Raw genomic sequence first — 288,358 nt, 5'->3', positions numbered from 1 at the left:
TGCTAAAGATTTTTCAAGACTGGAATGTTCCTGGAAAAATACTAAGTTTCTACAAACTGACATTTTCCAAGAATAAGTACTTTGTTGAAGTGTTCTTGACTAGCTTGACAAAGAGTCTCAGCTGCTATACCAGTAAATCCTTCTTATTTCCATTACAATTGAGGCTAGACCTGGACTCTTCATCCACAGAAGAGCAGTTGGAAGAAAATATGATGAGGTGTATAAAACCATGGATTTTTTTAATGATACATATTCATAATACATTGAATAATTATACCTTAGAATAAAAGAACTAGAAAGCAGCCACTGGCAAAACAAATTTTGCAGGAAGAGACACTGTCTCTTTAATTAGAGCAACTGGCATAGTTGGAAAATTGTCACATTTGTACCTGTGGACCATGGTGTTATAAATGATCAAATCTGTAGCCAAATTTATAAAAATTTAACAGAGATTTATTAGATCGTAAAAAAAAAAAAAAATAAATAGAGAATTTTGAAATCCCACCACAGCCAAGACAGCGTCAGCCCCGGGTGTAGGCGCTGGGTGACCTTGGGTTCCTGCTGACAGAGTGACAGCATTCCCCCCTGAGGTTCACCCCAGTGCTCTTCACAGCCAGCTTATGTACAGTTTATTCTGCCTGAGGCAGAGATGACCACATATTTATTTGTGTCTCCTTGCATGTAAAGTTGAATCCATACATGTGCAGAAACAGACAAAGACAGTGTCCAAGACCCAGACAAGTGTCTGAGTACCCAGGCAGAAGATGTATTCACATGGAGTAGGTGATGCCAGCTCCTTGAGTACCACAGATTTAATCAGTCCAGGAGCATGGAGCTCCTCTTGTGAGCTTCTCGAGACATTCCATTAATCATCTCCAGGGAGGTCCAGATGATATCTTCCAAATGCTGGTGCCAGAGGAAACCCCCTCGGACAGCTCCAGTCTGTCCTATTCCGATCTGGCATTGTCTCCGTTGTCCGGGAATCAGTTACAATGTGCATAACTCTGTTCCCGGTCAGAGCGACTGCAAATGTAGCTCATGGCCCAGGGCTTCCCCACTCATACGGTAACAGGTTTGATATTATCTTAACGGGTAACAGGTTTGATATTATCTTAACGCCGTCCGGGAATTGGTTATAATGTGAATAGAATGCTGTGTCCCGGCCAGAGTGATTACAAACATAGGTTTGATTTTCTCCTCATATTTTATACATACATATATCTATTTCTACAGCATGAATTATCTTTATCATATATAACAATGGTAAGACAAAGAACAATGAGGGAAAACAGTGAAATTGTCTGTCAGCAGATTAAAAACAAGCCAGTGAACAAAAAGCTGAAAATAAAAACTATTACTTTGCATTACAACAGAAAGAAGTTGTGTGTTTCATTCAGTGAAAGTCAGTACATCTAGATTATCAGAAACTAGAGGGGCATAGCAGGGCAGGGATCCCTCTACACGTGACTTCCTTTTATTCTTTCCTGAGCATCCATGGCTCCTCACTGTAAGTCAAGTTACTAAACTGGATGAACCTTTGATCTGAGTCAACATAAGGAGGGTCAAAGTCATGTAGATAGACTTCCCCTGAGAGGAAAGGTGTTGGTTTCCTATAGGACAATAAGGGAGAGGGTGGAGGTGTGGTTTTCAATATAGTTCTGATAGCAAAGGCACTAATTTTAGCATATCTATATGACTTTGCAGCTTAATACTGGAAATCATAGCAGTGGATTGAGTCCCTCGTGCCCTCCTGCACTAGAGTAACACTCTCAGTGCTCAAGTCAGGGTGTGGCAGCTTCTGTCCTTGCTGCTATTCCTGCCTCTTTGGGGTAATACCCTCCCTCCAGAGGTGACTGGGTCACACACAGAGAATAATGGCCCTGTTGAAGCCTTGATTTCCATAGGAGAATTATTTCAATGAGGCTATAAAATCTACCTTAAGAGGGAAATCACCTGAGTTATACCAGTAAAATGGGGTCAAATACCTTTAAAGATATCTTTGCATCTTGATTTATGGTCATGTCAATGCTATCTCTAAGGTGATTTGCCCTCTGTGAAAAAAGTTTTAGCTTGTGCTCCCCATTTATGCAGAAATCATCCCACCATTTTACATTTACTATCAGCCCTTTGGGTTAAGTACTTACTGTATTCAACCATGAAGAGCTGCCATTCACTCTGGATGTGTCAGAAACTGTTTCTGTCTGGAAAACTTTTAATGATGCATTTTTGTTCCCACAGCAGAATGAAATAATTTAAGTGCATTGGTGATGGGGTGATATTTATTCCTCTTCACCTAGTTGTGAAATTTGAAAAAGTGAAATGTTCTGGCTTCTTGTTAAGGGTGGAAGGTTTCATATGCCTCCAGGGGATGACAGGGCATGTGAGCAGCTGCATTCTAGGACCTGCAGCTCTCAGGTGTCCTGCTTCCCTTTCCTCAAAGGTTATGCTCATCAGCACATTTGCCAGGGGCTGCTGTTTTGCTTTTCCAGAGGTATTCTGGGTAATCTGTAAACAGCATTCAAATACATGGATTATGTGACAAATACCTCTGTCTGGTACATAAGGTCCAAACCCAAGAAAGATCAGACAATACAGCATGAGGATGCATAAGCCTTTTTCATTAAACACAGAAAACAACATCTGTTTTTCCTTATTTCAGGTTTACTTTACCAGATATTGATCGGTTAATGATTGTATAGCAATTTCCTATTATTATGCAGGTGAGCCGCTACAGCACAAAAAGGCATTCTTCAGAGGCAGTGGAAAATGACACTGCACCCCAAAAAGCACAGCACACACATTGCTCAGGAGCTGTGGGAGCTGTGGAGCAAATGGCTCCAGAGGAAATGCCTCTACAATAAATGCCTCTGAAATTCATGCCTCTAAAATAAACTCCAAAAGAACTTCACAGAAAATTATGCTGAGGTTCATTTTAGCACTCAGAGCAGCACGCAAAGCTACAGAAAAAGTCCCAGAGTTTGAGCTAACACTTCAGAAAACAAACAAATGAAGTATGTTGTGTTTGTGGACAGATATGTTTCACTGTGCTTGAGACAGAAAGGCCACAGGACAGCAAACTGAATTTTTGATCATATTTTAGATTTCATTCACATCTTGATATTGGAAGTAGGCTTCAGAAATGCACTTTTTATTCAGCAACCATTCTTGTTAGAAATAAAATTAAGCTTCCCAGCAAGCAAAGAAGGGATCTCTGTATTTGTTTGTGTTTTACAGTTCTGAATGATCATGTTAAATTATTGATGGGACTATCCTTTATATCAAAGAGTACACTTAACATGAGTGCTACAAGAAGTAGACTTTTCCAACTGTTACTTCTAAAATGAACGTGCTGGTTACAACTCTATTGTGAGAAATTGGAGAATGGAATCACCTTATGAAATTAGCTGTCTTCTGCCTAGGTATAGGTAGTCCAGGCTGCCTATAAGCCCCAGTTTTAAAACCCTTATGTTTCCTCTGCTACTGCATTGGCTGGACTTCAGTGAAATAAAGTGTTAATAGAAGGAGCAAGGACAATTAATTCTGTGTGAGAAGGCAAAGGTCAGAGAAGAACTTCACTCCAGGTTTCTCTAGGGTAGTGCATACTCTCATTTCCTAAATGTTAGTACCTGGGAAGGTCACAGTTTGGACTTCTGTCCCAAATTCCCTTCAGTCTCTGTGCATACAAGCCCTTGCTGTCATGCATTGCTTAACTAATCAGTATGTATATGGCTATGGTTAATTTCTTCTGGGATTCCATTCATTTAAGAGGTCTCAAAAAAAAAAAAATAAAAAGAGGACAAAGTCAAAGAGGAGAGCTATTGAGAAGAAAAAAAGAAAATCTTTGCCTGGTAAAAAAAAATCAACATATTATCTTATTAAAATTGGAAAGTTCCTCAGTCTAGATTTTATTATTTCCACTATATTGGTTTTCTGTAAATACGTTAGCCTTGTTACATACTTCAGCTATTGACATTGATAGGATCTTACAAGTTAGAGATGGAGGAGGACTATTAGATAATGTAGCCATTTCCCTGCTGATACAGGACCAGTCATTGAATTACTTATGCTCATTGAAGAAGAGACACATAAAGGATCGAACCTGCCCTTTCAAAGGTAATTGACGTCAAATAAAATCAGCCACTGTTACTGTGCTGTTTTTAAGCCTTAAGATCAGTGTGGGGTCTCAGCACATTGTTCCCGATGTCCAGAGATGCCAGGAGAACCCTTGGGGGTCTCGAAAATCCTGGAATGTTGCCAGAAGTGTTTGGTGGCTTGATTTTGATCCATCCACAGAAATAACAAGAGTTTGAGGACAAGAGAATCACTTTAGAGTGAAGGGTGTAAAAGGGACACATTTATAGGGTGAAATATAAACTTTAAGGTTTTTGGTACAGGGGGGTTATGGAGACAAGCTGGAGGGATCAGGGCGTGTCTCGTCTTTCTTCTTTCTTCTTCTTGTCCTCCATCTCCTGTGGTGATGTTGGCACTTGGGGATTGGTTTATGGTGAAGGTGCACTTGCTAACATGGGTGAAAAGCATTGGGAAATAAAGGTAAATATTATGTACGTAGATATTAGTATAAAAAGACACGACCGCCCCGTGGGTGGTGAGAGAGTGCCTGTGACTGCTTGCAGATCAGACCTCTGTTGGGCAGACAGAAAATTTTGTAGATAAGAAATAATAAACAATCTGAAGATCGAAAAGCTGAAGAGTCCAGACTCGTCCTTTGAAACGCGTGCCACCCAAGAACCACCCTACCTGTGTCGGGCCAGAGACAGACAGCCGGACCCGACAGATCAGTGGTGGTTTTTTCAAGAAAATTGGTGGAAAACAAAATAAATAATACAGCTCAGTATTGCTTCTGCAGGAACAAATAGTATACAGGAGGTGGGGTTCTTTAGAGCTGTGAGTATATTTCTTAGCAGCACTAAATAATACTAACCAAAGTCAAGTAATATTAGGTTTCTGAAAGGTGTACTGCAGGCTACATAATTGTTATATAATTCTTTTTACAATAAGTGGTTTAAAACTTTAACTCTCGGGCCCTTATTTCTAGTCTTTGTCTAATGTGTAATATACAGTTATTTTCTACAGATTCTCTGCACTCATCCATCAGATCAAAGTGAATGGGCAAGTGTAGCTCTTGTCTGCTGGAGGCTATGGTGGCTGATGAAAGCAAGCAGTGTCTGCAGCACAGCACACTTCTGGGAACTGCAGTGTCCAGGTCAAGGCTGAGCACTGGTGCTCAGATTATGCACTGGGTTTCTTCTGTCTGTTCCTGCAGGTTTCTTACATGGAAACCCTAGAATTAGACATGGGGAGAGAAGTGTATCCTCCACCAGCATGATTTCTTTATTCAGTATCAGTATACAGCTGGGAGATACTCTGCCCGAGAACTTAAAAACTTCACAGCTTTGGCAGCTGCAGTAACTATTTTTCTTGAATTAATAGTCTAAAACTGGAAGCAAAACAGCAAGAGGAAAATAATTTTAGAACAGCAAGCCCCCTCCATGCCCTCCTTACCAAAATCTCCATCATCTCAAACTGTGGATTGCACAGGTCTGTTTTGCACACATGCCACAGAAAGGGACCGTGTAGAAACACCTCCCTTCTGGAGAGACTATTTCTATTTGGCCACTAATCCTTGATGGCCCCTTATTCCCAAGCTAGTGAAAAACAATGTTAATTGCTTTGGAGCCAGGACTTTGCATCCTCACAAGATATAGGCTGCTTATTGTCCCTTCACAGTATATTGGCATTTACTACAGAATCCATATCTTATCTCACACTATTCTTCCTGCTTCTCTTGTAGCTCAAGTCAGGGTAAGCTGGCATATTCGCATTATATTTATTAAATAGGCAGGCTACATGAAATATTAATAAATCATTGCAAAACAGCTCCATCAACCATCACACTGATGCTAAAAAAAAATAAAGTATCCTGAAAAATAATTACCAATTTTTATGCTGCTATCTCCCAACATAGGCATATTTCCTTCTTTCCTTGCTCTACTCTATTTGCTTCCCATTTAACAAGTTTTGTAAAAAAGTTTCAGCAATTCATCTGATGGCTGAGTTGCAGTTATTTATAATTATGGAATATTCTTGGGTGTTTGTTTAAAGTGTGCTGGAGAGCTGCTGGTTTTGTTTTTTTCTGGTAGGCGGCTCATTACTTCATAAATCTGTGACTGAATGGGAATTGTGGCTGGGGAGCAACTGTGCTGTTCATGCATCATGACCAAGTGTGTGTGGGAGTCAGGAACAGCACCTCTCTGGACCAGCTGCTCCATCCATCTGCAGCTGGGTCTAGGTACAGTGATCTACGGTCAAGATCTGCACTGGGAGTATTTTTATAGCTGCTTTATAGCAGCTGGTGTGAATGGCAGCAGAAAAATGAACAATCAACTTCCTAACCATCAGGAACAAACTAAGTAAGAAAAATAAGCATAAAAATTAGCACATTTTTGTTAGTATTATAAAGTTACTATTTGAAGTTCAGTTTCTCAGAAGAACTACTCTAAGCCTACATATTTATTGGTTTGTCACTCAGCTGAAAATTTTCTTTCTACCAAAACTTGGCACAAAGCTGTATTTGAGTGGCGAATGATGTTCCTAATTTCAGATGCTTCTATTTTCCCTTAAAAATGAAAAACAACTATTTAAAAGGGAAATGTTTTTTGAAGCTAATCTGTTTTTGCCAGTTTTATAGAGAAAATAAGGGTATATGAAAAAAATGAATTAATTTAAAAATTGAGGTAGAGTGGGACAGCTAAAACTGTGGAGTGAAGGATTTTTCTTTATTATCCTAGTTTCAGCAAAATATGATGAGAAATATTTCTGCTCTGACTTTTAATTTTGGATTTAAATAAATCATGAGAGATCTCAGCACATTTTAGGTCATATCTGCATCTTTCATGGTGGAGGCTCTGTATGATGTGGCTCTGCAGCTCCTGCCAGATGAAGTACTGCCATCACAAAAAAGTCCCCTTTGCAATACATCCACAATGGCTTAAGGAAAAATGGCAGAGAGGGTGGAGTTGGTAGCTTTTTGTCAGAGTACTGTTTAAAATTAACTCAGTGATTATTTAGACTTTCATTGCAGAAAACAAAGAAAGTGGACAAAATGAAAAGTTCTATGATCTGTGTCTGGAAAGAGAATTCTTGACATCTCCTAGGTAGAGTTCTCTTCCATGGATAGAGGAGAGGAGCCTTATTATATCTTCCAGAGCCTACCTTCTCCTTAGAATTGTTCATAAAAATTTCTCAGAAAAGTACATATCTTGAATACAGCAACTTGCACCCAGTTCAGGATCTAGCTCAAATTATGGAATATCCTTTCAAAAATATTGACAACATGTTACTTTTTCTGAACCTGTAGAAATGCTTATTCCCCTGCTCATTCCTCTGGTTTAGGGAAACAAAGGCAGGCTGGTCAAGCACCAAAGATACCATTCTGTTCACATAAAAAATAACTTCAAAACACCTGTTTACTTCTCAGGCAGATTTTTTTCCTGAATGTGACAGCACAAAAATAATCATAGAATCATAGAATGGCTTGGGTTGGAAGGGAAACATGGAGATACCTAGTTCCAATTCCCTTGCCATGGTCTGGGACACCTTCCACTAGACCAGGTTGCTCAGAGCCCCATCTAACATGGCCTTGAACTCCTCGAGGGATGGGGCATCCCTGGGAAACCTGTTCCAGTGTCTCACATCCTCACAGTAAAGAATTTTTTTCCTAGTATCTCATCTAAACCTATTCTCTTTCAGTTTGAAGCCATCCCCCCCTTGTCTTGTCACTAGATGCCCTTGTAAATAGTCTTGCCCCATCTTTTCTGTAAGTTCCCTTCAGGTACAGGCATTTTTGATATAATGGACCCAATTTGATCAGAATAAGGAATAAGGTGAAGAGACCAAAGTAGGAGATATCTCCAAGAAGTCTCAGGCTCTTTCAGAATCTGAGTTACCTGAGCATTTTTCAAGGATCTGATTTGTGTCTGTTTTTCAGCTTCTAAATTTAGTTGAGACTTTGATGCCTTTTAAGTGGATATATATTACATTAAGATTTATACTGCATGTGTCTGCCCTATTTCTTCAGAAAAAATTTAACCAAAGTGTAACTTAGTTTTTCTCTTCAGGGGAAAAAAATTTCAAATTGCAGTTATATTATTTAGAAATAAATGATTACATTTTATACTGAGTATTTTGCATCAGTCTAATGAAACATTGCTATAAACAATGCATAAAGTATTCAAAAAAGCTCATTAAAGGCTCAGTGTGTTAATACTGACAATAAGTAACCATCATAGTATGTAGTACCTGGAAAAGATAATTATTCCCTGAATGTTCATAGGCCAGCTTTGAGAATTCAGGCAGATCGTGAACTGCTCTGTGCAGATCTGAATTCTTTTGCACCACCTGAGTTTTTAGCCCTTTCTGTTCAGAGTGTTTTAATCCTTGAATGGGGAAGAGCAGGGTGTAGTCACCACACCTCTCTTAGGCACTTGATAAAAAGATGTAGAATCAAATCATAGCCTCTCTCAGACACTTGTTAAAAAGATGTAGAATCGCATTTTTATCTTAAATTTCAGGACAATCATTTCAACATAAAATGAAGAGAAGAGCATCCAAGAGATGTGAAAGAGTCTAATCTAACAAAAAAAAAAAACAAAAAACCCTCAGCTGCTCTTTCATGGCCATGCACAGCTTAGAGCTAAAGAATTAGAAAATGCTACTGTATATTCAATGGGAAAACAGGTCTCTTTAGTGTTTTCCAGTCAGCAGTGACAGTCTGTCTTCCCTGAGCTTGGTGCAGAGGGTCAATTTGAATCCTCTGAAGTGCCAAGAGCTCCATCTGCTCTTCCATCTGAAATGGGAATATTTTTGCTCTTTTTTTTTTAATCTTGATTTGGTCTTTCGGTGTTTGTGTTAGAACACACAGCCCAGATGCCAATAATGAGGAAAATATATTAAGTGATAAGGGAGAAAACAGAGAAATTAAAATGAACGAGGAAGGAAAATTGTAAGTGGAAAATAGGAGCTGATTGCAATATCCAGCCCAGGTGTGGCTGTGAATTAAAGTGCTTTCCTGAGAGATTCCAGAAGATATATCCCATAATCCTACACATCTGGGAAAGTGTTGGTCAAGACAGTCCTGGAAGTTGTGCCAAAAACACCTTAAAGATATTCCACACAAAGATCCAGCTTGCTATATACTCCAGCTGCTGTTTATTAGAGATGCTCATATTTTATGTATGCTAGCACACAGGAATTCTGTTACAGAGAAAACTGTATATATGGATTTAAATCCATTGATTGTATATTCCACTTAGACTTTATTGAAGCTTTTCTCTATATTCAATTGCAGAACTACATTTCTTCAGTTGAAACAGAAACATATGTATATACAACATACACAGGCATGTAAAGGAATGCTTTAATTTCCCATAATTTTTTTTTTAAAGTCAGTGTTTCTCCTCAGGAGAAAAAAAATGTATACAGGAATATTTCACTTCTCTGTTTGATTTATTGTCACAGACACCTCGGGCTTTTCTAAATCCAGTGAATTTGAGAAGTTGCTATTGTGAGGTTGAAAAATTAACCCTGGCAACTGTGCTAATGTCTGAATCAGTCTTCAGTGTAGTAGAGTTATTTGACAATATTTTTTGATATTAGACCATGACCAAGGGACACCAGAGTTAAACCAAATTCTTTTTATCATTTGTTGGGGAGAAATCTTATCCATGCAGCAACTGATAAGTATCTTTTAATACTTGTGAAAATGTTATCTTTCCTTCCTTCCTTCCTTCCTTCCTTCCTTCCTTCCTTCCTTCCTTCCTTCCTTCCTTCCTTCCTTCCTTCCTTCCTTCCTTCCTTCCTTCCTTCCTTCCTTCCTTCCTTCCTTCCTTCCTTCCTTCCTTCCTTCTCCCTTGATTTTCTTCTCCTACCCCTTCTCTCTTTCCTTCTCTTTCAAGTTAGAAGGTGCTGAAAAGTCAGAGACATTGGTGGGTTTAAGACAATACTTGCTATGAAATGGATTCTCCTATACCTTTGAGCTATTAACAACTTTGCTTTCAACACCAGGTGTCACTGCAGTGATAGAAAAACCTCAAAATATTTCCCAAAACTGGTTAACAAAGCAGGATTTGCCATTAAATATAAGACAATAATTCTAGATATAGGGTAGCAATGGAAAAAATGAAGTAGCTGGCATAACTTTGAAAGCAAAGTTATAGATAATAAAACTTTCACTGTAATATACCATTGATAGGATACTCCAAAAGTAAATTAACCCATTTCTATGGAGAGTTGTCCATAGTGTTAAAAAGCTCCTTTTAAATATCATCAATTATCAAGTGATGCAAGCTCACATAGGTAAGTTCATCAAACTAAAAAATATATCTATTATTTACTGAAACTGAAATTGCTGTGGAATAAGAACAATCCTGCTGAACTTAGCAATGTTTTGGGGATACAAATTAAATTCTGCAGTAGATATCAAATGCATTCAGAATAGCTTTGGAAGCAGTACTTCACAGCGGTGTTTCACAGAGATTACTTCTGCATGTCAGAGAGGTTTCACTGAATTTTAACAGCACTAATCTGTTACATTTTGCATTGAATTTATTTGCTATTTTTATCACTTCTATGGTGTTTTGGAGAAGGGTTTGAATCTTTAAAAAGCAGAATACTGTTCAGAAATATTTTTCACTTAAAATTATTTCTATTTTTAGAGCAGCTCTAGAAATAACATCAGAAAGTTCCTCAGAACAAACACTTTTCTCTTTTCTCTGTTATAGTATTTTTGATGCCTGAGGGAAAATAAGAATGGTAGAAAATAATTTTGTCTAAAACAATTGCTGAAGTAAGGTTGCACTGCCGTCTATTTAAAAATATAATAACTGTAGGGTAAGAAGCAAGAAGAAAAATATGTCATTTAAAAATAAAGCAGAAGGAAAAGATAAAAAATAGAAAAAAATAAAGGGAATTAAAATACTAGTGAAGTAGAGATGAACCTAGAAAAGGGGGGAGGAAAGGCGGTTTTCTAAATTTTGAGGGTTTTGTTATTTACTACCCGATTCACCTGTAGTTAGCAATAAATAAAATAAATTTATCATAGAAGACTTTGTTTTGTCCACCAAAATAATGGGTAAGGGGTGTCCCTGACTATCTCAAACCATAAGCTTTTTCATCCTTTTTTTGTTCCTGTTCTGCTAAGGAAGGGGAGTGAGGGGGAGGCTGGATGGGTGTTTGGCCCTTAGCCAAGGATAATCCACAGCATATCCAAAGGCACACTAATGTCAGCGGTCTTGCTTTGGCAAAAGTGCTACAGAACTTTGTTCCTTCTTCCCTCAATGCGCATTTTTTACTGTAACTATAAACAGAAAGCTACCTTCCATAAAAAGATCTTCCATCATCCAAATGCCTTGACATAACATGGTCATGGTACTGAAAGTGGCAGCAGGCCAACATAATTTGATTATCTGTTCTTTAGTTTTTTTCATGAGAGAAAAACTCTAGGGTGTTTACATCACAATAAATTCAATATATTAAAATGTTAACATCAGTTGAATGGCATATCCACTAAAGCAATCTGAAAACTTTTGAAATCACTTTGCTAATCGTCCTGAAGGTCATCCAATGAAACATAGTTCAGGAAATAGAACGTGACAGTTTGTAACGTGGTCTTGAATCTGTTCTCCTCAATCACCATTTTCACTATTTCATTTTCATGAAAGGACTGGGAAGTTATATTCACAAGGAATGCTTGATTCTCTGAGTGTGAAACCCCATGATTTTTGATATTACACAAAAGAGGGACACTTAATGCTGCTATATGGCAACATCTGTAAATTAAATTGATGCAAATGGAAATACCTTTTTGTGTACTTTAACACTATAAGAGACCAAAAATGTGAATAAGTACCTAAAGAGACAAATTCATTCTGATAATGGTCAGGAAATAATATGTCTGAAACAGAAAATCTGACTTGAGAATTTTATATGCTGAATATTATGTCAATGCTTATAAATAATTCAGCCCGTGCCCTGGTGTCTTATCCTTTCTAGATGTTCATGAAAAACAGCTTCTGAAGGGAACAGAATTGCCTTAGCTGGACTTTGGCTTTTTCTTTGTATTCTCGTGTCTAACTCTTAAACCACAGTAAACACAAGTGTCCTACCCACCAGTCTACAGAATGCCAGGTGGAAATTTTGTGAATGCAGAAACCAATATAACAGAAATAAAGCATGAGCCCATGAGCAAATTCAGTGTCTTACTAAGTAATGTTGATTAGCTCAGTCACCCTAAATCTTACTGCATATGCTTTTTAGTTGAGTAGGAGTATGGCCAGTTTGTACAGCTTAAACCAAGAATAAGCAAGCATATTTTGCCCCATAAAAGGGTCAGGGTGAGAACACTCACTGCAGCAATGCCATGGCTCAGGGATGGGCCATAACTACTGCAGCTGGCTGGGGCTGAGCAGCAATGACTGGTACCTGCACTGCAGCAGGCAAGGTATTCATTGCTTAGTGGTGGGGTGTTTCTCTATCAAGACCTAATCTGTTCAGTGTTTTCAGATTAAAACAGCAATAAAACAGGACTCAGAAAAGTACTTAAGTGGTTAACTGCATCTATAATGTCTCAGTTGCACTACCTTTTGCATGGCAGGAGCATAGTGATGCTGCTTCCTGTGTAACCACCTAAAGCCACATAAAGCCCAGGACCTGGTCTGGATTTCAGACACTCTGGTGTTTGGCAGAGGCAAGACCAAGCCTTGATTTACTATTTCTCTTCTCTTATTTTAGGGTGCAAGCACATTCTTTTTTAATGTGCTGTGCTTTTCAAATATCTGTTTTCCTGATTTTGATATGTCTTACTGATAAATTATAGAAACTTTTCTAACTCTTCTAGGTGTACTTTCTTCTGTTAATATTTAGTCAGGCTGTAGTCAGAAAGTAATGGAGTTCAGATTTTCCCTGGGATGGTAGCTAAATGAAGGTAACATTGTGTTCTTTGAATCTTTATCCAAGTTTGGAACAGATTTTTCTTTTCTACATTGTTTATAATAAGTAAAACATTATACATCATCTTGACATGTTAGATTCCTGAACCCACTGTCCTTCTCTTGTCTTAAAATGGCTGGAAATTTGGAAGCCTCTGAGTTGAAAAATACTTGTTAAAAAGTGTATTTTCCCATAGAACTTGAACAAAAAAAAAAAAAAAGAGTGTTTCTATTTCCAAAAAAAGCTCTGTGAGCTTAAGGTACCTGAAAAACTCCTTTTTTTCAATAAACATATATACAACACTCCTGTCAAGAAGGAGAATACTCTAATCCACATTTCACAGATAATATATGAAGTAGAAGGAGGTGGAAAGTCAAATTTCAAACAAATGTTGATCTAATGAATTTTCCTGACTTTGGAGAAATGACACAAACCAAATCTTTGAGACATATTCATTTTCTAATAAAAATGTTTACAAATGAAGTAAAGGTCTGCTTTTGGAAAGCTTCCTACCATCCCACCTGATATATATCCTCAGAAAGTATGTGAAGCCATATATTTTAGGCTGGCAAAACTATGATTTTGCTGGCTGAGTTTGTCCCCTCTTTTCTAAATTAAAGACACTGTTTAGGCACATGAAAAGCTTTGCTAGAAAATCATGTCTATGCTAGCAGTTTGTACTGCCATAATTCTGACAGTCACACTTCGTTACAACACCTACCTAACTACGGTAAGCCAGAATTTATTCTGCAGACCTGGCCTCTGTGTCAATGTCTAGACCTGATATACCACAGGATGGCCAGGGAAATGTCTGACTGAATTCCTGATCCACAGTAATTTCTGAAGTGGCCTAAGAGCACATCAAACTGTGAGCACTGCTGTGTAGCCCTGTTGGAATATTGGCCTTGCGGATGTATTATTTAACCACATGTAGGATCCATTAAGCTGTGTTCCAAGCAATGGTTGTTGGGTTTTGGTGTCGTTTTGGTTTCTTTGGGGTTTTTTTTGTTTGGATTATTTTGTCTTGTTTTGTTTTGGTTTTTCTGCAGTGTGGTTTTAATTTTTTTTTATTTGTTTTGGTTTTTTGTTGCTGTTTTTTTGTCAGGGGTTTTTTTGTTGTTGTTGGTTGGTTTTGGTTGGGTTTTTTGCTGGGGTGGGGGGGCGGCGGTGTTTGTTTTTATGTGTTTGTTTTTTGGTTTTGTGTGTGATTTTGTTTCTCCATTCTGGGCAAAGATGTTGACAATTCTTTGAAAGACCAAGGGCTACCCAGGCTTTCAGCATGGCTCAACAAATGTTCAATTCTCCACCATTCCCCTATGCCCAGAGAAGACAAGCTCTTCCCTATGGGAACTGAGAATAGTTTTAATAAAGGATATATAGTTTCATGATCTAGGTATCCTCCATAAAGGCAGAAGTCTCATTTAAAGCTCTTTAGGGTTTTCTTTTACACCTGGCATGGCTGTCTAGAAGATGAACTTGCAGGATACTTCTGGTCAAAGGAGAGATATTTGTGAATGTTGAACAAAAATGCTGGATAAGGATGAAATGTCATTTTGAAATAATCTGAAGGTCTTCTCTCATTTCAATGACCAGAACTTTTGCATGGCGCTATCTCATCACTGAAGGAAAAACATCAGCAACAAAGCAAACCTAGAAAAATGTGGTAAAATTCTTAGAAAATCTGGTTAGGCATTATCAGAATCAGCTGGCCTGAAACCATGTCAGACTTAACAAGAGACACTGGGATAATTTGTAGCAATAGTCTTTACTTTTATAAGGTTTTATTGCTTCAAGCTTTCTGAACAAATTACTTCTGGAGAGACACTGAATTATGCCGTATTTTTGAAGTATGCTATCTGTAATATATTTTTTTGTATATCCACTGCAAAACCCTTTTATTCTGCTAGAATGTTCTCAATGTGCATAGAACAGTGACACCAGCTACATACACGTGTATGTGCAAGAAAACTTATCAATAAAATATGCATATCGTTTTTTGAAATATTTATCTCAAATATTTGCTTTTTGATGATTGCCATGCAAAGGTGCAAAAACAACCAGAACAGACTGCTTTGTCTTTAGAAATTCAAATTCTGCCATCATGTTTCTCCAGATAACTTTTATCATGAAAGAAAGAGTTTTGGCATTGGCCACCCAGATAAATTACTTGAATTAATCTCCAAAATGGTTGTTTACACAGATTCTGCCTATAGAGCTAAAAAAATAGAGTCAGGAATGGACTCCTAGTACTGGAATCATTTATTTTACAGGATCTTGTAAAGAATAATTTGGTTTAGAAAATAAAAAGGTTGTTACAATCTGTGCCATCATTCCTTCTCTCTGCTGAAGTCTCACCAGCTTAAAAAGCTAAAATGACAAGAATTCTCTCTGGAAATCACAGTGCATGGCACAAAGAACATGCAGCACTTTTCTGGGTATGTTCACTGCAATGTAACTCTAGTCCTATCTCTACTGAGAAAATAACCACAGCTATTTTAAATATTAGTGCTTGTGCTTGCTGTCATCTGGCAAGTTTTATTTGCCATTATTCATTTAAATATTGCTGGGTTTTTTTCATGTCTTTGCTAACTTTAGGCATAGGGAAATAACGTAGGACAACAAACTGCAAAAGACTGGGGTCCTGCTGATTGTTTTTCTTGGGAAAGCCAGGATAGCAACACCTCCAGCAGCTGCCCACTTCACACAGTAACCTCTGCCAACCAACCCAGGAATCTCAGAATGCATTTTCCTTCCCAATTGTTTCATACATTTCATCTTTCCTATAACAGAATGTGGAATTGCTACAGTCCTTCTCACCCTTCAGGTAGTAAATTTCATTTTGAGTACTTTTCTAACCTTCTAACCTAACTCTAAACATAAATGGCATTTATTAGATCTCAGTTCAAATTCAGATAACTGATTTTACAAAGCAATAATCTTAGTTTCCTTATCTATTTTGTTTTCCTTTGATTTTTTTCCTGAGGATTGCTATAAAAGCACATGGATAAATCGGTAAAAAAAAAATAAATTCTCCTGTAATGCCTAGGAATACTGAGACCAATCACTCCAGAGACAAATCTGTCTGGAGCTATGGAACAAAGAGATTTGGGGCCAGCAGTATGTCATGCTCTTCGCTCATCTAAACTGCCCAGAAAATTATAGGAGCAGTAAAACAAATGGAATAGTGAAAGAGAAGGCAAATTGTATGGTTAATGTATATTGTTTAGTCTTTTGTAAATGTTGTAAATATCAAGAGATATTGCATCATCCATAAAAGAATACCATTTGAAATATTATTTTACTATACAATAGTGCTTGATTCTAATGCAATCAGAATATAGGCTGTAGATTATTACTATGTTTTCATATTTTTGAAATTTCTATCATGTTAGGAAGAATTTTTCATGTAAGGTTTAGGTACAGACCATATTTTCCCCATGATTTATACTACAAACTCAGTCCTCATACTGATAAAATAGTGATTAAAGGTGCATATAACCGGGGATAGTGCATTGTCTACAACTTCTTTCTTCTTATCATTCTACTGCTAGTTGTTTTCAGTCATAACACGATTGTAGCTATTGAGGACATGCAGCTATTGTAGTCCATTTTATGAATGTGAAGTATATTACGAATGAGAAGTGTGTAAAACTGCTTCTGGAGTAGCTCATCAGGCAGAAGAGCTTTCAAAGTCCCTAGGAGCACAGCACCTGGAGAGTGGCTGAGGAGTTATTATCTTGCCTATAATTCTTCTGATCTATCATCCCCATTCCATTTGCTATGCACGTTTTTCATCATCTCATTTCAGAATCACAGAATAACAGAATGGGTCAGGTAGGAAGGGACCGCTGGAGGCAATCCAGTCCAACCTCCCTGCTCCAACAGTAGCACCTAGTGCATGTTACTCAGGATTGTCTCCAGATGTGTTTTTAATATCTCCAGGGAAACAGACTCTTCCACCTCTCTGGGCAGCCAGTTTCAGTCAACCTCACAGTAAAGAAGTTATAACTCATGTTCAGGTCCATCACTTCCATCGAATCATAGAGACCTAGATCATTAGGGTTAGAAAAGGCCTCCACGATCATCAAGTTGAATTTTTGATTGAATACCACCACAGCAACTAAACCATAGCATTAAGTGCCACATCCAGTCATGTGTTGAACACTTCCAGGGATGGTGACTCCACCACCTCCCTGGATATCCCATTCCAGGGCCTAACCACCTTTTCAGTGAAAAAAATCTTCCTGTTGTGAAACCTGAACCTCCCCTGGAACAGCTTGAGGCCATTTCCTCATCCTGTTTCGGGTTGCCTGTTTCTGCCCCTTGTCTCTTGTTCTATTGCTTGGCACCAACATTTGTCTCCATTCTCTTGGCACCCTGCTTTCAGATACTTTTGTACACTGATAAGGTCCCCTCTCAGCTGTTTCTTCTCAAGGCTAAACAGAGCCCACACCCTAAACCTTTCTGCATAAGAGATGCTACAGTTCCTTAATCATCTTTGTCACCATCCATTGGACTCTCTCCAGGTGCTCCACGTCTCTCTTGTCCTGAGGAGTCCAGAACTGGACACAGCACTCCAGATGTGCCTCACCAGGGCTGAGTAGAGGATCAGGATCATCTCCCCCAGCATGGTGGAAATGCTCCTTTCTAGTGCACCCCAGGACACCACTGGCCTTCTTGGCCACCAGGGCACTGCTGCTCACAGACAGTTTGCTGTCCACCAGCCCCCCCAGGTCCTTCTCTGCAGAGATGAATCCCAGCAGGCCAGTCCCAGCCTGTGCTGGTGCCTGGGTTATTCCTCCCCAGGTCCAGGGCCCTGCATTTGCCTTTGTTAAAGTTCAAGCTGTTCCTCTCTGCCCCTCTCTCCAACCTTTTGAGGTCCTTCTGAATGGCAGCACAGTCCTCTATGGTATCACCTACATAGGTGGATTCCTTTGAAATGGAGGCTTCCTTGGTTCCAAATGCAGCTGCCGGCCACCAGGACAAGAGAACATCATTTTGCAAAATCTGAGGAAGCAACAGCCCACTGAGTCTGAACATTAATTGTTTCTGGAGACTGTAACAGCACATACAATGATCATTAAACAAATACAGATACCAAATGGATGCTTATATTGTTACAGTAGATTCTTCATAGGAGTTAACACTTCAGTATCTCGGATGGCAATATATAGCATTCCCTAAGGACCAGATTTTTTAATAGATAGAATTGGTCAGAAATTTCCTGCTGAAACAAAGTTTGCTAAAAAATTCCAGTTGGTTGAGTGTAAAATATTTCACTCTAAACAGCTTGGGTTTGATAAAATTTTGCCAAATCCAAGGCAAGATTCCAACAGAAACTGTGATTCTGGCAAGCCTACCCAAGTCCTGGGAACTCTGTAAGCTACAGAATGGCCAGCCTGAAGGCAGGAGTCCCAAGTGGGTCTGCATCATGGCTAGGGATGCTGGAAAACTTCAAGGCCCCCCAGTAGAAGTGAGCCTGGATATGCTCCAGACAGAGATGAGCCTGGATTTGTCCCAGCTGGGGAACTCCCTAAAGCTACTAGAATTAGTTACAGAATGTGGAGAGTCTGTAAGTCTGAAACTTAGAAAATTTCCACTATGGATTATAACAAAAATAGTGGTGAGAATCCTCCTTTCCAAACACTCCTAATGATAGGTGAATTATAAAAAACTAGGAGCACAGAGTCTTACCTTACTAGCCAAATCTTCATTCGTCCTTACTGAGGAGAGAACTAGGCTCTAAACCCTGTAAAACTAAATCGGCACAGTTCAAAATATGGCCCATGGGTCACATCTGGCAGAAAAATTTCTTCCATCTGATCCAATCCCTAGTCCCAGGGTGGAGGAGGAATGGGTGTTCAGACAGCTGATACAGATATTTCAGCCAAACAGCTTCTGACCCTGCACATAGCCCTGTGCAGCTGTGGAACCTCTGGGTTCTCTGGAGGTGTGGGAGTGAGGCTGGAGGCAGTGGGATCCCTGAGGCACAGTGTGATGTGATCTCCATGGTCATTCTTGGACCATTCTGCTCTCAGCCTTGGTATACTTTTCATGCGTGCTTTCAGCTGAGAATGATGTGCTGTTGTTCACCTTTCTACCTGTTGATTTTCCTGTCCAGGAGCTAAAAGAAAGCTTCTCCAGAAAACAGTAGGGTTTGCCATATTTTGAACTACAATTTTGAGTGGTGGATTTTTTCCATGAGACATTGCAGGTTACTGAACTAACATATGAATGATCCCAGTGTTGCTTTAAAATGTTCAAATCTCTTTCCAACTAGATGACTTAAAAGTTTCTAACTAAAACTTTAGCTGAACAAGTTTCATATGTCTTTTCAAACACAAGTACTATTATTGTTAGTGTTAGTCTCAGTTATAACAATTGCTTTAAAAATACCATGAATAACACATTGGTTGGATACTTTGTTGATATTATTGACAGTTATTTCCCTACCTTGCAGTCACAATTCCTTACTTCATCCCTGTCTTGTCGCTGTGGAGCATGGAACAGGCTGGTTTGTAATTATGATTTAAAGGATTCAACATTGTTTAGAGCAGCATAGTGAGGCTGGTGGGGATGGAGGCAGTAAATAGGGATAGTTCCTTGTGTGTTCTTCTGTCTACTTTGGGTTTCCAGGTGGTGGGCTAAGAAGCTGCTCTGTGGAACTTCAGCTCTTTATCCTGGATGGGGAGCAGGAATAGGTCTGAAGAAATTAGGCCACCCCTAGGCTTGAAGCAGCTCTTAATTATTTTATTTCCTAGATAAGCAGTTGGAGATGGTCCCAGAATTCACTGAAGTCTTGTGATAGGGCAGGAGGTAACAGATGATCTCAGCAGAAATTAATCCAATGGTACTTTGGAGATGAACCAGGCTCAAAGAGAAAAGCTGAAAAAGGGAGGGTTGAGTTCATTCTGGAACTGAGGCAAATGGAGAGGAGAGATGGGACAATGCATAGAGCTTGAGGAAGGGAATATTGAGGGAATATTGCTTGGGCAATATTGCTTGGGCAAGAAAGTAGAAGAGCAGAAGAAATCTTTATGGAGCTGATCAGATTCCTGATTATGGAGTACAACAAAGAACACTATTCCTAAAATGAGATCTAGCAATAGCCAGCAGGATCCTGCTAACACTTTTTTCTTCCATTGATCATAATGGTAAAAAGAGTGGAAACTTCCATTGAGTATTAACTGAGCTGCAGTAAGAGCATGTTTCTCTTTTCTCTTTACAGGAACACAAAACCATAAATATTACCCTTTTAGTCCCACCACTTGGTAGAAGCTAGGTCAGAGAAGCTAAGCCTCAACAGACCTCAGAAAGTTTGTTTATATCTTAGGTTTGCAGAATAGGAAATGTCAGCCTTTTTCTTGTTGGCATATCCCCACTTGCTTGTCCACCCACACAGGCACTGTGCATATTCTGGCTCCCACATATTCATTTTTACTTCCATTATTCCTTAATGTCTTTTTCTTTCTGGGTTTTGTTCTGCAACTCATTTTTATTTTGCTTGTTTTTTTGGTTTTTTTTTTGTTTTGTTTGGGTTTTTTGCTTGCTTGTTTTTTGTTTGTTTGTTTGTTTTTCCAGAACTGGTCTATGCCAAGACTAATGTTTCTTAGAAGGGTTCCTTTGGTGAGATGTATCTCAAAGTAGCTATCATCAATTCTTCATGATTCCTTCAGGAGAAATGTCCCATGGTTACTAACTGCCTCCCAGAAATGAGTTCTCTATTTTATTTTTCCTCCACTACTCAGAAATTGCAAAGTAAAATTTCCAAGACACTGAGAAAATGGTTTCTTTTTTGTAACAGAACAGCTCATACAATGAAATAGAAAGAATTTGGAAGTCAACACTAAGAATTATTTCATTATCTAAATAGCTAATATTTATTAATTTTTTATTGTGTTACTGGATTAGATATTGACAACCTATTAGACTGTTTAAATTGGGAATATTTTAGGTAAAATAAGTGCCCAATTCTAGCAAGGAATTTTTTCTGGCAGATTGTGATCTCATGGCCTTAAACTACTGGCCTGAGACAATAGTAATAGAGGAGTGGAAGCACTGGAATGTATTCAGCCCAGATCATAGGTTAATTCAGCCTGAAAGGAGACTCAGTATGTTTGTAAGAAGATGGTTGCTTTCTCTCAAATGCATCACAGAATCTGATTATTTGATCCTTCAAGTACCTGAGCTGCTTTGTCTTTGTATGAGGTGTCAAGTGCAGCTGAGGGCTGAGAATCAGCAGGCACAACCTTCAGTACAAGCTGTGAAGATTTTTAACTCTGAAGGTGAACAAATACTGGAACAGGAACTTAGAGAAGCTGAAGAATCTTTGTCCTTGGAGATAACCAAAACCTGACTGGGGAAGGCCCAGAGTTATTAGACCTGCTTTGAGCATGTGGTTAAACTAGAAACCCCTGGAAGTTCCTTCCCTCCTGGTTAGTTCTGCAATTCTGAGACTTCTTAAAGAAATTTCCTCCTCTCCATCAGACTATGTATTTAACCTGCAATTAGTTAAAAGATGTTAAAAGATGTTAGCACAATGTGAAGAACAATGTTGCCAAATTGTAACATGCCAGTGAGCAACACTTCATCAGGAGTATAAAATATGACTAAAAAATGCTTACACTAAGTGATGAGAAAAATAAAAGTAGTCACAATCTTTGGACTTTCACACACTGTCATTCAAGAAGGTGACTGATCATCCCTGTTAGCACCTGTTTATTTGAGGAAGTGTGTGTTCTTCAGTATAGTGAGGAAAATATTTCCCTTGCAATTAAGAAAACAAAACCATGAAGGAGAAAAAAGTAACTTTTTCTTAAATCAGTAGAACCACTAAATCACTCTGAACATAAAACAAGATATAAGGTCAGAGTACAGCAGTTAAACTATTTTGTTTTATCATACACCACAAAGGGTGATGGTGAAATATTTACCATAGGGATAATTCATGATGACAAAAGTGGATTCTTCAGAAAACAAGGTATCAAAGACAAAAGTTAGAACAAATTGATGGTTTAAATATCAGTAGGTCTTTAAGAGTTCTTCACATACTTAAGAGCTCTACATGAGATGTTATGCTGGAGCATTTCAGTCCTATACTAGGAATTAGAAGGCACTTTACTTCTGCTACAAGAGGTGTTATTAAAGTGCAGACTTTTTCAGGGTTTTTTAATTTTTTTTTTCTTTTTCTATTTGTTTTCTTTTTTCCCATGGTCAATAAAATGATCCAGAAAAAAAAGAAAAGTAGCTCAATATCAGAGCCTGAGATGTCTGTGATGTGTCCAGGTTTTAGTCAGTATTTTTCTGAACAATTCTGAAAAATTGAAAAACGTGAAGTTTCCAATGAAAATTCTATTAAGAGAGCTTACAGTACATTATTATATCATGGATATTTTTATGGTAGAAAAATGTTAAAGATCTACATCAAAAATTATCAAATTGAAACTTTAATATTTGGATTTTTTTTCTGAAAAGATTAGTGTTAAAAATCCACAGAAGCTAAATATTTCAGTTTTAACAGAAAAGTTGCCCTTTGAATAAGGAAGGATATTTACTACTTCATGGATAAAACTTACGTTATATTAAACACAAATCTAGCACACCAAACAAGTTCCAATTTCTTCGACTGTTTGCTCATAGGATTTCCTTAAGTGAAACCCAAAGGGACCAGAGGACTGCCCTTTAATTGCCAGTAGATTTCATATATTTAGTGCATTTATGCAAAGAACAATGTGATGGAGAGAAGAGGGAGAATCCGTAACGCACAAATCTTAGATGAAGCAGCACTCTCGAAGGCAGTGTCTCTGCACTTAGAAGAGCTCAGTCCCAGACCCTACTGCAAGGAGCTGCCTGCAGGGTGAGCACTGCTGTGACCGAGCTGGGAATGTTATGGAGCAGCACAGCCACCCAGCACTGCAGGACAGGCTAAAAGCCCCCCCCTGGGAATTCACTGTTAACTTCTGGAGTCTGTAGTGCTGAGGAAGTGACGTAAAGTGAGTCGGAAGGAGCTGAGGAGGCATGAGACTTAGAACTCTGTTTATGATGGGAAATTGAGGGGATCAGTCTACTGAGTCTGCTCAAGAGAAGCTTCAGAAATTACTTGATTTCAATGTTTAAGTGTCCCGCATGCAGAAAATGGTATCAGATGCCTCTTTACTGCTAACAGAAAGATGCAACAATGTACTGTGTGTCATCTGAAATCCAAATTTAAGTTTTATGTTTTGAAATCCATGTTACCTATTGGAACTACTTGTTTCAAATAAGTTATTTTCCCACTATTATAAAGTTTTAAATCAAAATTTGTTACTTCTCTAATATATATAGTATGGATCAAGAAGAAGATATTGGGCCAGAAGAGAAATGATTTCATTAAATTTGGTAAATTTCTCTTCCTGGCCAATGCAGTTTACTCTCCCAGTTCTGCCATACCAATTTGTCAGACCTGCCTCCATGCAGCCTTAACCTTTTCACCCTCTTGCAGATTGCAGTCAGTAGTCTCCTAAAACCCTTGGCTGGTCAGTTCACAGCTTCCATTCTATGTTTCAGTCTAGCCAGCTTTCATGGTTAACATTTTTCTCCCACAAAATTCCCTCTAGTCCTCTGTATTCAGATTAACAAGAATAACTGCCCAGGACTAGCACAGAAGACTGCTGAAACCATAGTCTTCCTATTTTTTTAATGGTTTGCATGCTCACTTGCCTAAGTTTCACTCACGCTAAGTAATATTTTGTCAGAGAACCACCAGAAATGGTTTAGGGCATAACTAGTTCCAAGGATGAAAGACACAGGCAAGGCCACTGTTTTCAGGGGAAAGAAATCACATGGATGCAAACTGCATAAAGCCATTTATTCTCAGAAAAGGGAATATCTGGATTATTTTATGATCATGGAAGAGAGGAAACTCCCTGCTCCATATTTACTTCTACATTTGGTGGCAGTCCAGAAATGCATCCCTGGGGAAAACCTGGGATGGTGCCTGCTCTCTGCTGGAAGATGCTTGATCAAAATTCTCTGCAGAGAACAAGTGAACTGCAGCTTTGCAAAGGTGGTTCCAGGATGCATCCCAATAAAATGTGTTCTGATGTGTCATGAAAGTTGAGCCTGCCCAAACACTGCTGCCTACAAGAAGAGTATTTTCTGAGGTAATGCATTTTAGAAAAGTTCGCCAAGACTCAACTAGTTTTTCTTAAATTCCCTCCAAAATTCTTTCCAAAAGAGAACAGAAGACACCCAGTTTAGACATCTGCTTTTCCAAAGGTTAAAAACTTGGTGTGCAAAAGGTTAAAAAGGGTTGGTAAAAGGCAGTGCTATCAACCAAGCAAATAATAAAACAGTTCAATAGGCAAGCTAAAGAAGATGAGGTTATAGGTCCTCTGCAATTCCATTTTTTTTAATATGAACTAGATGACACATAGTGATTTAATTTTAAATTTTTGGATTTGAAGTAGTTTACTAAGGTAATTTAAAATTGGCTTCAAAGTGAGGCACAGTTATTGCAGACATGATTAGGTTGAGTAGCAGGTATTCCCAAAGCCCAGGGTAGGTGGGCTAGGCCCTCTCACTTCTCCTTGGAAAAAGAGAAGCTTTTCCCTTTCGAAGGCAATTCCAGGTTTCTATCTGCAAACTAACATTAGGTGCTCTGTATTACCCCAAGAGGAGCACACCACTCTAGCATCTAAAGACTCCCCTGATTAGATTTAGGCAGACCTTTATGAATATCCTGTCCCCAAATCCCTGTTCCACATTCCTGTCCATCAGTTTTCCATTTCTATACCTTCCCCAACTCATGTATTGCCTTGTACTCCATAACAGGGCACATGAAGGACACAGCCTTCGAGCTTTTAATTTGAGTGGTCTTTTGCAGATTTCAGCACAGTCTTTTCAAATTATCTGTTTGGTTTTTATTAATGGCATGGTTTGCTTTTCTTTTTTTTCTTTTAATTAGGGGTATTTTTCTGAAGCTGATGGTGTGTGAAATGACATGCCATCCTGCACCATCAGCCCATAAATAATTCACATCTACCCTGTCTTTACCACAGTAAGTGTACTTACAAGAATCAGGGCTTTCAAAATATTCTTGACCTCTGTTTTCCCTTTTTTTTTACCCACTAGATGAAGTTATATTTCCTTTTATTTATAGGGGATATAAGCCACTCAGATTTTACTCTAATGGCTTAGGCATCAACATAAGATAGAGGACTAATTAAGGAGTATTAATGATACTCTACAGCATTTCAGAGGTGATGTGAGTTTCATTTCATTACGTTTCTTCTTAAGTACTCTGAGTTCCTGTCATGTCCTATGTCCCATGATAAGTGCCAGTGAGATAAATATCACCCCTTACAGTCTCACAAAGGCTGATGTCTCTTTGCAACTGAACCACGAGCTCTAAAATGCACCCTCAACAGTTTTTAAAAGCCCCCATTTTAGAAAATCCCATTCACTTCCATTGAGAAAATTTATTTTGTAGGTCAGACAACAAGGCAAGAAAATTAAAATTATTTCCCTCACCTGCCCTTATGATTACTTCTTTTATACCTGAAATCCTTAAGCTAGTCTTGCATGTTCTGTGACAGACTCTGAGAGTCTATAGCAAACACATTCAAGTAGCATCTAGGAACTATTTTATTACTTATTATATTATATATATATATATATATATATATATGCATATATATACTTATATAATTCTTTATATTATAAATATTGCTTTAATTACTGCATCTAGACATAAAAACCCTGAACAATTATTTTGCTGTACCACAACTCTGAAGTTAATAGAAGTTCCACTGTAGAATTACATAGTGATCTTATTCCTTCAAGTTTTTGGTGGTTTTTTAAGTACATTAGGACCTCAGAAAGTCAGTAAAAACAAATCATTAGTCAGCTGGCCCATTATATTAATCTTTAGAGAGTCAAATTTGATCCCTTGTGAGCTTGGAAAAGAAGGAAGGTATCTGAGCTGCTGGTTATTAGGGGAGTTAGCTAGTCTAGGTTATTAGGGAGTTAGTTAGTCTCTACTGCAGCTTTGCATCCTCTTTTGCTCTTTACAAATACCTCAAGGTATTGACACTTCAGCTCTTTTTCTTTTTTTCTTTCTAAACACTGCACTCAGTTTTGTCCAGTATCTTCGTTTATTATTCATGGCTAATGAAGTGTTTGCTCAAGCTGTGTCCTAGTCATCCTCCAATCTCAGCACATATCCTCACTGTGGGGCTTGAGCTTATCTCTATGTGCACTGAGCCCTCTCACAGACAGCTTTGTCACAGGATGATTTCTGTCACTGCTTACCAAACCACTTTTACATCTCTTGTCCATTTTGTTAAATAGAGGATGACTTACACAAAAGATAGTAAGTACACAGTTTCAAATATAGGCAGAGTAACAGATTAATGTGATAATTTATCTCAGTAAGAGCCAGATGGATGCACTTTTAATCATGACTATTTGCCAGTGATGGCAAAGATTGCATTAGGGAAAATGAAATCTTGATAATTTGGCAGGCATGGAACTGAAATCTGACCATGGACCTGACCATGCCTGAGAAATATAATGTCTGTAGGAGTGTGCTTTTTGTTGATGGAGTGACAAAACTATTTTTTGTCTCTTTAAAAGGAAAGAAGTTTAGAAGTTGTTTTTTTTTTTTTTTTGATTAAGTGAAAAGGCACTTCATAGGACTTAGGGGACTTTACTTCAAACTTAAGGATAGCTAATTAGATAGAAGCTAAAAAGTTTTGTTTAAGCAATTAATTAGAAAAAGGAGTGAACAAAGAATCTAATCACTTTCATAAAGGTGTTTTACTAGGAGTAAGAACATCTAGCATTTAACTTAGTTTTTTTTGTTTGTTATTTAGCTTTCTATTAAACTTTTTAGTTTCTAACACTGCAACAAAAGCTATTTTGCCGATTTTTATGCTTCTAAGAGTAGCTGAGCTATTTTAGGTGTGTCATAGTCTTCTTAGAGCATATTAGATCTAGCTTAAAGAGCTTACTATAACATAAGTCCTTGGCCTCTGTGGGACTCAGGCCCATGCAATAGCTGATTGATTGCAGTAACCTCTCTTTAAATGGCAGCTATACTGACATTGTTTTGCAGACTTGAAAGCATAACCAGCTTTTGCTTCAGTTCAGGGTTAGTCAGATGTAAATTTTATTAAATTATTTTTCTTGACACAAGGAAAAGCTAAATTCTGGTGGGAAAATAGCAGCATGATGCATTCAAAGGCCAACTTTGCTATGACTTAAGACTATATGTACCTCGAGAAGTAGATAAGTGATATTTACTGCAAGGCTGAAATTGAGATGTCAGAGGGCTCATAAAAAGGAGACAGTTCAGAAGATATCCTCCTCTTCTGCAGTGCTCATAAATTAAAGAGGCTGCATGATGTACAAGTCAGGGTGAGAATCAGTCTGTGATTTCCAGTGACTCATAGATGTTTGATAATGAGTAAGATTTACCTGTAGAGTACATCTGGACAAACTAAAGGCAAATAACAGGAACAAACACAATCTTTTCTGACTTCTTACCAAGGATGATGTGTGAAATGCTGCTTTGAATATATTTGAGCTATTTCTAGTTACTCTGAAACTGTTTCTATGTGACCTGTGAACAACATATACCAAAAAAATAGCATAAATCTAGTTTGTCTTAAAGTTTAATTGCACTACCCTTACTAAACCTTCACTACTCCATCTTTTTGGCTGGACATCCTTACACTGTAATTTCATTAAAGGGTCTATGCTGCAACATGCTGAAAATCTCCAGAAAATTCTTTGCTTCCTGCAGCTATATTTATTTCAAATGAAAACATGAGTGTTCAGCACCAATCTGATCCCTTTCTTATGAACTGAACTCTGCTCAGATTTGCCAGGTAGCAAATATAGGCAGCAGTTCCCATTGCTCATGCATTTATAGAAGCAGTGAAAATTTTCTGGCAACTCTAGATCTTCTCAAGTGGTAAAACACACAAACCTATTGAGATTCCAAAAGAAAACAGTACATAGAATTGCGTGAGAAAGTCTAATACTAAATTGGCTGATGTTTGTGAAATATAACACACAATTAGCTGGTGTCACTGTGGTGTTGATGCTACTTCTGAACTTGAACAATTAATTTTACATTTAATTTCTTGAGCTAAAGAAATAGTTTTACAAATGAACTGTTTGCATTACATCTGAAGATGCATTATTGCACCCTGTTCCTGCATTTTGTCGTGCAATTTTAAGTACTTATACATAAAGTGGTTCCCTGAGTAAATTAATCTACTGCTTGTGAAAATTTAGTCCAACGCTGAGTGTAATTACATTTTTTCAGCTGTTTTTAAAGAATATGTACTGCTCTGTGGAAAATACTTTCCCCTTTCTAAATTTTTCATAAATAGGAATTGTTGTGCCCAGGAGAGATTCTATTGGTAGGAAAAAAATTACAGAAGCAGTCAGGACTCCAGCACACTCCAAGGAGCAGCCAGGCTTTGTAACCTGACCATGGAGCTCTGGCTCTTCAGCAGGGACATCAGTCCGGGAAAAAATTGTCATTGTGCCCTGGAAATGGTCATCTCAGACTGCTACAAGTAACTGCTCCCCACATCTCTCCTGAAATGCCACCTTTACTGCCCCTTTAACTCCCAATGCAGTTACAACTCCCATGACACAAGTGGACCCAAAGATAGAAGGAGCCAAGAGCAGTGGCAAACGGAGTGCCAGCTTTTTGTTCAGGTAAAAACCACAGCCCTTCACCCCTGCCTCCTAGTTCAGGAGCTCAGGGCCAGCCTTCCTCTGTCAAGGGTCCACTGTGTTTCAACCCTGTCATTCAGGTGATCCTTATCTACATTTGAAAAAGTCAGCAAAATTCTTTCCACCTGTTTTATATCCATTGAGAAACCCCTCCAAAAGTGCACTATGTGCATGCTGTTGTACATTTCTCGAGGAACAAAGTCAATGTCATTCCAGCAGGCAAAACCAAATATCAGTAAACAGAGCTGGGACCAAAGCAAAAAGTAAAGGATAGGAAAAGAAAAGAGAAATAATGAAATACCTCAGACTAGTATGTTGTTATAAATATATATATAATATATGAGCAATTAAAATACATATACAGCAGTGAAAATTCAGTCATGAACAACTTGTTAATTAGAAATCCATGTTCAATCTGAAGTGAATGATAATTCATTGTTCTCTACCTCAGACCAAAACTAAGCTCAATGCCATGTCCAGTCTCTATTAATAGTTTTCCAGTCCAGAGAGGAACCATTGTCATCCCTGCCATGGGAATTAATGTCTAGTTAAAACACACAGCATAAGTCACCAGCCTCTCACTGAGAGTCCTGTTCCTACCACACCAAAGCAGAGCAAATATACCCTTTCAGGATGAATATTCAGTTCCACCAAGCTATCTGCCAGAGAATGGAAATTTCACTTGAGCCTATTAACTATAGAGGCAGTAACACAGATGTTTGCACATTGAGTAGGCTATTACTTGAGGGAGCGAGGGTGCTGGCACTCCAGTCTTTGAATTCTCCACGTAGAAGGAAACGCCACCTGGAGCAGGAAATGATCCAGGGACAAGCAACCAGAGAGAAAAGGGTGGGTGGAAAGAAAGCAGAAGGAAATCTATTGAAGGAAGAATTCAGTCATGTTCTTGCCAGCTGCTTTTTCTTTTTGTTGAAATGCAGGTTTGTCTCTGTACATGCTCATGCTTGGGGGGTGAGTCTGTGAGGGAGTAGGATCTTCAATCTGCTGTGTTTGCCCCACAGAAGGTGGGAGTCAGCCCATGAAGCTCAGCAGTTCCCAAAACCATATGGGAGACTCAGGAGAAGACGTGAGAAAAGTATGTGGGGGCTCAACCTGAACAGGAGGTTGAGCAGTGGTATATCTATTGTAGCACAGCAGCATGCATATCACGAGTCTTTATCCAATGTGCCAGAAGGCTTTTTCAGTCAGGATTACACCATCAAAGCATCTCAGTATCACTCAGTAGTGTTGATTTTGAAAAAAAATTGTGAAAATAGAACATCTGCCAGAGCAGCACATATATTATTACAAAAAGAAGGAGAAAAACAACAACAACTTGCATTGCATGAAAATCTGGCCATGAAGTCAAAGTCTAATCCAAATCACTCAGGAGACCATCTTTGGAATAAGGCCATCTCAGAGTTCCCAGACAAAATGGATGTTGTTAATTTCTGCTATAGCAATAATAAAGTTTGTAGCTGCAACATCCATGTCGCCTTTCAGGACCTTTTCCCTCACCAAAAGCTTTATTTAATTATAAAGCCTAAAAATCCATTGTGCCTCATGACCAGAAGCATTCCATTGTTTGCTGCCTCTTATGCATCTTACAGAGAATTTCTGTGGTGGATAAAGCCATATGCCTAAAGTTTATATGGCAGTAAAAGACTCTGATCTTCATCACAATACCAAATGTAAATGAAGGCTGTGAAGGAATGCCCCAAGGCTGGAGAAATAGCCTCAAGTCCAGGTCACTCTGTTCCCCATTACAGGAGGATAAACCTCCCAGCCTGCAGAGAAACTCCTGCCAGCTGTGAGGAGCCCTTGCAAGGGGCTGCAAGACAGAGCCATGCACTGAAGTGGGGCTGGTCTGAGAGCACAACCCAACCCACAGCTCCAACAAAAGAACAAAAAACTGTACATTTCCCACGCTGCTTTTGCATAGCTTGAGTGGTGTGTAATGAGCACAATGACTTGGTGTAGTGCTAGCCCTGGATTTACCACATGTACTAAGAGCAGAGTGCATTGGAAAAGACAAATATAAGATGTAGACCACTCAGAAGATGAATAATGATCATTCTAGACACATTTTTAATTGATACTGCTGTACACATTCTGGTATTTTAACCTTACTCAATTATTTTCTCCCCGTCTCTCTCTCATACCTCTAACATACCTTTTTTCTGTCCCAGCCATTTAATTCTCAGATGTGAATCCATGTAGTGTCTACTCCACTTCTGAAACTTGCTTTCTTACCAGGGAGTTGGAAAACCAACTGAGATAAGTTGAATGATTTCTCAGGATTAACCAATTAAGAAGGCTCTTGAAAAGACACAATATATAAAGTAACTATGAATGTTATTCCTACTGTCCTGAGCCTGGTCTTGGTCACCATGTGCCCATGTTATCCAGATATAACTTCTTTTTCTAAAAGCTCTGTCCAGATGTTCTTAGATATTGAATGTCTAGAATTTCATGAAGCTAGCAGCCCAAGGAAGCAACAGCTGTAACAACACATCTGCATTTCTCCCCTCCTGTACCTAGGCAGAGCCACTCTACAGGATATGAGGAGCTGGCCAGACATATCTGCAGAGAATTGGTAGTACCCAACTTTCTTTTCAAAAGTTAATGCAACCTGATTTGAAATTTGCTGGAGTTCTGCACACATGAACATGATCTAAAGCTCACCAAACTAGCTCTACATTCCCTGGTAGAGTCCATTTCAGACCAAGCTGACAAACACACATGGACATATTGAAAGGTAGAACTTTGCCTACGTGCACACTTGAAGGAGTGTCACCAAAAGGAATTTGCTCTTAGTCATGAGACATGCAGTTGACTTACAGTAGGAATCTGGGGACTTGTTTTGTGCAATGAGCAAACAAACACCAGGTATGTAGTCAGATTTTTCTGAAACTGTGCTGCCTTTGGCACCAGGACAGCCTGAGTGCCCCCATTCCGAGGCACTGCCTAAGCCATCACTGGTGTGGTCTGCTGATAGCCTGTGCTAGGAAATAAAATATGCAGGAATACTGTCTGCTTCAAGACCTGCCAGAAGTTTGTTGCTATACCATCTGGGCTGTTTTTATTTATCCAGCTGTGATTTCTTTGGGTTTTGCATTTTTAATTAACACAGTTTTGAAAAAGGGGCAACTTTTATTTAACCTCTTCAGCACTGTCTCATGTAGGTGAGGCAAAATACAATTCAGTACAAAGGCTTAAAACATCAAGAAACCATCATTTGAGCTGGTTTTACTTTCAAAAAGTTACCATTGGTTGTTATCCCACATGTCACAAATTCTGAAACCAGGTAATGACTTTTTCCAATTGGAAAAAGACATATACACATGGTGAATGGAAGACTGTAGAGATCAAGACTCATTTATTCTATTATTAAGTTACTAGTCCCAGTTTTCCCTGTCTATACCTCTCCTTTTTTCCTCCCCTCTCTTCTCAGCTCTAGGAACACACTATAAAGAGTTTGAGCTCACCTGTAAGCACACAATTGTTCATGTGCCTGCCTAAATGTTCACTGCTGCTTTAAAACACCGTGAACAGAGATTTGACAATCGCATCTATTTAGACAGGCAGCAGTGGGCTAGTACACGCAGATGGAACCCTGCTGTCATCAGTTACAGCAGGAAAAGACAGTGATCTTGGCAATCCCTGCACATGGGCTTAACTTGATGAGAAGATGACTTCAAATGGGCTTAAAATTTAAACATGAGAGTGCCTGTATGAATAAAACCTTTGATCATTTGCATTGCTGGATTTTAAAAAGACTCTGGCTGAATTTTTCCTTTCCATAACTTAAAGGGAGAAAATACAACTTTCAGTTACTATTTTTCATGTTTTTCTGCAGCGCAGTTTTTGTGCTTGTCTCAATCTTTTCTTTCAACAGACCAAAATTATCAGTGTGATTCTGTTTCCTTTTGCACCTCACACAATCCTGCCCAGACTTCAATTGCTTCTCCAGAAGTCTTCTATACATCTTTTGTGGGATCTGTTTGTCCCACATGGATGTCTCAGGCATTCTGGGCATATCAAATGGGACTGCATAGGTACATTTGGAAACAAAATTTTTCCTACACAAGCGAAACACATAGCTTTGCTTCCCTTTTTAAAGACAGATCACCCTCAGACAAGTGGTGCATGGCAGGAACTAAAATGGCAGTCCATTACTCTAATTTCCTCACATGTTTATTAAAATATAAAAATTAAAACAGAAAAAGATCAAACCCTTACTGACACAAACAGTAATATTCAACGGGAATGTCATGCTCCATTATCATATTTCTCAATGTAGAAGCTATCCCAAATCACATAGAAAGTAATACTAATGTCTGTGCTGTGATGGGCTGACCCTGACTGGATGCCAGGTGTCCTCTAAAGCCACTCTGTCACTGTCCGACTCAGCTGGGCAGGGGAGAGTAAGTATAATGCATGGCTTCTGAGTCAAGATAAGGGCAGGGAGAGATCAGTCACCAGTAACTGTCATGGGGAATTTAATTTAATTTATTACCAATAAAATCAGATAAAATATGATAATGATAAAACCAAAATCCTAAAAACACCTTTCTTCCCCCTCCTCCCTTCTTCCTGAGCTCAACTTCACTCCTAATTTTCTGTACTTCCCTGCCAGTGGTGCAGAGATTTGGGAAATGGAGCCTGTGGTCATTTCATCACACATTTTCTCTGTCACTGATTCCTCCTCAGGGGCAGGACTCCTCACTGCCCCATTGTGGGGTCCCTCCCACAGAAAACAGTTTTCCACAAACTTCTCCAACGTGACTCCTTCACAAAGGCTGCAGTTCCTCAGCTGCTCCAGTGTGGGTTGTGTTAACTGTCTACAAACTCCATCAGCTTCCAGAATCCAAACTGGGCAGAAACTTCTTGTAGCAGAAACTTCTTGTGGCAGAAACTTCTGCCCCTGGCTGAGTATATGATATAGGGAATTGCAGATCACAGTAATACACATGACATTTGAAGCATTGGCATCTAAATGATGCTCAGAGTTGTGTGATTTGGCCACTCCACCATTCTGCAACTGCTGAAAGCACGACTGGATGTTCTTTTCATAGTCCCATACTTTGTGCTGTAAGTCATGCCAGGAGAAAAGTAGATGCTCCCACTGATGATCATTTCATTGCCATCCTGCCCAGCAGTGCTCTTCACAGCACCCTGCTGTCATCAGAAATAATGTTCATGAGCCAACCCAAGGGAAAACTTTAGCCAAACAGAAGAAACTCATATCCATTGCAGTTAACACATCTGCAAACACATGCTTGGAGAAAGGCCTGGAGAATATGAATGCAATCTGCTCATTTTAGGTACCTAAATTTTAAGGTTAAATTTCAGACACTGTCTGTAACAGCTCTAAAGTAAAAGTTTCAGTTCCCTATGCAGAGGCATAAGGGCTTTTCAAGGTTTCCAAAAAGAAGACTTACCAGAATAATTTTCAGATGGGATCTTGCTCCAGTCTTCCTTCAAACCTCAGATAAACACTAATGCTGAAAATTCTCATGGCTACGGTATAAGGAGCCAAAACCAGAGTATTAGTAAGGTAGAGACCCTAAGAACATCAAAATTTCCAGGTGACTGCTAGCTCTACCTAAAATAATATTAAAAATTAACCATAAGTTGTAGAGAAGTGTGTCCTCAGACATTCATCCCAGCTGATCAGAACATGTCAGCAGAACACATCGCTGCCCTGCAGCAGCATGACTTTAATCTGCCCCTTGCACCTCCTTGCTAGGCACGGAGTTAAGTGTATGGATTGTCAAGGAAGGAAAACTCATAGAAATCTTACAAAGATTTTTTCACTCTCTCTTTTGGGAGTGATGATCTGAGTTAGCAGGAGCTATTTTTTAATTTGTCGGAGGTTTTATAGCCTTGAAAATGCAGAGTAGACACCAGTAGACAGGAGAGAATTTAGTTACCAGTACTTTCTTTTTGTTCATCTTAACATTCTCTTAAATGTAGGCTTAAATAGTTTCACTGCTAACTGTGAATAACACTGCTAGTCTGAGAAGCCACAACAAGTTTATATGGATGCATAACTGTATAATCCAAATTTCAGGAATTAATTTTCTCAGTGTCTCAAATTTTGCAAAATGTTTTGCAGCAAATTTATCCTACTACATCTAATAAGGCTTTTTTCTCTGCACTATCATTACATTTCTTTAAAGCATTTCCAATAAGAACACTCCAAATTATGTCCCCTCAGCTAGTTCATCTGTTCAGTCAATAAGCAACATTTTATTGCTTTTATGAATTAAGCCCACTTTACATCCAATCATTTTGCAAACATCTGTAGCCGATTCAGTCTAGGGAGCTTTTGAAAAATCAATCAGCAGGGAACAGCTTTCACTTCTTCTTTTTCTTTTTTTTTTTAATTTTAATAAAGTGTTTACACATGTTTGCTCCATATGAAATAGGAAAAGCACTAAGCTTGGTTGTCATATCTGAACATTACAGTGAAGCTCACCTTACATATACAGGTTTTTTATCTAAAAAGGAGACATGATGGCAGCATTAAAATGATAAAGTATTACTAATTTCTGTCCTAGCAATGAGCAGCTAAACCAGAGGTATTACAGCAGCTCAAGAGTAAGAGTAACAAAACACAATGAAATTTCTAAGTTGTATAGCAAAGCTGCAGTATTTCAAATTTCTTTCTTCTACTGTGTTGTGTTTGTGAGGAAACCACAGAGAAAGAGAGAAAAAAAGTTTTGAAAGAACCTAAAGTATTGATATTAGAGAATATTGAGACTTCATTATTTTTCTTTTGAAAATTGCTAATTCATTAATTTCAAGCTTCTGCAAATAATGTGCTAAGTAGTATTGATGAAAATAAAATTGTTGCTTAAAATTACAAATAATTCTACCCCAGATTAACCCAAAAAATAGAATATTCACCTCAAATTATGAAAAAAACTCCAAAATTTATTTTCATTTAACCTAAGGACCTGAACCCATTTCTTACTTGCACCTAAAATTCTGGAATACTCCCAGGTTAAATGGAGGTTTTTTAACTTTGAAAGGACTTATTTTCATCAGATTATGCAATTGTCTAGATTTTGGATACTTTTTTGATATGGGAAAATACTTTTTTTCCCCAGCTATCCTTGGAATCGAGACTTAGTTGTAACTTCTTGCTTGATGATTCCTAAGCGAAGTTGATTTTAATGTGTCATTCTGTAAAACAGATATCATTCCCCTCATTCTACACTTTTGTATTTTCTGTGAGCTGGAAATAGTTTAGGCTTGTTTGCTATATTTTTTACAATGCAGTACAAATTAATAACAGTAAGTTGCGCCCATCTGGTGTTTCCTCTGGTTGATGTGGGAGTGAAGAGGGACATATTTCTGTCTGAATAACCTTGGAAGAAAAGCATATCAATTATGAAGCACCAGAGCAAACTGTGAAAAACTGAAGCAAAGCGCTGGAGTGGTGACTTTTAAAAGTTTACCAGTTTTAGCAAAGTTAATTATGTTCACTTGAGGTAATTATCTCAATGGCCAGAATGCTTCCTGATATCAGCTATTGCTCAGTTAGTGAATCCAATAAGGAGAATTGTTGTGAGGTTGACGGTATTGGGAACCAGGTTCTTAGTTTTCTAAAACATCTTTCAAATTCTTGCTTTAATATCCATATACATATTCCTTGAAAATGTCATCTAACTGGTTTATAAATTGAGTAAATTGGCACATAAAATTATTTTACATTTTGGAGCTTAGGAAAGGGCAGGTCTGATATTTCATCTTGTTATGAATGTTACTTTTGATATCATGTTAGGTGAATTCACTTGGAAAGTTATATCCCTTTCACACCTTGTAGAAATTTTTACACACGGGTGGAATAAACCAGTGTTACTCCTTCTGCTGGATATTTTTGGGTGCTTTTGCTCAGGAGGTGAGAAAGCTGACAGTGCAAGAAAGTGGCGGGGGGGGGGGCGGGGGGAGATTTCTGCTGCCCAGCAGCAGAACTGTTTGATGCAGAACTGCTCTGGCTCAGTCCTTGAAACTGCTTGCAGTTCCTTTGCTCTCCCTTTCCCTTGCTTTCCCTTTCCCTTGCTTTCCCTTTCCCTTGCTTTCCTTTGGGGAAAAGGGCTTGTGGAAGCAACAAAGATCCTCTCCTGAAAGTGAAGCCCTGCTTGGCATGAGTCAGCCTGTGCAGGAATGGTCTGATCGTACTGTCTTGGAGAAACTACCAGGAGTTTTGCCCTGGAGCCACCAGGAGGGAGTGACCGTGCAGGTGGGGAAACGCCCAGTTCTGGAGGACAGCACGTGCAGCACCACTTCTCATCTCCCATCACCTCCCATCTCCCTCACTTCCCATCTCTCCTCACCACCTCAGGACACTTGGGACCTGCAGGGCTTGGCCAGAGCTCCTTTTCTCCTGCCCTTCCTATGCACTGACTCCTTGGTTTCACACTGCAGGAAGGGCTGGTAAAACCAAACATCTTGACTCCCCTTAGTCTTCTTTATTTTTTGTAGGTGTCTTCCTTACTGTGCTTGGTTGTTCTTGATAGGTGGTTTTGCTTTTGTTCTCTTAATTTTTTCTTTTGCCCTGTGATCCATGGGAATAACCTTGCCGTACAATTAGTGTGGGTGACCAATCCACTTGAAAATACTTGGCATACTAACTATTTTTTAAAAGACTCTTACAGGTTTTTAATATATATTGTTGGCATTTTATTTGGGAAGGTCATTTGAATATTTTCTCAGAACTGCTGAATTGTTTATTGATGTAATAATTAATTTTGTTACTTTTGATGTTTGCTTTCTTGGGAACCATTTCATGAAATTAAAAAAACCCCAAACAACCACAAAAAAAGCAAAAACAAACAAAAACCCCACAAAATTAAAATACAATTAAATAAAGTACTTGATTTGTTTCATGTTTGCTTTTTTCCCTTAGATTTTAATTTTAGCAATTCTTAAAAAAAAAAGGTAGGAAATTGAATAAAGAGAGTAACTAACGTATTTTTCTCTCAAATGTAAGTTTTAGATTATTGTTTGGTGTTTATCTAGAGCTGGAGATTACATGTTTGCATTAAACAGTTTCATTAAACTTCCTCTGGGAGCTCCAGGACAAAGAATGTGATGTTTTAAAACAAAATACTTAGGACAAATTCAGTAAACCTGCTTTATTTACATGCTGAGGGCACTATGAGCTTCAGTGCCCACATTGGGGGAGCTCAGAGCATTTATCTGAGAAAGTACACACAGTGTCTCACAGACAGAGCCAGTACCAGTGATGATTGATTTTGGGAGAATGGTTACAAAAATTATAGTATTTCTGCCAGTCACTTGGAAAGTCTCTTTCCCTAAAGAGGGTAAACAGAAACAGTTGATTTAGCAATCACCGCAACAGAAGATATAGAAAACCTCAGTGAGGAGGCTGTAGGCAGTAAAGAAAGAAAACTCCTGAAGCAGATCAGCTGTTGATATAATGGAAGTACTTTATGTTGGCAGGTGATCTGTCTAGGAGGCTCCTGTTCAGATTTCTCCCATCCTTTCCTTGAATTCTCATCCCACTTCCTTCTCTTCCTTTTTCCTTTTCCAGCTGTTTCCCACCAAACCCCCAGCAGCGCTGAGTCATGTGGAGGTTGGTGTTCTCACAGAAGCTACAGCAGAGGCAAAGTGAAACACTCCAAGTCAAAAAGACCCTCGCACGTCCCTTTGGATCTATTCTGCAGTGTGAGGCTCCTAAAGGGCCAATGTCTTTGTACCAGAAGTTTTGTCATGTTACTTTTGGCTTTTGTCCAGCCACTGTGTAACCCTAGTGCAAAGTGCATTTTCTTCCCTGGGAGCTGAAGTCTATGCTGGGAAATATGTGTGAAAATCAACATCATGAGCACTTAAAAGTGGTGACTCCTGATACATGATAGTTCTTCTTTTAAGGCTGTCCCATAAACTAAAAGGCAACATAGACACCCTAAGCTGAGGACACCTGAGTATCCATGTACACCAGATTGGTGTCACCAGGCACTACCTTTCAGGGGAGCTCTCTGACAGAGGTGGCATTTACACCTTTGCCACAAGGACTCTGCTGTGTCCTTACATCTGATCTCTGTGTCTATTTAAAGTGAACTGAACTTTCTGGGGTGATTGCTGCACTTAGTTCAGTGACAAAAGTTGGGACACGGCAACCATAACATGATAGCTGCTAGATTGGGCAGTTTAAAGGGACAGCCACACCCAGGACTGAGCCACTGCAACCTTCTAAATTGGGGGGGGGGCTTTGTTGTTTTGCAGATCAGACTACAAAAGTGCAGACAGGCTCATGCCTATAGCTTCCCTGATGAACAGCTTTTTCTTGGCAGGTTTCAGTCTTCACTGATCCAGGTTTAGGCACTACCTAAGGAGCAAAGTTCAGCCTTTTTCTCAGCTGCATCCTCTGCTCTCAGACTGATTTGTTTTGCCCTCCCAGTTGTGTTTTAATAGCCTCTAAAACTTATACTTCTAGCATAGTCAGCAAAAACAGCACTGGGATTCAGAATCTCACAGACAAACTGTCAAAAATGAAACCAACTGTTCATTAACATTTTTAACTGCAAAGAAAAGGTCTGGGGATCTATATAGTTAGTTTTCCCATTAAACTGATAGCATAAGAAGCATAACTATCATCTACACATTTCTACCTTTAACTTAGGCTAGTAATGTGAGAAAATGCATTTTTATATATAACTAACAATCATTATGAGGTGCTAATTGCCAGATTTGAAAACACTTCCAGCCTACATAATTTCATTGTTTACAATATTAGCTGCAAAGGCGAAAAGAATTGTTTGTGACACGCCTTGGACAAAGACCAGAATGTAGATTTGCATTAATGCTCCAGTAAACAAATGATCATCAAGGAAAGATTAAAACACTGAGGTGGTTTCCATTCTTCCTCTCTATTCCCCCCTACTTTCAGCTCTGTTTCTCCTGTCATTACAAGTATCTCAGCTGCATTTTCAAATGTTTGATTATCATGTAAGCATACTCTATAAAATGGTACATAATAGCATCATAACCCATATGTTGCCTACCATGACAGAACAAAAACGTTTCTTGTGTTTCGTTGTAGGAACTAAATAGGAACTGTTCATTCAAATTTCCAACTTCCCCAAAATGAAACACAGAAAGTAGGTGTGAGCTACAATGTTCTATGCAATCCAATGCAAATGTATGCAAATTTCTTCATATTAGAATCATTGTCTAGTTGTCATCCTCACATGGGGCACATCAAAGCCATATGACCTGATTTTGCACCTGCTGTTTAATTAAATTTACAAGGCAGACACTCTCTCTACTCCCGGTGATATACAAATCCATTTTTACTACCGCAGCTTCTAATTTACAAGGTAGGCGACTGCTGTGTTTCACTGTCAATAGCTGCCCAACTGCTCTTTGTTAAAGTGAAGATTAAAAACTGAAAACTGGCCACCATTTGAGTGTATGAATTAAAAGAAATATTAAATGTGATTTCCCTCTTCACCTTTTTAAAAAATCAGGCAAAAGGAAAACTGCAGTAGGAACCCTTGATACTGATTATAACAGTCTTGATTTCTTCATTCCCCCTGCTGTGAAGAGGCCGAGACACAACACTTTTGTCAAGTTATCAATAGTTTTTTTCTGTTTTGCTGAAGCCATATGTTGAAATGTAGCAATGTACTTGTGCTAGTAGCAATGATATTAACAAAGCTGTCTCTTTTCCTGGATGATCATGCAAAGTTTCCAGTATTTATGCTATTGAATTCACGTCTTGCTTGGAAATGATTTTGCTGATCTTAATTTGGTTTTTTCCCCCAAAAAACAAAACCTGTTATTTTTACTGCTTCCAGTGTGGAGCCAATAAGGCTGCAATAAGTCAGTAAGTCAGAATGCTCAGTACTATGAAATTTTTGTCCCTCTTTTAGACCAACTCATCAGCTGGTGCTCTGCTATAGCTAACTTAATTAATGCCAAAGTATTATTTAGGTGTGTGGAGAGAGCAGAAATTTTAAGTTACCAAAATGTACTAATTAACCTTTATTTCACATAAAAATCATAGAAGCATAGTGTGGTTTGGGTTGGAAGGGATCTTTGAAGATCATCTAGTTCCAACCTCCCTGCCATGGCAGAGATGTCTTCCACTACACCAGGTTTCTCAAAGCCCCACCCAACCTGGACTGGAACACTTCCACAGATGGAGCAGCCACAGCTTCTCTGGGCAACCTGTTCAAGTCCCTCAACACCCTCCTATTAAAAGTGTTCTTTATACCCATTCTAAATCTACCTTCTTTTATTTTAAAACTCTTGCCTTTTGTCCTGTTGCTACAAGTCTTATAAGCCCCCTCCTTAAGTATTGAAAGACTGTAGTCTCCCCAGAGCCTTCACTTCCTATTGCTAAGCCAGCATACCTGAGTTTAAATAATAAAAATTATTAACATTATAATTAACTGAAAACTATTGCTAGCAACACACCAGATAATGGGGGCAGGGGAGGGTAATCACCCTTTGCTCACTTCCTTTTATAGATAAAGAAAAGCAGCAGTAATTGTAATACCATATTCACAAGTGGTGAGACGTTTTCTGCGAGCCACCTTTAACTGCTGAGATTAGCTCGTTCTCACCTTGTTTATACTTAATTTAATGACACATTCTCTAGGTAGCTCTGAGGATAGATGGGAGAGGACGGGGGACCATGCTTCTGTGAGTCAAGCCGCGCTGTTTGTTAGAACTGCAGGGGCAGGGAGACATTTATGGGGCTGCCTTTGGGTGGCAGCACACGTTCACACTATGACAACTATATTTGCTAGAGAAGTTAGAACTAGTCCTTACAAATAAATTAAAGATGTCTCCCCCCTACACACCCCGTTTGTTTTTGTTTTTTTTTTTTTCATTAACTACGTGGTGCAAATAACTGAGATTAGCAGTGTTTCCTCATCTGCAAAAACCAAGCTTTGCCATGCTAAGAGGAAAAAAACCTAACAATGAAAAACATTTCTTAAGACCCTGTCTATCTCAAACCCTCCTGTCAGAGTTATAATGTGGAGCAAATTAGCCCAAATTCCTGAACTGCTCCCTGCAGACTAACTTGCTGTAGCTGCTGTGCCCCTCTGTGAGTGCCAGCAGCCAGTCCCAGAGCTGCCAGCAGCAGCCCAGGTGACCCAGGGTGGTGACAGAGCTGGTGCTGTGCAGCAGCCCAGGTGACCCAGGGTGGTGACAGAGCTGGTGCTGTGCAGCAGCCCAGGTGACCCAGGGTGGTGACTGACAGAGCTGGTGCTGTGCAGCAGCCCAGGTGACCCAGGGTGGTGACAGAGCTGGTGCTGTGCAGCAGCCCAGGTGACCCAGGGTGGTGGCAGAGCTCGTGCTGTGCCACACTCACCAGTGTGGAGCCACGAGGAAATTCAGCTTGGTGCTACAGGCAGGATGTGGCTGTGGTGCTTCTGGGAGCTCCTTGAGAAGAACTTACTCTCAAGGAACAACTGTCACAACCTTCAATCTTGTATTTATTAGGAATGTCTCATGCTTTTACATCAGCCCTGGTTCCTGTAAAATTTTCTTCCCAGAAAATGGCATATATATAATTTCTGAAGTTACTTGACACAGTTTTTCTTAGTTTCCTTAGGTTCTACATCAATTGTAGAACCCTACTTCCTTGAGTCCCTTTAGAAAAGTTAATTCAGATCAAATGTCTCCAATATTTCCAGGACAATGGGTGTGTATTTCCAGCACAGCTTTTCACTCCTTAACTTCTCTTTTGCCCCAGAGGGTATCTCTGTGAGTGTGGAAGCTGTTCTTTGTAGTAAGGAAGTCACTTGAGATGTGACTCCCACTTCAGGGGGAGCTGCCACAAATTCAAAGCCTCAGCATGTCAAACTATTCAAATAACCCCAAAAGTGCAAGAAAAAACAAACAACACCAAACCAGAAATTAAAGGACCACAATTGGCTCATATTTGGGCAAGTTTGGATGCAACTAAAAGACCCAGTGGGGGCTGACAGCATAATTTTGCCTAGTGTTTTCTCACCATGTAAATGGTTATAGGCAATGATCCTTTGTCTACCTTGGACATTTTATAATGTAAATTTTAGACCAGAAACAATAATTAGGACTTACCTCTTAAATAAAATACAACCTAGTTTCCACACAGTCCACTTTAGGCTGCAGTAATACCTTAATTTTCCTGTTGATTCATATTTTAATGAGGAAACTATTATTGCAGTATCTTCATTGTTTAATTAAAATTATAATTAGATATTAAAATGCTAAAGCACAAAAGTAAGTTCTTGCTGAAAGGTATCCTCAGGAAAACAAAGACTTATAGGGGTTTTTATGGCTTTGAGAAATTAGATGTGGTCACCAAATTGCATTTGATTTTTTTTTCAATAATAATTACTTCACTAAGAACATACTGGGCTGCATAAAGAATTACTGGATTATATTTAGTAGCCTGTATAATGAAAAAGGTCATTCTTGATAATCAGTGTCGAACTTTAGGCCCTAAACTCTATAAATCAAGCAAATCAAAGGTAAAAAAGCAATTACACTTAACATTTGCATAGTGTTAAAAAAACACAGACCATCGAACTAATAAACCTTCAGGGTCCCAATCTAATTCATTTCCTGTCCACTACAGCACTAACAGCATTCCATATTTCATCATTATATACTGTCTAATATTTAGAGGAAAATAAAGAATAAGGTATGAAGATATAACTGCCTCTTCCAGTAAGAATATACAATAAATAAGAAACTATAGATCCAAAAACATATAATAAATAATAATATTGTAGTAATATTGATACAGATGTTAAGTAAATAATTGATGCATATGATAAAAAGTTCCCAGTTACATTTCAGAATCAAAAAGCAGGATAATAAAATCAATTTAGGGATAATCTGGTCCAGATTGGAATATCTGTGGGGTTAGGGGATCTAGAGCCTTTCTGGAGACCTGTTTTCTTCTGGTGCAGCAGATAGAGGATGGGCAGGATACCCCAGCATGCCTTGAGATGCCAGCTTCTCTGAACCCAGACAGATTCCTGAGAGATGCCAGCTTCTATGAACCCAGACAGATTCCTGAACATCCATAGATGATAATGGGAGATATTGATATGTAGATATTACATTTGGGTATTTTAGTCTTGAACTTAATTTCAGGGTAAGAACCTACTGAAATGGATGGGCTCCACTTGCCTAAAGATAGAGATATAGTGTAATCTGAGATGCCTCAGCATGCCTCACCCTCAAGCTGCTCCAGAGGACAAGGATGTCCTTCTGCTGCAGTGCCATGCTGCCAGGTCTTGGGGCATGGGAACGGCATTTTACTTTTCTGCCCCTGTAGCTCAGTTTCACACAAATATGTACATATGTTTTCAAGCAACCCAAGAAACATATTGGGAAGAAATTAGGCTTCTGGAACATGGTGCAATATCAGACATAGCATGGACACAGAAACAGTAGTTGTGACTGAAGGCCTGCTACTACATGGTCCTGTTCAGAAAGCACAAAACCCAAAGCTAATGATCCCTGCAAATGAAGAGGGTTGGATTCAATCACCCACAAATAATCCTTCTGCCTCATGGTACTAGAATAGGAAATAGGGACCAATTTGTTTGGTTACTATCAAAGAAAAGAAAGACTTGAAATTTTCTGTCATGTGAGATTCTGGTAAGGGAAGTCACAGCCTCTTTGCTGCACTTGCACCAGGGAGGAAACATGGCTTTAGAGCTCAGATTCCTTGCCCATGTTCAAGTCACTGGCAAGGAATCTGAACTCTAAAGTCATGTTAGAGTTCAGATTGTATTGTTGCGTTTCATGACAAGCCTTGGCAAGCTTGGCCATTATTAATGGAAGTGATTTTAGGAATTTGCATTTTAACAAGTTTGAAATTTTATTCCAGGTAATTTCTGACTATCATAATTGGTCATCTTCTAAGAATGAGTATGATAGGTATTATTCTAGGCAAAGACCAAAAAATTGTAAATAAAGAAATCTTAGAAGGAGAAACAGTATATGGACCTTTTGGCATTTTTTTCTTTTGTGCATGACGTGATAATATATAAATGAGTCAGAAAGGCAGAATTTTTTAATACTCTTCCCAAGAGCTGATTTCATTTGGGCTCTTGTACATTATCAATAGACTGCTAATGTCTGTGTTCATTGTGTAATTAAAGGTTTTATCCACACATCTCCATGATGTAAATGTCCAGTAAATTGAGTCCAGTATTTTTCTAGCTTTGCATCAGTATGGGGGACATTGCACATATTAGAATTTAAACTGGGTGACAGGACCACAGATAAGATTTATTATGCAGGAAACATCAGTAACAGGATTGACAAAAAAGACAAATTTTAATTGCAAAAATATGGCAACAATGTCTTGTAAAGACAGCACTACAGTTCATTTCTGGGCTGTACTGAATGGTGAATGTGTGTTGAATTTGTCACATTATTTTGGGGAAAAACAAACAAAAAATTGAAAAGGTTAGAACTTTTGTCCTCATGCTTTTAAAACAATTGGCTGATTTTTCATATGTACTTACATGGAATTTTAAAAAACAGTGGCTGTTCCTCAAAAATGCTTCCTTTTGTCTCTCTGAAATAAACACTTCATTTCAGATAGAACAAGATGTTTCATTTGAAGGAAGCGAACATTGGAAGGAAGAGGCTTGTATTAGCAGGGAGAACAAATATTGATGTTATAACCTGGACACACGCATTTGCATTGTGTTTTAGTTTGATTACCCACATTGTCTTCTCATTAACACCAGCAGCGTCTGAATAGTTGGGCTGCAATCTCCTCATCTATCGGTCATGGAAATCACCGTGACCGGGGTGAGCCGCAATCAGCGGCCGTGGTGGGATGGGGCAAGGGCAGAAAGGGATATCCACACTGCTTCCTCACAGGGCTTTGGGTTAAACTGCTTCCTCCAAGGGCTTTGGGCTAACAGCCTGCAGCTGGACAACTGAGGCCACTGCTGACTGAGACTTTGTCCTGACCACTGCCCATGGGGCCAAGTTCACCCTTGCAGTAGTGATTACCCCTATCTCAAGTAAGGCTTGCAGTGTGAGGCTTCCCGCTGAGGAGGTAAAACAGAGACATCCAGGAGAGAGAGTTAAATAAGAGTAGGGAGCAGAGTCGGAGCTGAACCACAGCCAGTTTTGTCCAAAGTGACTGAAGGGAGCTGCTGGAGTAAGTGCCTGAGAGGGCTCTGCAAGGCACAGAACTCTTTATAGGTTCCATTCTAACTCATGTGAAGTATTTTTAAAAACAATCTCATATTTTTTCTAATAATAGCTTTGTTTTTGAAAACTAACAGACTTTTGTGTACTTTGGTGGGTCTGATCAGCTTTGTGGTGCCTCACTAGTGTCAGGGGGATCCTTATTTTTTGCTGAGTTTTTGCAAGGGAAAGTACTGGTCAGGGTAGGATGTATGCATATAGGCTGGAACCCAAATTTTTATAAGTCATATGTTATTCAGACTGAGGGTGCAAATTACAAGCATGCAACTGTTTCAATAATTTTTAGTCTTCTTTCCATTTAAAAACAGCACGTTATAGTAGAGTTGTTCACCCCTACTGTAAATTCTCCTCATTTATTCAGTGCTGAAAAATGGTGGAGCCACATTTGTAAGGCAATGGTAATTGAGGTTTCTTGAGGCAAAAATCAACAGCTGAAAAAAGAGTGCCCTCTGACATGCACTCATGGGAGCTGAAATGAAAAACTCATGAGATATCAGTCAAGACTGAAGGTTCAAGGTAGCAATAAGAGGAACAGCAAAAGCTCATCTTTAGTTAACTTAGTAGTAAGAGGAAGGCTGCTTTTCTGAAAACATCAGTATATGTGGTCTTCCAGCCCCCACCCCAAATCCTCTAGAAAGGAAAATTAATTAATTGAGGATGACATTTTTGCCTAACCAGTTATTTCCAGCATCACACATGCATGCTACTTTATGAAAAAGGTAACAAAGCTTGGAAAAAGCCTGTGACATCAGGTCTCCCCGCTCTTACTTACACACACGAATTACCTAATAAATATAGTTTATTTGCTCTTAAAGTTTAATGGAGTTTGAGTTTCACACTGCCATGTTTTTGGCTTTTATTAATGAAATAAAAACAACTTGTGCTTTATCTTCTAGTAAAAGAACTTCTAAACTCAGTGGCAGTAAATGTCCAAAAGTTCCTTTCATCTGTCAAAGCCCCTGAATACATTCAAAACTGTGGTGGAAAATGGAGATTTTATGCAGTGTACAAGGTGTTGTAACTCAAATTAAGTTAGCAATTTGAAACATGTCTGCATCAGTCTGGCTGGAAAAATATCTATGAAAAGAACAAGACAAAGTTATTTTATTATTATATTAAAATCTATCTCACACTGAGAGTTTTCACAGTGGTTTATAAGCTGCCTACCCCAGATGTAAAACAAAGTTTTCAGTCTTCCTCAGTTCAATCTCTTAAATTTTCTCACAGTTGAATACATATGGTTTTTTATGCAAATAGATATGTACCTTGACCATTTTTTACATTTGCTCTTGCAAATGGGCATATTTGAGTTTAAATATGATAATTTCTTTATAATGAAACTATGGTATATACAGATAATGAAACTAAATAATGTGTCTGTTCTAATTCTAACTACTAGGATTCCATATAAGTACAAATTAGAGACCACTTGAGGAGAAACATTTGCAATATTTTAATTAATTTTATAGGTTAAAACACAAGAATCGTGGGCCATGTCTAGAAAAGTTAAATGCTTTCTCCAGCACTGCAAGCTTCTAACAGTTTATTATCCCCACTGGTCCCAAAAATAAATACATAATAATAATAATTCATACAGTTTCTTGGGCTTAATATGTACTTGATATCATAAGTGGATGTAAACAAAGACAGTCTCTGGTACACAGAATAATTATCCACCATTAGGTTTGCTGGATCCAGTCTTGTGCTGTGCTTGCCTGAAGGAGCTAAGAATCCTTTTGATATTGCCACCAGTTTCATTCTTTCCCCCACTTTCCTATGTTTGTCTGGTCTTTTTTAGTGTTAAGACTTGCTCTGGTGAACCTGTAAGCTGCTTTTACCACAACTGCATCAGTGTTTTCTCTGTACCAGTCTCTATATAAGAGTTGTCATTGTAGAGCTGGTTGGCAAAGCTAATGACCTCTCTCTAATAAGTTAAATTATGAACTTCTGGGGGATAGTCTGCAACTTGTCTGAGCCTCTACTAAACAGAAGAGTTGATAAATAAAATAAATGTTATTATGTAATTAAAATAAAACAAATTTGATTTTGGTATCATAAAAGTAAAGGTAGTCCTCCTGGAGGAATACATGGTTTGTGGAGTCACTGTTGAAGCCAAAGATTTGTATGATGTGAAACACAAATGGCACAGAAATGAGATGTGAGTGATTAGTGGAATTTGTTTCAAACACTGTTACATGTTCTAGCAAAGGACATTGAACAAAATATGTACAGTGGAGTTCTCTTCCTTGAGCCAGGAAGGGATAAAAGGCTCAAACCCTCCACATACACCGCAGGCAAGATGAAAGGGATAAACTAATGTCTTTTGCCAGACTATTCCATCTGAAATCTGGTTTTAAACTGTTCTGAAGTAACAAAAATGAAAGAAGTATTTTTCTATACAAATTCCCAGAATATATTTAATCTAAATGCTCATGTGTAATTGTCATTTTCTGTTTTCACAGTCCTGCAGTTGCTCCTTGTGAATTCACTGCACAAACCCATGGTTGATTCACTCATTCAGCTGCATTCAAGTAGTACACCATGATATTGTGCAGTCTCTCTTCTAAAAGGAAAAGTCTCAGCAAGGAAAGGAAACCTAGTAAGATTTTCTACAAAGACATGCAGTTTCTTAACTTCCAAGCATGTCATAGTCTCCTAGGACCCTGACAGCCTAGGGCAGCCCTTCTGCCCTGACAGCCTCTTCTGCCCTTCACCAGGCAGATGCAGTTCTATACAAATTCAATAGATTTCTGTAAACTTAAAAACAAGCAAAATAAAAGTACAACTTCAATTAACAAATTTGAAATTAAATTATAAGTAACTGAAATGAACTTCAAGGGGTTAAGGGATTTCAAGATCAAATGTTATTTTATTGCTGATCAGACGCACTGTTTTTAGTTTCACCTAAATATGAAGTAAAGCTCTATAGTAATATATAGTAATTAATTATAGTAATTCCATATGGTAAAATCAATGACCATGATTATTAGGTGGTTCTAGGACTAAAATCTTCCTCATTTCAGGCTGCTGCAGGAAAGTTATTTCTCTTTCTAGCATGTCAGCTAGTGGGAAAGGAAGGTGGATAAGTACATGTGTACATGAGTTACACTCTGTAAGTCCATAAACAATACACACACATAAAATTCTGTGTGAAATAAGAAGGTTTATGTTCATATTCACAAAAATAAGATATCTAAATTCAAGTTCCCTGGATAATGTGATTTACATGTCTTACTGAATCATTATTGTAATCTTCAGTTACAAACTGATTGTTTAACTTGGTGAAACCTACAAGTTTCCTTTTCTTCCAAGCAGATATTCATTCCACACCACTTCATTACAGCAGTGAAGACTGAAACTTGAAAAGAGAAAAATTCACCTACAGGCTATAAGAAATGTGAAAAAAATGGGGTTTTTTTTCCTGATAATAGAAGTAGATAAATTCAATTTCTTTGTGGGTGCCTCCCAGGTAAACCTATGTCTGCACACTTTGCTTTTCACCATGGCTGCCTCTAGTTTCTTTTGTTTCATCCAGAGATTAATAGCTGCTTTTGCAGCAGAACAGAACTAGGAATAATCTAACCATCACCTTATGTTTTGCTGTGAGTACATCAGTTTTAGCAAGTGTTGTGGTTTAACTCCAGCTCAGTTCCACGTAGCTGCTTGCTCACCTCCCCCTTGCTGGGATGGGGGAGAGAATCAGCATAGCAGAAGTGAGAAAACTCACGGGCTAAAGTAAAAACAATTTGACAGGTAAAGCAAAAGGCATGCACACAAGTAAAGCAAAAGAAGGAGTTCATTTACTGTGTTCCATAGGTAGGCAGGTGTTGACAGAACAAAAGCACATAGCCTCATGCTGCACCAGGCAAGGTTCAGGTTGGACATTAGCAGGAATTTCTTCATGGAAAGGGTTGTTAGGCATTGGAATGGACTATCCAGGCAGGGGGAGTCATCACTGTTCTTGGAATTGTTCAGGAAACAACTGGATGTGGCACTTTGCTGCTGCAGTCCAGTTGACAAGGTGGTGTTTGGTCAAAGGTTGGACTCGTTGATCTTTTCCAACGTAAATGATTCTGTGATTCTGTGTTCAGCCATCCCCAGGAAAGCAGGGCTGCGTTAGAAATAATGGTGACTTGGGAAGATGAATGCCATCGTTCCAAACATGTTCCCTTCATCCTTCTCCACCTAGCTTTACATGCTGAGAATGCAATATGCTACAGGTGGGTCAGGCAGGGTCAGATGTCCCAGCTGTGTCCCCTCCCAGCTCCTTATGCATCCCCACTCCACTCACTGGAGGGGTGGAGTGAGGAGAAGAAAAGGCTTTGACTCTGTGAGTCCTGTTCAGCAGTAATGAAATAATCTCTGAATTATCAAAACTGTTCAGCACAAATCCCAACCATAGACCCATATCTGATACTGTGAAGAAAATTAGCGCTCTCTCAACCAAAACCAGCACACTGAGCAAGATAGGAAGAACAACAAAATTTTCTTATGGAAGGAGTGTCTTTTTAGGTATCCAAGTCTTTTCAGGGAAGTTTTACTTTGTATCCTTTTTTGGTTTTTCTGAGGAATCTTTACTCAACATTCTTAAGATATGTAACAACCCACAGGGGAATGGAATTAAATATAATACTGTATTCATAAACCACAAAAAGTACTGATTAGCAAGAGAAAAAAAATGTTTGATCAGATTGAAAAATGTACTATGAAACTGCAGAGATCTGAATTTTTAAAGGCTTATTACCATATTGCTGTGCTCAGGAAAATGACTACACATCAGTATACATTTTAATTAAAGCATAAAGTTTTAAGGCTAGATTCTATTGAGTTCTTAGTCAGCATACCCAGAGGGCTCCCCTCCCTCTTTGATAAAACACATGATTTTAGTGACCTGGAAACTTATACTTTTCTAACAATTGCAAACAGCTTTCAAAAAAAGAGACCTAAAATATGAATTACCTGTTTAGATTTACACATTTTTAATAAGCTTTTTTCTACATTTAGAGTCCCTATAAGGATACTTGATTATTGATAGGCATATTTAAAATTCAGCTATGAAATTATGAGCCTGCTATGTAAAAAATAAAGAAGTAGTGATCAAAATGCTCAAACAGATGATATTATTAATATTTTTTGTAGTTATTGCAAACACATGTTCATCTGAGATCCTGAATACGTACACAAAAAGTATATTTTTCTCCTGTTTTAATACACATATTAAATACATGTATATATATACATATATGTATATATATATAAACGAGATTGGAAGTACACTTTTAGAACTTTTATGAAGGAGAATATGATAAGGTGTGTGCTCATCTTAGCTTTAAGTGTCTATTTAATGTGTTGGGCTGGGAGATTGTTCTCTGTAGTCTCCCTTTACAGTCAGCAGAGAAAATTTTTTCCCAAGAGAAATCCATAGTACTCTTTTCAACAGGTTTCTCTGTATTAGCTCCCACATGGAACCTATTTTTCTCTTTTTGGCTAGGTAGGAGATAAGCCTCCTAACTTTGGTAATCCTCTGTAAGCATCTAAACAAGGTCGTAGTGTCAATTCCTGGTAATCAACAATTAAGAGCAGTAGCTTTCTAGTTGAAATGTCAGTAATTCATTCTGGTATCAAGAAGATGCTTTATGCAGTATTTTGTTTAATACAAATAATAAACCAAGAGTAGGGAGAGACACATTTGGTCATCCATCAATGTCTCATTGTCTGCCATGTTCCCATACACCTTGCTTCACACAGTATACAAATTGTTTTAGACAAACTTTCTTTTGAAGTGAAGAAAAAGGACAAATATTATCCTTATGAATTGTTTGCCATGACCATTTTACATGAAATTCAGTTTGACAAGATCTGTAGGAATCTTGTTCTGTGTCCTTTGATTTTTTTGAGATTTTCTTTTTCTTCTTTCACAATAAAAAAAAAAAAGGAAAATAGAAGAGGAAAAAATATTTGGAATCTGGGATCACTGGGAACCACCCAATGCTGTCTCAGCTGAAGTGGGGTAGGTAAAGATGCTTCAATTCCCTTAACCAGTTCAGAGCTCCATGCCTCAGGCAGGCAGCACTGTCCTCTGAAGGCTTTCCCCAAGTGAGTTTGTGATTGGGTCAAGTGGGACTGGACTTAGTGCTTTCACAACCAAAGTTTTTAAAGCTTATTTCTCCATGATTTGTTTCAGTCTTGGCAAGGGTTAAGGGAAGAAATATCTAAATTTTTGTTGCAGTTTGTCAAAATATAAGTACATCATGTTAAAAAACCTCTGAAGTTTGAAGACTATGTTTTTTTAAAAAAAGCTTAAAGATTATTATTTTTATGTGGTTTTCTTGCAAACACTGCTCTCAGATGTTCCCCTTGGTGTCTGAGGCATGTTTGTACTGCCTCCTTCCTTTTTCACGTCCAAGATCATGACTTGGCCCTGACCCAAGATATGAATGAGGTGTTCACTCTTTTCTTCATTCCCCAGTAGTGAATTTTGCATGGAAAAAAAGGACCATGGGAGCTGGTGAGAAACACTGCTGTGATCCTACAGCTCCTTAGTCCAAATAGCGAAGGCACCAGGACTACAAGGCACCATCTGTATTGCTTCTCTCTGGCTCACATAGCAAAGCAACCCAGCTTACCTTATCCTGCTACCCCTTCCTTTATGTGCTTGAGTCAATTTAACACTGCCATACTGCTCTATAATACTCCCTAATGTTCCTAGATGTCTCTGCTTTTTTTTTTTTGTTTTTTTCATTTGAGTGCCTTGACCATTAGACTATAATTTTGCACATTCACACTCTCTCCTCTTCAGTAATTCTTGAATCCTTTGGTGCTACTACACCTAAGACCAGCACTTCAGCTGCAAATACATGGCTTTAGGAAGCAGGAGGTTGGCATCTGACCCTTGGTGTCTTTCTCCAGTGGTTCACCTGGGCTATTCTGGCAGTAGCTTCATTTCAATGGCATGATTGCTGAATTCCCTGGAGAAGGCAGCTAAATGAACAGTAAAAGCTGATAGTCATGAGTAACCTGGACACTGAAGTGTTTCTGTAACTTTTAAGTTGGATAGTTTTAGAGAATGAATAGATCACTTTCCTGCTGCACTGGTCCCAAGAATGGGGGAAATAAGGTCTGCAGATTGAATTGTTTAGAGTGAGCAGTTTCCTCAACCAGGCCCAATTATGTCTGGCAGCATTTTGGAGAAACTTATTCTCTGTTCTTTCCTTAACTGAACTTAACTCTTCATTTTCCAGTCTATCCTATACTAAAAGGAGAAAGAAAGGAGAGTGTGATAACATGCTTCTCAAAAATGTTTTTGAAATCAGGATATGGAACAAAAATCTTGAAAATATACATGTTTTTTACTCCAGATCATTGAAATTGCTCATCTCAAAGTAAAGAAAATGTCCCAAAATAAGTAGAGATAGTGCACCTTTCCTCTAACACTTCAGAAAGGACTGTGTGAACATATATGTGCCTCAGTTATCAATTTTAAGTTTCTTTTATTGAGAATTTTGCAATGGTGTTGGCAGGCATTCTGGTGCACGTTTGGCAGGGAACACAGAGGGCACTCTGGCATCCTTGTGAGTGGGGTGAGGACAAGGTACAATTTAAGGAAGAAAAACCAAATTTGTCAGCTGCTTTCTGTACTGCAAGTTGTACATGCTTCTTTACAACTTGCAGTACAGACGTATGTACTGTGTGTACATGTCTTCTCTTCTTCAGAATTTGGAGTGCTTATTCTACCCTCTGCACAGTTTTCTGCATTTCTGCTTCCACAAGGAGATTTTTCCCATACATTAGGCCTTCTGTAAAAAAAAAAAAAATAGGGACCAAAAGAGAGATAAAGTTATTTCTTTTAATACTCAATACCTGCAGCAGGAATACAGGAGAAACCTATACCAGACACTCTTATTCACACTCAGATGGTCAATTGATGGATTCTGACCTAATTATACTGAAATCAACCACATGCCCAATGCATGGACTTACATCCACACACCCAGTAACTGACTCCTGAAGCCTGGAAATAGCTGATCTGCAACTGAGCTAGAGGTTGCCAAAAATGAAATTATTTATTCAATATTTGTTGCTTAAATAATGAATTTGCTTAAATAATAGCATAGCATTTCCACAGCACCATACATATTCAAAGCAGTGTCCAAACAGGAACTCTTTAATTAATTTTTACAGTACCCCCTATGAAGCAGTTAAGTAAGTTAATGGGAGTTCACAGGCTCTCAGGATTGATTAGAGCAGGCAAGCAAGGAAGTGTTTTGCTCTGGCTGATGATGTGAAAGGATAGATGAATGAAGTGGGAGGGAAAGATTCGGCTCTCAGAGCTCTCAAATTTACAAGACAGTCTTTCAGGACCTGAAATGACTATCATCAATATTAAATTAAAACTGTCCTTTAAGAGTCACATTATATTCGGATTTTTTACTTTATTCCTGGTGAAAGTGTAATATTTATTTTTTCATCAGAGTTAGTGCTATTACATATTAATGATTATTTAGCCTTATTCCCCTAAAGGAATATTTTGTTTATCACATGGGCAGCAGGCTGTGAGTGGTGCTGATACCTATTCTTTCTCTCTGGTTGCTTTTAGACAAAATGGTAGCAAAGACACTACCACTCAGCAGTGGTGATGGGAATTCAACATTTTAATTGGTGTCCATCAAATGCAATAAAAAGGAAAATTAAAAATAGAAAAATAGAAAACTTGAAATGAATTAAATATAAAAAATGATTCAAAGTAAAAGAATAATTTCCCTTCTTACCCTAGATTTTCTTCATTTACAGCCTATGAGCTTAGTTTAAGAGCCCGAGAGGGTATAAAGGTTCTATATGAAAAATACAAATGATGGGGCTCCTGAAATGATCAGAATATTGATAAAAGTAAAGTAATATAAATCAAAATTTTACCTATTCTTGGCTGCAGTCACCTCCCACTCAGCAGCCAAGAGCTGTGTGACCTGTGTCTGCTCTCCAGCTGGACTGACTGTCACAGTCAGAGCTGTGAGAGCTATTATCCATGGACAGAGGGGAAAAAATTGTGTGGGTAAGATGCTTTTAAAAGGATACCTGCTGGGAACCGTGGCATTAGACTTTCTTAGAGAGCTCTTCAGCATCTGAAACCTGTGATGGAAGAAAAGACAGAGGGTAATCTGCAAAAACAGGCTATTTAAAGAATGATCTTTTCTGCTTTCAAACCTGACATCATAGATTAGTGATCTGTTTCAGAAGCTGCAAGACATAGCTCCTGCTTTCCTCCCTAGTTTCCTTTTCAAGGAGAAATGTTTCAGTGTAGAGGTTACTTAGTAACTCAAAGAACCTCCACAAATAAAAATGATGGAAGGTTGTTTTTTTGTGTTTGAAGAAATTGCCTGAAGCAAAGCGTTTTTTTGTCGTGTTTGGAACTCATATGCACATTAAATTGCTGACACTCCATTCCATTTCTTTTATTTCAATCCCTGCTATTTTCTATTTCTGTTACTTTTATTATTTTTTTTACCTGAATCACACCATTTACAAAAGTCCATTAGCAGACATCTTTTGATAGTCTTTATTTTCTGCTACCTTAGCAAAAATAACTCTCAAGTTATTTCCACCTCCTGCAGCTTAAAACTGGTGATTAACATTTTCTGGAGATCTACAGAAAAAAAAAAGCCCCTCAAAAGGAGGATATGTTGATGCATTATGCAAATATTTAAATAGGATTTTTGTTGATGTGTACCTAAGTTTTGTGGGGTGAGAGCTCAAGTGTAACAGTTGGATTCTCTACGGTGTTGGTTATTGTCATGTCATGAGGCAAAACACTTTGATATAAAGGTATAAAAGATAAAAGATATATTAGAGGGTAACAAGTGAGACTTTTTTGCATCCATGAAAACCTCTACAAAAGGTAAATTTTATTTTCCATCCCTGAGACCTATGGGAGATTGGGTCATGGTCTCCACCTTCCCTCCCAAAAGGACATGATGACATTTTTTAATTATTAGAAATGTTTTCACCTAGAGGAAAGAGGAGTGAAATAGTGTTCTGCACCCCATTCCAACAGTGTCATCGGACAGGAAATGGGTACATTGTGGACAAAACTCCTGTCCTGTACATATTCTGCTCTGAGATTTGTTGCACAAAATGTTCTCTAATTGCACTTTTGAATGAGAAAAAGCTATAGAAAAGTTATCAATGCCTTGATCTGATCTAGAGACTTGAGGTAAATAATTATTTTCACAGCATTTGGTAGAGAGGGGGTGATGGTTGGCATTTAAAGAGGCAGCAGAAGCAATCATTGCCTGGGTTAGGACTATAAAGTCATTTATACATCAAAGGTTATTATCATGCCAGTTCCTTTACTGAATGAAAACCATTGCTATATTTAATACATGGGAAAGAAATTAATACCAAATGTTATGTATAGTTATTTTTTAGCTATCAATTGTCTTCAGAAAACAACAACAACCAAACCAAAAACATTGATCAAAACCAGAAAAAATGAGTTTGCTAAGCTCACTTCCAGTAAGATGTGGGGCTTTTTCCCTGACCAGAAATAGTGTCCATTAACCCAAAGGCATAAAAGTGTGCTTTAACTACAGACTTGTAGCCAAAACATGTCATCATTCCTGTAGCAGACTGGCCTCTTCTTAAAAAGGGATTTTAAAGTATTATTATTTCTAAGATCATAAAAACTTAAATGAGACAAAGTTTACATACCACACTTTGTGACTTTATATGTTCTGTACAATTCTTTAATTCTGCCACATGTAACAGTGTTTAGCAAGAAAGACATTAGCAGAAAATTATGTCTGAATAATGACAGATAAATAATGGGTCAAATATAGAATCACTGTTTTGATGACTAAAAAAATCAAAGGAGGGATGTTTTGCAGTTTTGTTCATCAGATACTCATCTGCTCTTTACTAATCAAATGTGAACCTTTATAATCTGGATTTATTAAACTAAGCTTTACCTTTAGGTGTCTTAAGAGAAGAGAACACATGATTGGAATTGGTTTAAGGGATGGGAGCAAGAGTCAGACTGGATCTGACTTTTGTTTGGAGGGCTGCAAAGGAAACACCTCACAGTCTGCAGAAGCAGAACAAGAAGGCTTGATCCTTCTCCCAGGTTACTTTCAGACTCCATGTATTTCCTGAACCAAGGAGGATTTCTATAATTTTTAACTTTGGTGGATTTTCTTCTATCTCTTCTACTGACTGCTTGCCCCATTTTACCTTGATTTCAGGTAAAACTTTAGCATTCCTAAGGTCTTTTGTCATCCATTTCCCAAGGTCTACTCTGCATGGCATGAGGGAAAATCAACATCGATAGGTGACCAACATCCATACATTAAGGATGTCTAACTGTTTAAGGGCACTTGATCTTTCCTGCAAAATAAAGATATACAAAGGATATATTGCTTCCTGAGGTAGATTTGTCACAAAAGGAACTATGGCACTTAATGGCTTCTTGTGCAATTGTCACAGGTCAAAGTAGTATTTACTTCCTAGCAGTCTCATATTTGAATAGCTGGCAAATTCTCTTTTAATCCCATTAGAGGTTATGTATGTGCATCCATGTACATGTGTATATGAATATGTGTACCCCATATATAGAGATATATCCCCATTAACACTAAAAGCAGTTGTCAGAGCCAGCAGTTCCAGTATATGTATTTCGTACAAAGTGTTCTTCCACTACAGCCATCATTGAAACATCATAATCTGCATTTTACTGTATCAGTAAAAATATGTGTAATTCAAAAGTGCTTGTTATTGTCCCCCATTATTAAAAACCTTGACATGCCATTTGAAAAGAAATGTGCATAGCAATTTATACCTTATTTTACTCTGTGTTTCTCCTGCTCAAACTGAGAAAAGCTAAAATGACATGCAGGAAGTAGCCCAGATACATTGAAGTGCTCCTGCTGTTTTTGTTTACTGCACTTTAAAAAAAAATCTATTTCACTTTTTAAAATGGAGGTTTTTTCACCCATTTTTGCCCCTGGTTACCTAGTGTCCACCCAAAGTAATTCAGTGAATTCCAGTGGATTAGTATAGATGGTTGCCTGTATTAGTGACAGCTGTATCTGTTCCCTGGCTTCTTTAACCTCAGGAATCATGGGGTTTTATCCATGCTGTTATGTTATAACTGATGTGCATTTGTGCCAATTGCTAGTCACAGATGAAGAACTGTTTATCACTTTGTCAGTGGTCACATTATTTTTTCCTACCTGTTCCTTTTCCAGCTTCATTTTGCCTGCTGAGGTTATGTGGGTTTTTTGTATCTTGAGATGAACAACTCTTTTCCTCCCTCATGCAAACTTTGAAATCAGAGTAGGGTTGAAAGCAGGTATTTTGTACATCTTTATCACTGATGTGAAATTCTTTAATTCTGTGTGTAGTACTGGGGTCAAGACACAAGAATTTTCATGCTTTCTGTATGCAACCCTCTCATTGACTTTTGCATATAATTCTGGCAAGCCTTGTACTTGACTTAAGATACCAAAAAAGTTTTGTGGTTTTTTTTTGGTTTGTTTGTTTGAGGTTTTTAAATTTTTTTAATTTTATTTTTTGGGTTTTTGTTTTGTTTTTCTTGAGTATGATCAGTGAATGCCATAAAACCAGAAGAAGCAAATTCTATATCAATATTTAAAGCTTTAATGCCATTTTCATTTGTGTCCAGAGTGCAATGTCCTGAAATTGATCTTGCACATGCAGTTTATGAGGCAATTTTTGCAAGACTTGTTTTTTTTCAGTGGTGAAATCAGTCCAGGATACTATTTGGGGATTTTCATAACTGCATTAGAGAGTGGAATAAATATTCAGAGATGACTGGTATTTATGTAGCCTATTTTGTAAACAGACGAAAAGAGTTGAGGAACCATTTCTTGCAGTTCTGGATTTCCCTGAAGCCAGTATGATGTTCCAGTCTGGAGAAATAGAGTCAATGTTTAAACTGAAAAAAATCCCCAGAAGGTCTCTATTACAAGTCTATAAAAAAAAAAAACAACCAACAAAAACCAAAAACCCTTCATTTCTCAGCTTTGTTTCAAATCCAAAACTGAGACACGTTATTTTCAAGACTCATAAGTGTGGATAAACATGGAAATAATTCAAAGGGCCGTAACTTGATCAAAACTAGTTTTGTTTGGGGTAAACTGTGCAAAACCACATTCCTTTAATTTGCTAAAGAGCAAAAGATTTGGCATAAAACATTATTCAGTATGAATCTAACAACTATTTGAGAGTAGGGTTAGCCATTTGCTCTCTCTGAATTTTTGTATTTAAGGTAAATTCTTTTATTTCCCACTATACAATCCAAAGTCCACTGAAGCTAATTGAATTTGCATCAGATCCTAATTTAAAAAAAGGAAAAATGTTTTGCATACCAAAATATCATTCTTAACTAACAAAACACAACATGACTTGTTCAGTCTTGTTTTTTTCCCCCTTCCAGTTTCTCCATCCTGCTCCATAAGCAGATGTGCAATTGTCTCTTGGGTACCTACAATTATTTGTTTCATGGTATCTGTCATGCTCAGACATGCAGGTTTTCAGGTTGCAATTTGGACACACAGACTTTGACTCAGCAAGGTCTTAAAGCCATTATGCTTATTAGCTTGAATTTAGACACTAAACACTGTACTAATTTGGGACATCCTTTTGCCATATCTGCACTGTTGATATATATTTAAATAGCTGTAGGACAAGCACAATGTGAGATAAGTGTTGGGCTGATATAGGGCAGGTCAGTTTACATTCACCAGCCCTTTTGTAGAGTTTAAATGTTTTGTTGCAGCCGTAGCAATATTTAGTGGTCACATTGGGTGAGTAAGAAAGTCTAAATGCTGCCACTGGTGAGCAGTGTCATCAAGAAGGGTCCATTGGAAGCAGGCCTGCTAAAGTCACACACAGATGAGTATCTTCCTCTGCTAGAATGAGCAGTAATAAACCTCAAGTAGGGAAAAAAAAAGGAAATTTAATTATTACAAGTTATCAAGTAATAAAATAAATATATCCCATTGTGCTTACCATCTCTTTTGGAGGGAGTAGAGGTCATAATCTTAGAAGACAAAAGTGTGAACTAGTAATATAGACTTGATTTTCCAAAACAAGTAGTAGTCAAGGGACACTGAATTTGCTAAAACTACTTATTGTCCATAATATGCCTGAAAGGAAAGTCTGTAAATAATTATTTCCAGGATATAAATAAGATACTTCAATCAATCAGCAAGGGGAGATTTAAGCAATTAAATTTTTCAAATAATTAAAAAAGGTAAGCACATTACCCCTATAACTGACCTTTTAAAAGAGATAATGAATGACTACCTAGGCAAACACCAGGATATGAAACAAGTGATAATTATGTCTGCATGTTTTGAAACACAGATGTCTCTGCTTAAATTTTTTTCTCAGAGTAGAACACAATAAAGACAATTACAAAGCTCAAAATTAAGGAGAAAAACAAAGTACAAATGTACTTTCTCAAAATTTATATTAAAGGACTTCCACATAAATATACACTCCTTTACATTATGTGAATCTACATTCTGTAGTCTGTAAAGCTTCAAATACAATCTAATCATTCTTTTCAAAAACAAATTTGTGAAGTCCCTGAGGCCACAGTAAATCTCTGGATGCCTTCTGCACAACAGAAGTTCAGAATTTCACTCATACAAGTTTTTTTTCAACAGCTGCTCAAAGATCCTCTCTCATTTCAAATTATTCTTTTGTAGTCACTCAGTTGTTCTACCTTTTATTTTTTAAAAATATGATACCACAGGTAATATACCTATATTTTTATCAACTGATATATTAGTTCTTTGTAGTATTTACAGACCAATATTTTGAGCTTAAGGCAAGCAAAAGACAAGTACAAGTTTAGGATTTTATGGTTTTTCTTTAAAAAGGTAGATCAGTAACCAAGATACAGGCAATCTTCTGTAGAAAGTCCTGAAATGACAGCCTATACTTAACAATCAGTCTGGTCAAGATCCTAAAGCAATGTTTTCTTTCATCACTCTGAATAGAAAACATGAAATTAGGAGCAAATTTCATGATCTAGCTTTTACATAATGAGTTGTGAAATTCCTTGTGATTTGAAAAAAGGACCTCCTGAATTTATCAACTACTGATCAGTAATGCAGACCCACTATCAGCTTCTTAGAATGCAGATGAAAGGTCAAATTCCATATCATCTCTTTCTTGGTAGAAGTCTTCCATTTCTGTCGGAGGAGAATTGAATTAGAAATTCATTTCTGCTTAGAAATGAATCTGACATTTATAATACTGCACATTTCTAATTCAATGCTTATTCCAGATTTATATCAACATAAATAAAAACAATTCACAGCCTATTGACTACATCCTTTCAAATATTACAAATGTAGCAAATATTACAAATGTAGATCTATATTCTAACATGTGAACATCATTATTTCTTTATATCTTATACCAGATGCCCAGCTGAATTGATTGATAGAACTCAACTGAAATCACAGGGGCTTGGGCAGTTACCATAAATAAGCATCTGGTTCCTGGTCTCCAGCTTGTGAAAATTTTTTGCTTTTTTTCCCCCTTTCTGTTAATGAGCTGACATTAATTTTCTGTGTCTTGACAGGTCACAAGCTCTCATGCAAATGCCTTGTGTGTAAACACACCTGACTGTGTATCAGTGCAGAACACTGGAGGCCAATTGCAAAAGAGAGTCAGGAAGGGGAGGGAAATGCTAAAATGCTGGCTGGTCTTATTTGGTGATTGATAGCTCTGCTTTTATCAGTAGAGTGGGAGCTGTCAGAGTGGCCTGAGCAGAACGCAGCTGCTGGCACTGCACTCCTTGAGCAGCCTCGCCTGCTGCCCTTCAGGCGAGCCAGGTGGCTCTGGATCTTTGCTGGGATCTTTGCTGGAATTCACTGACTCCAGCTTCAGGTGTGGGCCACTCTTGCAAACCTTCTCAAGGGGCATATATGATTAGCTCCAAGAAACTCTTCAAAACAACATCTGAAAAATTATGCCTGCCATAAGTGTTTGGTGATTAAAAAGAGAAAGGTGGGGAAAAAAACAGTACAAAAACAACAGTAAACCCAAACCAAAACAAGCTGTTAGGGAAAAAGTGTTTAGGAAAGCTTGGCTGTAATTGTGCAGGTGCAGAGGTTGGGAAGATGCCAGGTCATGCTGATGCCATAGGGTTTGCATTAACATTTGTCAGGACTGAGAAGTTTCTGAGGTTTAGAAAAAAAAAAAAGAAATTATTTCAGCATCAGTCAGCTGGCAATGACTTTCAAAGTTGAGAATAAAATTCTCTGTGCAGAGCACTGTCACTGAAGCCCCAGCCCAGCCCAAAGGACACTTGCAGGAACCATTCCTTGTTCATGAGTGTGCTGGCAGACACAGTAGCAGTACGACTTCTCAACAGAGGAAAGCAAATATTATATTCTGCCAATACCAAAAGAGGATTTTCAAAACACTTTAAAGAAATAAGAGTCATAAACCAACCTCCCATGAAGACAAGATGAAAGCCCTTCTAACTTTGCTGGAGAAGACTTGAGGCCCTGAGAAATTAGGACTAAAAATTAAATCCCCATCACATGAACATCTGTGTCTTCATCCCTATTCATTATCAAGTAGACATGCAGAATCTTGCATTTTGTTCATTTGGTGCAGCCAAGCGGAAGTATAGTTTGGGCCCTCAGAAAAAAAACCCTATCTGTAGTAAAAAAAGACAGCTGGAAAGGATTGCACCAACATGTTGGTTAAAACACATTTATCTGAAAAAGGGCACAAAGAGGGACAGCCATATTATCACAAACATGGGTAACTGATTTGAAGAATTATTGTGAATCTTGAAATGGAAGAGACTTCAGAGAAATTCATAGAAGCTTTTTTTAAGACAGAACATATGCAGAATGAGTAGTATTTTTGCAGATATTTATGCAACTTGATTTTAAGCTTGTTTTCCTCCCTAGTTGGACAGACTAAAGCTTTGAAAATGCATAGAAGTCAAAGCCACTTTGATGAAAAATGGGCATTTTTCTCTTGTTCAGAGCAAGTAATCTCTATTTTATTACTTACTAACAGAAAATTATTTTATTTGTTTGGGATTGTTACTAGCTGTTTTCATAATTAGCTGTTTAAAATAAAACCATAGTTCAGAAAGTAGGGCATCTGTAGCATCCTAATTTAAGATATAGCATCACAAGTTACATGTGATGCTGAAACATGCCAGACTCCCTGCTGTTCCTGCTTTCATTTACTGCAGCTGCAAATCAAGGTGCCTATAATTGAAGAAAAAGATTTTTGCAGGTCTCACCAACTAGAGCAAGTAGCTGATTCATCAAAAATGGCTTCCAGGATGGTGAGAAAAATTTAGTTGTGAGAAAGCTTTGATGTTTGCTGTAATATTGTGCAGTGGCTTTACTATATTTTAGCATTATTATTTACTGATGAAACCTGCCTTCTGGCCTCCTACCAGGGCACAATTTCTGTTTTCCCCTCCTCATCATGAAGAGCATAGGTTTGTTTGTTGCTATGTTCTCTCTTCTCCCCCAGCTCTAAAGAAAGGTAGCAGAAAAGGATTTCTCCTTCTGGCTCAACTGCTTGGTGTGGAGACTCTTAGAGAGAGAGAGAGAGGTATTAATGTCTCAGAGAGAAACCTTGTTATCTTCCATACCTCTGATGCCTGCACCAAATCCTTCCCCTCACTTGCTTGAGAGAGCAACGGAAGTGCTGCAGAGTCATGTATCCCACAAGAAATAAAGGCACACCTCACAGAAATCAGCAAAGTACCTGCAGACTAGGATAAGATTGCTTCTCTGTGGTGCAAGCAAAGACAGAGAATGTGTAGTATTCATCCCATTTTATAAATGAGGAAGTCACAGAAGAGTCAAGGGTGTGTCCCAAACTAAAGATCTTGGTGGCACCCTGAGTGCCCTGACAACCCTCTCTGAATCTTGAATATCAAAATGATGTTGAAATCATACTTCTTGTTCAGTCTTATCTGTGTTAAAATGCAGATATTAATTCCTACTCTTTTAATATGAATTTTATTCACAGGATGGCTTAGACCACTGAATCGAAGTAACTGCTGTGCTAAGCCTATGTAAAAAGTAGTGGGTTTTACTTTGGTTTCCTGTGGAAGGATGAGGAAAACAAGACACAGATTTCTTCTTCAAGTAAGTATTTGTTGTCTAGCCCTATCATGGCTGTACCCATCTGGGAAACAGAAAAAATGTAACTTCCACCATTAGGATGATGAATAGATGGAGTGGAGTGGCCTAGGAAAATTTTCTTTCTACTAGTTACTTCCCAAGCTTTTACTTTCAGATTATGAAGGGAGGTGAGACCAAAACCAAGGGGGAAAATCTGCAGATGGAGTGCCATTAAAAGGCTGCAGAACTTATGACAAGGGCATGCTGAAGTAGCCAAAGTGCAATATCATTCCAAGGGAGACTGGTCCTTTTTTCTTAGGGATAGTATTTAGCATATTGCATGCTGTACTTAAACATTGGTTCAGATTAACACAAGGAGCACTGGAATCAGATGAGACAAGGCACAAAAACTATGGCTGAAATCAGAACATCTCTTAGCAGGTTTTCTTCAAATTTCTCATAATGAAGTTTCTTACTTCAAAACTCTTGGTAATTCAAGGGAGAATAAGGTGACAACTACCTTGTGGGAGATGGTTTGATCACCAGAGATCAAAAAGTTAATTTTGAGTCAGTTTTTTACCAAGACATAACTACTGCAGAGATCCATGAAGAGCTCTTCTTTAACTGAAACCTTTGTGTTCTTCAGTGTGTATTTGATATTTGTCATAATCATAGTTTCATATGCATATTTAAGATCTTCTTTTTGTTACTCTGCACTCCTGCTTTTTTACATTTTTTCCTGTTTTCTGCTTATTACAAAGATAATACAGACTGATAACTTACTGCAATACACAGAATACGAACTGACACCCTGTTGGTCAGGGTGTTGGTAGCAGTCCCATTAAATGGTGGCTGCAGCCCTCCTGCAGTGACAGGTGAGGTTCTGGAGGAGCAGGGATCCTGTAGAAGGGTGGAGTTTTCCTCTGAAGATCCAGTGGTGGTGTAGATGGACCTGGTCTTCCTCTGGGAATCCAGTTGGAAAAGGCTGCTGTGGTGTTCTAAATCTCAGATTATATCCAGGTAGGAATGCTTGGCTCCTCCTCCTGGGCAGAGCATCACCCCACTGCTTCAAACCACACTAATTCACCCTGAATCATTTACCCTGAATGATTCAACAGGCTGGTCTCTATGGACCAGCCATAGCATCAGAGGAAGCTACAGAATATCCTCTGGGGAGACCACCATCTTCCATGGAATGGCCCTGATTAGTGAAAATTAAATAAGGAAATTTTGAAAGGATGCTGTAACAAATATTCCCTGGTTTGAATGCCCAAAACAGACACAAAAAAAAAACCCCTTACTTTTCCAGAACTTTCAATATAACAACTTCATTGAAATTATATTTCATGTTGGAAAGGTAATTGATACATTTTAAATATTTTGAAACTATTTGAGAGATTAAAATAAAGACAACAGAATTATAATGTCATTTATTAATTCTGTTCCTGGGAAAACATCTATTTCCATATCCAGCACCTCACATACTGTGGCAGAAAAGAAATTGTGGTAAACACAGGCTGCTTTTGTTACTTGGAAAATCACATACCTCTTCCTGATCTCTTACAAGCTGTTAGCTACAGCTGGCCATGATAACAAGCCCTTAAAAATCACAATGCCCTTTAACATCTAAATTGCCATTGCAACATTCCTACTAAATGCTCAGCATGACTGGTGATGTTTCAGAAGCATGCACACAGCTGGTGCCGAATAAAACAGAAAAAAAAGTAGTAATTTGTAAAGTTCACATCCTAGTCCAAACAGTTGGATAAAATGTTCTACAAGGATTTAATCCTATGAAACAAATGGTTGCAATTAGTATTTTGGAGGGTTATATTTAAGTGTTTCCATTTTATTTAGAGCTGTTTTAAATACCTCTTTATTTTTGTATTTAGCTGAACATGTTTCAAAAGTCATGTGTTATGACCCCTTGTTTTGTGGCAATTCTTTTGTCTTATGCATTAGTGGAATAGCACTGTCTGAAAGAGATGTAGAACAGACCAGTTCAGCCAGCAAGCTGGGCTGCTGTCACTGTAGTAACCTGAGGAATATTTGCAAAAGAGCAGTACATTCAGTATCTAAAAGCAAATGAATGGGGACACCACACTATTGTGTCCACAACTTTCTCTCCCCCTTTCAGTCTAACTCCATCTGTAGACCACTTGAAACACAGCGGTTTGGAACTAGATGGGGTTAATTGAACAATACTCAAAAGAATTTTTTTTCAAACCGTAAAATTTCTGGTCAATTTAGCTTGAGAGTGTTTTTATAATGGGATGGTTCCCTGCTCAATGAGCCTGCATTAACTCTTGCACTACAGAAGAAGCCCAGTGACCTCAGCAGGGTTTCAGGTGGGTTCAGGCTACCCAGAGCATATTCATGACCATTATGCTACTATATAAATCCCAATAATTAAGACAAAGGATGTCTCTACTGAAGATATGGCATTCCCATACTTCTGGGTAAGGTTCAGGACCCTAAAAGAAAACATTTTTGTGTTTCTCTCACTGCTCCCTTAAAGAAAAAAAAAAAGGTAGAAAAGAGATTTTTAATAATTTCCAAGGGGAAAATAAAATAAAACAAACAAACAAACAAAAAAGACTAAAAGTCTTTTTTGAAGAAATGAGAGGGAAGAAGAAAAATCTCATTTCTTTTTTGAAGAAATGAGAGGGAAGAAGAAAAATCTTCCAGACTTTTCCAATGTATCATTCAGAAGTTAAAAGGAGCAAAACATCATTAAAATAATTATTATTGGGTAACCTTCAGCAAATGCTTAGGTAACTAATCATTACTACAGCATATTTCATAACATGACTTTACTTCAATAATTATGCAGAAACTTCAGACTTTAAGAGATTAAAAGAAAAAAAATGTTTTCCTTAAACACTGTGGCAAGCTGTGGAGCGGTCAAAATTGAAGACATTCAAAACTGGTACTAATTATACTATCTTTTAGTGATTTGAAGATATGCCCTGTAAGAAAATATTCACATTCGGCTCTGCAAGATAAGTAGCACTAATTAGTAAGGTATTGGTACTTAAATAAAGAAACAGCCAAATCTCTTGGGGTTTTCTTTGTTTGTGTATTTTTTTGTGCTTTAAAAAACCCCAAATCTCTGCAGTTTTTTAGGATCCTAAGAAAAAGAACAAAAAGCAGTCTTGAAAAAAAATATTAATTTCTAATATTGAATCATTCTGAGGAACCAAAAAGATAAATGAAAAATATTTGAAGAATTTAGAGCCATTTTCCTTGTAGAAATGTTCTTATAAAGGTTGGAGTTTAAAGCAACTTAAGGTCTAATTAGGATTATCACCTCTTTTTATTAATAGTGATCAGATCCTGTGTTTTCAGTGTGGTCTATCCTTGTTGAACTGTAAATCAGATTTATGGAACTAAAGTAAAGCCACATAGGGAGTATCACTACACTAAATAGTTAACCCCTATCCTGGTTTTGTCCCTCCAAGTAATTATTGATGTAAAAGGAAAACACTTCAGTATAACCCATATTTGTGACTTCATATTCAGCATAACTCAAGTTTAAAGCACACAAAACAACAGGGATAATTTGTAGGACTTCCCAGAGAGTGCATGCATATTCTCTGCATACTTGTATATAGCTTTCTCTATGCCTTGAAACAGAACAATACAAACCAAAAATGTCTAATTATATTTTGTAGTGGTTGACAGATATGTCTCTACATAAATATATATGATCTATGTTTTTTATGAGTATTATTTTAAAGAGAAAGAGAACATCAGGCTGCATAAATGTCAGTCTAGAATGGAGATATATGAGTCTCAAATGAGATACACAGAATGAAATATATTTGTTTCAAGGGTCTTTTAAAATTAGTTTGGGATATAGTCACCTTGGTGCATAGCATGTCCTTGTGTTTCTTTGTACTTGAGGTGTAGCAGGCATGACTGAGTATTCTACAATGCAGGATAAAGCAGGTGACACTTTACCCATTAATTCCTGCTGAAAAGACAGGAATTACAGATTCTCATCTAACTGCCAGTTTGGAATAGAGTTACCTGGTTTCTGTTTGTACTTAAAGGAGCAACTTATGTTTTGGGAAGAAAATTCTTATCCAGCATGTGCAGCTCTTCAAGCTTCTTCCCCAACACAATAAGGGGATCTTGAAAGCCCACAATGTTCAGGAGCTGTCAGAGACTGACTGAAACTCTTTCAAGTACTCTGTGGTTCTGGGTAGTCAGAGAAAACTTAGCTCCCAGTTTAAAAGAGATAATCCAAACAAAAAGATTACAATGGTTCTGTGTGCAATTGCTTGAGATGGATTTTCACTGATCTCTAGCAAAATTGCAAGACAGCTTTGATGGTACCTCAACAAAACAGGCCAGACCACGTACATGACTTTTGTACCAAAATTGTTAGAATTTTTTTTTCCCAATTCCTGAACACATACACATCCATGTAAGGAGAGAACACTCAATATAATGTATTTTAGCCCTAAACTTTGCATCTTTACTTGTAGCTCAGGCAAGAGAGGGGTGAAGCCTAGAGGAAATTCTAGTTTTAATTTATCTGCTTCCACACACACTTTTCTTATCTCAAGTCCACCATTTGTGAAAGAGAGTAGCAGAAGTCATCTTGTAAAGCACTTCTGGTCTGTGAGTGAGAAGGACTGTAAGAGAAGAGCTGCTTGATAGATTCCCAAGAAAACAATTGACTATCTCTTTCTTAGATATTCAACCCTTTGAGGTCCTTCTCTTTTAGGCTATTAACTAATCTCATTTGTGACATCCCCGAAGACATCCCCATCCCTGAGGCATCCCCAAATTAGTGGAGTGGAGGAGAACTGTCATTTCTAGCAAATTATACAAGTGTTGTTGCAACATCCCCCTGCTCATCGCCAAACCCAGGGTGCAGTTCTGGGAAAAAGTCTGCATTGCTGCCAGTCCTCATTGCAGAAGTGTCTACTGATGAATGTTCCCCTAGCTGCCACCAAGACTTTTGAAGGAGGGTGTATCTGCTAGTTATTAACAGCCTGTACAGCACTCTATCCTGTAAAGAAAAGATGGCCTATGCTTCCCTACTGGCATAGGTAAGTGGGTCATTTCCTGAATGGTTTTGTCATGTTTGGATACAATAAAAAAAAGAAGGGCTCAGAGATGTATTTTTTTTTAAGTTCTAAAACTGTTGGAAAAGAAAGCAAAGAGATTGATGATTTACATGAAAGTCAGTTTGTTAAAATCACACTTAAAATCCAACAGTTATGGTTGCACCTAATATTTGGGAGAATTTTCCATTCAAAGGCCTTTCATTGTATTCCTCTCAGCATTTTGTCTCTCCTACTCCCCTTCTCTTTATCCTCTCCACTTAATTTGTGTAATGTTTGTTTGCAAAAGTCATGGCTTTCTGGAATAATTTGGTTTTGTGGATCTGTGACCATGACTGATAACTATACTGTTTGTGGCAAAATGCATGTGATTATTTTATTAAGCTATAGTGAATTGCAATTGTTATAATAGAATTTCCACAGGAAATATATATGGATATTTGTTAAGTGACAGCCTTAACCTAGCCCTTTTTGTACCTGGAAAACAGTTCATGTCCCATGACGCCCAATCCTTTGCATTCCTCTTCCAATGGCATTTTGAGCAAGAAACTTGGGAGATAATCTCTGCTGCCCTGTCTTAAATGTCACCTAGCAAGGAAACACTGAATGTGGTCCCTTGGACACTGATGGCCAAAAGATTATTTCCCATTACTGGTTCCTGTAAGTACCACATAAAGGACATGAAAGAAACTTGTTTTGCTTTGGATTTTGGTCACAAGAGTTGCTTACTCCCGGGGTTTTATCACTGAAGTTTTCTGAGGAGGGTTCATTCTGTTGTACCACACAGAAATTGCAGAGGCATTCTAAAACAAAAAGATCCATTTGCCATTTTCAGTTTTTCTTTGTACATTCTGATGATACTCCATAGCTCTTATACAGCTCTAAGACATTTTCTGACCTCATTATCTTCTAGTTTAGATCAGTATTCTGGCCAACTGTCAGATGGTGGTGAATGCTGTTGCTAATGAACTGTAAACTGTTCAGGGAATAAAATGTTGGCTTCACATTTAGTACACAGATTTGGAGATTTTATATACGGGATAAGAATGGTGTTATGTCTCCTTTTGTTTTTATCTTTACTAGTGTTAGCATTTAAACACATTATCCATGACATGCCTGAAACAACTGTATCCTTCCAAAATTGTTTCAGTCAAAGGACAAAGAAAAATAATTCACAACACATGAGGGCTCTTTTTGAATTCAGCTCAGTGAGAGCTATGACTTTATTTATAATGCTTTATAGTGCAGCCAACTGATACTGCTCTCCTTGAAATTTTGACTTGCAGCCTGAACTACAACTCCTAGGAAAAACACAACCTGGGCATAATTGTGCTTACCTATGAAACCCCTTCAGTATTAATATTCTTACTGTTGCATAGCTGATATGACAATTAGTTCCAATTAGATTATATTGGACTGATTTATGAAGTGTGGGGATTTAGGTACCTTATTTCAATATAAAACTAAAGCAATGCCAAAAAACAGAATGATGTTTTATAGCATTTGTGAGGTTCACTTTTCTTTAACATGTTGTTAACATTAAAAAGAATATCATCAGATACACCTCTTCAAAACTGCACTATACAAAATATTAATTTACTTGGACTCATGTTCATGTGCTGTCAGCCTGAATCCTGATGGATTGCATGTTGAGAGACATCTTCTTGGGAATAGGAATCAAGAGATTAATAGTCAGATTGACAATATGTAGCTAGTCACAGAATACCTAAATCTCAAACAGCACAGAATTTTGTTGACCTCGTTGCTACACACACAGATGCACACAATATTATTTAATATATATATAATATATAATGTTATTTTCTGATTACATTAGTTGGACAGATAACAGTTACAAAGATATTGTTTTCAGTAGGCATGAAATGTCTATTATATGTGGAATAAGCATGTAATAAAGTGCTGCCAAATGGACATATACTCCTGTCTGCTGGAGAGAGAACAATAAGCAATGGGATTACATTTCAGCAAAACAACTGTTAGTTACCTATGAGGAAGAAGAGTTTACTTTATTTATTAAAGAATCATAGAATTGTAGACTTGTTAAGGTTTAAAAAGTTAAACATTGGAGTAGTTTGTTTGGAAATGTTGTGGAATTCCCTTTTTGAGAAGCTCTAAATGGGTCAAGCTATGTGTTGAATATGGTTAATATGCCTTCAACCTGTCTTTGGCTGGATGAGGGGGTTAGATGAACTCATGGATTCAATGGGAATGGCATTTTTTTTGCTAGTAAAACAGTTTTGCTAGCAATAAAACAGTCTATATTTATCCTAAAAATCCAGTATCACATATTTTAGATCATCGCCTTATCTTGATAAAATAGAAGACCTTTGTAGCAAGTATAGTTTAAATCACTTAACCACATCTAGCTTCACATCTCTGTTCTTTCCTAGAAAGAAATGGCTTGTTCACTTCTGCAAGATGTGGTGCATTCCACTGATCACAGTATATTAGGCTGGGTTGAAAAGGATCATCTCATTCCAACTCCCTGCTGTAAGCAGGGACACCTTCTACTAGACCAGGTTGCTCAGAGCCCCATCCAACCTGGCCTGGAACTGTTCCAGGGGTGGGAACGCAACTTCTCTGGCCAATATGTGCCAGTGCTTCATCACTCTATTAGTAAAGAACTTCTTCCTAACATCTGGTCTCAGTCTCTCTTCATTTAGTTTAAAACCATTTCCCCTTGTCCCATCACTATCTGCCTATGTAAAAGTGTTTTGTATTGATTTATAACGGAGAAAGGAGAATCTGAAGACAAAGCACATGTGACATATTTATCTCCAGTATTCACCTTGCTCTATGAGGGCCTACCAATATACACACATGATATCAAATATATCAGGGTGTTTACATTCAAAGATGATTTCTAGGCCACATATGGACCATGGAAGTGACAGTTCTCATCCAAATTTACTAACAGTTAATAAATTAGTGAGTACTATACCTCTAAATCTGTTAGTCTGGTCTATTTTAGACATCTGCTTTAAAATTGCATTTTAGATATGCAAATTCTCTCTGATGACTGTAAAAGGAATCTTTTATGGCTAGAACAGTAGTAGATATTTATACTGTAGGATATTTAAGTTAGACTAGATACATCTTTTTCTGGATTATAGTCCTAATGTTGATAAATATCAACAGTCACATTTTTATTTCGTATCATAAGTCGCCAGGTTCAAAGTAGACTGCCTTGCACTTGCATTGAGATAGGCAAGGTAAGAGCTCCCAGCTGACTGGAAGCAGGCTATATGTCCCAGTTTTCAAAAAGGGCAAGGATGACCCTGGAAAATACAGGTCTGTTACTCTCACTTCTCAGCCTGGTAAGGTTATGAAGATTATTCTGGAAGGTATTGAAAAACATCCAAAGGACAATGCAGTCATTATTCACAGCCAGCACAGCATCATGCAAGGAAAGTCCTGCTTATCAAACCTGATTTCATTTTATTATGAGGTAACTCACCTTGTTGATAAAGGGAAGCCAACTGATATTTCTGGATTTCAGTAAGGCTGTTGGTACTGTCTCTCACAGCATACTTTCAGACAAAATGTCCAGCACACTGCAGGATAAAGACTCCATGGGGTGGGTGAGCAACTGGCTCATGGGTTGGTCACAAAGGGTTAAAAGTGAATGAGGTGACATCAGACTGGTGACCTTTCACTCGTGGAGTTTCACAGGGCTCTGTCCTTGGCCTTGTCCTCTTCAGCATCTTCATAAATGATTTGTACACAGGACTGGAAGGGATACCAAGGAAGTTTGCAGATGATACAAAACTGGGAGCAGCTGTTGACTCCCCTGAAGGCAGGGATGCCCTCTGGAGAGACCTTGACAAATTAGAGAGCTGGGCAATCACCAACCAGAAGAAATTCAACAAGGGCAAATGCATTTGATTCTGCACCTGGGGTGGGGCAACCCTGGACATGTGGACAGACTGGGGCATGAGATTCTGGAAAGCAGTGCCATGGAAAGAGACATTCCTGGTTGGTGGCAAACTGGGTATGAACCAGCAGTGCCCTGGCAGCCAGGAGGGCCAACTGTGCCCTAGGGGGCATCAGGGACAGCATGGCCAGCTGGGCAAGGGAGGGGATTGTCCTGCTCTGCTCTGCTCTGCTCTGGGGCGGCCTCACCTCCTGTGCTGGGGCAGTTCTGGGTGCCAAAATACAAGAAGGATGTAAAGCTGTTAGACAGAGTTTAAAGGAGGGCAACAAAGATGATGGAGGGCCTTGAGAAGAAATTGTGTGAGGAGTGACTGAGGACACTTGGTCTGTTCAGCCTGGAGAGGAGGAGACTGAGGGGAGACCTCATTGCAGTTACAGCCTCCTCATGAGGGGAAGACGAGGGCCAGGCACTGATCTCTTTTCTGTGCTGACCAGTGACAGGATCAGAGAGGGTTGTATGAGGCTGTGTCAGGGGAAGTTTAGGTCGGATATTAGAAAACAGTTGTTCACTCAGAGGGAGATTGGGCACTGGAACAGGCTCTTCAGGGAAGTGGTTACAGCAGAATACAAGAATTTGGACAATACCCTCGGGTACATGGTGTCACTCTTAGGGATGATCTTGTGTATGGCCAGGAGTTGGACTTGATGATGTTTGTAGGTCCCTTCCAACTCAGCTTATGCTTTGATTCTGTAAATATCACATAAAAAATCAGTCTTTATTTGATCTGATTCTAGATCCTGAGCTCAGCCAATATCCATCATCATAATATAGGTAAAAAGCCCATCTTTTTTCAGTTGTTTTTCTTCATTTCTTAAATGCAAAAGATTTCTCTGGTCAGAAGCTTTGTTTTCCCCCCTTTCATACTCTTCAGGGTCTTTTTTTTTTATCTCACCAGTTCTAAACACATGTGGTGAGAGAAATCAAACACAAATATTGTAAAAATACATTAAAATTTCAATTGAAGTTAGAATTTAATGTGATGTACAATGTAAAATCTTATGCTGCACCTCAGCATGACACAATTTGAGTCAAAGTTGTTCTCTCTTGGAGTTTCATTGCCTCTTTCATTTTCTCTTTTTTTCTTTCAGGCACACAACCAGTTCTTTATGGACATGTTAGTTTTTTAAGTTTTATATATTGCGTCTGCACACTTGCCTGTTTTCTAGACGATAACAAGGAAGAGAGAAGAGGGACCAATAATAGAAAATAATGATGGGAGGGGGAGGATTATGAAATACTCTTGAACCTCCAGAGGCAACATATTTCTATCGCTACCTCTGGCACCAAAAGTAGTTGGCATGAGAACAACTGTCTCTTTTACTCTTCTTTAGTGCAAGGAGACAAAGTTTCTGGTAAAATTTGTACTACCCAAGCAAATTTTTAGAAAAAGGATTGTTTCACTAATTGTCATATCTGTACTGTACAGACTTCTTCCTTATGTGCTTTTCAAATTAGCAACACGAAGCATATTAAACTGATTAATAGCTGTGTGAATTCAGGATCAAGCTGGTTGGAAACAATGACTTTCACTAGTATGTCTAAAATTAGGGGACATTGAATAATACTGGCAAAACAAGAACATACTTGAAATCAGTTGAGAATTCGTACAAAAAATTAAATGAAATTGTTATCAAATAAAATTGTATTTGTTAGAGTTATTCAGCTCAATGTTACATCTTTTTTTTTTCTGTTAGATAATAGTTTTGACTTCAATCTCAGAGTATCCTAGGGTATGGGACCTCCAGAACAACATTTGTCCATGATATGAGGAGGACCCACTAACACAATCCCAGAGGTCTGTGGTGCCAACCAAGGGAGGGAAATCTGAGAGTGTGGGAGAGAGGCCATGAGGTGAGATAGTGTTTTGATTTATCAGAAATCACTACAGTCCCCATGAATGTAAGGAATTAAGGCTCCCAGAATACAGTGGCAGTACAAACGCCATCTGTCCCATTTCTGGGTTCAATCATTTGCATGCAATTTGTTTTACATGAAACATTCTTTGGAGTATTGTTGTCATTACAATATTCAGTCTAAGCTGCTCGTAGCTTTGTGTGAAGATAGAAATATGAAGAAATATTATGGTTACAATACAGAAGACTTGAACACAGAAGATTTTTCTTTTTCTATAGATTCTGTGTTTGATTTACATTATATTCCTGCAAATACTTCTGCCTTGTCTTGAATATCTGCATAACAATCCATATTTTTCCAGTGGTTTACTAATGTATAAAATTTACTGTAGTTGTAAAATTGTGCATGGTTAGCACTGCAATTTCATTCTGTGCCCCTCATGCTACAGAATATAGTATATAGTTCTATGATATTAGAACTTCCAATGTAAGGAAGGGACTGAAACTTGCCTTCTCCCTTTTTGAGCTGGTACCTCAAGTACAGTTTGAGTTGGGTTAATTAATCCAACAGAAGATCTGCATGGACCCACAAGAAGAATGTTGTGTAACAGACTAGCAGAGCTGTATATGTGGTCTCTGAAGCTGCACAGCAGCTTCATCTATTTGGAAGGAGCTGGGAAAAATGTGTGGAACAGAAGTTAGGAGAGCATGAGATGCCACAGCTGTAAGCAGGACTGTGATGAAGTGGACCAAACCCAGGTTTTCTGGCCCTCTGTGCTCCAGTGATCTGTTAAAGATTAAATGAACTGTGGATAAACCTGGTTTTTCTCCTTGCAGGCAGCCCTACTACTCTTAGGCCTTATGGATGGTATTCATCTTGCCCAACTTTAGAGTTGACAGCACAGATGTCTACAAGTACTCAACGTAGCATCTTTTTATAATTCATAGAGGGCACCTTGGGGTACACTTATCTAAATCTAGAGTAGGTATCTAAAACAGGCCAGAGAAATCATGTCTCAGAAGTATAATATCAAGCATTTACTGGATTCGAATTTGATCTATCATATTCATGCTCAGTATGCTATACAATAATTTGTGCATTTATAAGTATCTTCATTGCCTGTGTCATTCTGAGGAAGGGTCTTAAAAAGATTTGCAGTCATAAGGAAGAAGAACAGATGGTGTAACAGCTTCATCTGGCAATGACTAACATACACATATGAGGCCTGCTCAGGACTGATGCCTTTCTCCTCTAAGTAATTGAACAGCTTCTTAACAGGACAGCTGGAGGAACTGCTGAGCCCCCTCCCATTCTTCTTGACATGGTGGCCTGGATCTGAAACAGAACACGGGAGCTGAGTTTCCTGGCATGACCAATTTTTTGCTTACAAAATTAAACACAAACAAGGAAAAAAGAAGTAGGATAATAGTAAGGTAACCAAATTTGTTTCTATGTTCCTTTTTCTTATTACAGAAAATGATAAGGTTTACACACTCGTGAAGCAGGAATAAATCAGAAATTGAGTTGCTAGTGAGTGAGGGAGAAGATAGACAGGAATACTCCTTTAGCAGAGAAAGAATATAGATATTTTCTCAGTGCCTGAGGAAAGTAATTCAATTGTAGGTGTCAAAGGTAAATCCAGAAGGCTTTTTTGACAGAATACACTGGCTAAATGTTTCAGAAAAGATCTTGTTAGGTAGATCATGGTTCATAGATAACACTGAAAACCAGTGCCAAGACTGAGGATTTCCATGTTTGCAGAATGTGGTTCAGTGATTTCATTAAGGGGATAGAGTGAGTGAGCTCTAAAAAAAGGCTCCCTATATGCCTCAAAGAAAGTCAGTTGAAGCTGAGCACTAAGCTGTCAAGAAGTGGACAAATGGCAGAGGAGGGGTGTTTTATTTTTGCAGATCTAGGATAGAAATCTACCTTTATGTGCTTATGTTGTTACATTTTTGGCAGAGAGGAAGCTCTGGGAGCTGAGGGTTTTTCCAGAGAAAGAGCATAAACTATAAAATTTTATGAACAGATGCAGACAAGTTACGTTTAGAAGACAGTTGTTGGAAACTTAAAGAAAATCTCAGTGACTTTTCTAATAGAAGAAAAATGAAAACAATAGCATAAATAAAATAAATTCAAAGACTTTTCTGGGTTGGGGGAGAACAAAGTAAAAAAATAAAACAGTGTGCAAAAAGAAACAGAAGGCAAGATCTTACATGAAATTTTCTAATGCTGAAGACAGATGTAGCTGAGTAAAACATCAGTTGAAAATAAGAATTAGGGATACAAAAGGGGAAGAGTTTTCAAATTACCTAAAAAAATACTCTCTTAAATGCTACTCTTAAACTGTTCAAAGTATATTTCTTTACAAGGTTCTCCAAAGGCTAGGACAGAAAATTCAAATATCCTGTTCAGTGCAAGCACGATGAGTTATATCAGCATTTCTTAAAACAGCCACTAGCAGAAACTAGAAGTGGTCAAATTTTTTTTAGCAGATCTTTATTGTAGTCGCTGCTCCAGTACTCAATTGTTGTCTTTCTGTATATCTTATTATGTATTTATGTTGTGCCTTAGCACATGTTGCAAAGTATATAAACACCACTTTATATACACTAGTGATTCAATCAGATCTTGAAGTGTTCTTAAAGAAAAAGTAACCTTTTAAAACGAAAAACTTCAGGATTTTGTTTGTTTTCTGTCATAATTTGGCTTGTTTTTTCAGGACCTTCCAGTTAACAATCTATTTTTAACCTTCTTCATTGTAAAATCTGAGACAGAATTACGGTGTAAACCCGCAGGAAAATTTTTAAGAAATATGAGGTCCTGGTGCTGTGATTTGTCATGAAACAAAATCCCCCTTGGGTCATTGGGCCCACCTGATTGAAAGGCTGAAGTAATTCAGACTCTACTGCAGACTTTTGTTCAACCATCAGTCTTTTACTGCCACTAGCCCCAGTGACATTTGCCACACTCCTGCCCTTCCTCTGGCTAGGGCAGACAATACCACAGCCCTCAGGTGAACAACAAAGGCTAGAGGAAGCTCTTCCATAACGTAATTATCCTTCATTGAGCCAACAAGATTCCTACTCTCCACCTGCTGTGTTCACCTATTTCTGCTCTGAGTCTTCCAAGGTCACAAAGCTCAACAAAGCACTTTTAAACCACTCTGCAAAAAGGGAAGTATTTCACAGTGGGACTTTCTAGATGTGGTTTAATTTGCTTCTGAGGCCACCACAAATACTCTTTCCCATCCAGCTTCCCTGAGAGTGAGATATTTATAATCTTAGTGCATGTACCTTAGGGAGACACACTGCCAAGTTTTGCAGCTAAGCCATCAGGCTGTATATCTCAAATGTATGCTACCTCACCCTGAACCAAAGGGTGAGGGGTCTGAGTGATCAGAAGGCTGAGAGACAGAAGGTGCAAAGATATATTTGAGCACCAGGGTTTAGATGCTTGACAGTGACAAGGCAAAGAATTGGAAACAAGTTTCCCTGTGGGATGTGGCATTTCCTGGACATAAAGGTGACACATATTCAGTTCTAGGCTTGGGAGTATGGATTTATATAGTGCAGACAAACACATCTGCTGGATGTGTAGTCCTCTAACTTTGGATAAATCATTGTTGGAGAAGTGGGGAGAGAGGGGGAAAAAAGAGATATTTGTTGTTCCCAGGTGGTTCTTTTAATGAAAGATTGTTTTGCCACTGGAGACTGAGTTAGAACAGCTCCCAAATATCCTAAACCTCAACTTCTCCCATGGAATCTGCACGTGAGTTGGAAGAATATCTTCAAATAAAGAATTTCAATGTAAAAAATAAAATAAAAAAGACAAACTAAAACTTCCTTCTTTATGTGGTACATGCAAGCCGAATGAAGATTTGGCATGAATGATGAACAGTGAAAAATAATATCCTTCCAGAGAAAAGTGCAGAGCTCAGTAAACAAATGAACACTTCGGGTTTCTCTTCGTCTTATCATGAGAACAAAGAAAGTTCACCTTTTCTGTGTCCCATCTCTTGTGACTGAATGCCTGTATGTGGCTTCAAAATATCTAGCTTTGAGATAAATCAACCTAAAATCTACTAAATTTTCATTAGAATATAAACAAACATCTTTAACTTTCAAAAAGAAACTCAAAATGACTAGACAAAAGCAATGAAAATAAAAGGCTTTAAATTCAGTCTCTCGCTGCCTACTCTGTCTGCTGGGAAGGTCCATGTTTTCAGGACTTCTGGATATTATATTGATTGCCTGAGTAACAGAAAACTCAGTAATTCCCTCCTGGTCATTATGAAATTGGTTTTCTGTGCCAAGGCACAGCTCCCTGCAGCCCTCTTCTCTCAGTACCTTCTCTGCCTGGGCTGCAAGCTCCTAATTGCTTCTCTGTCTCTCCTTACTGATTGCTAATACATCCCACAGCCTTCTGTGAAATCAGTCCCTGTAACTACACAGAGAAGGGACAGTTTTCATCCTTTTACCAACCCATTTGTTCTCTTCTTGAAGAAAAATAATATCCCAAAAAACAAGCCTATTAAACAGAACAAGTAGGTTTGTGGAAAACTCTGTCAATAGCCTTCAATCTGCAATTATTTTCTGCTGTGTCCTCATTCAGCAGTATTAATGGACACCAATCTGAAGAAAACATCTGCACCAGAACACCCCCTAATTTATACAAGCTAAAATGCTTACACTTAGTACTAGCCCTTCTCTATTTACTGAATGCACAAAGCCAAATGTCCCCAGGCTTCAGAAAAGTTTGCATTTGTAGCTGAACTTTATGGCTTGTATCCAGCTCTGATTAGCAGCCAGACTTTCTGTGTTGGCCCCTCACAGATGATGTGCTGCAAAAGCGTCATTGAGCCACTGCTCCTTTCTCACTTTCTCCAAGTATTTTTGGTTTATATGTCATCACAGCTGGCCACTTTCTGTACAGTTCTGGAGGCAGATACACCTTGGAGGCAGATGTACATTCAGATTGCTTGGCAGCTGAGGGTGTATTGCTGGAGCCAGAAGAACAAGATTAGAAGGTGAGATAAACATATGTTTTAATCTCTCAAATAAAGATTGGCTTCTGTTGTACCTTAACTATGAAACTTTGGAGCATTCAAAGGGCCCTGAACTATGACTTTATAGGAAAGGGAGCTTTTTTCTCCTCAACATAAAACATCAGGTGTTTTCTACCATTTTTGGTACTCATTGTAAATCAAATAAAAATGTGAATCTCGTTTTTATCACTCAAAACAATGACAACTTGGAACATTTTATATATCTGATTTTTGACCAATAGTTATCAGTCAATGTTAGAGAAAGTGGTTAGTAGCCCTGAATATCTGTAGCAAGACTGTAGGGTGGTCCTACTGAGTATGTAGGAAGAGCATAGACTTTCTTTCCCAAACCTCCAGAGTGATTTTGGAAAAGTCACAGACTGACATCAGTGCTCTGCAAAGGTCAATATGTGATTTTCTTAGTTTAAATAAAGCAAAGAATGAAGCTTTCATCTTGCAACACTTGTGTTTCTTTATATAAACCAGAAGACAAATAATTTACCTTTATGAAAAGGGTTCCTTAGAGAGTGTTTTGAGATGCTTGAAGTGGAAGCAACTGTATCTATATATAATATGCAATTTATATACTGTGCATAGGGCCCTTTGCATCTATTTCATAACAAAAACATACACACACATTTGTCTTTGCAGTCAAGTAGATGTAAGGGCTTTATCTTTAAATGTCTTACTTCTACAGACTAAAAATGCTATATTTAAAAGGCAGTGTCAGTTGCTCAGTATGTGTAGGCAATATGTATTTGGACCCACTTCTAAATCTAAATCTAAATCTAAATCTAAATCTAAATCTAAATCTAAATCCAAATCTAAATCTAAATCTAAATCTAAATCTAAATCATAATGAATGTTCTTCCTCTTGACATATTTCTTCAGTAAAAAGTGTTGCTTTTGCTCCTGTTTGTGATTATCAGAGCTTTTTAAGCCCAAAGGAATCTTTAAAAAGAAATTTGAAAGATTTTCATATTTTGGAATACTCCAGGACTTTTAAATGGGTATGATTGCATTGCTAACACTGAAATAAGACATAATGGTACGAAAATCAAAATATAAGTCAGTTCAATGCAAATATAAAATGTTCAACCTGCAGATAAATAAAGCTTATAGCTTTTAGGTCCCAATCAATGTACTTAACCTCTTTTAACATTAATCATACAAATACCTTGAATGCTTTCCACTGAACTATTCCAAATCTGAAGCTCTTTGTTAATGACTGAACTGACTGCTTTGTAGGAATATATGGAACTAGAAGAATCTGCAAATATTCTCTTCTCCCTTGCACAGGAACAAAAAAGAAGAGTCAAACAAAAGGACAACATACACAGTGGAAAGGTCTAATTATTATAAATAACACATGCACTTCACTTAAACTTTACAAAACTGTTATTGATCTGGTGCAACAGTTATGATACAGAAAAAAAGATAGATTCTGATTGTCTTGATGTGGGCTTTACATGATACACATTACTTGGATAGCTGAGTGGCTATCATTCCAAATGCAAAATGGTAAAGTAGAGCACAGTCCTCTGACAATTAATTATTTATTTGCAAGTTGGTGAGTGCATGTTTTAAAAACTCTCCTGAGAAAACTTACAAAGTAAAACAATTGTGAATGGCATGTCACCTACTATAGATTTTCACTCTGCACTTGCAAGAAAGGAACTATGCATACAGTGTTTTTACATTATAAGACTAATGAACTTGCTCTTTGCAAAAAGTTCTGTAAGAGAACCAGTGTATATGAAAGGTGAAATTAGAAATTCTTGTGTTAAAGAACAAATCTACTTTTATCTAGGCTGTACAGTCTTTAGAGCAGCTCTGCTCAAGGTCTGTCACAAATAACTTAATGTCCCAGGATTAGAAAATAATACAATCCTACCAATTTATCACTCTGTGATTTCATTCTTGAAGCAGTAAAATGTGCCTTAAGGCTTTGCAGAACAAAGGGCTTAGAAATTTAAGGTTCAGCCTCAAGCATTATTGTCCTTGATAGAACAACAGGAGGTAAGTACTGCAGGCAAAATCATCATAGCCTGAAGCCAACCCAGCTGCAACAGGAGATAGAAGCAGGAGCCAGACAAGCCGACAAGGATAAGCCAGCGGTAGGACAGCAGTCTGAAAAGCTGAACCCAGACAAAACTGGAACCACTCCATTATCAGCAATCGGAATTTGGGTTATAGAAAGGCATTGTTTGATTTGTGAAGAAGAGGTGACATAATTGTGATCCTTGCATTAATCTCACTGGGAACTGAATGCTGCAATGAGTTAAAAGAAAAATTATTTCCCAATAACACTCAATGAGACTTGCAAATAGCAACAACAAGCTGTGTTATAAGGGCATGATTAAGTTACAAGCCAAAGAAATCCAAAGTTTGAACCAAAAGCACTCAGAAGTTTGGCCAGCCTTTTTATAATCCCTCGTGTGCATATGTTATGAGATGACCATTAATTGCATACTCATTATTTTCTGGATAGGAATCCTTCTTAATTGAAGTGCACAAAATGGGTGACATTCACTGGGCAAATATTCAGAATTGTTTAATTTTGCCAAGAAATGTTTTCCCTGACCTCATTCCTCTGTTCTTCAAGATAACCTAATTGGTTTGGCAAAGATTAAAAAAAAACCATGCACAAATGAAAACAAACAGAACAGTCAGAGGCACGTGTCCAGGCTATAAAAACATAGTTCAACTGGTTGAAGTTTTTAAAACTTCTTAGTAATTTTTAAAAGTTTTTTATAATGAGAAATAAGAATGAGTCCATGTAATAGTTAACATTAGCAGCCACAAATTTTCTTGTTTTCATGGGCAATCTGCTCTAAATCCAAAGACTGTATATAACTCCTAATTTGGTTTAATTTTTTTTATGAAGACAATATTTTTACCAGAACTGTATGCAACACCATTTCTACTTGTACTAATGTGGGATCTCAGAGAATGAGGCAATACTGTGAGGACTTCTAACTTCTTTTTCTTGGGAATCCAAGAGCATGAAAAAAATATATTTAATCTGACTGGATTAAGAGATGCTACACTGTTTGTAATTGCTACAAATGCTGGGGATTTTGCCCATGTATATGCATGAATGGGAATTCTTGTGAATTCTCTCTTATCACAAAATAGCAGTGTAGAAAGTTAAATGTCAAGTGATTAGTTATCAATAGCAGCTAAAATACTGAGAATGCCTCTCTTACGTAAACAACTCTTGATATAATTCAGTTGTTACTGTCCTATTCTTTGTTCTCTTTCCTATTTTTCTGTCTGCCTGTCAATCTTTCTGCCTGTCTGCCTCTTTGTTTGTAGCCACCAGCCCTGTTGCCATCCAGTTCACAGCAGTTTACTGGTTCACTTGTGTCCAAAGCACAGAATTCATAAGTGTGATTTTGGATTGCAGTCAAAATGCCTAATTTAAGTCTTCTAGACACCTATATCTGACCCAAATGGGCATGTCTGAGTTCAACCTGACCAAAATTTTTATTTTAAATTTCGGTTCCTTACCTGGCTTCTGGTGTGAGTAGAAATAGACACTCCATGTTTCATCTTATCTACAGTGATCTTCCAATTGCTTTTATGCATATTAGTGCTAACTTGGAAATGCAAGTTCTGGAATTCAAATACCAAATATGATGCACACACAATGTAAAAATTCCAAATTTCTACAAATGTCCCCTGGAGTTATAAGGAAAGAAAGGTGTGAAGTTAATAAAATCTGCTGAGGACTTGTTTTAAACAAATCAGTTTTTCAATGCATATACATCTGAGGAATACTTTATTTTACTACTTATATTTTATTTTACTACTTGTCTAAAATATTTTTATGTTATTTGTTTATAATATAGATGCTATGAGCTGTGCTCTTACATAACTTGATTTTTCCTCAGTTATGCTACCAGTAAAGAAAGCATTAAACTAATTTTAAGAAAATTTATAACACAAAATTCAACTTTTTAAAATCACATATCTTTCTGTACAAAAAAAAAATCTGTGGAAATCACACATGGAAATCTTGGGTGTGCATTTGAAATAAAGTGATAAATTCAGGTGGCAGATGAATAAATATTTTTCTTTTACAGTTTTAAAAATCATGTTTTTGGCAAAAGTGCTAGGATTTATTTGAATTTCCCTGAAATGAGGTATCATATGTCAAACCAGAGCCATAGTAAATATTAATAAACATTAATACTGGTTCTTAATGCTGTAGATTTTTATTGTTAGTGACACTTCTTTTGTATCCCTGTGTTACACAGGTTGGAACAAAGTTTGATCTGAAATGAATGGGCACCTGAAGATGGCAAGCAGCAGCAACAACGTGATACCATAAAAACCATCAGATTTCAGAGGATCCATTCCTTTCTGGAGCTTTATAATGTGCACATAACCTTTCTGTGTACTCAGGAGGAAGAAAATAGACAGCAACCACAGTGTTCTCTGTCATTAAGAATAGACAGGAGGCTCCCTAGGGGGAAAAAAGTGACTCCAGATTTTCATCAAGGGACACTTTTCTCAACATTTTTAGAGCACATTGTTATTAGTCCCATGGGGAGAGGATTAGCTCATCTACCATTTGTTATCTTGTCTACATTGCTCTTTTAGACCTCTTGTCTAAGTAATGGAGAAAAACAAATGGAAGAATTCCTTTCCTGCAGTGACTGTCTCCCCTGTGATGGCAGAGGAGTGACCTGGCCAAGTGGCTTGGTCCAGGCACCTAATTTTTCATGTTGAAAAATATGGTAAGATGACTGCTATTCCTAGCTCTTTCAAGAAACCTATATGAAACCTCATACCTGAAATTCTTCTGTGTCCACTCTTGAAATTGTGACATTCAACATCTCCCATACGGAGAAGCTGTTTAATTTTCTCTGAATTATAGCACATTTAACTTATACCCCATCATTTTCCTGTAGAAATGGAGAAAAATATAAGTGGACATAGCTTAAATGAGTTCAGGAAAACTGTGCTATTTGATGCACTTGCAGCCTTCAGTGTCCAAAAGTTAAATTTTGCTAGAAAGTTGCTTCCTGTAGCATGAAGATCTAAGTGTATATACATATTTTTTAGGAAAATGAGCTGTTTTGGCATCAGCAAAACTCATAATACTTGGTTTCCATTGGATCCTTGCCCTGGTAACCACTGCACCCTCCATCAGAGGAGCAGCCTCTCCTAAGACTTGCTGTGCCAAACTCAGGGTACAGGAGAGCGAGCACTGTGGAGCTACATGCATGGCACATTCATGAATGCTGGTGGGCTCTTGGGCTATCACCCACAGAGTGGTGGGTTTAATTAGTTTAGTAAGTCAAGTCTTAGATTTCTGTGCCCTTTCAAAGGATGCTTGAGAATAGCCACAGCATTTTGCACTGATGATTGGCTGTGTCTTCAAAATAAATTCATTTTTCATTGTAAATATGGTGTGGTGCCAATACTAAGAAATTAAAATAGCTCAGGGTGAACATAGACAGTAAACCTGAGAAGTACTGTGGTATTAGGAAAGGTTTACCTCTTTTTTATGAAGTGTACACGACAGTGAAACTGTAAGTGTTCCTCAAAGCTGGGTAAAGGCTCTGGGTAGAGTCCCTGGGTAACAGAAATGCTGTCTTTGGCCATGAAATGGTGCAGGTCTGCTCTCTGTTCAGCTTGATCTGACCCTTAATGTCATAATCAACCTTATACTAATAACTATATATAATGCAGTTATAAATATTATATATATTTATATTTATATTTATATTTATAGTTATAGTTATAGCTATATAGTTATATAACTACATATATGCTGTATAGATTTTAAAATATATATATACATATAAAAACAATATATTATATAACTATAATAACTAGAAATCTGACAGGCATGTTTTCCCTAATAATTAAACTTCTCTGGCATACATTCAATCAATATTGATGGAAATTAACATATGTGGTTTTATTTTTTGGTTAGAAAAAATCAAAATTTTCCAGAAAATCCAAACATTCCTTGACAGAAAATGAAATTCAGCAGCTCTCCATTCTTTTTCCCAATTTTTTCTTTAATTGAAAAAAATACCTTGGAGATCACAGAATACCATATCAATTTCCAATTTTTCTAATGCACAAAAAAATGACAGCTCCTTTCAGCTCCATTCCATACCTGAACACCAGAAATGTCCATGAAAATATATGAAAATGTATTTATATTTATTAAAAACTGCAATAATAACCTAAAAATATTTATTCTCACTTACTTGTATCAGCAGAGATTACTTCCAGAAAAATTATGCATTTTTCTTTTGTCTTAACATTTAACTTTCTTACTAAATTCCTTTTTTTTTTTTTTTTTTTTTTGCCACCTTGCATTGAAAATTTAGACTGATGGCATTTTCAGAGTCACGATTGGAAGCTTCATTACCCACAGCACTTACATTGACTCTGCATGTCATAGCTTGACAACACAGAAAACCCAGGTGATGTTTTAGAGATGAACTCTGGAACTGTTGGCAGCTCTACAATTGCACATCAGGTATCTGTGGTTGGCCATCATTGGATAAGCAGTTTTCTTTATTAACTTGTCTGAGCATGAAAAAATATTATGAAATACCACAAAATCAGCTTTGTGAAACACAGGGCAATCTCTGCTGATGTTTCATTTAATTCAAAGCAATTTAAAATCTTGGGTTTTGACAGAATAATTCTTCTCTTTAGAAATTAATTCCCTTTTAAAATTAGAAAATCTATTTTATTATTTGAAGAGATTTCCTTTCCTCCTCACAATAAAGAGTTTATTTAAAGAGAAACACATTATTTCTTTTCCTGGCCCTTGTTCTATCTCTCATTTAGAGAAGTTTCTTTTATCGAACTTCTTTTGAAGACTCAGTAAGATATTGCCAAGATGTTACATCATATTACTGACTTCATGCAATGACATGCCCTAAAAGACATGGAGATTGCAAGGGACCCAACCAATAGAAATATTCCTATTTCTTTAATTTTGCAGCATGAAATAATTGTTTTGTACACCATTTAAGAGTGCAATGAGTCCCAAATGTAAAACCAGACTTTGCAGCTTACAGTGGAACAGACTTGGGGACAAAACAGGATTTTCTGAAGATATGCTTCTCTAGATTACTGATTGGGATCTAGAAAGAATGAAAAGAGATATTTTTCTGGCAAACTTGGCCTTCCCAAAGGCACAGGTTTGGCAGATCATCCAAATGCCATGTTAATCCATTGAGATTGCCCATGAATGACCATAAGAGTCAACCTGTGGAGAGGCACCTGTCTAAAAAGGCCTTTGAAAAACAGAAAATAGGAATTGTCAATGCACCAGGCAGTTGGTATATTGTCAGTTCCAGTGAGATGTCAGTGTCTATTTCACTGAATACTGAAACCCTCTCTGACAGAGGTGGCTCCTCAGTGCCCTGTTCCTTTTGCTCCCGGAGCTTTGATGAGTCAGGTGGATGAAACACTCTTCCACAAAAATAACAGAAAGCTTTTCTAAGATTTTGCAGAAATTGTTTGCTTCTTTTCAGGGTTACAGAGCACAATGCACCAAATGGGTTTTCTTCCCTCATGAGTTAAAGTTTTTCACAAAGTAAGGCACTGAGAGTAGTCAATGCCTATAAAAATAAACCCAGTCTGTGACCTCTTATATGCATTTCAGAAACTGAAAGAACACAACAGGTTCTAAAAACTGATTATGCACTGTCTATAGGACTGAACTCAAGTGAAATGCTGCATTAAAACTTTTAAGTCCACCTCTGAACCACTAGTAGTAAGTTTTTTGTTGAAAAAGCTGAACTGATCAGTGTGGCTGAGAGTGACCTGCTCGATTTTTTTATGCAAAACAGTTATGGTTAAGGTTTTTCAATTTACCCCTTTTAAACATGGTGGTGGTGGTGGGGCAATTTTATTTTTTTTAATGCTGTAGTAATAACTTCGCACACCATGAAATAATATTGGTCTATAAGCCTGACATAAGAAATTAATTTATTAAAAATAAATCAAAACATTTGATTATCTCTCTCTTTCGACCTTACTATGGTGTTCTCATGTGTCCATCAATAGTCCATCCATCTGGGAAGGAAGGGAGGAAGGGAGGGAGGGAGGAAGGAAGGAAGGAAGGAAGGAAGGAAGGAAGGAAGGAAGGAAGGAAGGAAGGAAGGAAGGAAGGAAGGAAGGAAGGAAGGAAGGAAGGAAGGAAGGAAGGAAGGAAGGAAGGAAGGAAGGAAGGAAGGAAGGAAGGAAGGAAGGAAGGAAGGAAGGAAGGAAGGTTGGTTAATTTCTCAAGATTCTTTTAAATGATTGCAGAACAAAAAACTAACCCCATAACATTTTATAGGAAAGTAATGGACTCCACTGCCTTCAATAAGGTTTTGTAGGCTTTTAACAAACTGTTGATTCTGACCAGTTTTTACTGAAAACATCTGGAAGCCAGATCACACCCCATATCCTCTTCCTTTGCATTTCCCTCATTTAATATAACTATTTAATGTAAATAAAATATTTATTTTTCCTTACTTTTTTAAACTTTATGGCTCCAAGTGAGCATATGATTAATGAATCTGAGTATGTGGTGCGGAAAATTGCCTTCATCCTTTTTCTGTCTTTTCGTTCAGTAAAACTTCATTTTTCTGGAAAATTACCTTTGAATTAATGTTTTTCCAACATTTTAGAATATTTATTCTAGATACTTATAAAAAAAAAGCTTTTAGTTCTAAACCATACAAATCTATTATTCATTGTTCTAAACATTAAACAACTTTGCCTAGCTACCAGCTGCTACTCAGCACAGCTGTCAATATGGCCAACAGCCTTATTCAAGACCATTAAAATAAAAGAGCACCTATTTTCTGCTACAAGTTACCACCTTTCACCCAAGATGATGTGCAAAATGGACGTGGAGTACCATTTACAGGATTAATATTACCCACTGTTTGCAGCTAATGGATTTGTGATACTGCTTCACTTTACAAGGCCTCTTTCCATCTTTTAATTTATCCTCAGGTCTGCTGGTTTATTTTTGTTCCATCATCTTCATAAAAGCCATTATCTTTCCATTAGCAAACCTGCTAAATAACTCTTCATCTGCTCTTTGATCTGTCCAGCAGCCGTTTGCATTCTTTGCCGTGAGTTTTTCAATTACACTCAAGAATTTTAAAATACAAGTTTGCTGAGAGCTACTTCACACACTGTGGTACATTTAATTAACATAGGATGGAAGAAAGATTTGCAACCATGTTCCTGCTCTTTGCTGCCATAACAACTCCTGGTTTCCTTCTCTTTTATGCAAATCAAGTCACAGACATTCATGTCAGTGAAAATGCTGTAAATTTTTTAATGCAATAGTGGGCCAAATGTATTTCTCAAAACCTGCATGAAAATAATTGTGCTTTATTTTTGCATTTGGTGCTTTATCTGAAAAACTTCTCTTTCTAGATACTGGATCTTGAAAGTACTTTCAGAGGGAGTTTTTGTTTTCTTGATTTCATAAGCTGTATTCTATTTATTTATTCCTTTCTTTTAATATTATTCAGACTAGAAAGTGTGGACTGTGACTCCTTTCTGAGGCTATATTTACTTTGTACCAATTGTGTGACCACAGTGTTGCATAGTTGTCTCCAACAACAGTTTAGAAAAAAATTCTTAAGGATCAACTTGTACATTAGGATATATCAGTATTGCAGCATTAAACTGTCCCCTGGTTTATGAGACATGCTAGTGAAAATAATCTTTTGTGTCGCTCATCGCAGATGTTAAAATATCTCCTTTTCTGTGTTAGCTTATAAAGAGATCATGCTATGACTCTCTGTCCTGCAAAGACTTTTAATGACACAGAAATGAACGTATCAGGAGATATCTTATGTTTCTTCTTAATGCCAGGAGAGGAGAATGTTCGCTGGGATTGTATTGCCTTTCTCAGAAACTAAGATTCTTCTTTATAGGAAGACCAAAATGTACTTTTTTAGCAACACAGATTGTCTGGCATCCTGATTTCATAAAGCAGAGAGCAGACTGTCATTTTAGTTTTTACCTTCCACAAAACTTATGTCTGCTATTACTGGTCTTGCTCCATTTTCTCTCAGGTCCACAGAAGATGCATTAAAACTCTGCTTTGAAGGGTGTGAATGAGCATCTGAAAAGCTAGTGATCAGATTTTCCATTTTTTCAGTTGTTCCAAAGTTCTCTCCTTGGTATCTGTGGGGATTTTAAGATCTCTCTGTGGTGTTGTAGCTTTTATTTGTTGTGGAATAGATGAAGTAGAGTACAGGGTGTTGTTTCTAATACTGAATCTTTGAGAGATAAGGTGTATTAACAATCAGTAGGCAAGACTACAGTGAAAACCTGTTGTGATAATTTAAAAATCCTCCCATGGTACATGCTAGCTTAATTCTGATTGACAGTATAAGATTTACTACTTTGTCCTTTTGGCATCAGGTGGAGACAGGTTTTAATTGCTTACAAAATGACAAACACCCCTCTTTCACCCCCACTATTCTTCCAAATTCTTTTGGATTTGTTTCAAGAAGGAGATTGCTGTCCCAGTCCTGCAAGTTGTATGCTTTCTATTTGACCTGTCACTTCTGTACTGAATGCTGGATTAAACAGTAGACAAAAATATTTATTATGCCTGCCCTAGAAAGGTTTCTAAGATTCACTGATGATTCAGGTAAAATATTATCTGATATTTATTGAAGGTACCTCTCTCTGGGGTTGCTATATCTTTTTAGCGATTATGTTTACCATACTAGAATATTCTTGGAAATGTCCTATACCTTTCTCTAGAAGCCGCTCTGGCTCATCAAGAAGGAATAAAAGGAAGCATTTGTATTCATACCTGTGCAAGACTCACACTTGTCAGTCTGCTACAACTCTCGGTATGTTCACTAGAAAAGCTTGCTTTTATTTACAGTGATGTCATGAGCTCAGTATGATGTTCTCAGTTTTGTACACAAATAATTCAAAAGTGAAATGAAAAGACAAATTATGGGCAGGGAAAGCAATTTTTTTGCCTTGTTCAGAAGTGAAATACAAAAACTTTCCAAGTTTCTGTTATACATGAAATAATTGGAAGAGACATTTACATTTCTATGTATGTTAGAAAAAACCCAACCAACTAGATATCCAAATTAAAGCAAAGAATTGTACAATATAAGAGAATATAAGCATTTACTTGTTGTCTCAGACACACTGTGCAACTGAAAGCCTATTCATGATTGCATTCTAAAGAAGGCAAGCTCAGGATGAGTCCATACCATCAGGAGGTGGGATGAAAGGAGCAGAACTCTTGCTGCCCTACACAAGAAATGGAGTCAGTGCTGGCCATGGCCCCCATTTTTACATAGCTGTACTACTCTTTCTCCTAAGTATTTTGCTGCTTGTGTTTTGATGCTCCACTGTAATTTTTCAGAAGGGCAGCCATTTGATATATGTTTAGCTAAGAAAGGAGATTTGATTATGTGCATGGTTTTAAATATATGATAGCTTTAGAGATCAAGTGAGGAGGTGGCAGGAGACAAGTCAGGTAAAGATACTGCAGCTGGGTGGTGCTGAGTGAGGAGCTCAGGTATGGATTCAGAACAGGGTTAAATTCAGAGACACCTGGGGGCTTCCATTCAATAGCTGGAAATAAACAATCATACTAAAGTGGTTGCAAAAGAATGATATGCAGTAAAACCAGTGAGGAAATATCCAGACAGACACTGTGGCATACTGATGTATAAATAATTTGGGAGGACAGAAGGTCCAATTTCACCATATAGTTCATTATACAGCAAGACACCTTAGAGGTTTCTTTTCTATTGGCTTATTTTCTTGAAAAAGTTCATTTTGTGATTAGAAAAGTGCCAATGATGGCCTCAATGAGGAGAGTGGTGGTTGTGTTTAGTCACACCATTCTCTAAGCAGCAGTGAGATACTATTTCTGCTCAACTATATAGCCAAAACTACATTCTGCATTTTTGTGTAATCCTCAGTAAATATTGTCATTCTTTGAATCAAGATTTATTAATACATTTAGAACAGGAAAAACTTGTTTTTATCATTCCTGGTTCCTGCTGTCATAAAGGATATTATAACTATATGGTTATTATCTTGGGTGGTGCTTAAAAGTATTTAACATTGATAGATTCCTCTGAAATCCAGGTTACTTAGCTACTGCTATTCAGCTCACTGCAGGACACAGGAACAAGTAAAGGGAAGATGGTAACATTCAAAAAGAGAAATGGTTTCTATGAGCTCAAGCAATTCTATGTGCATTTTATTCTTTCCTCTTCTAGCACTTTTATAGAGCTTTTTTGCTTTCCACATTTGAAAGAACTGTTGCTCTAATCTTGTTCCTGTTTTTCACAGCAGGCCTACACAATCCCTCCTGCTGTCTGCAACGAGTTACCAAATTGGGCCTATTACATTGTCCTCGTATGCAGCATGACACGCAATCAGTAAAAACTCCTTTTGTTTATACCGTTAATAACAGATGTTGCTCTGCTACATCACACATGCTGTTTAATATTATCAAAACAATTATTCATTTATTCATATTTGTGCAGTGTGTGCAAGCTGGCATTGCAGATCTTGCAGACATGGACTTCATGAATGCATAAACAAAAATGCATGTCATATAAAATAAATCATCTCCCATTCCCATCACCATTTCTAATCTCATATCTAGTAATTTGATGGTATCTTTATTGCTTGCACATGAACAAGGGGACAGACAAAACTCTGAGCATGTGGAAAAGCTACTGAAATAGTGAAGAGCCCCTTCCTACAGGGAGCTGCTGTATATGCATGGAAGAGCGTAAAGTTTGCTTTGTCAGGGTCCAGGGACAAGAACTCTGGTCTTAGTTCATCCTGCTCCCCTTTATCCCCTCAGACCTACTCCAAAAGAAAAATACAAGGAAGAAAAACAGTTCAAGAGTTGGTTTGATTCCTTTTGATTGAATTAACAAGGGTTCATTTTAATTGAATTAACTAGTGGGATAACAGCATGACTGAATTTTAAAGTATAATTAAAGGATTCATCTTCTACTTAATGACAATGGGATAGAAAATTACTTCAGAACAGACGCTACGCAAGTTGTCTGTTTCCCCATTATAGATGTGCATTTTCAGGTAGCATGGCCATTAAACCTTCTTCTATACATGACAGAAGGTTTGGAAAAAAAGTACCAATTTAAAGGAAATCTGTTTATCTTCTTGCAAATTTCAAATATTTCCAATTTTTATGATGAACGCCACTCTTTGTTCTTGTTAGGATGTAGGATCTCTTGAGTTTTTAATTAAATGAATAAGTTAATATGGTATTTCCTTCAAATAAAAACAGTCTTTGTTTATACATACAAATGTAACTTTCCTGAAGCAGTGTGTTTATGTTCCTGATAGTATGCTTTTGTTCTAAATATGTATAACACTTTCTTCATTTGTTTGGCAGAAATCAGATTTCCATAATGAGGTAAAACAATATTTTATAGTCCCTTCTTTTCCAGCATCACTTGCATTGGAAAATGATACAAACTGGTCCTTACAGGCTTATAGTAGTTAAACAGAACTTAAGGAATACATTTATCCATAAAGAAAATGGTTTGAAGTGAGTAGAATATGCCTCCTCAGGCCTGAACATAATAGCTTTCCCCAGAAGTATGTTCAGAAAAATAATTATCAGGTGCCCAGTGTAATCTTATAGGCCTGCAAGCCAGCAGGCAGTCAGTTTATCACTGACCCTCACAGCTGCATGACCTACTGTAAGGTGGATAGAGGAGTCCAAGGGGAGAACTGAGCAATATCTATCTTCCCATTGCTTTGGAGTTTGTCTTGCAGAATCTGGGTTGTCCGTTGAATATATTGTTGAAAATAATGGTTTGATTGGAGGTTGATTTTCAGTCATTTTCTACCTGGTGTTAACTAAGAATATTTTTTCTTCACTAAGTTGTTGTTCATTGTTGTGGAAACACTCAGTAGAAACTTGTGATTTTTCACACTACAGTAGACCTGTGGCTGCAGTAGATCAGACTTTCCTTTGACAGTGACAAGTTTTAAGGACTGTAGATGTCCAGAGTGTCTAGAGTCATCTGACACTCCACACTGTAACTAAGTCATCATCTCATGGTCAATATGACATAGCATATTCTGCAGGATCTCAAATTGCACTAGGGGTATATGCATGCTTAGACCCAGGTGACTGAATCAAACCCCAAATATCATAGAAAAAAGGAAACCTGAAATGTGAGAGTGAATAGGTACAGGTGCTATTACTGTGCCATTCATCACCTGTTCACCCAAACACTTTCAAGCTTTCTCAATTTCCATAGTCAAAGCCATGCTCTGGAAATAGCTTCCCTTATGCAATCATGAGTCAGGTAGAAATTATGTTTATTGATTAGAAATACTTACTTTCAGTGTGTTGATGGGTGATTTCCTGTAAAGTCTACTTTCTCTGTGCAATCTTATTTAATTTGCTTTTATCATGCTTCCCTTTAATCTTTTAACATAATAATTTTTTAGTCTTTGAAGTAGAGACTTTTTCCCATACCAATAACTTGCTCTTATCTATCTTCACTCAATCTGTCTATTTTTGCAGTATGCCTTCTCTGATAAGATATCAGTCTAAAGCAAGAAGTATCAGTGACAATATAAAAGACATTTTCTGGGTTACTTACCATCCCATTTTTTATGTACTTCAGGAACCTCTTTGTTTCCTTTCAGACAGCTGTACATGGAGCAAAAGCTCATGGTGAGCAGTCCATAACATTTCCTTTTTCCCTCTGCCATGAGACATTTGAGCGGTCTATATTTTTGCATTATGGCTCAAGAACACAGAATACTGCTTAACCCATTGTTAGACAAGATTATACATGTAACATTATTTACAACACTGTATTTTTTCCGAGTGAATTTCCAGATATCATCAGGGATGTGTTTTTATATTGTGTTGACGATTTTCATAACTTGATTCAGTCCTTTTTATACTCTGGTCTCTCTATATTTAACCAAAGGTAACTATGATTTGGGTTATTCACACATTTTTTAACTTATTACACTGCAATTTGTAGATCATTGTAAACATATTAAACAGTGATCCTCATACAGAACCTTTAGACCCGTCTGCTAACCTTATACTATGATGAAAAGTGACCATGGATTCACTATCACTGTCTTTTGGTTATTTTTTGTGCATAAATGAAGCACAGAATACTCATAAATTCAGATTATTTCATATAGACATACATAAAGCTTTAGTTATGTACCAAGATATATCAAACAGTTCAGGTACAAAGTACTAGGCCACTTTTTCAAAACACTGTTGCAAAATTATTTACATCAAATGAGGAACCTAAACTATCCCAAATCAAGGCACTCATGAAATGGTTTGTGATTATACAGATGGTGTTTTGAGGAGAAACCCAAGCAAATATCTACTGATGTGTACATTTACATTGTAGTGTATGTTATTAATGTATTGAATGAGTTGGGTGCAGCTTATCTCATCCTAAGAAAAAATATCTTCTCGATTAAGGGTTAAGGGACTGAATTCTTCCAAAGAGTATCAAAGACTGTCCACCTAGCACTGACACTGCTGCACATAAATTCAATAACAGATGTGTAAAAGAAAAGGTGTCTGCATCTTAGCTTTACCACCGTCAATATATTTGTTGTGATTTCAATATTTATCTATTTTCAATGAATGTCATGTGGGAAACTTGTAATACTGTTGTGAAAGTCAGCATCCAATCTTCTTCTGATCTAAGCCCAATTTCTATTTAAGGACTCAAATGTTGAGTGCTAAACATCTTTGTATCAATGTGGAGCATCCTCGTTACTCTTTTTGTTCCATAGAATGGAAAGAGCTTGAAATCCCTTAAAGTTAGTTCCAGTGTGTTTCTGCTTTGTCGAATACAGGTCTTGGATTACATTTCCATGTAATGTCTTTTTAAAATGCATCAGGGTAACATATGTCAAATATATTTATTGGCAATGATGTACAAATTAGCAGAAAAAAATGTTGTTATATATGATATGAGAACAGAAATCAAGCTAGTATTTCAAGCATCAGTAGGAGTTTATAGATACATATAAATTTAAAATAAAGAAATGTTCAGTTAAGCAAACACCATGGAATGATAGGGCTGCTTCAGGACACAGGTAAAATAGAACACATATGCCCACAAAAGATAACACAGATGAGGGGGTTATGGATTTCCAAATCTGAAAATTAGCTATAATAATAATAATGATATTATTCCACATGCTCCAGAAATTTGTATGCACAATAGTCTTTAAAGCCGGTGAAGTATTTTTGTATAGGCACAGTACAGTCAGAGAAATTGAGTTATATAGGGGTTAAATATGTGTTGCTCAGGGCTAAGCATGAAGTCAGTACAGAGCTTCAAATGAAGAAGGAATTCCCTGGACCACTCACCAAGATGCACACAAGTTTAAGCACAGCAAGTTCTGTACCTGTGCTATGTCTGTGTACAGGTTGTGTACCACTGGCTGCAGGTTGCCCTCACACATCAGGAGCTCGCCCAGAAGCTGGGGAGAGTGGGATTCAGGTGTGTGCAGGGAAGCAGCCTGCAATATTTGTAAACATGCTCAGACCCTTCCAAGCAAAGCAAGCTTTGGTGCTCATAAGCCCAGACCCTGCATTTCCAGCATGCTGCTTGCACTGAAACTATTGGGCTCATAAGAACCATCACGGCACAACAGCTGCCAGGAAGGCATCTTCTGGCAACTTTATCATCCTAGGATAGACTGGAACCAGAAGCTCTTGTTCTTCTGAGGGAGTAGCCCTTTTGCATTCAGATCTATGTCAAATAATGATATGTTACAAACTTCTGACCTTCTGGAAGATTGTCCCACTTTTCCCAGACTTCAGCCAGATTTGCCTCAAGCTAAAAATACTTGAATTTTAAGGTTGTGTTGCTGTATTTCCATATCTTCCAGAAGGTTTAGTTCCATTAGTACCTCACTGCCAGCAAATTATAAAGATTTTCCATCTGATAAATTATAATAATAAACTTCATAATAAACAATATTTAATGTCCACTTCAATCACGGCACCTTCTCTCAAGCACTGCCTGATACAAACAAACTAAACTTCACCTTAGAGAAGATTATGAGATGTAAATTAGATCATGGAATATATATGAACTTAAAATTCACCTCATTATGAAGTTATAGTTTGAATTTTCTTCCAATTAAAATGTTTGTGAAACCTTAGTAAATAACACATTTTATTCCTTTTTGCATAGAGGACTATTCTGCTTAGAGGGAAGAAGCTGATCATTTAATGTTGATATTACCAACTTTTTTGATCCTGGGACCATGCAGATAGGAGTACAAGGTCAGACCAACCCTAAAACTCTAGCTGCTGTATTTAATTTTGCCTTGACTTGCTGACAGCGGCTGCTGATAGGTATCTTTCACAAAGCTGACCCTTGTTTGCTGCTGCTGCTGGAACATTTCTATTGTAATGAGACTCTCTGAGCCTAAAACAAAGGTCACAGTTGATGAGTGCTCTGAATTCATTTCCCATAATTAAAAGCATTTGTAAACTCTTTGGTTAATGTACCTGTGTTTTTATTTGAGAACTCATTAACTATTATACACATCAAAAGACAATTTTAGAAGAACTGCATTGCAATGTAGATTCCAGTACTCCCTGGAAATTAGAAATAGCATAAAATGAAAAGAATTGTCATTTTTCTAGGGACTATAGTATATAGTATAGTTCTATTGTTTATATATATACTATATAAACTATAGTCTATAGTCTATATAGTATATATAGTCTATATATACATACTATATATACTATAGTCTAGGGACTATAGTATATAGTATAGTATAGTTTTCTAGTATATATCTTCTATTCAAACAAAATATGAGGGTTCCTGTAGTGATGGGTGGAATCATGCATTTTTGCTCAGTCTTCTGCCTGGGTCCTCAGAAGAGGAATGCTGGCCAACTATTTAAAGTATATTTTAACAAGGTCATAGGACCCAAAGGTTCTAATATTTTACTTCTAAAAGTACTTTAATAATTTCAGCAACCATCCTGCTGAAATTATCAACATCTTCACTCAGTTGTGGGGTAATCTTAACCTCCCAATATTAATTTCCCAATCTTATAATGCTGGGCATATACAAAGCTAATGGGGGTGCTACTCAGAGCAGAACTCAGGACTATATGTCCTGTGTGTAATGATTCAAGCCATTTCACCTGCATGCTCTGTCAGTATAGTTTCATTGTTCAGAAATATCATATGGTTTTGCAGTTTAAGGGGCCAGTGGGGAACACTGCAAAGGCTAATAGCAGACCTGGGTTGCAATTATTGTGAATAACTAAAGTGTTGAAGCATTTTCTCTAAAGAGAAGTTTTCTGGATGTGTCATCTCAAAATAACTTCAGATCGAGCATCAAGTTAGGCAGATGAAGAAGATGCTGAACTGGGCATCCAACATACTACAGCAATGCTCAAAGGAACAATTCTACTGTTCTCTTTGGATGCCTGTTAAAACACCTCAATCCAAGGATGGACTGCTATTTCTGATGGCTGACTTAGCAGCTAGAGCACTTTTGTTTGCTCTGGTCCTGGTAAATAACTGGTTTTAGTCTCACCTGTGTCCTTAGCATTTTCAATTAATTACTGTAAGTAGCAGCTTGTCCACAGTGTGGCATCTGTACATCCCATTATTAATACTTGTTTCCATTGTATGGAAAATTTGAGCTAGCAATTTGTGGACACTTCAGATCTTTATAATGCTGTCCCTCTGAGGAACCAGCCTCTAAGTGTCTTTATTTTATTTTTTTCTTTAATAGTCTGAATGTAGAGTTAAGGTGGTTTAAATTGCTAATACCTGTTGGTACAGGACAGGTGGCAAGTTGTTGATTCCAAACTGATCAGTCATCCACAAACAGCTTTTTTTCCTTCTTGTTTTAAATTAACCAGTAAACTCATGACAGATGTTGAGTAATAGCTTTGCTGTGTAGAGCTTCCTAAGCATGGATTTGGGAATGCTTCATTCTGAGTATTAACATTCCAGTGAGATTAAATATAGAAGTTGTTACCTGTAGTAGCCCTGTGATACATAAACATGCTCTACATGAGTATTTGCGCAAACTAAGTTGACAAGTTAATCAGAGCAACTCATAACTCCAACACAAGAGATAAAGCTGTTATGGTGGAGAGAAATAACAAATCTGTACACTGCTGAATCCCACAAATACATATAGTAGGTCTATGAAATTTTGCCCACCACTTTTTTTCTAAAATGAAAAAGAATAATACATTTATATTCAGTTTTTTCCCAAACTGTTGTGAAATATTGTGTGCAAAGTTGTTAGAAGAATTTCAGGAATCCATAATCAATTTCAATTTGAATTCTAATGCAGGGAGAGTATTTATAATTGTTGTGCTTGTGTCAGTTGTAAAATATTAACTTGCATTTAGTTTGGCAGGAAAGGTAGAAAAAACGGCTCATAAGCTCAAATTATTTTTCCCCTCTTAAGTATTCTGACTATTGGTTGCTCCCAGTAAGTTTGAGTTTTGTCTGAGTTCTAACATTGTTCTAGATTTTGTTAAGACTTTAATGTTTCCCTTATCCAGTCAACATAGTAACTGGTCACAGCCAGCACAGCTTCATGAGAGGAAGGTCTTGCTGATAAAACCTGATTTTGTTTTATGGCAAAATAACTCACCTAATTGATAAAGGGAAGCTAGTTCATGTAATGTTTCTGGATTTCAGTAAGGCTGTTGGTACTGTCTCTCACAGTATCCTTTCAGACAAAATGTCCAGCGCACTGCTGGAAAAAGACATCATGGGGTGGATGAGCAACTGGCTGATGGGTTGGTCACAAAGGGTTAAAGTGAACTAGTGGAGTTACACATGGTTCCATCCTCAGCCCTGTGCTCTTCCACATCATCCTAAATGACCTGGACACAGGACTGGAAGGGATACCAAGGAAGTTTGCAGATGATACAAAACTGGGAGCAGCTGTTGACTCCCCTGAAGGCAGGGATGCCCTCTGGAGAGACCTTGACAAATTAGAAAGCTGGGCAATCACCAACCAGAAGAAATTCAACAAGGGCAAATGCATTTGATTCTGCACCTGGGGTGGGGTAACCCTGGACATGTGGACAGACTGGGGCATGAGATTCTGGAAAGCAGTGCCATGGAAAGAGACATTCCTGGTTGGTGGCAAATTTGGTACGAGTCAGCAGTGCCCTGGCAGCCAGGAGGACCACCTGTGCCCTGGGGACATCAGGGACAACATGGTCAGCTAGGCAAGGGAGGGGATTGTCCTGCTCTGCTCTGCACTGGGGCAGCCTCACCTCAGGTGCTGGTGCAGTTTTGGGTTCCACAATATACAAAAGTAATTAAATTATTAGACAGTGTCCAAAGGAAGACAATGAGGATGGTGAAGGGCCTTGAGGAGAAGCCATATGAGGACTGGTTGAGGTCACTTGGTCTATTCAGGCTGGAGGAGACTGAGGGGAGACCTCACTGCAGTTACAACTTCCTTGAGAGGGGAGGAGGATGAGCAGGCACTGATCTCTTTTCTGTGGTGACAGTGACAGGATGCAAGGGAATGGCCTGAAGTTGTGTCAGGGAAGGTTTAGGCTTGATGTTAGAGGAAGGTTCTTCACCCAGAGGGTGGTTGGGCTCTGGAACAGGCTCCCTAGGGAGTTCCAAAAGCATTTGGACACCAGCTTAACTGAGTTAAAGAAGCATTTAGATAATGCTCTTGATTGACTCTTGGGGGTAATCTTTTGCATGGCCAGGAGTTGGACTTGATAATCCCTGTAGGTCCCTTCCAATTCAGCATATTCTGTGATTCTGTGAAGACAAAACTTTTAAAGTGAACTTGGGAGCTGTTTATTGAACAATTAGAGATGGATTATTTTAGGAATTCTAGGAAACCAGGAATATAAACCTTGAAGCTTATCAAATGTCCATAGAATTTTTTTTTAGTGTACTCTCCACTCCATTATGGAGTTTGTTCCATGCAGAACTGTGCTATTCTACCTCAAGGGCTTTCAGTTTCTCCAATATGAGATATTTGCTTTCAACAGGACATCATCCTCCCATATTAGCTATGTGGGGGGTTTTCTCCTATATCATTTTGTATTCTTTCACTCCAACCAAAGGGTGTTAATCTGTAATCAACCAAAGAATGCATCACCAGAAATGCAATTTCTATTCATTGAGAACAACCAGGACTTTAGAGAGAATATACGGAAATGAATAGTGTTTTAAGGAAGCAAAACTCTTGGCAAAACCGGACGTTGAGATATCAGAAAAAAAAGATCCTAGAGAGAAAGCTGGAAATAATAGCCAATGAGAAATTAAATTTGTATAGGACAAAAGGATTGAGAAGGCATAATTTTGATCAGTAATAAAAACAGGTTAGAAAGTTTTCAAGATTGCTTTTAGCTGAATGAAGCCTTATTTGTTTACTTTTCCTTTCTGAATAGAACAGATTTCACATCCTATTTAAACACAATATACCTCTCTGGGATATGTTAAAAAATATATCAAAAAGGATGATTACTCAGAGTTATTAACGAAGAACACTGCTCAGCTTCTCAGTTATGACTGTGTATAAAACACCTTTGATACTGATGGATGGCAGTGAGCATTTACCAGTGGTAAAGAAGATTTTTGATCTATGGTAAATTACATGTGGCACTTGTAAAATAACACCACAGAAAAATGTTGTCACAAAAGCTATTTTTTTTGGAGAAGTCAAAAATTAATTTTTCAGTAAGAACTGTGAATCACGCTTGGATGGTAGGGTCATCTTCTCAATATAAAACAGATATATCGATAGTTGAACAAGTTCTACCTGGCAGAGAAAACCTACAGCACGAGGAAAATCAAAGCTAATCATTGCATTGTTCATCAAAGCCATTTCTGTGCCCCACTGCTCTTTCCCTCCTCAGCCCTCAATATTCTCATTTGTGCATTCTCTCTCCTCCTTTTTTCCTCCATCCTACAGCTCTGCCCTGTGATGTATGCTGCTTATAGGGATTTATGTGAGTCAATTTCCTAAATTTCTTCTGTCAAAATTGCCATTTGTCTTTCCAGTTTGCTCTTTGTAGGTGGGCTTGTGTATCCAGTTTATCAAATAATTCTGTTTGGATTCTATTGGAGCTGAAACCTCTGCCATTTCTAAGCTTCTGCTGAGAAATTTGGAAAGGCATTTTGCTCTTACAAAAGAAAAAAACAAAGATCTCCAGAAGCATAAAAAAATTGCTCTAACTTTTCTTAGTAGGAAAAACATTTATGGTGATACTGTGAAAATGTGCTTTTAAAACAAGGCTGCAAAAAGAAATAAATTGTGGAAGTCATTCCTGTTTATTAGTTTCTTTGAAGAAATTATGTTACATAGAATTAACTATTTTGAAGGGTTTATGAAAAGTCCAACTTCCATGTGACATTTCAAAGCCCTTTAGATTTCCAGTAGAACAAAAATAATTTTCAGTTACAAAACCCAGTTCAACCAAATAGACTACAAAAATAACAACATGCAGCTGAAGGTGCATTTCTGGTATAATTGTTTTTCTGTCCTATATTAAAAAAAAAAAAAAAAAGGTGAAGATACGATTTTGTTTTTTTACCACGAGGTGTTAATCAATAGCATCTTCCCTTTTCATCCCTTGCCTCTGTTTCCTTCACTAAATTACAAATAAGCTACAATAAGGTAGTTCAGCATTTGGGTAGGTTTGTGTGCATGCCTGAGCACATACTTGTCTGGTAACACAAAAATTGCAGTTGTGTTTGTTGCTGCTACAGAAGTTGACACAGCTGATTCATAAAATTCTTCAAGTTTGTTTTACGTGCCTTTAAAAAAAATCGAAGGAGGAAGAGTACAAGAGAATAAAAGAAACAGAGGCAAAGAAAATAAATAATCCTGTTGGTATTTAAAAAAATCTTGAAAGAAGGCAGAGATGCTCTAAAGACAAGAAACATTGATGAAGAAAACCCAGCATGAAGAATTGTCTATGACCAATGTGCTATCTCTTCACACTGTACTTAGAGACCATCCATTACTGGTGATGCAAAGCTCCAGGCTCATTGCCATGGCTGGGATCCAATTTCATAATCCATTAGCACTCTTTACCTCTTGAAGCTTCTTCTGATCAGGCACTGTTTGTAATAAGGAAATTACACATTAATTTGCTCAACAGAATTTAAAATTAGGCTCACCAAGATTGCCCTTGGCAACAGACATGAACCGATCGATGTTAACTGCTCCCTAATTTCATTTATTGTTCAGTGTTGTTCTACTTCGTCTTGCAATCCATGGTATTCATAACTAAAAAGAACAGCAAATTACAACCTCTCTGGCAGTTCTAATATAAACAAAGCTTTGGGTCTAATGGATCTACAAGCTAATTTAGAGGTTGACTTGTTGCAAAAGAGCTTCTAGTAAGACTTTCATGGCTTATGTTTAAGTACCTGAGGGGATGCAGGCAAATCACTGTTGCTACTTCACAGCTGTTTAGCAGATATGACTGAATGGTTGACCCAGGTACTCAAAGAAGTCCTGTGAGTTTATATTTATGAAGCATTGGCAGTGAATATTCTAACCTGTGGTTTGAATAGTTTGGCTTTATTCAATGAACTACCACTGACTAGCTTATATAAAAAAAGGTCTGTAATGTTATGTCACAGGAAGACAGAGATACTGCACTTGCATGTAAGAACAATGTTCCTCCTCCAACCTAGTAACCTCCTGACATCTCCTTCTGCTTAAGTTAGAGACTGATAAAACCACTGAAGCAAACCTCTACAAGACAGCTGAAGCCTGCATTCCCTGCTGCCTTAAAACTCCCAAGCCCTTGTGAAGAGAGAAGTCAGAGCCCTTCCACAGGTAGCTATTGGCTTTTGAAAAAAGCGTTTTTTGCTCTACCTGCCAGCTGCAAAGCATATCTGGGGCTGAGGGCTTCAAATCTCATATCCATCTCTTCTTTCTGACAACAGAATTGTTACCACTAATTAAAGATAATTCTAGAAATCTCCTTGGGCAGACATGGCCAGTTGGTGAGGTTTAATAGTTTGGACCCTTAGCCTTTTTTTGCCCTGATGTCCTGTGCTTTGCATCCTCTGTGCTAGTGTTGTCCAAGGTGCAATGCACAGGGGGGCAATATATAATATGCTGCCAGTAAGGCCCAGAAGAGGAGCTGTCAAGTCTACTTCTAAAAATAAATGATGATGGGATGGAGGTTCATGGATGGTTTTCTGTAGAATAAGACAGCTCATTCTCTTTCTCAGTGAATTGTGGACAGTTATTAAGCTGCAGTATATTGGCCTTTAATTAGCAGGAAGAAGAGCATGATTAGAAAATTTAGGAAGGCATGGAACTGAAAAAAATTCCAAATCAGTTTTTCTCAATAACTTTTTCCCTTTAAGAAATCCCTAAAGTTTTTTAAGATCATGATACTAATTTAAGTATCTACTACAGTCGTGCCTCTTGTGAATGGTAGGAAGTTGCTTTTAGAAAACTTATCCAATGATGAAGTTTTTATATTTTGTATTTTTCAAACTGTACTTCATGTTAGCAATAAAAACCTTTTTTACTTTTATTTTTTTCCTGTTGCCTTAGATCATTTTGGAAAGCATCCCTGCTGGGTCCCTTGTAGGCTGCCTACTCCTCTCATGTATAAAGTTCATGCCGTTTGTGAAGGCAGTTTAAATTCTGACAGACTGGCGTCCAAGCTGGCGCTCTGAACGCCAGTGACCAACAGGGGAACTCGCACTTTCCCAGCCGTCTGTGCAGAGCTGGTTTGAGCAGCCCCTTCTGGGACACGCCAGCCGTGCTTCCAGACATCCTGTTGGAGTGCCACCTTTCAGGATGCCTAGGGACCATGCAGCTGCTCCACACCAGGACTTTGCTCAAAATAAAAATGACAATAATGCACTCATTCCCACCTGGAGCTGCACATTGCAGTGATCATGCCATTTCCTGCTCAGAAAAGCTCTGTTAGGACTTTTAAATAAAATTAAACATTTAAAATGTTGAAACTGGATGTGATTTGTCTTTTGGCCATCTGGAATCACAACCTGTCCAGATCAGATGCACGTATCCAGAGCATTCCTAGTCCTGCTGTTGGCTCTGTGCCACCTTGCTGATTCCAATGAGATTTACCATACGCATGGGCTGTTGCTTTTGTCTTTTTTTAACCCAGCTTCTTCCTTCTGCACTCTTTATGCCTGAACCTTATAGGCTGTGTCATTTGGTCTTATTCTTGATACACTGAATAAAGGCTTCTTAGTGTCCCATCCCTTCCCTTAAGACCAACATGTATGTGAGCTTTCAAGAGTTCTGCCATTTATGAAGCACCATTGCAATTGTGCGGTTGTAGCTGTGCATTCTGATGGAACCAATGCCTTCAAAATAATTCTGCAAGATGTGAATTAGTTTTTGCTGTTGAAATCTGTGTGAATTGTCCAATGCCTATTAAATAGTAACTTGTCCATTTGTCCTTCAGTGTGGCAGCAAAGGCTCTCAGAATTTACTTAAATGTTCTTTTAGGTGAATTGATACACTATTCTACATTCTGGCATTACCTCACTTTGCTGAATGTGATTGAAAAAATCCCCTAAAACATTTAGCTGATATGGGAGTCACACTGGTCTTTTCAAATTGAGATTTTCCCTTGAGTTTAACTACAACGGGACACAGTTAATATATATGTGAAAACCAGTTCCAGTTCTGTATTACCTACACCCTTCCCCCCAAAAAAACCAAACATTAACCAAACCAAAATACTAGTTTTGTTTTGCAGAACCTAATAAATTTTTCATCAGAGGACCAGAAGAGGAGCAGAAATAAGAATCCAACCATAGACACCTGCCTTGTCTTTGACATAAAAAGGAAAGAGACCTCTCCATCTCAGTTGCTTAAAAAACTAACACTCAGCTCCCCTGTGTTGTACGCTTTACCTTTCTTAAAGTTTAGTTTCTTTTCTAATATTGTTCCTTCCACAAGTCTTTCTTTCTTTACTGTTAAAAAAAAAAAAAAACAAGAAAAAACTTCATCCCAGAAAAGTTGTATTCATCACATAGTAGGTATGAACTTGTCTTTAGATTTCACAGTGTATCATTGAAGTTGTCTTTGATACTTCCAAATAAATTCTTTCATGGGGTTTGTAGCAGTAACAAACATTTTATCTGACATACTTTGTCCTTCAAATGTCCTTGAATTCCTGTTTCTCCAGAAAATCTTTTACTAATACGTTAAGTATCAGCTACTATTGTAAACCAATAATATACTGTGTCTTATTTTTCCCCACAAAGCGCAGCAGCAACAAGAGCTAAGTTCAGAGTCCTACACAATTAATCTGAAAATTCAGTAGACCATATTTCTAGATGTTGTGTATTTCTTTTACAGATACTGCAGTGCATACTATCTTGCCAATGTTCCCATTAAAGATCTGCTGGGATTTGGCAATAGCTATGTTAAAAAACTGTTGGAAGGGTCTCTAAGAGACAGTCCATCCCAGAAGACAAGATTAACTATACATGTTATCATTGCTGACAGATGGCTGTCTAGCATATTTCTAAAGACCTCAGTGGCAGAGAGACTCAAAACAAAATACTCAGCACTCTGTTTTTCTTAACTTTTCACAGTTTAAATTTTCAGCTTCATTGTTTCTTGTCACAATTTATCCTACAGACATAGAATACCTTCTCACTTTTTTAAAACAGACTTTCAGACTTGAAGTTTTTTTGTCATTATCTCCCTCAGGTCTTCTAAGGGGGAAGAAATTTCTACTCTCTAAAACATTCCTCACAGCTAATGTTTTCTAAACCTCTGGTCATTTGCATTGCTCTCCTTTAGACTGCCTGTGTTGTAGCCGCACCCCAGCTCGAGTCTTCTACTCTCCCAGATGAGGCAGAAAACGTTCATTTGTGTCTTGCCAGATATACTCCTGTGTTATGATTACCTTCTTCTGAGTAACACTATACCTGGATGTGGTTCAATGCAGCTCTCTTTCACCCTTGCCTTTAGATTTTTTTTCAAGGAACTGATGTTCCATATCCTTTTCTTCATCTGGCAGTTTTCACTTAAGCACAGATCCTTTCACTTTTTTGTAAGTAATTGTATCCCAATTTTAGTGAAATGCAGTTATGACCCTTTTCATTGATTATGCTGATTTTCCAACCAACATGTAGTCCTTCCCCCTAGATAAGCCCCAGTAAATTTTTAATCAATACACCTTTTATTGCATTCACTAGATTGTTAGTGAAAATATTGAACAAAATTAAACCAAGTAAAAACCCTGCATTCAAAACCACCTTCGATTTCTGAATTGAATTATTGTTAATTACTTGCTGGACATGGTGATCCCCCCTGTTGTTCACCTTCTCTGTGACAGAGTATGTCCACAAGAGTATGGAGCAGCAAATTCCCCAGAGCTGGGCAGCCAAGCTTGAGGGTGTCCCAGAACTGGCCATGTCCTCACCCATGGGGCACAGTTTGGTCCATCAACAGCCCCCAATGTGGCAAGTGATGAATTTTGGCAAAAGGAGATGAGAAAAGAGGGGGTGGAGACCAGTACTGCTGCAGCACTGCCAGAACAGGGAGTAGTGGCCCTGGGGGGCTGAAACAGGGTCCTGAGCACTGGGGAGGGGCGTCTCAGGATGGCAGAGGACATCATTGCTGACTGGTGCTCACAGAGCCCACATACTTCAAAGACTGTCTCATGAGAAGGTCCAGAGCTGTGGTGCTTGCCATCTGCTACAATTCTATTGCTTTCCCAGGACCTGCTATTGAAGGTGGTTAGCTTGTTTTTTTCATCTTGACTGTCCGAAGCCACAGAGTGTATTTCCTTCTGCAAACAGAAGAGGAAATTAACCCTGTTCTGATGTGAAGCAGGGATCTTGTGATACTTTTTTGAGACTTTATTTTCAGACACCAACTCCTCTCTTCTTTCTTGGTACAATAGAATTTATAGCTGTGGAATATTAAATGCCTATAAACAGAGAGATCATTATATTGTTGGATAATATCTCAATATTATTAATATTCTTTAGTAAGCTTTAACAGAGAAAGTAATCACAAACTTCAAGAGAAAGACAAAATGAAGAGTGGACTCATTTCTATTGTATCTGTTGTATTTGAGTTAGTTACTATGGCGATCCCACCCATGTGATATTTGGTTTTGACTCACAGCTGCTGGAGTCTCTGGCATTGTTCTGGAATTTTTTTGTATAATAAAAATGCTCAGACTATAAGCATCCTGCTTGAGGCATAAGAAGCAGCTTGAAAAGGAAAAGGTACCTGCTGCTTAAGCAATATATTTTACTTTTAAGGTTCTTTTTTAGGGAAATGAACTAAATTGCATCAGCCTCATCTTAAAATTTTCAACTTGAATTGCACAAAGTATGTTCAAAAAAATTCTAAACTGCTGCAGTAAAAGTGTGTTTGTTTTTTCTCAGATTACAGACTTTGAGGGTCTTTGTGCAAATGCTCTTTCATAGACAATAAATTGAGCAAGTCTGTGTTTGAGCCCAGAGAGCCATTCTGTTCTTTGTGTGGAACTCCTAGGGCAATGGGAATTCTGTACCAAAATAGACTCAGAACAATTTGCAACCTGCAATCTGCAGAGTCCAAATTCTCTTCTGCTATTTTCTGCTACCTTAGATTTGTTTAAGACCCTTGGTCAATAAAGTCTCCTCCTTTGATCCAGTCCTCACAGCTACTTTATCTGCTCATCTTGGCATACCTTAACCCAGCCTCTCCTTAAGTATCAGAAGATTGTCTTTCCTCTCACCTTGTTTTGTTTTTTTTTTAATTTTTTATGATGTATAATTCTATAATTCTTTGTTTTATTTTCATCTCTTTGTTTTCCTTCTCAAAGCTTTAGGGCATCCCAATCCTGAAATAATCTAATTAAAAACATAAGAGAACAGCCGACCAAGAACACCTAATCCAGCTGGTGACACCACTGTATTCTTAGAACCCAAGAATGATGGTTAGGAAAATGTGTGAAGAAAGAAATCTAACTTGTCTGTAATAATCAGTTCAATCTTATTTGGAACTACTAATATAACTATGCTTCGCCATATGGATGCTGTGTGATGTATCACATAAAAGGCTGAACATTATTTGTTAGCTTTGCCACGCACTAGTTATCAGAATATATTTTATCCTAAATTACTTCTACTTTCCAGATATGCTTTTGGTGTAATATGTACTAAAAATGCTGACATTTTTGAGACACTAAATTACTTCCGTTTACTAAAGATAACTACTGTTACAAGTAGACACTTAACTGGATTCCTAACATAATTCTTTATTTTGCATGTTTGGAAAAAAATTAGTTACAATTTTTCAGTGAACAGGGCTTTTTAAAAACAGATTTAATGCATATATTGCAAGTTTGATTATGTAATCAGCAGCCTACTCATGTTCTGATGGTTTATTGATAGCTTTAAGCATTTTAAGGAATATGATGAATTTTTTCTTGTGTTCTAGTTCCACATGGGAATTTTAAAGTTCACAGTGAAAAGGAAGGATTGACAAAAAGAAACACTTCCTCCTGCTGGTCCCATTAAATATTCTGCTTTGAAGCTTGGCATAGTGCACTTACTGAGAAACTAAAGTACCTTGACAGTCAAATTTCTTTGATAAAATCATCTTCATGAGCACATATACCTTAGAATACACATTAAAAAATGCTACATATTGGTATCTCCTGAAAAAAATATTACCAGATACTTGGTTGGGGTGCCAATACATAGCCATTTTCTACTGTTTACTTCCTTTGCAATGTACTTGTTTAAGGCTGCATTTGGACCCCACAAATCAGCTTTTGCTTAGAAAAAAAATCTTATCTACAAAACTGACAACTACATGAACTGAGGGAACTGTTCTACATTTCTGTTAGGTACTGCTCTGTTTTTGGATTATACTTTATCTCCCACTTCTATCACTTGTTTATGGTCAAACAGTTTGTCTTTGGTGTAATTCTGTCTCAACTGTGCATGTAAATAGGTTTAAGAAGTCTAATAATACCAGAATTTTTACCAGTGCTACCTAAAAGTGAAATCATAGTCTGATTTATGTATAAGTTCAAATGCCTCAAAAATAATTTTTTCATAAATATTTCGCTAACTTTTTTTCCTAGTCAGTAAAAATAATTTGGTTAATCTAAAGCTACCAGAAAGAAAACCTAATTTAGATGTTTAAGCTTGATGTCTCTGGTTCTATCACTGAAGGTCTTTAAAAGTGAGTAATTCTTTCCATGGATAAATTAAGCAAATGCTCCAGGAAATACTTTAGACGCATAAGGCTTTTCCAAAATTTAGGTAAATTAATCAGCTGAAATTTGATTCACTTAAAGATTTTTCCTCACATACAGTTTTCACTACTGCCATTCTACCTTTTCAGGTACAAAGCTGAACAAAGATAAACTTTAGCAGCAATGTTCTCTACCAGACTCTGTATAATTTGTAATCTAATGTTCTCATGTTCTTATATTTCAATGTTGTTTTCAATTTACTGTATGTCTTAAAAGATTAGTTTAGATTTTTTTTTCCAGTTTTCTCTTTAGATCACTTCTCAGTTGAAGACACTCTCTGCTAAATAACAAATTTCATTTTTTTTTATAGGGATGCTGTCCTGAGTGGTTTAAAAAATGCCTGATTTCTAATGTTAGTCCTCAACATTTTTCTTAAAAGGAGTTGCAATTATAAGTTGCTTCAGAATGAACTTAAAAAATTTGGTCTCCTAGATCCTCTTGGTGAATCTTAAAAGTATAACTTCTATTTTTATGTTCACTTTTTTCTTTTAATTTTTTTGTTTTAGATTTCCCTATATTTATTTTTTCTTCCATTTGGCATTTAGTTTATTCTTTATCTCTTCATTCTTCACAAACTTCTCTTGACCTGATTTCTCTTTAAAATCACTGTCTATTATTTACATTCTCTATCACCTAATTCAGTCCAAAACTGACTTACTTCAACTCTTTCCCACTTAGTAAGAACATGACTCATTATCTGCTCTGTATACTTTGCAGGAATAATAAGTTTTTAAAAGGGAATGAATATTACAACACCAATGATTAGATTACAATTACAGGGTGGTAAGCCTCTGTTATAAAGAGAACAAAAAAAATTCTGTTTATACTTGTAATGGAATATTACTTAGTTCATTTTTTATCTTAGAAAACACTTTTCTTAAGACCTTGACTTCTGACAGGAACATTATTATATTTGAAGTTCATTACTTCTGTCTCACTGGTGAGGTATTACTGTTTAATTCAGATGTGTTCCTACATTCCTTAAATACTTAACTCTTCCCATCATTTCTTTTTCTTTTTTTTTTCTTTTTGTGGAAGCCCAAATATAATAATCAGTAGCTTGACTACTGATTATGAAATGACTACTCAAATTATGCAAGTTGCAATGTAGGTTGAAACTGGGTTTTTACTTATAACTGGTGAGCTAGTACTCAGTCAGTAAATTATGTTACTGGCATAGGCTTTCCTAATTCACCTCCATGGGTGCTGGTTCCATGATAAAGGCACTCCAATGGGTTTTTTAGAAAGCTGATTTCATTATAGAAAACATTTTGGTGTTTAATGCAGACACTCTTTAGCACAAACAAGTCTGATATTTTTAAGTAAGCCTACTCTATATCACTGTTCCATACTGTTAGGTTTAGCTCTGAAACAACATGAAATAGAGTTCTCTGTAGAATTCCCTCATCCCCTTAAAATATTGCAAAGGATTCTATATTAGAGAATTGGAAATCATGTAAATAGCATAAATAAAATTCTAATCAAACTTTATTAAAATTCAGAGACATAAAGAAAAGCAGCAATCATTTTAGTTTGTTTTTCTTTTTTAATGCATCAGTCATTAATGCTTACATTTGCTACTACAGTTCTTATAACATTTGCTTTCCTGTGATGGAAAAGTGAGGTATCTTGCCTTACACTTGTAGCTGTTTGAACAAAAATTAAACTTTGAGCTATCAAAAGCATTGCAGATAAATAGCTAAATATGGGCAAGGGTAAGGCTCAGGTTCAGAGGTTTTCAAGATCATATGTAGAAATTTCCAACCTGTTTGTGCACCCACTCTATTTTTAGGACTATGCAGATTAAATGACTGCAACACACTTTCCTTTCTGCTCCTTACCTGCAGCTCCCCATAATCACTTCCATTCCCTCAAGGTTCCGTTTCTTCAACGAAGCACATAACCGCATTTTAGACTGCAAAGGCACAAAGATGCACGCAAGAGCTTTGTTGGCTCGTTGCCTGTGCTTGGGAGGCCAAAGACTATTTCACATTGCACACTGCAGACATACAATGCAGCTGTGGAGCATAGCAGGAGTATTCCTTATCTCGCCGTAGCGTCTGCTTTTCTAGTTTGAATTCCAGCAGCAAAAGCAACTCCCAAAGGAATTTGTTCTTCATTATATACCAACCCTGAGAGGAATAGTTAGACTGCAAGTTCAGCTTTTTTGGCAAGAAAATGATGCCTTCTTAACTGACACCAAATTTGTGCAGTTATACTGGTTGGATATTTTGCTTGCTCTTCTACTTAATCTATACGAGCGTATACATGTGAGCAATTTTATGGTATAAAAATGCTTCCATGTTAAGAAAGCTAATCTATTTTCTAACACTTTTGAGGGTCTTAAGCTTTGTTTAATTCAGTTTTGGGGAAGTATTTGGGTCTTGAGTAATATAAGACACCAACTATGAAACACCTGTGATCTGGATTTGAAGGGGGTAGAGTTGTCTTCACAGTGGCTGGTATGAGGCTGTGTTTTAGGTTTGTGCTGAACATAGGGTTCATGATATTGTGATGTTTTTGTTATTCCTGAGTAAGGCTTGTACAGAGACAAGGCCTTTTCTGTTTTTGTACTCCATGCTGGTGGGGAAGTTGGGAGTGCATGAGATGCTGGGAGGAGACACAGCTGGGACAGGTGACCCAAAGTGGTCAAAAGGATATCATACTAGATGACATCGTGCTCAGTATATGAAATGGGAGTAAGAAGGAGGAAGGGGATGACATTCAGAAGGAAGGTGTTTGTTTCCCAAGTCACCGTAATATGTGATGCGTGCTCTCCTGGAGATGGCTGAACACCTGCCTGACCCTTGGGAGCTGTGATTTCATCCCTTGTTTTGCTTGCTTTTGTGTGTGACTTCAGTTTCCCAATTGAACTGTCTTTATCTGAACCCACAGGTTTTCTACCTTTTACCCTTCTGATTCTCTTCCTGATCCCTGTGCTGGGGAGTGACTGAGAGGCTGTATGGGGCTTAATTTCCCAGGGAGATTAAGCCATGACAACCTGTTACTAAACTTTTCTGATAGCTTTTTAAATACATTTTTAATGAGAAATAACTCATTGATTTTTATTCATTTTCTCAGTTGCATTGAAAATATTGTTAAAATACTGACATTTTGAGTAATGGGAGTGAAGTCTCTAATGGACTCACTTGCCTTTTTGAATATTGCCTTTCAATCAAACAGAATAACTCACACATTTTACCAAGTTTCCTATATGCCCAAAAGCCATCAGCCTTTTAATACTACAACACCAATTAAGGCCCCTACAGTTCTACTATTGTCCATGTCTAAGCATCTAGGCAACTATCCTCCTTCTCCAGTTTCAAGATGTTCAGATTATAATTTCTCATTTTGATGGATAAGGAATAAACAATTAAAAAAGCAGAATTAAAAAGCAGAAGCACCTCCTGCACTTCCGGTCTGTGTTCTGGTCTCTTGTCTTTGAAACAGATAACTTTAAACATGAGGAAAACCTGATAACAAATGACTGGAAGCACCTGTGACCCTTTTTACTATGTGTATCACAAGCCCAAAGTTATGGTTCTTAAAGATGTTCTCTCAGTAGGTGACTTTGTTGCACAGTAGCCCAGTTTCAAGAGGATGCACTTTGAGTGTGTCTACTCTAGACATCTGGCATTATGGGATATGGTCACATATCTTTTGGCTCATATCATATATTTAGGCTGATAAGATTCTCTAGAGGGTTATTGTGTGTGCACCTGAACTCACATCCATTAATCCCACTGTTTTAGAAAAGGTCTCTTTTGTACAGTGTTTATTTCAATGGTGTTAATTTGGTCTAACTCGAGTTTAGACTGATATTCATAAGATGCTGACCCAACAGAATGGATCAATAACATAAAGAAGGAACAAGGCTCTTGGAGATACTGTAAGCCATAACTGTACCACAACTTTGCCTTGATATGTCTATTACTTAAGAGTAATACAAGATTCTGTATTTCCTTCAAAGATTTATAGAAGCTCTTGAAAAAGCTTAAATGCAAGAAATTAGGCAGTGATCCATTTCTTAATTTGACAGCTTTAACCTCCTCTACAAACATCTAATTGTATGGATTCAGCTTTCACACTTCACTAGAACTAGTTCAGAACAGGTTTTGATAAAGAATCACTTGATAAAGAGTCCTAGAGATCACTTTCTTACAGAGCTGTGCAGTTCCTAACAAAATGAGAGTTTGGCACTTAAAACCTATGAAATATTTTAGTTTAGTGCAGAGATTGTATTTTGGAATGCTTATTCTCAGGCAGCTATTTCAGATTGTTATTAGCTTCCAAATCCAATACATGCGCTGAATAAGTGCACTTATATATATATATTTGTGAAAGAAATACATCTTTTTTTCCTTGGCTGTAAAATTTCAGATTAAAATATCAAATACAAATGCTCTGGGATGGGGGATCTCACCTTGTAATGCCTTATTACTGCTTCTGATTATTACTTTGGCCTAAGCCCTTCCTCTGCCCTTCAATTTTCAGTACCCTACCACTCAGCTACTGGGAAGAAACATCCATCTCAGTGGTTTGACAGCTTTCCCTTAGTGACAATATTTCCCTTTTGGAGTGCTGCTTCTCATCTGCCTCTCTGGCTCACTAAATAATCACACACAATAGTATCATGTAAAACATTTTACTTTGGTTATTTTCTGTTCATATTGCAAAGCTCTGGGGAGAAGATTACCCATCTTTTATTGACTAAGTAGCAGAGTCCTTATATACCAGAGATTATTGTATGAATTCTTTCTTCACCAGCTCTGAAGTATATTACTCTCACTTGCAATCAGGCATCCAGATTTCTGTGAGTTTTTAATTTATAGGGTTTTTTAATTCCTTTCTGGAAAGCTGTTTCATGGCTTTTTATTATAAATTGCCAGATTGTACTTTCAAACTGAAGATACATAGGGATAATGTTAGCAAACTGAAATGAATTCCAGCACAAAAATCCCCCACCTCTGCAGTTTCTCAAGGTTGGTGGATTTTTATATAATAATCTTTTTTTAAAGTCATGTATTTTTTATGAGTCTGAGACACACCGATTCCAATAAGTCTTTGGGCTATAGAAATAGAAAAGAAACAGGATGTAATGTTGCATATCATAATATATGAAGCAATCATTCAAATGTAGCTTGCAGTAAGTCAATAAACCTTTACTGTATTGAGGCAACTGAAGTGTAGGATATTCATGCAAAAGTTGGGTATGAGAAGAGCTTTTTTTCCTAATTTTTCAAAGATGTGGCTGAAATGTACTGCTAATTCCTGGAAACTAAACCAGTATTAGTGTGGTAGGTACATTCACGGCAGTGAGAAAAATACAAGGACAGCTTTTGTTTGTGCATTTCCTAGAACAAGAGGCAAAGTTCTGTGTATACACAGTTGTGTATTCTTTAGTCTGCCTTGAAATAGGGGAAATTATTCCAGCTATGTGTGTGCAGCTCCTTGTGCTCTTGCCCATTCTGCAGAAGAGAGAAAGGTTTTGAGAATCTGCTCTTCACAGCATCTGAGGGCCTTTAGGCAGCAAAGACAATGCTGCAGAGTCCCCAGAAAATCCTTTAATGTTATAAGTAAATGTTAATAATTACATGATATAAACCATGAATCTGACAAGCTTCCAAGTTTTCAGCTCCATGGAAGTCTAGCCATGGGTTGGTTAAAGCATTTTCATTATAGACATTAAAGGATGCTGTTTAGACAAAGCAGAGTGAGAGGGTCAAGCTGATGGTCTAGCTAGAGCAGGAGGCTCAGGATGGCAGTGCTGATTGCATTTACCAAAGGTTTCTCCATGGGAAAGAAGCAACAAAAAACAGTGTGATAGCAAAAAATGCAGAAGATGTTGGTCCCAAGGATGCAGTCTGGGCCTGAAAGTGTAAATAGGAGGAAAAGCTTTTCTTAGTGCAGAACCCGGAATATGACCTTGGAAAGTCCACACTGTGTTCTCAGCAAGGATAGTGCCCATTCATGCACTCAGTAGCAATCCTGGCATACAGATGACATATAGCACATCCTTTTGTGTGATGGACACAACCAAGGTCCAAAACTTGACTATTTTATTTGTGGAGCTTTCACCTAAGATTATCTCAGGTTGCAACGAGGAAACTATACTAATGTTGATGTTAGGGTTAGTCCCTTGCAAAACTTGGGGCACAGAAGTCTGCCTGACAGGAAAATCTCTCCATTTGCTGCTGAAACTGCTTCTCTCTCTGTGGCAGTGATCCATAAATGCCATTATTTCATTTTATAGAAATTGATATTTAACAAATCAGAGGAATGAGGGTCTCACTCCTTCTTATCATAGCTGTGACACAGATGCCAGTAATCAAAGTATAATCACAAAAACGACAACCAAGACTACACAGGCACAATTATTTTGAGGTAATGTGAGAAAAGTGATAGGAATGAACTTTTTTTTTTCCCTGTCATGCCTCCTTAGACCTACCAATGATGCAGGAGTTCAGTACAGTTCAGAACAATAGGCAGCTCATACTCACATCAAGGGAGCTCTGCATTCAAAAGGAAAACTCATAGAATTAATCTAAAATGTCTTAGCTGTTGTATTTACTTGCCTAGAGGAAAGAAAAATGGTTTCATCATGATGCCCTCTAGGTTATAAGAGCAGCATTCATTCAGGAAGGAGAGAAACAATGCATTATGATTTTTCTGATAAAGCCAGCATGAGTCCGATTTCAAACATTAAGTAAAAAACAGTTATCTCATGCTGATCACAATCAGTCTCCAAAGTAAAAAAAGACAATGGGAAATCAATACTTCTCTCCTCTTTTGTATTCTCTGAGCAGAGATGGAGTGCCTTAAAATTGAATAAGCCATTTGCTATGAACTCTTCATTCAGCATTCATAGCCAGGACTGAGGTGGCTACATCAGGTACCATTATATAATCTATTTTACATTTCAGGGCCATACAAAATTATGTAATGATAATTCACCAAGAAGTTTCAGGTTTCTTCAAGGCAGAAAATTACTTTCCAAAATGTCCTGCTTTCAGCAGTGTAATACTCTTCTATGGATCTCTGCAAGGAGATTGTGCAGGGTTCAAGACAGAGAATTAGAAATAGGATTAATAAAACCTGAATTAGTGAAATAACTGCAAAAGAACTTTATTCAAATGTAACATATAAGTCTTGTGAACTTAAAAACAGACTAAAGTGTTGTTCACAGTGCCGCTTCTTTAGCAGAAGTGTAGAAAACAAAAAAAAAATCTTACACAAAACCAATTGCCTTAATAAAATCCAACTTTATAACACACTCTATGACTGTTTCAGAGAACATTCTGACAAACAGAATGCAAGGGACCAGGGGCAATTTAATTATAATTTTGTGCATGTGGAGGTTCACCAGATGGCAAATATCTTTGCTGCAAGAAGAAATCCTTGAAGACAGGGAATGTACAAAGTTCAGATGATACTTTTTATATGTCTGATGTTGAATAGAACTGGAGAAAACAATAAATGACCTGTTAAGAAAGACTCAAAGGTGAATAAGACTTTTAATAAATTGAACCTCTTAAGCACCCTCATGTTTATGCTTCAGAGTAATGCATTGTTAATTCTAGCAAGGTTGTTCACACTTCAAGGGTGGCATATGAGTACATTTAGACAAATGCCAATAATAACTTGTTTGTACAAGGCTGAGAATCCTCTAAACATCTGTCAGAAGTTTAGCTGTTTTGCTTCCACTAGAGTAAAATCCTTTAGTGCAATTACTTGTTGTCTTGGATAATGCCACCCTATTTTCCATCATAACTTTAAAGTGTGAGTTGGGGGACAGATTTCTAGAACTACACTTGATTTGGGTTCTTACTTAAGTCCATGTAGAACTCCAGGACACCTACTTTTTGCATTTATACTGAATTTAATACATACACTTACCTGCAGCTTGAGTCTTCCTGTTGTGTTTAATTGCTTTTGACCAAAGCATCTTTTCTAGGAAATAAAGGAAAAATATCCAAGAAATGCTTCATGGGGATGTAGATAAAACCATCTACGAATCTGAACTCCATCTCTAGTAAAACGGCAAATGGAATAAACACACAGGATTATTATCAACTTGATGTGATACCATTTTTCAGAGACACTACCCACTTATCATGCATAGATTAGTAGCCAAAGTATTTATCTAGGAAATAATAGGCCATCATGCCTGAGTTCTCTGCATTCTGAATGTGTTGGAGTCTGCATTGCTGTTATGCAGTGGTGTGAGCTAGTGACACTCTTGCCATCTCTCAGGAAGGTTTTTACTGCAGCTGAAGTGAGGCATGCAGTCAAATGACAGAACAGCTTTACACACTAACTTCCTGGAAAACTAGTCTGAGTTAATAATGATCTATGTAAAACACACACTTTGTTGAATAAAATATAAAAATAGATAAGCAGATAATTACAGGAAAACTTCCTGGAGAAATTTTAGTACTAAGCCTCTGAAGGAATGATACACTTTAGACATCCTTATGATCACTGAATAGAGGTTTTGTGCACCTTCCCCCTCCTGCATCATGTGACATTTTTCATTTTCTCTCTCCATGTAGCCCCAAAGTTTTAGCACAGCGTGGGTCCAGACTCAGTTAAGATGTATTTAGTGAGGCATCAGAGAGGCTCACTTGTTCCAGATAGCACCATGCTATCATAATCTGATTGTTTTCAGGTCTAAACTGGTGTAGTGTGCCACTACAAATAGCCTAGCACTATTTTGCTCTTTGTATGATTCAGATTGAAAAAGCCACAAAATATATAGAAACAGGTTTTTATATTTATAGCTAAAAACACACTTTAGTAAAGGAGAAAATAAGCAAATTACTCTGGTTACATCTACACTATTATTAGAAAATATAAAGAATGTGTATTTCATTTAAATTCCTCCTGACACCAGTAAGACTGAAAGCACAACAGAACAATCTTCAGATCTGACAGCACAAGGCTATCAGGGGTCTCAGGGGCTGAACCTGTGCTGCTTTTTAGGCTTTTCACCTCTGAGCTAAGCAAGCTGAATTAAGTGCATGCATATTTCTGTGGGCTGTGACTACATGCTTGACTGCAGAGTGGATTGTCCTTGAAAAGCAAGAGGTCATCACCAAGATGCACTCACCAAGACATTGTGCTACACCAGGAAGATGGTAATGTCAGCTTTACAGTATTTGTTCTGAAAGCAATGCAGATCCAAAGCATATATTAGAAATATGCTTGTTATAATTTTATTGGTTTTCTGCTATAAATCAGTAAATTATTTAGAACTAGATTTCATAAAAACATATACCTTGTTTAATCTTCTGACTTGTTCCAGACAGAATATTTTCTGCTGAACTCCAGACTTTGAGGAATCTTAAGGTTGAGTAAAAAGAAATAAATTAAGTCTGCATCCACCTGAGTTGGAGTGGAAAATGATTATTTGTCTGCTATATCTAATTGAACTTTTATTGAACTTCCCAGTCTGGATTCTTTCTAAGGAACTGCCTGTAATTTTCTCCTGTGGAAACACAGAAAGACCTACTGCCTCAGAACTTTCTCCTCTCTGAGGGAAAGAAGGGCCCACCTCTAAAGTTCTGCAATAACTTTCTCACACAACTACAGCACAGTTAGGAGTACTGTTTCACTGATTCGTGTTAGGAGATTTGTGGTAAGTAAAGCTGCAAAGTGTTCATTACTGAGCAATCAATTAATTGTGGACTCCGTGATCCATTTATAGTGATATCACTGCATATCAACACACCAGCACCAGAATACAGGAGAAATACCTAGAATACTTTCTGGAAAAGACAGAAAGGTATGTGATGTACATATCAGCCAGCTATATGGCAGTGCTTGAAGAGAAGGTAATCTTCAAACAATCATAAAATCAAGCAATCATAGAATACCAGATTAGAAGGGACCACAAGGCTTATCTGGTCCAATATTTCTTGGCAAAAGCATGGTCTAGGCAAGATTCCCCAGCACCCTGTCCAGCTGAATCTTAAATTGTTTCATTTTGGGGAATCCACCACTTCCCTGGGAAGATTATTGTAATGACTGATTATTTACATTATGGAAATTTTTTCTCTTGTGTCCAGTCGGAATATCCTCAGAAGTAACTTGTATGCATTGCCCCTTGTCTTTTCCTTGTGACTCGTTGGAAAAACGGAATCTCCATCTTCTTTGCAACCATCCTTTAAATACTGGAGCATGGTGGTAATGTCTCTCATAAGCATTCTTTTCTCAAGACTGAACAAAGCCAGTTTTCTCAGCCTTTCCTTATATAGCACCCTTCCCATTCCTTTGGTTGTCTTTGTGACCCTCCTCTGGACCCTCTCCAGCCCGTCCACAAACTTTTTTTAATGACAAGGACCAAAACTGAGCCCAGTGTTCCAGGTGTGGTCTGACAATCATTGAGTAGAGTGAGATAACAACATTATCTCTGCTGAAGATGCCCTTGTTGATATGACCCACTGTTCTGTTGGCTTTATTTGCTGCAGCACCACAATGTTCCCTCATATAGAACTTGTAAACAAAAGACAACTTTCTTATTCACTTTGAAGAGCTTATAGGCACTCTTAAACAGCTCTCTCTACTGCACACTGTCTCCCTCTCTTTTTTGACTAGCAATCTTTGTTGAAATACAGTAAAGTTTCTTTTTTATTTTTAGAAGAACTGCAGAGCACTGGATGCTGGGGACAGCTGGAGTGTGTGGGATGTGGCATGCTATTTATTCTCCTCACTCTGAGAAAGAAGCAGATGGGTGAGTACTTTATTAAATCAGAGTCCATGTATGGCATCTCCCAGATGTTGACCACATGGTCTGCCTTGCTAGGTCATGAAGAACCTATTCCTGTGTGCCCACTTTTTAAAATTCTGGTTCATAAGTACTCATTCCACCAAATTGCTGAGCTGCTGATTCACATCTGTCTTGTTTTACTGATGGAATAAGGGAGATGGGCTTTAAAAAAGAAGAAAACAACAACTGAGAGCTTTTCATATAATTTTAAGTACTTTCTGATGCATTTATAAACATACAACAGAACTTGCAGTCACTTTATTTCAAGTACTGTGGTGTATGCTTTAATGGCACAGCATGCTTATAAATACATTAACTTTTAAAGGAGCAGCAATATGGGCTTGTGGAAGAGAGTGGAAGAAGACATTTTCAACTCTGTATTAAGCAAAGGATATAGAAGAGTAAACAGCTATTAGTAAGGCAGATGATAAATAGTGGAGGAATAAACCTCAGTGTCAGCTAGGAGGCATTAGTGATTGGACTGCCACAACTACAAAGCCATTATTGAATAATGATAAGACCTGAGCAGGCCAAACAGTCTTGCCCAGATGCTTTGGTTGTCCTTACTCAGCACATGGAGAGCTCAGCAGGACTGCTCTATCTGCTTAGGGGCATGGGAGATACACTGGGGGCTGGAGTTATGTTGTGCAAGTAATTGCTTGTAATTGCTGTTTTATTTGCTGAGATGAAAAAACAGGTGAATGTTTCACAAGTGAATGAAAACTGTTTTGTTTTCTCTAGAATATAAAAAGCAAAGGTTTGAAAACTTATAGTATTTCCAAAGAACCAGACCAAGTCTAAGCAGCAGAGCTTCTTGTATCCCAGGCCTTATGACTCCACACCACACAGTGGATTTTGAGACATGTTTCTACTCAACCAATTCAGTACCACTCTATTCAACCAATTCAAACATCTAAGGAGGTTTGAATTTGATAAGTTCGTACTTTTTCAATAAGGCTGCAGAGCAATGATAGAAAATAAAATGTATTCCCTTGTCATCTTGCTTAGCACCATGAGGATCTAAGCTACCCTCACTGAGAGCTCTGTTCTCCACAATGGTCACACATAAAGCCGAGTGCGCAGTGTAGCATCCCGGAGTGATTTCCTGTTCCAGCAACTTTGTGGGACAAACTTGCAGAAGAAGTTTCTACACAAAGAAACAGGTACTCAGGGTGGGTGCAGACTTGATTTTACAAGTACATCTGTTCTGTTTATTTTTGCTTCTTTGCAGTGTTATCAACTTCTGCTCCATATGGATGATCCATATTGTGCCTTGGTGAAATGATACCACATTATGCTTTTATGCTTTTATCATCAAACACTACTCATGAAAAAATCACCAGGTTTGCTTAGGTTCATCTGTTCAATTTATTTTCCCAAAACTTTATTTTGAATAAAACACCTACGGTAAATGTGATTTATGTAAATGAATAAAACAAAACAGTTATATAAGCTTTTTGAATCATTCAGATTCTTTCTGTTTCTGTTAAACTGTATGAAATACTCTACCAACATATTTTCTTTGGGCTATTTAATTTCTGAAGTCTTGCAGCTAAATGTATGTAATAATAGGACATGTACAAAGGCTTTCATTTTGATTTTATTTCCATTCTCTATGCCAATCTTTTCAGACAAAGAACATCTAATATTTCAAAAAGAGATTTCCAGTCTCTTTTCAAGTGCCCGTTGCAGTCTTTCCCTTCCAATCTTGGAAGTCGACTTCATTTTCATCTTTTCTCTTTTCTTCTACGTTTTCCCCATCTAGACCTCAAGTCAGAGGAAACACGCCAAAGGAAAATAATATTTTAAAATATCAGTTTAAAGAAGAAACTAGATAACTATTTAGTCCTGTGCTGCTATTTTCTGAGTCCTTCCCCAACCCCAGCTCAACTTTGCAGGCTCCTGAGAAGTCCTCTATTCCTAGTGACCCCAAGGATGTTCAGGGGAGCGATGCGATCAATATTTGGTCGCTCATATTTGTTCTTGTTGAAATAGGAGTAAAATTAAAATAATAAGTAAAATAAAATAAAATAAAATAAAATAAAATAAAATAAAACTAATTGTAAGAAAGAGAATCTGAGTGAGGCCAGCAGCAACCTGCATAGATAGAAAGTCCTCTGCAGGTTCTGCTCAAACTTTGCTCCCTGTACAAGCCAGCACAGCCATATGAGCTTCACTAGACCTGTTCCCTGAGCTTGTCTGAGCACTCTTACTCCTTCTGGTGCAAGGGCCTGAAGGCAGATTTCTGTTTCAGGGCCCTGAGGCAGTTCTGTCTGGTCCATCCTGGCCATGCCCTCACTGAGCCTCACCCTGTCCTTGTCCCAGTGCCCAGGGCTGGGGCTGCCATTGGTACTGCTGCTGCTCTGGCCCTGGGGAGCCACAGGTCCATTCTGTGTCCTGGCACTCCCTGTGGCATTCAGTTGGGTCTGAAAGCTGCCTGAAAAAGAAACAAGGTGAGATGCAGTTGTCCTTCTCCATTGCTCACAGGATACAGTGCTGGTCAGGTGATCCTGCTCACCCTCATGCTGTGACTCCCAGGCCCAGCAGGTCCTTGAGCATGTGTTCTAGTGCTGGTATGGCCATGAAGGAACCCACCTGAATATAACCCAGCAACAATCTCGACCCAAAATGACAAAAACCAGCAACTATTGGGACTTCTTAGGATTTCAAATTATGTCTTTCCTTTGGAGCATCCAACCCTGCCCAGATGGTACCTGTCTTGTTATATAAAGGTTCTATCTCTCTGTTTTGAGAGAAATGAGAAAAAAATTCTCTGCCTCATGTTTATCACACTCATTTCCATCTTCTATAAAATGACTACTACTCACTTTTTAACTATTCCTTTACAAGCAAGAGCCCCCTTGTATAGCTGGTATTAAAAAAACACCCTAAATGATGACTGGAGCTGGTCAAACAATTGCAGTTAAGTCAGATTTACAGAAGACAGCTAGAGGATATTTTCTCTGTCCTAACATATCTTCAGGCTGATGCTAACTTAGCAGGCAGTCAATCTTGATTTCACGTCCTTTTGTCTGGTTTACACTTCAGGCCTATTTTCTTTTGGCAGACTAGCACTGCCCTCAGTGAGTTTACTTCAGTGTGAAAACTTCAGCTACACTGCAGCACTATTATGTGTTATACCATCAACTGTCATCAAGGATGGACAAAGCTATTTTGGTCTAGCACCTCTTCCCATGATGAAATTATTCTCAGAAAATAAAGTTATACCAGTGCAACCAGTTTTATAGAAGTACTTCTGCCTTAGAATTTGTAGGTGCATATTAATTTTTCTTTTTATTTAACCACAGAAATCAACCAAGCCTTTATGTTGATGGGTTATGTTTCTCTGTGGCCTTCAATTGCACTCTATAAATACCCAGAAGAAGGTTGTAAAAACCTGGGGATCACTCATTTCTCCCAGGTAACAAGTGATAGAACAGGAGGAAGCCTTAACTTGTGCAAGAGGAGCTTTAGAATTGGAAATCAGGAAAAATTTCTCCACAGAAAAGATCATCAAGCCCTGGAACAGGCTGCCCAGGGAAGTAGTTGAGTCACCACCCTAGAGGTATTTTAAAATTATGTAGATGTGCCTCTCAAGGACATGGTTTCATTCTAGACTTGGCAATGCTGGGTTAATGGTTGGACTTGATGATCCTAGAAGTCTTTTCCAACTGAAATAATTCTATTATTCTGTGATAAGGAAAACATTTGTTTCATCAGTTTAATGATGGTATTTAGAGGGACCAAAATCACCTCTGTCAACAGAACGCTGTTGAAAACATACTTCACTGTTTAGCAGTATATTTTCTGTCAGTGCAAGTGTACTGGTGGCATGAGGAGAAAAGGCAATGAATTTGAATGTGTTTCGTGATGGGGAGGAAAAAAAGAGAAAATACAGTATTTCTGTGTTTTTATCCATCCACATGATGCTTTGAATGATTGTATTGACAGTGTTTATCTTTGAGAAGAGGAATAGCTGATCTCATTATAAAGCAAAAAAAATAATTAAGGATATAGAAATGGTGTAATTAGGATCTTTTTCTTGTCTCATTTTGAAATCACAGGCAAATATTGTGTCACTTTCACAGGTAGCAGAAGAAAGGAAGAGAGTAAGAAATAACCTTTTCTCACAGAATATGCAGAGCCTGTGAAACTATGACAGATGGCATTGAAGAGGTTATCTGGATTTGGAAATGGAAGTAGCAGTTCAGTAACAAAAACATCTACTATTAAAAAAAATATGTATTTACCATAACTAAGTTTGGAAATATCTTTCTTTTGGCTTCATGGTATTGGTCATTCTATGAGTAATACAACCAAAGGAATTATTTGTTAGAACTGTCAGTTTTCATGTCTTCTGAAGCATCCGCTATCTGCTTAATCAAAATAAGCAAGATGGAAAATTGTACATAGTGATAATCTATTGAATCAAAGGGATCAAGAAGAAAACAAAGCAGAGTGACGGAAGAGAGTGATGTAGTTTTAGAATGAAAATGCAAAGGAGAGGATGAAGGAAAGAAGCACAATGATTTACTAGGATGATTTTGCAGCTATAAAATAAAAAAAATCTGTACATAGCTTTAAGTACAAGTGAAATCATTGACATAAATGCACTTGTGTATTTAACTCTTCTAAGAACATTGTTGAAGACTGTGTAAAGGTCCCAGGGAAATATGGTTGAAGTTGTTGCTTAATATTTACTCCATTTGTTCAAGACTTTGTGGGTTAAGGCTCGGAGTGGGGGGGAGGGGAGGTGTCTGGCTATTATTTTGAACAAGGTAGAGCCATAATTATGTTCATTAAAGTTTTTAACACATCTGCTATCAAAAAAAAATAGATGGAGTTTTTCTTAAACTGCTTTTTTATCTTCTTTGATCCTGTACTATTTGCTGGTTAGCTTGCTTTTGTTCATATATAGAATGAAATAGATGAAAAATCAGTCTTTATATTACACAGTAGAAGTATGAGACACCTTAAAAGAGGTGGTTGACATATATGGACAAGGATGATCATAGGCAGACCTTACTGTAGCTCCTTTGCTATAAGGAATTACATTATCCACTGCTGGTCAAGGTTGGCAGAGTATTATTTTCCTTAGCTGTTCAAGGGAAATGAATGGATGTGGTGTAGCTATGTATGGCTTCTTCCAGCCTGAAATGACAAAACTCTTCTTTGTAGTTTGAGATGGCATCTGCTGTTAAGACAAACTCTTTTCTTTAAAAAAACCACCCCCCCCCACAAAGTAAATATTTAATATTTTATATAATGGTAGCATACAATAACCTGTATAAATGTTTATGTGCATATATATATATATACACACATATATAGGCCTCAAATAGATATATTTTTAATGTTTACTCACTTCTATTTGTCCTATTTCTGTTCACAAATATATATATACACAAGTGCAGTCGCTGATGTTGAAAATGTACAAGTATTTTTGGGCAACTGGACTGTGTGAAGAACAAAACAACCAAAAAAATGGTGCTCATCTTGCTCTTTTTCTACTTCCTTTTCTTCCCTGTGTCTCAGCCTACAGTTCTGTCATGTTTTATCCACAGAACACAACTCAGATAACTTACTCTCTGATGCTAAGGCTACAGCTCATGTGTTAATTCATATTTATACCACAACTTTTCTTCAGTCCAGTATCCTAAAAAAAAAAAAAAGGTTCATTTCCTTTTATTTAGTCCTTCTTGGACTAAATTTTGGGTATCCCACCCACCAAAACACCACTTAAAAATGTCCTGTTAGAAGACCTCCTATCCCACTGCAACCTACAGCATACTCTCATCTATTTCAAGTCCCAGCAAGATGGAGAAGGTATTTTGATTGGGCTGAATCCTGAATCTGCCTGTGGGGTCTTCATGAGATGGTATATTTCCTTCCCCATCACTTCATACAATTTTCCTTTCTTTTTGAGATGTTTCAATTGAGCATTTAAATTGTTCTTCTTGTCTCTGGTGACACTTTTTTTGCTGTATTTTGCTGCAATATTAATGGTCTTTTAGCCCACCTGCTGCAACACCTATGGAAATGTCTTCTTCCTCTGCACTTGACTATAAACACAAGCTACTGTCACTCCTGTCTTAAAAAGGGAAGGAAGATGGACCCAGGGAATGACAGGCTGGTCAACCTCACCTCAGTCCCTGGGAACGTGATGGAGCTGCTAAATCTGGAAACCCTTTCCAGCAATATTAGGGGCTTAACACCAGCCAACATTTAGTTACGGTGATGGTGATTGAGAGCCAGTACAGATTGTCCAAAGAGGTGGTGGAGGCTCCATCCCCAGACATAGTCAAGAACTTTCTGGATACAGATGTGGGTAACTGGCCCTAGGTGGCCCTCCTTGAGGAGAAGTGTTGAAAGAGGTGACTTCTGGTCCCTTCTGACCTCACAGAGGTCCCTTCCAAGTTTAACCAGCCTGTGATTCTGTGGCTGCAGAATCTTGGTAATCTTTATCTTGATGAGTCCTCTTTGATTTTGAATATGCATTAAGAAATTACAGTATTCTCCTTATGTCTATCTTTTTTGGTACAAAACAAAAATTAAATTAAAAACCATGCATTTGGAAAATGTTCATAAGTAATTTTTGTGAAGCAGCATTTCCTTCCTTGATCATTTTATAGGCTGTAGAGATTATAATCCTAAAGTTATCTAGAATGACTTGCCATAGAATCCCAGATTTCCTTAATTTACATCATGAGATCATCACATGAAGAATAAATCAGGTTGGAAGCATCCTAAGGAGATTTCTAGTCTAACCACCTGCTCAAAGCAAAGCACTCTATGAGAGCAAGCAAAGTTCCACAGGGCCTGAAAACCTCCGAGAATGGACACAATCTGCCCCAATGGCTGGCTGTTCTGATGGTTGCTCTTCCATTTCAAGGAATGTTTTCTCTTAGAAAACATTCTATTCTGAATTAAAATGCCCCAGAAATTGAAACTCTACCACAAGCCTTCAACCATTCTTCAAGTGTTGATTTTTTTATGAGTAAAAAAGTTCTGCTTCACTTCAACTCAAAGTTTTTTCCTTTTAGTTGCCAGTCACTACATCTTTGTATATTTCTGTCTAGCAGTTTAAAGAAATCTTTGCTATCGTATTGCATTTATATATATATATATATATATATATATATGTATGTTGTCTGTACTCAGACTTCTCTCCCTTTATCAAAGGAAACAGATTGGTCTCTAGGTCTTTCAGTACAAGATCTATTTTTCAGTGCTTTGTCTTGACAGAAATTCTTCTCTATATCTCCCTTATCACCCTTTTGGAATAGTAGCTTATCACCCTTTTGGAATAGTAAAAGCCTGAAATTAATAATTTTTTCAGAAACAATCATACAACACTTCCAGTTATACAGATAAAGCTATTGTTCTACTCATTAGTTCCCATTTAAACTCAGTAATTTGATGATCATCTCTGGCCACATGTTATCCAACAGCCACATTTGGTTATGGATAGCTTGCACCTTAAATAAAAATGGTGAGTCCTTGGCTGCCTCTATGTGCTACTACTTCTCAAACAGAAAGATACAAGAAATTTAAATTTTTTTTTCTAGAAAATTCCAAAGAATTTTTACAAGTTTTGATACCTCAGTTGGGCCTCTATTTGGCATCACTGGCATGCATAAGTGAAATGATGTGGTGTTGCTATCTATTCATAGGACAGGGCCATATTCAAGACTGCTGCCAGAGGCAGGTTATTTTGGCTTCCCGGTGGAACAGCTGGGCAGGATCAGTCTGAATTGACACTAGATGTCACTACTGATCCACAAAAGTACTCCCCAGGCTGCCTTTTGTGTGGCAGTAAATAAGGTGAACTCCAGAAAGAAGCTCTGAAAACCTGTTTGTGCCTCACTTCTAAAGATCTCCTTTCTCATTGGTCTGCAAATAACATTCCCATGGAATCCCTTCAGGCTTCACAGCTATGGAAGGCATCTTTCTCTACATCTTTGTACTTGAATTCATCGTTGCTTCATTCTCTGGACTCTTTTAAATTAGTCTTTTATTATGCTGCAAATATGCAGCATCAGCAACTTTTGGTTTAAATTGATTAACATTTAGAAGCCATTCACTAACTACATTTCACATTTGCCAAATGGAAAAAAGATGAGATTAGGGATTGATTATTCTTCCACTTAAATTTTCCTTTCTCTGCAATATGAAACTTTCAGATCGATACAACTGGACAAAATGTAAACAGAGGTCAAGTATATTTTTGATACAGGTATGCTGAAAAGAACAATTTAAATCAGAAAAGACACTTGCAGACCAGTCCTTCCTGGATTATAGAAAGTGCTTGATATGTCCATTCATCAAAACCCTTGCTCATTTCTAAAAGCAAACTCCTGCCCATACTGTTTTTCATTCTCAGGGGAGATTTAATTTTATGTAATGTGGCCCCTGTATGCCTTGCATTGCAAGCAGGGCCATGTGCGTGTGTGTGCACACTTTCCCCCCAACCTTTCAAACACTTGACAGCTGGGTGAAGTTCTCCTTCCGCCCAGAGAATGACTTTCTGCATTTCATAATGGACTGCCAGTGCTGCCAGGGCTATTTTCTCTCCAGCTGTGAGAGTGGCTTTTTAAAATGACTCACAAAAGCTGCTAGACAGCTGCTTCACCTCAGCCTTCACAAGGGCCTTGCATTCTAAATAGGGGTAGTGCTGACTTACTTTAGAAGGGCTCATTTATTTGGATGTTGCAGATGTATTCTGCACACAACAGTTGATCCTAAAGAGACCTCCATTCAGGCAGGTGAGTCATGGGCTTACATCACTGCAGGTGTTGACTTCGCATTACTGTTGTGAAGAGGAAACATCCCATGTGTTAGTAAGTCATCCTTGGACCCCTTCCAGAAAACACACAAAGCAACGTATGCACAATACACTAATTTGTAGCTACTGTATGTATTATACAACTTCTAAGACATCTGTAAAATCAGTGCTTACATAGGTATTAAAAAAAATGTTTTTCATGATGTCTCGAAATGGAAAAAACCAGTAAGCTGCTTGGTATTTATATGGCAACTTATCTTAAATCAAATCATAGAATTATAGTGATTAGAAATTGCAAAGACCTTGATGCTATTCAGTCTTCTTTTACACCAGCTCATATGTGCTCCCTGCAATATTTTGCTAGCTTTTATGGGCTGGGGAAAATAATTATTCTCTTTAATAGCCTGATCCGAAAGAGCTTTATGTCAGGCAAGACATGCTTTCACATTTAATCTTGAGGTCAATGAACGTATTTTTATTTCTTGAAAACATAAACATTTCTGCCCCGAGTATTGAATTTTTTTAAAAGACAGGGATTGCTTAAACTCTACTTTCAACTAGTTCAAGCAGAAGTATCTCATTATCATATATCATTGTTTATTAGGCATATTCTGCAAACCTCAATCCATATTCCCACTTTTCCCTCTTTTATTGGAATTGTAGATGCATGAGGTAGTACCAACTCACATGAGTTAAGCATAAACAGCAGAGGAAATCAGGAGTGCCTATAAAATGGGAGTCAGAGAATTATGGTATTCTGCCCAAATTTTGGTGTTGGTTTGATGTCACAGGGCAGTGTTACATACAAACCTTCTGGGCAGTTGTGAGAGCACCAACTGCCTCTCAAAAGTGATGCAACTGTGGAAATGCTTGTCCAGACTACTGCAGACAAGCCTGATCTCCTCTGCTGCAATCAGTTTAGACAGGTGCTGGCTCCAGTCTGGATTCCACACAGCCATGCCTTCCACCTGGCAAATATGTCCCCCCCTTGCACTACTCTGCTGAACAACTTCTCATGGCTTTCCAGCTTCTAAACCATATTAGGAGGACATAGCAGCTTAAGCATAGTATTTTCTTAACATTGGTATGTGTCTTCTGGACTGGAGTTCTTTCTTGCTTGGTCCATGTGGGACACAAGCAGTGTAGAATAGACCTGTCTGTATCTGTCCACATAGACTTGGGCAGTTAAAAATGCTGTAGAAGCTTTTTTCACCTAAATTTGGGTTTGGTTTCCTTGAACCCATTCCAAGTGTTTGATAAACCATTCATATTCTTTCCAGGACTACAAATATCTGAAGACACCTACGTTTATATTCTGTGCAGAGGACAGTCAGCTGTGAAGAAAATTTAGAAACCTACCACCAGTGGTACCATGAAAACCATTCAGACTTTGCTCAAATTTGAGTAGTACAAAATCTTCATCCATGCAAAGGAAAAGAACATCCATGCATTCTCAAAGTCTCTTCAAGTATCACGAAGACCACTCTAAATGAAAACTGCCTTCTGTACATGACTGGGTACAGCATTTTTAGCTTGGAGTTTTTCACAATGCCAAAAGATCACTCATCACAGAAACACATTGCAACACTCACATTTCAGACACATTAATTTTAATAGATTTTACAAGGAAAATGCAGATGTGACCCAGCAATTAGACTGCAGTTGTGCAAGAAATCAGGTTAGATGGACAGAAGGGTTTCTTCTCACCTAAAATCTAGGACTCCAATGAATTCTTTTTTAGCAAAAGGAAAGCAGGCTTTGAAATCGACATTCCTATGTCATATTGTTACGGCTAGAAATCAGGAAAATTAATTTCCCAGAAAAAGCAGGGTCAACTCAGGGGAAATTAATATGATGAGATGGTGAGAAGATTTTCACAGTTTTATCCTGAGTCAATAATCCTGATTGTTGACACTTCTAGTTTTCACAATCCATTATTCTGACAACTAAACCTATTCATTTCTACTGCTGGCAGTTGTCTGTACAGTGTCTAGAAATGCAACCAGCAGAATATTTTTCAGTTGCAATGAAATCTTTATTGCCTCAGATTTCTAACACTTATTATTCAGCATTTATTCTTCACTGTGAATTTTAGTGTTTGTGTTTCCATTAGCCTTTCCATGTGGTCAATAAAAACATCTCAGAACTCAATACTCTTTTCCCATGTCCCTAATAGCTGTAAATAAAACATATGTACTTCTAACCCAACCTTCTGTATATATTCATCATATCAATTGCTCTGAATATAAATGGTCTTAAAACTGACCATGTCTACCTATTTTTGTTTCACCATACTTTTTCATACCCCTTTCATATCCTGTCTTTTCATACTCTGTTTAGTAGGATACACCAATTATGTACAGAGCTTGGTGTTCTCCCTTTCAGAATGAGGAGGATATTTTCTGGATGCTAAGGAAGAAGAAGCCAGCTGACATGAAAATCCTGTTAAGCTAGGACAGCTTTCATTTTGTTTCTATTTATCTTTTGGTTCTCTTTTCTTTATCAGTGTTCCTCACTGTGCCCACATCCAGGCAAAATAATCTTGCTTTTTAAAATAGGGAACTGAGGGAAATCAAAATCTCCTACATTAATTAATAATTCCAGACTAGTCACATTTTCAGATATAGTCCTCTGCAGAAGTTTTTTGAGCTACCAGGGAATGGGCCACTAGTGATCTTTGAGGTACACAGCTTAATGGAGGAGTAGCTAAAATCTCCAGATGACCTCTAAAAGACATTGGTAAGTCAGCTCTGGCAAGATATTTAAGGAACATATTCAGTACAATGGTGCCTTGAACACAACTGCAACTAGTCAACATAAACATCTTCAAGTGACTTCTTCTGATGTATTGCTGCAATATAAGATAACTTAGAAGAAGGTTTTTCTCCACTTGAAGCAACTCATGTCAAGTTCTTCTACCAGGAAAGGGGCCGTGAGGGCAAGAGAAAAAAAATCATCATATAAGGCATTTCAAAACTTCCACAAACCTCTGTTATAATTATTGTCTACTTGTTAACTCACAAAAAGTTTATTCATAGTCTGCATTGCATAACACACTCTTTCTGACCTTATTTAAGTCTGCCCAAATAACATTAGATGAAGGAATTTATGCTTCTCAGTCTAAAGTCAGAAATACTATTATGAGGGGAGAGGTTACTGGTTTATGTATTTAATTTCTCAATCCTCAATCAATTTTAGACCTTCATTCCTGAACATATTTGGTTGGTTTTTGTTTTGTTTTTTTTTTTTTTTCCCAAAGGAAAACAAACAGTGGTCCGTACTAATGTCTGAAAGATTCTTTTAAGACATCAAACTCCCACTGACATGGAAATGAACAATTTTCTTTTGCCTGGTGCAATGTATACAAAAGTGATTGATCTACATAAAAGAATGTGATTTCTAAATGTTTTCTATGGCCCCAGCTGTTCAATGCTCTAAACATGTGGAGAATATCAAGGACAAAAAATTACAAAGCATGTGATTTTTTTTCCCAATACAATGATTAAATTATATAGCACGAGAGGTTTCCTACTGCCATATCAGAAAAAAACTCATCTAAAGCCAATAAAATGGAATGGATCAATGGATATTTCATCATAGGAAACCCAGCTGCAAGATAACAAAATGGACTGCATTTAGCCCTTCATCTTTCAAACAGCTGACACTGAAAGTGGGCAGCTGTGACTTTTTGGTTGTGCTGTTTGTTTATTTTGTGGAAGCCGAATGCCTTTGAGAATGTAGTAAATACTAGAGGATTAATCACTTACTTGAGGGAAGGAGGTGGAGAGCTGCTATTTTTTTTTTTTCTTTTTTGATTTCTTAAGATACTTGGCACATGCTATTTAATGTGACCTAACTACAGAAGAAAGAAAAACAAAAAACACCACCCTTGCAGTGTGGTTTGCTGAACGCCCACGCATTAAGTGTGCTCTGTAGAATTTACAATAAAAACTCATTCTGCTTACAGGAGAAATGATTTCTAAAAACAAATCTGAGGAACTTTAGGAGCTCATATATTGCATTCTCAAACCAGAAAAATAAGATTAATTTTTGAACAGATTTTCCTTTCCTCTAAAAAGTAATACTTAACTATTTCCTTGCAAGTTCAAGATTCTGTTGATAGAAGTTTCAATGCATGTGAAATATTCTGGTGAGCATTCACAAAGCTCTGCAATGTGTCTGATATGTATGTCATCAATAGTCTGGAAGCAAATGTAAAAAAAATTAAATAAAAATTTTCCCATACCTGAAACCTTGACAGAAACATGGTGGCAAGGCAGTAATACAGTGTGTCCTTGAATCCTCCATAGTGATTGTCTCAGTTCAGAAAAATTTTCTATATAGCCGTGTGCAAAGTGAAATATCTCAGAGTCACGAAGTCCTTCAGCATCAATCTTTAGTGTGTTCATCCCAGATAGTTTTCAGTACTTGAGTTAGGCACCACTACAAAGTTAGGTCTCTCTGCTATCAGTGGTGAGTTGGTGAGTGCTGGGTACCTGTGATATGTGCCAGAGAGACCAAGAATATTAATGTGTTCTTTGCTGAAAAAAAACCAAACCAAAAACTGTTCCTTTTACAGAAATAATCCAACCTTTCTTCTTAAAAATCATGCCTCTAAATAAGAGGCCATCCTGAATTAGCCATTAATTTTACAGACATTAATTTCAAATACAATGGAAATCAGAATAAATGCCAGGCACTGGAGAGGTAGGAAAACATAGCAAAAAACCAGCAGTTTTCTGAATTGCACATGAAGTGACATTAAAATTAGGTTTGAATTTTTATAAATGGAAATTACTAACTTTGAGAACAAATTACTGAGGATAATGATGGATTGTCCCACCTGTTTCCAAAGTACTCCCGTCAAGACTGATGGCTATCTTCTCACAAGGAACACTTTCAGTAGATGCAAATAGTGCTTCAGCTGAGGACTAGGTGTTAGGCTCCAAAAAACTGAAATGCCATTGATTCTGCAAGGTATATTGGAAGTCACACTATAGGATCAAGTCAAACTGCAAGATCTCATGGTTTCTCTTCCCTAAAACTCTTTAAGTTCACTTAAGTTCCCTTAAGCTCCTTAGTCTCTGAAGCCCCATTCAAATACTGAACATTACTACATTATTTTTCCCTTACAGATAATAGGGGGAAAAGCAGAGCAAGAATTTTTCCAAACGTAAATGCCAAAAGTCAAAAACTTTATTTACATATCCAAAGGAAAAAAATATTTCAGCCTTCCTGTTAATCTAATCACCAGCACAGAAACAGAAATATCACTTAAAAGTGCAATATAACTTTAAAGTCAAATTTGAAACAATTATGTATAGGCTATAAAAATAAGTGCCACGACTGATGCTTTCAAATATTGCAGTATGCACTTGAAATGCACTACAAGGCGAATCTGTCCATGCAAAAATAAATTTTGGAGTACCCTAAACCCCTTAAGATCTTTTAATATCTGTGAACCTGCTCAAATACAGAACTATAGATCATGTTGGAATTAGATTCATATTTTTGTGAAAACCTGAACAGAAGCACAAGCTCCTCAAATTACCTGCACACTAATCTACCAAGGATACATTTTTGCTAACCCTCTCCTACTTCCTCCTCCTTTCATTCAATACCTTATTAAATGTGAGGGATTTCATACCTGTGTGCCATATCCTCACTCTCATCTCACCATTTCTCTAACTAACAACAAAGTTATCCTGTGTTTAATCACTAGGCCTATTACCTTCCCTAGAATTGGATATGTTCTCTTCATCCTATCTTTATATTAAATTCTAGACCAGAAAAATTTCTGGCATCTTTTCTTTATCCACAAAGGTCATGCTGTAAATACTGACCTACTTTTTTTAAATGTATGAGAGATTTGTTCAGTGTTACATTTACTTACTGAATTTTAAGTTGATTGAAAAATATATATAAATTATATAAATAATTATAAAATTATATATAAATAAACTGCTTGAGCAATAAATATAAATATACATTCACCCTGTTCACATTCCAAAGCATTTGGGAAGTAAATCTTACACCATACATTGGTTACATAACATTTAAGTGCATAATTCACCTATGTGAGGGTGACACATTTATTTAGTAAAGTAGATTAACTCCTTATCTGAACACAGCAGCATTTCACATGTAGTTTATGGTAATTGATGTTCTTGCAAGTGAAAGTGTTCCCTTAATTTTTTTCTTTTCTTGTCCTAAAGGAAGCGAAATTCAAGTTGCTTAATTTACCAAGTCATTTTTGTGTTAGGTTAATGCCAAACTGCATTACATTCAGCTAATTTGTTGCCAGTTTGAATCCCTTATACTTTTTCATTACTAATAATAAAGCCATATTTGTTGTCAATGCAGACTGAAGTGTCTATTCTGTCAACATATTGCTGAAACACACCCTGAGGAAGTGTTTTGTGGTTCACAGAAGTTTCATGTCAGGTAACATTTTTCAATACAATGCATCTGAAAGTCCTGCCTGGAAACATGTTGAAGAAGTCTCCAGTAGTCTTCAGAGAGAAGGTCTGTATTTTCCACATATAGACTCTGCATAGAGATGGAGCAGAGGAAATTTATGCAGATTTTCAATGTTTCTAGTGTGGTCCCACTGTGACCAACAACTGATAAAGGTGCTTTAAATTGCTTACATCATACTATGTAAGTGTTCAAAATTTGGATATGGATCTTAAATAAGACATATGTCTGAGGAGGGAGTTCATAAACCAGAAGAATATGGGCACATATAATGTAGAATTTTTGCCCTGACAGAAATGTTTTTTCCAGATATTTCCAGAAGTTGGTGTTTGGGACTCACTAGACCTATCAGGCAGAACAAGAGGAACCAGAGATATGTACTATTCCTAAACTATTCCTAAAAGATAATGTCTCTCTAGATTTTCAAATAAATAATATTGCTATGCTTTCAAAAATATCTTATCCAAAAATTTCATGCTCCCAAATATATTCCTGGGCATGGTGCTTTTAATGGGATAAAGGGATTTCAGTGCCAGAAGTGATCAATCCTGCCTGAGGCAAAACATGAGAACAACTCAATCAAAGCTCTGCATAGCTGTGTAATGGTTTTAGAGCTCTGGCAAGTCAGTCCCTCAGCAGACAATTGGCTGATGTGTGCCTTAGCATCTCTGTGTACATTTACATGTGTGTGTGTATACATTTAATATATTCTCTGAAGCATAGAGTTCAAGAGCTGATTTGATTAAGTGGAATCCTGTGCTCAGCCTTCTGGCTTTGTAATTGTCTGTTACCTCACCTAGAGCTTGGCATCAGCACGCTCATGGTGTGCCTGGGTAGCAGCACTTTGAACACCTGGGCTGCAATTTACCTGCCCTGCTCTGCTCAGGGTAAGAACTAAGCCAAGAACTCTTCCCAGCACAGACCAAGATTAAGCATTTGTCATGAGGCTCAAGTATTTAAAGATATAGGAAATGGATTCAGTGTTTCTCTTATGCCCTTCAGAAGCACCTTTCTCTGTTCATTGGTAGTGCAAGGAATTATAGGTACTTGATTTAAAAGGAGCCTGGAATAGAAGCACAGAGTAGGTAGCGAAATAAAGAAGACAAGAACAATGCTCAGTGATAATCTCAGAACTATGGAGCTCTACATCAAAGAAATTTAAAACCTATACCAGGCACTGCTATTCAAAACTATGTATTCCCATCTTCTATGAAGGGTGACAATAACTACTTAATCTTTAAAATCTGCTGTTTCCCATGATTGCATTGCTTTTTTATTTGATGTTTTTAATTGGTGTTTTGCTTTGTTGTTCTTGTTTTAAATTTTTCTTTAAACGAGCACAGTTATTTTAAATACAAGCTTTATAGGACAAAAGTCATATTTTCTTCAGTTAACGTCCTCCAGTCTGTCTTTTTCCATTATTTTTCCATTCTGCCACACTGCAGACTTTTGAGACAGTATTATTAGCCAGGTACTCAGCCTAATCAATCCCTTGCCATATGTACACATGTAATATGCATTCTCTCCTCTTCTCCTCACACATGCACATATTTCAGAAAAAATTATCACTTAATTGCTTTTGTTTACCATAGTTTTGGTACAGCATATGGCTTCAATTTCCAGAACTTCCACACTGAATATTCCAAACTAAAAACCAAGAACATTCTTCTTTTTTTTATGTCAGTCAAATAAAACAAACAGAAATAAAAAGTTTCCAAAACCATTTGGATTTTAGAGGAAGAGCATTCTGTTGTAAATTAGGAGGTACTTATCATTTATTAATTAAATAAAATTCAGAAATATAACTTTTGTAGCAGACTGAAAAACACTGGATTTTTATATTTTCCACATTTTTTCTCCTTCTTTATTTCAGGGGTTTTGCTATTATTACATTTGTTGTGCTTTCTATGTTTTGTTTTTGGCAAATTGGAAAGAGGTTGTTCTTCACAATGCCAGCAGAGCACTATTTACATGAATTGATCGTTAGGACCAGGGACAGGCACTGTGTTTCCTGTTCAGTTTTAATGGAGGAACAAAATTGTGTGGATCTTTTTCACCTTGGTACAGAGTGTACCCAAGAATTGGGCACTGCTGTGGTGGAATGCAACTGGAATGTAAATGGAATGCAGCTAGGGCTTACTCTGAAGCCTATAGGATTGATCACCTCAGCTTTAGATTTGGTTCACAATGCTTCTCAGTTGCAAGATGATTCCATTTCTGCTAATACTCTTCTCTGAGGTGTTGTTAAGGTAATAGTTGTGATTTTAAAAACAAACAAACAAACAAAAAATACTGAAAAAACTGCTACCAACCAGAAAACATCATCAACCAAAAAACTCATACAACTCTAAGGATGTTGAAGGACCCTTTTGTACTTTGTTTATGGCCATAGTAGACTGCTCATGAGAGGAAGAAAACACACTTTGAGGATCATCTTCACTTAAGGCTGTCTCTCTCTCTCTCTCACTCTCCCACTGAGTGTCCACTGATGCTTTTGAAGATAGGAAAGCCTTTGCTTCATCATGAGATAATGTAAGGGATTTAGTCATGGCCAGCAGTAGGATTTCATATTTCATCTGCAGTGACAGAAGTATATAGCTCCAGGTGTTTTAAAAAGGATGTCAAGTACGTAGTAAAATAATCCAGAAATCTGTAGGGATACTTAACTTGGAATGGTGGCATATAGAGCATTCACCCCACTTGGGAGTTTCTGAAATTTTTTTTTAATTTGTCATGATGTAATTATGAAAAGATAGAAATCAAATATTGAAGGTAAAAAGGACTATTGCAGAGTTTTTGCAGCAGTTTGTTCTCTTTTGTCATAGATAAAGTCTTGAACATAACAAAAATGTATTTCTCAGACACACATTTTCTGCCTTTCCTTTTTTTAAGTTAAAAACATCTACACTGCTGCATTAAACTTCATTCATTCCTGAGACTGGATCTCTGTCCATAACCTCATCTAAAGGATAATCAAAAATTAAGGCTCTTCTATAGAATCTCTTCTGTTTAGTATTTTTAAGGACTAATCATTTCACTATTGTAAGCATGTGGCCTTTTCACAAGCTGAAATCATTGGCCTTCAAATACAGACTTTGTTTTTTCTCCAGTCTTTTAAGTTATATTAAGGAATTCTGAAATATGCAATATTTTCTCCACATGAAAGTATTTAGACTATTCTACAGTCCAAATCAATGATGTATTGATCAATTGATGTATTTGATGAGATAAACAAATCAAGTTCCCCCAAGTCTCCCACTGTAAATCTTTCATTCCAATTCCATTGTTATTCTGTGGCTTCTATATTATATACTTTTATATTTAACGTATATAGTATATATGAGTGTATATATACCTACATATAATTTTATATATATAATTATATATATACACCAGTATTACATAAATACATGGTAGGATATATATATATATTTTAATTTTTTTTAATGGACATCCTAAGAGCTTCATCAAATTGTTGACTTTTAGTTACTTTCCCACATTTAACAGGTGTACAAACAGGTCACCTCCTTAAATTCAACAGTGGCAGATCTGTACCAGTCTCTTTCAGGCTGTCACACTGTAGCAACTTATACAACTGAAGGAGAGAAGCAGTCACAGTGCCAGTCAGCCCAGGCATGATTGATAGGATCACAGCACAGTTTGGGTTGGAAGTGACCTTTTAAGCCATCTATTCCAATCCCCCTGCCATGAGCCTGGTCCCCTCCAGTAGATCCTGTCACTCAGAGCCCTGTCCAATAGGACTTTGAATGATTCCAGGGACGGCACATCAACCACCTCTCTGGGAAACCCGTGCCAGGCATTCACCCACCCCCAAGGTAACCCCTTCCTTATAGCTAGTCTGAGACACAAACTCTCTGCATCTTCGGTCTAAGGTTTATGGATTGTTCCTGCTTATTTGGAGCTATAAACACAGTCAACTTAGCTGATCAAATGTACCTATCTTAATTGACATTTAAATAATTACGTTCATGATGGATCAGCTCTCTGTTCTGGAGGTTTTCAGAACCTCTGCTTGGCCAGGTTCTGCTTGACAAGGCCATGACTAATCTGATCTATGTAGCAAAAGTTCTGCCTCGGGCAAGAGACTAGAGAAAAGGCCTTACAAACTTCCTTCCATTCAACATTTCCATGACTTTCAGATTCAAGGAGCTCTCTGCTGGACCTTCTCCAGAACTGGCAGCAGAAATCTTCAAGCAGAATTTCCTTCTTTAACATCCAAATTTCTTCCTGAGTTGGACTTTACTTTCAAAAGTCCTAATCTGTCCTTATTTAAAAAGATCTGAAAAAGAGAAATTCTTTTCTGAATGAGAAAATTACTTTAAAATTTAGTTTGTCTCACAGTTCAAAATATGACTGACATTTTTTGATCCAAATTATAGCAAACTTTGAGGGGTTGTGTCCAATCTTTCATCTCTTCTCCCTTGGATATCTTGTCTAGTATGCTTTGTATCAGCTTGGAAAGAAACAATGGTCAAAAATGGGGTTTGACAGTATTTGCAGCAAGTTCTAAGATGTCAATAATTAGCATTCATAATAAATACTGAAGTCCTCTGAACAAAGCCATGAAACAATGGGTGCAATTCCCACCTCCTGTGGTTTACCAGAGCTGGTGTCACTGACTGCTGGTGTGCCTCCAAAACCACTCTGACCTAACAAGGGGCAATGAATATGAAGGGTGTTGCTTAAACAGCATTAAAAATCTTTCCTCAAAGAAAAAATTTCTTAATTTGTGCGCAAAAAGTTATGTTGTAAGTTAGCTATGGGTTTATTCTTTAGAAATAGAGAACATTGGCAGTTGAGTTACATCCCAAGAAAGCCCAAAGAGTTCATTACCTCCAAAAATTGAGCCAGACATTTGTGCAATGAGTGTGAAAAGCTGGGAGAATCCAGTCCTATTTCCACTGAAAAGATTCAGAGATTCCCATGATTTTAACGGCAAGGCTGATATTAAAGGGATTGGACAAACACAAAATGGAATTGAAATTCTGAATACAGTCTGTTTTAACATTACATTTGTATTCACCTTGTTCAACTGTTTGAAGCTCAAAACAAACACAGATTGCTTTCTCTCAGATACCTCACAATTCTGGATGCAGAAAAAAATGCTCAATAAAGGGGATGCTGCAATGTCCAAGTGAAAAAACAAAGCCATCCATCAAAAGCATTTAAATGAGTGAGAAAAGTAGAAAATCTTCATTTAGGATAAATTGTCTGCCTTTTTAGACATAGGAGAATAGAAATGTGTGTCACGACCCCAAGCCAACTTATCCCAAATTTTTCGCTTTATTTAACAATATGCTTGAGTCACATTTGAATTTTCATTCATTTTCTCCTGACTTCTAAAGAAGTGCATGGAAGGTGGAAGAAAAAATTTTCTAAAAGCACCAACCTGATAGAATGTCACAAGGGAAAAATATAACATGGAGCAGAGATAATAATAGCCTGTCTGTCCTTCAGCAATGGGCTACAATAAAAGTTGAGAATCCTAAGTGAGAATAACCATTTAAGCCTAATCACCTTGACCACCACCTCAATATAATGAGATTGAAAGGAGATGGCAGAAAAAAGAGAGGAATCAAAGTTCCTGCTTATTGAAATGCTCCTTTTAACAACAGTATTTATTTCACCTAGGCTGAGTAAAAACTGTGACTTACCACAGGCTGTCTCAGGAATAGCAGTAATTTGTAATGAATGGGGTTTTTACCCTCGCTCATATTTTTAAGCGGATCTGCATAAAAGTATGAAAAGCCAGAAAACAATCCTCTACAAATTGAATTTCTTTAAAAGAAATAAAACATAAGTGAAAAAATAAATGAAACCGCACCATTATTTGGATTACATTTATCTTTAATCCACTTTGTCCTCTATATGAAATACAGTATGAAGACATCTGCCAATATTTTAAAGGCTTCTGCCTGTGTCTGAATTATGTTTTTAAATTAGACCCTAAAGCTGCATTCTAATGCATTACTTTCATTTACTGGAGTATGCATATACCATCATACTACTCCCATGACATTCTTTATTTAATCAGTCTGAGAGCTGTACAGACTCATATCTATTCCCACATAAATCTCTGCCAAATACTGCTGACTTTTAGCTTTAACCTCACTGGCAATGAATGACCTCCTTGGGAAAAAAAAATATAAAATGGACAAATATTTTAGGGGAAGAAGCAATCTTTTTGGATAATCAGTGGCAGGTATGCAAATATGCCTGGTTCAGAATGGAGGTGGTGTCCTTGTGGTGAATAGGAACTGCTGCAGTAAACAACTTTAGCCTTTCCTATTAAAGGTTAGGGAGAGTGATTGATATGTTTGACAAAGAAATGTAAGGTCAGGAGCAATAAAGGCAATCTGTTCTTTATACAAAAAGTACATGAAAAGCAGTACATATACTAGGCATTCTCTAGTTGGTGTTGGTGCACCTGCTATTTCAGAATAATAAATGCAGCTGAGTCCCATTTCAGCTTGTGCAGGTAGGGAGGATCGTGTTAACTCACTCTCTCCTCTGGTCATAGGTTCTTCTTTAAAAATATGATAGTATACTAATCAGGTACTCCTTGAGCCTATTTTAACCCCACCTTTTTTTATTCATACCAGTGTAACAAAATCCACAACTGCCCCTCTCATTTAAGTAGAACTGCTTGAAGAAAAGCACCGTGACATTTCAGGTGAGGGAATTAGAATATGCCCAAATAATTTTAGTCCTGTCTTGGGCTAAGTTTACCATGGCATGCTAGAAATGTCTGTCCCTAATGTTTAGGATTAGTGTATATATTTTCTACAAGATTCTAGGTGCAGTTACATTATCTTAAATTGGGATAAATAGTCTTTTAGACCATCACTACAGGTCTTTATTTAAATTATCTATGAATTTTAGTTCCTCATCATCCAGTGAGCTCTGAAAGCAAAATCTTCTGCCACCAACCTTCATCCTCTCCAATGAAGGAAACTACAGATGTCATTGCAGGTTTATTAAATTACACATTCACCACAGATAGTTCATCATGGAATCTGGACTTCTGTAGTGAATGTGTAATATTAACATTTCCTTTATAGCACAATTGCCTTACAGTACACACAAGTGACTTAATAACAACAATTACACAAAAAAGCCCAAGGAACCTCAAAAAATAAACCTACTTTTATCAGTCAGATAAGTTGGGGTAATGTGTTTTACCCAGAGCAGACATTTTTCCTCACATTGAAGGCAATAGCAGACAACACAGGTATCATACTATTCTAATAGCACAGGGGTAAAAGAAGACCTTGAAATATTATCTACACTTTTCTCTATTTGAAAACAGGAGCAGATATACCTGAACTGTTCCTGAAAACTGTTTCTCTGAATTGACTTTCCAAACCTCCAGAGATGGGACTTTGGTGGCTTTTTGTGATGATTTGTTCTGCTATATCATGAGCAGAAACTCTTTGGTTCCCCTCAAATTTTCCAGTTTTACTAGACCATTTCAAAGCAGTTTAGATCATTTAAACTAGACAAACATGACAGTCTTTTTTTTTCATAGAAAGATATTACCTCTAAATACAAAGTATTCCTCTCTTCTTGAACCCACATCACATTTAAGCTGTGGAAACAAGGTTTAACCAAGGTAAGTCCAATACTGCCAATAGAATCTGAAACAGTACTTCATCAGCAGGGATTTAGGTAACCCACATACACACCCAGGGCCACAGAAGAGCTCTGACAGCTCATGCCTTACATTGTTGTTGCCCTCCTGCAGTGTAATCATAAACCCACATCTGCGTACCAGGATATTCAGCTGACATTTCCATTTCTATGTTGAATATTCTATGTTTAATGGCTCCATGCCAAAATTGGAACATCTTCAACAGACTGGCCTGAACCTCACCTGCAGAACTAGGTTCTCACATCTAAGATCAGATGCCTGTGTGTTAAATGTTTCTGAAAGCACCTGACCTTAGGGGAGGGAGGTGGCACAGAGAGGAGTTTCTCATGCCTATTAGTAATACATTTCTGAGCTGTCTGTACTGCCTGTTAGACACAGAGGAAGAAGTTTCTTGCAACTGGGCTGTGGAGTCAGTAAGTAACTCATTTTGTTAAAGAAGGGTGGAAGCACCTCAACTGCAGCTCACTTTCATTCACACTCCATATCAGACATGAATGGGAATCACAGAATCATTTAGATTGGAAACGACCTCTAAGATTGCTGAATCCAAATGTTAAACTAACATTTAACATGCTGAAAAGTCCACCACTAAACCATTTTCCTAAGTGCCACATCTGCCTGTCTTTTAAATACCTCTTGGGCTGGTAACTAATGCATTTCAGTCATCAGTTGTTCCAATGTTTGGCCACTCTTTCTGTGAAGAAATGTTTCCTAAAATGCAACCTAACCCTCCCCTGGCAGAAACTGAGTTCATTTTGTCTTGTCCTGTCACTTGTTACCTGGAGAAGAGACCAAACTCCTCCTGGCTACAACCTCTTTGCAGGCAGTTGCAGAGAGTGATAAGGTCCCCTGTGAGCCTCCTTTTCTCCAGACTAAACCCCAGCTCCCTCAGCCACTCACAGGACTTACTCTTAGACCCTGCCCCAGCTCCTTTGCACTTCTCCGGACATGCTCCAGCCCCTCAACATCCTTCTTGCAGTGAGGGGTCCAGAACTGGACACAGGACTCAAAGAGTGGCCTCACCAGTGCTGAGTACAGGGGAACAATCTCTGCCTTGGTCCTGCTGGCCACATTATTGCTGGCACATGCCAGGATGTCATTGGTCTTCTTGGCCACCTGGGCACACACTCACTGGCTCATGTTCAGCTGGCTTGGAACTGGCACTCCCAGACCCTTTTCCACCCGGCAGCTTTCCAGACAATAATCTGCAAACCTGTAGTTCTGCAGGGGGTTGTTGTGACCCAAGGATCCAGCAGTTTGTCTTGAACTTCATGCTGCGGGCCTTGACCCATCAATCCAGCCTGTACAGGACCCTCTGCAGAACCTTCCTATCCTTCAGCATATCAACAGTTGCACCCAATTTTGGTCACCTGCAAACTGATTGAGGGTGCCCTTGATTCCCTTGTCCGAATAAAGAGATCACCGATAAAGATTTTAAACAGGACTGTCTCCAGTTCCAAGCTCAGCAGAACACCACTAGTGACCAGTTGCCAATGGAATGTTACACCACTCACCACCACTCTTTGGGCCTGGCCATCCAGCCAGTTTTTATCCAGCAAACAGTATAACCCCCAAGTCATGAGCAGCCACCTGATCCTCACAGTCCTCTGACCATAGCAGTGGCCACAGACATTTGGCTTAAGGATTTGGTAGTTCAGGTATATTGTGAGCTGGGACATAGGCTTGGACTCAAGAAAGGAATCAAAGAAATTTCTAGCTTAATAGAAATCATCAGCATGCTGCTCCAAAAAGCCTGGACCTTACCTTCTGCCTTAAGTGTTCTCTTTCTTTCACATTGTGCACACATTCAATCTCACCTCTTTAAATCTTCCATTTCATCATCTTTTTTTTTTCTTCAGAGCATAAATATACCCAAAGGTCTTAACATAAATGCCTGTCCTCTGGACTGAACTCCTCTTTACAGCTTTACACATCCCACAGAAACAGATTTATTTATTTCAGTAGGTTTATCCTCTGAAGCCAGGATTTTCCCATTTAGATTCAACTCTCAGGAGAAAAACTTGCAGCACAAGTCATTATATATATACAGGCAATGACTCTCAGCTGCCAGAAAATTATGGACCAATGGGACATTGCTGTAATCTCTGATTCCAACTGGTCCATGCATTTCCAGTGGTTGTGCATAAAGAGACTCAGAATTGTTCATTAAGTTTGTTGTGAAACCAAGTGTTTAATATCTGTAATTCCAAAGGATCAATGGGAAGTTAAATTGAGTGAAACTAGTTTTGAACTTGTGCAGTTTCAGAGAAACAGCAGCATCACATATCTCAAAAGAACTCACATTTTCAATGTAGCACCATGATTTTGAAACTATTTCCACTGTTTCAGGCTGATGAGTGTTTTTCATTGTTGTTGATTTGCTTTTTAATGAACAGCTTCATTTTGCATGTTAAGAAACTGCTGCAAAAAAAACCCAAAAAACCAGCTGCAATAAGCAGAAGCATTTCTTTTACTGATAGGTTATCAACCACAACCAGAGTATTTGAAAAGTCTTGTCAGCAGAAAGTTGAGTTAGTTTCCTTTTGTACACCTCACTTGCATTTTCATGTTATTAAAATGCAAGAACAAAGCCACATTAGGAATACATTTGTCTTTAGTAATAGTTTATTGCTTATTATGGGTTCTTTTGTCTATTAAGTACAAATTACCTGGTTCGTTGATTTAAATATATTGAAAATAGTGACTGCATTCTTTGTTTCTTTCTGTGCAGCTGCTATTAGAGTGGTCTCTCTCCTTTCCCTGAGAGGGTTCCACAGCCCTGAGGACACAAGCAGCACTGAGTGTCCCAGACCAGCCCCCCCAAACTGTCCCCCTCTTGATCATGTCCCAGAATGCCATGTCAGACTCCCTGCCCCAGAGGTGCCACAGCAGGGTTGATCTCCTGTTCACTGCAGCCCAAGCCTGTAGCATCTGATCTTTTTCACCGAGCCCTGTGCACCCAAGGACTCATGTCCCCATCCCCAGGGAGGTGCTGATGCTGGGGCAGGAGCTGCCCTTAACTGTCCCCAGCTGTCCTGCTCCTGTCTGAGGAGGTGGATCACTCCTAGGCTGTGTGTGCAATTTGTGGAAAACACTACTCTTTGCCTCTGACACATTTTCTCTTTCTGAACAGAGGTAAAAGCATTGAGGATGGCTCCTTGGCTTAGGAAGCAAGAAGTGCCTTGGTAGCATAGACAGGCTGTCAAGAGGCAGACTGCATCAAACAGCTCTTTTCTGTATTCCCTAGAATATTTGGATTTTCAGGTATGTTGATGCTGCTGAACTAAGATATAGTCAATGAGAAATTATAAAGCATTTTGAACAGTCATATAAAGGAAAATTAGAAAAATGTTAATACATACGAAGTGCATATATTTCTTTGGAAATTTCTTTGAAAAATTCCACTTGAAAATTATCATCTTTCCATAGCAATTTAGGACAATGGAATAGTTGTATATTTTCTTAGTCAGATTGTTTGATAAAACCAAACATACTGGAGCTACTTAAGGCTTGGGACTCTAATACCATTGTTTCTTAAAAGTACTTATTTAGTTGCCCTGAAGGTTGAAAGAAGAAGAATCCTTGAGAATGCTGTCTGAAATAAACTGTAAGGAATATGTCATTGCTCGTATGATAAAAGATACATTCCATGCTATTCTAGGTGGAATATATGCCTCCTGCTAACTAAAAAGGGTTAGGTGCTGGGGTGAATGTGTTTCACACCATGCCTTGCAAATTAGGAAATTCGAACTTATTACTCTAGAAGTTGATACCTTCATAACACTTCTTTCTTGACAAGGGATTCTGGAACTTCAGGGGGCCTTGACAAGACTGGATCATAAAGTTGGTTTAATTATTAAGTTTAATTATTAAGATTAAAGTTGGTTTAATTATTTTTACTTTGTTGGTGGCCAGAAATCTCTAGAAATACTACAGTATCCCAGTGGACTGTTTGCATTTACACTTCCTCACATGGGACAGGTCTGGAATGGAGCAGAGCAGAGCAGTTTTACCACCAAGGATGGATCCAGACTGTACAACAGAAATAGGAGCTGAGTGAAAGCAGCAACACTGCTGTCTCCAGTTAGGAGTTAGGAAAAGTGCACTTTTCCCTTTCATTTCTCTTGACTTTTTTCTTTTTCCCCTGTGGATCTGCGAAAAAAAGGTACTAATAAAAAAAATCTACATTTTCTATAGAGTAGTAATGAACCTGTATTTTTTGTTCTTATGTTTGTATGAAAAAAGGTTAGACAAAGGATGTCCTAACAGCTTGCCATAACGAAGAGGAGAGCAGGAGAGGCTGTGAAAGAAATATGGAGCCAAATGCTTATATTACCCATATTTTATAAATCATAAAATAAATCAAAAACATTGAAGAAATTTCTAAGTCTATACTCTGGGAGCCTGTAAGATAAAATTTCTTTTCAACAGTCTCTGCCCTGCATTTTGCTGCTAGCCTAGACATGATCCCATCTAAGCTGCAAACCACAAGAACTGTGGTTAAGTCATGATACACTCCTCTGAGGCAGTTTTTCCCAAAATAGTAATATTCCACAGCACATTATTTTTCTACAAGTCTCTTTTCTCCATTGCCACACTGGATAATTGCATATGGGAGAAATAGAAGCAATGTCCCATGATCAGAATATCATAGTATAATATAGCAGAGATTAATAAATATTATTAAAATAAAATTATGTATTTTTTAAGGGCAGAAGTATCTGGTCTTATCATTTAGTCTGAACTCCTGTTTAAGAAATGTCTCATAGTCCCCAGTTTGTCACAGCAGAGCTCTAATTCCTGTACTGCCAACCCAAACTCAACAACTGAACAAATAACCAACTTTTAAATAATTTTTAAAAAAATCAAGAGGTATGGAAAATTGCTTTGATATTGGCTGGTTTTCTTATTCAGTAAGAAAGATATTGGCTGGTTTTCTTATTCAGCACATGGCCATGCAGTGTCCAGTACAGTATGTACAGCAATATGGAAGTGTTTTCTTGGCAACAACAAGAAAGTAAAGCAGGAGATGTCCAAAGGAACATAAGCGGAAGGCTGGTTGCTGATGGGCAAGATAAGTCTCCCCACCGAATTAGCCTACTTTGTCATTCCAACTGTTGAAAACCTGATATTTTCCAAGATGTAATTAATATTCACTTTGAAGATGCTTTTAATGAGCTATGGATGCTAAGTTATTCTCTAACAGCTTTCCAGTTGTAAGTAATGATTCATTCGGAGAGTAACAGATTCAGCCTTGGAATGTCCCATCTTACTGCCCAGTCTTGCTCTGCTCCTGCCAGCAAAACTCAATGTCTGCAATGGACGACCAAGCCATGTGGCACTAGTACTGTGCACAGTCTCTTGATATTAACCTGGCATCTAGCCCCCTTATTTCAATATTCCTCATTTCGTGTTGCTATTAAGGTAGACTATTATTCCACTATTATACAGCACCAAAGGACTGTTCAGTCCAGCCATTAATATGCATAGCTAAATGTTCTACTTCATGTATTTTCAAGTGTCAGGGAAAGGAAAGACACTGAGGATTTTATTCCGTTTGTATCCCATAAGTACAAATGTGTTCAGTTTATGGCCCTGGAGAGAAACTTTCCAGCTTACAGAAGTGCATACATAGCCTGGAATGTGAAAATGTGGTTGTTTTCTTTCTCCTATATTATCTTTGATAATAAAGATTGTACAGTCACATAGCTGGCATTTTTACTAGTGACTCATAAGGAAGAATAGAATCCAATTTTCTTGTCCTAATATCTTGGCTCTCATGCTGTAGTAAACAGAAAGCACTTATTGTCAGACAAGTATGTAGATATGATTCAAGGACAGGGGAGGCTACAGATCACTCCAGGAAAAAAAAAAAAAAAAAAAAAAAAAAGAAGAACTAGTGAAGCCTGATTTTTTACAGGCTCCTTTTCGGTATCCCAGAAAATTTCTTCTTTCCCACTCCCCTAAATCCTCTCCTCATCAGTTGGGCTGGATCCATGTCAATTCTGGTTGAAACTGAATAACAGTTCATTTACAGAAAGTAAAGAAAGGAACAGCTCTTCCAGAGAAAGAAGGACAAGCAAAGAGAAAATACCGTTATAAACCCTTAATTTCCTTGGAAAAGCAAACTAGAGTATGTTTGGCATACAAGTATCCTAGCATTCTGGAAGTGAGTTGAGGCCCTTACCAATACTCTGTCCTGATGCATTTGGTAGCGTTAGGAAATGAAGAGAGGGAAGAAGCTCTTTCTATTTGGTCATGTCCTGCACATTGACAAGAAGCACATTCAGTTTAAAAATTTATCACAGGTCATGGTCCCCTTCCTATAAGATTTTGTCTTGCATTTTCCCCTATAGTATCCAGTGCAGTATCAGCTATCAGCATTGAATCAAGAATTAATTCAAAAGTTCCTAAAATGTGCTTCATGTAGAAAGTCAGAATAGGTATGAAGTGATTTCTTCTGGTTTTAAAATGTCTCAGGTGAAGAACTGCACCTAATCATGTGAATAGTTTCCTTATTTCAAGTAGTTACATTTACAACGATCAACATGTGCTCTCAAACACTCATTATTAGTTATAAAGGCTACGTTTATCCATTCAATTTTCTTTTACCATTATTGAAGAGAACATCAGTCTTTTCCATTTGTGCAGAATCATATTTGCAAAGGTTATGGCCACATATGCTTATAAATGTTCAATATCAGAGCTTGGTCAAGTTGTGATAAGAAGGTCCCCATATATACACTATTTCAAAACTAGTACATTCAAAATCCTTTTGGCTTGCAATTCACCTTAAGAAATTCAATTAAAAGCACTGTGTCACTGCAGTCACGGTGGATGTCTGTGGATAAATGGATCTCTGTACAGGATGATGGTCCTCACATTTCTTGAAGGCAGTATAGAAATCTGCACTACAATTTTTTTTTCTCAGCTGTTTCATCTATTTCAAGTCAGCCTTCATGAATAGCAAATAGAACTTTTCTGAGTAAACACCTTTATTGATAGACAATATGCAGAAAAATCCTGCAATCACATCTAAATCATATATGAAGTGTGTGAAGTATTAATAGCTAACTTTTGGTCTCCTCCATGAAAGATTCAAACTTGCATGTTTGCACAAAAAAATGTTAATGGTTATCTGTTGTAAATGCTGAAGTCTGTTAATGGACTGGAAAAACTTGATTGTTAGAATGTGACTGTAACACTGCTCTATTTAGGCAGGATTCCATCCTGTGGATTCAGTTATGTGAGGCAGCCCTTTAACAGAAATGAAACAGCCAAGACCAAAATGTCCAAACCATATTTTAACTCTAGTTTTCTGCTTCTGTATTTCACTTTGCTTTGCAATTCTACCTCTGCATATCCCCAGAAATCTCTGAACATCTCAGCTCTGCTCCAGCCCCTTCAAGAAAAGATAAACCCAGGGCTCAGCCATCCTTATTGCCTGAATGCCCTGACTCCACATGTGTTCTTAAACTTTTTAACATATGTGGACAGGATTTATAGAACTGGAATCCATGGGCACTTTCTTTTGAGAAATTTTGAGAGTAAAATAATGGATTTTACATCCAAAAGGATATTAGCATGAAGCATTACATTTTTTTGTATTTTTTTCCATATGGATTTCAACCCTTTTCTGCACTCTGTATCTACCTTAAGTTCCAGGAGAAAAGGTTGCATTTCATTTTTGCTGTTATTAGATCTAGACTCAGTTACAGTGACCCAAGACTTCAGATCTGCGGTGGCCTTAGTGACCTTTAATTTCCACGGCAAATTTGGTGGTGATAGTGAAAAGCACTTTGTTGCTTATGTGCCAAATTTTATTTTGGCACTATCATGTAAGTTCTGCATATTCTGTGATACTCTGGACAGCATGCAATTCCTCCAAATCAGAAATATTTAGAAACAAATAATTTCAGGCTCAGCTACTTGAAAATATCTGTTAAAAATACATCCAGAAATATTAATAATTAGGCAAGAAAAGAATCAGTTGTCTTAGACTGCCATTTCTGTTGACACATCTTAAAACATACTTCCTGCCTTGTGATTCCATCCCAGGAATTTCTCTGATGATGAAAACCACAGTCAAATATTTCAGCCCACTGAGCAAACCATTACTTTTATTTCTGATAATAGCTTTCATTTCATTTTCTCTGTTTACATTGAGCGATTTGTAGGAAGAGTAGCCTCATTACTTCCTTCAATTCTTGATTTTTAATTCCACGGTATTAGTTTGACTGTTTTAGTGCTGGTAAGGAAATAACACCTACAATCTCTCTATGCCCATACTGTCCACTCATACATGCTCCACTTCAGGCTTGGGTAAGGAAGGGGGCTGGGAAAAAGACTTATCTGGAAAAAAGCAATTAACAAGAGATGTGTTTTACAAATATACCCTAATTTAAGCAGTAGAAGGTCACCTGCATGCTACATAATTAATTTCAGGATTTAACAGACCAAAGGTCAGAATCACAACAAAATGAGCTGGTTTCTTTATATCAGCACTTAAGAGGCAGAAGGTGGGGGATATGTATTGTGAGCACTTTCCAGTTAAACTGTTGTGCTAGCACAAAACATTACTGCATTAGGCTGTAGCCTGTAATCAATCCCAGCTGGAAGCTCATATCAACATTACTGTTCTTCTTGCCAGTTCCTTGTTAATCCTTAGAAAGGTTAGGTAAAAACAGGACTAGTGTCTTATATTACATAGGTTGATTTATGGAACCCAGCTATTCAAACATTTTATTCTGCACAATTTACAGGCCAAATAATTTTATTTCTGAAATGTTTAATTGGTTAATTTAGACCATGCAAAATAAATGACAAAAGGCTCCAGCAGAAATTCCATCCCATAGTCTCATTTTGGAGTATTTTGTTCCCATTTGTAATGTCAGGCCTCCCTGTGTTCAATGTAGAAATGCTTTGTTAGGCTGAGAAGCAAAGTTTTTTATATATATGGAATTCTTAGAAATACTGTCACTGAGCCAGGTATTTCAAAGTGTATGTTTTCCCAGAAACCCCAATCTATCAGATAGCATGCTGATCCATGCTGTTTCTCTCCTTTTTCAGAGCTGACACAGGATGGATAGGTGGTTCGAAGTGTGAAGTTTTAGCTGCCCTGAGAAGGGCAGTAACACCCTCAGGTACCTCCTGTTTTTCAAACCAGTTAGTCCCCTCATAATGAAGCCAAAAGTCTTGTAAGAGACTGTCCCCTGGATGAAAACAGAGGAAATCAAATAGAGAAAAAAACCACAAAATAATTCTTGCCAGGAAACAACTAGCTAGAGCTTTGTATTCTTTTTTTTCCCTTTTTTTTTTTTTTCTTTTGGCTTAAAACCTTCTCTTTCTTCTCCCTCCTGACCTATAATCTTCAAAGTAGTTTGGATCCTTGGGGTCCCATTGACTCGTCATGAGTTCTAGAAGTTAGTAGCCTGTCTGATGATAAAGTCCTTTCCTTCTACAAGTTACTGACAAACTCCATCCCTGTTCACTAAAGTGGCTGGGACCATAGGGATCCCACATATTGGCTCATCCCTGATAGAATTCCCAAAACATGCTTTTACTAACCCTGAACATAAGGTTGTGTTTTTACTGGCAACAAATGCAGCTGCCAAGCCTCACAGGAGTTTGTATCCCAGAATTCTGTCCATTTTATTCCCACACACTGGTCCTGAATTTCCATATCATATATAGATAGGTATTAACAAGTCTTCTGGGTTAAACAGCAAGCTACTCATGCTCTGGATACCTCCTAAATACACTAAGACCTGCTCAAAGACATTGTTATATTACTAAGTCAGTTATTCAGAAAAGGATTCTTCTTTAAATGGGGGGGCAACCAGGAAAATCTACAAAAGCCACTGAACACTGAAAACATTTCTCGTCTTAAGGTGTTCACTTTGGGAAAATGCTACAGCAAATGAGGGGCCATTTTGGGATGCAATTGTACAGTTACGGAGATTCTGATTGGAGCCATATTGTCTCCATGCCCAACTGAGCACAGCTCTTTATTTCATGCCTACTATTTATTTATAATCCATAGTGAGGTGTGGTTCAAAAACTGACACCAGTTTGTGTTTTCCTTTTTTATTTTGAAGATTATTTTTCTAGCAGAGATGAAAGATTAAAGCAGATCAAAGTTTAGGGTAAAGTCTGAATTCCATAAAGCAGATTTCAGTCCTTTAGCCCATAAAGTAAACTGTCCCTTGATAGTCACATTAGATAGCCAGAGCCTTGTAGAAGTTTCTTGGAGAGTTTTTTTGATTCAAACCTCTGGTCTATTTCCTAGTGGAAAGAAACTTAATTAAATCAGGGTTAAATGTGTTACACTAGCTAGTTAATAGGGGTTTTTTGGGGGGGGGGCTTTTTTTTTTGTTTGTTTGTTTTTACTTATTTAAATTCTTTTGAGTACCATCATGTTAGAATCTAATAGTGTTTTCATAAACCGTTTTCCTGACATAGACAAATAGAATTTAAAATACCTTACTTTAAATTCAGTACTACCTTGATTTTCAACCTGTTGAACATTCCCTTGACATTTGAATCCTTATTATATCTTTGACCCTCATCTTGCAACTAGTTTATTCTCCTAAACTTGTAACAGTCATTCCAGGGAGCTGGAGAATTTTCTTCCATTTACAACAAATTGTTATGGGTATTTTTCAACTGAATTTAAGTCATCCTTTTGTATAGAGTATAATTTCCTTTTCTGCATTCTCATTGTTTGTCTTAAGAAAATCTTTGGTTTAGTTATTAATCTCTCATTAGTTTTTAATACTATCAAAAAACACCCCAGAATTCCAAGCCTTGTTTTTGTGAGCTGAGTAAACATTTCTTACTGAAATTTCACACAAAAGTAAAACTTTAGGAATCCAAATAAGATAAAGTGCTCTAGGTGCAGAAGAAAAAAAAAAGGAAAAAAGCAAAATATAGAAAGACTACTTGCTTTAGCAAAAGTCCATACTATGCATCAATAAATGTCAAATTTACAGTGACCATGACTGCCATTTATTTGATATACACAAGAGATTTGAATATTTATGTCAAAATTTCTTGGCTAGAGATTGGTACACACACACAGGGCATCATATGTGACATGTTTGGGTTCATCTAACACACTGGGCATTGTTTAATGAGAAGCCTGTGTTTGTTCTCTGCCTCCAAATGTGTTCCATATACATCAGGCACATCAGCTACAGAGTGATATGCAACGATTACAACACCCTCAGAATTGGCAATTTTGTTACACAGGTACTGCATAAATATCTGAGCAGCCAATGGAACATAGGCAGTTTCTTGTTCTGATGTCTTCCTGCCTCTAAAAGTCCAGCAGAGCTATCCTGAACACCTATCATCCATGGATGCCCATGGATTTATAGACTCTGCCCTGACTAGGCTGTTGTGTTACATAGGAGTTTCCTTGGAAAATATCAGGAATTGTCACTTCTGGTCAGATAAAATTTATAGTTGGGAAAAGAGTTGTTTAGAGAAATGCCACAGGCCTAGTAACACTGTACTGTCATGAGGAAAAAAGCATAGGATTACCTAAAGTCTGTCCCTAATTGATTAGGACTGGTTCAAATCATTTGCTCTCTCTGTAATTAATACAGCAAAGGATCTCTGCCAGACTTCTAGATTGAGTATGAAGTCTATGCTTAAATGTTCATTAATTTGTGGTTTATTTGTTTACTCCTTGATATTCTGCTTATTGTTAGATGCTTATATTGTTTAAGAAAACTTTAAATTACTAGCAAATCATTTTATTTTGGGGCAAGGTACTGTGTGACATTTCCTAGATACATCCTGAAGCAAGTAATATTTATGGGGGTCACTTGGATGAGCAGTCACATTTGTGAAGAGAGATGTAGTACTTGTTTTAAAGCACCATGGAAACCAAAAGTCTGAAATGGCCAGAATGTTCCATGACAGAAGAATTAAAAATATTGCTTAAGGTGACTTCATGTGTAATACATTTTTAATCTGTGAGTCTGAATTAATAAGAGCAATATAAAGAAAATCATGTCTTTATAGAACTGTTTTCTGGATTGTTTTCTTTGCAAGGAAGTAGATAATCTTCGAGGTCTTGATGACCTTAGAGATCTTTCCCAACCTGAAAAATTTTAAAATTCTATTACCATGCTGATATCCTCAAACACCTTTCTATAGTAGAGGATATGTATTGTATTTAAATATCTGTATAGAGGCTTGGTCCCAGAGGTCCCAGTTGCCCTCGATGGGCTGCAGCTGTGATGTCCTTAATTGGGTGGCAGCTGTAACCAATGAAGATGACCGGGATAAAAGAGGGTGAGTAAGCCCGTCAGGGAGAGCCTTGGAGGAGCCCTGACCTGAGAGAACAGTGTGTAGAAGAAGGAGTCCATGCAGTGAAGATCTGCGGCCATGAGAATACACCCAAGAGGTATGGACTTTAGAAATGTAATAACAACAATATGGGACTCTAGAAATAATAGAAGAACAGCACCTTTCTTTAGCACTCCAGGAGCCTCACAGTATAAAGGAAAATGAAAATATAAAGTACAATGGCTTTATACAATAAAATCACTGAGTGTAAGAAACCAGGCACTTCCCAGGTGTACTCCCTTTTTGCTCTCAGTACACATTGACCTTATCCAGTGTCTGATCTTTATTAAATTGAGGCTCTGGAAAATATATTAGATAAAAAGAGTTGTGACCCTGTGAAGGCAAACTCTCTTGCAGACTATTAGAAAGTCCAAGTGGACTATTATGCCCAGTCAATGTGAGAAACAGGCTCAGGGGCTCAAGGATATTGACATGATCTAGCACACTAAGACAGGGTTTCAGACAAGGTTTAAAACCTCCATGAGTCATTTGCAAAACACACATCTTCATGAAAGAGGTGCTTCTTGATTTTTATAAGGATAAAACTTGTAGTGAGCATTTTTGTCTCAGGTTATCTATTGCAAGCAAATGCAGTTTTCTGTTTGTTAGATGTGTTCTGTCTTAGTGTTTCTATAGATTTGAAAATAGATGGATGAATAGTGATTTTGGAACCCTTATTTAGTAAATACAAGCTTCTTGGGCCCCATAGGTCTTTTTTCGATTGTAGCTGGAGTTTCAGCAGATTTTTCTCCTCAACTCAGTTTTCAGACTGATGCAAACATACAGAACTAAAGTTTCACCTTCCAAAATACTTTCATTTTTATTTTGTGAGAGCTGCACAAGTTTGTCTAATAGTAAAATTTGGCACTCTCTTTGAAGGAAAAAATCTTCTACAAATCATTCTCAAAAGATAAACACTTTCAAGATGTGACAGATTCTTGTGTGTCAAAGTTCATTCGTTTTATGGGATTGTTCTGAGGACTAGATATGTTGCTTGTGCAATCTCCCAGAAATCTTGGAAAGGCTCTCTTTAAAAACTGAAAATCTTTACACAAGTTTTCACATACAAAAAATTCTAAATGCTTAATATAAAAACATGAAAGTGTCCTTTGAACCATGAGCTCATAGGAATACTGGATTTAGGCTGCTTGCAATTCCTCAGCTAAAATTTCTTTATAGAATCTTAGAGGGTTCAAAAAGAAGGTGATTTACTTTAAACTACTTTTTATTTTCAAGGCTGTTTATATACCACATTGTCAGTCATCTGCAGCATCATATGGCAGCTTCACAGCAAATAATTTTTCATAAGGCCAGAGTCATTATTAGAGCTGGACAAAAAAAAAGGAACAACTCTATCTCATAAATAATATAAAAATTCTGAGTGTATCTTTTTTCTGCAAGAGGCAGAACTGAGTCTTTTCAATGTGTTTAATGAATCAGCCTGAGGATAGTCAATAGGTAAGAACAAGTGTTTGAATTTCCATTTAGCATAAAACACTATGTGCATAGGCTCCTAGGTTAATAGTCCCATCAGTATGAATTCTCTATCTTGATCAATCTTCCTAGTGAACTTCCCTCAAAACTGGGAAAATTCAGGCAAAAGTTCTCATTTTAGTCGAAATTATATTTTAGTGGTGGGGGAATAAAAAGGAGAAAAATTATTGCTTGACATTTTCTGTTGTTCTCTGATCCTTGCTTCTTTGGTGACAAAAACTATCAAGTAGTGTATTGCAACAGCTAGATGCAAAAATTATTCTACCACAAATCATTTTAAAAGGAGGAAGTAATGACATCAAATTTCATGCTATCAACAGGCTTATACTGTCACATTACCATGAACAGAGGAAAGAGACTCAAAAGTACAAAGAAAACCCCCACTTTTAATATTATTTTACTTTCCTACAGAATTTCAATTCATATAAAATTGATTTCTGCTATATAATTTGGTTGTATAGTCCAGAAAATGTTTTGGTTTCTATGTAATTCATGTAATTGAAGAAACATGTCCTTTTCTCTTACAGATCTGAGATTTGATCCTGTGGACTCCAATAGGGATATTATCTGACCACACTTTCTCTGGTGTTGGTCACTGAAACACGAAGGAAATTAAGATGCTCAAGAGAGGTGTCCCTCTGTGCAATTTGGTTGTGATTAGCAGCACAGGCAGAAGTTGTTAGGGAGGGATTGACTAGCAGACGGGCAGATTCCAGTTTGTGCAGCTTCCTCTCCCACAAAAAATAAATCTCTTATTTCAGAAATTGGAGTGATATTCCTTAGCTCCACCTTCTCAGAGAAATTTCTGGGTTTTGGCTTTAATTCTGTTAAATTACTTGTTAGTTTTTTCTTAGCTTTTAATCATTTTTATATTTTCAAAGCAAATTCCAGGTACTTTCAACTCTTATACAGTTCTCATGCAATATACAGGTCTTTTGCAATATAGACAGGTTAATGTCATTATTTAAAAGGGAAAAATTTAGAGGACATTTAGGACTGGCTGCATAAAGGCAGGAAACTACATTATGCTAAGATTTCATTGAAATACATATTGTCATCAGTCTGTCTTGTTCAGTGTTCTTTGGACACAGACCACTGAAATATAGGCAGATATAAACAATCACTGGAAATGTGCAAATATAATCCCATGCGGTCACAGGCCACAACATACTACTAAAGTAATTCTTTTCAAGTGATAAATTGTATATTCTTTGCTGCCCTCCTCTCCTGCCTGTTTAATATTCAAACCAAGACTGAGCACCAGTCAGAAAGGGCAATATCCGCACCATGTTGTTGGAGGAATTTCTGTTTCTTGTCTGCTTTCCATGAGAACATAAAACATTATGCTCAAAGCTCTCACTTTGAGCGTAATGTTTGATTGTTGTGTTTGACCTATTATAAAGAGTCTGAACCACCATTTTAAATGGTGTAAGAACTGTCCACTTGCAACTTAAGCTGGAAGAAATTTATCTCTTACCATGTTGTGTGGGCATGAATGTGAAACATGGTAACAACCAGTTCTCTGGAGGCATGGTTTGCTAATGTCATTTGGAGTTCTCTGATTCCACTTTTGAATTTCCAGATTGAAAATATTCGTCTCTTTCATGCTCTTTTCTGAGTAGTAAGTACCTGCTTAAAACAAATTTTTTGTTTCAATAAATACAGCCCAGATGTAAAATTCTGGTGCAGCACGTGCATACTTTGTTAATTTTTACCTGTGTCACTATAAAAATCTGGTATCACTCTTAACTGTTCAATCCAAACTGAGTAGCATGGAGTTCATACTATTGTCAGAACATGTGAACAATTAAAAATTGTGGAAGCCCCAAGGAAGAAAGCAAGCCCCTGCTGCTGCCACTTGCAGGAAAACAGATTTGTCAGATTTTTACTGTAGGAAACCAATGATTAGACTACAATAGCAGCAGCAGCTTACTGATTTCCTTATATTTTTTTTAGCAAGCAGAAATCAGCACTTAGACAATTAATTTTCCACCTAATCACCAATGCAGATAGGATGCTCAATTTGGCAGGGTAAAGATATCTCTACAAGGAGTTAAAGGATTTCACTCTAAGAATGTGCAATGGTTACTTATTTACTGTTTAGGACATTCAGTGACTGAGTTTCAAAGCACAAATCTAAGTGTTAAATACTAATTTACTACTTTTTAAATTAATTTAAAAATTGTTTTACACTTAAAAAAGGCAATTTCCAACCACCTGTAAGACATGGGATGTGTGTGTGTGTTGTAGTCTTTTGAAGACTCTGCAATTTAATTTCCTCCTCATAAAACAATACCTGTACTTTCACAGAGTTTTGTATTTCGTAGCCAAAATTTTAATGGTGCAAGAGACAGGCTACTTCTCTGATTGAAAGACTCATCAGCCTTTTGAAATCTTTTTTCTAAGTCATCTTTTTAAAGTTAAAATTATTCACCTTCCCATTTGATTTCAATAACACGTTACTATGTACCTGTATCATTACCATTTACTGATATGAGCCTGGGAAACATCCTCCTAACAGGGTATTTTGCTACTAATTAGACAAAAGGGGGCCTTTTGTTGGAGGGGTTCTTACACCAATGATCTGACAAAAATGGGCTGTTCATATGCATAATAGCTGCCACCAGTTGTAGTAACTAGTCTCATCTAGAATCACATGCAGACAGTCAAGTACTTGATTCTGGAAATTACATCTGCTCAGAAAAAAAAAAGAAGCAGTGTTTTTGATGTGGTTTTTTTGTTTGCTTGGATGTTTTTTTGGGGGGGGGGTGTTTGCTGATCTGAGCCTCTGCTGAAGGGAGTGGATATACTAAATAGAATATGTCTTACTTACCTTATGATACTTAATTATCATACCTTTCAATTTATGATAAGCAAACAGCATGACATCTCAGAGACAGTAGCTGGTATAATATTGAGGATATATTCCTTTTGATATTATACAGATCCAAAATACCAAGGCCAAACACTGATTTCTGAAAACATATGACTGGTTCAGTCATTTTAATATAATCATTTTATAGTGCTTATTATCAGAAGCACATCACATTTACATCACCTTTACAAAGCAAAATATATAACTCTCTCATTTTATCAATTTGGACTTTTCTAAGATAATATAGATAAAGTTCTAGAGAAATATCAAGAGCATGTTTCTTGACTGCATCCATTTTTACCATGCACTTGAGAACATTGCACAGGACCTGGCTTTGGGTCCTGAATCCAGACACGAGTGTTATAGCAGCTAAGCTCCAACGTGGTACGGAAAAACTCAAAACTGTCCCTGAGCTTCCAGGTTGATTCTAAATTTCCCGGATCTCATCAAACACCAAAAACTCTGGTAAAGGTTTTCTCCTATCTGCAGCATGTTTCATCTAGAGATTATTATAAGAAGAGAGTTTTGGGTTTAGCAATATCGTTTTTATATCTGCAGGCAGCTATCGCCAACAGGAGCAGAGTCATCCCTCTGCTCCCTATGGGCAGGCTGCTGCTCACAGGTTTCCAACTTGAAACCAGGACAAGGATGTGACTATGACACTATAAAGTAATGCAGCCATGTGGAACAAGAAGGCACAAAACCAGCTCTGGGATATTTATATAGGGAAAAGTTGCTTAACACCATTTTTGCCCTAGGAACTGTCTGAACTAAATCAGATACACTATGTGTAATATTTAGATTTAATTACAAATCATTTGAAGTCTACCTTTCAGCTTTATTGCTGAAAACCAAGAGCAAATGTTCAGCAATATTTAGGCAAAAGTTAAATTAAACTAAGTCCTTCAGTCAAAGAAGCTTTTATCCATGAATTTTACTGTACTTGAAACATTAAACTTTTACTAATACTGTAATAAAGAAATGATGGCTGGAAAATAGACTTTGCCATTCCCATCTAACCTTTACTATATAGATTGCAGTGCTGTTCCCTATGGTATGTTTTCAGGTACTTTGCCTTCTTTAAGCAGCTTATTCATTTGGTGAAATAAGTTTCAGGTTATGTTATTCCTGCATTAGCATCTTAGTAGTTTTGGAGAAGAGCTTTCTAAATCACTTGACTATTAAACTCATTCCCTCAGAGGAGATTATTGTGTAGCTCACTAGCATTTACTCTTCAGAATTGTTTATGGACATTCAAATTACATATCCCTTTGTTTTTAATCTAATTAATGTTGTTTATGAAGCCTAAAAAGGTCTTGCTCCTTGTTTACCTGCATTTCATTTTGATGAATATATTGTTGGCATATCTTTGTCACTGTTATCTATTATGTAAAGAAACTATTTAATTTTTCTTCTTTCTCATCCTTCTCTTATTTTTCAATATATTTGAATTTTCTTCACTTTGTTGTCACATTTTTCCATCCCTAATATTAGTATAATGTTGTATTTAAGCTTTATTTTCATAGGCCTATGAAAGCAAAAATTTGTGGGTTTTTCGGTCTTGAGGAGGCCTTTAGAGGATGGAGGGTAGTTGTTTGGTTTGTGCATGTTTTTCTACACTGCCTTAAATTATGTTGACTTAACATTGCCATTCTTGTGGGAATTTTGCCATGGCTTGTCATGCATAGCCTTCTATTAGAATTACTGCTTTCTTCTTTCTTGTCTCCTAGGATTTCTGTGCTTTGCATTGTGGTTGCTTGTTTTCTGAAGTGTTTTTTTATTGTTGCTGTACATTTGGGGTTTTTTTATTTAAACAATTCTTTTGTAGATTTTGTGTCCTTTAACATCCTAATTCTTATAGTGAATTCATTTGGTTTCCTCTGTGTATGAGCATACATGTCTACTCCCCTACATGTCCTCATTAATAATTTTTAAAGTCATTGTTCAGATTGAACAAATGTTGACAGAAGGTTGAAAGTTCAAAAATAATAAGTTTAATGAAAAATAGATTCTTTTCTTGATCATAATTGAGAGAAAAAGGCTGCTATGTTAAGCCAGAAAACACACTTAGAAGAGAGACATTAAGGAGGACTTAATCATAGAAAAATCTTTTCTACATTACTCACCTCCCTGGACAACAGAAAATCCAGGAACACAAAGCTGTGGGAGTCCAGCTCTGTTGGTTCTCTGATGATAAAAGCTTGTCCTTTGCAGTTGTCACGGTTTGACACTGGGACAATGCCCATGCCCCCATGAGAATACCCTCTCCCTGGTTTCTGCTGTGAGATGTGACCAGGAATAAGCAAAGCAGGCTCCCACTTAGGAAAGAAAAAAAATTTATTAACTAAACTACAAGGGAAAAGAAAAAAAAAAAAAAAGAAACACACAAGGAATATGAAAACTTCACAAATACATCTCTTCCTCCTCCCCACCAAATTCCCAATACAATACATCGCCCAAATCATCGACTCTCAGTCCGGCACCACCCTTCAGAATACTCAATCCTCAGTTCATCAAGAGGAGACGGAGTCCTTCTTGTGCCAATGGTGACCTCTTCCTTTCATGTCCAGTGCTCTCACCACTGAACATGGACCAGAGCTGCTTCTAGGGTCGACTTTTAAGGATGCTTCGTCCCCCTCCAAAAAGGCACAGTCTCAACTTTGGGACATCTGTCCCCCCCATATTTTTCACCCCCTGGGGCCGAGGGGTACCCACACCGAACCCTCTTGGTCCTGAGGCATTGCCTCCCCCTAGATCACAAGGAAACATGGCTCTGTCCATGGCTACACAAAAAGAGTCCAGCATAAGCTACTCCATCATCTCTTCCACCTGAGTTCTTCTCTATTTCTCTCATGGCCCATTCCCTCTTATCTCATCTATATCTCTCTTCTCATTCAGCTCCAGGAGGATTAGCATTCACAAGGTTTCCATCATCCAAGAAAAGGGTTAAAAATCTGAGGCTCTGTCTGTCCGGAACTCCCACGGCTGCCCAGCCGGGCACCTTCTCTCACCCCCCTTTCTCCTTCTCGGCCGGCCAAGCACAGGCACAGGCTCTCTCTCTGTCTCTCCTGGGTGGGTTGGTGGCTGCCCGATGCCTCTCAGTGCTCCTCCACCCTTCCATCCTGCAGGGGCCTTCCCCTCCCTTCTGTCCAGGCCCGGCCTACCTCACCCGGCCGCATGGCTGCCCCTGCCCCGCCCAGCCCGCAGCCGGGCAGGGCAGCTCTGAACCTTTCCCTGGCCAGAACCCAAGAGAGCCTCCCAGGGGAGAGCCCTGCTTCAACCCCGTGTTCTCAGAGGCGGACCCAATGTCCCAATGGCCACATTAGGTGCCAATATTAAAATCTGAACATCCATTGGCCTAACCACAGCATCCCAGAAAACACATTTCCTGTCAAACCACCACAGCAGTAAACTGACTTGATTTTTTCCAGTTCCATTTTTTATCTGCCTGTATATTGGCTCTCTGTGGGCTGGGTTACTCACCCTAAATTGTCTGGCTGATACCTTGTGGGTATAACATAAAGATATGGTAAGGTGCAGGCATCCTTATTTAAAGTGAGACTGTCAATACTCAGGAGAGTACATAGATCATATATAGAAATCTACGTGAAGAGTAAATGCAACAACTACAAAAAAACATTAATTTTAAAATGCTCAAGTCTCAGGGCACAGAGGACAGTTCTTGGGATTTACACTGCTTGAAGGGTTAGTTCTCCACATTGCCTAGTCTGAAAAAGTAGCATTTTCATTTTGGTTTTTCTTTGACAAGGCAGTGATATAAGAAATTCTACTGAATTTAAAAAGTACTTTGAAAGACTGACTTTAAAGTAGGTGTAGGAAATAGGGCAAATTGTATATGCCTTTCACCAGCATGACGCACAGGAATAGTATTTCCTAAACTCTGCTGGAATAAGGCATTGCTTTATTATCCTTACAGGCACATCAAATCCTTCTGCTTCTAATCTTCTAGAAATGCTTAAAAAATCTTTCATACTGATGTTTTCATTGGCATTCATCTTCAAAGGTTCAGTTCCAGTGCCGAAATAATTCTTGATAGTTTTCTTTGGTGTTTTTTGGGGTTTTGTGGGTTTTTTTCCCCCTGTTAGTTATACACCAAGATCCCAAGATCTCTGGTCCTTTCATTCTATTTGCACCACTTCCAGATTGCCAGGTACCTGGCTTGTTGCAGAGGTACCCCATCACAGCTGCAGTTTAAGTAAGGCATGATTGCAGCCTTTGGATGCTGAAACACCTACCAAAATAAATATGAGCTACTCTTCCACATAATTATTTTGATGCTTTTTGTTGTTGTTTTTGTAATTGTTGTTGTTTTTAATGTAAAACAAAGAAAGAAGCTGGATCTTTGGTCTACCTTTCTGAAAAGATAATTACTTTTATATAGATGTAGGTATGTATTTATGTGTATATCCACTTTCCAGAAAAAAAAAATGCACAAAAAAATTCTTATTTATAAGCCAGGTCTACTAACACTGTACATTCTAGGATAGAGGAGTTCTCCCAAATCCTATCTAAGTTGCAGTGCAAGCACCTGATTTCCATGATAAACAATTTGTAAATGGCCACCTATTTTACAGTATAGACTGTTAGATTGCAAAAGAAAAAGGAAAAAGAAATGCAAAAAGAGACATTTTCTTTCCAAGCTTTACTGAACTTCAAGTTTAGGCAGATCAATGTTGGCATCCTGCCCAGCTTCCAAGACTGAGTTGTTAGCTATGCACCAAACCTCCTCATTACGTTACGCACCCTTGGTGTATCTGCTCACTGACTACAGGGGAGGAGTCAAACCCCATCCTTTATTTAGCAATTAACAAGTACCTGGGAACTGTGAGTCTTGAAGTCAAGATCTTCCTCAGCCTGAGCAAATTTCTATGTGCAGCTCCCACTTTCCCCAGCCACCAGATTGGCCTCTTTACCTGCTTGAGAGCCCCATGTTTGCTTTCCCTCAAACCATTACTACGGAGGAGTTTGGTGCATGAGAGACACAGGACACAAAGAGGCAGAGCAGGAAGGAAACTCAGAACAGCCATGAGGCTCTTGAACCTAGGGAAGGGAGGTGTCCTGCTTCCAGGAGCCTCAGGGGGACATGAGGCAGCCAGTTTACAGATTAAGGTATCAGATGTACAGAAAAGCTTGGATCACATAACCCTGGGGAGTGATTTGCTTCATTTTAGAGTAGGCATTTTACCAGCTGTGCCAGGTGTCCTGCTGACTGCGCTAAGTACAGTTCCAACAGCTTTAGGGAAAGTTTTCTTATCTAGATTTCTTATGGACACCTACATGAGGACAGATAGATGCAGACATCCTGATCTGAGATCTGAAGCACACAATTTCTACTTTATTTGAAAATCATAGTAGACCAAATATTTCAAGGACCAAAGATCAAGATCAGGGACTTGACTCTGCTCCTTCCCATGGGAATATGGCCTTCTTTTACTTGTTCCATGTTCATCCCATTGTCAACATAGGGGATGCTGCACTTACTCCATTTCCCAAATATCTCATACTGAGGTGAACAGGTCACTCTCCTGAGATCTAAGTGCTATGAGTTAAACCTGCTCACCTGTTCAAGAAGAGTTACAACCTAAATTTCCTTTTCCCAGTGTTCTCTAGCTATTCAGTTACTGCAGGAAAGAAGTAGGTCACTGCTCCACCTTTGAAAAAAGACTTCTGGGTGGACTGAAGGTTGAAGATTACTATATTTCTAATGTAGCTTATAAATGACTGATCGACCTAGATCTCCAAAAAGATATTTGGATAGTAGTTGTTACCACAAATTTATGTAACTGTTGTTGATACTTTTCCATGTCAGCTGACACTGCTAGGCTAAAATACAAGGCACAGCAGAATGTTTTGGAGTAATTTTGATTCTGGAATATTTCCTATTTACATTAGATCATAAGAAGTTTTATTTTATTATCTCCAGGACACAGAACATTTAGTCTCAGGGGGATGCTTATTCTTTAATTCAAGGCCACATTATCTGTGTTTGATAGCTGCATTTAATGTTCAGAGACCTTTCTAAATCTTTGCTGTAGGTGACCATTTATTCAGAGCTCTGCACCTAGAATGGTAACCCACATGTCACCAAATTTGCAATGATATGCTGGAGATCTATGGGGTTTTTCCCCATTACATGAGCGCAAGGATATTTCTAGCCTAAAAGGCCTTCCCCTAACCATATCCATGATCAAATAATTTATGTGGACACAGAACCAAAACTGGAATTTAAGTTGATGTGTAAGGTGTGGTTTGTGTTTAGCAATCATAGAGATGAGATTTAAAATCACAGAAACACAGTTTTCTTGGTGCTGAAGGGCACAGTCCGGCTTCTGGAAGGTATGTTAGAAGTGGTACACAGACACTTCAATTCAATTCACTTCTGAGATGACTGAATAGATATCAAATAGAAATATGGATGTTTTGGGGCTTTTTTTTTTTTTGTCCAGACTCGGATGAGTCTAATTTTCTGTAGCCACTAGTACAATCTGGATAGCAACACCAAGTCTCTATGGAGCAGAGACAACTCTGCACTGCCGTGAAGAAGAAATAGAGGATAGTCAAATTTGAAATGTCATTACTGGCCAATAGAGACAATAACCTTTTATTTTACAAAATTTCTGATTTCCCATTAAAAATTTTATATTGGATACATTAAACTGTGCTGACCTTTATGATAAATGTGTAAAACATGCTGCAAGCAGATCAGAAAGAAAAGAAAAAGAAATGTCAATATAAAGTAACAAATATGGATGAAATTAGTTTAATTACAGTGGAATTCCTGGTGGATTATATTATACTCACAGTAATACTCAAAGAGCTCACCAAAATTAATGTTATTAAAGTGTGTGCCAAGCCAAATAATGCTTTTTCTCCTTTCATTTCATTCAGTGGAAAAAAGTTTCCACTTACAGTGTAGTAAGATGAAGTATTTTACTTTTGCTGTGTAGGTACATTAATATCTGTAATTTAGGGAATCAGATGCAAGGGCATACCTAGAATTTTCTAAGGATGATTTCTCCCTGTAGGACACCATCTCTGACCCTCCACTTTCTTCTGCCTCAACCTCTAATTTTTTTTTAAAAAATTCTCTCCTAATATCTGGCCTATTACAGAGGTTCAGTAGTTTTATTTTCAACATTTACTACCTAAAATGTCCTTTTTCACACTCACCTTGCTTTTCTTGCTTTTCCTCACTATGAATCTCGTTGTAGTTGAGAAGTGATCACTTTTAGCAATTTTTTTGAGCGTGTTCTGAACTTTCTGTTTGCCAGACCTGTAGTTCATAGAACACGATCACAAGTTCTATCTTTCTTGGTTTTTTTCTGCTCTCTCCTGTTTCTTCTCCTTTCTCTACTCTTGGTTTTTGTTGTTTGTTTGATATTTAATTATTGTTTATTTTCTCCCATTCCTTTCTCTTGCCTTTTTTACATGTCCCTAAGGAAACAAGTTCTAGCAGCACCATTATTCTGTTGTTTTACAGATCTTCTATTACAAATTTTTAGATTAAATAAAATATCAATCCAAGTTTTCATTCTCTGCTCCACATTTTCTCCCCCACTTTCAAGATTACACCCAAATAATATGCCTAAAATATAAAGTACAGCCTTTGCAGCCCATATTTGAAGGTAACATTTATGTCTTAAATCTGATGACATCTTTTATTCTGATCCAGCACAACTTGCTATATTTAGAATAACGCAGCTCTTGGTTCATCACTTTATTTCTATTATTTGTCTTTTTGCATAATTCCATTTGCTGTTCCATAAAACAGCTCAAGAAACAAGTTCCTTGTTTGTTAATTCATCCTACCACTTCCACATGTTAAGAGACCAGACTTGCCTTCAGTTCCTAAATCTCACATTTTACTTCAGGCTCAATTTTTACACTGATATTATTATAAATATTCACGCAAAACTTAAACATCAAACCCCTTCAAATCCACCTTTAAAACTTTCGTATATGAAGATGTGTAACAACAGACCGAGCACTGTCTATCTACCGACAGCAGTGTGTTGTAATTTCCCTGCACAGTTTTATGTGTGTGCTAACTCACAGTGATAGCTCACAGTTTGTGCTTAAGCCTTCTTAAGCTCTTTCTATTAGAAAGCCTCTTGTTTTATTTGTCAGCCTTCTGGAAGAAAAATCATAAATCATAACTGAGCTTATAGCTAATATAAAAATACAAGCAGCATTTCTGAGGGCTTTTTAAAATATATATTTCATATTTCTGTAGTGCAATGAAAAGAAAGAAGGCTCAGTGACTGTGAATGAGTTCACCTCACCTAACTTCAGCTACATCTGTGGTAGATTTCTTTTATAGCCAGTAGGGAAAATAAGTACTTCTAGAATGTGATTCACTTCCTCTAAATGTCAAAACTTGGTATATAGCAAGAGTGAAATCCTACTCTGCTAATGTTTAATTGGAGTCTGGCCATCAGCATCAGTAGGGCCAGAATTTATCCCCAAACATGCTAAGACATTTTTCAGAGATAGATTTAAATCAAATTTCCAAACTCAATAAAGTACACCAAAATCTTAAGGCAAACCCAGCAGAAGATCCAAAATCAATATGACTTTTCCAATATTATGACTTCTAAAGTAGAGAACTTACAAATTTCCACTTAGAACATGACATGAATTAAGAGTGACATGTTGAATAAATAACTAACTAAGTTACAATTACATTTTTAATCAGAGACAGAATTTTTCCACCTCTATGGAAAAACGTATGCAACAAAGCCACCATCTCAAAATAAAAATTAATGCTCATTATCAGTCTTAATCAAATTAATTAATTAGAATATATATTAGAAACAGAATGACCAAAACAAACCAACATTTTCTTAATTAAAAAAAATCTCACTTTACCAATGTCTAATAACTCAGTCTAAGTCAACTATTTATCTATTTTTAAAAATTAGTATTAGTGGAGAAAATTTTTTATGAGAAAAGCTAAAGGCTATAAAAGTCCTCAAGATGCAGATAAATTTTTAATCCCATGCCAGTTTCTTCCTCAGAAAATTATTAAGGAGAAATAGAAAAACATTATGTGCAATTGTATTATTAAAATTGTGGTAATTACAATTATCATCCTGTCAAAATCTCTAGACTGCTTTCTGTGAAACTCCACTTCAAATATAAAAGACCCTTCCAAATAAACTGTTATAATCCCTATATGAGCATGGTGGTGCATCCACTCCACTCCCCAGGCTGCACTATAATCTGAGAAATGCTTCCTAGTCCTTGGCCTTGATGAGTAGCATCTGGGCTGGGCTCCTCTTGAGCTTATCAGAAACACTATCTGCTCCCAGGAACTTGTGCTGTCTAACGAGCTCTTGTGCTTTAACAAACAGCCTTGGAAACTTATTTTTCATGCCTGAATAGCAATCCAAGTAGAATATTATTTTCATTATTAAACATTCAAAGAAAGTTACCAGCCTGAATTGTGGCCAGGATGGAAAATTTCAGTGACTAAAGACAACTCTCTTGTGACCCTATAAACACCAGCCAGCCCAAGGTGGGACCCTTGGAGTTCTCCTGGCCCACAGTGCGCTGTGGCCAACATCTCCCTCTTGGGGCCAGTGAACTCTACAGTTTTCTCAAGAACTCAGAGGATCACCAAATGACACAGATCCTGGGTTGATACTCCCACTCCTCAAGCCTCAGCACTTTGCTCCTTGAGAAGATGCAAAAGGCATCCAGATTTCACTGAATTCCAGGGGAATTTTTCACATGTGTACAGTCTCTGTGTGCATGTGAGTGTGAATATGCTATAGCAAATGTACTTAGGAATATTGTTCTCATAGATTCTTAAGTAGTTTAACTTTGTAGTAAGTCAGGCCTGTAAGTAAGTTACTGGCAAATTCTTCATTAATCCTTCGCTAAATCATTTAACTTAAGCTGTGAATTAACTACTGTTAAGTGCAGTTGGGCCTTTAAGCATAAACTTTTGGTCAATTTAGGCTGTTTAGCACAGGGCTGTACTCTGAACCTTGTAACTCAACAGGAGGATCTTTCTTTTCATCTTTACCTCTTCCTATCTATTTCTGTACCCCTCAACCCTTCCCCTGCCTCACCTACCTCTCCCCTCCACCCTGTCGAGGTTTCACCTAGATAGTTTGGGGGTTATTTTGGTTTGGATTGATTGATTTTGGATTTTTGTTGGCTTTTTCTCTGTGTACTTTAACAGTCTAGTAAGCAATACAGTGAATTTTGACAACAAACTTTTTTGTGTTTTTGTTTTTATATTAAACCTGTTTTGCCAATACTTTTGCATGTGATTCCTAAAACAATCTTAAAACATTTATTTGCAATAACGAGGAGGAAAACTTGAAATATGATGTGTGAGGATAAAACATTTTTTTTCATTGTTATCAAAATTATACATGCTTTACTTCCCACTTAAACGTTATGCTTCTCAGGACAGGATGACAGCACTGCTTATGAAAATAGGTGAAAGGTTGTACTGGGTTTGGCTGAGATAAGTTTTTTCACAGTAGCTGGTACAGGGCTGCGATTTGGATTTGTGCTGGAAACAATACTGAAAATCCAGGGATGCTTTACTAATTGCTGAGCAGCTCGTGCGCAGAGCCAAGGCCTTTTCTGCTTCTCATCTCACCTCACCAGGAAGCTTTTGGTGCACAAGGAGCTGGGAGGGGACAGAGTGAGGACAGCTGACCCCAGCTGATACCCCATGCCATATGGCAACATGCTCAGCATATAGAGCTGGGAGAAAAGGCTGGAAACAGGGACACTCTTCAATGTACAGCATTCATCTTCCCAATATATGGGAAGGGTTAAGATCAGGGTTTCATGTGATGGAGCCCTGTTTTCCTGTCTGCCATTAGGAAGTAGTGAATTAACTTTTTTTTTTTTCTTTCCCTGCATCCACAGCTTTCACTTTACCTATTAAATAGCTTTTTACTCACCCCATGGGTTGCCTTACTCTCACTCTTCCTATTCCTTCCCCCACCCCATTGAGTAGAAAAAATAACTATGTGACAGTGAGCTCCCTGCTAGGGATAAACCACAACACAGGTTAAGATATAGATGTGGCATGACTTACTTATGCTGTAGGAATAGTATTCAATAATATTAATTTCTAAACATCTCTGGTTTTTTGCTTTATATGGTTTAGACCAATAGGATAAAACATACAGGAAACCCATGGAGGAGTAAAGAATCTGTGATTGAATGCTTGTGTAATAGGTATGGTATATTTGTCTAAGAAATCAGGAAAAACCATGAAGACTAAATCACTAAAATACTTATAAAAAAGATGAAGACCACTAATCAGTTTAAAACATCTTACTTCAAAGTACCACCCTATTTCAGAAACATTAGAAGGAGTAAGGAAATATTCCTACAGTGTTGGAAAATTGCTAAACAAAAGAGATATTCATTAAAAAAAACCCCAAACATAAAATATATTAAATCCTATTGACAAAGGGGAATATATTCAACAACTGGAAAAAGTATAAAAACAAACTCAAATGAGAACCAGAAGTTCCACAGCAATCTAGTTGAAAAAAGGATGGGACCATAAGTCAGCTGCATACTGACTCAACTCGCAGGCTATCAGTTGGCACCGAGTGATATATGAAATCCCAGAGAATGCCAAAATCCAAACCAGCATAATATTTAAACTATAAAGGGGCCCTGCTGACCCATTCCAGAGTTTTCCTTATTTTTTAAATTATAGGTTGGCCTCTTAGGCGTGCTTTGGCCAAGCTCTCAAAAGAAGATATTTAAGCCTTTTTTGTTTGGAATCATTATGTACTTAAAGCACATACTTCTCTCTTCAAAGCCTAAGCAGGGTCTGAATCATCAATGCACAAGAGCAGCAGAGAGCAGACAGGTCATGCACACTGTAGCTATCTAGATATCTTGAGCCATTCTGTCTGTGCAGAATTATGAATCTAAGCTGGACTGCAAATTAACCAGGTTTCCAAATGCCTTTCATTGTGGAAGTGGCACAAAGAAGAAAAACTCTACCAGGGAGTCTGGCCCTGAGAGTGAAGATTCAAAAGACATTGACTAAGACTTATACACACTGGTTAAGCTTGGAGGAAAAAAACTGTTGTAATATTTGGATTAAACATCAGCTGAAAGCAAATGCCTTTCTTTTTTTTTCACCTAATCCATGACTAGAAAAGTTCTCAAAGACTAGAAAATGCTGTTTAAGCAACTGAGCTTTTATTGTCATGACTATGTTTTTTAATGTCCTTCAATTTTGTTGAGGAACAGAAGGATCAAAATTTGGAGATGTGGTAAGTTGTGCAGTATTTGTGGTCTGACCATACCTCAAAATTCTGGAAATAGCAGGACACATTTTTTAGTCTCAAGACTTATAGTCAAATTTCTAGACTTCCCAGGCTAGCTAAGTATGTTATTGTTATGGATAAAACCAAAATAATAATCCTCAATTCTGGACAACTGCAACCACAGATTAAAATCAACATCCATGGTCTCTACTTCTGTGCTTTTGTAGTTTGGATTAATTATCTGAATCAAATATCCAAGGCATCAACAACAGGAAAATTCAATCAGAAACATATGCCATTTTAAAGTTCAGCTTTGAGTTGTTAAAGGGAATAGAGAGATGATTTCTTAAATAAATCCATATACATATATGGATTTATTAAATAAATCCATAAGGACTTGTGATCCACCCCCAAAAAAGCCAGTTGAAGGAACAATACGAAAATAACAGTGAAAGCTGTCCTTACTATCCTCTTACACACTTGCATTTTAAGATAGTGTTGCCTTTAAGCAGTGAAAATAACTACCTGTCTCTTCTGTCTCTGGATGGCACAGTTCTGTCCCATTTTTCTTTTAAATGAAACTAAATTATTTAATCTAGAACCTCAAAATTTACCTGTTTAACTCATGGAACGGGAAAGAGAGGGGTTGCCATTTAGAAATATTTTACTGAGAATTTGGGAGGGAGGATGCATTTCTTTTCAGAAATTAAAATACAAAATTTGGAGCAGAGGCCTAAGAAATCTTATTGTAGATGATAATATGTATATGTATATGAATTATACACTTTTTTACATTAAATTGAAATCTGGAGATCTAATCCAGCAACAATTTCAGCTGCAGTCTGTAGGTCCCTATCTCCCATACTGACAGTTTCTAATTTAGTTACCTCATGTAAGTGTCTAAAGATAAGTCACGTTAATCCATCAGATATAGCCTCTGATGAAGTCTGTGCCACATTGGGACAGTGGGAAGCTTTAGGTCCAGCAAGCCTGGAACCAACTGTCTCAATGCCTAGGGTGCCTGGGGCTACAAAGCTGGGACACTACAAAGTGTTTTAACCCAGGACAGTCCCCACAAAGTCCTGGACAACTGCAGGCAAAAGTAAGCTGGAAATAGACCAGTCAGGTTTCTGAGACAAGCCAGCTGGAAGCTTGTTGACATTACTGCATGTCCATCCAACATGAAAGCCTACTTTACTGGAAAATGCCTGACCTATTCTGTGCAATGCTGCTACACTAGGCTTACAATTACTGAAGAGCTTTGGGCTACTACAGAATCACTGAATTTTTTAAGAGCTGCTTGTAAGGAAAAAAAACAGGGAAAAAACCAAACCCAACAAACATTTGGCTTCTTTGTATCCCTCGAACTTGAATGTTGCTTTCAGTTTAACAGGTCTTACCCATTGCAAGAACAGGAATTTATATGCAGTTGCATGTACTGCTGAGTGTTCCCTAGAAATAACAAGACAGTTGGGAAATGGGGAAAATGTTTGTAAGACAGACACTTTCTTTTAGATTACAGCATCATAAAGTCTTTCAAACTGTTACAGAAGATATAGAAGCAGCATGCATAAACCTTAGATAATTTTCACAAACCTACTGAAAAGGGACGATAAGCCACTCAAAATGCTACATTTCTTGTTCAGAACTTTGGCGATATTCTCTTCTAAGTACTTTCTGAGTTTTTGTTGTGCCTCTGTATTTTCATTTTTCCTTTCCCATTATTTCTAAAGATATTTATAACACAGTGGGATCAGATGCTAATGTAAAATCAAGCTTAGAGCCTGACTTTATGAGAAGAGGAATTTCTAAAAATAAAACTGAGTAGTGGATTTAAAGCTGTTATAACTCCTCTGACTATTTTTACATCTTGTATCATTTTATGTCCCTAAAAGTAATACCTACACTTATTTTGCTGAATGGACACAGTCTTCTGTTTTTAGTGTGGCTGGCATACATTTGTATAATCTTTAATCTTTATCTAGTTGACAAGCTCCATGTAAGTTAGTTGCAAGAGAATTAAACAAATGTTAATATTAGGAACAGCCTTGGAGTTGCTGCAGAGACTGGAGATACTGAATAACTGGACTGAACACTAGATTCAACCACAGGCTGCTTTCTAGCCCTCTCTTCTATCTCTGTAAAAAGGGGGATAATATTGCCTTTTTAGCACCTTTGTTCTCTTTTGGTCAGAGACTTATTCTTTCCATGTGTGTTTGCATGGTGCCCCTCACAACAGTAGCTGGTTAGTAGCTAATTAGCAGAAAAAAATACATCTATATGTTTCCTAACTGGGCAACGTGTTTTCACCTGAAGCAAAACATTTTGCAGTAACTTAAAGTTTTATGTTATTATTAACATACCTCAGGGTCAGAACCCACTTTCTGGAGACATAAAGAACAGAAACTGTATAGGACACTCACTTGGAATGCAGAGTTCACATATAATTGATTCAAAAAAAGGATCTCGACTTAGGTCTCATAGCAGGAGTGTGTTTTTTTCTAGACTCAAATGTATTTTATTTCATCTTCTGCAACTGTTTGATATCGTTTGATTAAGTATTCTGTGGATAAGAAACATCCAATTCACCATGACTTATCTCAGGAACTTAACTGAGCTCCCATAATTAATAGTTTAGGTGCAAAAAAGACAAAAGCCTTTTGGACTGTTTTAAGCCCTTTTTGATGTTTTTTGCTTGTTGTTTCTTTGTTTTATCTTTTTTTTTTCTATTTGAGATAAGGCATTAATCCTAAATCTTTTACATCATCAAGATATGGTGTAACCATAATTGTTCCTTGTGGGTCCTTTCCAACTCAGCTTATTCCACGATTTTGTAATATTTCTTTTGTGAGAAGTTCACCATTTAAGAAAGTTTCATTTGCAATCCAGTAAAGAAAAAACAATGTTTACATTTCAGATATTTACAAAGAATATAAAAAAATCTTCATCTTACAAGGAAGTAATAAACAAATCTTTAGGAAAGTCAACTCTATGTTTTTGATCTGATCTTTCTAGATAACTAAAAAGAATATATAAAGTCAAATAACACTCTCTGCCCAGAATATGATCTTTCTAAAAATAATGCTTCAGCTTCATCCAGAAACTCTAAAATAGGACTTGTCTGATACCATTGGGAAACATCTCCTGCCATAGTAGTCACATATCATTTTCCAAGTAGAAGAGCATGCTGCCGAAATGGTGTAGCAAACTCATTGCCATAAAGTAAAATTTCACTGGGTTCTTAACGAAATGCTGAAATTAAATTTAGCCACACCAATTTAATATACCTACAAGACATCTACAAATGTCAGTAAACATTGCAACTGCTTCATTATTTATTCTGCTTTTAAAAAGCATGAGGCAATGTAACGTTGTAATAGTTTTTGCTCTCCTTCACAAAAATGAGAACAGGGAGGGCATTATTCACTTGAGAATTAGGAGAGTTATTTTTTACATGTCAAACACAGTAGACAGCACAGTTATTGTACAGAATTTCATTAGCACTGTACTTCTTTTAGAAGCGTATATAGACATGAAGGGTGACAGATCCTTTAAACCATTTTGATACTCTAAAATCTAGGGCAGTGATGCATTTATGTATATATGTGCATAGTTTGCATACATATATTATGAAGGAAATGGCAAGGCTGACATTCAGAGAGATCTAGCCAGGTTGGAGGAGTGGGCCACGAGGAGCCTTGGAAATTCAGTGAGGACAAACGCAAAGTCCTGGATCTGGTAAGGAAGAAACCTTTGCAGAAATACAAGCCAGGGCTGCCTGGCAGGGATGTATCTTGTCAAGGAGCAGTGTGACCCAGCAGCAGCCCCAGAGCCAGGGAGCTGAGGGAGGTCCAGTACTGACTGTGCCCTCTCCCATGAGAAACAGTCCTATGGAACTGGTACGGGGTCCACTGACAGACTCTGACGGAGCAAGTGATGAACAGGACCCAGGGCAGAACTGGGGGCTCCAGCCAGGCAGCAAAAGAGCAGAATAAGGGCTGGAGCTCAGCACTGCTGTGGTCTTGCTACAGGGACTGACAGAGCCTGACTAGGCTGAAGTCAGGTCTTGGACAGCAAGAGTGGCTGGGGTTCTCAAAGGAAGCTGGGCCAGGCAACTAAACCCTTGATGTACTCAAGGCCTTGAAACATCTGTGTTTAAAGGACCTGGGCATGATGGGGAGCACAAGGTGGACATTGGCCAGCAGTGTACCCCAGCAACAAGGACCTCCAACAGCATCCCAGGCTCTGTGAGTAGAAGCACAACCTGGAGCAAAGGGTTATCCTGCTCTGATCGGTGCTTGTTACACCACACCTTGAAACTGCATATAGTTTAGGGCCCTGAATAAAAAGAAGATTGTAAAACTGAAGTGAGTTCAGTGAACACAAACAATCTGGCCAGGGCCAGAGCATTGGCCCTGTGAGTATGAGAGTACTGGGTTTGTGCATTTTGGACCCTTGAAAAGACTCAGCTTCAGGGTACCTAACAGCACCCCTCAGTACCTACTGGGAAGTTACCAAGAAGTCCTGAGTTGCATGGTGGAAGACTGAAAACAGCAAGCCCAAATTTCAATAAAAGTGATTCAGTATGAATATAAGGAAAATTTTTCACTACAAGGAGAGTCAAGCAGCCAATCAAGTTTTCTAGAAAGTTTTGGAAGTTCTAAAGACTTGAGTAGGTAAAGTCTTGTGCCACCTGGCCCAGTCTCATAGCTTGCTCTGCTTTGAACAGCAAAAATCCCTTCCAACTGAATTATCATATGATTCTATGAAAATAAAGAGCAAGAGAGCAAGAGGTACTGATTATACAGGCAACAAGAGGTTTTTATGTCCACAGAATGAAATCAAACTGAGCTACTTCCCGTTATAAGACAAAATATTTATAGGATGGTGGACGCAGTTCCACATATTCCAAATTTTGTATTTAAAAGATTGAAGTTTTGTCAATCTAAAGCTTTAGATGGATAATATAAAACTGCAGTTCATCATATTATTGCTGCTTATCCTTCCTGTATGCTCTCCTAAATCACTCATTAACAAAATGCTGGCTGACTAAGTTTAATTTAGAAAATGAAAGTCACAGCAGACATCCCCCTCAGCTTCTGCATTAGTTTTTGCTTCAATATACTGCAGGCTGAGAAATGAAATCAAGTCCATTCACTTATCCTTTTACCCTCAAGCTGGAGGTAGCAGGTGTTAGACACATCAAGAACAGTAGTCATTTCTCAGACACAAGGAGAAGAATTTGACATTGAGCTTGGTTCTGATTCAATTGTCCATAGTAATGCAAATTGATGTTAGTCCCACAACCGTTTGCCTCAGAGAAGTATAAAATCTTAGAAATGCTGTGCAATAAATGCACATCAAAAGCACTTTTAGGATTGCATTAGTGTGCATACTGACTATAATTACAATAATTAGAATATAGAAATTACAGGAGGAAGACTCAAAGAGCACATGAAAGCTTGCTTGTAAACATATCATTAAAATATTCAGTCAAAAGTTGGACTGGAAGATCTGGCATGGCCAAAGCATGGATTTTCTTTTAGATGTTTATGTTTCATTATTGACTGTTTGTATTCTCTGACTTGAGCCAAATTTCACAGAAAGAATAGTTTTTATTCTGACTACCCATGTAATCTCCTTCTCTCATCAGTAAACAGATATGGACAGCCCTGGAGACATCAGTTTCACCTATTGGTAAACCCATCTTAGGAAGGGATAATCAGTCTTCTGAAGGCTCCTGTCCTTATCTCCACTGCCTTAAGAACAAAGTCCAGGAGACTGTCTTAGAGCAGATGCGCAGCTTTGAGATGAATTCTCCTCTTCTTCACTTCCAGATATTGATTCTACAATGTGTTGAAAGTAACCTACTTTTCAAACATTTCTTGGACACTTGAAGATACTTAAAGACACATTTCAGTCTTTTCTCTTGTATTTCTCTCCTTCCAATTTTGGTGTTAAATTACACTTTCATCTTCATTTAAAAAACAAATATCTATAGCTGGATTCTTCCCTATTCTGCAATTCATTGGTTTAACTTGTAACAATTGCTTTTGGTTATTGTTTCTGAATTGCTATTCTGTTTTTCCCTATCTGGCATTTAAGCTATTTGCTTATTACATGGCACATATTCAAATATCTGTATACAATTCTGCATATATTTTCAATGTGTGTATACATATAAGGAAGTGGACTTTCAGATTTCTGTAGTATCACTTACTTTTTAATCTGCATATTATAAGGACAATAATGAAAGCAATTTTTAGGTGATTTCTGTTAATTGAGTGGCTAGCTCTGAGATGTTGGATCAGAGCTGCGGTGTTGAGGTGGTGTTGAGGAAATGCATTTCTACAGTCACTCTTCAGATGAGAAGTCTTCAGAGATGATGTACTTCTTTTCCAGGGGAAACAAGGAAAATACCAAAAATGATAACATGCACACTTTAAGAAAAAGGCTGAGTTAAAAAAATGCACATGAATAATAAATCAGAAGAGAATACTCTTTTTGCAACCTTGTTAACAGAGTGGTTTGGTAGATATCAGTTGCTGGAAGGGCAGTTTGGACATATTTATGTCTGCACCATCTGCTGTCCTATGCCCATAACCCTCCAAAGCAAACCTGCTGTTTGACATGAGATTCAATATGGCCATAACCTATACCTAATTACTGGTGACTGACAGCTGATATTTCACCTTGATGCTGTGATGTATGTGGCCTGGTGGTGAAGGGAATAATACCAACAATAATAGCAGGGATAACTAATCAGTAAATATGCTTCACAATGTTATCCTATAGAAAGCTCAGAAATACTCTAATGCCTCATACTGTGATATTTGGGATTATAGAATCATAGAAAAGAGGATCAGTAATTATTGATCACTCAATATTCTCTCAAGTCCATACCCTGTGGATATTTTTTGGTGTTTTTGATTTGTAGCATTTAAATCCTGCCTAGCATTCTTCGAAAAGACCTCAAACTGTCCAGCACAGTACGCACAGCTCACTCAGCTGTAAAATGATCAGCCTGCCTTGGAATTCATCTGCTGCTCCTTGCCATCCGACCCAACAACCTTTCCAGCTGGAACAGCTTACTGTGACCATGGAAAACCAAGTGTCCATTCCCTCAACACCAGATGTCAGTCATCCTCTAAAATCCATCTAGCCTAAAGGGGAGGTACATTTAATTCCCCAGTGCTCCACAGGACAAACTGAAAAATGCCAAATGGCAAAGTCTTCCTCAAACTCAGCCTGAAATCAGGCCTGTTGGACCCTTGTAAAAGGCAGAAGCATAATAAGATCTGCTCAGCGATATTTGCTGCCTGCATCACACGCCATTTTCATCTATACTGAAAACTTCAGCTGAATCCCATTAGGAAGAGAACTGGTGCGAGAGACATTTCTAATTTATAACACATCTAATTTTTTTCAATTTGACAACAATATGGCTATAATTTTAGCTGAGACATGTCAGAGAATTACTGAATATGTGCAAATTTTTAAAAAAGACAACAAAATGACGTGGTAAATTGCAGGCTTTTCTTTAAAAAGTATAACCGACTTTTATGGAGACAATGTAGTTTTTCAATATATTGCTTAAAAAATCCATGTAAGGCAAAGATTGCCAGTCTGATTTTCTAATATTTGTGATATTTGTTCCATCAAAATGAAACTAATATTGACTCACTTGTATTTATATTGCGTTTTGCTTTCTGTATTAATGTTTGTTTGAATTAATCTGAATATTCCACAATTTAAATTTCAGCACATGAACTGAATTAACCTCATTAATGAGAATTTTGCCTATGGCATCCCTTTTATAAATGCCTTTCCCATTGAGAATCTTGCTGAGAAGACAGCTTGATTGTGAATATATTGACATTCTACTCGTTACTGCAAGTCTCCATTTTGTTTTAGATGTTTTATTATCTGATGGCTAAATTGTCCTGTAAATGTAGGACATAAAATATTTGATTAATAAATACTCAAGGGCACTGAACTGAGTGAAGTCATTTTGCTATGATCAAAGCAGTAAATGCTATTCACTACTGTTTTTTCAAAAACTCCTTCTTCTGTCCATTGTAGGGGAAAGCCACTATGGCAAACATTACCAAAAGTTAGGCATTAAATACTTTATCAAGTTGACACATGACCTGCTCTAATTACCGTTTTGATCCATGGGATTTCAATATATTTAACTGGATTAGGACACTTACCTATTCAAAATTACTCCAGGGTTCTAATATAACTATTTTTTAAATTTATAAAGACAATTTAATAAGCTTCTTTTGCTTATCTATATACAGAAACTGTACTATCCAGTTACACATAAATAGCCTTGGTGCAAAAACTCATTTTCAGAAGAAAACAACTGTTCTAATAGTCTTCCCTCTCCTGTTAACATCTTGGTAGTACAAACAGAGAGAAAAACTGAAACCAGACATGACATTTTGGGTGACAAATTTCTCATTCTGTAATTTTATAGAGTGGTTTGTTTTCCTCTCTGATGCCTTTCTACAAGACGCTGAGGGTTCAGCCAACAGGCATATCTATTCTCAAGTGGAGGGAATCAATTACTAGTCATTAGTCCCCTTGCTAATATTAGGATGGCAGCAATAAGCATTTAAATTTGTTACCCAGGAAAATGGATGCAGAAAGGACAGTTTTCTGGAGTTATACACTAAAATCCACAATTTGACATGGTAAAAAAAACAACTTGTGGCATTGGAAACCAGCTGCGCAATATTTTGCTCACATTCAGCTCAGGTTGTTTTTTTCTGACAGCTATTATCACCCAGCAGTTTTTTGATAGCTGGTGTGAAGCAAGCAGGCAGGCTCTGTCCAAGATTCACCATTGACTTCAATGGCAGCGGAATAATCTCCAAATGTTACTATGATTTAAAGCAGAAAACCAAATCATCCATATTTACCCTTTTAAAAGTTCCTGAAGAAAAGCTGATAAAACTGATGATTATTTCACCTAAGCTGCCTTTTAATCTTTCAATATTATCATAGTAAAGCTTCAGTGTGAATACTGAAGACCTTCCATGTTGTGCTCGGCTAGCAAACTTTCCAGCTCTGGGAAATGTTGTAGGGCTGACTCTTTCAATATCATGGGAAAACCATATCATGGCAGGCATTTTATGACTTGCACTGAATCTTAGTCCTGTTCCCACAGTGATGATTTAAGATAGATTCCATGAGGACAAGACAGACCCCATAGGTACAAACAATGGAAGGGCATCCCCGTTCCATTCCACAGAACACTGCTAGGATGGAAAGATACAGGATGTTAATTAAAAGGTAAAAGTGGAAAAAGATTCACACAATTAAAATAAAACTAAGTAAATTCCTCTAAAATGGAGCAACTTCCTTGGATTCTTTGGTGGGACACAATTCATTTAGCTCATCTTGCCATCTGGTACTGTCTTACTGATTAAAATTCAAATAGCAAAGTTTGCATGCTGCAGTCCTGGAGCACGTTACAAAGCCATCACCTCCACTCCACAGGGAAAAAGGATATACAGACTTCTAGGCCAGAATGTACTTAGCTGTTTCACAAGTATTTCTACATAAAGTTCAAACCCTATTCTGTAAGGAATTATCCATTTTAATCAAATTGTTTTGAATACAATTTTTTGGGCTATGGCAACACTTGTCCTTTGAATAATGTTATCAGGGAACATAGACCAGGTAGAGTACATAAAAAAATGGGCTAGTTTTTTCATAACTCCTTGTTGGACTTTATTTTAGAACTTAGGAATCAAATAGTTCTATTCATTTAGACCAGATGAAAATCTCCTTTAGTACCTAAGTTGTGTATCAACTATTTTCATGCTAGAAAATCTCTGCTAGTCTGACCACCATATTACAGAACCAAGGGTTGGAAGAGGTAGATTTAGTACTGCTGAAGGAAAATTATTTTGTCTATGCCCTGTCTTCCATAAGTACATAGTGAAGGGCATAGTTCACTCCTGTTCACTCCTAGCAGATATATCAGCATAGCAAAGTTAATCTGGAGTCTCAACACTGCAGACTCAGCACATCAATGATACAGCTCAGTTGCTTTTCAGTCTTTGCCAATTCCAAAATCTGCACATGTGACCTTGATATGTGTTTTACAAGTGCTTTAAGTTTTCTGGTTGAAAAGTTCAGAGCAAGATTGAGGTGGCACTATCACATCCCTTCTGTCAAGCTACCTGTAAGTCTTAATTCCAAAGGTGCTTTATCAGCCTGCTCACTCTTCTCTCTCCAGTAAACTTCAACCTGATAACATTATTAAACAAATATTACAAACCATCTTTCATTAGACATTGTTAACTACATCATGAAAGCAATAATAATCTAAACTATAACCTTGCGCCCGCTTCAGCTGGAGAAACATTGTGCAGGAAAGATGCAGAGCTGTGGAGCTCAGATGACAAGAGGACACACCATTCTCACACTGAATTGTTTTGTTTTTCATGACTTTAGAAATGCTTTCTGGGAACAGGAGGCTTTGTACAGTGCTTGTGCCATATATGCTGAATGCTATTGAGGAAATGGAGAAAAGCTGAGAGAAAAACTTAGTGCTTCTTTTAAGTTTCCTCCAATAGGGTGCAACAGCGCACACTCACCCCCAGTAAGCCAGGGGCTAAAGGCAGCTGGCGGGTATATTCCCTCATCTGATAAACCTATAGACCTGTTTATCTCTGGCATGAGTGACAACACAGCATCTCAGAGAAACAGAGTTGTAGCCCTGTAGGAGCAAAGCTGAGCATTCTCCTTATAACCAAACCTGACCAGTTCTTGGTTCCATTTGTAAGTTTTTAATTTGTACATACCAGTATGTATTCCTTTCCCCCCCTCTTCATAATTTCACATAATACACTGGGTTAGGCCTCTTTGTACCACCTTGACTTTGCACTTGATCAAAATACTTTTTGCATCATCTGAAAGCTTTCTAATTATTATTACCCTAAATTCCCTTTGCTGGACCAACCCTAGACTTCTTGTCTTCCAACAAACATATTTGAAGCTTTATTTCATTATCTTTAACTCATTAGGAACACTTGTAAAATTTTTAAGGCTATTTTTGGAATATTTCACCATCTTCATAGAATTAGGCAGATTACATATAGAACCTGGTCAAAAAATTGTGTTCTCTGGTGTCTTGTTAGAAATAATGAGAGAAAAGGTGAAAGAGAGTGAAATTGTTCTTCTGGGATGACAGAAGGAGAGTAAAATCTCCCCTCCAGAAACTCATACTTCAGTCTGGATGAATACCTCATACTTCAGTCTACCTAAAGTGATTAGTTTTCTGTAAGTGCCTCTTCACCAGCTGCCAGTGAGCCAAGGATCCATCAGTCTCCTCCCTTAGCTGCTTCAGTTGGGATCTTAAAGGTGGATGTGATGATTTCAAGTCTTAGGGACCAAAGTAGCCACGAAGTCTTTGAAAGATTATTTTCACAGGGAAAAAAACCCCAACAAAACATCTGAAAAATATACTAAGGTGAAATTTGACAGTGCATTTACTACTCTTTGCTATCTCTCTGCATGACTACATCCCCATAAAGTCAAGATATCTAACCTCACTTTCAAAGTGTAACAAATGTATTTTCTTTTACAGTACATGAAGAGCACTCAGGAGGGACGGTGGAGGGGAATCATCCCCATAAAGTCAAGATATCTAACCTCACTTTCAAAGTGTAACAAATGTATTTTCTTTTACAGTACATGAAGAGCACTCAGGAGGGACGGTGGAGGGGAATAGCTAACCCCAGCTTTCCATGAAGTAACATCCTTCTGAATAGAAGCAACAAAATTGTGGAACTGTTCTATAGAAATCAAGTTCCAGAGACATTCAGCAATATAAAGGCTACTTGACACTTTCTCAGACTTAAACTCTGAAGTTTTTTGTGAAGCTGGGCCTTGCCCTCAAGCTTTAGATGTGATCACAGTAAGCAATAATGCCAGCAAATCAGGACTGAAGAACTGTGGGGGGAGAAAGGGGAGGAGGCATGTTTAGGTTTTTATTACTTATGTTTAACAACTTGTTAAGATATGAATATTCCAGCCAAAACCTCAGGGCTGTATACTGAATGTACATATCCTATCAGGGCCAGAAAGATTCATCTTTGGCCATGCAAACTGGAAAGTTTGTGAACTGGTTGGTGGATGTCTTTCTTCTGGCTTATGTCCCTTGTCTGGCATTTCGTGGCACATCTCCCTCTTGCACAGGGTTGGAAGACAGCTGGAGGCAGCTGGACACAACTTCAACAGAGAAAAATAACTGTCTTTTCATACATGTATCACCTATGCAAGACCAACCTGAAGAAAAGGTAATGGCCTCCTAAGAGTATCCAAGAGACAGTGATTAGGTCTTCAAAAAACACTCTTCTCATACTCCTTTTGTACTAATTTCATAAAACAAAATGTTAATAAAATTTCAACTAATTTCATAAAATAAAATGTGTTTAATAAAAAAAGAAACATTCCAGTATGTTTGCAACTAATCAGAAATGTTCTGTGCTTCTGATGCAAAACTTGGTGGGTTGCAATGAATCAAGCTCACTGTTCTTTTCCTGGACACTTAGCAACCTAGGGCTTCCTTACAAAGTGTGTCTTCACAGTCTGCTCCATTTATGGAGCTTTAGTACTGATAGCAATGAGACAAAAGGAATCCTTGAGTAAACAAGTCCAGTTTTCTTGGAATGGGAAAAGAAGATGCATTGTCTGATTTGCTTTGTTACTCCTTCCCTCACCTCAAATTTCAGTCTTCAACAGTAATAGCACTTACATTGCATCCCACTAAGACAGTTAATGAAAAGAATGATAGAATTATTGAGAATTTTAACTATTTTCTTGGAGTTTCCATCTGGTGCTGAAGATGATCACTCCTTCTATGCCAGGATATTAAAACTGTTATTTAAAAGTTACAGGGTCTGGTTGTCACAAGCTTAGCTCTGTGGAGAGTTATCTGCAATGGCAGAAAAAAGGATCTGTCTATTACTAAATAAAGACAATCATGTTTTGAATTCACTTTTGCCACAGGTGAAAGTGCAAACCTCTGCAAAATCTTATACCACACTCTCATGCAGCTGACACACCTTTTCAGTTGGGAAAGTACTGTTGGTCTGCAAAGGTCATGTTTACAGTTCAGTTACAAGGAAAGTTATAGACATGCATGTCTGAACAAGATAATTTCAAGGGGGAGAGCTGCTCTTATATGCTCTCAGCATCTTTAATAAACACCACCCAATACTGGGTAAGAGGATGTGGTTTCTATCAGAAACCTTTAGAAGATAATCAACAAGAGTAGAAAAACACACCTACGCAGCCACAGGTGCTTTCAGATCCTCCAATCAATGGTGAATGAGTATTAATGTTCTCACTTTTCTATTATTCTATGAATTAAGTTTAAACAGATATTTGAGGTGTTAATTTTGGGGTTTTTCAAGTGAGAGAATGCACAATGATGAAGATATTTCTGATAAAAAAGCTAGAATAGAAGATGTTTACTTCTCACATTCTGGTTATCACCTGACTAAATTAATTCTCTTGCATAAAAATACAATATTCCATGGTTTGGTGATATGTTTACACTTTATGTAGCCCCATGCTGGTGTTGCTCAAAACCAAAGATATGTATGTATGGGATCTCCTGAAGACAATCTAAATGCCTTCTAGACTTCTAATTTTTGTCTGAGAACTTCTAATATCAATAAACATGTCTTAATTATTACAGCCTTTATTTCTAGATAGTAAATTTGAGATTACTTACCATGGTGATATTCAGAGAAGTCCCTGCCTACTGTTTTGTGGAAAATCACCTTGATATATTATGTCTCACTGATCACCCAACTCTGACTTTATTTTTCCCAAACTATGCTCCTAAAAAAGGCTTCTTTCTGAAATCCTGCTCTCTTCAGAAAATTCACTGAATACATTAGCACATCTAGGCTTCTTCACACTCTCCTAAGAGTTCAAAGACTTACTAAAGTGACGGTACTCCTATGGTTGGTCAAAAGCACAGCTGCTTGACATCGGTCAAGTGGAATGATTAACAACAGTGCCAGACCTGAATCAGGTGAAGGAAGGACTAAGTAGTATTGTTAAAGAGGTACATCTCATATTTTCAGACAATGCTGTTTTCTTGAGGGTCACAGTAATATAAGCAGGGTTTCCCAGCAGAGTAAATTGGGGGAGGGAAAAAGGAGAGTCAAGATCCGTAGGACGGATCAGAGGGGAAATCCCTTGGGTCAGCCATACAGACACAAAGTGCTGGAGAAGGTGTAGGGAAGCAGTACAAAAGAGCAGGGGCACATGCACTGAAGGTGAATGTGAGGCTGTAGAGAAGCCTCAGGGGACAAGTCTATGAGTCAGTGCCCAAACTGCAGTTTCAAGATTCAAATCTCCCCTCTGTGACTTGGCTTTTGCCACTGTAAGTGGTTTCTGTAGAGGGTGAAGGAGAATGGCAGACACAAGTGTGCATCTGGGTAAAACCCTCTTCTATTCAAACTAAGGCGGTAATGATAGGGATGTTAATGGGCCCAAGTTTTCTCCCTATGCTACAGAGTGTTTCTAGCTTTTGCATGCCACAGAAGACAGAATGTGTGGACAAGAGGAAGTCCAAGAGCCAGGAATTGTTGAAGACTGAATGAGTGTTCAGAGAAAGGGAAAAGTTGTTCTTGTTCTTACGTTTCACCTTAAGCATGCTCTTTTGAAGAGCTGAACTAGAAGGACCCAGTGTGACTGAGTATAAATATGCTTTGTGTTGTATTCAGTAATGCTCTAAACCAGCAAAAACTGCTCATCTTAATACTAGACAATATAACCTTGAGAAAAGCTGTAGTGTGCCAGCAGAATGACTCTCTATTATCAGGTTTTGTCCTTTTTTCTTCCAATTGCACATACTGTGTTTCTTCCTGATCTGTATAAAATCTATGTTTTTCAAAATAAGTGCTCTTCCACAACAGTACAAATAATGTTTTCTTTTCCATCTCAGCTGTTGCTCTGATGCTACATAATAAAAAGGAAAAAAAGGGGAATTAGAGCTAGGTATCATGATGGCTTTTCAAGCAGAAATGCTTTTATTTCCATAACGTGTATCAAGCCATCACACCCTTTTTTCAGCCCCAGCCATCTTAGTGCAAGTGGTATACTAGCCAATTCATTTGTTTCTAAAAGAGGAACATGTTGTTTGGCTTTGTTCAGGGTAGATGAGAGCGAACTTTGATTTTAATAATTTTTTAGCAACTCCACGGCTAAAATAACTACAAACCTTTCATACACTAAAAAAAACCCCATGCACAGGGCTGCAAAAATCTGTCAGTGCATTTGCAGGAGGAACAAACAGCATCTAATGTAAGTATAATGGAATTTGGAGTGACATCCAGGCTGTGAGCAGCCTTATGTTGTCATGCCTGGTGTGCAGAATATCAAAAATTCTCTTAAGAACTCAAGCTTGCTTTTCATCAGGTTGTTTCTCTTTCTGTTCTTCTGTGAGCACTGTCTGAGCCACGAACACTAGAAAGGACATTTGTCCTGCAAATGCATCTCTGCCTCTATTCTGGCCTTGCAATTCTGCTAATCTCACCTCAAAACACAATGTTGTCAGATGATGAGAGAGTCCTTTAATGTTACATTACCTTTTAGAAGCTCTTCCTGAAAAAGAAAGGATCTTTACAGCCAATGTTTCTCATAAGCAAAGTGACAGTTGTTATCCTGAAGACCTCAAAACACGGTAAGACAAAAGCAGAGGGGCAAAGTGATTTTTATGAAGATCAGTGCACTCTGTGAGACCCCAAGCTTCTAATGCAGCCCTCATCTTACTATTTTGCAGGCAAATCAGCAAATAGTTACAACAAATCTTAACATCTTATTTAGGCAATACGAAATTTCCAGTCATGAAATTATAATAAGCCGGTATTACTTATGAAAGACACCTCTTTGCTTCAGATACAGATAAAGTTGATGGGTGAAAAACACCATCAAATCCTGGGGAAAAAGGATTTCCTGTCTAAGGGGGTTTTTGCAAGATCAAACTATGGACTGGATAAAATTCAATTCAAATTTATATGAAACTGAGAGAATTTATATATTTTATCATTCAGTCAGGTAAAAATGTGGCTCTCTTGACTGAATTACTTTTTGTATCAATAATTTCGTTCGAGCTGAATCTTGAAATGCATGTAATGTGCCTGCTTTTGAAAGTCTCATGCATTTTCAGGGATTGTGTTTTCTGAGACAATCTTCTGTCTGGCTCCTTATCTAGTGGCAGGGGCACAGAGTGGGGGGGGGGGGGGGGGAATAGTATTTGATCTCAGAAATTGATAGATTTGGGGGCAGAGGGTAACTTTGTTCCTCTAGCTCTTGAATTTTCTGAGGCTATCTTGATTTTAATTTAAAAATTGTAACTTTACTGCATTTTCAAAGTGAGAAACATGCTAGATTACTTATTTGGGAGGATTTACTCTTGAGCAGGCCATAATTATCTAAATAAAGCCAGGGGAGAAAAATCAATGTCCTGCAGAAGTGCAGGAAATCAACCTGCCAAAGCATCCGTGTTTTAAGGAGTCAGATACAATGGCACTAAAAAGTTTCACTATTTTTTTCCAGATGAATGACTTTATCCTAAATGTGCAAAGGAAAGGTGGGAAAATATAATTTAGAGTGTGTCCATGAACACCACCTTGAATTTAGGATTTGGCTGCCGGAGTTCAGTAACCAATTAGGTTAGAACAATTAGGGAAGATGAATCGAACTATCGACATAGTAACAAGTACACAGGGACAAAGATGAAATAAAAAAGCGGAAGTTGGCTACATTTTGTACTGGAGGCTATAAAAGGCTACAGCATGATCTGAAAAGGAGTTGGATCTGCCAACCTTGCTGTTTTTCACTGAACTTCATCTTTTTACTGTTCTGTTTCTCATTGACACATTAGCTGCTGCACCAATACATCACATGCACATGGCTAAGTCAATCCTGAATTAGATGAGCCATGGAAAACCACAGAACCTGCCAACAGAGAAGAGATTTAGCCAAATATTGCTAAGTAAAGCCTGAGTATGCTCAAACTGCCAAAGAGCAGCATTTGCAAAGACAGCGGGGAGGTAGACGGACCCACTCTGCACTGATCTAATCAAATGATCTTGAACCTTTGCTTGTCTGACACTTCTTGCTCATAATACCACAGAAGCAAGATTGTACAGGAGTGAGTTGTACTGAAAAATCTTGCTCTTTAATGATTGGAAGGAACTAAAATGAAAGCTAGAAGGCCTTTGGGGCAAGTTTTGCATTTCAGATGGCTACGCTATTCCAGGTCAGATGTGAGTAAATAAATGCTCTTCTAAATAAAACAGAAAAAGTAATTGTTTTTTCTCTCTTCATGTCCTGCACAAATGCTTCAACCATTTTTACTGTCAGCATACAGTAAACGTGATATGACATGTAACTTTTTTGATCAACCACAAAGAAGTTTTCCAGCATCTATGGAGCCAGCTAGTAAGCACAATTTATAAAACAATGAATGACTAACCCCTGTAACCATTTTAATGACCCTAAAATAAAGTGCTTAGAGCAACATCTGTCTCAGCAGCTGGGTTCTCTGCATGAGTGGGCAGAGCGACACATTGGGACAAATTCTGTTCTCCCTTTTGACAGAAACAATTGCAGCAGATCATTTTTATCGTAATCAATTTAGGTACAGTTTCTTGGAAACCATCTGTGTAGTGTTCATAGATTGTGCTTAAGAATTTAAATGTGTGTATTTTTGGTTGCTTGATGTAGCATCTGCTAATGACCACATAAGTTCCAGTTTTTATGCATAAAGCTGTTTCCTTGTAAAGGGATTAGTAGAATGACTACTTGATTTTATCCTTTTAACTACCCAAAATAAGCTGTCGCAGCTTGAATGACATCCGCCACAGAGTGTAAGTTACAGAATTAATTGCATTTTTGAGCTGTAGTTGAAGACATAAGGATAACAAAGCATTAGAAAAACATAATATTACATTTCTCTCTCAAGTCAGAAATTAAAAATTAATACAGGTTTTGTGTGAGCATTTTAAACTAAAGAAGAAAAAATGTTTTTTTAGATCAAAGTTACCTTTTCAATTCTTCCCTGATTTTCTTGACATTCTTTATAAGCTTTTTTAAAAAATAAAAAAAAATAGTAACATTTAAACAAGTATAACAATAGAGAGCAAAACCATGCTTTATTTTCCATTTATTTGAGAATTTTCTGAAAGGATAATGATTTTTAAAGTGCTGGAAATATACTGAAGAGGCTTTCTTTTTTGAAAAGAATACAAAACATCCAAAATTTTTAAAAGAATAATAATGGAACTCAACTCAGATTGTTTTTCTAGTTTCACATAGATTTAATTTATTATTATTATCATGAGGGAATTTATGATTCCATGTAAGTGTACCACACAAAATTCATATACCAGCCCTCCACTCTGCTAATGGGTGCAGAGGTGGTTCCTGTAACTGTGTATCAGAGACTGGGGTTCACAGAGGAGAACCTTGCTCAAAGGAGAAATATAGAAGGAAAGCTCAGAGGAAATAATAATAAAAACTAAAACCAAACAAAACAAAAACAAGCAAACAAAAACAAAAAAAAAACCCAAAACACAAAAACTTTAGAAGACAGATATTTACAATTTTCTTGTTTAAAAGGATTTTGATGGTGGAGTGTGCTCACCTCAGCCATCGGACTGAGGCTTTGGGATGCATTTTCTTAAAATAGAGGCACAGGGCCACTTTCCAAAATAATTAGAAGAAAAATACCTCTTCCCTCAAGGACTGGAGAAAACTATTTGTGATAGTTCTATAGAAATTTCCAACTGCTATGCAGCCACATGAGTGCATACCAGGGCTGCTATATATGTGTGTATTTATGAGATACATCAGTGGTTTTACACTCACAGCCCAAAACATGGGTGAGCTACCAGTTAATTGCCCTGTTGTGAGGAAAGGCCATCTCTGAGACAAATCTGTATTTTTCAAGGAAATATGTTAACTTCTGTTTATGGGAATTCATTGGATTCAATTCAGTTACAAACAACAGGGGAAAGGATGCATAGTATTGTTACATTCTCAAAACTAGCAGAGTCAGAAAGGAGGGTCATAATAATAAAAACATTAGTAACAGAAATTATTAAAGCTACATCAGACATGCAGAGATAATTTAATGTATCTATGTATGTGTTTTGGTTTAGGGCAAATTTGGGAGAAAACCTCCAAAGGGGTTTTTCTAGAAAGCAAATTCAAGTGACTCCTCCCCTAACTAGTTTGGGAAAAGATTTCTTTGGAGAAAAGTGGAAAAAACTGTTTATTTAACAGGCAAAATATTCATTAGCCCAAAAAAAAAAAAACCAACAATATTAAACAATAAAACCTCTTGCTGCTCTAAAGAGATGACCAATTTAGAAAGTCCCTTTCATGGGTTACAGCTCTGCTCACCCAGTCTGTTATCATCCCTTCAGCACTGGAAATGTCGCAGCCCAGCCCGGGCCTGGGTGGGACACAGCTGAAAGTTCCCAGTGCTCTTCTGAGTTTTTAGCCCAGTGGAGTTTCAAACAGTTCTGAGTAAAAGAAAAAAACTGCAGTCTAGGGACCTTCTCTGCCTCAGTTAGCTAAAAACTAACTAAAAGCAAAAGAGAGCTCTGTCCTGCTGTTTGTCCATCTGCAGACAACCCAGTCCAGCAGCAGGAATGTGGAGGAGCAAGTGCAGTTTCTGAGAACAAACTCTGTGCCTCTTCTTCCCCCCACTTCACTCTCAGAACCAGTCTTAAAGGTGCAGAACTTAATATCCAGTATAAACAAGACAGACCATCGGGGATCCAAGCATCATAAAGTCACCCCAGGACAATATATTAATTATCCAGAAAGGAGTCAAGCAGCAAGACAGTAATGTTTGCAGATAGCATGAATTTATTTAGGTTTTATTCAAATCCAGGAGGACAGTGAAGAATTTCATAAAGAATAAGCACCCCTAAAATAATACAGTAGCAGATTAGCACACTTGATTAAATTTGAAGGCAGCCATTTGAAAATATATAAAAGGAAGAAAAACAGACAATATGCAATTAAACTTCATAAATCACTGACAACAGATAATACTAAGGCCAGGATTTTAGCAAAAGTCAGTGGGGAACTGGACATTTATATGAATACTGAGAATACACAGAGTTATAATAGTAAATGCTAAAAATACATGATGAAAAGGACTGTAAACCTCATGTTCAGGAATTTAAGCCAACTTTCAACTCTTAAGAATGAAGAAAAAATAGTTTCATAAGTGTGCGGATGACTTGCTGCCCACTGTGGGACTTGTGCTGTCCTCTGGATATAGGACTGTGGAGAGCAGGGACAGAGTGAGCACTGCCACAAGTGTGATCTAGCCTTGGAAATCTTTATATTGCTCTAAATCACTATTATCCGTGCTGCATTGTATCCCAAAGCAAACCTTCTTCCCTGGGATTTGGAGATATTAAATCTGTACTGTAGGAATTCTTAGACAAACTCGATTTGCAATAAGTTTGCAGAAAGTATCTCAAATTACAGACTGATTGTGATTCATGTCCACACCAGGTATCTCCCCGGAGGAGCAGAGGGTGAGTCCCAGGTGAAGTGTGTACGTCACTGGATCTTTGTGTCATCAAGACCCATATCAAACAAGCAAACACTGCCCAGAATGAGTTCAGAAAGGCTCTGTGGATTAATCCACTTCTCCAGCCCAGCAGGCCACTTCAGAAGAAACATTTTGCTAATTAGGAGTGTCTTTGGTAAGAGAAGAGCCATGTAGTCTGAGATCCTAATGAGCCCATCTTCTGTAGTTTTATTGCTTAAATGACTATTCAAAACTATGTAAATCCAAAGAGTCTTACAATTTTATTCCCATTTGGATTCTTTTTTATTTTCAACACAAAAAGAAAATGTAGATATAATGTTGACATTTAGCAGAAGACAAGTCTGATGATATGGACAAAGAACTGCGTTCCTGAGAAGAAGCTCATAAAATCCATCTAATCTGTGGGAATTACCTGTGTACAAGAGTCCTTACCCCTACCCTTTAGTAAAGCTGGATAATCTCTTTTACCTTTGCTCTGCTGCAATATTTTGCACCAAAGCACTCACTGAAACAAAAAGCATGGAAGACAATGGCTTTGAAATAATACCACAGCTTGCTTTGCTGTAACTTTTCTCATGTACCAGTGCCCTAACTCTGTTTAGAAAGAGGTAAAAGCTTTTTGTAACCGTGATCTGCATCATGGAAACAGATTCAATCTCCTATCAGATTTCTGAGGTAGCACAGGATATGAATTTGGTATGTTCCTTATCTGAGGCTCTTTATTTATCTCTGCTGCATAATGAATGTCCTTTGTGTGAGTAACACAAGGCTATCATATAAAATATTCCCCTGTTAAAATGGTAACCATCTGCAGAAAGTCTCAGAAGCATCTTGGTTGGCAAATGTTTAGGCCAAATGCTACTAACATTTTAAATATTACCTCCTATACAATGCACACAGACAGAGGTACAGAATCTTCAACCATATTCCTCCCTTGTAGTTTTCTGTTCTGATTTAAAGGAAGGTGTTTTTTTTTCCCTCCTCACCCTTGCAGCCCTGAAAGATTTAATCACAGCCTTTTATCATTAGCTGGTATTTCCAGTGTGTTCAAAATACTACAGGGTGGATGCTAATACTGTACAGCAGCACATCTTTCTTCCATTCCCTGCAAGCATATCAATCTACTGCTCAACAAACAAGAAACTGTGCCAAAAGAAAAACCATGTTAAAAGAAAGGTGCACAACAGTAGTAGGGAAAGAGCATAATTTGAAGTTAAAGCAATACTGTTCTCAAGAGGACAAATGATTTGTTTTAATAATAATAGCTCTATGTACAGATTGGAAACCTAATTTAGCATGAATCAACAATAATGCTAAAACCATTCTCATGATTTCTCATTTGCTTTTCCATATGAACAGTGCCTTGGAAACAGTGAATAATGGCCTGTGTTTTATACTTTAATACGTATTTTAATAGCACATTTATCCAAACAAGCATAATGTTAGTCAGATCACCTTCACAAGCTCTTGATAGATTTCATCAGCCTGCTGTTTTCTTCATGTTCCTAAGAGATTTTATAGTTCATAGTGTTTTGCTTAGTTTCTGTGCTGTGAGTGTTACACACATAGAGCAACTAGAAATGAGCTCTCCCAAGAAAGCTTCCCTGATTTTCCCAGGGATTGTTGGGTGATTTGCAAAATCTACAAACACTGTATGATTTCAGCCTCTCCTTCCTTTCCTTTTCTCTTCAATCACAGTCCCTATGTGTATTTTAAGTCACAGATAGACACTTTTTTTTTTCTCTCTCAACCTTTTCTACCTTCCTTTCTCACATTTCCATTCCTGTGTCTCTACACGATCACATTTTTCAGAATCATCAAGCTTTTGAACGTGGTTATATTTTCCAGCACATCTACTCTTATTTTCACTACTTTATGATAGTCTCTATCTCTCTACCTTGTACTTTTTCCCCTTCACAATAAAAAAAATTTTCAGTTTCTTCTTGTTTAATAAATTTTTAAAAACAGTAGAGCGAACTCCCTTGCTTCTCCAAATGCTATTGTTGCTACCTTATTCTATTTTTAAAATTGCAGAATATATTCTTAAAGTTTGTTTTGAAGATTTGTTCTCACAACATTTTCTTTTATTTCCAGGTTCCTTTCTCCTTTTCTCCTCCCTTGACTTCTTGCATTCTACGACATCTGGTCTAAACAAAGTTTATAGTGGTGTTGACTTTTTATCAAAAATTACACCATAGTGTTTTGTTCTCAGCCTGCCCTTGACCCAGTGTCAGCCCATACCTTTCTATTAACTGATGATTCTCTTTCTTTAAATCTTAACCTTGCTGGGCTTCCATTATTGCATTTCTTACATTTCTGCTTTTAAACTTTTTATTCTTCCTGTGTTACTTTTTTCTCTCTAGAGAGTCAGAGTGCTGCCACCTTCATACTACTGTAAAGTCCAACAAATCATTATGGATCCTCTTTCTTCCTTCACCTCACCTCACCTCACCTCACCTCACCTCACCTCACCTCACCTCACCTCACCTCACCTCACCTCACCTCCTAATTCAAACACGCATTCAACAAGTCTTCCTTTGCAAAGACCACCTCTTTGCTTCAGACCCCTCTCCTTCTGTTCACACTAAAACCTCATCCTGAGCAGCTCTTCATGGATCTCTGTTCATCTATTCTGTTCAGAAACAAAGCTCTTAAACTTTCTGTTTCCAATGCCCACAAGCTCTCTCCACTTCTATTTTCTTCTCAGCCATGGTCTCCACTACCCCTCAACCAATAAATTAGAATAAAAACATCAAAGATTTCCTCCTAGAAAGTGTGCTTAAGTGTATTAAATATAAGGAATTCAATAGCAGGCTGGTAGTAGAAAAACATTTATTAGTATCAACACCAGGAATATTTGTGATTAGCACAATGGTCATAGGACATGAAGATACACTTCAATCTATGACACATTATAGTTATGTTTATTTAAAGAGAGAAGCCATTGCTACTCTGAATAGAAAATCTTTTTTTCTAATAGCTAGTCACAACAAATTTATTCCAGACTTTTGATTTTGTGAAAAAGCAACTGTTATAAAAAGGCTTCAGATGTTCTTTACAGAAGCCCTCAGAAAAAAATAAACAGAAGAGCCAGCAGTGCTCTCTACCAGAAAATCTGAACATGAACTTTATTAATATTCTTAATAACCAGAAAGCAATTAGTGGAGTGCCATAGTTACACTGGCATAATTACTGTTAAATGGAAATGATACTTTTTTTCCAGAAGTTATACACACATATATTTTATAGCTAGAAAACACACATAAGACCATTGTGCACAGACCCTCAGTAGAAAACTGGGCAATTGTCTGTGCCTGCATTCATTTGTAGACAGCATAGCCAAGGGTCATTAGTTTAATAGGATATTGGTTTTTTCTGTCTCTCTAAAACGTCTGTTGAAACATCCTCCCAGGAGCCAAATTGAAGAGGTGAGGAAATAAACAGCAACTGACAGCTTTGATCACTGACAGCCAGAGATCCATTCAGCTCAGAAAGTACCATAGGGTAGGAATCAGAAAAAGCAGTCACAGAGCAAGGAAATAACGACCCTGCAAATGAGCATGTTCAACGCCTGAGGTAAACACACTCTGAACAAAGGCTGAACCCAACAAAGATCATCTAGAGGACCACAGATGAAAAAGAAATATGGAGATACAATATATGGGTCATGCAACAAGAGTGATGGTACCCACAGGAGTGAATATTGGAGGTGGAAAGAGGTTAGGAAGATTAAGAAGTTTCTCGGTTATATACATGCATGGGTTAAGAAATGAACTAAGGATTTTAGCAAAAGTGAGGGCAGTGGATATAATTTGAGGGATTTCATTTAGTATTTGATTTACCAATTATCTTTTTTAGCCAGCAACACAGTTTGAGCTCCAGTATGATGCCTATGTGTCTGTGGAGAGATATAAAAGGGATTGATTGCTGCAGAACCTGTTGCCTTCCCTACAGTGATGTGCTTAAGGGGAGATCCCAGGGACAGCTGGGAATGATTTATGATTGTTACAGCTTCACTGCCAAACCAAAGGTAAAATTGGGAGATTCCCTTTCCTCTGATAAAAATTCTACCTTTTTCTAGTAGTAAATAATCTATGCCAGAGATGAGTCTCCTCTCAGGGAAAGGAAATGATGCTGAAGAACGTTCTCAGGACTTCAGAATGGATCGTTTCACATTTTTGGCAGGTATTTTCAAAGTGTTATGGAGGGAGTTATATCTGGAAGCCTTCATCTGGTTTCATTCTCATCCCTGTTCAAGCTTTACAACAGGAGAGATTGAGCTATTCCATAAATATATATCAAAATATATAAATGATAGATCTGAAGCAGACTTTTCTTCAAGGTGGGATTTAAAGCCCTAAAGCATCTCTGACAACTGGTGTTCAGTCCTTCGCCCACATTGTTGGTACAAAGCAGTTTTGCTGAACCAGGAAAAGAAACTTCACTTCAGAGTATTTCCTCTTTTTGACACAGGTAGAAAAATTCCTCCTTCTTAATGTAGTACTAAAATCTGAATGAACCTGGGGTTCTGAGTTGAAAATTCCTATATTAAAAAATCAGTAGCATATCACAACTTTTCTGTGTCATACCTTGTTGGAAAAAAACCTGATTTCCTCGAGAAAAGTGGCATTTCTATTGTTTTGGTTTGTTTTTTTTTCTGTTTTAAGAGAGCTTTCTCAGTTTCATTGTAGCTCTCAGCACAATAAACTCAGCTCATAGTCTTCTAATGCCGTATTTTTAGGAAAGACTTCTGGTCTTATTGTCTTGGTTATATCACGGATCAACCCCTTCCAATGCAGAGTATTTCCCCTGGAAAGGAGGAAAGGTAGCAATTCATGCATCAAAAGCAGTGCAAACAGCTGACAGCCATCTCCTGCTCACAACACACTCAACACATGGAGCAAAACTGCCAATGTCACCTGTGGGAGGGAGTGTGGACACTCTCCCTCACCTCCTCAAAAATATCTCCTCTCTCTGGCAGCAGCAGCAGCACCAGCCAAACGTCTGTGTCAGGCTGCAGCTGTGAGGGGAGGAATGTCACATGCTCAGTTGGAGGGCAAAAAATCTCCATCTGGCCCTCATTGTTGCTAGGATTAGACCACCCCTGACTTACATAATTAAGATATAAGTAAACAAATATAGAAACATCATAAATATAGCAATAAATGAATGTCTAAATAGCACTATATTTCACTTCTAAATGCATTATTTTATAATATACAGCTATACCTACTTAAGTGTCCTCACATGTAGAAGATTGGATATGAGCCATTGGAAAGGATGAAATTTCATTTTTGCACAATTGAAGAAAGACGTGGATTCAAACACTAGTTTCAAGATTAGAAGTAATTAGATAGAACCACATAAATGTTATATGGTACAATCCTTACTTCTCTTTTATTGTATTTTATAATTACTAATTGCCTATGACTTTAAATGTGCTTAACTTCTCTGCCTCATATTTTTCACTGTTTCACTTCCCTCTATTTATTTGAGTATTAACCTGATCTTACCTCTCTCTGAAACTCACTTCATTTTTTTCAAGGAGGGAAGTCCACAATTATCCTATTAAATACCAAAATCAGCAACGACCTGAAAAATGGTAAGCCATCAACTGCTGCCTTTTTTCTCATTATTTGGGTCATGTTTCTATGAATTAAATTAAAATAACTTCTTCCTCAGCCACACTTAAATGCAACATACAGTTTTCTCACCTAAGCCTCCTTTCTTTTCAGGACATTTTGTGGATGTGCTTTGGAGAATGCAGCAAGATCACAAATAATCCCTGCCTTGAAAGATCTGTAGAGAAACTGTCCACCTGTTCATATGTCCACCTGTTCAGAGCTGTTCATATGCTTTTACATTTCCCGATCTCTGTCAGTGAGAAAACAGTTTCAGACTGCTGACATCCAGCAAAACTGTACTGTGTATGCATTATGAAATGATCCTGAAAAAGTAGAGCTGATGCTTGACATTGCGCACACCTGCATATTAGGGGAACAGAAAGCCTTCCTGTCCTTGAGTGTGCCCACATCCTGTGCAGGTGCTTGGAGAGGGATGCATACACAACTGATCTTCTCCAGGAAGACTGGAAAATTAGCTCTGACAGAGAAGTTTGCAGTTAATAATGCTTCTCATTTTCAGCTGATAGAGATGTCTCCTGTGCACCGAGACTGATTTGGGGATCTAGTAAAAAACGCTATTGCCTTCTTTCCCTCTTAATTAAACACAGAAATTATTTCTAGAACTACTCAGTACTCATGTCAGTGTCAGAATGCAAAGTAGAAAGGCTAAAAGTCAATTACTTGAAATGTCTAAAAATAATGCCATTTCAGTCCTTGAATTTATGAAGGAGGTCTGACTGTTAGGTATGGTAAACTACTGGGCTTAAGCTGATGAGAGCCTTCAGTCACTGAAGCCTGACAAAAGGCCACCTTTGCCTGAAGGGGACAAACTTGTGAAACTTGCATCAAGAAGGCTTTGTGAAATCTTATTTCTTGAAAAAAGGTCGCCCATAATGTTCACTAATATATGAAAACACACAGTGGGAATAACTCAGTTAAACCATTAATTGTGTCAGCCTGCTGTGATTAGAGTGACTCATTATCTCCTGGGCAGTGCTAGGGTGTTTAGGGGACATGGGTTTCCTGTGCCCAGCCCTTGTGTTGAAGTGCTCAGAAATGCCAGAAGGTCTTCTCATCACACTGAGCAGGGTTTCTTTTAAACAAAGCAATGCCTTACTGTCTATGTTTCTGTAGCAATGACCAAGGAGCTACTTAGTTCCTTGCCAATTTGCCTGTGTCCTTAAGGTAGTGCCACCAGCTGGTTATCTTCATTCTGCTGTAGATTGTGACTGGCATATCAACAGCTCATCAGGTTCTATTTCCTGCAAAAAGACTGCAGATGCAACATGCCACAGAGAGGAGGAAGACTATATAGAATTTTTTTCCCCAGACCAATAAGGATGCATTTCTCACCTACCTGCCCCCTGACAAATACTGATTGTGTGCTCTGCTCATCATGGTACCTCTCTGGAGTGTGCAGTAACATCACCTGTTTGGGTATAGGCTCCTGGATCATTAGGGCCTTTAAGAAAGATGAGGACAAAATAATTCTTCACACTGTAGGATGTCACTGTCTCTGTATGGCCTCTGTGCAGACATGAAGCTCCCTGCAAACCCCACAAAGGAACCTGTCAAACTGGTAATTGTTATTTCCAATTCCAGCAGGCCTTATATATTCCTACTACTAAGCCATTGAAATAGTAGTATTTGCAGTATTTCTGTTAGTGCTTAGAGATAATCTCATTGTAAAAGGTATCTCATAAAAACAAATATGACTCTGCTTTACCCAGAACCCTCCTATTTTTGGCTTTTAACTGTAGATTATATGACTTTTGCCTGACTCATTGTGGGGGTCATAACAAGCAGGAAACACTCTTGGCATATTTCTTAATATGCTCTTCACTTAATGTAGCATTTAAACCAATACACATGACACAATATGCACTATATAATTTTTGTCTTTTTTTTTCAGAAAGTGTTGAGGGGACGACATAGGGAATACAGTGAAGCTTATCATTAACAGAGCTAGAATATGTCCCATCTGAAACCCAGGTGGGTTTGGCAGATGGATATAAAGTAGTAAACGGAATATATCAGTAGAGTGTGCAAGCTGGTGAGAGCTAACTGCCTGAGTTATTTTTGTTCAGTTGAGCCGATTGCTATTTTCTATAATGATAAATGAATTTCATCTTCCAGATTTTAAATTGGTATATTCCTCTGAATTTTTATCATTAAAAAAAAAAAATTAAACCGTTTTGAAATTAATGTTATCAGGTCAAGAAAAAAAGAGTAGAAAATGAAAAATGCTATTTTTATTATATATACAAAAATATACTTTTATATTTTTTTATATATATATACATTTGCAACATATATATTTCTCAATACACATTGAATTGGCAAGTTATTATCAGAGTTACAGATCTACTAAAAACTTGCAGAAGAGTGCAGAAGAGTACTATAAAAAGCACTATTATCCTATATTGCCATAAAAGAAACAAACCATCTTTAAGATGGCAAACCCTCACTTTTTTTGTTTTGGGACCATTTTAGTTTTTGTCATTGTGGCAACAATCAGCTTTTAGATCAGCAATTTTCTTATATATTTGTAGCAAGTGAACCTACTTAAAGTAAGTACCATATAAAATGGGTAAAAAATGTAAAGAAATTGTCATGCTCTATCTTTCTCTCCTGTCCCCAACTTTGAGTTCTCCCTGTGCTCAGGTACACATTATCTTCACTGGCATGAGTTTGTTTTTGCCATTTGCTAATGCAAAGAGTTACAGCTGCAACCACTGGGCAGATGTTAGATGTTTTGTAAAAATGGGAGAACCATCATGCCAGTTTAGAAGATTTCACATATAGGGTACATACCTACATGGTATTCTCAGGCTGGGGTTTGGGACAGCCCATAACCATATCCCAGTCTCAGCTGCATCCTAGGATAATTCTGTTTCTGCCTAAAGTTCGTTTTCTTTTCAGCTCATTTCTGCCTCTGCTGTGTCCTGCAAGGAACTAGTAGGCAAGCAGTAAAGCTTGCATTTTGGGGAAGGACTACTCTGTCATTTCTTCAGGGTCAACAGAATGCAGCATGGCTTTTGGATTGAGCTGTCTGCTTATTAGTTTAATAAAATACTACACTTCAGATCAGTTTTCTGAATGTTTTTTAAGCATCAAATGCCTCATATGAGCTTTTCTTTGGTGAAAAACCCATGAAAACAGTCTCGACATGTCCTACAGCAGCACACAGTGATTTGAGTGCTTGTATTGATATATATTTCATTGTTTCAGAGCTCTGCAGTCAGCTTAAATGCATATGGGGCCTGCTGGTCCTCCTCCACCTGAGCTCTGCTCTTCTTCCTTCCTCTACAGACAGTAGACAGTAGCTGGGTTTTAAAGCACCTAACACAAATTGCAAGAGTTCGTTTTGACCAGTGGGAAGAAAACAATCCCCTGTTAAATTCCAGTCTGTTCCTGCTGGTGAATGCCTTTTTGTGCTCTCCTCCCCTCCCTTTTGCCTACTTTGTGCTCCCTTCTGAATTTGCACACAGCTTTTGTCTCTTCCAGGAGTCACTGAAGCAGAGACTTTGCAGAGTTCCAATCAGCTCATATTGTGGCAAGTTGTCTCCTACTGCAGCCTGAAACAGGAAATTTCTAGCCCTGCCTGAGTGGCTAAATTTATCATAGATTATTTTTTATTCCATACCTAATTCCATTTAAAATCTCTACTATAAAGAAGGCAATCACTGAACATGAAGTTTCAGCAGTGTACACACCATGGCAGCTACACTAATGCCTATAGCATCTTGGACTATTTTAGTTAGTGTGTTGTTTTGTTTTTTCTCCATAGTTGCGTAATAGTTTAAGAGGAAGACAGTGGAATGATGAGTTATGCCTTGCCATAACATTTTCATTTGTCCTGAAACACAGTGTCTCTGTTATGGCTTCTGTCATACTTTTTGTAATACTCAATTCTGCTTGTTGTTTCACACTGTGTTTCATGGGTATACACTGAACCTTCAGTATGTGGTCATGAGGTAGCAATAACAGCAGTGTTGTGGAAGGTGTGGATTTAGGGCAAATAATTGCTGTAGCAAAACCAAAACGCCTGTGAGGTTTTGACAGTTGCTTCAGCACACAAAAGGCATAAGAGATTCTTGAAAATTCCTAGAGGTGGTGCTTCCAGAAGTTTTGATGGGAAACAATGGAACCCCTGTTGATACTAAGGTGTTCAGTATGACTAAAATTACTTGTTTATATTTGAGACCTGAGCTGATAAATCTTATATTCTCCACCTCCGCTAGGTTCTTTTTTACTTCCAAAACATGTGAAATGTTTAAAAAAATCCAGGCTCAGAAACAGAAGTCATACCTCAATTATTTCTACATCTATGGATCCTACTACCTCTGTTCATAGTGGGATATGATGCAACCCTGTAGGAAGCAGCTTTTATGCCAATGTATAGTAGGATGTATCTCCCATACTCTGCTCAGCAATGTTTCTGTGCCAAAATGAAACATCTTAATCTTTCTTACCAAACTTTCTGATCATGCAAAAAAGTTCTACAAATCAGATGTCAGTTCCCTGAGGATGTCTTTTCTTCAACATGATATGCCAACATCCAAGGTACAATTAGTAATATTTTAAAAATTTGTGGGTTTCCCCCAGTAATGAATAAAACATTGACCAGAAATATTACCCTGGCTGCTGGAATTTACTACCCACTGGACCTGCAACTATTATACTGAAAATCTGACAGTTTAAGTTTGTATCTGCATTTCACTGTCTAACACTCTTGCTATTATTGGGAACCAACTAGCTCTTTGGTGTAGATTTTACACATCAAACAGGTCAAACATGTCTCCTCTCAGATGGCAGTGAAGAGCCCTTACTAGGGTGTAATCAGACCTCATGGTTCAGCATCTCTTCACTTGCATGTTCATCCTTGAAGAAAGCTAAATCTGGTGCAAATATTTATTTTCTTTGTTTCAAGCGTTTCCCATTGCTTTGATTCAATAGAAGGAAATAAGAAGAAAAATGGTCTAGAAGACCAGAAAACCTGTGAACATCCATTTCTTGTTCAGTATAGTATGAGACAATCAGTAATGTGTTAGCTCATTTCTTACCCAGCTAGCCAGCCAGCCATGCATCCAGCCATCCTTTTCCAACAAAGATCAGTCATGGTTTGATGATGTTTTTGCATCAAGAACTTGTCTCACAGTACAAAGACTTGCTCCTGTACACAATCCCTCCTTTGTAGCCCATGACTCAAAGAGAGTCCTGCCTTAAAGAAACACTCAAGGAAGAGTTCTGCCTTAAAGAAAAAACAAACAAACCAATGCCATAACACAGATGCAGTTCAAAGCTATATCTTATTAATTATCATGTTAGAATGGGGACTGCACAACTCACAGAAGTCTGTACACTGGTGGAGCAGTACTGAACATTGAAATTAAAATGCAAGTAATGACTTGAAATTGGATGTTCATTTCCACAAGTGGAACAACTCTTAAACTCATTCTTAAAAATAGGCACCATGTTATCTGTGCATAAGAAGGAAATGCCTGCATTTCTTTTTTGTTTTTTTGGCTCAGGGTGTTTAAGGATTAGTGTAAGGATCAGATACTTTGACTGATTGGGGCACAGATGTCTAAAACAGGCAGTGTTTGTAGCACTTCCTTTCCATGCTGTATTTAAGACCATATATGCAGAAAACAGTATATAACAACACAGATACATATGAAGAAGAGTTACCATCAGGATACGTGTTTGCCCATTTAGTCTCTCTTTCCCAGAGAAAGATATTCAATCTTGGGTGTTTGACTTGCCTTTTGAACTAGTCTGATATATCACTGAAGCATCACAGAGTCCAATTAATGCTTCAACTGACCTCATTTGAATTAATGCAATTACTTCAGAGATTGCTTTCGTCCATTTAGTTATTTATAGCTTTCAGGTTTTATGTAGAAAACCTCTGCACTCTAAGAAGCAAGACACCAAGAAAATAAATTTGCTAAGTATATTAAAAAGTTGGTTTCCTTTCCCTCGGGATAAACAGAGAATTGCAGTCAAGGATAAGTCATTGAATAACCAGTCACTTATCAGCTATCACACAATGATAATGAGTGTAATACTTATCATTCAGAATACAGAAGAAAGGTACCATATTCACAGAGATATGGGAACTGCTGGCAAATGCTACATTTTTAAGTGGTGTATGCACATTTCTTATTGTAAATATTCCATCCAAATGTGGAAAAGCATAGAGAGGTGTTTGAACACATAGATTGTATTTCCACACTTACAGCCATTCAGAGATAGGTGACTTACCAGATACACCCTTTTCTCATAAAAAACATAAATAAATAAAACAAACAAAACAGATCTTTATACCAGAAGTTACAGCACTGAATTGGTACATTGCTTCAGGGGTCAACTTCAGTGTATACAATAATTTTAAAAAGCAAAGAAATTCCTTCAGGACACAGAGGTTGAGATCCATATGAAGAATAGGCCAGTCTGGTTCATAAACATGCAGCTCAGATGCTGATGACTGACAATTGAATCTGTGTTTCAGATCATATTTAAATGAAATGTGAGAAAAAATTCACTTTCAAGGTTAATTCTTTAACTTATTTGTCAAATGGGTGGTGGATGAACACATCTTCCTTATTCCTCTTTCTATCATACCAGCCCATAATGATACTGTGAGGAAATCTTGGTGTTCAGATCACCCTGTTCTGTGGGACATGATATCTGGCAAGTCAGGGTTAAAGTAGCAATAACTTAATCTCACCAAAATTTTAATGATTATATTTTGACACATTTGCAGGAACTTAGGCAACCATTTTGCATTATGCAGCGGAACCAGTGTACTCCAAAGCACAGACTTGAGTTTCATTCCATGGATATCCCAGCTGGGGGATCTGCTGGAATATCTAAAGCTTCCCTGCTGGTCTGAGACATGTATCTTCTCTGCAAGGAGCCAGATATTGAAAAGAAGAAGCAGACCCGGATGCCCTTCTGATGCTCCCAGGATGCCAAGTCAGACTTAGAAAGCATTCACAGATTTTACAAGTTAGACTTAGTTCATTTTCTCCTGTCGGGGAGAAAAAAGGACTCAGGAACTTGAGTTGCTAACTCAGGAACTCTTGATGGCTAAGTTCCTTTGCCATGTAGGGAGCCCCCAGCAGTGACCCAGTACCAGTTTGTCCAGTCACATCAGAGAAGTCTCAGGAGCAAAATGAAATAGATGGATTGACTGGAATACCTTACTTGCACCAGAATTCCTGTGGGTAGTGCTTTTCTGCTAGACCTTCCCAGCTCATTCCAGGTATTTTAGCTGAGCTCAAATCTTTTTATCTAATAGATAGTTAAAAATCAACTCTAAATATAGTGTAGTGTAACTGTGTAATGATATGTTTATGTTCAGCTAGGGGAAAAAAAGTAAGTGAAAAGAGTAACAGTTAACAGTGTCACCTCCTGTTGTGCCCAAACTGTGAGATGCAGAAACTAGAGACAGCCTGCATAAAATTAACAAATAGCTGATCTGTGGAGCCATATATTCAAACCTGTCTACAAAAGATTCTTCTCTCCTCTACTGTAATCAAGCTGTATTACAATGGAACATGACAAAAATACTTTAAAAATGAAAATTAAATAGCTCAAATTCTTTAATACAGGGAATTTGGAAGAAATTTTTACCATTAAAAATTCCTTCATTTTAACTACAATAAAGCTATTAAATAATAGAAGCAAGATAAAGCTTTGTTGCAGCTGTGTCAGAAAAATTAGTCATTCCCCAGGGGTTAACAACTGATTTGCTCTGATCAGACTGAAGGGTGGTGCAGTTCTAGTTTCTCCATCCTTTTTAAAAATTTTAATTAATTTATCATTGCACAAGGTATCTCTGAGTTTATTTTCTCCCAATGTCTCCTGGAAACTGAAGCAACAGAAAACCAGAAATAGGTTCAAACCACAGACTTTGGATCTAGATTTCCGACACATGAAATCTCAATCTGGAGTTTTGATATAGACTTTGATACAGATAAAAAGGCATCTCCAAAACTGATCTTTAGAGCAGTGAGTTTTGTAACACTGACAGCCCCATAACCCAGAAGCATCTCAGTCTGGGGGTGTCTGTTTCTGCTTGTCTTTATCTTTCCTTTCAAAACACTTTATAATGACCAGAATCTAGTGGGCAGCAGCCCAAAACCTGCCAACACTTAATAATGCCCTCTGTACTAGCAAGGAGTTACAGCTCATGGTCACAGGGTGCTCTTCACAAAATGTACTGTGAAAATTTTAGGGGACATATGCTTGAAATTTTTAATATTTTTCTAATTTATTTATGAGCATTCTTAAATCAACTCACGTCTTGTTCAGGCATTCCTATACATAGCATTATTGTCTTTTAAAAGTGTGCTTTGACATGAAATGAGACAGTGGGGTCTTCTTCTTTGAATCAAAGTAATGATCCCTTTTCCTGGAACCAAATGCCCGAAAACATCAGCTCAGTGGGGCATAGTTGAACTGCTCTGACACACAGCCTCATGTATTCTTTGTATATCTGATCCCAACACCAACAAAATTATTAAAGAAAATTTCATCCCAAACTGAGCAGGCATCAGAGACCAAGGCCTGTCACCATCTCAATGGCCAAATGATCTCTTTGAAAATATGAAGGTCTTGAAGCTAGTCTGAGTCTAAAACTTTTTAAATTAAAAAATCATAAATTTATAACCTCCATATCAGGAATTCAGACATTTGTACCCATAACTCACTGGTTCTTACTTAGGAACAATCCCTAGTCTGTCCTTCAGTCTGAAGACCTCCTTGTACTTCTTTGTTCATGGCAATAGATTCTTTGAAATCTTTGATGTGAAATAAGTGATGTGAAATTCTTTTGACAATCACTCAATTTGATACCATAAAAACTGGTGAGGTCAGGCAAAAAGAGAGTGTTTGGCTTTCTCAACAAGTACAAATTCGATTTCTAATGTAGATGTTAAAAAAATGCAGCAAAAGAAGTACATGAACTTCATTTAGGCCTATTAGAAAAATCCTAAAATTGTTTAACTGAGTTGGAGTTTTGCAGACAATTTTTGACATGCTGTGATGTTACTGTAATCAACATAGAAAAGTTCCTAACAAACTAAGGATTTTCACCACAGGTAATAAATACAGCATTTTGTGAAGAAAATATCCTCATCATTCATTTCAAAGATCTGGTGACCCTGCTTTGAAGTTTTCATTTACACTCAGTAATTTAATTTTTCCTTCACATTACTGCACGTTGTTTTGACTGTGCTTTACCTAAGAATGACAATGCATCTGGAATTCAAAATCCTGCTCCTGAAAAATCTCTAATCCAGCTTGACAATGCAGGAGTTTTGAGAATGGCGTATGAGCTTCTAATAGAGTCCAGCAATAAGATGTGGTTAATGTATAAGTGCATTTTTGGAAGGATTTTTGGAAGGATAATCTGCAACCAAAGCATCCCCATTCCTGGAGAACTTGGGATACAGCTATTTTATTTTTTAATTTCTGCTGCTAAAACTGAGGAGAAGATGTCATGTCATTACAGAATGAAGAATACAGCCTCTGAATGGTTTAATTTGTGCTGGAGTTGCACAGTTCAGAGGCTGAATTTGACACATCTTGTGCATTGTGGACTGGATCATTTTGGTGCATTGCCAGTGTGAATAAATCTTTGTGCTGGTTCAGAGGAGGAATTTGGCCAATGCACAAAAAGAAGGACAATGGGGAAAGGATTTGGCAGTGTCTGCAAATACCCCAGAATCTGCAGTGGCTGCTGCAACACAGCAACACGTCAAATGAGGGTATCAGAGAGCAGGGCTCTGGCTTTTGGTGTCCATGTTTTGTGTGCACTTTCCTGACAGAACATCCCTGTAGCTGGGGCTGATTTTCTAAGATTTCTCTTCAATTAAGACAGTAATAGTATTTCAACAGTGTACTTTAAAAGGTTTCAACCAATCTTCTTGAATTATTGTAAAGTCAGATAAAAAGCCTAGAGCAGCTGCAACAAAAGCATTGTTTTCTATAGTGCACCTCAGTCACCTCCTAAGCCCATATTCTATAAAATAAATTTTAGCTAATAGAGTTCTTGACCTTGCAGCTACAATTTCTAATTGAGTAAAGCTAGTCAGTGAGCTCTTATTTTTCTAATATAGCATTTCCCATGTGGTGGCTGCTCATCTCACCATCCAGCCATGTTGGTTATTTTACTCAAAACTTGTTTTAATATACTCTGCAGCACCTAGAACAAGAAACACACACACTGTATATCCGTCATTTCCATCTCGATGAGGAGAAAACAAAGGGATAATTATAAACTGCATCTCATATTGTTACTCTTGCACTCGACATGTGCATCTTTTTTTTTTTTTTTTTTTTTTTTTTTTTTTTTTTTTTTTTTTTTTTCCCCCACAATAAAGTGATTCTGCTGTGGAGATAGCACCAGGTGCATGGGGGTGACCTCACACACACACCAAATCGGGAGCTGACATCCATCACACTTTGAAATTTTGGATTTCATCATTTCCTGATCTTTCTAAAGGGATCACAGCACCTGGCCCTCACAGCTGTAGTTCATTTAGAAAGCAATTTAAAAACCGAGAAAAAAGCAAATGACATCTTGCTGCCTCAGCCTTGTCATTAAGTATAGCAGAATGGCCTTCATTTATGAGACACATGGCTAAGAATTAATATCTTTCAGTGCTTTCTCAAGTTGAGATTACAAAAGGTTTGAAAGACCACTAAATAATTAGTACTATGACTGAAGCAAGCAAAAAAAAAACCAAACAAAAACCAACAAACCTAAAAACCCCCTCTCTTCTTCATTATGGATATTGAGAATCACACTGACTTCAACATGTTCCAAATGCAGTGGCCTTTGAGCATTTTGTTCTCACTATACAGTAAACCTTCAGCTTCTATTTCCTCCCCTTTTCATCCTCTTTAGTACAGGAAGCCTTGTGCATATATGGATACCTTCTCTGCACAGTTAAATGCCTTTTTGCACACAAACTGTTTCTCTGCATCTGCAGGGGCTGCACTGAAGTTAAAGTATTTTAAAGTTTTGCACAATACAATTTCCTTCACTGCTCTGTTACATCGTGATTTGTTTCTTCCTTTTTTTTTTTTTTTAAATCTGAATTTAATTTATCATTTTATGGCTGACTTTAATGCTTGTGGAATGAATGGCTAATGACAGTGGCTAGAGCCAGCCAGCATGCGGGCAGGTGCTGTGCGCGCTCTCCCCACGCAGCTCTGCCAATGCATGGCAGAGCCGCAGCATCCTGCCATGCCCCCGCCTCCCCGCCGCTCTCCTCGGCACAGCCCTGCCCGCGCCGCCCTGCCAAACTGCGACCACGCTTCTGGAAGGAGAGTTCGGGAGGTTTTATTCTTCTTGAGGAGAATGCAGTCTTGGGAGTTTTAAGAAAAGCCCCTGGTCTTGGATGTGTGCCCATCCTGTCTGCGCAGTGGGAACCTGGGGAAATCATACCTGTTTGTCATCCTGCCATGAGTCTTCATGTGGAGCTCAAATCTGTACTGCCCAAAGTGTCCTCCCATCCCTTCCTTTGGGTTAAACTCACTATTTTCTGAAAGTTTTTAGAAAAACAGAGCTTGTATACTGGGTAAGAAGAGGTGTTTAACCCTTTCAGGCAGCATAGCTGGAGTTACAAGTGTCATCTGATGAGACCCAGATTTCTATGACATATTTATGTCATAGAAATAATGAGGTAACAAAATTCTCATTTTCCCTGTTGATTCAGCATCCTTGGATAAATTTGAAATGATTTCACATGCAAATGCAATTTAAATAATGAATAATGCCTTTTTTTTTTCCCTGTTGTATTAACTCAGTGCACTACTAGCTACTGTATTTAGAGGGCTCCTACTTCAGTTCAGAAAAGTGCAAATGGGCATTTTGGTCTTCCGAAGTCACCTCTGAATCCTTCCCTCGAAGAATGCTTTCAAGTTTTGCACTAAAGAGGATGTCAGGACCCAAGAGGATGTCAGGACCCAAAGGTTTTGGGTCCATCTCACTGGACAGAGTCAGACACCATGTTTGCTGATAGGGGCTGGATGCTGGGACTGTGAATGTGTGTGTGGGCTTAATGGCTCAGTGCTGAATCTCAGCCTCATAGCAATGACACCCAAATGGATTCTTACTTAGTGCTTTACTGAAATCTTCTAGGGTTGAATCCACTTACTGTCAATTAATATCAAACTAAACAATTATAGCTGTAGATTTTAAATAATTTTCACTGCAAGGTAAACATTTCAGACCTAGGAGAAACCCCAATAAAATCAATAAACCCTCCTGGGGATGTAAAAAGGATTTGCACCATTCCCTTTCCACTATCACTGTTCTCTCTGTTCCTCCACCTCTAAGAATATCCTCTTCCTGAAAGGTTATGCTGTGTTTAATTAAACTATTCATTGTCTTAGAACTCTGCTGATTAGAAATTCATGTCCCTCTGGGCCTTTTTGGGCTACCCTCCTTTTGCATGTGGCTTTAGACAACAGCAGGACACATCTTCTCTCTTGCCAAACAGTATTTCTGTCTTCTGTACTAGCTCATTCCCCAAAATGCCACACCCAGCTCTTCCCTCTGAGAGTCATATCCAACTGACTCTGTGCATGCAGAGCTTTCACTAGTAAATAATCTCAGGGAGCCAAATGATGTGTTCTGGAGGGGGTAGTGCTCTTAGAGGCTATTGGCAGTCGTTCAGATGACAACCAGCTGCAAAGAGCTTTAAGAACAGTGTTATACACATACACACACACACACAAAGAGAAGAAAAAAGGGAAAATTGTTGACTGAAGACATATTGCCCTTGATTGAATAGTGAGGAACCTGCTCTCAAAAAAATAGATATTTGGGAATCCAAAAAAACCCAAAAGAAACAACAACTACAAAAGAAAAACCAAAACCCCACACACAAAAAATACAAAAACAAAAAACCCCCAAACAAATAAACAAAAAAACCCAAAACAAGAAAAAAAATTTGGCCTGTAGATCAGCCTTCAATTCAGCCTTCAACTGCTGAGGACGGACAGTGGTGATTTCTAGTTGATTAGCCCTGAGTTCGCTTTTGTTTTTCCTATTGCCTGTTGATTTTACTGCAAGGGCATTTTTGCCTGGAGTTTGGTGAGTGGGAATCTCTGTAGGAGTAGAGTAACTCATGAGCACTCTAATTGGCACAGCTCCCTGTAAAAGGTATTGACAGAAATAGTAGCAGAATGCCAGCATGTTCTGACTGCATCCACTACCTAGACTGTGGCCTTCCAGTCTTTCACAGAACACACTTTGACAAAGGTATATAGGGTGCTGATAATTGTTGTTTAAGTTGCATTACACATAACTAGTTCCCAAGGCCCTGGAAGAGTAGACCCTAAAGTGTTTCTGTTTCCCCTTGAAAGGGATTGAGTTGAAGTAGAAATACAGCTGTATAAGCTCTGTTGGGGAAAATTGGTTCTTATTATGGGGAAAAGCCAAATATACATCAGCGTTTCCAGAAAACAATAAACAATTATTCTTACAAAGAGAAGAGTTTAAAATCTATGTAGAGAAACGGACAAAAAAAGAAAGAAAAAACCCTCAACAAATAAATATTAAATTTGTGTAACTAAGATTTCTTTCTGTTTTGTCAGATACGTCTCTACAATTATGAAAACACCTCTGCCATTTTCTGAGACACACTATCTTCCATTTCCATCTTCTAATCTCCCAGAACAAGAAGTAGTTTGTCTCTACTGGATATTCAGCTTATTTGCCTGGGTTCTTTATGTGATCTCATTTTCTCAGCAATTATTTGTGCATCCTATGAGCTCTATGGGGGAATGGCACTTCATATGGGAATTTAAAAGGTAGACAACATGCTTAATTTCAACATGAACTCACATCAGACACTTTAAAGACCAAAATGTCTATTGGAATGCTACCTTTGTGCCCTGGCTGTAGACAAAGACTGGAAAACTCACGAGGATGACTACAGTCACCCTCCTGACTCTGACATACAACCAAGTCACCACAGTCCAAGCAAACAAAAGCCAAGCTGCTGCACTCGTACAGGCTTTCAGAGTCTGGAAGTGCAGTGGAATTGCAGTTTCTTTATCCTGCAGTCAGTGAGAGCTGCTTTAAACCACTGTATTGCACTGGCCATGGACAGCAAATAAAGCACACAGTGATGCCTGTGGCTGTTCAGCTTCACGGGTGCACAAACACAGCCCCAAGCTGATTTGTGTCCACAGGCACTGATGTAATGCAGCCAGTGGTGATGTCAGCAGCGTGTGGCTGCACACATGGGCACACTTGCTCACAGTACTGTGGGCGAAGGAGGAAAAGGGTAGTTCATTCTCCATCAAAAGAATTTTGAGAATGTCAGATGAGAACAGAGACATTTACCCAAATTTTAATGAATCTGTACATTATCAGAGGTCTGGGAAATATAAAACTGTAATTTCCAAAAAAATATATAGTCAATTATGCTTTAGAATCCTTTAATAATATTATCTACATTCAGAATATTTTAAATTCATAACTGGATACATAAGTCAGTCTCCCAGAACAAAAAACTAGCCTATTTCAGTGCCCTGAATTACAAAACTCAATCCTGAAAAGACTTTTTCTGCAAACCAGAAACTTCTTAAATTCCTACCAGAGAAAAGAGTTTATGAAACTCATATACATATATATATATTTCTAAATGTATATATATACACACTGAGAACATTCATTGATGTTCTTTCTGACTGTTGTGTTTTGCACAGTCCTGCTTTTAAAACATGGCAAGGTTTTCTGCTTTCATCTCTGTACGTTTTCCATTCCAGTATCCCAGATTTACTGTGTTCCGAGAGTTAAACCGTACAATAGTTAGAAGTTAATTTGCTTTCCTGCCCCCAAAAAACAAACAAGAGAAGAAGGAATTTAACCTCATATCCTCATTCTGAAATTAGCTCTATTGTCAAAAGATGACAGCTGTATCCTGATTTCAAGAATTTCGTGTTGGAATTAAGCAGCATTTTTGAAACCATTGTGTTACTTCAAACAGATCCATAATGGTCCCTCAGCAAACCATTTTCAGAAGACTTGTGTAAGTAAGATAAAAAGACACCATTTCTGAAGAGATGCTTTTATGGGCTAGGTCAGAGTGCTCTTTCCATGTTGTTCATTCCCAGTCGAATTTCCTAATAGCCTATCTCCTCAGCTAACAGATGCCCAGCCTCATGTCGGAACCAGATCGAGCCACCACTGAGATGATATCCAGCTCCTTTCTTATTGAGCCGTTTCCCTAGCAGATGGTGCAATGCTGCAGGCACACTCCTTCCTGTTAATTACCAGCCTTCGCTACAGATGGAAATGTCAGTCAGCCTCACAGGTCCTGGTTCCTGCCATTGCCTCAGTCCATAGCCCTCTACCTAGGCAAGATGCTGCCAACACACACCATGTGTTTTGTGACTGCTGACTAGGCAGGCAACAAAAAACAACTTAGTTCATGAATATTCATGGAGGAATGTTTAGAGTTCTGTTCATCTGCAATGCTTATAGATCTGCTTAAAGGAGATTGCACTTTCTGAGGAGCCCTGTGCCCCTTGTTTTACTGTGGTGTGGGCAGATGAGTTATCAAAGTGTGTTGCTATAGTAACATATAAAGGGCTATTAAATGCCTGTCGTTTGGAGACTCCTATAGGCACATCAGTTTCTGGCTGCCATTTTTTTCCCATACCTTAAGTGCCCCTTAATTATTCTTGCCCTGCAATAACAGACCAGTAGTCACCAGGCTGAACTGATTATCTAATAACTGTTGCTTTTCATTAAAGCCTGATTACCTCATTATACATAACCAATATGAATTCTTTGATCTTTCCTGGTATCCAAGCACTGTAAATTCAGACAAATGAAATTTTGTGTAACCTTTATAAATTCATTAGACACATTTACTTTAATGGCCATAGACTACTAGTAATCAAAAATACATTTTCAGAAAGATTTTTTATGAAGTTTGAGTTAGAAGATTAGGAAAACAGCTACCATGGGGTTTTTTCCTTTTACTTTCGGTCCTCTTTTTCTTTTTCTTTTCCTTTTTCTTTTTCTGTCTGAAGGTAATTCATTCTCTTGTGAGAATCTGTGCAAGTGTAATGTGTAGTTATTAAAATAGCAATATGACTCAGAACGTGCCAATAATATTCTTCAGTTTTTGACTCATGACTGTTCATGAAGTGAGAGTTTAGATGTTCCAAATCAGAAAAGCAGGCATCTAGTTTATGTTAAGAACACACTTTTCAAGAAAAGGAGAGTTGTATTCCAATTCCAGCATGCAGAATGAGCAATATGTACAGGAGTAGGGGATGTTTAAACAACAGCATTTTGCATCCACTCTGGGCTTATTGTTGTCAGTCTGCTAATGCTTCAGCGACAGAGCAGAGCACCCAGAGATACCTGAGAAAGACACAAGCTGTTTCTTTGAAAGAACTGCAAACCCTGACCAAAAAAAAGGCTCTAATAAATCAAACAAGTATACTTTTCAAGCATTGCTACTTTCCTGCACATTTATCTCCATACAAAGGGTGACAGTGACTGCTGAATTTTCTCTTTCTTCATTTGTTTATATTGTTCTAATGGCATGGACTGCATTTGCATAATTGTTAACAGCTTGGGGATCATGGTTTTCAAGGACCTGAGGTCCTTTCAACAACAGCAGAGAGCACAAAAGTTGTCATGTTTCTTGGTCCATTATATTTGGGGGTTCTTGTCACAGAAATATATTCTGATTTTGTCTTCACTACAGAGAATCTGAAAAACCAATGCAAGGTATTTCCAAGGTTTATTTCAATTTCTAGGTCCTACAACATTGTATTATTTCAACAGTAAATAATTAAATGTAATGTTATATCCTATTATTTTTTTCAAGTATATTTAAGTTTATTCCTCTGAGATGAAATGACAAAATCTATATTATTACCAGATTTCTGTCAGATGCACAGGGAAGCTGAAATTGCAAAACTTCCGTATTAAAAAGGATACAAAATGTTGCAAAAGTTTGGTGATTTTCTTATGGGCTTGTAAACCTGAACTTGACTTTGTAAAGTACTGTTTGAATCAATATGTAGGCTACCCACACATGTGAGTCTCTACACTGTAAATCATTTATTGTTCTTCAAAAACAACCATGATGTGAGAGGACATGGTGTTCCAGCTGCCAAAGGTCAGGCCTTATGAGAGGCAACTATATATCTATTAAAGCTTATGCACTCATTCAAAATATATAATCATAATAGTTAGCCTTATATTCTACACAAACTTGATAATATTGTATAATAAGTTACAAAGGGCAGCTTATAGTTCCATGACCAACACCTGGCTGGCTCTTCATACAGCTGCTGTGCAGCCAAATTTATTCTCAGTGGAAAGTGATTTCACTCCAAATTTCTTTTCTCAGCCTTTCTCATCTTGCAGTTTAGAACTATTTATTTCTCATTACAGTTAAGTCTTTTTGTTTTCTTAAAATTTCCAAGTATGACTTGCTGAGAGTTAAATAGCTGAAACATTGAGTTATGTGAAGCAACTCTACCCCAAACCTGCAGCAGCTCTGGCTGTAGGTAGCTGCAAGGCCCAGCTCCCTTCTTGTGTCTGTGCTCTTTTCACAGGGATCAGGGCACAGGGAATAGGGTGGATATTTTACTAAAGCCTGCTGCATGGATAATATATTTGTAATGAGTTTTGAAGCAGTATGCTAAGATAATTGAAGTTACAGTCTCAGAGAACTGTGGGGCCATGACAGCTCTGCTGCTGTTTTGTGGGTGGGATCTCCTCTGGCAAGCACAGTAACCTCCTGATCTGGTGCATCCTCATCTTTCTGCCAGCACTGCTCAGCAAGGAGAAAAAGATTTTCCCAGTGGTAGTAAAGCTCTGGGGAAAATAGACTCCATAGTCTCCAAGGAAAGCATTGTACCTGCCATGAGCACTGGAAGAACTATGCCAGTTTAACTGATCAAGTCAGCAGCTTCCACAGCAATCCAGGGAACCCACAGCTGACTGTTTTGTCAAATTGACACAAAAGAAGTCTAAAAGCCGAATTATTGCATTAATTCTAAAATAATACTGGTCTTATTTTTTTTCTTTTAATCACTGCAGTAATCTGAGTGATATAAGTAGGCTATTCAGAAAAAATGACTGCTGAGATATTGTTCCACATTTTACATTGTTGTTTCTTTATTGCAGCAGAGCCTGGGTTATATTTTTCATAGTGTCTTTGGACTTGCATGTTCTGTTGTTCCTTTCATCATTAAATGAAGATGGCAGTTGAGGAGGATGACAAAGTTCCTGTAGGGTAAAAAAGAAAGATTAAAAAGGTAGATGGACAAATTTAGGCATGTGTGGGTGGGAATAACATCAAAACAATTTTTTTTAATTAACAATGACACCTTTCAAATGTCATCTCATTTTTTAAGTCCTAAATAATTTACATTGTAACCACTGTTCAGTCACCTGCAAGAGTGATATGCATTTTAGTTAAGGGTGAGCACACATGGAAGTACTTAGGGACTGTATGAACTAACCCCTCTCTCTTAACATGACCAAAAGGAAAATAAATCTTGACTATTTCATTTCTGATTATGTGAAAGAACATACAAGTGACGTGTTGCACACATATATGGCCATTTCCATTCCATGACTACAACACTTGCCCATCCTATATAGCACTCTAAACTTGTAACATACTGAAGATACTGCAGAGTTCTTAGACAATAATGGAAGAGGAAACAACTAATTATAACAATTCCTACAGATAAATGATTATACTTCCTTATTGAACCTACCTTACCAACCACAATTTGGATCCTTCACTGTTCATATGTCAAATAGCTGGGCTATATCAAACTGTCACAAATATTTTCTTAAATTCTTTAAATTTTCTACAGCCCTCAGTGATTCCACCTTCACACAACACATTTGGTGGGCTTTGTGCTGTGTGGTTTGTTTGGCTGCATGTATTCATTGCAAGTCTGTAGAACTTTTTATGTTTTGTTTAAATGTGCTGTATTTCATAATTTCAATGAAGTGGCTCGAGAGCAAATACATGCAACAGGAAGTGCGGAATTAAAAATGGAAACCATGAGTATTCTGTGTGCTGCCAGGATTTTGCCTGCAAGTACTCTGCTCTTTTCATCAAAGCAGACCTGGAACAATTTTGTGATGAACTCTCAGGGAAACCAAAGCGAAAATATTAAGTCTCTGAACTCTTGTTACATAGTAATACTTGTTACTCAAGGATGCCTACCCTGTAGGAATTGAATGAGCTTACATTGCTCAAGGATGATCACAGAGGAAACACATCTTGCATTATATGCCAAGTAATAAATGGAGAATTGGCATGTGAACTGAAACAGAGCATCCTCTGTGGACTGGACAAATGAGATCTTGTCAAATGCCCATGATCTCCTCAGTCAGCAACCTATCACCACAGCTCCCATGCTGACATTTGAGGTTTAAAATCTCATAGCCAGGGCTCCTACTCATCAGGGCTTAGGTGGAGGGCTTAACCCCACCCACCTAACTGCAGATAAACAGAATCCCACTTCTTTATAGCTTTTTATTTTTGGATACCTTTGCCACCTTTTCTACTTATCCCATTCTCATAGTTACTGCTGCCATGGCAGCATACAACCTTGCTTGTTCCCAGCTGGAATGGCTAAAATGTAGATTCTTCTGACATCAGAAAGGATTTGTTCATTAGGTCAGCTGGTGGGAGGTGGTAGGCTAAGAAAAAAGTGAACAGATTTAGCATGTACCCAAGAGTGTTTATGTTGAGATGGTTTCCTTTTTTTCTTCTGCAGTGTGGTTAAGAACCCTTAAGTACTGTAATTACAGGTGTAGCATAGAGTTCATGAGGTCTTTAGCATTTTTATTTTACTTATCTTCCTCAAGAATCATTACAGGGAAGTAAGTCAAGCAAGACATTTCATACTGAATGGAAAACACAGCTTCCTTTTTCCCAGTATTGTAAATTTATATGAGCATAAACATGTGCATGTACATGTCTGTAATTACAATAAAAAAACCAAAACCACACAACAAAAACAACAGTAAAGGAAAGCTACTTGCATTGGATTGGATTGTTAAATGAATTAAATGTTAGCAAATGCCAAATAAAAGAGTATTTAATTCTGTTTCTGACATGTCTTTAAAATATTGGGCAAGGTCATATTTTCATGGGAACTTTCAATACATTTACAAATAAGGGCAAATTAATGTTATCTTGAGATCACCTAATTCACTGGATTTGGACTTTGCATCCTAAACAATGTCTTTAAGAATACTTTTGCATATGTTTTAGCAGAGAAAAGATAGAACTCAACACTGTCACATGCCAGAAAATCCTGATCAGCCACTGTGTCACAGCATAGGCTGTCACTGTCTTACATCTGTCCAGGAGATCAGTTCTCCATCCCTCAACAGCAGGACTTCACAGAAAGTCGACCAAAGAGGAAGCAGTCGTCTTGCAGCTATATGGTGTTTGCAAGACATGAAGATAAGTTTGGGTCACTCTCTGCCAGGAACGATAACCAGCCATCCCATTCAGAGTTCCTAGAAGAGGGCTGTTGGCTTCAGTTCCCAGGCTGCTTTTTTGGTACTGTCCTGCGTGAGATTCTCTGGAATGTTCTAAGATTGCAGCAATTGATAACTTTCTCCTGGGAAAGCTCAGGACATAGCCATGCTCAACTCTATTCAGCTCGGCCAATCTGTGTGAAACTTTACCATGGAAAGGAAATGTACTACTCCCACCTGCAGAGGTTACACATGCCCAATTACAAAGCCTTAGAGTGGAGATATCAGAATTTCTCAAAGCAAAGACCACAAGGAATCCTTTACATGATCTGAAGAGTGAGATTTCCTGCCACCTTCTTTCTTAATGATTAGTGCAAACTTCCTGTCTCCTGTCATCTCAAGCAAGCACAGCATGTAAACTCTTCCAGAAGCTGTTCAAAGTGTATAATAATTTTGTGGCAATAGCTAGAGCTGTGGTTTAGAAAATTAAAATTTTTGGCTAAAGACTGTACTTATTTGGCTCAAGGATTTTTAAAAGGTATGCAGATACCTAGAAAAATACACAATGGAGAACAGTACATCTCTGGAGAGGGACAGTGGGGTCAAAGGATGAAAGGTCTAACACTGGAATTGCCTAACATGTTCCAAGACATTGTGATGGGAAAAAGACTGTGTAGCTCTTCAGTCTGCTTAGCATCTCCTTATAATAGTGTCTATCTGGTTCTTACTTGTAAAATGGAAATATCAAACATGATCACTTCTCTTAGCATATGTCTGAAAGGTTGTGAGGCTGTGACTTTTTTCTTTGTTCGTGGAGTCTCCTTTTATTTTGTGAATAACCTTCACAATCTCAATTTCTTAAATGGATTTCCATAATTCGTTTGCTGTTTCAGCACTTTTCCCCAGGGATCTTTTTTTTTTCTCCAAACTACTGTAAAACTGAGACTGCAATATCTGGGTTTTGTGATTTTATATTTAGTTTTCCTACTAGCAATTACTGTGAAACCACTTTCTTATGTCTTCCACTTCTAGCTTAAGGGTTTTTTCCTAGTATGTCCCAAGAAAATAAATCCTTTCCTCTCAACATAGGTATTGAGTGAATGAGAGAACAAGAAGGTTTTGCTGTTTTAACATTTTCTACCAGTTCTGGAGAGTATCAGCACAGTTTTGCTTAATGCAGTAGCCCACCAGGACATGTAAAGTACTTTCTAAATTGTTGCAAATGAATTGAGAAATCAGGATTTATAGGAACTCTTTAAAATACAATTGAAACAATTCTGCAGGATCTTAGGATGTGAAAGCAGAGGAGGAAAAGGCATAACTAAGACTATAGTGCTCCTGAAGGAGGAGCCCAGCAGTTTGGTCTTTACGTCTCATTCCTTCACAGACTTTCAGCGAAACCATGTGTAGGAGATTCATTTTCCATGCTTCATCTTCTCACTGCAAAATAAGAATAAGATTTCCTTTTGCAAATACTTTCTCTTGTGCATGTTGAATATAAATTACTTGGGGACAGGGTTGTGGGGTTGTGATTCACACCACTTAACTTCAGTCATCTGCAGTGATGTGCAACACCAAAGGCAAGGTTTGTCAGTGGAGAGGGAGAGAACTTTGGGAAGTTGCTGGTTCATTATTATAGAAACCTCTGTTAGGAATGAGTCATTCAATAAATACATATTGACTATCCATATTGACCAATTTAAATACCTATTTTTATGTGGAGCTAAGTCCCAAACAGGTGTCTGTGTAAAATACAATGGAGCATATATGTGACTTTACTTAATTCCTTTTCTGAACAGATGTGTGACTTATTATATTTAAATCTTCTTCAAGCAGTAAGGTTTCCTCAAGAGGATGATTCATGGAAACATCTTGTCACAAAGGTTTTGATCTTTTTTTTCTTTTTTTTTTTCTTGGTATGTTTTTTTAAAATCTTTTTTAAACTGCAGGAGAAAATGACTGATTATGGCTGTTAAAGTGCTTTGTCTGCTTGTGGTTAATTAGCAGGTGTCATTTCCCTGAAGTAGTGTGAATTATTCTAATGTAGGGGCAAAGCTTGAAAATAATGAAGTTATTCAACTTGTTTACACACAGCAGCAGACAAACTAACTTTGCCTAATTATGATTCTACTTTTGCAGAGTTGGGTTGAGAGTTCAGTCCTAATGTTTACTGGATTGTTTTCTGCTTTGAAGAAAATGTGGAGAGTGAGCACATATCTTTTTTAAACTAAAAGAAAAAAATTCCAAAATAGATAAACAGAGAAAGATTATAATAATTAACCAGGCAGGAGAGGAAAATAATAATTCTATTAATACAACTCTACTAATAAAATTGTACTTGCAGAATAATCATTTGCCATGTTCTAAACGTAGTTCTTTTAAATTAATAAAACTTTTATCTTCTAAATGTATTTGCAATTATCTTTTTGAACACTGCATAATATAAAAACATTTATCTGTACCATAAATATGCATTTCTTCTAGTTGAACTATCTTCTAAAATATATGAAAAATAGCTTTTTTTTCAATGACAAGAAGGTAGTTCAGAAACTTTCCAATCTCCTTCCCCGAACTCTTAAGCTTATCCATCTATCTATCTATCTATCTATCTATCTATCTATCTATCTATCTATCTATCTATTTTTCTTTTTCATTAATACAAAGGATTCAGTCACTAACTGTTTCTCAGATCCTGCTTCTCAAGGCTGTATCTTCTGACAATCCCAATCCCACTCCCCTCTTCCTTTTACACATTCATTTCTTCCTTTTCCATTTTATGTGCTGCTTTCTCAGTGAATAAAATTATCTCCTGCAATAAATGAAGAGATGTTTAGCTCCCTGCATATTTTGCCCAGGGTATTGCTTTTTTTGTAGGAACATTCACCTCAGAGGTGAAAAGGCTGTAATACACGTGTTGCAGTAATCTCTATTACTCTCAAAGGTGGTCTGTTTTCAAATGGGCCATGAGGAATTAGATATTCATTGACAAATGCAGTCAGATATGCATTTTTTCCAGAGCTTGAAGAAGGCCTGATATAAACCAGGTTTGATTCTTTTTAGCTTTTCCTTTTTTATAGGTAGAATAAATGTTGCTTGGAGAGCACACATTCTGTGTTGGTGTGTTTTCTGCTCTGTCCCCTTGCTGATTTTAGCAACAGATGGAGAGCTCTCCATGAAGCTTTTACCCTTCCTCTAACATGTCCATTGAAGATACAGCTCCTGTGCTTGTGATCACAAGTTAATGTCTGTTGATTGCTGCTTCCTTAGGGCACATTAACCCTTCAAGAAAGATAAGGTCTCCTATTTCTTCTGTGAGGACTGAGCTCTGTACCAGCACACAGGACAAGATTGCCTTCTGTCAGAAGAGGTCTCTGTCCAAACAGACAAGACGTTGAGTGGGTGTGACTCTTAGAGGAACATAACAAGTCAGTGTTAGAGGAAAACAAACACCAAAGGGTGGAATTAATCTCAGTTTATTTTAGATTACTACATCTGAACAAGTTGCCCAAAGTTCATTTACAGTTAATAGACAGAAATAAGCAGAGACTAGCTGACCTATATTAGATTTCTACTTTTATATTACATGCACAGACCTGGATAATCTTTAGGGGCTCTTTTCTTAACAAATGCACCTTTCCTTCCTTATCTAATTTTTTTTTTTTTTTGCCAAGCAAGTTATTCTTTTAAGCTTACTGATTATAAATCCATCAATAATCTCTCAAACAAGCTACCTACTGAAGTTAGAGTAGCCAAACTGATCTGGCCAATATCTTACTGAATCGACACTGATCATTCCCTTTTCCATCTCCTGCTCCATTTCTAGCAAGCAGGAATTAGAAAGCATGCTGGCCATATAAATGAAAAACAGGTTCAGCAGAATTTTTGTAAACATTTTTTAAACAACCAAATCTTTGCCTTCAAAACATCGGCAGAATTAGAAAGAGCTTTCCTTACACAAAACTAAAAAATGCACATTTGGAATCAGCTTCTTAATAAACTAAACACCAAATTAATTTCACAAGAGGGCCTTTCTGTGTAAAGCTGCCTCTTTCGCTGTGGTGCTGGTGATAAGTATTCTTTTAACATGGAAATTACCACTGTGGAACTGCCAGTATGCGATCTCAGATCACTCTTTTGGCTTTGAAATTCAAACCTAATAGAAATCCTGCCAAGTTATTCAATGCTAGAATCCAAGAAAACTTAGCCCCATGTTAAGCAATTGCTAATCAAGAGCTATCCCTCGACACCTGAATGGGTGGATTCCACAAAGAAAAGAAAGGAGAGGTGCCTTTGCAACTTTGCTCAGTTTTCTGCCCAGCTGCAGCAATTTTGTTCTATAAGCAGTCAAAAAAGAATAAAGTGAAGAAAGCAGCTGTATGGGATTATAGGCACATTTGCAAGATGCTCCATGTGTGGATTTTTTCCCCCCTTTAAATGCAGTGTGAGTGCAGTGTGACTAATTATACCAGAGAGGAAAGCAGAAGCTCTCTAGTTAAAGTATTTGGGTAATCATGTTTACTGCAGGGAAAGTACGCCTGCATTAAATAAGTCAAAACACGGTGCGTAAAATGTGGAATGACTTTGTAGGCACTGCAATAGAGAGGAAGATGTAGAAATAAGTCTCATTTGTCCAACTAGAAGCACTACCAAAAAAGATAAACCATCTGCTTCAACTAACTCAGCTCCACTTGAAAAATGCTAATTGAACAAAAGGAGGTTTAAACTTATTTAAAAAAAAAGAAAGAAAACAAAAACAAACAAACCAAAAAAACTCTAAAAAACTTGTCAGCCAGCATGTTGCTAAGTGAGACAACAAAAATGATGCTATCCACAATTTGGTGAAGAGGTGAAAAGAAAGTATTCTTCCCCTTCCATGTCCAAATTTGGATTTCTTTGATGTTATATCACAAACCAAATGTTTAGTCAGGAACCCAGACTCCTTACTTGCTGTCCTTCAAATCCACCTTAAAATACTTCTTTGCTGTGATGCCTGCCAGAGAATGGCAGAGATTCAGGAGCCCGATGTGCCGAGATCACCCTCTCCCCTGGTGACCAAATGTGGTTTCCCTGTGCTCTGCCTCTGTCTGCTTGTCTGAATCCACCTGCTAGTTTTTCTCAGTTAGATTGGTAGCTGTTCAAAAATGTTTTCCACTAGCTGTTAGTAAGGCAGAAAAAACAAAAGGGCAATAACCACATTTGGGGGTTTTTTGGAGTAAAGCTGGAAGCACATATAGAGCATGTTACTGAAGAAGCACTTGGCTGCAGGACTAAATCTAAGTCTGGCCATTTAGTCCTGCAGTCAAGAATCCTGAAAGAGGCAGAAAAACAACTCCTAGCCTTGTTAGTTTTTGACACATCTTTGAATAGCAGAGAAATCATAAGTGGAAAGGCTGGGGCAATATTTAAAAGGGCAAATGAAATGACCTGGATAAGCATAAGCTAGCTGGCCTGAATCTAATTCTGGGCTAAATAATGAAAACATATGTGGAAAGAATTGAGCAAGAATTAATTCATAGTTATACAATATTTATGATTTTACTTCAATGTATTTTTATGGAAGGCAATATATGAGAACAAAAGGGATTTCATTGTTTGATGGAGATTATAGTTTGTTTGATACAGACAACTGGATAAATGCAATATAATTCCCTAATATATTTGGGATTTCCGACTTGAATTTCTGGTATTAAAAAAAAAGGTATATGTTAGGTATATTGGAAACCAATACACCAGGAGACACTGAGATGATTTCAAGTACTAAAGTGGTGTCATGAACAAATTATAGGATTTAATTTATCATGGAAAACAAAACAAAGCTTATGAACAAATATTTATAAATTCCTGGGCTTCATCTTATCTCTAGGATTATAAGATAATAGTAGGAAGTGTCAGAAAAGTCTGCAAAAGGTTCACTCAAGAATTTAGATTAACAAGGATGGTTAAGGGCCTTGGGGGGAGGTTGTATGAGGAGTGGCAGAGGTCACTGGTTTGTTCATCCTGGAGAAGAGGAGGCTGAGGGGAGACCTCACTGCAGTTACAATTTCCTCGTGAGGGGAAGAGGAAGGACAGGCGCTGGTCTCTTCTGTGTGGTGACCAGGGACAGGACCTGAGGGAATGGCCTGAAATTGTCAGGGGAGATATAGGTTGGATACCAGGCAAAGGTTCACCCAGAGGGTGGCTGGGCACTGGAACACTGGAACTGGCACTTCTCAGGGAAGTGGTGACAGCAGCAGCCTGACAGAGTCCAAGAAGCACTTGGGCAATGCTCTTGGGCCCACGGTGTGATCCCCATCTCGGTCCTGTGCAACTCAGAATATTCTGTGATTCTGTGATAATCTAAATTATTCTTTCATTATTCTTTAAATGCCAGGTATTCTTTAAATTTGAAAATCCAGTTCTATTTATTTAGAGAAGAAAGGCAGAGCAAAAGCCGGTAGCTGGAACTTCCCATAAGACAATTTCCAGATTGAAATCACATACAAATCAATAGAGGGAGAAAAAATAAATATGAAAATAAAAGACCAAAGGAAGAATTGACCATATATCAACATCCTGAAATCTAAACTACCTGGAAGTTGTATTTTAATAATTTGTTTTTCTATAGGGATAAACAGGAGAAATTTTACAGTTTGATTAAGGCATACTGCAAGACAAATCCTGAGCAAATCTGAGCTTTAAAACACCAAAAGTGTTAAATACTTAATTGTTTTTTTTTCACTGAAAATGAGGATTTAGATAGTAGATTTGTATGTCCTACAACTCCAATTTTTGATTGTCTTTGCAAGAAATTTTGTTTCTTTTCTGATAACAACAGTGTTGCAAATCATGTTTATTTTATTAAAAATGTACTTAAACATCTCTCATCAGTAAGAGTTAGCATGTCAAAACCAGAAAAAGAAAAATTACAGAACAAAATTTCAGAATAATATTTCATATTAGTCATATAAGAAAAAAAAAAGAAACAACAGAGAAAATATTAGTTTCTTGTATTAATGGAGTAAATCTCTTTTGACCATAACCATGTTCAAGCTTTTAAGGTTATGGTGTATTATGATATATATTACAAAGTGATAAAAAGAAAAATCTTTATTTTTCCTTCATTAAGTTCCTGCACTTCTCACTCCTCACACAAACATATCAGATAGATTTTAATCTAGGAGAGCTAGGCCTTACAAAAAAGAATATCTTGTTGTAATGGTTTTCACAGGATGAAAATCACAGCCCTGACCAGCTGTAGAGGAGACAATAAATAACCTATGTGTGATACTTAGGGAAAAAAAATCACTGACTAATTTACAGCCACAGTCATTGTTTTACATCTGGTTATATTCCTAAGTATACTTTTCTGTTTTAAAATATATCCTTTATCCATAATACTATCTTATTTTCTTTTTTTCTCCTACAGAAGAAAGCTTAGTTTCCAAAAATATATGAGTGTGCATGTTAAAATACAATATTAGCATGCTAGATATATGCTAAAATTCACCAGATTGCACATTAATATCTCCTGTGGCTTATTTGGACAATGCATTTGGACAATGGACTCTTGTAAAATGTTAAGAAAAATATTAGCATTTATGTCCAGACCTCAGCAAAAGCAGTTGGGCTCCAGCCCTGCAGCACACTCACAACAAAAATCGTTAAGTTTCACATATTTATAGCCTGGAATATATTCTCAAAGAACCTGTTTGTTAAACCTTTCTCATATGTTTTTTCTGACCTTACTCTTGTGGTACGATTATAAGGAGAAGAGGCCAGTTGAGGATGGAGAGAGGCAATAAAAGGTTTTTTCAAATCCATACTGAAAAATGCCATGATGGGCTTCTGGAGCCATAAGATCCAAACTCCACTACCCCACATTATGAGCACATTGTTATAATGGTCTATGAGTACATGAGAAAAATACACAGCTGGAAAAAAACTCTCTGATGACATTTGGCACATGGATATGCATGGAAAGTCAAGGCAAAGAGCAATGCCAAGATTCTTAACAATACTCGCTATGTCCGAAATGAGAAAGCAGGAACACACATACATAAAAGGATTAGCTTCCTTGCAATCTAGTTCTCAGCTAGGAATACAGCTTTTCTCAGGCATTCAACCAGGAACACAATGCAAAATGACTCCTCCAGCATGGAGACAGAATTTAGAGGTTTCACAGAGCAGAAATATACTCTGTTTCATATTGAAAACACACTGTGCAGAAAAACCATGTCATTCTGTAGTGCAGAGAATTGAAATCTGAAGCCCAATAGGAATTGTGAGTTGGTTCCAAGACAGCGCGGGTGGGAAGAGGAAGGCATTACTGAGCTGCATATCTGCCTAAACAATGCAGTAGGAATAACATTCTTCTGATATCTGCAGTGCTGTTAACATCAATTTCTTGTTTTCTCCTTTTTTTATTTTTGTTCACTCAGTAAGATTCTGTTACAGGTTATGTTTAAAATGCACATTTCTGCACTGGTAAAACATGATCAGGAGATTGGATGAAAAAAACAACTCTGTCTGGTTCACAAGAAGACTGGACAGAAATTGACAGGAAGTTTGACTGGGATGATTTTTCTTAAAACCTATGCTATCCACATGGTGTTGATCAGACACTGTACTTCATGAAGAATGACTTTCTCATCTAGTTGCCAATCAAGAATGTCTTCCTACTGTAAATTATTTTTTAACAACTGTTTTTAAGCTGCATCTGAAGAAAATGGACTCAGGTCTCATGTGTAAGAAACCCAAATGAGAGAAGACACACCTCTGCACTTGGCAGCTCTAGATTCAGATTTCTGCTCCAACAGACTCAAAATAGAAATATGAGCCTAAATCTTGCATATTCTGAGTCCTGTAATCACCTAATTTGCTGGGTCCCTCCATCTCCCCTGTTTCTAATTTCCTTCTCCTATTTAATCAGTTATGAAAACTACTTCCTAAAAGACAGAGAACAGCCTAAATTTTAGCACACTTACCTGTGAGACTAACCACAAAGTAAGCAAAGTTGGACCACAGGGATATTCTTTATGACATAAGAGCCATGTTAGGAAAAAAAAAAGAAATTACTATATAAATAGCTTTGAATCATAAAACAAAGCAATTCACCTTGTTCACCTTGTACAGTATGTAGACATGTTGCTAACAGATTATTTTTGCAACACTGAGCGGATTAAAAAAGGAAAAACCTATGACTAATTTTGTCCAGATAATTTTATATGTACTTTATACAGGTTTATTTATATAGTCAAAACCCAAAGAGGATTACAGTTGCACAAGTCAACTTCACAGCACATGGAATGCACAGGAATCATTTGACATACAGCTGTTGGATAAATAATTTACTCTGCTTGGTGACTTACTTCCTTATCCTCGTTCTTTTTACCTCCTTATTTAATTATCTTTGTTTATATTTTTCTGAGGGAACAAGCTATAATAATTCAATATTTTTTTCACAAAATAGTCTCAAGCAAGGTGAGCAAGGTAGTATTCACATGCCTTGAGTCTCAGGTTTCTGTTACAATCACTAGATAGAAACCCCCAAATTAGCTTCATCCCAAGGTTAGAGACAGATGCACTGTGTTCATCAACTAAAGCAGGTGCCAATAATGACTAATTTATGATTAGATACCCAGATGCTCAGAGCTCTAAACTAAGGTGAGATTAATTTAATTTACAGTCTCCACCCTTAAAGGGCTACCTTTAAATTACTTCCCTAGGCCGGCAGGTCTCTGGGGTAGTGACAGAGTCTAGTCACTTAGGAAAAATTTCACTCATTCACCCCAAGACTTTCTTTATTCCAAACTTCTAATTCTGGTGATGGCCATATCGGATGACAAACCCTCCTGTTGCATCAGTTCATCTCAGGTGTCAGGTCTGCTTTCAGCACTGACTGGGACAGAGTCCTCTCAGAACAAAAGTCTGTGATTGTGTAGCCACAGTTGGGAAGAAAGCCCAGGAAGAAGCAGCAAAGAAGGATTCCTCTCACCTGTGCTTCAGCACACACCATCAGCACATATACTTATGTGTGTGCTTCCCTAATGCTTGGTCTACAAAGCCATCTGAAAAAGGGAAGGCCATTGTGGGACACTATTTTGACTTTTCTGTGAGTCAGCAGCTACTGGAGAACTTTATACCAACTGCAGAGATTTCTTCTTAGTGAAAAAAAGCTGTGGTAGTTGAGAATGCATCAATTTACACTTTGTAGGTCTGTGCTTATACTCCCCCTCAGGCCATTACTGCTGAGGAGACGGGAAACTGGGTGAGGTGGGCTGACCCAGCACAGTCAGCCTGGTGTACTTACCATTAATAGCAGCAGATTTGTATGGCAATTGCTGGAAGCAGGGAAATTACAAGGCTCAAGATTCCCTGGATTTCTGCAGGCTTGAAGGGAGTGAATGCTGATGCACACAGAGCTGCCACCCACTGCTCCCCCTCCCCATCCCTCCCCATCCCCCTGCCCAAGCTCCTTGCTCCAGCATTAGCCTCCAACCTCACCCAGTCTCAGCTTCCATCTGCTGCAGTCAATTGCTGCTTGCACCACAAGTTTTCCATCTGAGCTCCAGCACAAGAATGGTAATGCCAGTAATGAGTTCCCAGGCCCAAAATCAGTCTTCATTCTACCATTCTTATTGTCTCAGTTGTAGCTCCAGCACCCAGAGGCCATGGCTGTTACCTTTCTGCTTTTACCAGACTGCTCCCATACCAGCAGGAGAGCAGCATTTACACAAAAAAAACCCCTAAACAAAAGCAGTCCTGAACTCTTTCCTGGTGTATAGTAAGTCCTGCTGCTGATGTTTCTTATGTGTGGGATTGTCAAGATGTGTGGGTGACTGGAACACAGACAATGTCCATGGAGTCCTGTAGTCCAAGATTTCTCCAGTGGGAGCCTATGAACTTACTATGTACAGTGGGATTTGTACACCACCCTCTTACTTTTCTTATGTCTCCAGTCAGAAGAACTAATTGTTTTGTTAAAACATTTGTTCAAACAAAGTCTACCATCAGAATTTAGACTTTTTAAAAATTTATTTAATATATTTAAGGAAAAGATTACGACCCAAACCTCAAAGCTATGGTTACACTAGGATTCCATTACAGGGATATTTTTAAAATATTTAAGACACAGAAATCGCCACAGACCTAAAATTACTTCTGTTTCCCCAATCCTGCCTTCAGTACTCGTAGTTCAAGTTTATGTGAATTTGATTAAAAAACCTTTAGCACTACTTTTTTTTTCCATGGTAAAAACTATTTATTTTTTATCAAGTTCTGAAAAATAGGTACCTACTTTGATTAGAAGTTTTCAAAATTTTTGGTCTTAAGGAAACCCTTCATATTAGAAATTTCAGCCCACATACTTCAATCTTTGCAAATCATTAAACAACCCAAACCAGGGTCAGAAAATTATACAATTCAGGCTCTCCTAATAAGCGATGTTACCAGCCACTACTATAATTTTATGAGATAGGATTTGAAGCTGAGGTTTTCCCTAAAACAACTGTGATGAATAATTATGCCTGAGAAGAGGAAACGGAAATCACAATGGTTTCCTTGCTGGAACTGATCCATTCACAATAATTTATGCTTTACCCTTGATTTCATCCAGTGATATCAGCCCTCCATCAGTCCTATCCACACAGCTTGAAAAACCCTGTTTCAAGTGAATCCCATTCAAACCCAAATGGCGAGGCCAGGTGCTCTCCTTAAGAGCAGTAGCTTTAGAATTCCCAACTTCTCCTTTCAGAAAGCCCTACATAAAACAGACCAATTATTGTTGTTGTTATTATTATTCAAAAACCGGTTCTGAGAAATACTTTAAATAACAGAGGAAAGCAAAAATGCTAATCCTCTTACATAACACAAATCCCAGATGGTCTTGTGTGGAGGGGAGGAAGATGCCATAATAGCAGTCACCATTATCAACTGAGCTTGGTTACAGATGTTAAAATGATGCAAGTGCTTGTGCTCACTCACAGAACTTCAATTAGGTTTTTCTTGTCATATTTCTCACAGAAATAATCACAAATAAATAAAAATTCTTGCACAAAAAACCACTAATCCTCACTGCAAGTGTACAACTCATTCTGAATAATACCTCAAGTAAAGCTGTTACAGTCTCCCCATTTACTGTTCTCCTTAGCTAGAGAAAGCTGCCACAGTAGCACTAGCATCTCAACTCCTAATCTAGAAAATATTCAAATAATAGCACCAATTGCTAGTGATACCTATACCAGTCCCATCGCCTAATGCAGCACAGACTGCTTTTACATCAATGTAAAAACAGTTTTCTTTCTCTGGCCCTAAATTGTTTCAAGTTTATAGCTGATCTCTGTGACATAAAGTGTGCACAGCTGCCCATTTCTCCAGGCATTTTGTCACAGGGAAAACCTTATAGGTAAGGATCACAGGGCTGCAGTAGAAGGTTGAGGAGGTACTTATCTGCCAGGAGGCAACTTTTGCATTAATAAAATATCCTGAGATCCTGCACAGAAATGCTCACTTAACAAATCTACTGTGCAGGAGCAGAAACATTTCTATGAAATAGTTTCATTCTCCAGTTTCACTGGTCTGTGTTCAGTGTGTGTGAGGAACCAGTTTTGCTCAGACCTTGTCAGCTCTCACAGTAACCACCACAAACCAAGCACCAAACAAAAGCAAGCAGAACATGTTGTATATGATGCTACAAACAAATTCAGGGATAATCTGAGGTCAACACAAGAAGCCTCCCTATCTACCTCACTTGGACCCTCTCCCATTCTCATAATTGTGAAAACACTGTTTCCTCTCCTTTTCCCAGTGATTCATGAGAATGACAGAAATTTAACCTGTTGCACTTCCTCAGACACAGGTGCTGCTGTAAAACAGCACATGTTGCAGGCATCAGTCTCCCAGAGTGCCAGAGGGGCTATTGCTCCACAAGGCGGTGAGGGTCAGCAGCTGCCCCAAAAAAACTAGGACCTGTTTCACAGCTATTCTGCCTCTTGGAAATATCTATTCAATGTGTTACTCCATACCCACTTCATCTCTGCCAATGTAGAGTAAAATGTGGAGGTGCTAAACTGTCCGTACTCGGGACAAAAAACCCGAATCATCAGTGGAGGCTGAACCCTCTTACTCCTTGCTCTTTCCTACAGCAACCATGAATATCAAGGGATACCAACTTTCCAGTTATGATATTGGTCTGCATTCATCCACATGCAGAGAATGATTTATTAAAATAAGTGTCCAAGAATCATATCTGTACCAGTGAAGAAAACATCCGAGAAAGCAGTCTCACTAGTTCATTATTTTTGGTTTGGAGAAATGAGCTGCTCTTTAATGGAAATCACAGTTTCCCACCTTCCCATTCCTTTGTCTGCCCATTGCAATAATCACGAATCAAAAGCTTCCAAGCGCCAATGCAGAAGGATAACTTAGGGACAGAGCAACAAACTTATTCAGTTAAGGTATGCAGACTGCAGCCTTTTTGCTGCTCTTCTCTTGTCTCCTACTCTACGTCTCTTCTGGTTTCTGCAAATAAACTCAGTGCAGTACACCTGGTTGGGAAGGGATTCCTTCAAGGCCTCAGCAGGGTGATGGCAACAGGCTCCTTCATCTGACCCTACTGAGGTGCTAGTCAGCCACGAGGGCAACTTTAAGAAGAAAGATCATAATCATAAAGGAAAGAGTGAGGTCACCCTCATTTTTCTGAAAAGCCCAGAAAAGGCTTATATTCAGCTTTACTTCATATTCCCTTGCAGAGCAATAATTTATTCAAACTACAGTTTAAATGTCTCCTCAAAGAGTAAAATTATAAAAACGATCATGAAAGAAATGCCCATTTATACAGAAATTATAGAGAAGTCTCTTGTCTTTATCAAGTCTCAAGTGTATTTGCACTTAAAAGCTTCCCCCCACCCCCCTTTGCCAACTAGAAACAATAGTGCAGGTGCATTGCCCTTCAGTGAACAATGTATTTATCCTGGGAGGCAGGAAGTTGGTTTCACACCTGTTTCTTCTTTTTATTTGTTCTTGGCCTGGCTAATTTGCCGAATGTCATGATTGGTACAGCTGAGGCTGTCAGAAAGAATTACCACTTTGTAACATGACGGCCTAATTCTGGCAGTTCAGATTTTACAATGATTTGCCTTTTGTTCTTTCTTTCAGTAGTGGTCTGTTTTCTGTACTGCACACAAACTGAATCTGATCAGCAGCAACAGAAAATGTAAAAATAAAGTAGGCTGCTTTATTAGATGACTGTCCCTTTTGGATATTATTATATTATATTATATTATATTATATTATATTATATTATATTATATTATACATTCTAAAGACATTGACGGTTAAATCTCTGATATCATAAAAACGTGTCATGCCATGGGCTGAAATAAATATGATTTTTCACGAATTAATGACTTAGGCTTGGAAATTTTTTTGTTAGAATTCAAGGACTACTGAAAATTGAGAGGTACTCTGTTGTCTCATAAATATTAAAGAACTAGAAAGATGTGGCAGAAATTTTGTACCCACATATTCATTTAGTTTTTGACTTTATGATCAGTGGTTTTTTTTTAAATCTAAATCTAAGTGAGCATTTTCAGGAACAGAATTATCCTGTTGATGACAACAGTAGCTGAGAGCTAGGAAGTTTTTTCCATGCGTAAGTCAGTTCAACACAAGAAAGAACAATTTATGTAGTTAATGCATAAATTTATGCAATTAGTTTTGCTTTGATTTTAACATTTTTAGAGTGATACCACTCTCTTAACATCCTATCCCAACAAGAACACCACTTCCCAGGCTTCTCTGTTTAACTCTGTACTGTGGACCTTTGAGAACTTCCTCTGTGTCCCAACATGCACATGTTTCACAGAGCATGAGCCCCCTGCAGGCACAGCACCCACCACCCCACAACTCTTCCAGAATTCATCACCCTGGACTCATCAAGAACACCTGCACAAACGTACCCCCTGCACCAATAAAAGTGATTAGCTAAGTCCTGCTAGGATGGGGATGAAGAGAGAGGGAGCAAGACTAGGTCATGGCAGGATCACCAAGACGCAGCCTTTTCTCATAGGTCCCAATGCTGTGACCAGAATGAATGTGAGAGATTTCTCAGCACCTGTATAGTACAGAAGCAATTTTAAACACTGAATTTTTACAAAGGTCAAGCTGTCTTTTTTAAACTTAAATGGGACATATGTCATGAGCACTCACACATGAAACTACATCTTCCTATAGACAGATACATATAGAGAAAGGGCTGCTGATTTCAGGCCGAAAAGGCCACCTAGACAGCCCTTTGTGAGTAAAGACCTAGAGAAGCAACAGACAGATCTAGAGAAGCAGCAGACTATTTTCTGGACCTTTCCTTCAGAGGATCATTAGCTTCACTAATGCATCTATATCTGACATTTTAAGAGATGGGGCTTTACAATTCAAAGTTAGCAAATCTTTTATTGCTTTCATTATCAAGGAGCTTCTGCAAGGCTGTTCTCCATCTGCTTGATCCTTGACAAGATTTATGAAAGGCATCATTGCCATGTTCCATAATAATACCATATCCAGCCACTCCAAGACTATCAAAATAACAGACTTCCCCCAGTGTCTTCATTCAATATATTATTATTTATAATAATCATACAGTGATACTCCCTCATTGTAGGCCAGTTGTATACATCGTCTTCACTAGTCACGCTCATATTGCCAATCTATTTCAAATATCTGGCACTGCCCTTCTTTTGTGACTAACAAGGATCAACATAACTTATTATGTGCAGGAGAATACTAATATCTGCATCTCAAGCCAACTGAACAACTCAAACCAAGAATTTTTGATTGATGCATATTCCCTTTTGACCATGACCATTTCACTCCTAGACAGCATGCACCAATATTTTCAGGTTCTGCCAGACATTTTTCATGGTGCATTTGGTTGTCTTAGGCCCTTGTCAGTGAGAATAGCTCATTGCTTGTGTGGAAAACATCATCCAGATGCTTGCTACACCATTGACATGAGGAAAATGGAGCCTTTATAAGCTATACAACCTCCAAAAATACCACACAAGCCAGATGATTCTTGCCCAGTCCAGGGGGCAGGTTTGTGTATAGTCTGTACTAACAGCTTTCTAGACTGCCAAGGATGTGTATATACATATATATATATATATATATATATATATATATAATATATTCTGCATGTATTCCTCACCTATCCTTCAACAGAATGGCTTATGAGCCAGTAGTAGATTCTGGATTACCCTTTTTTCTGTTCAGTCCATATCCTTATTCTTACTTTAGAAAGGTTTTATATAGGCTTTCCCTACATCATTTTTTCCTCTCTGCAAACAATAGCTTCTTTTCCCTCATTCATATAAATTGACATAATTTCTGGGTTGCCCTTTCACCTGACACTTAACGCACCTAACATGAATTTGTACTTATTGTCACCTTGTTTCTTCACAAACAGCAGCAAAGAAATAGAACTTAGAGGTCCTGTTTCCTTTCCTTGCCCTCTCTTTCCTCCACTTTCATAGAACCTAGTACATCATACATCAACCAAAGAAACACGTACCAACACTCACAAATTGAGAATGCTAGAGAAGTCAGAGAGAATAGTTTCTAACATCCTGTTACATTTTTCTATCCCTGGGCAAACATTCTCCACTCATTGAGCTAGAGCTTTTCTCCTGGAAGAAGGCAGTGAAAAACAGGATCAGAGGATGGTGAAAAGTTTTCCTCAACAAAGAAATAGTGAGTGGTCCCCTGGCAGTTATGCCTAGAGAAGAGTGAACTGTTTTTTTCTACCCGACTCAATCAAGAGAGCTGCCCAGTGCCAACAAATGCAAAACTCTTTTGTTAACATCCAAATAAAAAATAAGTTTAAGTTGTCGAGTAATTACGCTGTTTGCTGTTTGTACAGGTGAAATGTATTGGCCCCACAGAAAGCGAGTGCTGGGCACAGGAAGATCTTTGGTCAGCAGCTTGCACTGGAGATTGCCCAGCTGCACCCACTCTTCTCAAAGGACAAGCCCAGACCAGTCTGTCCTAGTGAAGGGAGTTCATGGGAGGAGAACTCCAGTCACAGACTTTAGGTAACCTCCTTTACCAGGGTCTTGCTAGCCACAGTCATAATTTATTTGGCCATTTAGAACAGATTAATTTCACACAGAAGCCCCTTAAGGGCTTTGAGACAGAGTACTCAAAAATAGACATCTGACAAACAGGCTAGTAATAACACATCTCCATAAAAGAAGAGGAAGCAAGTGAATCTCCAAATTATTGTTTGCCTTTCCATGCACTTGAAGAAATGCCTTGTCCATAGCCTGAAGAGAGAAAAAGGAAGAGAAAAAGACACAATTAAAAATTCCCAAACAACCTAGGATACCAGTTTGTCCCAGGTTAAAAAAAAATAAAAATCCCTAATTCTAACCTTTCTTAGAAAGATAACCCAAACTGAAGAAAACGCTATGACTTTTCAGTCCCATGTACAGGAATAACTTCCATAAACTTTTCTACCTGTCTGCTCCAGTGGCAGCCCACATGCATGTGGGTACCTATAAACGGCATTGAGGGCACTTCTGCTCTATCTTCAGCAGGTCCAGTCTACTTTGCTTTGGACATAGCACAAAACTCCTGGTGAACTGGCTCTCTTGATGGCCACCAGTGAAGGGATGCCTGCCACCATGGCAGGGGACTTGTGGCACAAGTGCAGTCATGAATATCTGGCAAAGTCTCACTCAGAGAGTCGTTCCCATCAAGGTGGTTTTACCGCTGGTGTACCTCTCTCCATACCTAATGGGACTCCTAAAACAAAATTGACAAAAATTCATGGAATTTTTTGTCTCTTTTCTCAGCTTTGTCTTTCATGATTTGGATTATGTTATCCCAGGACTTCCCAATGACAGACAAGCCTTGACAATATAAAAATTTCTATCTGCTGTCTGACCCATTGCTGGAGCATAGAAACAAGATGCTCCTGCACTGCCAGAACTGAAGATATTGGCTGTGGAAGAGCTTACTTTCTCTCAGAAATAAGATTTTGGAAAATTACAATGATAAAGAATTGTAGATGATGATAAAAACGGAGAACCTCATAGAATTTCAGTACAAAACTTGGTCTGTGAAAAAAATTGAACAAACTGAACCTGAAACTCCACTAATACTTTCATTATGTTCATATTATATGGAAAAATTGAAGATGAGTGAATGGAAAAGACTATTCCAGAGATGCATATGTGATTGAGAACTAAAGTCATAAGAAAGATGGTGTTCTATGTTCTATATTTCAAATTCTTGTTCACAAAGAACTGTCATCTGAACAAATCAGCAGAAGGCTGGATAGCAAAAAAGCTGCTCAACAGAAAATGGAGTCCTGACCTGTTGAGGTCACTTTGGCACATGGCTTCTTGCAAAGAAATCTACAGAAATAAAAATATTTAAAATAATTTTTTCTCACAATTCTATATTAAAGAATAAACTGAGATAGTTGAAGCAGATTATTTTTAAAAAAAACAAGGTTGAGAATCTAATTGACTGAATACAAGAAGGGAGGATTCAAATTCTTCTGGAAGAGTCATTAATACTAATCTGAACTGGTGAAATTAAATCCTGTCATTCAGTCCCAAGAAAACAATTAACTGATTGAAAATTATTAAAAAAATATTAAATTCCAGGGATTAGCTTAAGATAATTCTTGTATTCCATATGTATTAGTGTCATAAAAAACACAATGGGTAAACACTTGTTTATTTAATGGAAAATGGTATTTAAAATCAGCAGAGATACAGTGAATTTAGGGCCAGAGAGGACTGTTTTGATCCTGCAGTTTAACTTCTATAAAGCAGGAGAAAAAATATAATATTTCTGTTGTGAGAGAACTGCTCTTTGACTGTACATATTTTATTTAGAGACCTATACAGTATTTGAATGTCAAAATTGTTCTTCATGTCAATAATTATTTTTAATTATCTTAATTTTTTTCTTAAAGAAATAATAAATTAAGTTCTGCAAGGATCTGGTGACTTTGAACTATTAAATAGTAAAAGATACTACATCTTCTAGGGAACTGGATTAAAACCAAAATGGTTTGGATAAAAAGTTCATGTTTTTAAGTTTTTCATGCTATGTTTGAGTCTTTCAGGCTACAAGTTCAGTGCTCAGTTCAGTTAGCTCAGTGCTAACAAGAACTCAGTAGGGCTTATCCATTTGCTTTTATCCTATAGGGCAGGCTGTAGCACCATGCAGGTTCATACTCTAAATTTGAAATTTGCTTTCCACAGTTCTCTCTCCTGAAATTATGAAGAGGTTCTGTCACTTGCCATAAAGCAGTACAAAGAAACCCTTCTCTTATCTTGTGACTGTGTTATTGACAATAATTGCAGAACATTACCATTTCAATTTCACAGTATCAGTTCATTTTGCTACCTCTGATTCTGGAAACCACTGAGCCATACTAAACAAGGATGAGAGGGCTTATCCTCTGGTTTGCTTTCATTTATGTTTTTGATTCGATGAGTCCTAAGATGAGACTGACCACCCCTTTTTGACAAGGAGAGGTGTCTGTTCTCAAAGCCCTGTTTGGACACCTTTTCCCCAAAATATTTCCTTGCATTGTCTTCTGAAGTACCTTAAAAATTCTGGTGGGAATCTATAGACAAAATACTCTTTAGAAATAATGAAGATTATTTCTAAAGGGGAGGATTTAGATCGTATTCTGATTCATTTGGTGGAAGAGGAGTTTTTATTCAGTTCATTCTCTCTCTCCAGGAGAATTGAGATGGGACTACCTTTACTCCAGTCGTGCACAGTTTCTATCTCAGGTAGATCAGAGTCTAACTGCTGCAGACTGCTTCTACAACCCTTTGATATCCATGCATCACGTTTCTCTTCTTACTAAAGATTTTCAGGTTTGATATGATTCTGGCCAAATGAAAGGCTCAGCTCTGTGGTAGATCTGTATATATCAAGGCCAGGTTGAGATGTTTTAAAGGGGAGAGGTGTAAACAGTGATATTCATACACAGAAGAATGGAGGATCAGATAAACAGCACATGTTCAATTGCTCACAAGGCTGTCATACAAAGCTGGAGATGACACATTACTTGTTTTGAATTCTCAGAGTCAGGAGCTCTCTTTCTGACTAAACCCTACCTAAGCTTCCTGCTCCTCACTCTTACTCCTTTTGTGAAATCTAGTCATAATACCTAAGAGAACAAAAGTTTTAAGGCTCAGAATACGGTCTTTTTTTTTTTTAATGAAATGTATAAAACCAGAATATGTTTTCTCACTTGTTGTCTGTCAATGATTGTTATTTAAATTCATTCAGCTTACATGTAAAGAAATATTACTTCCAACTATTATGTCTACACACCCCAGCTGGACTTGGAAGATCATTGCCATTTGTACCCTATCAACATTTATGAGTTATTCAGGGCTCCAATTCAGGGCTCCAATTGCCCCTTGGATACAATCAAGTTGTTTTTGATTAAGAGATGAGATTTTCCACTGCTTTCTATAGATTTCTGCAGATATAATTGAATGGAACTTAGCAAACAGTTCAGCTAAGCTATTGTACAAGAATCCATCTCCATCTTTCTTAGGCATATAGTCTTGCCAACGCTAAGATAATGGTACACTGTTTGAAATGTATGTCTCATCCTATGAATGAATTCAGAAGACAAAAGCAGTTAAACAGAAGCTGATAAAAATATGTTGTTCCACACCACCTAAAAAGTTCCACAATTTTCACTAACTCAAAATACAAGTGAACAAAATTGCTACTGTGTTATAACTGATATAAAATAATATTTTGTGAAGTTAAAAAGAAACCTGGCTTCTTCTTCACATTGGGGTGTTTTTTGCATGCTAATGGATTTCCTTTCACCATTATTCTAATTTTGTAAAAAACAGACACATTTTATAATTTTTAATTAAAAAAAAAAGATATAAGGGAGCACCACAATGGTCCAAAAAGCACTTTTACAGAATTCATTATCAGCATATGAAGCCAGAGAGGTAACTCAATCTATCATGCTGAGATAACCATCTAAATAATCCAGTGAATACTGAAAGAGGTAAACAAATCTTGATAGCAGACAGGTGGTACAAAACCATAGCAACAGAAGGTCCGGACAATGTGATACAAATGCAAACAGAACTCTCCATATGTATTTTTTTGTCCTCTGCTTAATGCAAAGTTGTACTTTAGTTCCACAGAATTTCATATTGAAAATAATTTGTTCACACTTGCCATTCACCTCTTCATTCTTTGCACCTGTCTCCTTGCCTTCCGGTTTTGGTCAAAATCTGTTGGTGAAGTGCTCTTCAGTCTCCAGCCATGACCAAACCTCAGACTGCATACATATTTCCCTAGAGAAAGTCCTATTCTTGCTTTTTCTCCCATCAGACCTGCCTGTGTACTGCCAAGGTGGGTGGGAGGCTCCTAGATTTTTAGTCACATGCTCCATATAATCAACATAGAGTGAGAAGCGCCAGCAAAGACTTTGTCCTCCTCAGTCCATCTAGTGAATTGATGATCTGGCAGCTCTCAAAGTTAGGTACTTTACATCAATTCTATCAGGGTTTTAGACAGTTATGTCTAAAGGACTGTTCCATTAGAATTTTAAATTTTATATGCAAACTGTCTGTCTTAGGCTGCATTTGCATTAGCATATTGGTTCAGAGAAGTTGTGCATTCTTGAAATAACTCTCTCAGTCCCTCCTTATTGCATGCACACAGGCTGAATTCACAGAAAGGTTTTAGTGCTTAGAAACCAAATCCCTTCTAGGGCTGTGCTATAGTGCACACCAAATGGGCTGCTGCCCTTCAAGGGGATATGGCATTCTCAACCAACAACCAGTTCTTTAGTGAGCTCAGAAACGTATTCATTGTAGGGGTGTTCAGTCCAGAACACCATATTAAATCTAAACTGAAGAAAGAGGCCAAATTATGTACAAAACAAATATAAAGATCTCATAATGATTGCTTTAATCTATGTATTCCAAATTAAATTGTTTTATGTGAATATAGTCATACCTATAAGCCAATCAAACATAAACTTGGACTTTCCTACCCCCAGGTACCATTCCACTATTTCTGCTTTTCTTCCATTGTTTCAACTTGGCTTGCATCTCCCTTGACACTACTTCTCCTGTAATAGCACTCTTCTATATTTTTCCCACACAGAATCTTTCTGTCTTAGTAATTCAATACATTAGCAATTACCCAGCATATCTTTAACTAGCAACAAAAGTGAGCATAGCTGTCTACAACTGAGCAATTGTCAAGACCTTTCTTACAGTCAATAGAAATAAATAGGTGCTTTTAGAGTATGATTCATCTTAACCTAAAGTAGACACTGAATATGGGTCAGATGAATCATGTCTCTTTATTGACAATACAGAATGCCTAGTGTGACTAGATCAGATTTGGATCTGCACACTGCAGCCATCTATGATCTGCTGTTTTCCAGGCTGTCCTCTATCTTTTCTGGCTTGATTTTCATTTAATAGAGTGACACAAAAGCCTGCTGATCTGGATGGCAGTAGATTAAACAAGGGCAATCAGGTGCATGCTTTTCTGGGGAGAAGTAGGGGGACTTGGACCCTGAGGAATGAGTTTTCAAACAGGTTTTCTGAAGTAGGAGAATCGATGGGTTAGTTTCCAAGTGATGTATATGCTAGATGGCATCTGTGTTAACTTCTGTCTGATTCAGACCAAAGGAGGAACAGCTCGTTCTTGCTTTGTATCAGACTCAGATGAAGCAACATGCAGCAGCATTTATATCCCACCTAGATTCAGTCCTGACACCTTCCAAGATTAGCTGGCTCTTCAACTGTGTGAATAGATTGATAAATGAAATCAGTTAAAGTAATCAGCAAACATTGCAGTAATCACTGAAAATCGGAGTAGTTACCTCTTGAGGAAAAGGAATTACTTCAAATTTACCCAAAGGTGATCCCAGGCACTATTTAGATGCAACTACTTGTCTGTCTATGAAATGAGGATTGGGTAGAGTATGGGGATTTGGTTTCACATGCAGATTGCATTTACAGGGCATGTTGAGTATTTAAGTATTTAATAACAAAACAATTAGTTATTTACACAGAGGACTATAAGACTCCTTTGGAAATATCCATCTCATTGCCATTAAAAGCAAATGAAGTGATTACGAACAGTGTAACCACACAATTAACTGATTAAATCCACAGTCTTCTCTATACCAGACCTGCTTTTCAATATGACTTTTATGATTAAAAAAATAGGCTTGTACATGGTGACGCATACCTAAGCCTTCTGAGCATAAGTGAAATTTTTAATTAAAAATGTATGTTTCAAGATAAACAGCTTTCTCAAGTATAGGATAATGAAAGAATATGAATGCTGACAGAGGGGTAGAGCTCACAAAAATGGCTTTAGGGGGAGGGGGAGTTAATAAGATGCCAGACAATGATTAAGTATTTGAATATTATAAAAATTATTTATTCTAAAGATACTCCCTTTCTACAGATATGATTGTAATTTTGCTGCCAAACAAAAGAGAGTCAACAAATTATAAATTATAGAAAGTAGAAGAGAGAAAGCTGCTATGTAGCCCTTTCTTGGAGATTTAAAAATATTGTATTTTACTTGCCCAAAATTCTTCAGAATGAAATAAATTAGAAGACCTATAATCACACGATGAGTAACCTGGACTGTAGGGAATTTTGACTAAAGTGTGGGCCATGTAAGGAAATATGATGACTGGATTATGTAAGGGCCTCTCCTCCAGGCACCAATAATGGTTTTGGCCAAACAGTAGGGTACTTAGGTTCTCAAGTTCCCTAGTGTAGTTTCCATGTTATGCATTTTTTTTTGTTGTTGTTCAAATATATTTTGGTGTGAATAACTGCAATTCATTTTCCTGAAAAAGGCATCTAAGGAGAAATATATTTTATGGTTTTTTGCATAAAGGCAAAGAGTTCAATTTTCAATATTTAAATACTCCCCTTCCCCAGTTTTTCAAATATTGAATTTCCCTACAAAATAGATGTTGACACATTGGTCATACAGAACACTGGCTGGATATTGAAGGAATCTCATTCGTGCAATTAAATACTTATTGTTTTCATATCTTATTGTATATTTTAGTAAAGTTGCCAATCTAAATAAAGACACGGAGTTTTAAAGGTACTAAAAACTTGCAAGACATGAAACTTGACAAGAGGAGGAATGAGAAACACATTATAAATAATCTGTAGAGAAAATAAATTTTCAAAGGTAATATTTTTTCAATATGTAGAACGTACAATATAGATATATAGAAAAGTATAACAGAAAATATTTTTTTCACACAGTATAACAAAAAGGAAGGTTTTGTGATAGATTTGCATAAGAGCTTCAAGACTAAATAGATACATTTCACAGAAAAGAATTATCAAATCTATGAATGAAAGATGCAAGATATGAGAAAAACCTACTTTCTGACAATGCAGGATGTGTTTGCTAGTATTTTTTTCATGCATCAGTCACTCTGTTTTAAATTTTACAAGCAGTGGTACTAGAGATTGCCCGAAACGTATAAGTTTTAAAAAACAAAAATAGCTAATAGCAGCTTGTTTGGGATATCTGTTAAAATAATAAAACAATTCAGATTCCCTCTGTATGGAAAGCAGGCCTGAATTCCCCAACAAAGTGAAATACTTAAGTAGATTTTCAAAATGTGTGTCACGAGAATTGATATTGGTTGAGGAATGAGAGGTTTAGAAATATTCCACTGAAGAGCAGTTAGTCTTGTTTTCTGATAAGCTGTCAGAAAACAGCTTTATATTTTGAGCTTGGATGGGTCTAATAGTTTAGTCACCATGTCAAGCATCAGTAAAACTTCATTCTGTCAGCAGTAGACTTAGAGTGTGCCACTACATTTTAAAATGAAGAGTTGGCGTGAACTCTGTAAACCATAACCTCAGGCTCTTCCTGGAACTGTGATACACCCACGCCATGCAGCCTTCACTGAATATCGTGTTAACACTCCTCCCCCATGCACGGCTGTTGTACTGTATGTGAACAGCAACAGTCAAATATAAGACTAAGAGCCAGCTGCACCCTATTATTCCGTTCACTTTCAGATTTGCATACTTACCAAATATTCCGTCAGTGGGATATTTGTTATTTCTAGTATTTTACTTAGCACCAGTACAGAATTTCTCACTAAAATAGGTTTTTATCAGAAAGGACATTTATTTCTTGAAAAGGCATTGGATCACAGATAGATATTACTTCCAATGAATTTCCACTGAAGCACAAGGGAATTTGGCTTAGAATTTTAGAGACTGAAGTTTTAAGGCAGCTCCATCGGGTTTACTGATTTAAGTTCAGGAACGTCAAAACTTCCAAGGAACATTCATATAAAATTGAAAACCAGAATCTTAGAAGCCCTATGCTAAATTTTAAAAGAAAATTTCTGTTGCTTAAATATCTGAAATATCTGTGAAACTCTTACCTTTTATTCTTTTTTTTTTTTTTCCAAAAAGTGTAGTAGTCTTGGGACCTCATTCTCTGCTTCATCTTAAGGAAAGAAAATCCTTTGTTCACAAGACCTCTACTTCTAGACCCGGAAAAGATACATTTTCTGACTGTTAGGGCATAAAATGAAACAAAAAAATGTTTCTAAAATCCTTCAGACTGTGGCCTGGGAGTGATGAAGTTTGCTAGATTACATAGTTGACAACACTACAGCAGTATGGTAAGTTACATTGTAATGTCAAGGCACTTCCTGTAGCAAAACAACTTTTTTTATTTCCTTCATATATGAGAACAAAAAGAATCTGCACATTCTTGGGATTTATCACTTTTAAGGCAGTGACATGTCTTTCAGCATTGAGACCAGTGACAGCCAGGGTTACACTTTTACTTATTTCCTTTCTTTTGGGGGACTGATAAAGATACACATACAATGACAGACCTGAAGGTCTTCTAAGCCATCAGCCTGGACATGACACCAGCTCTTAGAGCTACCATTGCAGCTGGTAGAATTCACAATAGAACTAATCACTGCCAGCTTATATCTGGTCAATCTTCATGGGACCTCATTTGACCATTAATACAGATATTGATTTTCTTAGAAAGAAATTAGAAAAGAACTGGGGATAAGTAAAATTTTAAGGAAGGCAACAGCAAGCAAAAAGTGAATCTATAAAGAAGAAGTGAGACAAAAAGAGTAGGGGGAAGAGAAAACAGGTCCCAGTGGAAAAATAAAATAGCACTGTTACAAGGTAAATCAGCTACCTGTAACTCCCTAATTGACAGGGCAGTCACATCTATGCCGAGAGATTATGCCTTACTTTTAAAAAATTGAGTTAGGCTTGATTAAATTAATTGCTCTAGGGGCTGAAATGAATGAAGGATGGAGGTGGCTTGAGAGAAGTAAAAATAAGGATTCAGTATACTACAGCATATGTATAGAGGAGGGAAAGGGCAAGAGGAGAGTCTGCAGCAGCATCTGTAAGGGATCATACACTTCTCCAAGTACTGTTAATGTGAAAGCTGCAGTCTCCCTTGACTCTTTGCTAAACCCAAACCAAACCTGGCAGGAATATGGTAAAGGCAAAGGAACTGAGCTCTGTTGCATAGCTATTACAATCATGTCATAATAGCATTGTATAAATACATCAGTGCTGCAAGACAGTGCAAGGAAATAGGAAGTGATGGGACTAGTGAAATGGACTTCCCTTGTGCCACAAATACACCAAGGAAGTGTTTTTCACCCTGAGGCAGTGGTGAAGGCCTGCAGTTTTGGTGTAATCAGATTAATGTGAGTATGGCTCAAGATCTGTAGAGCTCTCTAGACACATGCATGCATACCACACCCATGTCACACTGCTGGGAATTACAGGGCCACAGGATGCCAACTGCCTGCTTGGAGAATGGGAAACAAGTGTCACCCTTCTATCTGTGGGAGTGACAGCTCACTAAACACAACCTGCAGAGGGAAGACCAAGTGAGATGCCCAGCCTGTCTGATCTACAGTGCCTCTGAGCCAAGAAGCTGCAACTGGACTTTGCAGAACAAGAGTCGCTTCCATGGGGTGACTCATCTTCTGAAGTTGTCTGTCCCTCCTCACTGACTGCAGAGGGAGCTCACCATCTGACACAGCATTTCTGGCTTATTTTTGGTTATCAGAAAAGGGTTTTATAGAAGAACTAATCACAGAAGAAGCCTTGCACTGGGCAGTGGTAGATTGACTCAGTTTAAATGAAACAAATCCAGTTTTTAATTCAAGCAGAAGACTGGAAAATTAAGGTAACTAGTGAGTGATGCCCACTGGACTGAAGAACTCAAAGAACTCAAAGCCTCATATCCAATTCCAGGCCTGGAATTTCTTTGTCAAATTCATGAGCTTTCCTACCATTCATTATTCAAACAAGGATAAAACCCTGTTACATATAATATAACTGAGAAGTGATATTAGACATAAGCAGAGATTCTACAGGCAACTGAAAAAAAGACTGAATATACATATCTTGAGAGATATATATGTATAGAAGGTGAGAAACTGAAGGGACAAAATACTGTCATAGTGTAGCTGAGTTACACATAACAGCAAAACCTAAGACTAATGACATATAACCAAGGAAAGATAAAGGAAAGTAAAAAGGAGTCCCGATTGCTGAGACTGAAGGAGAAATTAAACAATCTAGATGAAGTCCAGGTAGCAATGGACTATTTTGTTCCAGTTTTCAATAAAACCAATGCTGAATGGGAAGTGGTGAAGAAAATAAAGCAAAGATAAATGAAAGCATTAAAATTAAAATTATTTTCCAGACAGACACATAACTCAGAATTCAACCTGAAAAAGTATGGGAGGGAGGGAAGACAATACAAAATATCCAAAGAACTGACACAAGAAATTCTCAGTCTAATGTCTGGGATTTTAGGGAATTGATCAAGTCATTGATTCTCATCAATGCATGAAGAAAGACCAGCAAACAAACCAGTAATATTTAAGAAGGAAAAAATAGAATTCCATTGGTGAGGTTTCAGGAATGTGCATTGTTTATAATGCAGTTAGAAAGAAATAATAAATTTCCATGGAAATAGATTGAAAATTGCATAAATGTAGTAGCAATTACCAATAAATATTCCTTTAATTAACAGCAAATTTCTTCCTTGACCTTTTATTTAAAAGAAAATTCAGTTTTAATCTAAGATATAGCTGATGTAGCCATCTACCTAAACTTTGCCAAATCATTTAATCTTCTTTTACACTGGCCATTAGTTTACAGAGAAGCTGAGTTTTATCTAAAATTGTACAGTAAGGAAAAAAATGGAACCATCTAGGAGACAGCAGCAGTTTGTACTGAGGGTGATACTTGTATTTTAGGGACAATATTTTTAAAGATTCTTAAAAACTTGTGTGAGATCAAATGATTGAAAGCTTTCACAAACAACAGCACAAGACGTAGGAGCCCACAAGTTCAGTTTGGGTGCTGGCATAAAACTGGGAGACACAATCATGGAAGAGAACTGGAGTACCACACAGTAGAAATGTTATATTGGCCCTGAGGACTGAGCTAATAGAAACTCGTGAACTACCTAATTAATACAACATATGGAAGCTCCTGCAATTGCAGGTCCATAACAAGAATAATTCCTATAATTTAAGAGCTCTTAGATGTTAGTGAGAGCAAAGAGGAAATACAGTGTGATCGTTTCAGTTTTGATCAATCAGAGATTTATCTGACCTAACTTCAGAAATCTACAGTATAGACATATTTACTCTCACTGCTCAACCCAGACTGCTTTTGAAGTCAGAGGAGACAAACAGGCACTTCAGACATTATTGATCTGACCTTTTTCAGACTTTAACTTCAGAATGAGATGAATCACTCATGTCTCTCTATTGATTATGAAAAAGGTCTAGACAAGTGCATGAATTTGAGATGTCTACACTGTGAATCCACTTACAATAAACTAGGTAAGTAAGGCCAGTATGTGAAAGATAAATGCAATATTCAGTTATGTTGATCTAGATCATCCTCTGAAGCAAAGATTTTTTTTCTTTTACTAAACACTAAAAAAAATTTATCTGGAATAATTCTGATTAAAATCTTAGTAATTCACATTCTTAATAAAATCTTAGTAATTCACATTCCAGGAAGATAAATTAAAGCTGTTCATAAAGAGACAATGGAATGATCTGGAAAAATGGAAGATTTTTTGATTAGCAAAACACAGCCTAAGATGAAATATGATTGCCCTCTCCAAAAAAATTTTGATGGTGATACCCAGCAAGGGAGATTATGCTGCTGAAGCTAAAGCCTATGGGTACCAATACAATTGGATAGCTCAGTTCACTCCTTTCTTCCTTTATGCTCATTGCCTCCTTATCTGCTTATTTACTTCCAGGACCTCCTTGGGAAGAAATGAACCAGTTCCCACCAAAAAAGAATGCGGGAACTCAAAAGCGTTCCCAGCACATTTATGCCACAACCCAGAGCATGCAGCATCTACTGTTTCATGCTATGGAAACGCCAATCTGTGGGCTGCAACACAGTCCTCACACTTTTAAATATGATGAACCAAGCCACCCCCACAGATAAAAACTGTCATGTTTTAGACATAACCATATGGGCTATGTGGTGTGGATTAGGTTCATCTGCTCCACTGCTCTACCAAGGACTAGCCTTGAATATCAGCCAATCTGTGTTACTTGGGCCAAGGGATGGAGATCATTCTGTGAGGTGGGTGTGCTGAAAAACATAGCTGGAGCTGGTGTTGTAAGTAGGTGGCTGCACCAGGGCCACAGGAATAGCAAGGCCATGAGGAGGTTAATGAAGGAAATTACATAGTTTCTAACCATCACAAGAATGAAGTTAAGGAACAGCTTTCCCATTGCTGCGAGGACAAGGAACAAAAAGAAGCTTTAAAAAGAAGCTGATGTGTTTTGTGACGCCTCCCACAGCAGAGGATGATTCTCAGGCTAGGTCTGAGCTGTCATATCTTTGCTCACGAAACACCTATACCCTAGAAGATACCACTTCTATCTTACTAGCTGGTATTTGCCAAATGTTTCAGTGGAATTGATCAAGTACGAAATGGAGTCTGATTCCCCTTTGCAATGATGTGTGGCTTTGAATCCTGTTTTCCTATATACTATGTTCCCATTTGCTAGGAAGTTTTAAAAAGAGTAGTCTTTTTTTCTTTTTTTTTTTTTTTTATGTGAAGAGCAGTCTGAGAGTTTCAAAGAGTCTCAAACGCCAAGAAATCAGCCCTCACCTAATTAAGAGCTCGTTTACTCCAAACAGAATTGCTACAGTGAGCTACAGACTGGTTCTGATCTGCTTGGAAAACACCTTTTCTGACGATGCCAGATGAAATACCATTCACAAGACTTTTTTCAAGAACATATACTTGGTCCTCTTTTAACTATAATGAAGATAAAAGCTATGTCTGCACACAGATTTTCTGAATATCTAACCATATGCACTTGTCTACATCTATATATACACAGAGACATATATATATATGGCATATTAGCAGTCCATGAAGTAAATGAGTGAAAAACTACGGTTTTCTTCCTTTTTTCTTTTGGTTCCCTTTTTCATTTCCTTTTTGCTATTCCTTTTTTCCCTGCTTCCTTAGCCATGTTTCTTGCAGCCCCAGTGTAAGGAGGTATTTAAGCACACACTTAACACTGTAAAACTATTTGGCATATAGAGAGAGCACATATTTGTGCATGAACGCATGTACCTAAACACACACAGAATTCCACATTTTCCAGTTCCTTAACAGCAGCCCTCCTTCCTTCCTTCCTCTCTTACCACCACTGACCTTGTTCTTCACAGCATATTCCCATCAAAGCCATGTGATGGGTTTGCTATAACAGGGAAGTATGGCCTTCCCTGCTCACACTGTGGCTCACTGAACATCCAGCTTGACAAATACAAGAATCATCCAAGGCTTTGGGCTAAAATTGGTGTCAGAGCATCCCAGTGCCTTGCATTTACTGTTTTCTAATGAATACTGTCTGGGATTTACCTGCTATTGACATGGACAAGCTACTACTAATGAAATCTGAGCTAGTGTTAAAAAGGAGAGGACTCCCTTAGTTTGTTTATCACCTCATTAGCAAAATTAATTAGCAAAAACACTTCACCATGACAATCACAAATTAATCCCCAGGCTACCTACCTGTAGATTTTGGGATGAAACCTTTTCTGGAAGGACTATTTTCTCTAGAATCTGAAGTTAACTCACGTGCAAACACCTTTCAGGTTTTTTAATTGTCTATGTGCTCACAAGGATATAAAGAAGCTGTGAAAATAAATGCAAGTGCTTGATGTATTCACTGCCTGAAATACTTTGTAGCGCTTCTTCAGAATTGTGTCTTTCAAGCAGAAGGATAACATTTACCCATATAAAGTCTTCAGGAATGATTAACTTCTAAATTTTGTACTCAGAAAAATATTTACAACCCTCTTCTGAATAAACAATAGCATGATGCTAAACCCACAAAACCAGAGCAGAAATATATAAATTATGGACTCTCTGGGCATCCTTAAAAGCAAAACATAATTGCCTAAATAAAATTAAAAGGAAATTTGAAAGTAGAGTCAAGGCTCACACAGTAATACCAAACAAAAATGTGTTAATTAAATGCCAAATCAAATTGGTGCATTTTTTAACAAGATTTTAGGTCTTGCAATGATTTGCTTATTCTGCTTAACAAAAGGAAAGGAGTTTCACAGCATGGGAGCTGAGAAGAGAAACACCCTAAAACCGACATCATCCATTTTAAAAACAGAGTTGAGAAAAGAGTTTTTATTCAGCTAATAAATAGGTATTGTTTCCTTTAAGTACTGATGAATGCACACCAGAAAGAAAGAGAAAATATTTCAGTTTTACTATCTTATTTCCAGCCCCTTGCCATTCTGTTCTGTTCCAAAAATTTTGGCAGCTGCTAAGCAGCCAGCAAATACAAGTGAGTGACGTTCCAGAGAACGGGATGACCTTGCCACCAGTAAATCCATGTGGACAGGTTGGAAGAAAGCTCATGTCTACAGGGCAAGACAGACAGATGACAGTTTTTTCCCAGGGTAAGACAACTCACTTGGTGGACACAACAGACAATCTGGCTACTGCATCTGTAATCCAGATGGTCATTAGTATTTGAGAATGGCTCACTATTACTGAGCCCAGTTTAGTTCATTTAATGTAGATGACCTTCTTTGCTTCACCTCCAAACCAGACAGTCACTTTTTGCCTAGAGGACCCCCAGCTTTAAATATGATGAGCATTAAAGAACACTTCTGCGTGCAGACCCAAGCCTTTATTATGTGCTGGTATTTGTGCAGTTTATAAAATATACATCAGGAATAATGTGCTGTATTTTCAGACATACTAACACACTCCATGGCAATTTTCCTATGTGCATAATTTGGGTTATTATGCATAATAGCAAGGGGTTTTTGTGTTGCTTTGTTTTTTTGTGAAACTGTTTGAAGTTCAGATTTTCAATAGATAAAAATGGGCAGAGTTTCTCTAAGATTATCAGCTGAAATGCTGAATCCTAAAGTTTTACTTTAAAAAGCATGCAGAGAGCAAGCTTTCAGAGAATTATAAAAACAAATATGAAAAGACTGGATGGAAAACAGAATGCAGTTTTTTTCTTGATATTTTGATCATTACCATTTGAAATTAAAATATGTATTATATTTTGGGCAAATAATGAATTGTTAGAAGATTTGGGAAGGGGTTGAACAAACTTTACCTCAACCTGCCTCCTTAATAATTTTCTTTGTTTATAGGTAAAGTAGAAACACAATTTGGAGACTAAAAATCTGAAATATCTTTTTTTTGTTTTCCACTGATTTCACAGTTCACCTGAATACCACAAGTACTTCAGCAGATTTGAGAGTGTATCCTTGAAGCACTTTCTTTATTTCTGTAAGCATTTATGCATGGTTTTCTCCATCATTGAGATGGGAGATTTTAAAAAGAAAAACAGTTGTAACTGGGTCAGTGTTTACAATTTACAGTGCAGATTTACCAGAGAGATGTTGCAGATGTCCTGAAGGTGATATTCATCTGAAGAATCAGGTGACACTTACAGTGTCCTACAATGGATATCAAAAAAATTGAAATTCTTGTGTTTGCCACTTATTTAAAAAGTGTTGCTTACTGAATTTAAGTGGGAAACAGCATATTGTGGTTAGAACTCTTGGGAAGAATATGAGGGGTTTTTTTTCACTTCTAATAGATTTTCAGGATGACTTGGGACAGGCATCATAAATATTGAAACATCGATATTATTGACTAAGATTTACAGTGGATTTACACAGAATTCAAGAGACCTAAACAACTAAGATGTATCTCCAAGGATGTATTTAGGCTGATTAGAAAGGTTTAAGCCTGACTTTAAGAACTATAAAACTTCAACCATTTGGGTTATATAAGAAATGGGTGAATGCCACATTATTAGGATGAGAAGGGTATCAATTCTCAGTTGCAAGCCTAGCTGTGATGGCTGCTCCACTTTGGTTCACTGAATGGCAGCAGTGACACACAGGCAGCTGGAATACCAAAACAGCTCTGCTATCTGATCCTACCACACCTTTGAAAATGACACGAGGCATCATATTCAGCCAAAAATCAAGCTAGTGGTAGTCTTCTCAATCTTAAACAATTGAATTTTATCCAGAAAATTGGTCACACTCTCTTCAATCTACAAATTTAAAATTACTTCTGTCCCTACTCAGAATAAATCTCACCTGATTATACACTGGTCTTCCTCTGTCCTTCCTGTTGAAAGTGGACCACTGCCCAAAGGCATGAAAGATTCATGATACTGGAAAAAGGAAGAAGAAACAAAAAGGGTCTGGATTTATAGCCCACTGCCAGGAAAAACCTGGAAATGTGGTGTCCTAATTTCTAACATTCATTCTTTCAGGGATGGCAAATGCTTTTTCAACTAATAAGTCTTTGGATGCTTGAATAATGTAGTATGAAGTTTGAGTGCAGCTCCATCTCAGTTCCCCCTCTTTACAAAGCAAGAACACTTGCCTTCTCCTGCTCTTTATCCATCCTGACATTATAGTAACTTTTTCTGAATGGGAATTTTCAGGCAAGGACAGCTCTCTGTAAAACTCATATGAAAAGAGTTCCCTGTAATGAGGCCTGCTCTCTACCAAAGACACCTTTTTCTCAGCTGCAGACTCACATACCTCTCCATTTGATGCCCTAGAGTAAAACCCATCCATATACCTCATACCTGTTCTAGATAAAAAAAGAAAAGCAAACAGAAGATGCGGCTGCAGTTACCTGCGGTGCTGACAGCCCGGCTGCCGCAGCAGCACAGCTGCCACCTCCCCGTCAGCTGCGCTCATTGTCAGCGGGAATGCCCCGGGAGGCACAGCTGATGTTTGTGTCCTGCACAGATGGGCGCTCCCCTTCCTGCCCTGCTGTTTGCTGGAGTTCCAGCAGGGGCTGCTGCGGGGTGCAGCTGAACCATCTTGTCCCCCAGCCGTCCTTGACCTCCACATCCTTCTCCAGTGCCCTTCAGCTGGGGAGTTCTGCTGCCTTTCCCCACTGGACACTGGCACTACGGTGACCTCTGCAGCCTTGAATTTCTTTGCAGCAGACATCAAAACCCCTTTTATATTCTTACAAGGTCAGTTCAGAAACCAACAGCAGAGAGATAAGGACATTCCCCAGCTCTCAGTTACATATAAGACAAAAAAACCCCACAACAGTTATAAAAAATGCGAGAACTACAACACCGATGGATTTAATTTCACTTCCCTTTACATCTCTGAGTCCGGTCAGCATTTCTGGAGTTTCAAGAGGGGGAGCTAGTTAGCTAACAGAGTCCAGGCTCTTAGAGAAACTTCCCTTGGCAGCAGCCCACAGCTTTCAGATTTTAAGAGAAGCAGAATGAAAACGGAGTTCACAGCTTCAGCTCATCCCCAAGAAGCACTTTGTACAGCATTGCTGCTCCTGCTTTCCCCATAAACCTAACTGATTATTGAAGATATCACATAGACACAGCATGAAAGCTGATTATGGCTTGACAAGCGAAAAAACATAAACAGAATTTTTAATCATGAGACACACAAATGAGCTTGTAAAAAGCTTATGAACGTATAATATACAGATCTAAATAAGCAAGGGAATATAACCTTACATACAGAATGACCTGTGACTGAATTTTTTGCATCAAAGACACAGTACAGAATTTTTGCATTTTAATGCAGTACAGAATTTCACATGTCAGGATAGGAAAGTCACTCATATCTATTCAGACAAGAACTTTTCTTCTAGCAAAATGAAATGAAAGACATTCATTTGTCCTTAAGAAACATGGAGGAGGCCTGGGTCTTTGCAGAATCTTGTACCAGTTAGCTCATTATGTGGAACAGCAAGTAACTTTTACATCTCTTGTTGTCTCTGAGTTTTCATAACAAAACTCAAACATGTGTGGTTTATCTCTCCATTTGCTATTCTTCTTCCTTAGTTATGCACTCCCCACCCATGAACACACCTGTGTGCTCATCTGCCTTTGGAGGTGCTGTCAGTGGCAGAGCCCTGACTGCTGCTCCCTGGGCAAACATTCACAAGTGTGCAGCAGGGGCCAAGGGCTGCTCTAACTCCACTAAGAGCTTGCTGTCAAATAGCAGGTAAGCTTTTGTGCAAGATCATTCTTTTACTGTGCCTTTTTTTTTTTTTCCTTAGATATAATTTTTTAATTGAAAACAATGTGGCAAAATTGCCAGTTGTTACTTCAATAGCTAGAAGCCTCCAGCAGGCTACAAGTTTTATGCTGCATTTGCCCCATCCAACTTTATCTAGCCAGGCAGTTCAAATGGCAAATTACTTCTGTAAACCCTTTATCCCACCAAGGTCTACTAAACATTTAGGCCTGGCAACAGTGGAGATGTAAAAGGTTCGCACTGTGCTCTGAAAGTCACACATGGCAACTCTTGTTCTAAATTCACGTTTAGCTCTTGCTACAAAGCCATACTGTGACAGGGCAGGTCCCACTACATGTAACTGTTGCCACACACTGGTGCCATTCCCCTACATTCCATTTCTGACTCTAGCTTTTCTAAATACTGTTTCATGGCCAAAATCTTTTGCTGTGCTGAAGCACATATTGCCATTGTTAATTCCATTCCTCCACAATTCTGCAAGGAAAATATCCCACAATACATTAACTCTTGCCTTCTGTAATACCCTTTTCCATGAGAAGACAAACGTTTTGTTTGATGGCAAAACTGATGGTATTTATATGTGTCTCTCAGTAAGAAGGAAATGTTGAAGTTAGAGAAATTATTGTCATTGATTTCTTTCAAGCCTTGACTTGGAATCATAAAGCTGTTAGGTATCATAGGGAAAGTCACAGAAAACGGTATTATCATTCTCTGTAAACACAAACTCATTTTCTTTCATGTTTGCATTAGTTTATGTTTTCCTTTCCTTTCTATGTTTTGAACCTTATGATGTAACTTTCTGCTTTGCATGTCAACTGCTTTACATATGAACCTTCCTTCTTCACTTAGACACATGTCAAATAAGAGTAAGAGCTGATTGTTACTCCATATGTTTCCCAACAAATTCCATCTCTGTGATACAAAGGTATAAGCAAAGCAGATCAGAACAATCTGGCCAAGGCTGGTCACTGTAGCCATTGGATCCTAAATACCTTTGGGGTGCTCAACTGAAAGCATGAAAAGTGAAGAAGCTTCCATTACTCTGTAGTTGATATTAGTCACTAGTGAAACATTCTAATAATAGGAAATGTGGGGTGGTATATGACATCTCTGAAAAAAACAGTAAAGCAAGAATAATTTGAATAAATTACATAGTAAAGCAAAAATAAATATTATTCATTTTTAAAGTATTTTACCTTCTGCATTTTATTCTTGGAGACACAGAACTAATTTTTGTGTTCACTTAGGGTACTCAGTGATCAATCTCTATTAAGGTGATCATGATTTGTTGCAGACTTGGAAGATGCAAAACCACTGATGCAATTTTATTTGGCCATAATGCTTAAGCATGAGTGCTTGGCTCTCCCAGCAGACTGAACACAATCCTGCTCTTCTGTCTGTGAATGCAGTGCACTGTTGTGTGGCTGTCCATGGGTACTTGTGAAGTGCTGGGCGAGAGGCAGGGCTCTGCCTTCACCTGACAGACACCTACCAGGCAGCCAAGTGCATTGCATGGCAACCTTGTCCAGGGCACTGCAGGTGCAGAACCAAAGGGTCAAAAAGGACAAGACTGGAGCCAAAAGGGAAGCATGTATTATGCAGATTACATTGAGAGTAGATATAATGAATTTAATACTTTTTCTATAGCAAATTGCATCACTATGGCTGCACACCATGGCTCACAGTTAAGAAGCAAACTCTCCCCGAGCTCTTTATGAGATTAAAATACAGAAGCAATCTGAACCACTATTGTCTAAATTTTTTCTGAACTAGAATTTAATATTGCTCTTACAAACATCAAGTTACAGGATTGAAAACAGTGTGTTGTTTCCTACTTCGGGAAAATAAGGCTCTCAATTTCAGCTGAATGGTTTCTTTCAAGATATGAGATAAGGTCCATCAAATCACATTGTTTTATAATTATTTGATAGTGTTTTCTGCTTTGATGGAGGTACTTGAAATATGAAGCTAGCTGGCAGTGGAGGTAGAAACACAGCTCATCATTCATTGTTGCTATGGATGAAGATGAGAAGTCTCTAGGTTCTGCAAAATGGCACAGTCCCTGTTCAGAATAGGAAACTTCTAATGAATTAGTTTGGTACTCAGAAGATGAAAATATTTCAATTCTTTGGTATGGGAAAGGCATCTGAATGTCTGCTCCTAAGCCTTTCCTTCCTGTGCCTCAAATCCTTGTTCTTGCCAAATGCAGTAGTCACTGACAGGACAGGAGGGGTGTCTTGTTCACAGTGTGGTGCTTCAAGGTGAGGTCAGACATGGTTTTGGCAAATAAAACTGATGAACAAAGCAGGGGAAACAAAAACATGTCTTGTAGAAAGAAATAAAATTTCAGATGATTCTGTCTCTACCCTGCTACATCGAATGATTCCTGAATTGGGAGCCTGCATGATAGCAGGAAAGAGAAAAGTGGGGGTTGACAATAAAACAAAGAAGAGGGGCATCTCACCACCCAGTTAGACCTGATTGGAGGCATGAAGGGAAGGCTGCAGTCCCCACTCTAGTGGTTTCTCCTAGAACATCCTGCTGCAGGGTTGTTTACTATCCCATTCCTCACTTCTGCAGCACTCACCAGCTTTGTAGGACTTGTTTATCAGGCTTGTGAATCAGCAGCATTCAAGCATCACTGAAGACTTGCCAACAGAATCTTTACTTCTATATAGAGAATTTCATAACTTTTTTGTTTTCTTCCTTTTTATTTAGAATCCATGGTTTTACAATTATATCAGAATGTGGCCATCAGCTGAACAGCAGTGGAGTTGCTAGCTGAAGCCTATGAGCTTTGCGGGACTTGTTTATCAGGCTTGTGAATTCTGGCAGAGGCAGCTTTAGAGTTTCAATTAAATTAACAGATTTGCACAGACCCTAATATCTGACCTGAACTGCTCAGTAGTAGGAAAATTACTGCATTCCTTTTTTTAATTCCTTAGTTTTCTCAGCTCTTAACAGAAGCAGGTAAGAACAACTGCTTTTAAAATCACAGACTGTATTTCATCCTCCCACACCAATCATAAGATTTCCATTGAGCAGTTCATAGTTGTTCTATAGAGCAGTTTGCTTGATCACAGAGAAGACATCTACAAAATCCAGTCTAGAAAATTCAACTGATTTGTAGTGGAACTCCAAATATCAGGGAGTTAAGTATCATATGTCTAGATATCCAAACTCCTCTGTTCACAAATTTGGGCTTCTGAAGTCACCTTCTGGCCTCTGGGAGTTGTGAACTTGTCAGGACATCATGCCACTTAACTGTTTCACCCATGGACCATCTCTGCATGCCAAATGTCTCCATGCAGAGCAGGGCTGCTTTAACTTTGGGATTTCTGCTACTCTGAATGAGTCATGATCCACCACAATCTTAATTATCTCATTAATATACATCCTTTCTGCTTGCCTAGCAAGCAGGTAGAGACCTATTAAAGAGATGGCTGATTATCCCAAATAAGTCAAAAGCCCACTGGCATTTTTCAGAGTCCTTCACACTGCATAGATCCAAACAAAAGCTCTCTATAGGCTCAAATCATTGTTTGTGTTTCAAGCTGAGCAATCATAAAGAGATATGGGGAATCAGAGTCACAAATCATCAAGTTTGAAAGACACCTTCAAGATCATCCAGTCCAGCCATCAACCCAACACCACCATAATCACTCTTAAATTACATTCCCAAGTGCCATATCCCAATGTCTTTTGAAAACTTCCAGAGATGGTGATTTCACTACCTCCATGGAAAACTTATTCTAAATCCTGACCACTCTTTCAGTGATTTTTTTTTTGGTATCTAATATGAACATCCCTAGGTGCAATGTGAGGTCATTTCATCTCATCCTGTCACTTGAGACACAGCAGAAGAGAACAACCCTCCACCTGGCTATAGCCTCCTTTCAGGCAGTTGTAGAGAGCAATGAAGTCCCCCCTGCACTTTCTCTTCTCCAGACAAAACAACCCCAGTTCCCCCAGCTGTTCCTCATAAGACATTTTCTAGACCTTTTATCAGCTTCATTGGCTGTACCTCAGTGTTGTTTTGGATGTCACAGGGGAAAGCCAACCCTTCAGATGACACTGCCATGGTTACTACAAGACCAACCTTCTGTGTATGGTGTGTGAAAGGCAGTGGGCTGTTAGGGCAATACCTCCTGGAGTGTGTTTGCAGGTACAGTACCACATTTCCAGGTGCCTGGTGGCACTGTGCTAATTGCCACCTGGCTGTTGCACTATGTATACAAAAAGTGTCTTGTGACTGTCCGTCAGTGATGTCATAACTACGTCAATAACCTTCAGTAAATACACAAAGTTTGACTTTTATCCTTTCCCTTACAATTTCCATTACATAATACCTAAGAGACTCTCCAGGCATTGCATTTCTAAGGCGATTAGTGCATTTCTTGAGCAGCTAATGTCACTTGGCCTCTGGCTCTGTGCCTCAAAGCTTCAAAGCTGGTGCAAGTGTTAACCCTCCATACAGCACTGCTTGTTGTGCCTGCTGCCTATTCAAACTGCTTCATAAATTCCTTCCATGTAAATTGCTTGAGTGTCACTCTAAACACGGGAAAATACTGAGAATAATTACCAAAAAAACATTTTCCTATTTATCCCCTGGTAAAGAATACGAGAAGCCTTCAAGTCAAAAGTTATTTTTGCTGAGAATTCACAATTAAAATCTTAAGTCTTCTCTGTGTGAAAAAAATACTTATTTTCTTTCTCATAGAGTGGGATTAAATCGAGCATGTTTACTATGCCTCCTTACAGACGGTACAGGCAGATCAGAATCTGAAGCAGTAATAGTAAAACCTCAGAATGAAATAATGTGTTCACTATCTGAAGTGCTGGATGACTCTCTGTGGTAGCAGAAAACAACATATTCCAATTCACTTACTGCCAAAAATATGTACATAAAAACAATGGGACCAGCATGCTGCTTCAGCTCAGTTATAGGGAAAAGATCTGCAGTTTCCTCACTCTCACAGCCACCTTTCTGTCCTGTCTTACTGCCCCAGCAAGCCTTGGGTCTGCTGTGAGTTGTCTTGTAACAGGTGACAGGGCAAGAGATGTGAGATGAGATCCATGATGCCTGACTTTCTGGGATGCAGAGGTCTCACTGGTAGGAGAAATACAGGAAAAGACAATGCCTCATAACACCTCAGGTCTTTGAAAAGTGGATTTGAATGTATTATAGTACAAGAAGGCAGCTGGGAATTTATTAACCATGATTTTAGAAAATTGAAACTCTGCTTTATAAAGAGAGTTTGGTTTTTTGGTTTTTTTTTTGAAGAAAAATTAGATGTGAGATCAGTGTTCACTGACTGTGTCTCCATTTTGAGCTAACAGAACAATCCCATTTCATAAAATAAATATTCTTCTCATTCTCTTATCAAATCTCTGCTAGCTCCTGTACCTGAAGTTTGAGCCTAGAGAATATGAAGAGTTAGATGCAGAGGAATATAAATGAACATTGACCTCTAAAGATCCTTCCATAAGATATGTTCTGAAGCACTATTGCTCTTTTTCCAATTTTTAAATTTTATTCCTTCTGTTTTTGGGGCGGCAGTCTATTTTGCAGAGCATGTCTTTCACAATGAGAGGTACGTTTCAATATTTGAACAATATCAGTCTCTTAGAACTACAATCAGCCAAGCCAGCTGCCATTTTGTGAGATAAAACTGTCTTGTTTTAACAAAGAAAGAGGTGCTGAATACTTTTACTTGAATTTAGCTGAATTCTCAGTGGTAACTTCCCAGGGTTCTGGTTTTCTTCAAACTCTTACAAAGTGGCACTATGTAGGATGCAATACCATTGATTTTAATATACGGCATCACATGTGTGTAAGGATTACATTTGGTAGCAAAGACTCAAAGCATTACAACAAAATAAACTGGACCCACCACTGGCCAAGGCTGAGCCCATCAGCAACAGAGGTGAACCCTCAGGGATAACATAGTTAAGGGGGAAAAGGTGCACAGCAAGTCAGATGAGAGAAGGGAGAATATGTGACAGGAGCAACTCTGCAGACCCTAAGGCTAGTGAAGGAGGAGGGGCAGGAGGTGCTCCATGTGCAGGAGCAGAGTCCCCTGCAGCCCCTGCAGTCTATGGTGCAGTCCATGGTGCAGCCCATGGTCCCCTGCAGCTGTGCCCCTGCAGCCCATGGAGGTCCATGGGGGAGCAGAGATCCACCCACAGCCTGTGCAGGACCCCACACCAGAGCAGGGGGTGCCCGAAGGAGGCTGTGACCCTGCAGGAAGCCCACACTGGAGCAGTCTGCTCCTGGCAGTACCTGTGGCCCCAAGGAGAGAGGAGCCCTCTCTGGAGCAGGTTTGCTGACAGGACCTCTGAGCACACAGGCAACCCACAGTGGAGCAGCCTGTTACTGAAGGACTGCACCCCATGGAAAGGGAACCACAGTGGAGCAGTTAATGAACTACAGCCTAAGGGAAGGACTCACATTGGAGAAGTTCATGGAGGACTGTCTCCTCTGGAAAGGGCTTGAGGCTAGAGCAGGGAAAGAGTGTATGGAGTGCTGTAACTTCAGCAGAGGGAGTGGCAGAAACTTGGGAATGAACTGACTGCAGTCCCCATTCTCCATTACCTGGGCCATTGGAGGGAAGGAGAGAAAATGGGAGTGAATTCGAGCCCAGGAATAAAGGCAGTGTCAGGGGAATATGTTCTAAGATTTGGGTTTATTTCTCATTACTCTTCTCTGATTTGACTGGTAAGAAATTAAACTAATTTCTCCAAGAGGATCCTGTTTCCCATGATGATCCCTGGTGAGTGATCTCTCCCTGCCCTTATCTCAGCCCATGAGCCTTTCATTATACTTTCTCTCCTTAGCCCAGCTGAGGAGGGCAGTGATAGAGAAGCTTTGGTGAGCACCTGGCATCCAGTCAGGGTCAACCAACAGCAGTTTCTTGGTCAATCATGTTAATAGAATTGTTCTTTTTAATTTTATTTCCTTAATGCACTATTTAAAAATCATATTATGTTCCAAGATAGTTCGAAGATAAACCAGTTTAAGATAATGAACCTAATTCTTTATTTTCTTTAACGCTGCTTAATGCTCCTCTGCTAGAGATAATAACATTTTCTAGGTGACAGCTACTAACTTCAGAGGCACAGGGCTTTGAAACAAAAAGAGCCCTCCCATTGCTAGCTGCTGGTATTGTTCCTCTTCTGCCTTTCCCTCAAAGTATTTGGATAGCTAGTATGCAGTATTTGGATAGTATGTAGTATTTGGATAGCTAGAATGCACTCACCTTAAGATAGTAAAGTCCTAGCTGGCCAAAAGGTTACTTCTGCCCAAGGAATGATGGAAGGTTCAGGGGGCCAAAAAATTCTGATAAGAAATTATTTCCTTTTTTTAAACCTTCAACATCTCTTGGAAATAGTGACCTTCAATAAAATTCTGGTTGCCCTGCATCACCCAGACACCTGTATCACTGCTACCTTCTGTGCAGACTTAATCTATTAACAGAGAAGCCCATATCTTCCCTGACCCAGAACATCAGGGCAAGCATACAGACAAGCTGCCTTTAACACAGATTGTTCAGGGCTTCCCAAAGTTTCCCAGGCTTGGGACTCACATGAGCTCCAAAGTTCTAAAGGTCAGATAGCAAAGGTGATCTTGGTGTCAATTATGTCAATTATACCAATTTCCTATCTGCTCACTAGGCAGACTCACTCTTCAAGGGTTTCTAAATCTATGTCAGTCAGCCAGGAAAATGCAAATGTTTCATTCTTTTCCTTTCTCATTTTTTCTTTGTCAGCTTTATTACAGACAAAAGGCAAGCAGGATTCATTCTTGGTGGAAAATCTAATGATCACAACATGCTATGTTAAGATAAAGAAATTAGTCTTGCTGGCCTAGTTTAGTTCATTTACTTTATGCTCTCCTCCAATTTGCTACTTTACTGCAAATTAATATATAATCTGGATATCCAAACATCTTTCAATCTCTTTAATAGTCTGTGTTGATAAACTGAGACATAAGATGTTTTCTGCATAACAGCTAAAATAAAGCAACTTCAAGTGGCAGTACATTGGTAAAAGTAATTTTCAGATCTGGTACAACTCGTTGCAGGAACTGCCAGATCAATTTGCATAGAAATAGAAAGCATTATGTGTCCCTCATAATCCCAGTAATACACACCTCAGTAGCAGGTTTTTAGGGAACCTGGAGGAGTTTTTCCATAAACATCACACACTTGTATTTACACAGGCTGGTTTCCTTATCAAACAACAGGCTTGATCAATGTAGGAAATCAGAGTGATTCCTCATGGTTTAGCTAAAGCAATGCTAGCCTATTTTATTACTTATTTTTTTCTCAGCTGACAAGAGTACTATATAGGATACAAAAAGCAGGGGACAAACATTAGCTTCAGGTGACATATAACAAACAGAAAAGAAAAAAGTAGGGCAGAAGGAGGGATATGGAACATATTTCTGCCATGTCCATAAGAGCAGCTGGGAGCTGCACATCACCAAAACATTCTACTACATTCATTTCAAGATTTTACAGCAGTTTCTGAACTATACTAAGCTGATCTTATATTTTTTACAGCTAAGCTTTCAGAATTCATTTTCAAAATCAGATATAGGCATGGTAATGTACTGCCTTGAAAGCACTTTACATAACTGCTTCAGTAATTTAGTAGGTAACTAAAGTGATATTCACAGTGACTCAAAGCAGCTAACAAGGAATCCATTTAGAATACCATCTTTCCAGTTTCACAGGCATCCATGGAGCTATAAAAAATCTGTACTGTAATATGCTTGTCAGGTGACTAATGACCAGAATTAATTTGTTTTCACATCCCAAGATTCCTTTTCTGTTTTATCAACATTTAATTAAAACCATTCAAACCCCTTTGTAAAGTGCAAGTAGCTCCACAAATTCAACTACTATAAAGATTGTGAAAACAAGTAATAATGAATCTGCATGTACAGTGGTATTTCCCACAGCAATGAGATCTGCTCTTGATCTGAGCTTCCAGCTTTAGGCTTATCTCTGAAAACAGTGACACTTTTCAGGATAGACTTGAAGCAGAGGTGAATTATCTTGTTCAGGGATACGGTCAACTGAAAAATGATTGCTGGCACGTCTGCTCTTGTTTTCTGTCAATTTCAAAAAGTTCTTTTTTATTATTATTTCTTTGGAGGAAACAATTTCACTTTGAAAAGAATGAGAATAATAAACTGATTAGGTAGTGAAGGTCTGGTTCCATTCAGTAACCATCCGCACTATGAGGATTGCAGTGTGATGCAAACATTGCAGCAAAAGGTTACTGTGCAACTTTGTCCCAGCAGTAGCATTTGGGAAGGTAAATTTTCCCTGCTTCCAGAAAACAGTTTGATTCAACAGTTTTCATTTTCACACTGCTATTGTACTTGTACCTGTATTACCATCCATACTCCAGCAACATGTTCTGATCCCAATGGGAATCCTACTGTCTCAATAACAGAGACATGGCCTTTTTCCACTGATTTTGTGATGGAGTGACTAAACAGAAATCATTTTCAAGAGCACCTGTGTTAGAATAAAGATCCTTTTCCAGAATGTCAGCTGTAATGAATAGATTCAAATGATGACCTAATACTTAAAGAATATACCAGTTTAAAAGGCTGTATTTGCTGGCATGCCATTAACATATAATACCAGCTTTGTGCAACAGCATTAAAATTACCAACTTGTCAAGTATTTATCCAGTCAAATATTCACTTTTTAAGTTCCTTTCTGTACTCTCAGTATTACAGGAAATGAGGGAGGTAAGCTCCAAATCACATATGCATTTCTTAGGATGTTCCCTAAGGAGCACAATTTGAGTATCGTCACCTTAAATTCATAAAGAGGGATTTAAGGCAAATACAGATTAAATCAGTTCTCAACGTTCAAACAGAATATTTGCAGCACAGATGGGATTTCACCCAAATTTCTTGAGTTCTCATCCAAAACATCATGTCTTCATTTCATTTTAATGATTTCATGTCTGGATTAAAAGCTCTATTAAACAAAAGTTTTTGTCTTTTTAATCACATGATAACACACTGGAACCTTCTGCTAGCAGCTTTAGGAAAAAATCTTATAAATTGGATGCCTTTTTAATATAATATAGGATGTTATATTGTTTAATTCAGACAGCTACAGCCAACATTTCTCTCATGAGATATTTACATCGGGTTTGACTTGCACACATTGTTATAGCTCTGTACAAATATGCTTCCTACCAGCAATGATGTAAAGTGTTAAAAGATGCCAAGTTATTGCTAAAAATGTTGCACCAATTCCCAACATTTGTTCCCTGGAGATAGGGAAAAGTCTGGCATTACATATCACTGTCTTCTAAATATGAACTTCTTGAACAAACAATCCCAGGGAAGTGCCATGACTGTTGTGATGTCTGTAAAGTTATTGTTTCAGCAGAGTAGCAATAGGAGCTCCAACTCCACAGATTAGGGTTTTATCAACCCTGTGAATGTGAATAAGAAGAAAAAGAACAAACAGGGGTTTGTTTTGGAGTACTCACATCTCTGCAAGTCACTGAAAGTCAAGAAAAGTAATGATGTTCCAGAACTGACTGAAAAAAGTTGATTAATTTACAGTTTCTTGTCAAATTGGCAATTTCATATCATCTCCAAGGAAAAACACAATAATTTCTTCTGAATTCTAAGTAAAAAAAATACTACTTAATAATGTAATACATTTTACATTGCTAAAACTAAGTATCATAAAAGTGGAAGAGTGCAATCTGAGTTCTAATTTTTAGCTAATTAGCTATTTTGGGGCCATCTAATGAAATGACACAAAGAAAAATTGTAGCAAAAATCTGGCCATTTAAACAAAATGTGGGATTTAATGTTGATCTGAATTTTATTTATGTTTCTAAATATCTGCTTTTGCCTAAGGAGACCAAACAAACAACACACCCCACATCTCAAAAAAAAGAGACTCATTAAAAAACAAGAAGAAAAAGTCTTCCTCGTCACAGACAATTTGGCCTCAAAAGAAATTGTAACAATTAGAATAAAGGGTATTGTCTTCAAATAGAATAGACATATCAGTTTTCCAAAAGGCTTGGCCAAGACAGAAAATTGTTAACAGCTAAAACCAATAATATTTCAAACAAGAAAACATTTTTTTAAAAAAGTTCAAGTACCTCACTGGAGTTAATGGAATTTTTTTTCCCACTGTTTCCCATTAAACTTTTAGTGATCTCTTACTTAGGAACCATTTGGTGAATTGCTTTTAAACACCACAGAAACATTTGCAATTTGCAAACAAAATGTATTTTCCCAGCCTAGATTAAAGGATGAGGATGGCTAAAACAAAAATTTTCAAATGTTTCTTTGATGCAGACCTTAAAATTGAACAGGCTTTTCCTCCTTCATGACCTACAGAAAAACCTGCCACAGCTCTCCTGGTAAATGTGGCACTCTCTGCAATTCAGCTGTGTGACAGTGATGGCATTTCTGCATTTCCTTTTGGTCCTTTTTGATTCATTTATGTTACTAACACAAACCATATAAGGATCATTTTTGATTCCTAACAAATTATTAGTCATAACCCACCAAACAATTTGAAGAAAAAAATGTATCTTTCATGGTAAGATCTACACTATTGTCAATTCTGGACAGCACTTCAACAGAAATATTTTCTCTCCCAAATATCATATCTAATATTCCCACAATTTCTTTCAAAAACTCACACATTATTCCACTCCTGAAACATAATTGCAATGCAATGGGAATAAAAACTGATTGAGAAATGCCTTGAATTGTTCCCTGCAGAGTTCTGCAGAGCTGTGCACACATGTAGGCTCTCTCATTTCACTTCTCCCTTTGTGTCCTCAGACCGGCCACTGTCCGCAGGTGGGGCTGCTGAAAGGGCAGGTTTTCCTTGGCTGCCACACACCAGTGCACTCCTGCTCCCTCAAAGCCCTCCTAATATCCATGCAATTAGTTCACACAGACCAATAGAGAGCAACGTCCTTATGCCAGAACAACTAGAGTTTGTTTTCATTCTAGCAGATGCTGAATTTAGCCAGTTAGGGCTTCTGGAAATTGGGATAGGAGGTTTGATCTACAGGTTGTGATATAAATACAGGAGCTTAATCATTGACCTGGACACAGAGCTGTTATTTTAAGATAATAGCAATGCTATTATTACAAGAATGAAAAAAAGAAATGAGTAATAAAACCATGGAAACTTCATGATTTTCCCACAGTGAATTTGTGACTTCTCATTATGGGATTATGCTGAGGAGTAAAAGATGAAATCGTAACATTTTAATGTTTTGTGTTCTTAATGTTCCAACATTAAGTACAGGGACACAGATACAGCAGAAACATCACTGAGACTGGCCCAGTTCACAGGTCAGTTTGTGCCTCAGTTAAGCATCAAGATATTTTTAGAATGAATAGAAATGTGTCATAAGTATCTTTTAATTGATTAAAACTTCATAGCTAAAAGTTTTTCTAGTTACAAAGACTTCTTATTTTCAAAAATGAAATTTTAAACAGAAATTGTTGGCACTAATTTTACTTTACTTCTTCAATATCATTGTGCAGAAACTTTTTACTTCTGGGGCTATTGATCAGTGATTTCTTTATAGGTTTATATGCTTGAAAAGAACTTTTTACAGCATAGCAGAAAATATAAAAAAATGACATGGATAGGAACCAGGAGTAATTGTAACAACTTTGGCATCTTTTTCCAGACAGGCGTTTCTTCTCTGTGAGATAGACTTGCAAGTTTTGATAGTGTTTAATGTTAAGATCAATCAGCTTCCCAAGGGTTAGAGCTAACAAGGAAGCAGTTATCAAGGGGAAACTGGGATGCCATTTTTATGTCTGCATGCTGCCTGGGGGCTGCTGCAGCAGAAAGAGTCATGCAGGGCATGTGGCTTTCAGAGGGCTGGACTGATGTAGCCCCAGAGCAGCTTCCCAATGATCCTGGCTAGGAAAGTGGTGGGATATCAGGACAAAATATCCTATTCTCAGCACAGCAACAGCTTACAGCCGCAGCTCTTATTAAAGAGCGCTGCTGAATTGCTGAAAACAAAGCATTTTGCTTGCTCTGGCAAAAAGTCAACGAGTGAAAGTAAAACTGCACATACACCCCCTTCTATTGTTCTGTTTGGAAACCTTCCACTGCTTAACAATCCTTTTCAATGAAAGGTAAGAAATGATGAAAATAATATCCTTATCTGAGGATTTGATAACACTCATTTATACCTCACCTCGAAACATCTACTGCAAAAATCCAAGTGAAAATTTCTTTTGTGAGATCTTTAGTTCTGCAATCATTATCACAATAGCTTACAGCCCACCCACCTGGAATTCCTGAAAGAACTACTGGTATTTTATGCTGAAAGTCCTTTTTACAGAGATCATTATAACTTACATATTAATGAACTAATTTAATAGAATTATTCTACACAGTAAGTCATACCACAGCTAACAGTCATATCAAAAGGGCTAACTTCTGTGTCTCTGATTATTTTGCAAAATCCTTAATCTGTGCCTGACAGATTCACTGTAATTTTGCTTCTCCGGGGAAACCTTTATCTCCTGTACAAGTTCAGACTCCCCATTTTCATTATCTGTACAATGTGTTGACATATGATATAACCAGCAACCGCACAGAATAGCAGCCCTGAATGGCGGGAGAACGTCTCCCTGTTTATATTACATGAAGGTTGATTTGATGGGCTGCAGCAATTGCCTCTGAGAGCAGACATAAGAGCAGCCTGACTCTTTCAAGTTGACACTTTGCAAATACCATGCAGGGCTTGCCACGGCCGCATGCTTTGTATCAGTTGCACCAGGAGATACAGTAAATGTCACTCCCTAAAACTGCACATTACTAAATTAGTCCTGGTGTCAATTGTTATCTGGCAGCGGTCAGTTGCCAAGCCAGCACTGTATTTTCAAGGGCTTGCTGTTTTACAGTGAAAAAGCACAGGCCCAAGAGGCCTGAGCAACCGCAGGCGCGGGCGGCGGGAACACGTTGAGGGCTGCCGAGCGGCGCCGTTTCCTTTTGTGCTCCTAATAGGGCAACCCGTGTCACTCCCTGGGCGCCTGCTTACAAACACACAACCAAATTTGTCCCTCTGTTGTACTCTTCTGTAAGCACCACTGAGAGTAACCAGTGGCAGAACCTGGTCCGAAGGGCACAACTGCAAAAGCAAATACAGTGTGACACAGCCCAGACAGAAGACATACTTTTCCTGATGAGGAGATTACTGTGAAGTGCTAAGCCCCACCTCTGTTCCCTAAAAAACAGACTGTGTTATAACATAGGGGCTTCTTATTCTTCTGCACTTCAACTGTTGCAGAAAATAAACCTGTCTTGGAGACATGCATAAAAGCCCAGCTTATTTTATATTTCATATATACAATATTTTTTAAGGAAGTCATAGAAGAAATATCACTGCTCATTTTTTAAAGTTGTTTTCATAACATTTCCTTTCTGATCACAGTCCATAGAACCAGAAAAGCAAAAACAGTACCGCTTCAAATTATTACTATTACTAGAGAAATTTTCTGTTTATATTTAATTAAATTAAAATTAGTTCAGAGGTATATATCATTTATTTGTCTTAATGCTGAATTAATTTCTTCACTACATCTTCTTTCTCCCACATTATGGTTAAGTGTGACTTCAACTTAAGGACCAAAGTTAGCTGATTTACAAGAAACTTAAGAAGGTTTGCCCTCATGGCTTGTCCTCATTAAACATTTTTACAAGAATGTAGAAATAGTTATAGACACAGATTCAGGCCTCTTGCCTTCAGCATGGTGTAAAATACCTCTTGTAGGCCAGCATAGGATAATCTTTTTCCTGTGTTAGGTCTCAGTCTTTATATTTGCAATTAGGACTAAGTCCTCAAACTATGAAGTTTAGAGATTTGTAAAGATATATCCAAACCCTATCTTTGTGCTGGGAGTGGGGAGCTGTGTTTTCTGTAAAAGCCCTAGCCTTGGCAAAGAATCTTAGAGATGTCTTAGCAGCCAAATAGGAAATCACAGATGTATAATTTCACCTTCTCTGATTTAGACAGAAGACACTGGGTCTTAGAAATTCAAAGCCTCTCTTTAGCCACAGACCCTGTTCTGATCTCCTCTCCCAGCTGAACCTCGTATGATTGCAAAATAGACCTCCACTATAATTCATACTCATTTTCCTGCCATGGCAAGGGGGAGTTAAAGGCTGGATAAAGAACAAATTTACTAGACTGGGAGAGTCGACCATGAGGCCGTGATGCTTGACACAGAATAATGGGGGCAACCTCAGAGCAGCACATTCCCACATTCCACCTGGATGCTGCAGGCAGCTGGCTCTAGAGTCCTGAAATATTGGCCTTCTGGAGGGGTTTATTGTTTGCTTGGTGTCCAGCAAAGACAACAAAGAGATATAAATCCTATTTCTCTCTTATCTGGTATAGAATCTGAATTTCCTGATGGCAAGTGAGATGCTCTGAATATACATCAGTGCACCTGAGTCAATGCAATGAAGGGAAAATGTCCCACAGGCGCGTAACTTTTTTTCCAAGAGTATTAGAAGATAGATAATTAAATATCTGACCTAAAAAATAATATATTGTGAGACATTTATGAGAAATAGAGAACCTCTTTCAGAATAAAACATCAGAGTGCTACAAATTTTCAGAGACACTCACTGCCTTCTTCCTGGAACTGTTCTTGCTGCTTTATCTCAGTGCTAGGATTTGTGATTGATACCTGCTAGTGTGCCAAATCTATCATGGGGATACACTTTCAGGGAGAAGACATGGAATTAAGGGTGTTATGAGAACTTGTACCAAGATACAGATGTCCTAAACAAAGGGTGACTTCAAGAGTATAGACAGGCAAATGGCTTTGTCCAACTATACTACCATTCTCTTTCTCTCCAGACATGTTCTCTTATTTGTATTTTCAACTAATAATACTTTGAAACACTACAAATTCTTATTTTTGTTTGCAACTTTATTTAATTTTAAAAAGGCTGAAGGAAATAATTTAATTGCAAATAGGCTGAAGGACATGTCTGACACAAGCACATACTGACTTAATTTTCTGAAGTTGTCAGAGTTTTGTGAGCTTTTATTGTACATAAATAAAGAAGGGAGAGAAAGGTTTTGCCTACTGTTATTGTGCATAAGGAAGTTTTGTAATAGCCATCAGTGAGCAATGGGACATTATTCCTTCTTATTTATTTCTAAAAAAGAATAGCATGGCCCTGTTATTATGGCACAGAGCTGGGATGGAGACACTACTCCTACACCAAACTTCTGTACTTTTATTAGCAAGTTGCACATACTTTTTTCCTCATAATCTTCCAAGCAATACAAAGAATAAATGTGGAGGGGAAAGAAAACCACCTCTCACAGACACAGCTTTTCAGAAAGTTTCAACATATCTGTATTGAGACACAGATTGAATTTCCAGTGTAGTACTTTGAATCTCAGCACAAAGGGACAGAAGAGAAGGAAGGGTCCACTGCTCCCTCTTGGGAAAGGTCAGTCCTGGTTCTATTAATTTCACCTCAAAAATGTAAAACTATATTACAAGCTTTTAGGACCTCTCAAAAATTCAGAGATTGTAAAGAAGATTATAAATTGTATTTCAGCAAGTTTGTCCTGCTCTTATCCTAAGCCTCAAGAAAACTTGATTGATAATTAGTATTTGCTTAATAGGAGTATTTATTAAAGGATTTAAAAGCAAAAATTACAATTATTAAAATATATGGTTTCCTATCATGCCTGTGAGGTGATACCAATCTAACTTTGTAATGAGGAAAAAGGTGTGAACACAGGGGTTAAAATACTCCTGCCAAGTCAGAAACTAGCACTTAGAGTAGATCTTGGAATATAAACCAGACCTCTCAACAGCCAGCACTTTGCTTTTGCTACATATTCACTCTTACATGTGGCCAAAATAGAAGGTGATGTTTCTCACTGCTTAATTCAGTAGTCACTGGAGTGGCAGGGAGTAAAGCAGAACTGGCTTTAGTGGGCCAGATTCCCTGTCAAGCCAGTTTAAGGCCATTTACTTGTAGAAGTTATTCTTAGTTCATCCTGATGCAGCTAGTAGAAGAATCAGACAAAATTAGGATAAGGCTATTTCAAATAAACTTTTAAAGTAACTAGAAACCAACTTTACACATCATATATAAGGATTCAATGACTTTGAGGGATTAGCAGGGGTTGACATCTCTGGATTTTTTTTGGCAAAATTTCAGATATTTTGGTTTGTTTCTTCAGCTACACAGCTTAAATCACACCCAGTTTGGTTTTGCAGTTCTCACCCAATAGTGATACAAAGTTTTTTCTTACATTTTCCCAGTTTCCCTTCTGACATCTGATGTCACTAAATTAAAAAAATAATATCCCTTTTCCCTTTTCAATTATTCTTGTCCTGCCTAGTGCTATGAAAGAACAGGGCATGCAAACTAAGGCTCAGCATTACAAATCTACATTCTATTTAGGAATATGCAGAAAACCAGCATGCCAAAACACACATGCAGTAGGAACAGGGAGCAAAGCAACTCCTGCATTGCCAAAATACACATAGAAGCGTGCCATTTGTGATTCATTCATCATTACCAATACACATGTACAAACATGCAGGCAGCTAGCCCTCTTCATTTTAATTGATGCTTTGCTACCAAATTCCTGCACAGGTCTGAGCTGCAAATGTGTACTGAAACAGACATATTTCTACCATAAGTTTGTGCACACATTACAAGTGTATAGCAAGAATACTTCCATGAACACACAGTTTGGTTTATTTTAACAGCCTTTCAGGGTGCAGACACTGATTCAGTGGTCAGTAGCAGAATGCCCCACTGATGATAGGAAATATGAAATTGTTCAATTTGGACATCTCCATACATCAATAAAAAAGACTCACGATTCCCACTGCTTATCCCCATTCACCTTTGGAAGATATAATGAAGTAAATCTTTCTTTTCTCTTCAATATTTCTCATTTTTAATTATTTTCATGATGGATACCAGAGTAAGTTATCTCTTACTCTGTAACCCTCTCAGGTAACCCCGAGATACTGGTAATCTAATCCACTATTTTCATGATTTTTCATCTATGGCAAATCAACACAGTCAACTCCAATGAATGTCATTTAAATCCACTAGATAAACAAACCCAATAAATTCTATTTTAGGTCACATTACCTAAAACCTGCCATAATTTCAATTATATTGAGTCATTGGTAATGTAGACCTTAAAATACCTTTTGGAAGGTAACAAGTGTTATTTCTATGTTTTCTCTGCTAGCCTCACAGAAGTTCATTCCTTGGAGTTGAACAATGTATCTTTGACTGGACATAATTTATATGTTTTATAATTATGCATTTCAGAAGATTAAGGTTTCTTCTATGCAGCTGCATTTAGTCTATGGATTGCTTTGCCATATTTGGAAAAATAATCAGAAAAATTACAGAATATTTCTATGAATTTCCCTTCCTCCCCATCTTTTTCCCTTCTTTTTTCACTTGAAAGGTGGCTTTCAACTTCCAAAATTGCAGAACCTTACTCAAAGGATGAATATTCATGAAAAAAAAGACAGAGGAATGACAGGGGTCTCTCTGGCCTGCTGATCCTGCTTCACTTCTGAACCTTTTCTTTTATGATATTGTCATGGTTTAGGAACAGTGTTCCCTCGTTTAGGGCTCCCACTGAAATACCCTAGAACATGTTCTGCTCTCTCACTTTTTGCCCACAGCCCCTGTGGCAGAATGGAGAGAAGAATGGCACAAAAAGTTAAGGATCATAGGTGGAAATAAGAACAATTTACTGGAAACAGCAGTGGGAAAAGAAAATGAAGAGTAACAACAACAATACTAATAACAGAGTGCAATGCTATGCAAGAAAGTAATCTAATGTACTGGAAGCAATTTAGTAGTAGCACAAAACCAGCATTCATGGGAATTTTTTTTGCAGCAGAGGGTTTCATGTAATATAATTTCAGAAGATAGTCCTTTTAGAAGGTTTAAAATTATGAGAGATGGGAAATTAACTTAAAGGACTGATTTTATATCTAAAAGATATCATTCAAAAAGCTCTCATATGCTCCATTTTATTGTTTAAACTTGTAAAAAGGGTGGAATTTGAATCTAAGGAATTATAACTTCTGAAAAAAAAGTCTGTTCAGAGACCATTTCCTTTATGTATTAAACTGCTTTAGAGACTTCAAAGAATTTTAAGTTGTATATCAAGAACTGCCCAAAGATAAATTAAGATTATTCAAATTTTACTTTATCTCTGTCCAGAATAGTCCCCTCAGATCCTCAAGTCATTTACAGTGATTTCTAGAGTCTGTTTCTGCTATGCAGGCAATATTTTTCCATTTTTACATGGAAGACTTTGAAAGAAGAGTAATCATGTCTCAAGCACTCTCTCTTTCTCATTGATAATTGAGTCATTCCTTTCTGGCTTGTTTGCGGGGGAGGGTGTGTGGAATATTTTAATTGATGTTGTTGGTATTATTTTTTTTAATCTTACATTTCTGAAATTAAAGACCAATCATATAGACTGTAATGCTTTTCTACAAGTTAGAGAAAAACTTTGAATATGTATCAATTAATGCTTTGCAAGTTCACAGTCTCATTTCACAGTACATCCAAGTGAAAAATTATAGACTAAAATTAGACAAGTATTACAGGTATTCAAACTGCAAAGGGCACAGCTTTAAAAACTACACCCAGTCTGGTGGGTTAACTTTGGCTAAGAGCTGAACTCCCCATCAGCCACTTGCCCACTTCCCACCTCACCTCTCACATCAGGACCAGGGAAAGAATTGAAAGAAGAGGAAGTCCTGGGTTGACACAAAAGCAGAGAGATTGCTTACTGGTTACTGTTGTGGTAAAACAGAAATGACTTGAGGAAAATTAGTGGTGGACTTGGTAGAGCTGCATCAGTGGCTGGTCAGGATGATCTTAGATGTCTTTTCCAAACTAAAATATTCTATGATTCTGTTTTGCCAGCAGGGACTGATGGGATCAGCTGTGTCCTCTGGTGGGACCATTGGAGCTGGCTGGAACCAGCTGTGTTTGGCATGTGTTACTCCTGACCTCTCCTCACAGACACCCCTGTGCTCTCAACCATACAGGAATTCAGCCTTTTCTATGAGAAGAAACTGCTCTTCTGTGATTTAAAGACTCAACATAGATGGCTCAATGCCCCTGCTTTTGGCTACCCATAGATCAGTCACCACCATTTTCCCTTTTTGCTTGTGGATCTGTGTGTCTGCATTTTTAAAGTACTAAAGTTAGTATTGTTTGCAGTTATTCCTACAGCAGTTGTTTTGACTGTGCTGCTAGAATTGGATCCTTATTCAGGAAAATATAACTACACCAGAATGGCAGATAAGTATATGTGTTTAAGCACACTCAAAAACTCGACTGAAATCATAAGGTGCAGCCCAGTGTTCAGATGTTGATATGGGTCACTGATTGAGGGAAGGTTGTCCTACTTGTCTAGTAGCCTAGCTAATAATCTTATTGCTGATTGAAACTGGAAATAAAGAGGTCTTTTGTCAAGGTGGCTTATGCATCTAAGTTTTCTTCTTTCAACAGTGTTTTAGAATGTCTCAAGGGACAAAATCTTCCTCATTTCTCTAATAAGTGAAATTCTTCTGGGGTATATGGGTATAATAACCACACTTTAACTTTACACAATGCAGAATTAGCATCATATCAAAAAAAGATTGCTGTGAAGAGCTGTAATTTTATTCTTATCACTATCATTAAGACATGAAAACTGGGTCTCAATGTGCTCATCAAGGGGCCGCTCTAATTATTAGACCTATAACCTTTGAGAAGGAAAGAAAGAAGGTAACAGAGCAGCATTGATTTGTGAAGATCCAAACCACACAATGGCATTCAGCATGGTCATTACCGCAGGCAGGCCTGCAGTGCTTGAAATTACTTTCTTCTAGACCAACAGGGAAGGGAAACTGTGAGCCATCTAAGCCTGAAGGAAAATTATAGAAAATGAGAAAATCAAGGATAAATAAGCTCAGTAAGGGTATATATCTTTGGTGCAAATGTTTGCTCCTATTGACATTCATGGGAGATGCATGAGTATGTATGTCCATGAAGGTACAAAAAATTTCTGGGCCTAATTACACAGAACCACAGAAGGTACCTCTGGAGACCTTTAGAGCAGATTGCACAGGATAATATCCTGGTGTGTTTTGACTATCTCCAGAAAAAGACACCACAACCCCTCTGGGAAGACTGTTCCACTGCTCTCAGCCTCACAGTAAAGCTCTTCCTCATATTCAGATGGAGCTTCCTGTGCATCAGTTTGCATCTGTTGCCCTTTGTTCTGACTAAGCATCATTGAAAAGGGTCTCATCCATCCTCTTTATACCCGCCCTTCAATATTTATATGCATTGGTAAAATTCCCGCTCAGTCATGTCTTCTCCAGGTTAAACAGGCAGTCTCAGCCTTGCCTCATAAGACAGATGCTCCAGTCCCCTCATCATCTTCACAGCCCTTCTCTGGACCCTCCCCAGGAGTTCTTTTTCTTTCTTCAACTGGGAATCTGAGAACTATACACAGTATTCCAGATGTGGCCTCACCAGGGCTGAGTAGAGGGGCAGGGTCGTCTCCTGTTACCTGCTGGCAATGATTTTCACAATGCACCCCAAGATACCTTTGGTTTTCTTGGCCACAAGGACACACTGCTGGCTCATGAACAAATTGCTGTCTGGCATGACCCCTAGGAGCTTCTCTGCAATGCTGATTCCCAGTAGTTTAGCCCCATCCTGTACTGGAGGCTGGAGATTTTCCTCCCCAGGTACAGAGCCTTGCATTTGCCTTTGCTGAACTTTATCAACTCCTCTCTGCCCAACTCTACATCCTATCCAAGTCCTGCTGAATGGTAGCACAGCTTTCTTGTGTACCAGCCACTCCTCACAGTTTTGTATCATCAGCAAATTTTGTATGATCTGTCCCCCTTCCAACTTGTCCCAGCAAGCTGTCACCTGGGGAATGCTGTTAGCTGCAGTCCTCTAACTATGCTCTGCACGTCGAGCCACAGCCCTCTGAGCTCTGCCACTCACTACACCTCACTGTCCATTCATCTCAGGGGTATTTCCTGAGCTTTTCTATGAGGATATTATGGGAGACGATGTCAAAAGTCTTGCTGTAGTCAAGGTGAAAGTTTCTGTGTGCTTTCCCTATCTACCCAGCCAGTAATTCCATCACAGAAGGCCACCAGATTGGTTAAGCATGATTTCCCTTTATGAATCCATGTTGACCTTATTATCCTCCACATGCTTAGAGATGCCACCCACAGGCATAGACATGACATCCAGGGTGAAGGTGAGGCTGACCGGCCTGTAGTTTGCAGGGTCCTCCTTTTTGCCCTCTTTGGAGACTGGAGTGACATTGGTTTTCCTCCACTCCTCAGGCACTTTGGGTCTTCTCCATGATCAATTAAAGAGGATGGGGAGTGGCTTAGCAATAACATCTGCTAGCTCTTTCAGCATTCATGGGTGCAACCCGCTATGGCCCGAGGATTTGTGGATGTCAGTTTTGTCTGAATTACTTCTAATTTGGAACTCCTAGACCAAGGGAAAGTCTTCCCTTTCTCCAGACTTCTCTTACCACCAGAGTCTGGGATTCCTGAGGACTGGCCTCTGGAGCAAAGAACACTTTTGGTAACCCTGCCTTTTCTGTATCCTTTGTCACCCAAGATCCACCTCATTCAGCACCAGGCCCACATTTTCCCTAGTCTTCCCTTTGCTTCTGATGTACTTGCTGAAGCTGTTCTTGTTGTCCTTGCCTTCCCCTGACAGATTTATTTCTTAATGGACCTTAGCCTTCCTTGTTGCATGCTTTCATACTCTGACAACATTCCTATATGCTTTCCAAGCGGTCTGCCCCTTTCCCCATGTTCTATATAAACTTCTTTCTTCTGTCTGAGTGTTGCCAGAAGCTCCTCTTGCATCTATGCAGTTCTCCTGTGTTGTTCTTCTATTATTTCTAGAGTCCCATATTGTTGCTATTAGATTTCTAAAGTCCATACCTCTTTGGTGTATTCTCATGGCAGCAGATCTTCACTGACTCCTTCTGCTGCACGCTGTTCTCTCTCAGGTCAGGGCTCCTCCAAGACTCTCCCTGACTGGCTAAACCCGCCCCCTTTTATCCTGGTCATCTTCATTGGTTACAGCTGCCACCCAATTAAGGACATCACAGCTGCAACCATCAAGGGCAACCAGGACCTTTGGGGCAAAGCCTCTATACAGATATTCAAATACATTTTCTCTACTATACTCCTGCTTCTTTCACTTGATTTCTTACTCATAAGAGATGCACCTTACACTTGGAGGAAGTGATGTTTGAACATTGCCAGCTTTCTTGTCCTTATTCTCTCTGGGACTCACTCCCATGAGCCTTTATGAAGCAGTGTCCTGAAGAGGCCAAAGTCTGCTCTCCTGAAGTCCAGGGTAGTGAGCTTGCTGCATGCCCTCTTTGCTGCTCTAAGGATCTCAAACTCCACCAAGGCTTTCTTTGGGCTTCACCAGCCCTTCTTGATAGTCAGAATAGAGCCGAGCATGCCACATCTCCTTTTTACCTTTCTATGAATTCGAGAAGGACATTTTCATCAACACATTCCAGAGACCTCCTGGCTTGCTCATTCCCTGCTGAGCTGTCCCTCCAACAGATATTTGGGTTCCTGAAATTCCCCATAACAACTGCTGCTTGTGAATGTGAGGCTGCACCTATCTGTCTGCATAGGGCTGCCACCGATTCTTCAGAAGATTTTAGAGTCTGCAAAGGTGAACATCCACCACAGGGATACAGAAGTGTCCGCAGATCTCCCCTAATACCACAGCTAACCAGGGCACACATTCCCTGAGACTCCCTCTGCAGCTTGAGTCATCATTGCATTAGCTCTTAATCATGAAACATCCCTTTCACATTGCATTGATGTGGCAATCTGTGAACTGAGGAGAATGAGGGACAATAATCAGATATATCTCATTAAAGGAGTTGTAGATATTTCAAGTTTTTAGATGTATACCACTTCTTTTAAATGTATAACACTTAAATATATATCACTTCTTCTCCCATCCTAAAAAGACATTCCAAAATAAACTTGAGAAATTCTACTGCAAATTATTTCTCACTTTTACGGTTAAAGAGGGAGCAAAACTAGACTGCTTCTGCTCTATATCCATATTTTGTCAGCTTAATATCAGAATTTAAAACAATCAAATTTGTCTCATATGAGCCTAAGGGATATTACTACTTTAGATACCTACCCTGAGCTCTAATCACTTATGTTTTACTGCCACAAGAAATGTTAGAGCTATGTTACTTTTATAATGGGAAACAATTTTTTATTCTTACATTGTGTTCACATTTTAAAATAAATATAGTTTTGTAGTAATTTTCAAATTCCCAAAGAAAGTAGTGATCCAGGAGAGGCCAAGTATTATAAAAATCCCATTTAAAGGTGATTATTTAGGAATATCGTATGACTGAAGACAGAAATTATTAGTTACTGAAAAAAATTAAGACAGTGAACAGGAAAGAAATTTGCTAAGCAAGAGTAGTTATATGGAAGGGGGAAATAGATACAAAATTAATAATGTCTTAAGGACTACAAAGTGGAAAGGACAGTAAAAAAATGATAGATTAATAGTGGTCTGGTAGTACATATCTCTCTAACCATTTCTGTCCATAGTTTTTTATGCATTCCCTATTTAAGCTTCAGTCCCACAGATAGATGCAAGAATAAAAGTTGACTCAACATGAATGCATTTATGTTTATATTTCATTTCAGCTTCAGGATCTGAAGAAGTGGGAGTGACCTACTTCTCACTGTTTGTAAATAGTTGAGGTTTGTGAGTGGTAAGACTCAAAGGGAAAATATATGTTTACATGGATGGCAAGAATCTAGAGCTAGGACAACGAATATAATTATTGAAATCATAGCTAATTACTTCTTCAGAGCCTTATATAATCTTTAAAATTTATTAGAAGTCCTTAATATAGCATCTGCTATATTCTATCTGTAATTGTCTTGGAGTGTACTTAGAAGCAGTTGCTTTCAAAGACAGAAGTTTTGGTAAAATGACTCAATGCCTGATCCAGTATTATAGTTTTAGTGATCTAATCAGCTATGGTACTTTTACCCATGTTTTAAAAGGTGCTAAGACCTTGCAATTACCACTAAAGCCTCAGTATTTGGAAGACTCAGTATTTGGAGATTGCACACCATATCAAACTGAGCAAATTCTAAGAAATGATACATTAAAAAGCCAGGAATGTTCATTGTGTAGGCAACAAAAGTCATGCTCAGCTGGGGAATATTTTAGTGGGTTATCTATATTCCAATATGTTGTAAATCTTCCTTGTGCTTGGGAGAGGAGTTGGCAGTGTACTGTATCTGCATAATTTGTTTCTGAACGTTGCAAATCAAATGCAGAAGTTATGTCCTAAGCTAAAATCCTAACATCTCTTGTATCAGCTGCCCCATTTACACTTTTTCTGTTTTCTCCCAGAGCTGGGAAAACAGTCCTTCCTTATGTTGTCTCACCACCTCCAAGATGTTCAACTTAGCAGGCAGGTGATGTAAAGGGGAGAATGAGGAGAGTGGGAGTCCAAGCATGTGTTAGCACTGTGTGTAGCTAGAGATCTGACACATTCCCTCCCAGATTTTCTCCACTTACCCACACTCTTCTCTAGGTATGTTAAAATCCACACTGCTTTAACATAGGGAAGTACAGATGAGAAATACAATTATATTCCCAGCTTCACAGCCTCGAGTGAAAGTACTGTCTTTTGGAAGGGTGTTTGCTAGGCAGAATCCTCCTTTGAACTCTCATGCTCGCATACACTTCTTGCTTGCAGTCAGGCTCTTTGCCTTCAGGACTGATCAGAACCATACTTTTTTAGTATAAAAGGTAAGAAATGTGCTTGGAAACAAGTAGCAGAGTTTACACTTTTGCCATTGGTGTTTTGTAGATAGGTTTAACTTTGAGAACTCAGCATGCCCCTGAGATTTTACACATCACTTCCCTTAATATTAACTCTGAGTTCTCCTGACAATGAAAACTAAAAGTGGAAGATCCTTCTGTTTATGTTTCAAAATAATCAGATTTACAGAGGTGATATACAGACTTTATTTCAAGGCCTCATTTTTAGATTCAAAGCCAAAAAAATCTTTCCTACATGGGATGTTATGTTTTAATCCCCTTACAGAAGTCAAATTCTTCCCATGTCCTCCCACACATAGTCTTCTTCACACCCACATGGGTATGTGACATGTACCCACACTCACTCAGCTTAGCAGTGCCACCACGTACCCTATTACCTCCTTCAATTTATACATTTTTAACATTTTTTGCACCTTCACAGAAGGACTTGACTGTTTTTCAAACACCAAAATAGCTTTAATGTAATGGTTTAGAGTGCATTCTCATTAGGATTTGTCTGCAATGCAGGGCATTTCCCCTTGACCCAGATACAAAAGAAACATAAATAAATAAAACAGAATAATTTTTATTTATGAAGCAGAATTTTAAACTTGGCGAGATCTTATCTAATGAATTTAATTCTAAACTCATGCTTATTTTTTTGTGGGCCCTTCTAGCTGTATCCTTGGTACTTCTACATTGGACAGATTAATTTATACTTACCTGAAGCTTTAAATGCTGACCTAAAGTTCAGAGTGCTGTATCAAAAGAGATACTGTGTGATTTTTTCCATAGAGCAGATACCTTATAAGACATGATGCCCTTCATGATTTTTGACCGATGGATATTTATTTGTACCCTAATATTTTACTTCACCAGCTGCATTTTCTACCATTTATATTTTGTACCAGTAGTGAGAAAGGTGCAAATGATCAAAGGTACATGAGGCTTTATATCTCACTCTGTTTATATCTCACTCTATTTAATAAAGCTGGCAGCTCTCATGTACATCACTTCATCCAGCTGAAGTGACCAAGTGCATGTCACACTGACTTCAAGGATACGGAAATTGCCTCATTTGAATGTATGTCAGCTATGCTCCCCGATCTCTGAGGAAGTACTGAACAAAATATAAATATGCCTGCAGTGTCTGATGTCAGCCATGATCTGGTCTCCCTGATTTAGACTTCTACATTTCATTTGAATTCACACTGCATTAACCATATGTGAGGAGTGCATTATGTGAGGATTTAGGTGTTTCTTATCCTTCTTTTTTTAGCAAGATAGAATTTCAGTATTTTATAGCACTAGTTTCTCTCCTTCAGTGGGATTGTTCCAAATTCATGCAGATGTGGAAAGGTGAATAATTGGTCAGTACCTGTATTGATATTTGTTACTCAGAATGCAGACTCAGCATATTTCTTAAGAAAATGAGGGCAGTAATAGGAGACACCAGGATCTCCCCATTGAGAGAAGAAAAGCAGAATGAATCAGGACATTATACAATTAGACAAGTTACAAGAAATAATTTCAAGATTCTTTTATCAGTAATCTTTCCTCCTTCACAGGAAAATAATTGTTTTATATAAACTACTTTTGTTGTATTTCTTGCTAGATTGAGTGCACTTACAGCTTTGCAGGAAAGCAGCAGTGGACAACAAAGTTCTGAAGCAGAGCTGGCTTTAATATTACTGGGAGAATATACTCTGTGTACATGTGGGTCTACTCAAGTACTTCTTGAAATTAACCAGTATTTCATTTTCACTAAGAAAAAGGAGGTGGCAAAAATTATGACGATTTAAGCAGTCCCATTTCTGTGTGCTTCTATGAGGGTTTCATATTTTTCTACTTTAAATATTTTTTATGTTGCATGGTACATAAAGAAAAGCTAAAATAAAATAGAAGTATTTTAAGGTTGTTTAAACAGAAGGGTTTTAAAGAAATAACAGCTTGTACTATTTATTTTAAAAAGAAATTTGAAATCATCAGGTTTTGCACTGATTCTGCACACAGACAAGTTTTGAAATCATTGGATATGGCATTTCTACTCCTGATACCGGAATTGTTATGAATTTCAGCTTGATTCTGCTTTTGTTGCTGATGACCACAGAGTGCTATGTTGACCTCAATCTAAACCCCTTTAGCAAATTAATTCACTGCAATATTTCTCCCTTTAGTTTGGTAAATTCAAGTTCTTGCTCATTACTGTTCAGTTACTCTTTTGGCTGAGCATTACATAGAAATTTAGAGCACAAGACCCTTTTAATTCTTTTTTTCCTTTTTCCAGTCAGATGGCTGCCTTAGAGCAATCTGTTTTGATGAAAAACAGGGTTTCTTTTCAGATATGAGCTTTTCTTTTTTTCCACTCCCATAATTTTTGATGGCACCTGGGGTAGGGAGGCCTGTTGCCTGCAAGAAGGAATGTTATATATGTGGTGTTTGAGAGAGAGGCAGCACACGGGAATGGAATGTGGAAAATTGTCTTGTCTTGCTTTTCCTTTTCCCGTTTACTTTTGCCTGCTTGTGTCTACAGTCCTTGCTCAGTTGTTTAGCAGGGCTTGGGTTTTTTTCTTTTTTTTCTTCTTTCTTTATGACTTTTTAGAGGAACTTTGAGGAAAGTTAGCTCAATTTATGCTAGTAATTATCCCAGAGGGGTAAGGACTAATTGCTGTAATTATTACTTGAGGTCATGTGGGGAGATTTAAAGCCTGAGGCTGACTATAAAGAAGCAGGTTAAAAAATCATCTTTCTTGAATTTGAGAGTCAGTTGATAAATCCTGGTGTTGCAATGTTCTTATCTGCTAGGGGAGAATCTGATAGAACAGATGGAGCAAAGGGAACAGAAATATGTTTCTATTTCTATTTACCTGATTTTTCAATTGGAAAATAGTTTAACAAGACTTGGTTGCAATGAGATTCTACTTTGTTTATAGAAATAATTTTTAAGAGTAAGACTGCATGGCAACACCAATATATAGAAGTAATGAAAGGACTAGTTTCTAACATCACAATAACAAGGTGATTTGGCTCACTTAAACAGAACAAATTTTAAGATCAGGATCAAATCCAGAAACAGGTAATGAAAGTAATCTCAATGTCCAAAATAGGAACCAGTATTTACTGAAGGGACAATTCAGTCATTTGTGTAAGATATTTGCTAGAGTTCAGCAGCCATGTCCAGCACTGAGGATTTGCTTTGGTAAAGTTTTAATACCTTTAGGTTCTTAAAACTTTTAAAAGTCTTTGTAGAAGAGAAGACTTTCTAGTTGTTGGCATAATATCCAGTACAAAAGAAAACCTGTTTGGAGATCCTTTTGGCCATTTGATCATTAAGAAAAATGCTCATAATCAATACAGACCTAAAATAACTCCTTTGAGGGGTCCCCATTCATCTTTCGGGAGTAAAACTTCAGCTCTCAAACATGAAGAAAAAAAAGAAAAAAAAAAAAAAAGAAAAGGAAAAAAAGGAGGGGAAAAAAGATCCATGGATATAAAGCAGGTAAGAATTGTTTTAGTTATTTCTGTTTGGACATGATTTTTCTTTCTTGTCTGGACAAGGTCTAAAGATAGGTTTACACCAGTCTTGATTAATTGGTTAAAACACATCCTGGTTTTCATGCCAGAGCTTTCCCTTGCGTTAAGTGACGGAATGCATCCTGACCTGGCAATAGGTTGTGTATGTGAAATGGGAAGGAAAATGTCTTCCAGTTTCTAATCCCTACTGTAAATCTTGTAAGCACATGTACTCAGGAGGGCGGGTTTGGGGGAGGGGGGGTGTCATTTCTATATATTAAGAGATAAAGAGGACTTAGCTGGTACTAGCAGGTACCAGCAAATGTAGCTTAGTTTGCTGTCACCTCATTCATTAATAGCTGACTGTAATGGTGGGCAGTGGGCATGAGATTCTAATGGGAAGGCAGATTGCCTGTCTTGTCAAGGTTTAGGAAGTGAGAACTTAGTCAAAAGTGTAACAGAAAAGCTGTTATGTAGGTTATGTATAATCACCAGGCTCTGTGAGGTGTTGATGTAGATTGTACTCAAGCCTTCACCTCACATAAAATGGTGCTCACACATTTAATAAGGAGACTTGATTAAAATGCCATAAACACACACTTCTGTAAGAAAACAGAGGTTAAAGCAGCAGGAGGCATTAGAAGCAGCCAATAGAAGAATATAGGGGTGTTTTCTAAAGGTTAGAAGAAATCACTCCTGAGTAATTCTATCTTCCCCATACACATGTAAAGGATATTTTGATATTTTGACATTTCAGTTGAAACAGGCAAAAAACCAAACAACGACCAAATAAGACAAGATCTATCATATATGCAAGTGACAATTTCCTGTCAACAAAACACTCCCTGAATTTTTGTGCTTGGGGTCTTGGAGACTGGTGATATTTGAAAATAGTCTCTCTCAGCATTTGAGTTGTTTGTTTTCAAGGACTCACAGAAAACTAGGCAGAAAGGGACACAGCAGAGAGTCATCTTATCAATGACTTAGTCCAAAACTAAGAGGTATTCTAGCTCTATCAGCCCTGAGAGGGACTTGCAAGAGCAGCTGCTACATTGAGGCAGGAGAACCCCAGCCAGAACTTTTCCACTCTCAGTAAAACCCCCTGAGCCTCACCTGCTGTGGTAAAGCATGAGCAGAGCATGTGCTCACTCCAGCCCTGGCACAAGAGGGCACAGAGCAGGAAGCATCCTGTGCCTTTGGAGCAGCCCTTGGGGCAGATTTTATTGGCTGTAAAGACAAAGTGTCACCTTGACCTCTGTGTAAAAAGCTGTGCACAGGACAAATTCAAAACATCCTTTACAAAGTAATTGTTTGACTTTAATGTTTTTTAGCATGTAAGCACTAAATATTCCCATAAGTAGTAATGTCTTAGTAGTGGATAATCTGGGATGTCCTTGCTTTGTATGAATTTGTTCTCTTAAACCCCCATCCTGTGCATACATATACTAAACACACACAAACACGTAAGTTATTACAAAAATTTCAGTTTAAATCTCCAGCAGCTGAAAAGCATGAAAAAGACCACTTGGTGTATGTGCAAGACCTACTTAAAAAAAAAAGTTTACATAGCCCTGCCAGTCAACAGAGGTTTTATTTCTCTTTATTTCTCTCTTATTTTAATTTGCCTGGTTTTCTTCCTGTTTTCTAATTCTGGGATCAGAGTCCTGTTACCTGCTTATTACAGATTACATTGTGCCATTTGGAAATTACATCAGTGAAATCTTGGGCCTATCCAGGAGAAGCATCAGCTGAGGGAACAGTGCAGCTCTCCCTATAATTACTGTGTAATGTGGTAAGATATTGTCTGATGCCCTGTCCTACCACTAATACAAGTGCATTTTTGGAGTGGATAATCTCCTTCTCTCACAGATGTCTTTGGTTGTTTTTCAAGTGCCAGGAACATCGGCAGTGAATAGGCTGCACCGTCTTGGGGTGGAGACTTTCCTTAAAACAGTGTCTGTGTGGGGAAGAGAAGAGCATACTTCTGCTTTGGTCACATAAAACACAGGTTTGCGTGCTCATATTCCCAGGGAAGTTGATGACCTGTTAGTAAAAGGCAGAGGAATAAGACATCACAAAGACATCTGAAGTTTCATGGATCCAATATATTGTGCTTCTCTGAAACGGTAAGGAAACACATTAAGAACACATTAAGAATCTTTCAGTGGTCTGAAAGATTCAGACCACTCTGGGCTGTGTGATGTTTCTCCAGAAAGTATTTTGTTTTGTAGTCAGTTTTTGGTAGGAGAAATCTTTGACTGAGCCAAACCCATCCTGGTACATCTGATCTTTAATCTCATTACCTCCAACCTTTTTCCAGCTGCATCGAAGAAGACTGAATTCAAAACCAAAAAACATTAAGCCTTCAGCATCTTATTGTGCTCTATTGCACAGAGGAGACTTATATGTGCACCCTCCACCATTATACCCATACCAATGGGAATACTCCCAATAGTCTAATACATTTTGAAATGTAATCATCAAATTAAATATCAAAATATTAAACATGAAATGAATAATTAATCAGGTTCTGCTTTTAACAGAACAAGCCTATATAGTCCAACAGCATATCAAAATACAAAATATTCAGACCCAGGTGGTCTCCTTTCCAGATTTTGGTCAGATTTTACTGTTAATGTAGGTAGAACAGCCTTGCAGAATGATCTGTGCAATTCTGCCTTTAAACTCCTATATGGCCTTGGAAACAATTTTGCCTGTTTCCAATCTTTAGCTGGTGTCTGTCTCACTTGTATACTCAACAGGCTTTTTAAAGTACTTAGAGCACAAGTACTTTTGGAGTGACTTGAAAAAAATAGTCTCTGCCTTCCATAGGTATCTACTGATCCAGAAAAAGGGGGGAATGGACAGCCAAGACCATGATTTAATGATTTAACATTAGATGATCTTTGGTTTTATGATTTCTCACCACATTACAGTTGGATAACAGAAAAGTGTATGACCTGCCAAACCTACTGGAGATGTGCTCTCAGCAACAAAAACTTTTCTCATATGGGTCACAGAGAAACCAACAGGAATTTATAAGCACATAATTCTACCCGTCAGAAAAATATCTTGTAATTGCCAGCATAGTGCGACCTGCCACACAAAAAATGCTGGTTGGACTGAAGAACAGGGTGCACAGTAGCCTCAAAGTTAGTAAATTTCCAGAGAAAATTAAATTGTGTAAGGTTTAGTTGAAAAGCCCATAAACACAAAACAGTACTAATACATTCCAGCTGGTGCGAGAATGCAGGCTGAATGCACACAGGAACAGGATAATTTTATTTTGAGATATGTTTCACTCCAGCCTTTACCACAGATTTATGTGGGTTTGGCATATATGCTCCTAACTGTACTTTTAACTTCAAAAGTGGGTAATGATCAATTATAGGATCCCATATTGCTGCGAGGAGACAGGGACAAAAGGT

The sequence above is a fragment of the Molothrus aeneus genome, chromosome 3, assembly GCF_037042795.1.
Source record: "Molothrus aeneus isolate 106 chromosome 3, BPBGC_Maene_1.0, whole genome shotgun sequence".
NCBI lineage: Eukaryota > Metazoa > Chordata > Aves > Passeriformes > Icteridae > Molothrus > Molothrus aeneus.
The sequence above is the reverse complement of the archived record's forward strand: the minus strand, read 5'-3'. Positions refer to the sequence as shown.